Below are 288,358 nucleotides of genomic sequence, written 5' to 3'. Positions count from 1 at the left end.
TATGGCATCATCAGGGGAAATGGGTAGGGGGAAGAAGGATATATATTTTTTCATTATATTATATAAATTTTCATTATATTATATAATTGTGAAAGAGCTCAATGGGAGGATGTTAGACTGAAATACGAAGGTCTTTGTTTTTTTACTTTCAGATTTCAGAGAGACCCTTTATCGATCACCCCAGCTGGATCCCTAATTTCATTCAAATTCTCCAGATCTCAATGGCCCTAGGCATCACATTGGTCCAGGCTAAAGCTCTAAAAGTTTGATGTTAAATTAACATTGGGACATTGGGAAGGACCCATGCCAGACAGAAGGGGAAGCATCTTAAAAATATTCCTGGCACATGTGTCATTTTTGATCTTCCAGAAAAGCCAAACTACCTCAAAATTCATATGTAAAAATTTCTAGTATATAACTTACCATTCAATATTAAATCACAATATTAAATTTCTATGAGATTAATGCTTTTAAAGTAAAAAAAAAGAAAAACTAAATTTTTCATGATAAAACATGAATCAAAACTTGTTTGTTTCTCTAAGTAAATAACTGTCCAAAGTGAAATAACTAGCAATTCATTTCCTGTGTCTAGTTTCTCTCTTTTGAAATCCAGGTCTTGCTTGGCCCTCAACAAAGATGCTACAGCTGTTCTGGCCATTTGTTGTCCAACTGGGGGAAAATGGAAACCTCTACTGCTTGAATATTATCCACAAAGTTATTCCCATCACAAGAGTTAGATAGTAATCTGGAAGATATTACAGCAGTCAGTTTTAATTTTAAGAAAATGCAAATATTTTCTGCAAGTCTGCATTTTTAATATATTTTACTGATTATGCTATTACATAGCATAATTTTTATCTCCCTGTTATTACCCTCAACCTTGTACCCTCCCACCAGCATCCTCCTACCTTAGTTCATACCCATGGGTCATACATATAAGTTTTTGGCTTCTACATTTCCTATCTTATTCTTAACTTCTCCTGTCTATTTTTTATCTACCATTTATGGTTCTTATTCCCTGTATCTTTTCCCCTATTCTCTCCCCCCTCCTCCCCAGTGATAACCCTCCATATGACCTCTGTTTCTGTGAATCTATTAGTATTCTAGCTTTTTGCTTAGTTCATTTTCTTTCTTTTTTTTAGGTTCAGTTGATAGTCGTAAGTTTGTTGTCATTTCACTGTTCATATTTTTTAATCTTCTTTTACTTAGGTAAGTCCTTTTAACATTTCACAGAATAAGGGCTTGGTGATGATGAGTTCCTTTAACTTGACCTTATCTGGAAAGCAATTTATCTGCCCTCTCATTCTAAATGATAGCTTTTCTGGATAGAGCAATCTTGGATGTAGGTCTTTGTCTTTCATGACTTTGAATATTTCTTTCCAACCCCTTCTTGTCTGCAAGGTTTCTTTTGGGAAATCATCTGATATCTTATGGGAACTTCTTTGTAGGTAACTGCCCCCTGGTAGCCAACCTATCAGATGCCGATTTCAAAATGCTGGTAATCCAGATGCTCACAGAAACGGTTGAGTATGGTCACAAAATAGAGCAAAAAATGAAGGCTATAAAAAGTGAAATAAAGAGAACCAACAGTGAAGGATAGGAAACTGAGACTCATATCAAAGGTCTGGAGTGGAATGAAGAAATAAACATTCAACTAGAACAGAATGAAGAAACAAGAATTTAGAAAATGAGGAGAGACTTAGGAACTTTTGGAACAACTTTAAATGTTCCAACATCCAAATCAGAAAGATTCCAGAGGGGGAAGAGGAAGAGCAAGAAATTGAAAAGTTATTTGAAAGCAAAATGAAGGAGATCTTACCATTTGACAAAGGAAATAGACTTCCAGGAAGTCCAGGAAGCTCAGAGAGTCCAAAAATATTTGGACCAAGGAAGTGCATACCAAGGTACATCAGAATTACGTTACCCAAGATTAAAGATAAGGAATTTTAGTCTACATTTTTAAATGTTAACAGGATTGTATATACTTAATCCTAAAATTTAAGAAAATGTAGTTCATATATTTACATTTGCAGTAGATGCAAATTCATTTGTGAAAATTTCAAGGAAATACTTTTGGTATTAATTTTAAAAGAAATTATTTCAACTATATGACATTTGGTTTTCTATCAAAGACTCAACTGAATTTAGAAAACAGCAAAAACACTGAATTACATTTTCAGTCTTGAAAAATAAAACATTTTCAATTTTTACCTAGAGTTTAGATACCCAGTTTTAAGTATGCTTTCTATTCAAGACAGACTACATTTCTTTGTCTTCCAAAGGTCATTTATAAATCTCATTAATATATGCTGCTGTATATTGGTTTAATATGGTTTAAATCCACTTGTTTATGACTTCATTAAGTTGTTTTAATCCAGTTGTTTACAACAAAGGCAAAGGAAAATGTTGCTTTGGTGTGAGAATGAAGTGAAGTGTGCCCGGATGTCATCCTTCCACATCCATTGTCTTTGACAGAAAGTCAGCAACCCTGTGGCTGAGCGGCCCTGCTAGCGGCTTATCCAGAAGAACATGTGAAGTAACAATGATGAGGAGGACATTTAGACTACAAATTCTAAGAGTTTGTGGACTGAGAGTTTCTGTTTGGGAAAAAGCTCTTGAGGAACTTAAAAGATCTTGGAAGGCCTTCAGGACATTTAGCTCCTGCATTGTCAAGATGACTGTGGTTGGCACTGGCAAAAGGCTGCAGAGCCCCCTGTGAAAGAGATCACTCTGCCCACCAATATCAGCATCTTCATTCCCTAGCAACAGTGTTCTAGCAACAGGGTACTTTTTGCTGGCAGCTGGAAATCAGTTTTCAGATTTGGACTTTAATCTTCCGTTTCCCCTTCCCTGGAACAATAAAGCGATTGCTCTGTCACTTGTCTAGAGTGTTATTTCTTTATTTAGTTTATTAAGAGATTGTTGTACTGAAAGCTATTGGCTTGTGAAATTATTATAATTCCCACAGGATCCTCTGCTAAATAAATTGTCAGCAAATACAAACTCACTTTCTGAGCATAACTTTTGCTTCCTCCACCCTTCCCCCCAAAAACAACATGTTAACTCAGAATTCTGTGACAATTTTTTCTACTTTTAAATGCATACCTGTAATTTTTTTAAAAGTAAAGCACAGAAAAACATAAGGGTTTTTTTAAGTAGTCTTAGATTTTCAAAAAAATTAAAATATATGTTCTCTTCCACTTGCCCCTCAATTACTCTTCACTAGGAATTAATTCACACACACAAAAAATGGAAGGTTTTCAAATTACATAGTGACTAAAGTCTTTGAGATTTTTATAATACCTGTAATGAGCATAAGCATAAGCTAAAAGTTAAAAGCAACTTTTCTCTTCATAAATAACCTTTTCAGAAAATTCTTCACAAAAACATTTTATGAAAATGACTACTTCAAAATTTGCTATAAATCTATGTATATTTTCTTACACATATTACTTAAAAAGCTAGCATCTGTTCTTCAAATGTGTATTGATTATTAAAGGAGGTCACAGAGTATTTTTTCCTCATACTAACAAAATGTTATTTTGTACTTGGGTTTTTTTAGAATAAAATATGCTCTATTGGTAGAAATAAATGCATACATTTCCAAAAATACATACTATGATATATTGATTCTAGAATATCTGATTATTTAAAAGTCATCGTGGCGAACATGGCCCATGATTAACTTCAAACACAATTAGAAAAGCACTCCAGCAGCTCTGTGTAGTTTATCACAGCAGTTCTCACCATGGCGCCAGACTGGCCTTATAGTCATTACATTCTTTACCACTGCACAGGCCACAGTTTTACAGAAACCCATTTCACCCAAAATGTTCTCAATATAGCACCAACGATTACTAATTTTATTTAATCTTGACATTTGAATACCTATATCTTTCAATATTTTGAGTGAAAAAATGAGGAAGTCTGCAAAAAGTATAGGAAGCATCCCAAGGAAAATCAATTGTGTGAGTTGCAAGCTCAACTAGCAACTTTTTTCAAAAAGACAATTATTATTTGAAAAGATGTCTAATAAAACATTTATAATTATTCAGTTTTGGTTACTTTGCAGGTTTTCTCAAAATTTTATGAGATGAGGCTGTGACTTCAAAGAAATCAAATTACTCTATTTGTCACCAATTATGAAATTCAAGCTCTCAGGAGAAAATTGTAAATTCAGAAAAAAAAAAGTATCTGCTGCTGTGAACTTGACAGCTTCCTGACACTTACAAGTTTCCTAATGAAATCAGCAGAGAAATTAAAAAAGTGATTTTAGACACACATAATGAAATGTGTCAAATCTTGGGAAATCTACACAAGGCGGTAAACAAATAGCTCGCAAATGAACAATGCATGCTGTTACAAAATCCTGCATGAAAAATATCCTTTCAAAATTCATTGTATTTTAATGTAACAAAGTAAAAAAATTCTTTTATGTGCTTTTAGATTCTACATTACAACTAACTAACTTTTAAGAAACTGCCTTGCCAACATCTGTAATATCAAAGAAATAGCTATAGTTATCTGAAAAGACTCTTAAAATGCATTCCTTTTAAAATCCTATTCCTTCACACAAATACATCTGTGTGAGTCTTGATTTTTCCTCACAATGCCAATCCAAACAAACTACATAATTTAACTGCTTGAATGCAGAAACAAATATAGGAAATCAGTTGTCTTCCATGAAGTCATATGTATGAGATTTGTAAAATACAACCACTCCTGCCCTAATTAGGTAGATCACTTGGTTGGAATGTCATCCCATACACTAAAACTGCCAGTTCAATTCCAGATCACGACACATACGTAAGTTGCAGGTTTGATCCCTGGTTGAGGCTCCTATGGGGAGGCAACCAATTGAAGTTTTTCTCTCCCATTTTCTCTTTCTCTATCTCTCTCTGTGAAGAGCGGGACCAATAAAATGATGTTGGTCTGATCAAGAAAGCATAAAATTTATAAAACAAAGTGGAGTCACTCATGTCAACCAACTGGCTTCCAGTCAGCCACAGCACTTTGTTTCAAGAGGGAAATTACCTAAGTCAGAGCAGACACATCTGGCAAGGAAACACACTGAAGATATCTGCACTTGGGATCAGAATAGCCATGTCTGAAGAGTGGAACAACCAATAGGTATGCTCCTAGTGAAATTCCCCGCTTGCTAGCAGGGGTGCCAAGACAATTATCAAAAGAGCCAGAAAGGTCGAGTACACCACTCTCAAGGTATAACTGAGACAGGCTCCACACCACTGCTGAGACAACTTAGTTTCACACACCAGTACTGCTACATGCCACAATGATCTCCCTTCGTATCAGCTGCTGGAGGCTCTGCCTTGTTGGACTGAGAACTTCATCCACCCTGATGCCCACCTGGCTCTGGAGATCCTTCCTTGCAAGACGTTGAAGACTCCCTTGCACACCATGAGGTCTCCCGGTCCTGCAGACTGAGAATCTGGGATGCCCATTTGTTATTCTCCATTGATTGCAGTGTGTGTATGTTATATTTATCTTAGATAGTTCGAGTGCAAGGAGGATGTTAATGTAAGTTGATGTTCTACTTTGCATGAACTACATTCAATAAAAGCTGAGTGAACAGCATGGTTACTGTGTGTGGCTCCTGTCTATTCCTTGGTGCCAGGCTGCTCAGCAGGCAGCTGTCCGAGCAGTTGCCAGGCTGACCTGTAGGAAAGACTGTAACGCCAACATATGCTCATAACACTCTCTCTCCTTCTTCTCTCTCTAAAATCAATTTTAAGAATTATCCTTGAGTAACAATTCAATAAAAGTTCTCCTTCCATTAATTGCTTTACAGTTAGTTAAAAATAGCTAACATGTAATCTTATTGTTCTTTTCTCAAATGAATTGTGACATAAATATTATAACCATTGGTCAAAACAATTTCTAAAATGATAAACATTGATGGACATTGCCACATAAAAGAAGCTGTGTAAGCTTTATAGGCTATTCAGGAACCTTAAAGAATGTAAAGGAGCCCTAAAGACAAAGCCGTAAGAATTATTCATGGATACAATTGTATTTACACCATTTTGTATAACCAGGTTTTCTGTTCTCTTTCTGTGAAACATGAGCATAAAAAACATTCATTATATTTTAACAAAAAGATGCATGAAAATCAAACTTCTTAATGTGATAAAAACAGAAAAGTGACATAATATAGAAGTCAGAAAAAGACTGATTTTTTTTGGTTTTTGTTTTTAGTGACAATTTGAGAAAAATCTCACACTCTCCTACTTGGAACTTTTGAATTTGTTCTACACTCGTCAGAATAAAAATTTAAATTGCACCACAAAAGTCTTTCTTTAAAAAATCCCTATTTAGCTGTCTATTATTATTTCTTTCCCTTAACTTTTTAACTTGCTTTTATATTATTTTGATCAAATCATTTTAGAGGAACCGTAGATTTTCTTTGCTAATCCCACATTTTGATAGACTGACAATTATTTCCAAATTATTTATCTAATACTTTGCATATTTACAACCATATCTCTAAGTATTAAGCTCAAAAAAACAACTTTTGGGTTTCTTAAATTTAGGCATTGTGTATTGACCTGGCAATATGGAAATGAGTATTTGACTCTTTTTTGTCTTCATGCATACACTCTTGTCCTTCGCTTATGTTCTCAATATTTATACCATAATTGTAGCTAAGTATTTATTTATAACATTTTATGACTAAATGTCATTCAGCTATATTTATCATAATTACTTTTGTCTCTGCATAGTTTTGCTATCCCTGTATAATGTTTGTCCTATAATTTTTCACTTTGCTTGCTCCATACTTATCACTGACCCATCCTCACAGATGCCACACACGTCCTCTCGAGACAACTGAAAATTTCAGAAATTCTATTAGTTTTTCTTTCTGGAGACGGCTCTTTCAGAGTTCTACTTCAATGTGAATTGTGAATTGGTAGATCTCTAAGAATCAGACCTTCCTTCTCCATATTCCTGGAGATGACTTTTCTTATATTCTGTAATGAATGGCCTGCCTCAAATTTTTCACTCCATTATTTTGTGTGTGTGTGATTGAGTTTTCTCACTCTATGCCTGGCGGGGGTAGGGGGCAGAGTGGTTATTCTACCCTCACGTGTGTTCAGTGGTTTGATTGGGCATAAAATAAGATACTAAAAATGATTGTAATGATACTAAAGGCATTGTTGATATGACCTTTAAATTTCAATATTACTTTTGAAAATTCTGGGGAAATCCTCATTCTTGATCTTCTCAGTATGTTTCCTCTGGAAACTTGCAGGATTTTTTTCATGCTCGAAATGTCCTAAAATTTAAAAATAATCTACCATTCATAAAAATATGTAAATAATGGGAGGGTAGTGCCCCTATCTGGAAAACAGTCTACTGTGTGCCCCTGGGCATACCTGCGATGGCCTGTGCAGTGGAGGGGAGAATGGGAACTGAGCATATGACCTTGCTAGCCTTTGCATTGTAAGTTTTCCCAGGAAACCCCTTGTATCTAATTTTATTTATTTGTCCTTTGTGTAGATTTTTAACCTAGAAAGTCATTTCTGGAATGTTTTTTTCTTGAAAATTTTCATGAAATATTTCTTCTTTCCAATTTTTTTCTGTTTTATTTTTGCAACATAAATTTCCTGAAAGTTAAAATTTTAAGTAGGTCTAATTTTCTTCAATGTTATTTCTTAGTCTTTATTTTCTTTTCTTTTTGTTTTTCATTCGCCCATTTTATTTTATTTTCCTATACTACTATTTAGTGCAAAAGTTGAAAGTTTATTCTGGTAACAATTTCTTTTGAGAAATTTTTGTGTTCTCCAGATTATCAAATGTTATAATAACATCCCAAATTTGCTTTATTAGTACAAAATATTTTATATCAATTATATTTAATTTACTTTTTTTCTGTTCTGATTTTTTTTTACATTCACATTCTTTTTTATCTGTTTGTCTTCATGTCTAATTTTTGGGTTATACTCTCTCTTAAATTTCAGCTTATCTTCAGTTTTGCTTTATTTTATCCAGAAATTTTTGGTCCATCCATGTGGCATGTTGACTTTGAGTTTCCTTGTAAGAGAATCTGCCCAAGTTCATTTATTGGAACATGCTTAAAGTCATGACTTTGTGTTTTTTCTCTTCCTGCTTCAAGTTTTTAAAGCAGAATCTTCCAAAAGTCGTCTGGGTGGGAAAACACTTGGAATCAGCATCTCATTTGCATATGCTCACTCAATCCCTTTGTATCCCATATTCTACCCCATGGATCTCTTCCCCAACAGACAGTGGGCTGCAGTTCTTTCTAAAAGTCTGCAGTAGACAGTTGCCTCTGCAATGTGCTAGTTGTTTTAAATAATTAGAGTAACTCTAGTATACACCTCATGATATTAAATGTTTCCTACAACTGTTACTTTAAGATATAATATAAAAGATAACAATACTAATAAAACATAATGTCCAGTTTATAAATACAGAAAACAAAACTTGTTCATAATACCAGAGAATAAAGTAAAACTCACTATCATCTTGATTATTCGTGACAATAGAAAAATGATCATTGGTGGATAAAATTAGGGAAATGCATCTGTATTAAATATGTGAGAGGAAGGTATGTAAGTAATTGCATGCATATATTTGCTTCAAAAGGCTTATTTAAAAGTTCAATAAAACACCAAGGTTTTTATCTCTGTGAAACTTACGTTTTAGTGCAGAGGTTGGAAAATTGTGAGCCGTAGGCCAAACCCAGCAAGCTATCCCTTTTATAAATAAATGTTTGTTGTAGTACAGCTATCCTCATCATGTGCATATCATCTGTAGTTGCATTTGTCTAAAATGCCAGAGTTAAGTAGTTGCTACAAAGACCACATGTGGACCTCAAAGAATAAAACAGTAACTGAAGACTTACAGAAAAATTTCCAGATCCTCCATTTTAATGAAATATCATTGAATGTAGCCCTCCATATTTTTAGTGTAATGTCAAATATTTACCAAAATCAAAAGACTAAAGTGATATATAGTTTGGCATTAATAAAATTATATTAATTTTACTATATATTAATATAATATACATTAAGAGAAGTTAATTATATTATTTGTGATTTAAAGCAAAAATACATTTTAAAATTGACAGTGAGTGTGGACTCCAACAATGGTATCCAAGAACAAAATTATAAATTGGATTTATAAAATCCGGTGCCTTTCAGAAACAGTCCAGCTAAGAGCCCCAAATCAATAATTAAATGTATAATTAGTACAAATCAGTGTTTTCACACAGGCACTTGGCATATGTTCAGAAGATGTGAAGGCTCCTTGTTCAGTAACTGCTGTGAAAAGCACAATTTAGAATTGTGTGAGGGTCTGTGAGGCTGATCTTTGTAAGAGCGCTGATGGTGGAGAACAGAGCCAGCACTGTGTTAGAACAAAGCCGAGCCCATGTTAGAAATCTTCATCCTTTTCTTGAAAATGTACTAGTTTACTTAAGGGTGGTAAACTGACCTGCACCCGGCATTAAAGCATTTGAGATTGGTTTTATTGTTTGAATTTTCAAGTCAGAAATAAGTATTCGTGGATATAGAAGTTAGATATTACTTCCAGCTTCTCATTACATTTTTCCCTGAACACATATAAATATATATCTTGAATTAACAGTAGTCATGGTTAATATTCAGGGTATTCTGTGGATAGTTAAATTGATTGTTTATTAGGATAGTTAATAATAAAATAATATGCTTAATTTGTCAAAATATAAGCAATGTTTGTAATTAATGAAATTATTTTACACAAGTATCATTGATATATAAGAAAAACTATAATTATGTAACCTCAAAATTTAAATTTTTACTTTCTATGTTTTAATATTAAAACTAAATAAAACTCCATTCTTATTCATTGAACAAAAAAATACTAACATAACAACTACAAAACATAATGGGGGCATTTAATTTCTTATCCCGAGTTGCTTCTCCTCTCTGACATTGATTCCTCTTTTATACACAAACCAATTGATGATTTTTGAAAGTACATTTTCCATTAAAGAAATATGGATTAATAGCCTAACAGGCAGCAAGCCTTTAAAACATGTCAGGTGCACCAACAATAAATAAATTCTGCGCAATACTCCAAAAGAACCGTGATGTTCTCAAAACCAGTTTTTAAAATAATTTTGATGAAGTCATTTTTTCTTAGTGTAACAATCTTACATCTTCCCTAATCATCAAAAAAAAGAGAACATGTACTGTTTTGATTTATGTGTTTTGTGATTTTTAAGTCATTCCGTGTTTACGTCAATATCTTCAATGGCTGCTTTTTTGAAGTGCCAGGAAGGAGATATGGCTGTTCCTAAAGAAATAGGTAATGCAAGGTTATTCAATTAGAGGCACAGTGATAGAAGCAATCCTTTGATCTTTATGCCTTTCCCAAAATTAATTATCCAGTGATGTTTTATTTTTCACCTTATTGAAAGATAATCCAAAATTAACTTTCTTTCTTTGCTGTGCTACACGTGTTTCAGTAGTTTATTGATATCACAAGGGAATCTCCACGGACTCATGCAAACAACTGTGGATCCCTTGACTCTGCAAGATGGAGAATAACATCTTTTCACAGGCGCACCTCTGCTTTCCACGAACTGGGTGCCTTCACTCCTCACGCGGTGGTGTCACTTGGGGCCAGCAGCTGAGTCGTCGTTCGGAGAGGGAAAAAATGCTGCCAGCAGGTGAAAGCTATAGAAATCTTCTCTCCGTTCATATTTTATGCTTCACATTCTGACAAGAATTCTAACATTAAGCACATTCTTGTCACCCTCTCCTTTTTCCAGGCCAAGTTATGATGCAAGTCAGGTTCCAGTAAGTTTTAAAGTATATATATATATATATTTTAAAGATTTTATTTATTTATTTTTAGAGAGGGAAGGGAGGGAGAAAGAGAGAGAGAGAAGCATCAATATGTGGTTGCTGGGGGTCGTGGCCTGCAACCCAGGCATGTACCCTGACTGGGAATCCTACCTGTGACACTTTGGTTCGCAGCCTGCGCTCACTCCACTAAGCTACACCAGCCAGGGCATTCCAGTAAGATTTAAAACCTCAGGAAAACTCTAAAAGATTATATTAGCTAGTCAGAATGTGACTTCTGTGTACCATAGCGGACTAACACCTGTCTTCCCTAAGGAACAGGTCATCAGGGATTGACTTCACCGAAATATTATCTACAAATTGCTTATAGGATAAGAAGACCTGAATTGCTCAAAAGGAACCTATTGATAAGTCATGAGGCCCTATTTCATGCTTTGGGGCTCTGAAATAAGGTTTAGATGGGGAGACCTCTGAGAATGCAATTTTCCTGGGACTCTCCCTGAGGCAAGATTTGGCTGCAGCTTTAAATTTCTGGACACTTTTATGTGTGTAGCCTCAGCCCAACTAATTTTGGGGGCATGAATAAAATATTTCAAATTTCAACTTTTGTGGATTATCAAAATCAATCTTAGAACTTATTTGCCATTACTTAGGGGTAACATAAAGTTTAATTTTGTGCTATTTAATATGTTTAATAACTCAGAAGAAGAAGGGAGAGGCTCAGTCAAGAAAAAGATATTAAAAATGTATAACACAGAAGAAATTTATAAGTTTCCACTGAAGAGTCATTTCAGGCTTTAATGTGGCCTAAGTGCCTTTCTTGTATATTTCTTCTAATGAAGGAGAGTCCATTTCTCAAGAAATTAGAATTGTTCATAATATGCCTATTCTTTATTTCATTATAAAACTTTTTATCCATAAAAGTGAAAGTGTGAAATCTAACTGTAAGTTATATTAAAATGATCCATAACAAAATAAATATCCTGACCCAATAACATGAATTCAAATATCAAATGTTTCTAAAGCTCTTTCTTCTCCTTCTTGAGCCCATTGTTCTCTTCCTCACCTAATATGGTCACTATTCTTATTTTTTTATCCCACCCTCGATTTGTGTAATTTTATCCCAGAGTCCCTTATCCCTAAACAATAAATGATCAGTGTTGTTGTTGATCTTGTTAAGAAGCTGCTGAGAGAGATCCATTCATCACTTCCCGGATAGCCAGGTGCGCACGGATGTGTACTTGCCTCCGTTAACTGTTTCTGACCCAGGGCTGGAGGACAGGTGCCCCTTCCTGACCACAACACAGAAGAGCAGCTTTTCAGCTCTCTGTCTGTGTTTTCCCTTTTTGTGGAAACATAAAGGCCACATTTTTCAGTGATAAGTTCATAAGTTGGAGACAGCTAGGATTTTTTGTCACTACATAGAGAAGAGATGCTCTAATGCATTGCTCAACTCACATAGGGCTCCATACAAAACAGAACAATGCTTTGTTTTGTTAAGTGACTGTTATTTATTGGCATGGCATTTCCTCAGTTTTGCCAGATGTGTTTTTCTGTGATCTAAATCTTTTGTACTCAACATTAGTTTTTAGTATTCATCTACAGTGATGCTGTAGTTAAAATCCATTCCTTCTCCCTGCTGGACATTAGCCTGCTGTTATTTTGAACAATGTTGCTATGAACAGCCTTATAATGTTTACTGGTGCTCCTGTACAACTACCTGCAAATGGCACCTTGGGTTGTAGGGTGTGAAAATGTTCACTGTTACAACATGATACCTGAAAGGATTTTAGCAATTCAACCCCACACCACTGATGCATAAGTGTCCCCTTTGTTGCAAATCCTCGCCAGTGATGGGGTTGCTAGACATTTTAATGCATTGGATGTAAAATAGTATCTCATTATATTTTCAGTTTTCATTTTCTTCATTACAATGAAGTTGAGCATGTTTTCATATGTTCAATTAGACAAAAGTTTAATTCAACTAATATGACACTTCTACGGAACACTTATTTTTATAATTATTTGGGGTTATGTTTTTATTAATTTGTAAGATTCTTCATATATTCTGAAAGACAATCCTTTCCTTATTATATGTTCAGCAGGTATCTTCTATTTTGTGATGTGTGTTTTTATTGCATTTGTTGTATTGTTTGATCCAAAACAAATCTTAACTTTAGAATGGTTTCCTCTATTGACATTTTCATGGATATTTAGTGCTTTAGTATCCTATCCATTAAAAATATTTGCCTTAATTCCAGGTAAAAAGTATTGTTTTATACCTTATTCTACATTTTTGTGTTTTGTTTTCATACTGTTTTTGCTTTTTCTGGTATTAATTTTTTGCCATGATGTATAGTAACAATCAGTTATATGGATAATGAACTTTTGTACTTCCTCTCACTGTAGACTTCACCAATTTGCACTTCACCTAAATGTCATATCTGTCATAGATCAACATTTTCATCAACATAGGTCTCTTTCTCAGGCCTTTATTCAGTATATTTATTTTACCACTTTTGTTCCCCAAACTTCCTAATTGCTATAACTTTATAATATTCTGGAGTCTTAACATGGCAAGTTCACTCCTTTAGTTGTTATTATTCAAAGCAGGTCTTTGCTCATGCTGTTTATATAAGTTTTAGAATCAGGTTTACAAGTTCCAGGCAAAATGCCTTTGTTTGTTTCAGTTTGTTTAGGCATCACACGAAATGTATTACTCACTTCCTGGACATTTTGATTTTTTTCTAGGTACTCTTTCTTTTTGCTATTATAAAAGGTATTTAAAATGATATTTTCTAATACGTTTGTGCTGTATGTAAAAGTAATTTGTTTTCAATATCCATTTATATATAGTAATTTTGAAAAACACATTCATTATTTTTAGTAATGCAACTAACTTGTAAAATCTTTGGCAGAATTGCTATCTCTTAAATTTAAATAAACATAACTACATATTTGAATAAGAAATTTTAATTCTAAAAAGTGTCAATAACTATTTGAAAACGCTTCAAGTCATCCTTTACTCCAGGGGTGTCAAACTCATTTTCACCAGGGGCCACATCAGCCTCACGGTTGTCTTCAAAGGGCCAAGTGTAATTTTAAGACTGTATAAGTGTAACTACAACTTAACAGTTAAGTGAGAGCTTGGTGCTGCTGCCAGGTAGGAACAAGGTGCCGGACCAGATAAAACAAGGTGGAGAACCAGATTTGGCCTGCGGGCCTTGTGTTTGCCTCCTGTGCTGTATCAGACACCCAGATAAGTGCTCTTTCATCCAAAGAAAAGTAAGAGGGCAACATCAGCCTACGACAGATTTCAGAGATCCTCGTTTTTGTAAGATGGTAGAGTGATCCCTATATAAGATTGACATTTTACCAAAAGAGAAATGAGAAAACTTAAAAATGAAACTTGGTATCAGCATTGGAGCAAACAGGCAAATTGAAGAATGGTTGATTTAAAAAACAAGAGAACCTATGGGGAATCCTTCAGTGTTCCATAAAGCGATAGAGACTGTATTATTTTTAAAACTCGTATTTTGAGGTGCATTTAGGTTCACAGTAGAATTAAAAAGAATATACAGTGTTCACATGCATCCTTCATTTTTCTCTCCCGACACTTAGCCTTTTATCTTACTGTGGCACGTTTGTCAAAACTAAGAAATTAACTTTGATAGAAACTATTAACTAAACTACAAACTTTATTCACATGTCTTACAGCCTGTCCAGGCCTGGCAGGTCCACTCTAGATTAGGGCAGAGGAAAAAAATGCATGGAGCTGTGGGGATGCTTGACATGCCTTTATTCAAGGGTGGGTGAGCCATGCATGCTGCAAGCTGCTTGTCCCCCAAGGGAGAGTCCCTACCCTCTTATGTACTGAATGCAAACAAAGCTGGCAGAATATATTGTGTTATACTCAATATTCAGCCTACCCAATATTATGGGAACCCTTTATTGGACCCAGTCTCAAGGCTATGAGAACACTGCTTACTAGGCCCATTCTCAAGGTTGTGAGAAACTGCTTCCCTTAGTTGCTCAGACATCTGGGTGAGGAAGCCAGACTGCCTCTATTTACCCTACATCATATTTCACCAGTTTTTACAGTAACATCCTTTTCTTCTGTTCCAGCATGTAGTCCAGGATATCATGGTGCATTTAGCTGTCACATCTCCTTAGAAACCTTTTATTTGTAGCTTTTTTCTGTCTTTTCTTTCTTTTTTCCACCACATGCTCTTGAACCTTTTGGAGATACTGGTCAGGTATTTCCTAGAACATCTTTTATTCAAGTTTATCTGTCTTTTTTCTTATGATTACTCTGATGTTATGAATTTTAGAGACAATGCCATTTAGGTGAAGCACCCTTCTCTTTGCATTCTGTCAGAAGGCAGATGATATTCATGTGTGTATAATTGGTAATATGAAGCTCCATCACTTGGTTACAGTGGTGTTCACCAGGTTTATCTACTATAAAATTACATTAAAGAATTAGCCTACTTTGTTCATTAGAAGGGATTTACTAAATTCAATCAACACTCAAAGTGAGAACAATCAAGTCAACCTTCTGAAGTAAAAAGCAGCAAAGAATTTGTGATATGTTAAAATCACCACAGTAATTAAGAAATATTTTTGGTGAAATATTTTAGGGGATTTTTATTGGTACATTGTACCCTTCATCTCACAATACATTTGTATGATTGAAACCCTGGTAACCCAAATTTTCTAAAAGCAAGTGATGATTGTAATTGTTCAACTTACTTTTGTTACTTCAAGTTTGTGATGTTAATAAGTAGACAAAAATAACATTAGTAAATAAAATAACCATAAGTTGAGTGCTCTAATTAGAACAAAAATTACTCCAACAATGTATGAGTAAACATGAAATTGTGGGTATACAAAAAGTTTTTTGTTTGTTTTTTTAATTATATTTCAAAAGGTAATTACAATACAGAAATGGTGAACCTCAATGAGGTTAAAGGTTGTAGTCATTATTTTTACTTATATCATCTAAAAGTTGTCAAAATGTTGAATGGAAGAAATAATGCAAAAAATGACTGATACAGAAATAAGAGATTCAATACGTTTAGGTTAAGTAGAGAAAATGGATAATCAAAAATAAAATAAAACACAAGTCCTGGATGGTGTGGCTCAATGGATTGAGTGCTGACCTGCAAATCAAAAATAAAATACAGAAAGGATAAACATTAAACCCAGGTTATTAAATTTTAAATAAAAAGTATTTTCTTAATGAAGACACTATGTACTTTTATTTAGTAAATCAAGTTATCTCAATTGATTAAGGTGGCCACAAATAATTTATGCAGACATGTGAATCTATGTGTGTGGGGCGTGAGGGTGGGGAGTGGTTAAGAAGCCTTGAATGTCAATGAAACAGGGGTTTTCAAATATTCTCCCACATGTCTATTTATTGAGCATTTATGATGTAAAATATTCTATGTGTTAAGGACATAATAGTAAATAAAAGAGGTATGGTCTAGACCTGGATTTCATAGAGCTTCATTTCTTATCTGTTCAGTGTATTTGGTTACTCAAGTAACATCTAAGATAAATTCCAAATAAAAACAATGTAAATGTCATTGCATTGGGAACAAAGCACTAAATTTTTATATACTAATAATGTTTCAGCTAAAAGTAGTTTAGGTGAATAATCTTCAAGGATTCTGTATTTATTCTTGCTGTGATTTGCTACCAGAGCTATGTTAAAAAGACAGAATTTTTAATAATACCTGTGTCCTCATTTCCATAAAAGAGCAATGACCGTTTGGGAAACAGTAAAAGCTGATGTTCCATATTGTTCTCCCTAAGCTCAAGACTTCCCCTGGGGGCTAAACAGATTTGCTAAACCACATGTTGTTTACCTAATTTTTGTGCCAAAGCATTAATGAGACTCCTATGGGTAATGATGCTTTGCCAAAATATTGGTTCTTCAGTTCAATATCACCTTTATTCTTGGCAATACATTTATTTTTTTCTATCTACATTTAAAAAAGCAAGATATAATTCAGCATAAAAATAACACTCAGAAGATCCTGTTGAATTTCATTATTTTACACAGAATTTAAGTTACAAGTCTATTTCAAATACACATATTGTGAAAGAAAAATAAACAATAGTAAACTTTGACCTGTTCCATTCTGTGGCAGTGAGTAAAATAATCTGACACTTTTGTCTAGATTCTAACTTTTTAATGTGTAAAGCAAAAGAATAAAGACATAAACTGCCTATACATTTAGATTATAAAGAATATTTAAATTTGAATGATAAATACCACATTTAATAATAAGAAAAAATGAAATTTAATGAAGCTTAAGTCTCATTTTTAATAATGCATTTCCCTATATGCTATTTGCAATTCCAAAACCCTAAAAGCTTTAAAACCAAGGACTTTTTGTTGGTGGCATTGCTGTTATTGTTGTTGAAAGTTTTGTACAAGTTTATTTGGCAGTAAAACTACCCCTGTGTGGACCTCAGGCTCCTTCTAGTAATTATTCAGCCTTGTACATAGTACAGCTATTCACATGTTATCAGCAAAAAAAGGCATTTCATTTCAGACTGCAGACCTTGATATTAATGGTTTATGATGTATATGCTATGTATTAATATGTTAAAACCCAAAACCAATCTGTATTATGAAACATCTGTGACCTCAAGAGTTTATAGAAGGGATTCTTAAGAAATTCTTAAAATGGATTAGAGATGTCATTTATAAAAGACATTAAACAAACAAAAACAAAAAATCAAAAATAATGATGTCCGGAGATTTCTTTGATCTACATAAAATTAATTATATAAGGTTACCTTTCCATGAAGAGACACCAAGAAGAAAAGGGTCTCACTAAAGATATGATCTTGTTCACTGTGTTGGGCTGTCCTGTAAACTCTTTAATAATTGCTAAATCCTCTTCATCTGGAAGCTAGCCATGCTGGCAATGACTTGGAAAATACATCTCTATAGATTCCCAGGAATATTATAATAATATTATTATATCTATGTAAAAAAGCAATGCAAACATATCATCTGAATAATATCTCTTCCAAATACACCAAATGGTTTTGTTTTGACAGAGGAAGCCAGTCACTTAACAAGACCTTTATTCCTTAAAGGAGGTGGGGTGGAAACCCGGAAACTTCAGGGCCAAGTAGAATGGATCTCTCTAATTAAGAGGGTTGTGTGGAGTGCTCCACCACCCGGGCAGTTTTGGTGTCGCACTCAGGCTCCACAGGAAGGAAAGTGAGTGTCCATTATGGCCCGAGTGTGGACCGACAGCACTTACTTATGTCATCACAGACATAATTGTTTCATGACTGCATCTAATTCCTTTCATTCCCTTTATGATTTTTTTTAATCGCTAGTCCACTTACAATGTAGAAAGTGGAAAGCAACAGAAGATCAAAGACATCACCATGAATATGTCACCTATTTTGACAAATACGTCAAGCTATTGTGATATCCCAGAGTATGTATCTAAAGACTATTCAAAGTTGACTTACTCCACCACACTCATAGAGGCAACTTTATTTCTTTATGATGGAGTTTATTTTAAGACTATCCAGAACTGTTTCCTTTGTCCATAAATTCCTCAGAACATTTTAAGTTGCATTTCTATTTGTCATAGTTTATATGCATATACACAAAGCCAAATATTAATTCTGTGTTTCTTTGATTACTTACATTCTAAACAAAACTCATTAGCTTTTGTTCTCTGTATACCACAGATATGAAAAACTGATGTGTGATTCTATTCATGTCACCAAACATAATATTACCCTTCCCTTTAGTCCTAACACACACAAAAAAAACACAGATATAAATGATGAAAAAATATTAGAGAGTTATAAGAACATTGTATTTATTTTGGACAGAGAAACATATTGTAGCAGCCTAACATTGGTTTACATGACATGAGGCAAAATTAGATCCAGGACTATGTTATTTCTAAATAAATGATACACGTTATTGTTCTGTGTGTTCTTCTATCAACGTACAGTTTAAGGAGGATTGTTTGTTGAGAGTGCTAGGATATTATGAAGACAGTAAACTCATCCTTGTGATTGAGAGCCCTGCCAGAGACGTCCCACAGACCAAATTGCCCTATTCAAAATGCTACATTGTGCATTCTCTGGGCTTTCTCTGTGACATGATTCTTAACAATTAGTAAATCTGATAATAAACGTTAACATCATGAACTGTACTTGAGTAACTATTGTTGAAATATTTTATTTGGCAGGTAACCCGGAGACTTTTTAGTTTATGGACAAACTAGATTCATAGACTCAAAGTTGTATCGAATGTTTTAGTATTTCTAAAGAATAGACATTTTATAAATACCCTTAAAGATCAAGGTTGTAAAAGCAAAAGCTTACAAAATTCAAGCAAGTAACAAAAATGTGTGCTTGGATCAGGTGCACAACAACAATATATGATTGACCCTGCAGTTAATTGAAAGATGAATGCATTTCTAAGGACATTCATTCAAATGACATGTTTTTAATTATGCTGCTCAAAAACAATAAACAAACAAAAATAACTGTGTCAGTTATCTACTATTGTAGTCATGTTGTATAGAAACAATCTCAAACACCTCAGTGACATGTATGTTTAAAGACCTATTTAACTCCCACATCTGGGGGATTTTATGTTGGATTAGTGCATGTATCTTTGGTCTGCTGACATGGGTAGAGCTAACACAAGTGCCTATGGATTATGCGGCTTTCAAATGACCTCAAATAGCCTTGCTCCAGCAAGCAATTGCAGCCATATCTTTATGTCATTCCAAGAAAATCAAGAAAGAAGATGGAAACACACAGCATTTTTTCCAACTCTCTGCATGCATCATATATCCATCCCACCAGTCTAAGTGAGTCTGAACTCAGAAGTTAGCACTGGAGAAACAGAGTGTCTTTAGTGAGGTAAACTGCAAAGTCATGTGGCAGAAGACATGGACATGAGAGTGACGGGTAGGGAATGTTGGCCATGATTCTGATCAACCTCCTTTACTTTGCAAGCTATCCCTAACACAGAAGTGTTCATCCTTTACTAGATAAGGTGTTTAAGGATTAAAGTAGAGTCTCACTCTACTTTAGACTATAGTCATATACATTCAACAATCATTTCTACCTGCCATCAGTGCTCTGTAATCGAGGCCACTAGAAAGGCTATTAATAATCCGTAAGCTGTTGTTATCAAATTATAAAGACTGCAGACATACGACTTGTAATGGATCTGTTCCTTTTATTTATGAATCATACTCTATTTATAATGACTCATGTCCTTATTTTTTTTTTTATCTTTGGAATTGGTATATAGAGTTCTCATGATAGATTTTATCCTTAAAAATAAGTCTGTTTTCATATTAGGGCTTGGAGAAAATAGAAAAATTAGCCAAATTTATTTAATTTTCATAGATGAAAGATTATGAGTTCCTAGCACTGTTGCTGATAAAATTAAACCAACAAATAATCAAAAGCCATGAAGTTAGTTTGACATATAAGCTCATCTAACATTAACTTTTAGGTCACCCACAAAGGATTTCTATGTAAGATTGTCTCTCTACCTTACGCTCTGTGAACAAGAATTAAATTTTTATACTTCTCCTTAACACAGAACAGTCGTCAATAGTTTTTCAATCAGCATTTGCTGACTAAATTGGATGAAATATGACAATAAAAGTCAATCAGTAATTCTCTGGTGCTTCATATTTTTCTAAAGCATTAGCTGAAGGAAGAGGACAGCACGTTTAATCCTTTACTTTTAATATGCCTTGATTCCATTTGGCAACTTCTTCCCAGATTTCATCAAAAATGATGGTGAAGATAAAATAAGATTACAAGACAAAAGCTAAGATGATAAGTTCTTTTTTGGAAGTGAAAAAGAATTGTCGAGGACTAGGGTTCAGTGGTTCAAATGTATGTTCCTCCACAAAGGCTATGCTTGTAAGTGTGATGTGTTTAATTTTTTTTAATCATTATTGAGACTGCCATCTGAGAGTTCTACATCAATCTGAGGGTAGCTAATTCTACTCTCAAGCTAGTCTCGCCTTCTCTCAAAATATATTCAACCCAAGAGATATATTCTCTCTTTCAGAATGACTATTAAGAATAAATTACTTTCATAAATTTAATGTTCTGGTTACCATAATGTTGTCATCACTAATAAACATGTAGGAGAAATTTAAGATAATTAATATGATAAGATGTACAACACAAATAAGGTACTATTATTTATCATTTGAAATGTATTTAGTTCTTTTTTTAAAGATTGTATTTATTTTTAGACAGGGAAGGGAGAAAGAGAGAGAGAGAGAGAGAGAGAGAGAGAGAGAGAGAAACAGCAATGCGTGGTTGCTGAGGGCCATGGCCTGCAACCCAGGCATGTGCCCTGACTGGGAATCGAACCTGCAATGCCTGGTTTGCAGCCTGCACTCAATCCACTGAGCTACACCAGCCAGGGCTGAAATGTACTTAGTTCTTAAAAATTTTTAAGAAAACCATTACTAAAGCTCTGTATTAATAAGGCATAATAAGCTAATCAAATTTTATATTACTACTGTCACATGAGTTGTTAAATGCCTGTTGAGATAAATCTCTATTATTCTATTTTTAATAAAAGTAGTATCACCACGAGTATAAGGTGTTTATACATTAAGATCTGAAATATGACAAATCTGCAAATGGAGGAAAATTTAAGGATAATTTTTGCACTAATTGTATGTTTAAGAATAATATTCTTACTAATAATTCAGTACATAAAAGTATTTGGAAAGTTTACAATTTAAATATGGTTAAATATCGAGGAGTATATCATGTTAGATAGGCTTCAATATCCACCAAGCTCAAATCTTATCACCATCTCCATAAGGGAAAGAAATACTTTGCTTAAATAAGTAATGTTTACTTGGGAGAAAAGGAATAACAGTGGTTAAATGCTCTCCACTATTGAGAACCTTGTCCTGTTACTACTACTAGTACTGATCAACTATTACACACTTGACCTTTAACACTTGATGCATCATTGCCATGAGTATAAATATCTATACAACATGGGAATACAGGTGTCAGTATGTTGAATTATATATTTTTCTTGTTCATTTATATGTTTCCAGAGCAATAGTTGCAGGATGAAAAGTTTTACCTGTTTAGGAAAGCACGGTGGGATTTAAACAAATCACTAACCAGATAATAGACTAGCATTATATCACCCAATAGACTGCACAAGTGGAGTTCCTGACCTGATGGATTTTTTCACAGCATACCCACGGGAGAGTCATCAACTATTCTCCTTCCAAACTATGTGAATAAACTTAAGGCTTTTTCAAGGGCCTGCCTGCTTGCTTACCCTTTCTGTATTTACACTTAAGACAGTTTGCTTTTGTGATAGCCTCAAGTAACATTGAAATATTGAGGATGGTTAAGTTCTTCAAAAGAAAGGTATCTCTGTGGCATCCATTCTGATGCATTGTTTCACAGGGGATGTATTTTGAGAAAGGGCAGATGGTAGCATTTCCCAGAACATCTGTTACCCATCATTCTTTCACAGAGCAACCCAGATGCTGTTGACAACTTGTATGTAAATCATGCTGACAATTTGTTCACTGTCTTTCCTGCTGAGACTGAGGTTGTCCTGGTCATACCATTTATCAGATCGAGGAGACACTGCAATCCCACAAGAACAGCTCCAACGGTGTTTTGGCCAGGACGCTCTAACAGCCATTAAATCAATGGAACAATTTATCTACCTTGCAGTTATCTTCATATTACAGCAAGGATTTCCTACCTCACCTTTTGTAGTCTTATCTGAAGGCATGCGTTAGATATTAAACACCCTATAGATAGGAAAATGCCAAATTGCTTTCTGATACCTGTCCTTAACTTCTATTACTATTTGTTAGGGGTTATCATTTCTTTGACCTTGCATTTTTAAGATTACCTTCATCTCAGAAAAAATGACATAAGAGGGAAATTATGCATGCACAATTTCTATATAAATGTCAGATTTTTTAGTTTATAAATGCCTGCTATAAAAAATTCACAGTACCAAAGTTGATTTACAATCCTTTTCAGCCTGAAATCTATCTTATTCTAATATGTGCCTTGTACTGAAATGCATTTTTCACATAGTTGAAAAGAAAATAAAAAAATCATTTATTTAATTAACCTACCTGCCCAAAGGATAAACTAAAACCATTGGCATTTATTAAATGATTATAGCTTTTATAAACAAACTTAATTAAACCATAAGAGAGGGAGTAAAGAGAGAAAATGCATAATTAGAATTTTAAAAACCTAAGCTTTTGAAGGCATTGTACAAAACTTCTTGTTAAGATAATGAAGATAAAAATTAAAAATTTGGTCCAGTAATCTTAATAAAATTTTTCACATCAAAATATCCATTTAATTTGTAAAGTAAACAAATGTTTCATTGCAATGTTGATTATTCTGGATTTTATAACAATTGTCATCCTCTCAGTCATTTTTGTTATATAATTATAGGTTAACTGAAGCAACTGGTCAAGTATGCTACACCATAATATATTGTAAACATATTCTATATTTAACTTTCAAAATAAAATATATATTATATAATACATGTATATATACAGTTATATACATGTAGTTATAAAATAAAAATAACTCTTAGATGTTGTTATAAAAATGGGCCTGAACAGGAACAGTAATTCTTGCACTATAAAAGCTGGTAAAGACAGTTTCATGTGGGTTCTCTTTCAGTCAGCCAGCCTATTAAATTATTATTGCGTTAGACTAAAAGCAATGTTAATGTTAAATCTTTAATTTGTAGAATTTTGAATTATAGAATTTATTTTGTAGAAGACAGTGACATTTTCTCCCCAGTTTTTACAAATAGATCTTACAAGGGATGGGTATTTATCCTGTAGCTTCTGACAAGTGGGACATTACCTCAAGGCAATCCCCAACCCTAGGAGGACTTTGAATAAACAATTACTTTTGTTCCAGGGATGTGGCTTGAATGCTTTATTTTAAATGAGAAAGATGAAGAAGTAACATAATTGACTAAAATGTAGCCAGTTAAAATATAACATATGTCTCCTTCACCAGGAGATTTTTGATTAAGAAAATAATACTACATCCTTAAAGTATAGCAGCTAAAAATTATTTAGCCTAATGTCTATCAGACACTTAGATACTTCAAAGTATTTAGTTATATAAGAAAGTCCTGAAGTAGAAGCTCAACACTATTTAGAAAAATACCAGTCACCCTAATTTTTCTTTGTTTCTCAGTTATCTGAGTCACTGAAATGACTATTGAAAAATAAGATAAAGAGAAAGAGCTTGTGACTCAGGCAACCTGAGTTTGAATATTAATTTTGCATTTTTAACTGTGAGACATTGAGCTACTTACTTATTATTACTTTTACTAATTTGCAAATTGTGAATAATCATGTTCCACCTCATCAGATTCTTGTGAGGACTGAAATAACACGTAAATACTTAGCACCTTGTTCAGCAGATTTTACTCATTTGATGACTTTTAGCTTTCTTTTGCAGTAACGGCAATGGCAAATAATATACACATGCATCATTGTTTTAAATTAAAAACACACTGAATGGCCATCAACTGCTGATACATCTATAGAATGGATTAGTACTTAATAATAAAGGGAAAAACTAATGAAAGTAACCACATGGTTGGATCTCAAAACACTGCAGTGAGGGTCAGAAGCCGGACTCAAATTGTTACACACTCTGTGATTTCACAGGTGATGGTCACATTCTGGAAAAGGGAAAAGGCATGACATGAATGACTCCCATGTGACCTCAGTGGTTGTCAGAGGCTGGGGGACAGTATGGAGCTGTGTGCAAGGACATAATGGAATTCATTAGGCTGGATTAAATGTTTTGTCTTAATGGTGGTGGTTACAAGACAGGACTCACCAAACTATACACCTAAGAACAGTGATAATTTCCTGTAAAACACCAATGGCACAATAACCTGACTAAAACACTGAGTTTCCAACTCATTATGCAACCATTCTTAAAATTGAAATGCTTTTTATTTATTATTCTTTCTCCTTCATCCTGAAATAAACATTTCCAAGGTTTTTTTAATTGTAATATACTATTCAGTAAATTCACTCTCCTTTTTTGGCCTTTGTTTTATTTGGTTTAATAATACTAATCTCTTTCTTCTTTATAACATTCTCTCCTTCCTCTGCTATGATAGCTCACTATAGTGATTTTTTTATTATTGTTCAGTTGCAGTTGTCCCTCCTTTTTCCCTGTTGCTCTCCCCTCCCTATCACCACCCCCCCATTCCCACAGTCAATTCTCACTCCTCAGTATCTGTGCCCATGAGCCTTCTATTCATGTTCCTTGAATTACCCCTTCCCTTTCTTTCTCTCATTAACCCCCCTCCCCTCAGGTCACCTGCAGTTTGTTCTTTATTTCCATGTCTTTGGTTCTATTTTGCTCATTTGTTTCTTTTGTTAATTAGGTTCCACTTCTAGGTGAGATCACATAGTATTTGTTTTTCACTGCCTAGCTTATTTCACTTAGCATAATGCTCTCCAGCTCCATCCATGCTTTCGTGAGGGGTAGGAATTCCTTCTTTCTTTTTGCTGTGTAGTATTCCATTGTGTAAAGGTACCACAGCTTTTTAATCCACTCATTTACTGATGGGCACTTAGGCCGTTTGTAGCACTTAGCTATTGTAAATAACACTGCTGCAAACATGGGGGTGCATAGGTTCTTTTGAATTGGTGATTCAGGATTCTTAGGGTATACTCCCACCAGTGGGATCACTGGGTCAAAAGGCAACTCCATGTAAAGCAATGTTAGATGTTAATTGTACCTAAAATTGAGCCTCTTGGCCCCATAACTCAAGGATAGCTAACTATGTAAAATATCATAGTAATTTTAACCAATTTCTTGTGTAGGGCTTTTAAAAATAAGTTTTTGTCAATGAGTAGCAAGAGTAAAAAATAGATTTATCTATAATTTATGTTTAATATGTACTAAAATATATACATATGTATAACATCTGGAAAGAATATTCACCATACAATATTTGCACCTGCTAAAATATAAAGTATGTAATATAATTATATTTAAAAATCAGTATTTATTTTTATATTTTTAAGATTATTTTTGTATCTGTATAAATGTTCCCAAAACATTTCCCAAATATGATGGCACTATAACAAAGTATTTATTAAGTGATTTTTATGTATGTTTATCATACAAATCAATTAGTGAAATTAATTGGGCCATAGAATTAAGAAGAGCCATGTTCTGGGATTTTATTTTCTTATTAATAAGGGAACATCAAACCAAAAATCTCTGTACAATTTTGTATATGTATCTATTAATTAATTCACTCACATGTGAGCACACACACTTTTCAAACTATTGTATGAAACCAATTAAATCCAAGAATACACTAAGAGTGTTAACATTGTTCACCTGTATTCTGAGCAGCAAAGTTTGTCCAAGTCAATATGTATTGAATAGGTTCTACAGTATACTTGTAGATGATCATATTATGAAAAACAATTAGTTTAACCTGAAACTCTGGTCTGATATATATTTCTTTAAGACCTTATGGCTCTGTCTGTTGAAATGCAACATATGCCAGTGCCTTCTTGCCATTGGCAGAATCCATGAAAGCGCAAATTGGTTGACCACACATTTAGCTTTCCCAAAACCTTTCCATTATGTTTTTTTTCTTGTGCAATTAATAATTCTCCCATTCACTATAAACTGTGCAGGATGATAATTATAGGACCACACTATTTACTAACCACCCAAGTTCATCATGGTGCTGGAACAACTCTTTTATCAGTTTATATCTGAGGTTTTTTTACAGAAACTTGGTTTCTGACTTATGAATTACACCTCTAGAGTGTTTACTTCAATTTCCACAAACAGATTTTTGTAGTTCCTTCTTAGGTATCTTTAAGGTAAATTATAGTAAACTCCAATTGGTATCAACTTTCACACAGTGATTCTAAAAGAAAACCGTAGCTGCCTCCTCACATACTGGTAGGCAGGGAGGCTTACTATTTGTAGGGCCATAGAAATCACTTTATACCTGTGAAACTCCTTACTTTGCCTTCCATTTTAATTGAGAGTATTGCCGGGTAGGGTAGTCTTGGTTGCAGGTCTTTGCACCTATAAGTGGAACCTAATCAACAAAACAAATGAACAAGCAAAATATAACCAGAAACATGGACATAAAGAACAAACTGAGAGTAATCAAAGGGGAGGGGGGTAATGGGGGAAAATAAGGGAAGGTCCATCAAAGAACATGTATAAAGGACACATGGACAAAGCCAAAGGGCATAGATTTGAGGGTGAGAGGCAGGAATGGGTGGGACAGGGGGCAGTGGTGAGAGACAAATGGAGACAACTGTACTTGAACAATAATTTTATAACATCTTTAAAAAGAGAAAATAAAGGGAAGATGAATGTTGATGGAAGGAGACTTGACTTAGGGTGGTGAACACACAATTTAGTACAGAGATGATACATTGTGGAACTGTATACCTGAAATCTGTATAATTTTATTAACCAGTGTCACCTCAATGAATTTAACAAAAATGAGAAAAAAAGAAATTGCTTTGTAAAGGGAAGTCTGTTTTCATGAACTTGATTAAACTCAAACACCGGAGAAAGATAATAGATGTGAAAAGTATTTAAATCCAAGGTGCTACTCTACATCCTGTTTTGTCAGGAGCCTTTACTAGTCAAAATGTAATATTCCAGTATCCCAAGGGGACAAGTTATTATTCAGAGTTGGCTTACAAATGTATTCTGACATAAATAGAAAATCACCTTCTTAAAATTTGATCAGTGGTACATCTTCTGCCTTAGGTATATATTATTAGGGCAACTGATATTATTTCATTAAATACAGAAATTATTTTGTCTTATTGATTTAAAATAAGAAATATATTTGTTTTATTGTGCACAAAAGTTCAAGATTCCTTGAAAAGTATTCATATCCAAAAGGAAGTCAATATGCTATAAAAATAATAAATTCTTCTTAATTGGTAATTTATCTTTTCCTGGCAAACATTAAATGTATGGACCTTAAGTGTTATATGAAATTCAAGTACATCACTTTGTACTTCAAAGCCCACCTCCATTGACTCAATTTAGAGTGTTTTTTGAAATACCAGGAGATGGGGCTAGAGACAAGTTGCCTCTGAAATGCTAGGGTCAGAGAATAGACTAAAACCTGTTTTAACCCCAATCCAGGCAGTCATAGTTTATGATATTTATCAAATATTTGAATTAAACCTTTGTAGGGATTATCAGTTAGTTTTAAGATGGTGAGCTGAGTATATATCATCTCTTCTTCATACATCAAACCTTATACATTTATGAAATGATATTAATAAATAAAAAAATATAAGATACACATCTATCCTCAAAAGCAAGAAAAAGAAAGTTTAGGCGATTAGAAACTGAAAAAAAGTCTCAAATTAAATATAAGGAGCAACAGAATAAACATCAAAGTTACAATTTGAGCTATGTGCAAGAGTATGCCTTAAAGTACTACACAAAACAGTGCCTGGCTCCAGACCATGTGAGAGCTTTCATCTGCCTTAGGGGTAGCTTTCCACCAATGGAGACAGGCTAATCAGATTGAACTTTAAAAAAATAAAGACCCATATCTTTTCATTTTATTGGGTCCCATAGACCTAAAGGTATCATGAAAATTGATTCTTTCTTGGTAAATCATAGTAAAGAGTTTTAATTATTAAGTATCTGATTTGTTAATCTATCTTTTATTATGGGCAATGATTTATTTACTAATGAAAAAACTGAAATACATACGTATGTATTTTTCCTTTCTAACCTTTTATCTTTTTCTCCCCTTGTATCAGGACTAATTATATTTTTGTCTGAAGTAAATACAGTAAATCAGAACAACATCCTTGAATACCAGACAGGCAATATATGAGATTGTTCATAAATAATGCAAGTTTGTTTCTCAAAATTTTGGATAAATTTTCTAATGAAATAGAGAGCAAAGTGTTCTAATATTCATAGTTCCTTCAAAACTTGTTCATCATCACTAAGCCCTTATTATATGAAATATTAAAGGGACTTATTTAAGAAAAAGAAGAAGACCAAAATTATGAACAGTAAAATGACAACAAACTCACAACTATGAACAACTGAATCTAAAAAACAAAAACAAACTAAGCAAAGAACTAGAATAAGAACAGAATCACAGAAATGGAGATCACATAGAGGGTTATCAGCAGCGAGGGGCAGATGGGAGAATGGGGGACAAGGTACAGGGAATACGAAGCATACATGGTAGGTACAAAACAGAAAGGGGAAGGTTAAGAATAGTATGGGAAATGGCAAAGCCAAATAATTTATATGTATGACCCATGGACATGAACTAAGATGGAGGAATGCTGGAGAGAGGGAGTTGCAGGGTGGAGGGAGCTAAGGGGTAGAAAAAAGGGAACAACTATAATAGCATAATCAATAAAATATACTAACAAAAGACAAAAGAAAGAAAACTTGTCTGAAATCATTGCAGTTGCGTGACTTTGCATTGGAAATCATTCAAGATCTGTTTAGCCATTCACCCGGCAACTAACAAATAAGCAACAGAATTCTGAATGAATATGGCTTTTCCAGAGCTCCATCCATATATGACCCAAATTAACAGGATCGTTCCTCTATAGGGCTATGCTTTAACACAGTCTGATCAGACTCATGAGTCAAGTTCAGAGGTGTATTTTCTTACATTTCCAAGCTGAGTGACACTGTTACTGACTTAACACTTGATATATCCTAACCTGTAAGCATTCTTGATATGAACTATAGTAGAATGATTCAATTATAAGCATTATTCCTCTCTGCACATGTGTTTGTATAACTACATAGTGAAATCAGAAGCAGAACAAAATTATCTATACATCCCAAACAATACTCTACTACCCAAAAAGGGAATAATGCCTTCATCTGAATCTTTTACTTTGTATTTTATAAAAGCAAACATATTAAGCCCAATTTTGTTACTATTTATTGTTATTATTTGTTTTGCCTATATTCACATTTTAATTCAATCTTATATCAACCAAAAATGTAATAATGGCCTAACACTTAACATACAATTTTTAAAAAATAATGAACTATAATGAACTAATATTGGTCATTGGCTGAACAGAAGTAATTTGTAGGTAGACAGACCATTTCAGATATAACAAATGTTTCCATTCTTTTTGTCAGTTTAAGAATAAATATGAGAAATATTTTCTTGACAATGCATGTACCAATCAAATATTTTAAAGAAGATTGTGTTTTGTTTTTGCAATTTCATGTAAGAACATTATTTCAGGTATTTTAAATACTGTATCAACATGCAAACATCATCAAAAAAGGGAGACATATATTCTATATTCTGCATATGTGCATTTATTGTGAAAAAGGAACCAATAAAAAGCAATTTTTCTAGGAATAAACTCATCAAATATAATAGTTTAGCATTGATTTTAATTAAGTGAATGTTTGCTTAGCCAAATATTAATATTCATTAGTTTCTTAGGGACGCCACAGCAAAGCACCAGGCACTAAGTGGCTTAAAACAACACACATGTATATATTCGCAGTTTTGGAAGTTGGAAGCTTGAAATTAAGAGTTGTCAGAGCCATGTTGCCTCTGACAACTTCAAGGACTCCTTCATTGCCTCTTCTAGCTTCCTGTGGGTTTGTTTTGTTTTTTTTTAAGCAATCTCTGGTGTTCCTTGGCTTGAAGGTACATAATTCCTGTCTCTGCCTTCTCCCAGTGTTTATCTGTCATCACAAGGACACCTTCTTAAAAAAACATCAGCCATATTGGATTAAGGGACGACTCTTCTTCTAGTATGGCCTTGTCTTAACCGATTACATCAGCAACAACCATATTTCAAAACAAGATCACGATCTGAGACATACTTAGAGTGAGGACTTCAACATATCTTTTTTTTTTTGAGGGAATACAGTCCAAACTGTAACACTGGATATTATTTAAAAAGTCAACATAAATGAGCTCAATTTATCAAGGAAAGTTGGATACATTTGCCTGCACCCTTTTGCACTGGGGAATCGACCTAGCATCTCAGGGATATCAGTCGATTGTGAAAAGGGTAAAGAAATGAAAGGTCTGAAAATGTCTAAATTAAAATGTTTGCCATAGGCAATGATTTACAGTTATGATATCTCAATCAACACTCACCCAAGTTTGAAGGTACATGTAGCTTCTTTTTGAAGAAAACCCAGATGAGCTCTGTTAGTGCCAGAGCTCCGCTCTGGGTAGAGGAGACTCTACACCAGGAGACTCTACACCTGGAGACTGCCAGAAAGCACTGCCTTCTCATTCTAAACTTCAAAACACAGTGCTTGTTCCCATTCTTTCTGGTAAGCATGGGGCCAACAGTGGCTTCTCTTTATTCTCTAGGTTAGTATTTATACATCACAGTGGTGCTGGAGTGTTTAGTACTATTCTAGTGGAACGGGAGGCATCACAAAGTTCCTAAACCAGGCCAGACGATGGTCTGTTCTCAAAGTTTAAGACATGGCCAGTACATGTAACTTTATCTAATCCACTGCAGCACATAAGAAAATGTGAACTTGATGTAAATATTTATAGAATAAATATTGATTGAATAATTCCTGCCGGAGTGTTTTTTTGTGTTCCTGCTCAGGTTGTTGCTGGTGCTGCTTTTGCTCTCAATTCTAGCCCTTTAAAAAGATCTATAGTCAGTTCACAGGGGCGCCCTGGGTCTTTCTGGTCAAGGTTAGCAGGACATCCCAGCTCCTCTCCTCCTCCTTTTGTCCCTGAGAATAGTCACGACAACAAACTTATATTTAAATGAGACTATATGGTATTTTTTTGTCATTTTTTAAAATATGGTTGTGTAGGTTGATATGTTTACAAACTTGCTGGCTAATACAATTTGATTTCTGCAAATATTTTTTGTTTATTTATTTTTGATTCAGAAGACAAATAGTTTAAGTTGTTCATTAAAAATGTTTTAAAAGCCATAGGGAATATTTTTTGTTGACAAAAAACAACTCAACGTACTTTTACTGTGTTCTTTCAAGGTGATAATTAACAGAACTGATTGTTTCACTTAAGGCAATTATTCATTCTTAAATGACCTAAGAAGATGAGCAGTGACCTCCTCCACGATCTTGCCTGAGAGTCCTAATGCCATCAAAGTGCCAAGACTGACATTACTTTAGAAAAAAATCCCCTCTACATTTCTGCCACCTGTGTTTGCGTCTTGTTATCCACTTTACCGTTCTACCATCTGTCACCCCACTGAAGTGACCTATAATTAAGAACTTTGAAGAAAATCCACTCTAAATTATGATTGGACACAGTTTTTTTATGACTCTCAAAATATAAAGCTGTTCCCTTGCATAGAGGCATGGAGAAGACTGTAATGTGCATAGAATAACCTTGCTGTCCTAACGACCTTTAATATGCATCTGGCTTTCAAAAGGCACAGTTACATGACAGCCACACAGTTATTTTTTTAAAAAAGAAGAAAAATGATTTTTAAATGATATTTAATTATGTTTTCCTTCTGGGCATATAGTACACTTTTTAAAATTTTCCCCAAATAACTTTCATATACTGTACCGTGAATTTACTTTTCATTTTCTTTAAAAGCACATAATACAGACAACTGTAACTGAACAATAAAATAATTAAAAATAAATAAAAGCACATAATATATTCTCTTATTAGTTTATTTTAATATGATATAAAGTGTTTTGGTCATATAAAATGTGTTTTGAAATGAAAACAAGAATGGTGAATTTGAAAAAAATCTGCTAAAAAGATCAATCATACATTATGAATAGTAATGTAAGATTTCATGAATTTTATTTTAATATCTGTATTCCAAATGCCAGATGGTTCCATAATGATAAATTTCGTGAGAGGAGGCACATTTCTCACTTTATTTTTAATGATTTCAAAATTTATTCAACTCACAGATTTGTTAGAAACACTGCAGATATCTTCCTGATTTCCATATTTTCTAATTCTTAAGACAACACATTGCCATTTGGAGTAACTTTTAGGGCATATTAAACTATCATTTGGAAGTTTAATGTGAAATATCACTAAGTAAAAGGGACCTAGAAATAAAATGCTTAGGTGAATAAAGGAAAATTGAGAGTGAACTCGCAGACTTACAAAGTCTTCTCTTTAGGAACAACAGCTACCTATCTTTAACGGATTGTTATCTAAACACATCTGGCTTCTCACGTGGGTGCCGCCACTTGAAGACCCAGCACAGTCACCAGCCCTGTCCTTCAATCCCTCTACAATCTACGTCGCAAGACCTCTGATCTGTTTTTGAAAGAATGCTATCATTGAAAGAATGATCTTACTCAACAGTATATCGAAAGCTCTTTCCCAACTCCCATTTTTTATGTTGAAGTGTTAAACTTTTGGGAGCTACATCTTAAAGCAAGCTCTCTTTTACCTCACTGTACATCAGTGAGGTAACACAAGTTTGTTTCCCAGCCTAAACATTTCTAACTCTCTTCATGACTCCTGAAATAGCAAGAAAGCTTTAGTCCCCATCCTGGTGGCACTGTAAGATCTAATCTTAATTAGATGTAATATGTAATTTTTATTTAAATATGTTGAATAATTCCCATACTATATGAAATAAATCATTCTTTACCCACTATAAGTCATTTCCTTTGAATATCTGAGTGAATGATGAAGAATCTTATAATGAATAAGGCATACAGGTATGGAAAAATAGCCTGAGTTGAAGCATTTCATTCCTCAGTGCCATTAAAAAGCATATAGGGCATTAAAATCACATTGACAGCCAGCTATCATGGTTATGTATCAGCATCTGTGCATATAGTTAAGCTAAGTACTCAAGAGGGACTATAAATTAAGCATGTAGTATTATATCTCTACTTTCCAATTAAGTGTAACTCTTTATGTTATATGTGTGTGCATTACATGCATACACATGTACATACATACATTCACATAGTACATGAAATATGTAATCTATTGTCTGAGGAAGTTTCTGAGATATGTCCAAAATACTCACTATCATGTTTGAATTTACTGATCCTTCAAGGACAAAAAACAATGAAATTTGTTTATTCTGATGTCATGAAAACAACATGAAGACACTTGTATCCTCCTTTCCTTATTGTTTATCTTTCTTCACTTATTTTAGATAAATCAATGAGTGGAATTAAAACAATCATGTGAGACTTTTAAAGACCAGCTGCTGCGGTTGGCACGCAGTTGAAGCTGATGGCTAATCTCCGAGTACAGCGCCAGTTTTGTTAAAGCCTGAATCCTCTCTCGTCCTGACAGTCTATGTTTCTGAGCCAAAATCAGGGACACTGCTTGGATGCCTGAATCTTCTATGCGAGAGCAGTGTAGGATAATCGTATGGAGTGTAAGGGAGAAGAAAAATGTTGTTTATCCACACTTAATTCTGAATGATACTTTACAGTTATTATTTTTAAAGAAAAATGTGGAAAAGCATTTCCCATATATTATCAAAGATATGCTCTACCCCTGGCTGGCGTAGCTCAGTGGATTGAGCGCGGGCTGCTCAAAAGTGTCCCAGGTTCGATTCCCAGCCAGGGCACATGCCTGGGTTGCAGGCCATGACCCCCAGCAACCACACATTGATGTTTCTCTCTCTCTCTTTCTCCCTCCCTTCCCTCTCTAAAAATAAATGAATAAATAAATAAATAAATAAATAAAATCTTTAAAAAAAGATATGCTCTATATTTAGATGTTATATTTATTTTATTTTCAATATTTTATGCATGAACAAGAAATATTTGAAATTAAACATATTGACATCATTTCAAAACATTTTCCTGGTATGGATACAGTATTTGCTTGTTAACATGACTTGGCATTCTTATAATTTCCTAATTGACATTGTGTTATTTTTCATTAGCTTTAAAATGACAAAAGGGTTTCAAATGGCTCTTTAACATGGAGACTTATTTTATGATAGTGAAAAGATATTTGTCCAGTTATAAACTGATGCATTTTATTTGTCATAATTGTAATTTGACCGTGGTTTCCAATTTTTCTGAATTTTAGAAAACATCCATCTAACAGTGTTCAAATGAATACATTGAAATAAACAAATTGAGCAATTTAGTGAAGTAAACTGCTCAAAGTGTGGCTATTTAATTGCGATCATTTTGGTGAATTGTGTTACATCAGGCTCTTTCACAGTTGACCTCCCATTTTACTTGAAGATTAACATCAGTTGCTAAAACATTAAGAAATGTAGGTTTTATATTAATGATATATAATATATCATATATATTTATCTTATATATGCATAGGTCACACACATAATGTGTGTATATATAAATGACATATATAATTGTATATGGTGAGCATATATAAAAACTATTCTCATACTCTAGATCAAGTCCTCAAATTATTCTATTATAAAATCTGTACTGAATATTTATTTCTTAGATATAATAACATTATGAAATAATTTTTATAAGTAATTTCTTAGATATAATAACATTATGAAATAATTTTTATAAGAAGTAAGTCTGTATCAATGTTTCTCCTTATTAAAAATAATATTTAAAAAAAACAATAAAATGTGATTGGAATGTTCCTGTCTTATTAAACATTAGAGTAGAATATTTTTATTAAAAACCCCAAGCACATAACTATGATAATGATGACGATGATGGTAATGATGGTGATGATTTTTCAGTACAGTTAACCCAGAGAATGTAGATGTTTTGCAAATAGGAAGATGCAGAAATACATGTTTAGGAGATTTAACTGGATGCCTGTAAAACTCGTGAGAATGATGAGGAACACAGACAATGAGGACCTCCTCATGGAACAGCCGTCTTCTCTCCCTCAGGCCCTGCTCTCGTGCTTCATAACTTCTGCGTCCAAAGGGACTAATCTACCAAACTCCTGGACACTCAGTTCCCTGAATGAAGAGCCCTGATGTATACTGATGATAGGAGAGTTGATCATATTCTTATATCATATAGCACCATTAAAATGTGTGCTAACAGACATTGAAACGTTTGAGTCTAATCACTTTTGTAATCCAGAAGCATTCAACCAGTGCTACTCTTAGATATGCACTGTGATAGTGTTTTTCTTCAGCATATTTAGTTTTTGCAGCCTGTAAACTTCTTCATACATCTTCTTGAAGTGGCAGTCACCACTGCAAAAATTGTCTTCATGTCTTATTCATATTGCAATGGCCATTAAGAGTATGCAACATATATCTCAGTAATATGGCAATTACCATTAGCTTATTTTAATGCTAATAAAATATATAAACATGTCATTTTAATACATACCACTAAGTTCATATGCACTCATTGGTTGATGACTTTAATAGTGTAATGGAAAAGGAAATCAGTCTTAGAACAGAAAGGCCAGGCCTTTGGAGTCAGACAGGCCTGAACTTCATTCCTGGCTCAACAGTTCTCTGAGAACCTAAAAGAATTTTTCTTTCCCCTTAGATTTAGTTTTTAATCTCTTTATAAACATGGATGGTAATGCCAACCACACAGGTGTTGAGAACATTAAATGACGAATGTGAGAGTCCTAGCCCAGTTACCATCATATTATAGCCCTAAATAAAATAAGTTTCTTTTAAGTACCCCTTAACTCTACTTAACACAGTTAAGAGGAGAAAGTATCATAGAATGTCGCTGCTTCTGTGTGTGTGTGTGTGTGTGCTGTGGGTGGAGATGGTGAATTTCTGCAGGCTGAATAATGAAAAATATCAAAATGAGAACTGAAAATTAATTATTTATGCCCCATATATTCAAATAATTGAAAGCATGCCAATGATTGACTAAAAGTTTTAGCAGTTATTATAGGTCATCATTAATATCATGGTGGGTTAAATGAAGTTTCTAAAAATAAAATCTGCAAAACGATGCAAACATTGAGAGAAGTTACCATTTTTCATGTCTCTTATTGCTCACATGGTAACATATAATCAATAAGGTATGTATCCAGTTTTATGTAACATCAGCTTTTTATGATATCTATATATGTATATATATATATAATATTAATCTTTAGAATAACCTTTATTTAAACCCCACAGAATCTTGAAGGAAATCCACACTGTGGCTCTTATAAGAGGATGTTTGTGTCCTTTTGTCTGTGTTTGTGAGGCGCATGTGTGTGTGTGTGTACATATTTCCATTCCGAATATAAGCAGAAGAAGCCAAGAAGACCACTGTAATTGACACAGCAAGATAATAGTGTGGGATAGTGGTGATAGAAATAATAACAATAGCCAAACTACTGACTTCTGTTTTAACCAGGCCTCCAGGATAGGTGAGTGGTGAGAATTGCAATCCAGTACCCTGTGTTCACTAAGCTCATACCTCGCTGGGAACAGTAACTTCATCAATCTAGACCAAGTTTTTAATCGAAAGAGACATTTATGTGCCAACAAGCTTGCTGATACTCTTTAGTACTGCATGGCAGACAGAAATTCAAGTGAGCTACATAGTGGATGCATGACACAGCTACATGTAATCCTGTGTTGTGTTAGTTTGGGTCCGCTGACAAGAGGAGACTCCATGGAGGGATGTATGCACAAGAGATTTGTTGATGGGGGAGAGGGGCTGAGGAGCAACTGAAGGGGCAAGGGGTCCTGGGAGAGGATCAAGGTGGCTTTGATGTTCCCCTCAGCTGGACTAAATTAAACATTAGACAGTTTACTTCCTACCTCTAGGTCTCTGATGTTTCTCTCGCCCTGGCCCTTACAGATGTGGACTATGAATGACCTAACCACTGGGGTCCCTCCCTTCCCTTTTCTCAGAGCATTCACTTTAGAAAAGTCATTGTAATCTCCTTGCTCCTTTGAGCTGTAAATCTTTTCAATGGTTTTTTTTTTTTTTTTGCCAATTTTATAACCCAGGACTGTCTTTCTCAAGGACCTAGCAAGCACCCCTTGGAAACGTAAACAGAAGGAAAGTAGTGCCCCTATCTCTCAGGCTCTGAGAGAGGACAGGACCTAACTGTCACTGGCCCATTGCCCCAAGCTGTAAAACTGCCTCCTGTTGTGAATATAGGAGAAACTCTACTTTCCTTTGAATAACACCAATCAGCAAACACAGATGGACTGCGATTCCCCCAACAAGGTGGCCATAAGAGGTGTCCTGCTTCTCATTATAATAGGATGACCTTAGTACCTTTGCTGTTCATGGTTATACAGGCAGGGTGGCCATGACCAAAACACAGTTTTAGAGACAGAGGGTCAGCAGTCATTTAGGTTTCCACAGCAAGAGGGTTGAGCAGTGCATTTCCACGTTGCCTGTTGTCCAGACCGTGTTCTTGTCTATACAGGTTCAGGGAGCAGCTCCCTCACGGTTCCTGTGGCCATTTCTTCCAGAGAGGAAATGTAGAACAGTGAGGGCAGGGGAGTGGGGCATCTCCTTTAGTTGTCCTCAGTACTGTAACTGATACTTATCTGTACTTCCCTCTTCTATTCATTCAAATCCTTCCTCACCTGCAGCTATCAGCTTCTCAGGTCTTAACGTCCTAATTGATAGCGTCACCCAAGTTTCCACTCCTGAGTGACCTACACCCACCGCAACCATACGCTTCGCAGGCCAGGGCGGCTGCACTCACCATTCGCCATTGCAACAGAACAGAGAGCTACCAGGGAGCACCAAGTGGATCCACTGGATTTTGAACACTTTGCTCAGGAATCTCTTTTACTTTATTTATTTATTTTTTTTAGAGCTGGAGCAGATACACTAATCAAAGGTTAAGAAGCAGAGCCTTAACAGGACAGCTGACTGAGAACAATGTCTCTGCATTTTACTACTGAAAACTCTGTATGGCTGGCTGGAATAAAGAAGCAGAGAAGCGAGTTCACTGCCAGGACCGGACGCTGCCCCACCCAACACTGGGAGGTGCCTGCGGCTCCATCCTAACCTCCAAGTGAAACTAAAGACTTGTTCGTAGACCTCTTCCAAGCTCTAGGAGCTGGGTGCGGGGATGCAGATGAGGTAGTCCCTATGAAAGTGAAGTTGCTTGATCTTTTCCGAGGGCACAAGGCAGAACAGCCCCTAAGCCCACGCAGGCTTTCCCTAGTTCCGTCACCAGTGGGTCTTGGTGCCGTTACCTTGATGATAGGAAATATTGTTATTTTACCTCAGACACCAGTGCCAGGATGTGGCTTAATCACAGTGTGGTAATAGATGATGTTTGGAAATGATTCAACATGTAAAATAACAGTAAATGCCACCTTACTTGGATCTGATTTACAAAATTTACTGACATATATTTACACATAAAGCACTCACATAAAAATAATTGTCAAGAATGAAACTTATGAGAGAACTCTGCACATTTGAGACTAATTAGTATTTGGTTGGCAGTAATGGATATTAAACTAATCTAATTCTTATTACAACAAATAATGATCTTTTAGATACACAAAAATATGTGTATTTCTTTTCAGATCCTTTAATAGCAGAGTACTGGAATTTATTTTAAAAAGAGACAATTTAAAAATAATTTACTTTGTTTCTGTATAGTTTGAGTCAGAATCTATAATTATTTCACAGACCACTGAGAGTATTAGGTGGTAGAAGTGTCTATATATAAAGAAAAATTTGACAAATTTAAATTTGGTATGGTTACTTTGTCAAAAATATGGCCAGACAGCTAAGACGATATTAATCCATAATACCATTAAGGTAAAAACTATTTTTGACATTCACATTTACATTTCACACATAGAAATTAATTTGTTATTTGAAGAGAATTCTTATCATTATTTACTTTGTTCATGCTCTGCCTTATATTTTCAGAGCTAAAAACTAAATATATAAATTACAGTGAGTCAGCTGCAGTTGAAGAACAGGAAAGTTGATTAGTAGAGCTAAAACAATAATTTTGACCCTTAAGGAAATAAAGTCTGCTCAAACATCTTTTCTTTCAAAGTAAGTATTTGCTTTCATTTGTATAACAGATACTCCATATTTCATTATTCTTTTCCCAAGTCTTCGATTTTTGACCCTTGACTATAATTTCTTTATCCAATCTTGTGAGGGGAAGGCAGCAGGGTTAGGTTAATACAGTAACTCAAGACAAATGCCAAGTGCATGTCTACGAGACTTATATTCTCCATTGAAAGAATCGCAGAGGCATGGAGCATGGTGATATATAAGAGTGTGACACCGAAGTTCTACAGATGGATGTAGATATATTGAGTTAAGCACTTAAAGCAATTGCTTTCAGTCACCTCAATGATAAGCAGTCACAGATGAGATGTGTGCATTTGAGATGAAAGAGCTTGGTGTAAATTTAAATCAAATCCAAAGTCTGACATTTACCTCATTTTGGTTGGAGAGGAAAGGGATATATTTAAAGCTGAGAAATGTATTTAAATACTCAAGATGAGTTAGAATTCTGTAAAAGTTGGGAATTCTGTAATAGAATCTTCACTTAGATTCACTGCAGAAAAATGAGTTGATGACTACCTCATATATTTGTGTTTACATAAATAGAAGACTTCTTTGACCATGTACTGAAATAAGATTAATGTGTGGAGACAAATTAGAGGGCAATCCTTTGATTGTTTAATTATGGGGAAAAATCAAGAAAAAAAAAACATGATCATAAAAAATATACATCATATTCTAGGTTCACGCAATATGAATCACACTTCACACAGAGTAGACAGAACGCTGTGATGCATGAACTAGTCACTGAGGCCAAAGACTGACTGTAATGTACCACAGAACATAAGCTGTTCCCTGTCATAAATCACCGTGACTTTAGGCTTTGCAAATAAATGTATATATTCCTTGAATTTATATTTTTAATTCTAGTATGGCCCTTTCAGTATAAAATGTTCCCAGTATCTTTCAATAGGTTAATCAGGGAAAAAAAGCAGGTGAGTGAGACAGAAGAAATACAAATATTGATGCAATATTTTAACTGACTATTTAAAAATAATAAGCATTTTCCCCAACCAATGGGTTGTTTTTGTGCATGTTAATATGTGCGGTGATTAAGGAAGGAATTACAGGTGATACCCTACTGAGTGGTAACCACTTTTGTGGGGCCAGAGTCTTAATATTCACTTCCAGGATGAATGTGTTTGGGAATAGAAAAGATAGTAATGACCAATACTTAACTTAGATTGTTTTGAGCAAGGATGGAAACTCTTCCAGGGTGCTTGTTCAAAATGCAGAGACAAAGGAGAAATGTTTATTTTAAGTTGTTATCTAAAACAAGTTCTGCAAGATGGTCACAGTTTAGTCTTAGCTTAGGTTTCCCAGGAATGACTCTCACGTTCTTACAAAAGACAGAGGTCTTTTTATCTCTGACCATTGACAAGCACTGCCGGAGGAAAAAGTAGATACTTTTTAACTTGTTTCTCCAAAATAACTGCTTATTTAAAAAGCAACACTTTTCTTATTCAAGGAGGAAATTCTTGAACTATTTAAAATACGCTTATTCTTCTAATCATATTCAAAAGGCTGTGAGTCCATTGGGTCTGCATGTCATCAATATACTCTGTATGTGTTCTCTTTGTGCCTTTCCTCCACATACAGGCATCTGTCATTACAAACATAAAGAACTGGGAAGGTAACCTGCCACAGTTTCACAGATTCTGGCAGAGGACCTGAGATTCCTGGGCCACAAATAAAAGGAGTTTATTCTTCAATGAACAGTAGGCAGCATGATTTTTGTATTTGCATTGGCTTCCATTTGACACCCCTGACCTCTACTGGGGAGCAACCTGGAAGCAAACCCCATCTGTAAGTAACCGCCCTGCACCAACAGGGAGTTTGTGCTGTAAGGGAGGAGCTCCAAATCTACAAAAGCCCCCATTTTAAGAGGTGGTTACTTGCAAACCTGCCCAACCTTATCTTTTTGAGACTCATCATCTGTCCTTTTCCCCAAAGGGGGGCACCATTTCTATCCTCCAAGGCTCTTTGTTACACAAACGTCCTTGAAAATGGACCTGGGAACGAAAGTTATCACAAGTCATGTACAAATGCTCTGTGGGTGGTCTTAAAAAACTTAAAACAAAATATTTGAGAATTGAGTAAGAGAGAGAAAGCAGAGTCAAGGTACATCCCAAGTAAAAATATGGAATAAAATAAAATAAGAAAGCTAACCCCTCTTAGAATTACATGTGTCAATTAACACATGACAGTAATCAATATCTTCTCCGGGGCTGGGTTTTTCCTGTCACGTGCCTTTTTTATAGCAATCTTCCTTCTTTTCTATTACCAGAATATTGCAGGGGTGTTTCTTCTGTCCTACTGACCTTCCTTTTATTTGCTTAATAATATTTTTAACAGACACCATTTATAACAATTTAAACATTTTGTGACTCCTACATGCAAGGTGGAAATGGTATAGATGTTATAAACGAAGGAAATACTAAGCTCAATCATTTTTCAGAACTTTTTCTTAAAAAAATAAAACACAGTTACTGGTAGTTTAACAAACTTAAAAGAATACTCACTGAGTGAAACTGATATGTCTACAATAAATGACACAGAAAATAAATTCTCATTAAACCACAGATTTCAACACTTTGTAAAAGATTTTATCTTTTACAATAATCCTAAACTGGCTTTTTTGATTTTTCAATCAGACACATTACTTGTTTTTATTGGCTTAAACCTTCTATAGATTTGTAGCCTCAACTAAAATATATGGTCTATTTAACCTTCATCAGCCTTATTGTAACTTTTTCCCATGGTGCCCTGGAATAGATTTTCTGAAATTTACAGCCACTCTGCTCATGGTGTATTGGAATAGACACAGAGTACAATATCTCAAACAGTAATTCCCCATTACCTAATAACAGTACAGACCTAAAGGGTAACAAATCCATTGTCCCAATCAAGCAAAACCTCTCAGGCAGTTCATGACTAATTGAAAGTTCTTGCTTCAATGTTTCCCCACAACATAATCAACACATTTTTTTAACTGAATATAGAATAAAAAAAATAAATGTTTACTTTGTACTTTCTTAATAGGTTCTGATGGATAATTTATGGTACTCAATTTGTTTTAACATTGGGCACAAGTATTTTTTACCCTTACATGGCAATCCATCACATTCAGTGACTTCCACTTACTGTTCATTACTCTAAATGTGCTTGTTCGGTGTTTGTTTTTTTCCTGTTAGTAGTTCATCTATCCTCAAGTTGTTTTGCTTTTTGCTCTCTTGATTCTCATCTGGAGAGGTGAATACAGAAAGACTTTGTGTTGAAACTTCTAAAAATAAATACCGATACAATTGCAGATGGAGGGGTATCTATATTGCTAAAATAACTAATATTATCTACATGGTAAAAATTGGCACGATATTACATCTCTTCTAATTTCTGCTGTCTCAATTTGATTTTGAGAAACTTTATTAAAAACTCTGAATATTTTCTAAAGATTTCTCAAGTATATACATCTACACCAAACAAAACACTGTTTTAGGTTAAATATAAAACAGAAAAATAAAACAGTCCACATCATTAATTGGTGGTTTTATTTAGAAACAATGTCAACTATCTTGACCTACTTTCTTTTTCTCTTATTCCTCTTTATCCCTATTTCATTTTGGCTTGATTTCTTCTTCTTCCTCAATAATGAATTCTAAAATCTGCATCAATGACTTCCCATGCGTCAGACAATGAGCTACACAGTGAGCATGCTCTCTGGGCCATGGAGACCACAGCCTTCCTTTCTTCCAGGTAACACTCTAGTGGAGAAAACAGCCAAGAATAAAATAAAGAAATGCAATGCAGTGAAACATGTGCTAAGGGTTATATAATAGCATGCACCATTTTTTCAAATATCAGGAAAGAGAAGTCTTGGCTGAGTCCTGAAAACTGACGAACTAACTTCCTGCCTCATCCTTTCTTTCTTCATCATCATATAATCTTCTTGTCTCAATATTTATCATTGTTATCATAATGTGTACATCTGGGCCTCTATAATACAAGTAAGAGCTTAACCTTGTTTTTAATTTTACTTAAGTACTATATGTAGTCACTTATCATTTTATAATCACTAAATTCCTGAGGCTTTCAGCAAAGTAAAAATTGTGAAATTCTTAAATTGTGACTTGCTTTAAAATTAGTAATAAAAATAACCTAATTTTTACTATTGGAGCATATACAAAGTACTACAAACATAATTTCATGTATCCAACTTAGATATGACTACTATAAACAATGCATAGTGTTTCAACACTTACACAATGCAAGAGTTCTTTACCATAAACATCAGGTGAAACCGGCTTTCCTTTTGATGATAATTCATTGTCAAGTAGTGCCTGTCTGCACATAACCTTACTTATAAGACTAACATTTTTGTTATGCAAGTGCTAGGGCTTATTGCAAAGATATTGAAAATAGAGGGCATTTTTAAAAATCACACAAAAGTAACCTTCCCCAAAATAACTATAGACAATGTATGATATTTTACAGTTGTACTTAGTCTATAATGCATATATATAAGCACAATTATATGTGTGCATTTATATATGTACATATGTATACGTTTTTGAAGCTAATCCTGAATGGTTACATACTATACCATTCCATGTATTTTATTTTTTCCTTTTTATTAAATTTATTGCGCTGACACTGGTTAACAAGATTCTACAAGTTTCAAGTGCAGAATTCGACAATACATCATCTATATACATTGTATTGTGTGCTCACCACCCCCAGTCAAGTCCCCATCACCACCGTTTATCCCCCTTGCCCTCTTCAATATCAACCCTCTTCCCCTCCCCCTTGCCCATGTCCATGAGTTTATTCTTTTTTTCTCAAATCCTCCACCCTCAACACCCAGTGTCTCTCCGCCGACAGCTGTCAGCCTGTTCTCTATCTAATGAGCCCATCTCCACTTTGTTTTGTAGTTCTGTTGGGCCCATTAGATTCCACATGAGTGAAATTATATGTATATATACACATATATACACATGTACATATACATTTAATTTGCATGTCATTTTTCATGAAGTTTTCCCATAATACAAAGTAATAGTTGTATAATATTCCACTGAAGAAATTTTCTATCAGTTACGAAATAATTTTTTTGTCATCAAACATTATCATTATTTGAAATTGTTTTATGGATCAATTTTTTATTTTATTTTTTTACTAGAAATTTAGTTTTTTTCCATTACCATTTAGTGCCTTTATACCCCCCTCCCTACCTTGAATCACTATACTGTTGTCCATGTTCATGGGTCCTTTTCCCTTTTTGCTCAGTCCCTCCACCCCTAACCTGCCCTACCCCTGCACTTGGCTGTCAATATTATTTCATTCATATATGGAATCTAATGAACAAGCTGAACTAACAAGCAAAATACAGACAGACTCATAGGGAGCAGAATCTAACTGCTTTCTTTAAAAATATGAGTGTAATGAATATGTTTTACTTAACTCTTTTCTTCCTTTCATGATGGTATACTCTTTGAATTGATGAATGAAATTAAAAAAGAGAAAACAGACTAATGATGGAAAGTTCCCATTTTAAACACTCTACTTTTGTTCCCATTTTACTAAGTTTTGTTTGACATAGATTAGCATTTACACTAATACAAAGAATCTTGTTTCTGATCAGTTAGAGTTATAGTTGAATAAGCCAGTTAAGAGTGATGCCTCCGTTTCTTACACAATAACCTTAAGGAAAAGAGACTAATAGTATTATCTCTGGTCTAAGATCTCTGGACTGAAACATTACTCTAAAGGTTCCAAATCCTAGAGCCTGCCTATGACTACTTTACTGGTTGTCCCACGTCTTAAATTTGAAATGTTATAACAAAATGCCGAAAACTGGATGGCTTAAACAAAAGACATTTCTTCCTCACAGTTCTAGAGGCTGGAAATCCATGATCAAGGTATCTCTGTGGTTGGGCTGTGGTGAGGACCCTCTTCCTGGCCTACGGACAGCCACCTCCCTGCTGTCTTCTCACACGGCAGAGATTAAGAACCGGCTTTCTGGTCTCATTTTACAGAACACTAATCTCATCACAAGGACTTCACCCTTATGCTCTCATCTAAAACTAATTTCGTCCCAAAGGTCCCACCTCCAAATGCCATCACATTAAGGGTAAGGGCCTTAACATATGAATGGGGGATGGCACAATTCAGTCCATGACATCCTGCTTCTTCAGATCATTCAACTGAAAATTGCATCTTCCTCCCCAGATGCCTGTGAGGGGCAGCAGAGTGGCAGTCTGGTGCAGGAGGAACCACCGCCATGAGCCCCATGTGCGCCAGGGATGTTTGGACTGTTCATAGAATAAGTTGTTTCAGGCACGAGTGTGGAGAAATGGGCAGAAGGTTACTTGAAGGCATTACTTCTTTCATTATATCTTCATCTTCAATAAACAGGTCCGTGCTTTAAGAGCCTGACTGAAAAGATTAGGAAGAGCAGTTTCTCTGCATTCCTTGTTCAGCTTTATTCAAGAATCATCTGCAACTTCAAGCCCTGGCTGGTGTAGCTCAGTGGATTGAGCGTGGGCTGAGAACCAAAGTGTCGCAGGTTCGATTCCCAGTCAGGGTACATGCCTGGGTTGCAGGCCATGGACCCCAGCAACCACACATTGATGTTTCTCTCTCTCTCTCTCTCTCTCTCTCTCTCTCTCTCTCTCTCTCTCTCTCTCTCTCTCTCTCTCTCTCCATCTCCTTCCCTTCCCTCTCTAAAAACAAATAAATGAAATCTTAAAAAAAGTTTAAGAAAAAGAATCATCTGCAACTTCAAACTCAGCCTCACAGTTTGTTTTTGAAGTTGACAAGAAGACTCACTCAGCTCTTGTCTCTCTCCAGCACAAAAGGTTTGCACACTCTGAGTCTTGTTACTTTATCAGGACTCCTTTAAAATGTACTCCTTCAGCTTCAGCCTTCTCCAGAGCCATTTAGTCATATTTGGATTAAATCGGCCAATTTGAGGAATTTATGACTTGTTCTCATTCCAAAACAAGTCATTCCTCCGAGCATGCATTCACACTACTGTTCTAAAAATCAAGCATAAAATATACTTCTAAACGCAAGTTTAAAAAAAACACATTTCCCAGGAGCATTCATTAAATGTTCCTGTCTTATGATTTTTTCCATCCTTATTCTTCACTTTGTACTCTGAGATAATCTCCCATTTTTGTCAAAAATCATAAAAATAACAATGTTAATGATGTTAGCAATATAAATGTTTTATTTTACTATTTCCAAAGCAATTTCATAAGGATTAATATATTTGACATTCATGGCAGCTCTGTGAGGTTTGAAAAAAAATATATTCTCATCCTCATATTGCCTATTAGAAAGCAGAGGTACAGTAAGAACTCACAACTTACTTAAGACCAGAAATACCAAAAGAAAGTGTCAGGAACTAAACCTGAGATTTTTCATTATAATTCTAAAAAAAAAGTATTCTTAGTACTACCCATACAGCTTTCTTTTATTAGTTGTTCCATGGGCTTATCTTTGACCAATCAATTGGATTTAAAATGAAATTTACCAGTTTATTTGTCTGCAGAATCTCAAATTACTATGCACATTCATAATGAAAAATCTTATGTTTTTCACATGGAAAAATGTTTTAATTTGTATCACATGAAGAAATAAGCAAAATTGTCAGACTTTATATGCTGATGTTCTGTATGATAACAACCTGTATTTCAGAATTTCTTTTATAACTTCTCTTGAGTCCTTACATTTGCACAAATTCATTTCCATTTTTGGAATAATTAGGCATATATAAAATAGTTCATTAGTAGAAGAATTTTATGCTTCTATAATATAAATGACTCATAGCAATTAGTGGGAAGCTTAGTTTTGCCTGAAGTTATAAAGTTTCCTTTTTCTTTCTTTTTGACTCTTGAGTCAAAGTTATAAAGCTATGTAGAAATTTGTATAATTATCTTGTGGATTTCAAAAGTTCTGGATTGTCTAATCAATTTAAGTCATGAAATAACTTCTTTCTCTTCTGTCCAAAATCTGTAAATTCAGTATAGTATAAAGCCCTTCAGATATAATTCAATCAAGAAACCATATTTTATCTGACTTTGCCTGACCTAATTCTTATTAACAGCATTCTTAACCAATATGCTAAAAATTAATTAATATTTTTCATTAATCACTACATTGCTGGCATTTTAAAAAGGACGATCGATGTTTTACAAAAAATTACACTGTTTTCCCTAAAACTTCATTCATGCATTCATGTATCAAGTATTCTTTCTATGTGTCAGATATTTAGCTAAGAAACTAAATAAAAAGAAAAATGGGTCGTGTCCTTGTTTTGACTTTATGTATTACAGATTCCTAAGAAGCAGGAGAAATAGCCAAAGCCAAGTATAATAGCTGGTGCAATCGAGGGGTGTGTGTGTGTGTGTGTGTTACTGCGGTATCAGGGAGGAGGGTGCACGCTGTCTTCAGGTGGACTGGTTGTCAGGGGAGCTTTCCCAGAGAAAACTGCTTTTCCTCAGAATCATATCGTGTTTCAAACAGTTTGCCAGATGCACCAGGTAGGAAATAGGGAAAAGACACACACACACAAAAACCTTTAAAGTGCATGGATTTTTCAAGCAGAATGAGCAAAGTGTTTTTGAGGAAAAGGAAGGTGGATGGTATGAGCCAGGTGGCTTAGCTAGAGAAAAGATTTTTAAATGCTCAGTTGAAGGGGGCTTTGAAGTGGGGTTGGATTTAAATTCTGCTTCAACCATAATGACTGTTTCACCCTGGACAAATTTCTTGACATCTGTAAGACTTGGTTTTCATACTTCAATTATGGGGATAAATAAATATACGTTCCATGGGATTGTCATGTTTAAATAAAATGACACAATTTAAGAATGAAAATAGGACCTAATTTTAGTCAGATACCAGTTATCGTTGTTGTTGTTGTTGTTGTTGTTGTTATCATCACCATCGGGGTTTTACTCCACTGGAAGTTCATTCCAGAAGCCGTGGGGAGGACTCGACAGTGCGGGCCGTGGATCTCTTCACAGAACATTACCTCCACAGGTCTGAAGGACAGAGGCCGCAGGCAGCGACGCTGATGATAAAGATCAAAGCAGTATCTGAACTTATTTAGTGCCTCATACCTACAAACAATAAACTATATGTATAGAGTTTATATATGTGCAGTATATATCGATGGAGATAGATATACATTATGTCCAGTATATCTATCTATATATACTAGATATATATAAACTATGTATATAGTTTATTGTTTCTAGGTATTATACATGGTATGTAATCCATATCTATCTATCTATCACCTATCTATCTCTCTCTCTATATATAGAGAGAGATTTATTTTAAGAAACTGGCTCTCATCGCTGCAGGGACTAGAAAGTCTGAAATCCCTAAGGTAAGTTGGCAGGTGAGAAACGCAGGCAGACTTTTCAACGTCACAGTCTTCTGACGAAATCCCTTCTCCAAGAAACCTCAGTTTTTGCTCGTAAGGCCTTTACTTGGTTGACCTTCACATGATAAGAGATAGTCTGTTTCACTCAAAATGTACTGATAGTAAATGTTAACCACATCTAAAAGAAGAGCTTTGGGACATCATCAAGACTGGTATTTGAGCAAACAGCAGGGCACTGCAGCCTAGACAAGTTGACAGGTGGAGTGACCATCACACTGGGGCCGATGTGACCTAGATTTAGTAGGCATCGACCATAACGTGGGAAAGGTCTAAGAGGCAGTTGAAGGTGAGGTTGGCATTCTAGCACTGGGTGTCTGACTCCACACTCAGAATGTGTCATCCTCATCCTCTACCATCTCCTGGGAGAAGCAGACAGGGAGAAGCAGACAGGGAGAAGAGAGGGCCCATGTGAGAGCTGTATGTATTTGTGGGAAACGAGGAAGAAGAGAGTAAGTGAGATTGTTTCTTACAGTGTATTTTGAATGAATCAGTGGCAGGTAGAGAGATTCTGAAATGGAATAACTGTGGAGGGTGAAGAAATGGTTAGCTTTGGATCAAGTACATGAAATCCTGCAAGACATTAAGCAAAAATCCACATGTTGCCTATCACCCTGAGTGAAAATCTGATAGGAAAAAAACCATCTTTTCTTGTTTCCTTCCTTCTCAAATGTTATCCTTGCTGTGTGAAAAGTCTTTCCACATGTATCTTCTCACAGCACCCAACTTCACCTTCAACTTTTAGGTGGTCTAGTGTCTTTCCTTTGAAGCCTTCTGTGAGTTTGCAGACACACCGACTTGTCTTTCCCTGTGCTTCCGCGGGACACAGCTCTGTGACTGCTGTCACACACTCCATCGTGACTCCCTTCGGCCGAGGGTGCCTGCTGGCCCAGCTTTGTCTACAGAGCAGCTAACAAAGTGCCTAGTTCCCAGCACTGAGCAATATATTATTGCGACATGAATATAGGTCAGCCTCCCTCCTTTTATTTATATAAATATGCATGTTGTTGGTCAGGAATGTAAAATATTATGGCAGATTTACGGGTCCTTTTAAATAGCCAGTTTAAGTATGAAATGATGGGTGGACTACCCTGTAAAGTACAACTGACTTTGTAAAATTTTTTCCATAGACTCATATCTTTTCTCGCTGACTCCAAACTATATGTCTTTCTCATGCCTGTGTATTCATGGGATTATGTAGGCTAAATTAGAAATGTTATTAATACATGGCAGTGCTTTAAAAAAGGCTTTATTTTATCTCAGATTGAAATAGACAAATTAGCCTTTTGTGTTTATTTTTTTTTCTGGCATCTATCCCATGTGTGTCCTTGTTTTATTTCTTTAATTCAGGAAAATCAGGTGACTTTCTATTACTTCATATAGTCATATAATGTGATATAACTCAGAATTTTATCATTAATTCCGATTAATAACCAAAATTTAGTTGATGAGGGAAAGTTTTGAAGTCCATATTCTGCTCGAACTGTAAGGTTCATGGATTTTTTTTCTTTGAAGGAAGAGAAAGTTCACGTGAACACTGACACCTGTTTTCACTTTTGAGGCCCTAGAATTCCATCTGCCTCTGTGGCACTGGGCCGCCCCACGAGGAGGTCAGAGTCTTTCAGGGTCATGTCAGCAAATTGGGCTTGGCAGCCAGCACACTCAGTGAATGCACCTACGACCGAGCAGAAGATCTCTCCTCTCAGTCAGAGCCACTTTCTTACTCACGTTTGCCTCTGTACATGGTCTCAGGCCAAAAAAGAATGGATGTGTGGTGATTTGAGTAATGAAGAAGCATTGGACATATGTATAGGATTATCCTTTATAAATTCCTTAAATTTAAATGCTGTAGGCATATAGAATTCAAGAAAGAGAAATAGAATGCCCACTATCATTTAAAAATTATATTGTGAATAATAAAAATACACAGATATGCATTTATTGAACTAGTTACATTTTACCTAATTGATTCTAGGTAAAATGATTATTTCTTTATCTTCTATTCTTTTACTGCTTCATTATTCAGTATGAGTATTCTTGATTTTAAACCTCTAAGTAAACATAGAACTACTTACTCAATAGCAGTCTGTGAAATATAAAACATAAAATATAATCTATTCAGACCAACACCTCTCATTTTCTCTCTGTGATATCAAATTATGTGAATAAGTTATAATTTGTAATTAGGTTATTTTACCCACTTAATCCTAAACATGTTTCTTGTATTAATTTATCTTATTCTTAAAAGGCGTCTGCATATTTGGATTAGTGTGCTTGATTATGAATCTCTTGTTAGTTTTAAAAATTCAGGCAACTTGTATTCATTTCTCAGATCCAGCCCCTTCTCCCTATCTCGGCTATAGTCTTAGGCATTTTAAGATACTTTACATACTTTGCTGATATTGTCCTCACTTCTTTCTGTCTTCTATTTTTCATAACATAATTCAATAAGCATTTAGTGAGTGCCCACTAGGTGTCAGACAATCTCCTAGTAATTAAAAAAAAATCTTCCCTGATATTCTCACAAATATGGAAGGAAGGACAAGGACAAGAAAAAGCACAGTGCAAGAGAGAAGTAATTTTCTATTTTCTCTTTGAAAATCATTTTGAAGTACCCAACTTTCTGAGTACTTCTAAATTGAAGCTGATTTTACTATTGATTTCAATTTAGCACTATATCCTTAAAAATGATTTTGAGAAACAAATTAGCGCAGTAAGGTAATTGTTCTCTTAAAGACTCATTTGCCAATGTTGTATTGTTCCCATCAAAGAAACTATTTGAAAGTTTATAAATAATATTTTATTTGTTCATAAAACATTCTTGGAATGTCTAGTGCATGATAGGTTATATGCACAATTTTTTGAGAAGAAAACAAATAAAAATGTTTATCTTCAAGGGATTTACACTCAGCAAGAGAAATTAATATCAAAATAATTCAGAAATGCAAGTTGGAATGTGAATGCTACATACTCAATGAGCAAAGCCAGAATTTATGTGACAATATGAAATATAATATTCCATTATTATACCTTTGGGCAATTTTCATATCAAAAACTTAATGGCACAAATTAGACTTTGTTAATTTTAATTAAGGATATATAGTCTTAAAGCAGAATACAACTTCAAATTCCAGAAAATTTTGTCGAGTGCCTTAATATTATATTGCCAAGAAAGTTAATGTGTTTCTCTAATTCAATCAACATATTGAAAATTCTTAGACATACTCTTTACTGAAAAGGAGCTTCAAGAAGCTATAAGGTAAAGGCAACTACTTTATGAAGGACTGTATAAATTTTCATCATTAAAAGCAAACAGATATTTTAACTGATATATGGCACACAAAATAAAAATTTACAGTATTTGAATATAAAAATTTAATCTCCAAGTTCACTGGTTGGTTCATTTACATATGTAATATCCAAAGGCATCTCTCTGAAGATTCTTTTATTTAATCTATTTTTCCTATTACATTAAGTACCTTTATATCCCCTTCTTCCCCGCAATCACTACACTGTTGTCCATGGCCATGAAGATTTTTTAATTATATGAATTCTAACATCTTCTACTTTATAGCTTCATGTTCAATTTCTACTTCTTTAATTTGTTCCTTTAGTCTCAGTATAGAAGTGTTTTCCAGTATTTTGGTGACTTGCATAAAATGGACAGAGTGCACTGCAACTACTGAGAAGTATGCACCAAGGTCACTTCTGGATGTGAGGTGTTCCCTTCCTCCTGGTTCTGATGAGCTCCCCCAAACATTTCTCTGTTTCTTCCTTCTCAGGGGTGGCACTCACTGCTCCAGCTCAAGATTAAGCACCATTATGGCTAATTCTAAAAGAAATTCTAGTAACTCAAAGAGTCTGTTTCAAGTCTATGTCCCTGATTAGTCTCCTTGACAACACATGTTTGCAAGTTTAACACTGCATGCATCCTGCATGCATTGACTCAGTGAGGCACGTTCTAACATTCGACTTTCACAAAAATGTTCTGTTGTCTATGTTCTGGAAGTGGTTTCTTCACGCTTGAGATCTGAGTATGTCTACTTGATACATTTTAGAGATCTTCTCAGTATTTTTGTCAAGTGACAACACTTTTCATTGTCTTATAGACAATAAGGACAATGAAAAGTCCTTATTTGTGAAATACCTTTTGGTCTATTCTTGGAATGTTAAATGAGAGCTGGAGTATGTGTATTTCTGACTGTATTATTTTGTTGTGAGATTTTAATCATCTTTAACTTATTATCTATATTGTAACCTCGTAGGTATCTTTCGAGATTCTGAATATTTTACTCTCTTTCACACAACTTGTAGCTTTAATAAAGAGATTTTTCATTTGAAAATGTACTTGATTCCTTTATTCTTTAGGTCCCCCCCCCCAGGAAATGGCAACAATGTTTCCCCAATAAACCCATGTAAGACCTCAAGGTTGTCTTCGTTTTCTCATTTATTCCTCTTCCTTCCATTTAAACTACACATTCAGGGTTCCTTAACCTGTTTGCCAGCCTATTTTTTCTATATTTACGTTTTAGTTTCCCAAATGGGCTTTATTTTTGTTTTTTTAATTTACTTATGTATTTTTCTTTTATTCAACATTGATTTCCTCTATACACTCTTCCACCTCCACCCACCACCCCTTGCAATCACCATACTGTTGTCCGTGGTCATCAGTTCTCTCTCTCTCTCTTTTTTTGCTCTATCCCTCCACCCCCACAATACCTCCCAAGAGCTGTCAGCCTGCACTCTAGGAGTCTGCCTCTATTTTGCTTGTTAGTTCAGTTTGCTCATTAGATCCCACATATGAGTAAAATCATAGGGCATTTGTCTTTCTCTGAATGGCTTATTTCACTTAGCATAATGTTCTCCAGGTCCATCCATGCTGTCACAAAGGGTAAATTTTCTTCTTTTTTACAGCAAGTAGTATTCCATTGTATAAACGTAGCATGGATGTTCTATCCACTCACCTACTGGTGGGGCTCTTGGAATGCTTCAAAATCTTGGCTATTGTAAATTACACTGCAATAAGCACAGGAGTGCATATATTCTTTCAAATTAGTGTTTAGGGTTTCTTTGGCTAAATTCCATAGTGTAATTGCTGGGTCATATGGCAATTCCATTTTTTTATTTTGTAAGGTAACTCCATACTGCTTTATATAGTGGCTGCACAAGTCTGCATTCCCACCAATAGTACAAAGGGTTCCCTTTCTGGAGATCCTTTCCAACATTGGTTCTTGGTTGATTTATTGGTGATAGCCATTCTGATAGGTGTGAGGTGACACCCCATTGTGGTTTTAATATGCATTTCTCTGATTATTAGTGATGCTGAGCATTCTTTCATATCCCTGGGCCCTCTGCATGTCCTTTATGGAGAAGTGTCTATTCAGGTCCTTTGCCCATTTTTTTTCAAATTTTTATTAAATCCTTTTTACTATTATTGTTTTTGTATTAAAATTGCCCCTATTTTTCCCCATGCCTTCCTCCACCCATCCCACCCCCAATCCCACAGCTAATTCCCACACCATTGTCCATGTCCATGGGTCTTTCATACATGTTCTTTGACCAGTCCTTTCCCCTTCTTTCCACCATTATCCCTCTCCTCGGCCCCCACCCCAGTCACTTTCAGTCTATCCCATGTCTCCATGCCTGTGGTTCCACATTCTTCATTAGTTTTTATTGTTCATTAGATTCATCTTGTAGGTGAGATCATTTGGTGTTTGTCTTTCACCAACTGGTTTATTTCACTTAGCAAAATACTCTCCAGTTCTCTCCATGCTGTCAAAAAATCTGCTGCATAGTATTCCATTGTGTAAATGTTTTTTGATCCACTCATTTACTGACTGGCACTTAGGCTGTTTCCAGCTTTTGGCTATTGTAAATAGTGCCACTATGAACATAGAGGTGTATAAGCTGTTTTGAATTGGTGTTTCAGGATTCTTAGGGTATATTCCCAGCAGTAGAATTGCTGAGTCAAAAGGCAGTTCCATTTTCAGATTTTTAAGGAAATTCTACACTGTTTTCCACAGTGGTGCATCAGTCTGCATTCCCACCAACAGTGCACTATTTTAACGGGATTGTTTTCTTGGTGCTAAGTTTTAAAAGTTCTCTGTTGACTTTAGATAGTGACCTCTTATCAGATACATCAGTGAACATGTTCTATTCAGCGGGTTGTCTTTTCATTTTGTTGATGGTTTGCTTTGCTGTATAAACACTTTTTAGTTTGATGTAGGCCCATTTATTTATTTTTCCTTTCTTGTTCAAGGAGATGTATCAGAAAAAAATGTTGCTATAAGAAATATCTGAGATAGCACTGCCTATGTTTCCTATTAAGATTTTTACGGTTCTGAATCTAACATTTAAGTCTTAAATTTATTCCAACATGGTAGATAAAGTACACTTAAAAATCTATCAAACACTAGTAGAACTAATAAATGAATTCAATAAAGTAGCCGGATACAAAACTAACATCCACAAATCAGTTACTTTTTAAATACCAATAATGAACTATCAGAAAAGTGAAATTAAAAAAAAATCTCATTCGCAGTTGCTCCAAAAAAATAATATACATAGGAATAAATTTAACCAAAGAAGTAAAGGACCTGTACTTGAAAAATTATACAACACTGAACACAGAAATTGAAGAAAATGTAAATAAGTGGAAGCATATACCATGTTCATGGACAGAATTAACATCATTATAATGTCCATGCTATCTAAAGCTATCTACCTGTTCAACAGAATTACTGTCAAAGTGCCAATGGTTTATTTCACAGAACTAGAACAAATAGTCAAAAATGTTGTCTTGACTGATGTGACTTAGTGGGTTGGGAGTTGTCCAGCAAAATAAAAGATCACTGGTTCAATTCCCTTCAATTTCCAGTCAGGACATATGTCTAGGTTGTGGGCCAGGTCCCTGGTTGGGGATATGTGAGAGGCAACCAACCAATATTGCTCTCACTCATCAATGTTTCTCTCTCTTCCTCCCTTCCTACCCTTTTCTCTAAAAATTAATAAATAAAATCTTTTAAAAATCATATGGAACCACAAAAGACCCTAAATAGCAAAGCAACCTTGAGAGAAAAGAACAAAGTTGGATGAATCACACTACCTAATATCAAACTATACTACAAGGTCATAGTAAACAAAACAGCATGGTATTGGCATAAAAAGGGACATGGAGATCAATGGAACAGAACAGAGAGCCCAGAAATGAACTCACACCTATATAGTCAATTAACATCTGAAAAAAGAGGAAAAACACAATGGACTAAAGATACCTTATTCACAAATAGTGTTTGGAAAATTGGACAGATATGTGCAAAAATGATATTTGGTTTATATAATTTTGGTGATTTAATCTAACATGTACAGTAGTATACCATTGTAAAAAATATTACTAACATAATTTTCTCTACCTTGTTACATTTCCAGTGAAAATGATGCTCTATCAATCTGAACAGTATCATTGAGATGATGCTGAAACATGAAATGTCTCTTCTATCAGACATCTCATATGCTGATCCACTCCTTAATGTGTATGTGATCCAGATAAGATATATTCCCAAGCAGAAATAGTTGTAACACCTTAAAAAATAGGCTTTATTTTAAACAATTTTGAGTTCACAACAAAATTGAGCAAAAATTATGATCACTGTATATCTACACAGTATAGGTTCCGCCACTATCATCACCCCTGACCATTGATAGAAACATCATAATCACTCAAAGTGCACCATTCACCTTAGGTTTCACTCTTGCTCTTGTCTGTTCTATTGGTTTTGACAAGTGAATAATGACATGTATCCACCACTGTAGTGGTATACAGGGCAGTTTCACTGCCCTAAATCCCCAGTGCTCCACCTATGCACCCCCCTCTCTGTCATGCCAACCTCTAGCAACCAATGATCTTTTTACTGTCTCTATGGTTTTGCCTTTTCCAGAATGTCTTAGAGTTAGTATCATGTGGTATGTAGCCTTTCCCAATTGGCTTCTTTCACTTGGTGGTGTGCATTTGAGGATGTTCTGTGTCTTGTTATGACTTGATAGCTCTTTTTTTGTTCCAGAGTAATATTTTATAGTTTATTGTTGGGATGTAGCACAGTCTATTTATCCATTCACTTACTGGAAAACATCTTGATTCCTTCCAAGTTTTGGCAATTATCAACAAAGCTGCTATAAATACATGTGTAGGTTTTCTTATGGAAATATATTTTCGGCTCACTTGGATAAATACCAAAGGCACAATTGCATGATCATGTGATAAGAGTATATGTAGTTTTGTAAGGAAATACCAAACTGAACCCTGTGTGGTGTGGCTCAATTGGTTGCATGTTGTACTACAGAAAGGAAGGTCACCTATACTGTTACAGAACAAACAAGGGGGGCCTGGGATGATATACTATTATTGAAAGAAGCCCCCAGGTCCATTATGTCCACCGCCAGAGGAAAGATGTCTCTCAATGCCAGAGATTTGTGAAAAGGAAAGGAAATGTTTATTTAATGCTGTATAGACTTAAAGTAGGGACCTAATGTCTTCACCAAAATCCTAAAGTCCCTTAAAGTCCTTTACAGACACCCACAGACAGACACAGTCCTTCCTCCTTCCCCCTTTGCCCAGTCCAGAGTACCGTATCTCCTAAAGCTGCGGGGGTCCCTACTCTGGCAAAGGCAGGTGGTCCTCTCTCGGACTATGGGAGTCCCCACTCTGCCAGAGCCGTGTGGTTCTCCCTCTCAGGGCTGCGGGAGTCTCCACTCCATCAAGGCCGTGTGGTTCTCTCCCTCAGGGCCCGGGGAGTCTTCACTCTGCTCATGCTGTGTGGTTCTCTCTTGCAGGGCTGCCCATGGCTCTCCTCCTTCAGGGCTGCGCATAGCTCTCCCCCCCGCAATGACTGCCGTGTCTCCGTTTAAATCTGGGCACCAATCTTCCTCTGCAGCCCCATTTCCGGCTCCTCTCACAATTGGCTACAGCTGCCAGCATTCTGGGCAGGTGTGGCCCAGTGGTGTGGAGCCAATTATCTCCAGGCTCTTCTGGATCTTATTACAGATCCCTATTTGAGGCTCCCCTCTTGGCTGCACCCTGTTACAATATGATTCCCAGTCCTGGAACATGCCAAGGTTTGCGGCCTGGTCCCTGGTTGGGTCACATGCGAGAGGTAACCAACTGATGTATCTCTCTCACATTGATGTTTCTCTCTCTCTTCTTCTTCCTACCTTCTCCCCCTCTAAATAAATAAATAAATATCCTCAAAAAAGAAAATGTCAAACTGTCTTCCAAAACGATGGTTCTTTTTTGCATTCCCAGCAAGCTTTGCAACGTTTCATTGCTGGGAGGCCTCTTGTACACTATTAAGAAGGAGTACAATTATTTTCTTTAGGAAACCCCCACCATCTCCAGGTAAAACTAGGCATTTTGTTCTCCATCCTACCCTAAGTCTTATGTGACGTTAAGATTTCTTCCCCTCAACACTGCAGTGGTATCTGGCAGATTGGGAACAACAGAGTGACCTGACTTGTAGGGCTTCCGCCTGGGGATGGGGCCACAGAAACAGCAAAAATTGGGCGGGGATGGGATTTTGACTAGAAGAAGGGGTCGCCTGGTGTTAGTTTTAAGTTGTCTTCAAAACCACGACCTCTAAAGAAAATTTTTTAAGAAAATTGAGACCATCACTTACTGATGTCCAGAAATCAATAGATTCATAAATCATGCTTAAGGGTTAAGGATTAACAAAAATTACTCAGGAAAAGAAATCATTAGGGGAATAAACACCTTAAAATTAGTAGCAGGCGAGTACCCTTGAAATGTGGCTAAGAAGATAAATATGAAACAGAATCTCCTAGTTACAGAAATTATTAGAGGTCCAATGAAATTATGCATATTATTATATTTTGAAACAACATGCTGTACAACTTAAAATGTTGTTTATTATAAAAATAAGTGTCTTTAAACTGTATTTGGAAAATAAAGTAACTACATTTTAATTCAGCTCATTTTTTGGGAGGGTGAGATATAAGGAAAAGGTCCAAAACTGATTTTATTTAATATGAAAATATGAAAGTAGTTATTCATTTGAATTTGATTCATCTGTAATATTCTGGTATTTTGCCATTGCCATTATCAAAAAAAAAAATGTGTTCACACACCACAGTAGATAACTGGCCAGAAGAACTAAATTGTTCAATGGAAGTCCTCTGGAGCTCTGACCTGTGACAGTTTTTAACTTCCCACATTAACAAATGATCATCGTTTGATCATCGTCAGACTTTTTGAATGTACTCACTGTTTAGATGTGTGCCAAACTGACAGTCTTTAAATATTATTGTTTTTCTCATCATTAAACCAAGTGAAATTGACAGGAAGGAGGACCTCTGCCAAGAAAAGACATTTGTTATTTCTTGCTTAGGAAGGTAACTGAGATTGGCTGCCTCAACTCCCCAAATGCTCAGACTTAGAAAGGATTTCAGAATGAGTTTGGCCTTTGGTATATTGTATCATTTGAAAATTTTAAAGTGTTTATGTAACTTCATATGCAACATATATTTTTACTATATATATTTTCTATGGAAGTGATAAATGATTGGGTACTTGTAACTGATTAGAAAAATTATCATTCAATATAGGAGTGGTTAAGAGCATATATTTGGGTATTAAACTTACAGTATCAAATGTTATTTTATAATTATCTGTGCAACCTTGGGTATTTGCTCACTGAGGTGTTATTGGGATTAAATGAGTTCACATATATAAGATTTAGATAATGTGTTCAACATTCAAAATCAATTAGTGTGCTTTATTGCATCAAAGGAATAAATCATAAAATCAATATGATCATTTTCATGAATGCAGGAAACAAAACATTTGCCGAGTTCAAAACCTAGTCATGATAAACACCTCCAGTGACCTAAGTCTAGAAGGTGACATCTTTAATATGATAAATGATATGCATGGAAAACATAAGCAACACAATATTTAGTGGATGAAACAGGAACAGAGAAGCATACAGCAATGATGAAAATGGTCTATAAGTTAATCAGGGTGGGGTTTATAGTTCCTATATAAACCCCCCAAATGGGAGCAGACAAGAAGCCACGCATTAATGTTAGAGGACAGGCTGGGGAAATTCTATTATTTGTGCCTTTGTTCCTTTGCAAATTGACCAAGAATAATCTTAGCCTGCTTGTTGGCTCAACGAGGACAAGAAGAATAGCCAGTGCCATGTAATAAAGAACAGGAGAGCTGTGCAGTGCATATGGATCACTACGTACCAGCAATGTGTGAAGTGAACTATGTCTGTATGTTTCATCTCATTAACTCCAATCTACCCCCCAACATGCACCATTGGCAGGGTGCTTGTCAATCACAGCAGACAGTTGCAGGGTATGAGTTATGTAGGGCCTGGAACGGAGGTGATGAGAAATTATTTGGGGTTATAGGGACACTTCTGAGAGAGAAATCAAAAAGATCAAGCCCTTCCTCCCTCACTGTAAGGGCAGCCTTCAGACTGCTAGACATAACTTAGTTGTAGTGAATAGAAACAGCAGTGTATCATAGGATGTATCACTTGACTTGTGTAAAATGTTCATCCCATAAGAACACACGTGTTGGTCTGTGTAGCTCAATCCTAATACCCAGAGAGTCAGATTGCATCAACACCTGATATTTTATGGCACTCAATTCAGTAAATACAAGTATTGCTACTTTAATAAAATAATTTGTAAAAATGTTTCCCATGGTAAATTTCAATTTAAAAAGTTTCAAAGAAAGTACACAAGATAAGGCTTACATTTTCACTGCTTGTCTAACCCCAGTTAGGTATTAACAGCTAGACTAAAACAAAAATCCAAAAGCATTAAAAATGAGCACATGAGCCCAGGTTGGTGTGGCTCAGTGGATTGAGCACCAGCCTGCAAACCGAAGGATCACTGGTTCGATTCCTAGTCAGGGTATGTGCCTGGGTTGCCATCCTGGTCCCCAATAGGGACACAAGAGAGGCAACCACACATTGATATTTCTCTTCCTCTCTTTCTTCCTCCCTTCTCCTCTAACATAAATAAATGAAATCTTTAAAAAGATAAAATAACATATCATGTTAAGAAAATGAGCACATGAGTATAAGGAACACAATCACAGTAAAAGATGATGAGGAATGTAGACCACCAATAAAAAAAAAAGAAGTCATGTATGTGCACGTGTGAACATGCGTCTGTGTGTACAATGTTGAAATAAAATCAAAAGAGAATATTCACAACATGAAACAGGAACAAAAAGCAATTTTAGAAATAAGAAGCAATTAAATATTTTAGGCATATAACCACAGTTGTTGAAAGAGCGATCATCTAGTTCAAAGCCCTCTAATTCAAAGTGGAAGTTGTGACTAGAAACTGAGATAGGAATTAATTGTGTCATGTCTGAATGATCTTTTGATTAATATATGAAACACAAATTTGCATATGATATTTTGTTTTGTTTTTTGCTACTTCTGAGATATTCTAATGATAGCACTTCTGTTTATTTTTAAAGAAACAGTTTTGCTTTTCGAAATCATTGTAGTTTTATTTTAGCCAGTTTCAACAAGTACTTAGAAGTTAAAGAAATAAAAGGTGACTGTACAGTAGGGTTTGTCTCTCAGAAAACATCAAAAAACCTGTCACAGTCCATCTTTACGAGCACTCTGCTGTACTGAGCAGTGGGAAAGTTTTAGCTCTTTAGCTGTAAAGGATGATACACAAGAAAACTTTGGCTCTGAAGGAAACAGTGTTTGCTTGAATCTGATACTCTCCCCGTATTCTCCCCGCAAAAGCACAAGAGCCATGAGTAGTGAAGCACACACACATTCCCTTCCTTCAGCATCACCATGAAACAAAGAACACTACAAGAATGTCACTTCCTGTACGTAGCAATAGAGTTGGAGTTCTTGAAGAAAACAAACCAAACAGAATGAATATATCAAACTATGATGCAAAAAAATTTTGTAAATTATTTTTAAAAACCTCAAATAAATCTATTGAAGTTGCCCACCACGACCCGGGATGGGTCGAGTCCCGTTGCGGTGGTCCACAGCGGGGTGGCCTTGAGCTGGAAGCGGCGTACTGAATCTCTCCCTGGTGGGAAGTCTACCTGGGAGGGTTCCACCAGTTGTCACTGCTCAGTTGTGCAAGCTTTGAAAGAAATAACTAAAGTCCTCCTGAACCTCTGAGCATTGCCCAGTGGAGCTGGTTGCAGATGCACGGATGTGTTTTCCACCAGTTAACACCCTCAAGGGGTAAAGTCCCCTAGTGGGTAATGAGCTCTAAGTGTGTTTCCCTACCGCAAGCAAAGACCCAGCTGCCGACTGTTAGGAAAATTGGCTACGATTTTCACCTGGTCCTGATGGGTCGTTTAGTAGCCTGGGCACAAAAGTGGCGGCCTCTGCCAACTGTGGGCTACTGCGTGAAGGTTTCTGGCCATGCCCTTAGAAGGGGGGAGGGGCACTCCCCTGCCCTGACGGCTCTGTTCCCAGCAGCACCAGGACTCTGGCTCTCACCAGTCCGACTGGGGCGCCCTCAGGCAGGAAGCCACAGTCTTGGCTAAGGCAAGTGCAATCAGGACCCAGGTCCTTCTGTGGTTGTGCACTTTGCTGGGTGTGCCTATAGGCTCCCTATTTCTGAAACAGTTGCCTGTGGCAGTGGTCCCTTGCTTCTTTTTTCCTATTGTAGGTATGGGTGCCCTTGCTCAGCTTTGTACTTGATGGAATAAACCCGAATTCTTGGCCTTTTTTTTTTTTTTGCAGGAGCTATGAAATGGGAACTTGTCCAACTGTTTACTCCAGTGAACACAGTAAGTACTGGATAGCATTAAATCAAACATGGTACAGAAGGCCTTCGTTAGAGATAATGCTTAACCCTGGAGCCTTTCGGCTCACCATCGAACCTTTCATAGCCTATGTGGCCAGTGTTGAAACTGGCACCAATGAATGAAGATAACAACTGACTATCAAAACTTAAATTCATAGGTTCCCACTACTAAGGTTCCCTTTCCTGCTATTGAAGAGCAGATAGCTGGCATCCAAGAAGCTCAGGGCCCCTACTTTGCTGTCCTAAATCTAGCCAACATAATTCACTCAGTCCCAATAACCACCGAAGACTCACTACCCCAAGTTGTTTTAGTTTCAGGGGCACTCAGGACACATGCAGCCGGCTGCCCATGGGTTATCTAAAAGCTCTTAATCCAAATTCACTCACACTAACCCACTGCTGCCTTTGACATTGCATAGATGATATTCTACTCTGGGAGCTTGCTGAGGAGGCCCTTCAGGAATATTGTGTTACACCTAGTAACACGATATCTGCAGCAGAGAAGAGGGGCCATTGCCCTCAGTAGGATCCAAGGCCCAGCCATGGAAGTCCGTGAACATCAAGGAGTGGTCAGCTGAGACCTCAAGGGCAGAGGGCTCTCCTGGCTTAGCTCAATCGGCAGCACTGGTAGCAGCGCACCTGGCTCTACAGCAGGCCATGGATATGTTCTCCCCAGGGCACACGTTTTTGCTGTCTCCTGGGTGACAGCCAACAGCCTGGCAATACAGAATGAACAATGGCAAAAGGATAATTTCCCGATTTAAGGAAAGTCTGCCTGGGGAGCCTCCATTTTGAAAGAGATAGCAAACTCATCACACGTGCCGATTGCGAGTCACAAACAGCGGAAGCATATTATAATAATATTGCAGCCTCCTTATGCAGACCGCATGTCTCTTCCAAGGCTCCGCACGAGCCACCCCCTGGAGTACCAAACACAGCTATTCTTCCAGAGATGCCAGGCCTACTAGCAGAACGATCCCATGTCACATTAGATCATGTGAAAGTGACAACACTCGCTGACTGGGAATGCAAGCATGGACACGCCACAGCTCTAGCCAAAGCAGTGGTAAATAATTGCCCTCTTTGCTCTGAAACAAGAACCCTGAAAAACTTCTAGGTAGGAAAATGTGCCCCTGGTGTGACAGACCCTATTCACGAAGGCAAATAGATTTTGTCGGACAGCTGCTGCCCTCTGCTGGAGCTAGTAGGTACATGGCCACTATTGATAACTTTCATTGGTCCCCTAGTAGCTGCTCCACCAGAAACGCTACATCCGACCTTGTAACCTTCTTAACCAGGTACGCACTCATCCCTGTTGGCCCACCAGACGTTATAGATTTAAGTCAAAGTACCTATTTCACCTCCTAAACTGTTCATTCTTGGGTTTTGGAGCATGGGATCTAGTGGGATGTTCTCCTTGCTTACCAGCCCCAAGGAGCCAGACTCACCTGTCTACTGTTTAGATGTTATTGAACTTTTACAAATAAGTTATCCCCACAAATGGACAGATATTTTACCCCAAGCTCACATCCTGCTTACTTGCTGGGCTTTGGGTCCCCAGATCACCTGCATCACCTATCAGTCTCCTCCAAAGCCAGTCTAGCCAGGGCTCGAGGAAGCTCACCCTCCTTAGACATTAGAAAGGACACAGTTCACATCCTCTCACTGTTCACCATTTTGATTTTTTATCATCTCGCCATCTCCGATGCTAAGTGTTTTAATTTAAAAACTTGATTCTCCATAACAACATTGTTGACAGAGATTTTTCACTATCATTACTCCCAGGGATCTCAGGATTTATTATTTTATCTTCACCAAGAGCAGGTTTGGCTTTAAGAATACTAACCTTAGAATTGTGTCCATTGTGTCAAGAGAGTAGAAACCCAGGACATTTTATTTAATTTCAGTTTCATTTTCCTTGTGTGTAAATGTGAGGTAAATAAAACAGTGTAAAACAGTTTAACGGAGTATAAAACAGAGGTAATAAAAAGTACTCTCCTCACAGAGCCGTTGTGACAATTAACGTGCTGGTATCTGTGAGACACTTGAACAATGCCTGGCGTATAATGGCACATACATTTTAATTCCTGCCATCATCTTCATCATCATCATCTCTATCATATTGCATTAACCATTACTATTATCATAAATTAGACACAACCTTACAATTCCATGCATAAGTCTCCCAAGAACATTCATTAAAGGTAGGGCTAGTCATTGACATTTTCTGTCCTTAAATTTATGTTTTGAGTGATTGGGAGAATAACTTTCGTGTTTGTCTTTTTCTTACTTCCTCACAAAATGGAGAAATCTATACCAATGAATGCGTCAGATACAAAATTAATTGTGTTCAGTATTCTATTAGTAATGCACTGAGATTTTAGCTTCACAGAGAGGAAAACTGAGACAGAATATGGTTTTCTTTAAATAACTGAACTTATTCGCTTTAAGCAATAAATAAACCAGAAATTGAATTTCACCTTTTCTATTTCTGGCTCAAAATAAAGTTTATAAAAGAGTGCACTGAGTTTGCATTTCCTTCCCAGTCACCTAAATGCTGTCTGCTCAGGCTCTCACTTGTGGGAAGATGATGTAAGAAGGTTTCAATATATGGCTGGCATAGTCGTGTGGAGCTGCTGTCAAGAGTTCCTAGGCAGAAACCGTCATCTTAAAAGGTTACTGTGACATTTCTAGAATATGCTTTTTTCAAATATGAATGAAACATGTTGCCTTTTTGGTTGAGGATAGGAAAGGCATGGATTCTGACATTTTCCACAGTGCCAAAATTAGAAAACAAAGTATTAGAATGCCAAGATTAATCAATCACTCAAGTATTTGTGTAATACCAACTTAGGTGTCCAATGTGTTGCTTAAAACTAGAATTTTATCAGGTTTAAGTGTTTAACCAAATGCAACCTAAAACCAAAGAGCTTATTTAATCTAAATTACATAGATCTGCCAAGAGAATGTTCCATCTGTTGGAACTACTTAAGTACCTATGCCCTTTTGAATGAATATCTTCTATGCTCAGTTATTACAAATGCAAATTCATATTCTGCCTACCATAAAATGTAACTCTTTGAAGAGACAGTAATTTACAAGTTATGTAGCTAGATGTGTATATGTATCAAATCATCATTGTATGCCTTAAGCCTGTTTAATGTTATATGTCAATTATATCTCAATGAAGCTGGAAAAAAGATAAATATATTTTAAAACAAATAACTTTCTAAAGTTAACATCTTGCCCTTCTAAAAAGAAAAAGCAGAATAGTAGAATCCATCACTAAGTTTGGCTGTTTTTCTCAAAGATACATTGGCATTAGCAAAACCATTTAGGAGAGACTTATTTTAAGCTGTATTACTAGTGGGGATAATGAAAATAAATGCAAACTGTAACACAAGGGCATGGATTTTACACATTGATTAAAAATCAATTAAAACCCTCTTGAACTGTAAAAGCAGAGAAGAAAGGATCATGGCAAGAGCCAGAGAATATTTCACATTGTGTAGGAGGTTTGTTCAGATAAATTTGGGAATGAAGTTGTTGTGCTAGCCTTCCTGTGTAGTTGTAAATGTCATGTTCCAAATTCAGAAAGATTTCACAGCTGGGAAAAAGCTTCCACATGCTGATTACTTGTTTTCTATTATGCTCTTATTAATCATTAATCCTTCCCTATATACATACTTTAATATGCAATATCCATTGTGATACTTTATGCATATGCTAATTCCATTTATAGTGATAGTAAGTAAAAAGGTTGTATAAAGTATCTTTATTTGCCTTTTTCATTTGTTTTGCTCTTACTAATTAGAATTGTGAAAATTCTCTTTCCCTTTCTTCTTGTCTTTACTTGGTTTCCACTTTTAAAAATGAAATAATGAGCTCAGCATGGACATAAGTACTACATTTGTAGCCTTAAGGAAATAATGGAGTTATCAGGAAAATTGGATGCAAATTGTAATATGTATAATAAATGCTGGAGTGGACTTAATAATTTATGTGGTTTTGCTGGCTTTGGGGGGAATAGAGGGAGAAGAGTACTATATTTTTATGCTTCCATAATTTTCTTCCATCATCAAAATTTACCTTTGGCTCCAGTACCTTGGCTCGTTCACATCAATTCTCTCAGCTCCTTTTTTTTTGGTTTTGATGTGGGCTCTTGGTTCAATGATTTCTCTAGAGTCCACCCTTAGGTAAATTTGAAGGCTGTCCTCTTTGTATATTAATAATAATCTTAACAGATAATATTCCTTGAAGGTAATCAGTAAAATACAAATCTAACTCTTTACACACAGTAATTACAGCCCATAGAAAACAAACGCAAATTAATGCATGAAACAAATAAACTGAAAACTGAACTCCAGTGCTCCTTAGCGAGGAAACAGGGCAGCTTTCCTTGGGGTTCTCTGGTCTTCTGGTCTACGTCAGCATTCCCTTTCATCCAAATCTTTCTCAAAACCTTTCCTGATCAACGCCCCCCTTATCCGACCCTCCCAAAGCATTATTAAGGTCCCCAAAGTCATGGCCCACTTCTCAAGCACACGAGAATGGAACCTGAAGAGGTAATCATTCTCCCCTGCAGCATTTATTTTATTTTATTTTTTGTCACTTTCCACTGCCATAATCTCTGGCACACTGAAAATATTCCAAACACATTTTTGATTTAACTTCCTTTAAAATAGAGTTTTGGCTTTCTCAGATTTGTGTGTTCTTTAAGATTTATCTCTACTTTTCTAAAACAATTAGGCAAAGTGATTATTACTGAAATTTCATTTATACTGTACCAGTGTGGAAGAAAAGGATTTCCCAGCAACTGAACAAAAACAAAAAAAAAATCACTAAGACACATCCTATACCTTTGAGTAGTTTACCATCTAAAAGAAGCAGCATAAATATCATATGCATATAATATGCATATATACACATATATTTTAAATTAAGCATAATAATACTATATATTACTCTTCCCAACAAATGTCTGTTGATCACCTAAACATATAGACATAATTCCATTTACTGGGCATCACAATGCCCAATTCATCACAGTGAACAAAATGGTTAAATGAACAAAACTGACAAGAGTCCATGCTCTCATGAAATTCACAGTCTATTTGAGAGAGACAGAAAATAACACTTATAAGCAAATAAGTTGTATACCATGTTTAAAAGGTGGTAATGTTAGGGAGAAAATGCAGTACAAGAGCAATGGGCAATCTAGGGAAATAGTAAAACTCTAAGTAGGGTGGAAAGGGCACACCACAATTAAAACTAGCATTCGATAAAGAACTGAAGGAGGTAAAGACACATGCCAGAGGAAGGGGGATGGTCAGTGAAAACACATGAGAGCAGGAAGGAGCAGCAAAGAGCCAGAAACTGGAGCCAAGAGAATCAGTCGCTATCCTAAGTAAAAGTAGGATATAGCGTTTAAAACCAGGGAACGACCAAATGGGAAAGGCATTTGGGAAACATGTATTTGACCTCAATGCTGACATCTGGAATGTAAGTGGGGAGAGGTGACAGGAGAAAGACCAGTTTGGAAGTTCACTGCTGCTAATTATGGAGAAGAGGAGTGTTGGTGTCTTGGGCCAGGGGATGGAAATAGAAGTGGTGGGATTCTGTGTGTGTGTGTGTGTGTGTGTACATTTTTTTAATGCAACAATTCTAACTTTTTGGATGTGGGATTTGAAAGAAGTAGGATCTAGAATGACCACAAAGTCTTGGGCTTCAGCATAACGTTGGAAGAAAAAGGGAAACGCTAGGTTCTCTGATGTGCTCTGATCAAAATAAGTAAAAGACTAGGTGCTACTACCCCTATAGCATACACCCTGGCTGCTGTCTTGGTGATGAAAGCATGAGCCCTGAACCCTCTCTGTGGGTCAATAAACCTTCTCTGCATTCTTTGAAAGCAACCAACGGTCCAGCAGACAGGCCAGGGGATAGAAGAAGGGTCTATTTTATTTCAAGCTTGGGGACAGGCTGCACTCTTAGCAGATCTGGAAAGGCGAGTCAGGAAGGTTGTGGCCACTAGTAGCACCTCTTGCCCCGGCAGTCTTGCAGCGCCACCCACTGGTGACCACGCAAACGCAAGTACTCAGGAAAGGAAGCTGTCCCAAGTGATGTCAGTGCCATGCAACAGATGGCCAGCAGAGTTCGCTATAGCTGGTGAAAACATTATGTACAGATGCTTAATTGAATGTATTAATAATGAATCCAGACATGTAGATATACCTAATCATAAATCGTAGGTTTATTTTAGGTTATCCTAGACTTCCAACTACTCTTAATGTGTTATGTTTAAGTCTAAAAGAAAAATGTTGTAATCTCGCATTTGTGTGACTGTATCCACTTGACATGTATAGAGAAACCTCAGCATAAAAGCACACATTTATCATTACATAAACTTTCTTTGATACTTTATTGAAAGCAGAGCCAATAAAATTGATTACCTTAATTGCCATTTTAATGACTAAAGGTTTAGAAATAGTTTTCTTTCATTTATCTGAATGTTTAAAACTTAAAAAGGATGGCTTTTTGTTGTTGGTTAAAAAAGGAGTAATAGTCCTGACTGGTGTGGTTCAGTGGGTTGGGTGTCGTCTCACAAACTGAAAGGTAGCTGGTTCAATTCCCAGTCAGGGCACATGTCTGGGTTGCAGGCCAGGTCCCCAGTTGGGGGTGTGCTAGAGACACCCGAAAGATGTTTCTCTCACACATCAGTGTTTCCTTCCCTCTCTTTCTCCTTCCTTTCTTTTCTCTCTAAAACATAAATAAATAAAATCTTTTAAAAAGTAATAATAGTAAAAGTTAGATGTTTTGTTATGAATTCTGTGTTTTGATAGTGATTGTGCCTTTTTTCATTTTCACTAATAGAATTACGTACATATATCAAATTATGTATGATTTATCATTACATTGCTAGGGCTTAGAATACCCTTTGAGTTATATGATAGATGCTCACAATATCTGACGAAAAGGGGTAGATGAATAAATATCAAATCTGTAGTGGTCTGATGAAATCAATAACATGAAACTAAGAAATATTTTCCCCACTCCCTATATAAAAAATTGAACATAGAATAATATGTATATTGGGTATATCGTTGGGAGAGTATCACTCAAGAAAGATTATAAGAAAGTTTCAATAGGTCATCATAGGCATAATTTTTATTTCAAGAAATTAATCATATAACACCTTCATTAAAAAATATTAGATATCTATTATTGAAGACTGTTTCAGTACACTGAAAAATGTTTTCTATAGAATATAGTTTTTACACTATGAAGTAAGGCTGCTAATTAATCTTCTTCAAGAGAAACTTTGGAAACATGGTCTGGATGATACTAAAGATAACTACTAAAATTCTTTATTTTCATAAAAATGGATGACAAGTAAAATAAATAACAGTGTAAGTTAATGTCAGCTTGAAATTATGACAATTGAAAATATTCAAATAAGAATTTTAATTACTGACATCTAATATTAATAAAATAGCTAATGATGGAAATTTGGAAAACTTTCAATCAAATGGTTATTGTATTTTGATTTATAACTAGTGTGCAAAGTTCATAATGTATATTTTCTTTTATCTTTTTCATTTTTTGCTGCCTTTATTTGAATGAATAATCCTACTATGATATTGAAGGTTTTCTCTTCCTTCAGTTCAGTCTACATGATCAAACCTTTCTTTTCCCTTAAACTTTGATCTTTTGACAGCATTCTGGGAGCATAAGTGGGTTCTTGGAATACAAGGAGTAGACCAAGTTAGATTTTACTATGGTCTGATGTGTCATTTTAACTTATAATGTGACTGTAATTTTAACTAGACCACATTTTTTTTCCTTTCATAATTAGATTACTATGCAAACTCCTATGTCTGTGGTAAGAAGGCTGTGTACCTTATCAGCATGGAAGTTGGGGGAAAGAAAATCATTCAAGTAGATTGAAGTAATTAATTCTGCATTAAGGATATATCAATATAACTCTCCGACTCCCAAAACAATGGCATTCTCACTAATTAGAGCAAACATAAATCCTTGATATTGTTTACCATATATTCAGTGGGAAATACAAATCTTAGTGTAAGCCCAAGAAATGGCCCATTTGTAAATAAATCATGTTTGGAGCTTGCGAAAGGAGGGCTCACTGAGTGGCTGCTGGCCTCAGGATCTCTGAATAATTAAATGCCGGTTTGTTTTGTTGTTGTTTCGTTTTTGTCTTTATTGTTTGAATCATTCACTGACAGAAAAAAAAAGAGACTTTATTGAAAATAAATAAATATATACTGCATTTTTAAAAACAAGATCATTACAGTGCTCTCTCCTAATGGAATATTCAGCATTATCACTCTCATTACTAGGCATTTTCAATCACCATGGGTGGTAAGTATATTTCCCATTAAAGAATTCAGTCTGAGATCTGTCTGAACTCTACTGCCTATAAACCTCAATAGCAAAAGTGTCATACAAAAATAAGAACATGTTCTGCTCTTTCAGAAATTAATTTAGTAAACATGAACAAAATGAAGTAACTGCATTGCTAGTGTTTTGGGATATTTAGCATAAGGATGGCTATGTTCTAAATTTGCCTAAATGGAAATATTTTCAGTGGTCTGTATATGACTATCACTTTACTGTGATGAACTGTCACATATCACAGCAGAACAAAACTAAAGAGAAAAATAATCTTTACCTAAATCATATTAATTTGGTTAGAGTTCTCAGCAGTAATTTAGTGACATCACGTCCTTCTGTGCACTCCATGTAATTTTGTACCAAGACCTGTGGTCTGTGGTGAAACTTTTCTTCCTTTGGGGGAGAAGAAAAAGCTAGAGTCAAAGTAGTTGTAAAAACTGGTTTATTTTTTAAAAATAAATACAAAAATATAAATATAAAACATTAGCAGATAGAATTTGATGAAATGAAATTGCACGAACGTTTTTGTATACCAGGTTGCATATCACACCTACTAACACCACATGTACATTTTTTTTTTAAATTTAATGTACAGAACAGGATATACCTTAAAATTTTTCTTTACCTTTTTTAAAAGCTTCATTTGCAAGGGCAGGGCATGTATCTAACAGAAGCGCTTGTTTGTCAGGTTGCTTAAGGGAGAACTATCCTGTGCATGTTTCTGAAATTATCTTTTATTTCTAAAATGGACAACACGGAATTTCCATAGCTTTGGCTCTTGGAAGGATTAAATAAAATGCCGTATATATTCCATGAGACAGCCTACAGGAAAGAATTAATGCCATTAATGAACAAATTTAAAAGTAAGTGGGGAAAAGTTGTGCTGAGTGGCAGGAAGATTCTCCTGAATGTCAAATATTGTAAAGTGGAGATGGTCTTGGTAAAGTTACTTCCTCTTATTTAGACAGAGCAGATATCGTAGGTTAAGAGTCTTTGTCGCTTTCCCCGCCACCATACATTTCAGCTAGCTTATTGAACCGAGGGCCCCACTCCCGGAGGTAATCATAGTTTTGGTCTCCCTCAGTAGTGCCTGATTCTAGCGAACTCAGCGATTCCGCAATGGAATCGTTTCCTTCGTAGGCGTAAGTTGCAAGTGAGTCGTAGGGAGGTGCGGTGGGATCGAGATCGTGCTCTTTCAGCCTTTCATTAATGAAATCCCGGACGTCTGTGTTATCTGGAGCCGTAGGAGTCCTCCGGGGTATAAATAAAGTTTCCGGAATAATGTCTCGCCGCAGCTTCTTTTCCTCGATCGCTGCAGGATTCCTCAGGGTGCCGATATCAAAGGCCTGGGTGTCCTCCTCTCCGCCGCCCTCGTCGTTATAGCTCACAATGTTGTCTCTGATGTCCTCTTTAGACAAGATCAGAGGCTCTTTTTTTCGCTGTCTTTTCAGGGCTGCAAACAGTACTACTATAACTTGAAAAAAGAAAGATACATTAGAGATCCTTCTACAACACTGTATAAATAACGAGTGGAAGTTGTCCAGAGGAGTTTAAGTAACAGGTTTTCCAGGACAGGTTAGCAGTGAAGATTAATTTTGTACTTCGATGAGCTTGGCCAGGGACATGGGGGTGGTATGGAAGAATTTAGCTAGGATTGGGGGAGTTTAAGAGCAGCGTTTTTAACTTCTTGTAAAGCGATGTGGGATATTTCTCAATTCAGTGGCTTACATCATCTACTTTTCTAAGAACTGCTTAAAGATAGTTTTTAATTGTACAGACATTATTTATACTTTGCATTAAATAATGACAAAGATGTTATAAAAAACTGAATTCTGCTTCAATTAAACAGTTAAGGGCAAAAATATGTCCACATTTTTACATAGTTACACAAGATTTAAAAAGTAGCATTCTTCACAAGATATGGAGTATTGGTTTCTGCTAAATAGCTTTACTGAAGGGTTTGCACAGATATTTTTTCTCACATTGTTTAAAGAAGGCCTTAATTACTAGGAAGAAAAGGCCAGTCGCTTAGGCTCTGTTGGTTTAGAAATGTATGAGGCTTTCCACGGAAATATATATCATGCATGAGATAAAAAACAAATTGTTGGATCACATGATGGCAAAGCGAGAATTCCAATTAATACACTGAATTAATATGAAAACTACATATGAACCTGGACTGGATGCATTTAAGTGTAGCTGCACAAGTAGAAATGCATGTCACTCAAGGCATTTCCCCAATTCCATGACCAGGTATCAACAATAATAATAATTTTAGTTATAATAATGGTAATTGAATAAAAGATAGAAGAAAAATAATATTAAATTCCCTCTGGTTGCATTAGTTTCTCATCCTCATTTTGGTCAGGATGTTTTAAGATGTTGTTTTGAAAAAACAGAGATGAATTCAATTACTAAATATATATGTATATGAAGAAAATATCCTTTTATTTAGCCTCTTTTGAACAAACAGTTACAGACTATGGGATTTATTATTGTTATAAAACTGAATGTGTCCCATCCTAACTCCTAGGTTAGAGCCTAAGTCCTCAATGGGACGAGATTTGCATGTGGGGGTCTTGGGCTCCAAAATCCAAGTTCATTTCACTGCTTCTTAAAACATCAGATGCTGTGTTTTTTTTTATTAGGGTCACAGGACTACTCACATGGTTTTATGATAATGCAACTACAGAGTAATTCATCCTGAATCTTAATTCAAAGGCAGTCAGAAAACAATTTGCTCTAGATTCTAAAATCCAGTATTATTGTTTTAGGGACAAGTGTACCAAGTAAAAAGGGCTATTTGAACGTTATTTCAGTGAAGAGGTAAAATGGTGAGGCCTCCATCCAGCCATGAAAAAATGTGTAGATAAACTTTAGATTTACTGGAAAAAAATCTATGTATACCGTATCTTACCTTGGTTCATACATTCAGAAACTGTGTAACATTAGAAAATGTATTCTGAATATCTCTAAATTATTGCAGTTTCATTATTTTACTTTCTGTTTCATTTATTACCTTAAAAAAGGAAGGTAATGAGTCTGATCGGATAAAATATTTTAATATGAACATTCTATTGTTAACTTACGTCTATCTTAAGTATTGGGGTTTGTTTGTTGGGGTTTAACAGTAACATTTCTTATCTATAGGTACCCTACAGTGAGCAGCCTAAGAGCGAATCACGTTTTCTCTGAAGTTCCTTACCCAGCAGGATAACGATGCAGAGAAGGATGGCGATCAGGGCGCCGGTGCTGAGGCCGGCGGGGAGGAGCAGGGCCTCGGCGCTGCACGACTGCATGTTGCCCTCGCCGTCGCAGGCGCACACGCGGATGGTCAGCGTGCCGGTGCTGCTCTGGATCGGGTAATCGTTGTCGGAGATCACCACGGGCAGCAGGTAGCTACTTATTTCATGTCTGTTGAATCCATTTTTTCTGGTTAAAATTCTGGCAGTATTATCTAAAATAAATTTTTAAATAGGATAAATGACTCAGACCAGCAAATTTGTCTCATCCTGATCCCCAAGGTTCTGACATATAGAGAAGGCGATGTATGTGGAAAATATAACACTGACGTCGATTTTTGTTTAAAATGCACACGATACAGTTAAAATATAGATAAGACAAATTAGATAGCTTGAGGAATCTAATACTATCATTGCTTATACATTAATACATTAGATTTTCAACTAATTCACGGATGTTTTCAAAATGGTAAATTTTTGTATGTGAATCATTTGTCAAGACTACATAGATGATAGTATATTGTTTTCAGAAACAAATACTCAGAAGCATATATCATCCATACCCAGTAAAAAATTACAGTAAACGTTTTTTATTTACAAATGTGCGTAGGTGTGTGTCTGCACAGACCCACACACATCACAACACATTAATTCAATGTTCATGCAGAAGATATGAAGGGGGAATTTTTCAGTAAAGTTGTGGTTTTAGAATCAATAATCTAATCAAGAAACTTCATAAGTTCCAATATATGGACAGCAGTGAACGAGTTACTTAATATTTCTGAACTTCGATTTCCACCCATTAAAGTGAATATAATGCATAACTTTAAGTATGGGTGACAGTCAAAGACGACACCAGTGTGGAGTGTCTGACAGACATGCAGGAAAAGGCAGGGTTTAATAAAGTCCAGCATCCCACTACCAAGTACACTGTAGTGATATTTCTTTATCTGACAGCTCACCCAGTATCCATCAATGGGGGAATGGGGATTAATAAAAAAGATATCTTCTATGTAACCAATATGTACTAAAAATAAAATCAATATATACTTGGATAATCATTTTCTACTAGGTTTGACCAGTGCTTTTAGTCCAGTTTAGTCAATCCCATAAGGCTGTTTAAAATGCCCATATAGGGGAGGGAGTGGGTTAGTCAATAGTCAAATCAAATAGGACAGAAAACAAAACTTTTTTTTTTCCTGCAGGTACAGTGGTTTAACCTAAAACAATCATTTTCTGAATTGTTAGTGAGAAGTTAAATTCTACTATATCAGTTAAATAAGCTATGAAAGTACATTAGCAAAATAGACGTATAAAAGCAGGTTTTTAAAATGAAGTAAAATACTGATAATTTTACAATTTGGACTTATCTTTCAAGAAGTATTAGGATACCAATTCCTCTATTCTCAAACCTATACTAAAATAAAATTTATATACATGTAGGTGTTTTTAGAATTTCTTACCTCATACTTTAACTTTCTAAAAGTTGCTAAATCTTAACTTTGTATACAAAAGCCTTGATATGTTGAAGAACCAAAGTTTTACGCTCAACTAACCATTCTATTTAAATCATTTGTAAATATTCAGAAAATCATCATATAATAATGCTTTTGACATAAAGTTAATGGAAAGTAAGGAAATCATAGTAATGAAAATCCCCAAATGTGGTATCACAGAAGCAAGAAATTATTGTTTTTTAAATTAATGATATCATAGAATTAAACATTTTTAAGATCAACCTATAAATGAACACTAGGATATTTTATCAGGAAGAGAAACATTAAGGGAATTCCCATGTTACTGGAATTTCTTGCAAATCCACTCAAAAACAGAAAAGTAGTAATTTATGCAGGATTAAGTCAAATATCCCATCAGACTTTAGTGGTATTCTATGTAGTGACATGTTCAGATTTACATTCATGTGGCTTTGACCCTTGATTTCAGTAACAGAGGCTCATGAACTCTTCCTAATACAGGAAAATTGTACTACTTGTCAAAGTAGTACTTGTCAAAGGTTAAGATTAACCTTGAATTGTTTTCCCAATAACTGTGAAATGCTCTGTATTTAAATCACACTATTTAAAGTCCCTATCAGTTTCCAAAATTGACAAGTGCTTGTTGGGACCCAGGGCTCAGTTTTATGGGAACAAAAAACAAGAAATTAAAATTCAATTAGGAAAAGTTATAATACGTCCAGTCTGAGTTCTGTCTTTATGTTGTCAGCAAATTTAAATCTGGGTGTTGTGTTTTATGATATTCAGATATCACTGGGTCTTTTGTATTCTAAATGCCAATTGTATGTTAACTTTTCCAATCGCAGGTATTTTAGGTGTCCAGAGAGATAGAAATCTTAGACATTGCAAAAAAGTCAGAGTGAGCACACGTGTGCAATATTGCTACTGCATCAAGTATCACAGATACTAGTTGGCTCAATATAAAACTATTCATGACCTTAAACTGGATTCTGATGCTCTGAAAGCCACCCAGAGATGCTGTAGCAACCCGGCTCTGCCAGCATAAGTGCACTGTTATGATGGTTTTGTAAATGTTCCAGTGTAGTTAGGTTTATTTGAAGAACAACTGCATCTACAGATGATCTAAAATAAATATGCCTTTTAATAAAAACTAGCTGATGTGATTAGTGTAACATAAATTTATGAAGGAAAGAAAAGCTCTAATTATATACTTCTGTTTAGACTAGACTAATTACCACATGTATTCTCCAAAGGAAGAGCTGTTAAACTTTTTAAAAATACTAACCATTTGCATATCCTTTTCTTCTAAAATATATTTTGACCTTTTTTTGTAAATACAAAAAAATATATAATTTTGGTATTTTTGATTACAGAGACATAAAATCCATGCATTATGCAGGAGAATAGCATGTCTTGCCCTTGCAACTACATTTTCTTTAAAATGGTTTATTTTTTAATTGTATTTTTCCATTACCATTTATCCCCCCAGGTCCTCATCCACCTCCACCCCACTCCCTGCAATCTTTGGTGCTTAATCCCATCACAAACTAATCTGTGGTTTCTCCTTCTCACTCCTCTTCTTGTGTCCTGTGCTTTTTGCTGAGGCAATTGATTATTTCCAGCCTTTTTTTTTTTAAGATTTTATTTATTTATTTTTAGAGAGGGAAGGGAGGGAGGGGGAAAGAGGGAGAGAGAGAGAGAGAGAGAGAGAAAGAGAGAGAGAAAGAGAGAGAAAGAGAGACACATCAATGTGTGGTTGCTGGGGGTTATGGCCTGCAACCCAGGAATGCACCCTGGCTGGGAATCAAACCTGGGACACTTTGGTTCCCAGCCCGCGCTCAATCCACTGAGCTATGCCAGCCAGGGCTATTTCCAGCCTTTCTAATGTTTTCAAGATTCAATCTTTTAATGAGGACCCACATAGAGACTCCTTCACATATTTTATTATTTTAAAATTTAAGAAAGTAAACACTGTCAATCAAAAAACTGCCATAATATCTCATTAAATACCTGATAAAAACATTATCAGATGTTTTTTATCCTCTGATAAAATTCTTGTAATGTAGATCAATAAATTAACACATCATGTACATGGCGATTGTTACTTCGGGGGAAATGTCTTGTAGACCACCGTAAAGCATAATGAACATGTTTCACGATTTACCTTCGTTGTCCTGTACTGTGAAGTTTGGGTTGACAGCAGCTAAACTGAAGAAAAATTTCTGTCCGCCTAAAGGGTCATCTTTGTCTACTGCACTTATAGTCTGTATTAGCTGCAGAAAAGAGAAAAATGCATAGTTTTCAAGCTTCCATGGATATAACTCCTTTATAATATGTAATTTTTTGACATCCAACTTTGTCTAAAAATGTTAAAAGGCAAATGACTTTTTTCCTCATGCATTTATCTTTATTAGAATTATTCAACTCTTTTTATTGTCGCTTTGATTTTAACCAAGTCTCTATATTTTTCTTTCTCACTCTCCCTCTGTGTTACTGTCTCTGTTGTCTCTCTCTCTCTCAATTTTTCTTAAATATTATTCGTTCCTTCAAAATGTCAAATGGTAATATTTCCTTGAAAATGTTATTCATTAAGATATAGGATTTAAAGTGAGTAGGTTATTTCATATATATTTAAATATCGATCTGGGAGAATTTAATGTCAAGAAAATTTAGAAAGTTATTTTCATTATGGCTTTTCTCATTAAAAGTAAAGCAAAAACAATTCAAAAAATGTATAAATTCTACAGACAAGATTATACATAAGTCTTAAAGGAAGGAAAGACAAATACTTTACTATCTACTTTAACAGTAAGAGTTCACTTCATTTGCACTGTCAATAAAATTATACATTTTAAATTGAACATATCACACTATAAAGAATGGTTATTTTATCAGAGTCAACTCTTTGATTTATTTGGGGTAAGAGACAATATAAGAAGCTACCAACTAACAAAGGAGAAAATTTAACACCTTATACTACAATCAGATCATTGCCTTGAACACATTATATGATTAATTAATATTATACATATCTATGTAGCATAACTCTATTTTTGGCATACAGATCCACTTTGTCTATCACATAACATTGTGCATACATTTTTGCATATTTTAATTTTGCAAAAGAGCTTCCAAAGTAGCTAAATACATGTACTGATTCCTACAGAAATGGTCAAATTTATGCTTAACTAAAAAGTAAATACTTTTTACTCCATTCACTCATGGATGGATCTGGAGAGCATGACACTAAGTGAAATAAGCCAGGCAGCAGAAGGAAGACAAATACCACATGATCTCACCTATAAGTGGAACCTCATCAACAAAATAAACATGCAAACAAAACATAGCCAGAGACATTGGAATAAAGAACAAACTGATAGTAACCAGAGGAGAGGGGGAAGGGATAACGGAGGGAAAGTGGAAGGGTCATCAAGGAACATGTATAAAGGACACATGGACAAAGCCAAAGGGAGGTAGAATCCAGGGTGGGAGGTGGGGAATCGGAAGGGGCGGGTGGGAGTAGTGGGGGGAAAATGGAGATAAATATACTTGAACAACAATAAAAAATATTTTAATTTAAAAAGAAACAAAATTCCAGAATATGCAAAAAAGTATAATAAATGTTTTAAAACTTCAAAAAAAAAACAACCCAAAACAATGTATGGATCTTTAGTAGTAATATTTACTCCTGATGTTTTTGTTGATTGAAAGAGGGATTTCATATTTAAAGCATGATGTAAATTAGAAAAAATAGAGAAATTATTTTAACTGTACTGTGTTATTTTACTTAAAGCTCTTTAAAAAAATTAAAATGTGGTAAATTCGAGGCAATCCTTATTTAATTACAACCCTAATGATTTATTTTAAAGTGATATAATAGATATAATTGTAACAAAGATAAATATTCATTGTCTAGAAACACGCAGCAAAAACTGAAAATTTTGAATAATTTAAGAATATAATTTAAAGTATAACTTCTTTGTGAAATGTTAGTGGTAATTTAAATTTACATAGAAGAAAGAATTTATGGCTAATAGCTATTCATTCAGTAGAAAACTGAAAGATGGTACATATATGAAGGAATTACAGAGAAAAATGTTAAAATAATATGAACTAATAATCTTCAAATATATAGGTTAAAATACAAAAAAAAAGTTTCTTGACTGACCTGTTTGTTGAGCAGTCTAAAGAATTTTATTTTTTAAATAGTGACTTATAAGAATAAACAAAGGATAAAAAATTGAATAAGTGAAATAATATATTAAGAAATATAGTAGACTAATGAAAATTCTTTGAGATTAATATATTAACACTCACATATAGACACATAAATGATAAAAATGTAACAGTAAAGCAAATGACCTTTTAAAATAAAAATTATGCCTCATAATAAATATACACGTGCAACTATGATTACAAATTACAATGACAGTTCATTTTTATGGACCAAAATACATATTTAAGGGAACAAATGGCCACATATTTACATATACCTATAAGAAATTATAAAGATTTACATAAAAATTCTAGATTAAAATATATTATTTTAATAAAAGATGGTAGCATTGTAGATTTCAAAATCAGTGATTCACTTATACATTTTCATTAAATGTTATGAAGGAAATAAGTGAAGCTCATATTAATACAAATACAATAGAATTGCATGTCAGAAATCTTTATCAGATTACAACATACATTTATGACCCTAAGAATTCTCTATTGCAGGTGGAAGCTTTTACCTCCTTCTCATAATTTTTTTTTAATTTGAGACACAACTTGGCTTCTGGTGTCCAACTTCTCCACGTCCAGCATTTACTTTTCAATCTGTTATTCCTTTTTCATTTTCAGCCATGCATCAAAAAATCACAGTACTTTGTTTTGGTATATCACCATAAAGCATTGCAATAGAAATCAGAAGTTAATAAGAGGGAGATAGTACTATTTCCTCTGTCTCTCTGTAAAAGCACTAGCTACTTTATTTCCACTGGAGACAAATGCATTTTGATCCACTTCAAGAAGAAAAAGGAAAAAAAAAAAAACAAAAGAAAGAAAGACGTTGTCGCAATTAGGGAAAAATATAACTAGTGATGTCCAGGATCCATTTTAGGCATACAGATAACAGACACAGGTCAAGTCACTTCGACTTTAGCCCCCTAGCAGTTGTATAATTTGTTTACATTTTTGCTGGGCTATTCAAGAATAACCTTAACTCAACTTGAAGGGTGTTTTAGTAATCCTGCTACTGTATAATGGCATGTAGGGTGATGCATGGATTTTAAGATGCTTAAAGTTAGAAAACTGGTCACTACGTTTTAATATAAGAAGACTAATAGTTTCTATTGATGAAAACATTCTCTTCATCCTGGTAAAGAGACACTTTTAGTTGTTAGGGAAGAAATTAAACACTGTTTTAAAGAAAACATGTACAAGATATGTTGCGTGTGAAGAGGGCCTGGAGTGCAGGTACTGTGGATGGTAGTGTGTAAGTGCATGGAAGTGGCACTCTCTCCTGGGCGAGACCCAGGGAGATTTGTGAGAAGGAAATGTTATTTCCTTCCCACAGAGATTAAATATTGTTGAAATATATTTTATTGATTGAAAGAGTGGGGCATGTATGAGGGAAAATGGAAAAAAAGAATAAAAAAAGCTCAGGTCCTCGCTTCTTGTCTTATTCAAGCTCCCCTACCTTCTCTCAGAGAAGGAAAAAATGGAGAGTCTAGTGCCCTAGGTCAGAAACCAGAAGGTAAGATTAATGCTACATCAATTGTAAGTTGTATCTTTTCCCAGGGGGAAGTCTTCTACCCTTTGACAAGAAAGGAGTCGAGGGTGGCAATTAGCTTTACTTCTGTCCTTTCATTTTGTCCACATACCATCTGAATGGAATTATTTTCCCTGCTGTTGTTCTAAATCGCTACTCTTAAAGAGCACTTGATTTAGAGGAGCATTGGGTGGACTGAACTACTCTGTAAACAACTAAAGCACACACAGAAGCCCTACGGAAGCTCTTACTCCTTTGGGGGAGGAAAGACAGAGTTAGCAAATGAATTACAATAAAGGATCTGCTAGAAGGACTTTACCCAATAACCACTTTGAGTTTTCCTGCCAAGATGTCAGAACCTAGAATCCAGCACTGGGTATATATAAGTTTGTTCAAGCAATCATGTTGCAGCCTATGAGACCAAAACAACATTTAACAAACTGCTCTTACTAAAAACAACTGCCATGAGAGACTATCGCATATGCAGCCAATGAGACAAAATTGATTAATCATGTTTCTCCTGTCATGTTTGTCAAAATAGGCTAACTACGTTTTTATTAAATCATCTTTTATTTGATGATATTTTCCTTCAATATGCCAACTTTTGTTTAGAATTCCAAAAATATGAACTTACTGAGCCAGGTAAATTTTGACAAAGCATAAGGAAAAATAAACACAATCCCTTATTTTGTATATTTTGAACACAGTTGGAAATCAGTCTTTATAATGACCCCAATGCTCTGAAAAAGATATCTTTTGAAAATCAAATAAAATAACTGTAGAAGAAGCAGTGTATGCGGCAGTTGCCAAGTGGGTATTTTATCTTTTTTTTAGAAGCAGCTTCAACTTATATCATGCTGAGCCTGGCAAGCAGAGGACTATTTGGAATGGTATTTTCAGCGCACACACTGTTTTATTAAAAAGTAGTTTTTAAGCAGCTAAGTCACTTAAATATTCCAAATTAAACATTTCTGTAATATTTTCAAATAAAAAAGAATCCTACTGCAACAATTTTACCATTTCAAACAATAGACAGGCTATTGAATTCCTGTTACAATCTGCAGAAGAATCTGAAGTTATTCCACAATGTAATTTACATAAAAATGTAACAATGACATTGATGTTTATAAAGAGCATCACATGATGTCAAAACACCACACAGTTTTACGATGGCTTCTCTTTCTTTAGTAAATCAAATTTGATTTCCAATTATTATTTATAAGATGCAGCTTCCTTCTGTGAAGATAGCACTCAAACTAATTAAGAGCATTTCTTATATATGCTGGAGCTTTTCAAACAACAAAATGAGTCCACTGAGGAAAAGACTTAAAGAGTTATAAACAAAGCTGCTAGAGGAAAAATGGTTTAAAGGACGAAAACTAAGTCATTATGCATTTTATGTGTTGCTATAATGATAAAATGCAAGTGCAGACGTGAGGAGCCAACTCGGCGGCCCCACTTCGAGCCGCGTTTGTGTACAGTGAGATACGGACTGATTGCGCTGTTGATGCCACATACTGGTCTGTGCTCTTCCCAACTTCTACCTGCCATCTATCAGCTATCAGTCTCTACCTAATGGCACAGCTGATGGTTTTCCTTTTTTTGTTGTTTGTTTATTTGTTTTTGTTTTTGAAATTTAAAACCTCAAGTTTTTCTTACACCTTATTTTTTGTGGCAACATAAAATCTTATATATATTAGAGATTTACAAAACACATATGAAATTTTCTATACCACTATGTATAAGATCTTCAACCTTAGAAACATCAGCGTGTGCATGTTTGCTCTTCGTTATGTTACTGGGACTTTATATGAGTGTTCTTACCTTTATTTTCTCATTCCTCTCAAGATTAAGAAAAGAAAATATTTAACCATGCTGTCAAAATCTCCCTATGCATTTCAATCTTAGGAGTACTCACTCACCTGTCCTGGTCTGGCATTTTCACATACAAAAGTGTCATAAAACACAGCAAACTGTGGGGCATTGTCATTAACATCCAAAATTCTCACAAAAACAGCCACGCGAGTCATCTCTTTCGGATTGGCTAGAAAAGGGAAAGGAAAAATTTAGGGAGACACAGTTTGCCCCAGATTTACTTTATATAAGTGTCTGCGGATATTAAGTGCTCACACACAAATAAGCATCATGGCAATTCCACTCACATAATGAGCACACGCAATAAAGACAATTACTAAGAGCCTAATTAAGTAGTCATGAATTCAGTCATTGGGCTCAAGAGTACCATTATTATTTTGGAAAATATTTTTAAAAGCACAATCCAGTGTAATTGAGTTCATATTGTATTTGTGTCCTTACTGTTCAAATATATATGTATAAACATATATATATCACAAAAACAAATATTTAATAAAGCTTTTTATACATCATTATATTACTTAATCTTCTCTGACTTTATTGGAGGAAGAACTAGTTTTTAATAAATTAGTAACTTGCCCAACATCATTAGCTCCTAAGCAGTAGTTCTTATATTACAACCTACCCTCTGACTGTTTTTATCACTGAAATGCATTCAAACGGCTACTCTCAACTCTCCTTTTGGAAATTTTAATATATAGCTACTAATTTTACAAAATGGATAGCAATTTGCAATGAAATATATTTCACTAATATAATTGTTGCTAGTATTATTTCAACAGTCCAGACAAAATTCTCTGTAACAGATTAGCTCTCCAGTAACCTATAATATAATAAATACAATATTTTGGTACAAATGCTAAAAACAAGAGCATCAAACTTTTCACATAAAAAGATGCACTTGACAATTATTTCCATTGGAAAATGCAATTTTAAAATAAAAATGTCTATGTAGCTTAGCCTTGGGTAACAGCCTCATATCAATCATAATTACATTATCTCCACTAAGGATATTTCTAGGCCCTTGTACACATATCTGAGAGTATTTTGAAATTTTAAATTCAGATTATATTCATCATCCTTCGTGACACCAAAATCTCAGCTTTTGGATAGAATTCAACTTCTGTGTGAACTTTGGTGAACTTAGGCTGAAGATCAAGGTAAAAGGAGAAAGGAGATGATTAGCTAAAGCAAAACAAAATGCAAAGAGCACATGACCTGAGGGACAGACACAATCTTATTTAGCAGTCTCCATGAATACAAGTTAGGAGTAATAGCATTTACCCTTGTTAAAGTTATCTTTCTGCCCTGGCTGGTGTGGGTCCATGGATTGAGTACCAGCCTGCAAACCAAAGGGTCACAGGTTCCATTCCCAGTCAGGGCACATTTCTGGGTTGTGGGCCAGGTCCCCAGTTGGGGATGCATGAGAGGCAACAACACATTGATGTTTCTCTCCCTGTCTTTCTCCCTCCCTCCTCACCTCTCTAGAAAATAAATAAATACCACCTCTAAAAAAAATTATCTAATTTTATCCAAATACTTTTTGGATACGAGGGTAAAAACCCCTATTTGTATCATGTGCAAATAGGGAGTGTGTCACAATTCAGAAAGAATTTATTTCTTCTCCTTTCTCTCCGTGCAATTATGTTACTAAAATAAAGAGATCAGGACTTTTTAAAAATATTGTGTAAGAACCAATTACTCAGTAGGGACATTCATAAGGTGGAAGTAGTATGAAGGCAAGCAATTCTAAATCCATCTGGAAGTCTATTTACTTTTCCTCCCTCTTTTCAAGAGAAACTTTCAAATACCTGTCCTCTTCAGCCTTTCCTCAGTCTTCTTAACCCACATGTATTCAGTTCTCGGGTTCTGATTTCCCACTTGCTAATCTATTGCTGCATATTGTTTTTCTTAATGTGTCAGATGATTAAAGAGCTCAGACCCTGGAGTCAAACAGAGAGCTACTTTTACATCCAGGTGCACCCCTCATTCACTGTATGACTCTGCTTAATTTACTCCACCTCCCTAACGCTTCCGTTTATGCAACAGGAGTCAAAGCAAAATTTCTCACAGAATTATTTGAAAGATTACATGAATTAATGGATGAAAACTTCTGATCAAAGTATCAATTTGTTGTTAAGTACCCACTGTGTGTTGACTTTTCTAATTAAGGTTATCTTTATTATCACCTTCATATCCTCTTCATTTTCTTACATTACTTAAGAGCTTGTGTGTTCTTTCCTCACACGAAGCATCCCTACAATAACAACCTGCTCACTGGCTTTCCTACTGTTCATGTGGGTGTGAAGAGGGGCACATACGGGGAAAAGTGGAGAGAGAAGATGCTCTTCACCGTTCTCCAACCTCTGCTATTTCTAGACCAGTTGTTCACACCCAGAGGCACGGGTGTCAGCTGCAGCCGAACACTCAACTATCTCAAGTTACCTGGAGAAGAGCGGGGAGGTGTGATTCTTCTGTATTTCCTAGAATGGGCTCTTTTCACCTACTTACATTTAAGCAACATGTTTTCTTTCAATTTAATTCTTGACATAAAATAACTCTTTTGTGGGTAGCAATTCACGTTCTAAGTTTGTCACAGAATCAAGAGAGAGAGAAAAGTCTCGTATCTAAAAAACTGCAACGTCAGTCCCTTCTCTAACAATAGTACATAGAGATTCTCCTGCCTTCTTACAAATAACCCAAGGCTCTTCAAATGAAAAAGCTAAGCCCACAGGGATAAATGTACTTTTGTAAGGCATCGACCCTGGAGTCACCTATTCAAAAAAATAGTGCCCGCACTGATCTTTTTACTAGCAGGCACTGCAGCCAAATGTATAAATAAAACTATAAAGCATTTCAAGAAAGCATCGCACTGAATAGTAGCTGGCATGCATTTGCCACCTACCTGAGTCTCTCTCAGAGTCATCAAGGCAAAGTCTGTTGTAGCAAGAAAGTATCAGCAGTCAAGAATCTTAAAATGATGTCCAAAGGTGAGTCTGTGCCTATGTCTCTACAGGCTTTTCCATACCTCCCAGAAGGGGACATTCAACCATTATCTAGGAATCTCAGGCTTAGAAAGATGCTATCTTTTCTACTTGCTTAGCTCACAAATTTCCACTAATAAGGAACGAGGTATAGATATGGAATCAGTCTTTAAGCACCAACTTTGCTTGACTGTCTCAGAATGTTTTGCAATGATTATGGTTAAGGCTTCAGGCGTGGGGGAGGAACTCATGGGTCTCCACAACGATGTGTCCAACAATCCCTGACTGTGACCTTTAAGGTTAGATTTGTTTTTATTCTTCACATGGCATTTAAAACGCTTTTTTAAGAGAAGAAACGAAGTAGTTATTCAGGGTATACTGCACTAAATAATTACTGCAGTGGTACTTGCCACATGCTGTGACATACTGCAGTGGAATGTAGAATTAAACTGTTAGAGGCAGGGTCTGGAAACACGTTGTCAATCTGCCCTGCTTAGGGCTTGGCGTAGGCACGCTTACCATCAACCCAGTGTTTAAAATCTAGTGAAAACAATTTCTTGTGTGCCATTCCCCTCTCTTCCTCATTCCCTTGAACGCCCGGTGCAGCATAGTGGGTCCCTGACGGCTGTGGTTTGACAGGTAGACAGTCCCAGCGGTACTCCATAGCGGTACTCCATGGACTGATTCATTTAAGGGCAAGGAATAGGTTTAGTTTTAAAAAAGAAGAACATAATTGGCTTCCCTTTTTACAGAACCGTAATTACTTCAACTAGCTTTAGAAGTTAAATTTCTCAAAGTATCTGAAATGGAAAATGCAATTTCTAGCTCACTGGCTTGAATAAGGATCTTGGATCAACAGAGAGCACAGACCGCAAGAGTGGTTCTGGGATGACCAGGTTGGGTCCTGTCAGGCATTTCTCCTACCCATGGTGATATGGAGCGGGGTATAGAAATAAAGGCTTTCTTTAAAAGAAAAGACTCCAAAAGTCTTCTGCTAGTTTTAAAAGGCATGCCCATTTATATCTCACTATAGAAACATTGGACCATTTGGATGATCACATTCATCCATATTTCTAAGCCAGACTGAAGGAGGAAGCTGGGTCTTTTACTTTATCTTGAAGCTTTGAATTTATTGCTGATGGTCTGTTTAGCCTAGTTGCATACTTCTGAGACTCTTGGTGGCCTTCTAAATCCTGGAATGGATGCTTCAAATACCTTGACCTTGATACATGTTTGTGGATTCAGCTCAGTATTCAGATCTGGTAATCTATAGGCTGTTTTTCATAATGGTTCAGCCCCTAATTAATGTGTTTTTTAAAGAACTTAAAGAGTTGCTCTACTCCATGTCCATCATAGTACAGGCATCAGAAACCAAGAACAGGTTTGCATATATGGACAGTGTTGATGCACAATTAATTGTACAGGGCCTCACACTATTGTTTCATTGCTCTGCTATCACATGTTAAATTTCTTAATCATTTTTAATATGAAGCCTGCTACTTTCAATTTATATTGGGCTCCCCAAATATGTAGCCAGCTCTGTGTACAGGAAAGAACTTTTTCTGTCAGAGACATATGTGGTTTTGAATCTTGGTTTTGCCCACTATTCGGTGGATGAAATTCTATAAATTAGGTACAGAATTAAGTACTTGATCTAGAAACAAAATGACCAGTTTCAAATTCCCATTTCACTACTTCTGACATTGTGATTTTGGGTGAGTTACTAAAATACTTGGAACCTTATTTTCTTCCCTTTCCAATAAGGTCAATAAAAATATTACTAAGAGAAAATTAAATTTAAATTCTTAGTCTAATACCTATCACAGAGTGTTTGCTACAATCATTCCAATTACTATGGCCTCCTTATTTATGGAATGAAAGTAATGGTGTCTACCTCAATGTTTATTGTTAAAATTAAATGATATACACCTAGCATCCAGCACAGATTCTAATTCTTAGTGTCCAAGAAACAAATCTAGTACATATTATTTTCTTAACAGAGCCTATCTTTAGCTCCCAATTATAGATTTTAATTAGTTGATATAAAATGTAGATTTATCTAGACCTGTAGATATCACTCAGTATATGTAAAAACTATTGAAAAATTTTGGTATTGAAAAGCTTTTATAAAACTCAGATTAAAATATAAATCACATGTGCAATAAAAAGAAATTATTTTAATATAAAATAAAAATGAAAATATATCTTAAATATTATACACATAAAATTCATCTTACTGATTTCAGCAGCTATGACAGTCAGATTGTGCCACTGAGAGAGTTCACGGTCAAGTGGCTTTGATATATAAAGGGATCCATTTCCAGAATGTATATTAAAGATCCTGTCAAGGTCGGTATGGCGATCCAAGGAAAACCTGAACAGAGAGGGCCAAGAAAAGTACATGGCAGTGTTATTGATGGTGTGTATGATAAACATCGTAAAATGAAAAGATACAAGTCCACAGATATATGATAATTTCAGGAATGTACACTGTAGTGATCTAGAATGCAGACAGTATTATCAATTTATCTCTCCCTCTCTCTCTCTCTCTCTCTCACACACTCACACACACACACACACACACACACAGTTCTCCCCAAGGCTTGAGGTGGCACTTTGTTCTGCACTCAAATTCTAGTCTTCTAAATTTTGTTATTTTCATTATCTATTTCCATATTCAACTGATTATGATGTACTTTTTCAACAAAACAGTTGGTATTACATGTGGTTACATTATCAACTGACCACCTACTAACTGAAAATTCTTTTGAGGAACTGTAAGATCTAATGCAACAGATCATTCCCAGAAGCAACATCTTTTTCTTAGTCAGAAAGTCATAGACAACATTAATTTCCTTGGAGTAGAAGGTCAGCAATTCATGATGGTATTTGCCAGCTTCATGGTATGAGATCTATGTAGCTTCAGTTTCTTACAGAATGTGTCACTGTAAAATGTACATATTTTAACCACAGAAAATTTAAAAATAGAAAAGCCTGGTATAGAAGTTTTTACACATTTGTATCAAATAAAAATCCTAATATATGTATTTAAAAACATGCTCTGCAAATTGATTAAAGGCATTGTGTCGGATATCATTCTAGAGCTGCACACCAGGTTTATCAGCTAGATTGATGTACTTCAGATAAATGCTGTTATCTGTGGATTTGTCAGCCAAAGCTGAAAATAGCTATAACCATCATTGGTCGCTGACATTTCACAAACATAGTGGATTACAAATGTTTCATAGTTCTTGAGGTAGCAAGCATAATCCTCAAGTTATATTTAATTTTCAATATTAAAAAACAGAGAAAACAAAATGAAACAAAGTGGACAAGACCAGGAGTAATGCTGAGTTATAGTATATCTTTCCTTAAGCCACAGCTATCATTTATTTTAAGAAAAAAGTATATTAAATATTATTTTTAAATTAGGTTTTGTGAGTAATACAAAATAATTGAGAAAGTGCCATAAAAATCTCCTGTAGTGTTCCAAAATTGTATATTTACAGAAATCTATAGAAATTAATTTAAATCTGTTCTAAATAGAATATACCAGTAACTCATTGATCCTCTTAGTAATTCTAGTTCTTTCTATTAACATAATATGAAATCAGTTTTGTATTCAAACTACACATCTTACCATTCAGAAATGAAGCAAAACATTGTATCTCTACATTTGGAATGATTCACAACTTCAATGCCAAGTTAAACAAAATGCTTTTACTTCTGAAAGACTCAACACAAATTTTACTTCTTCCTTGGAGTGCTCCATAATTACCTGAAGTATAATTTATTTGCCCCTTCTATCATAAAGTACCTTTTACCATTCATCCCTGTCGTTTACCACACTGCAATAAGAATTCATTTCATCTCACATCTCTTACATGAAATGAAACATGGAAACTCCAAGCATCTTATGTGGAGTCTACTAGGCACTCAATGAATATTATTTCTCATACTGAATCATCTCCCTAAAAGACTAGGAACTCCTTAAGAAGCATTCTAATACCTGATGCGGTGATCCATTGATATTTGTTAAATGAAAGAGAAATAACTGAATTATTTGGCATTTTGGCAAATAATAGGCTTCCTTATTTCTACAGAAATAATAGGCTTCCATATTTCTACAGAAATATGACATGAAGTGTCAATATATAAATCAATATAATACATCACCATGTTCACCAAGTCAGTTTATGCATGTTTGGAGCTAATTAGTCCTTGTAGTTTACTTTAAAGGAATAATGACAAAATTGAGAGGATTGTGTGAAATTATCTTGAAGACACAAAGACTCTGGTTTTTGTTCAATCTTGATAAATCATATTTTTAAAATACCTATTAGCAAATTGTGGGTTAACGTTCATCCTCCTTTTCAAAATCATTTCCAAAACACATTTTAAGTACATCTTTTTGATTACTGCATCAAGATGAACAGATTTACAATATATGACAATTTAAAGCATGCCAGTACTATCATTCTATGATTACATTTCATTAATAAAGATACTTTATTTCTTTAAAAATATTTTTAAAATTCCATGGTCTATTAAGAGTAACATTATGAAATGTTTATTTGCATTTTCTAAATCACCGTGGCATAAATACAAGTATGCAACGATCTTCACGGTATAGACACTGTCATTAATAATCAGTGAAATTATTAATTTTATTGCATATACTATAGATAAATGGATTCTTTTCTGCTGGTCTTCTATCCTAATTAATATTTTATATATATTCATTCCTCACCCAAGGGCATGCTTACAGATTTTAGAGAGAGAGGAAAGGAGGGAGAGAGAGAGGGAGAGAAACATCAATGTGAGAAAGAAACACTGATTAGTTGCCTCTCATGTGCTCCTCAACTGGGACCAAACCCACAACCTAGGCATGTGCCCCAACCAAACTGAACCAGTGACCTTTTGGTTTATGGGACAATGTTCCAGCCAAGTAAGCTACACTGGCTAGGGCTAAATATTATATTACTGTTTCAAAAATCCAAAGCCATTTCTCTGATTCTGTTCCTGTTCTAGTTGTTTGCTTAGTTTTTGTTTTCATTACTTTTCTTTTCTCAGGTTCACTTGTTAATAGTTGTGAGTTTGTTGTCATTTTACTGTGGAGGGTTTTCAGTGGGGAGGGGGAGGGGAAGAATGGGGGAAAGGTATAGGGAATAAGGAGCATAATTGGTAGGCATAAAATAAATGAGGAGCGATAAAAAATGGTATAAGAAACAGAGAATTCAAAGAACTTATATGTACAACCCATGGACATGAACTAAGAGGGGAGAATGATGGAGGGTTAGGGGGTGCAGGGTGGAGGGGGGAGTAGGAAGAAAAATTGAGAAAACTGTAATAGTACAATCAATAAAATATACTTTAAAAGTCCACAGCCATATTTTGACAAAGTCATCATCAATTTACAAAAGGATGAACATGTATGCCATTGTGTGGAGAAATATGTTCATTTTGCTAGCTAACAATGCTATTAGATTTACAATAAATGTTTAAAAGATATTAGCTCATTTTTTTTAAAAAAGGTCATTTCAAAATCACAGCCTATTAAAGTCCATTTTGAGCTATGCCAGGAAAATGTTGGGTAAGTATTTAATGGACTAAATCAAATGTGCATATTGGTTATTTAAAAGCCTCAAAGGGGAAAAAATCCAAAGAATGCAGCAATTTCAGTGAAGATAAATGGATTGGAGAAGAGGCATTTATAGAAAAGTGATGTTAGCGTGACTACCAGGTACACGTTTCTCCTGCCAGTATGTAACCTGTGATGCCATCTGTGAACATTAGACAATATTTAGATAAAATTACATAAATCGCATAAGAATTTTAATGTGTACACACACACATAAACTATGTCTTGACTGAAGATATTGCAGAACCTACAGAATGTTTAAGTCTAGCTCGAGTCACATGGCACATAAAATTAGAGGTTCCCTAGATGGCGGGGAAGAGGGCACTTGGAAACTGCCTAACCACTTGAACTCCAATTTGACTGGTCCACCTGGAACAAGGGGCACGCAAAATCAGTCTGCTGAGAATTAAGAAAGCAAATGAGATACAAAATATATAATAGACAGTTGGAAGTGAGCAGTCATTTTGATGCTGAGTATTGTATATAGGTATCTGTATTTCTTTAAAATGTACGAGTAAGTGAAAACTTTGAGTCGTTTACTTTTTTGTGTGGGTTTATCACATCTCAAGCTTTCAAAGTGCCATTTACTCTTATCTTTCTGGAATGTTCTAATATGTTTTGATAAAAACCAAAACAATAAAAGCCACTTCTTTGATGGCAACATTAATGGGGGAGTTTCTAATTCTGTAATGTAACTGCCCTGAAACATTATGATTATATTTTAATTGTTAATATTCCTATCAGTCTTACATATTATTTAAGAATGTGAAAGCACAAATGAAGTAATTTAGTTGCATTTTAAATGTGCAGATGAAATAGTAAAATAGTGTCCTTTATCTATACCAGGAATCAGAACAACAAATCCCTTAAAGAGACAGGCAGATGATTCAGGGCACATTTCAGGCTTAAGGGAATGATTAGGGCTGAAGCAAATTACAAAGTGTGTGTGCCTTTTGTGGACAGCAGGACCAATAAAATGACATTGGTTCTATCGAGATGGCACAAAGTACTGTATTTTGTTGTGTATAATGTGCACTTTTGTGCCCAAATTTTTGAGGGAAAAATAAAGGTGTGCATTATACATAGGTAGTACCTAAAATACCTCGTATTTCTTCTTGTGTTTTGTAATTATTTGTTACAGAAAATTTATTGTACCATAATATGTTAAAAAATAAATTCTAAAATGGATTTATAATACAAAAAACAGGCATCTAAATACAAATAAATAAAAATAAATTTAAATTTTTTCCCTGAAAGTTTGGGCCACAAATGTGGGTGCACATTATACATGGCAAAACACGGTATATAAAGCCAAGTGGAATCACGTATATCAACTAAAATGGCTGTCAGTGAGCCATGACACTCTGGTTCAAGAGGAAAGTTACCTAAGTCAGAGAAAACACATCTGGCAAGGAGACACATCTGCCCATGTGGTCAGAGCAGTCACATCTGGGGAGGAGACGCTCTTAAGATATCTGCACATGTGATAAGCTAGCCCAGCAGTTAGTTTTCCGACTGACTTACAGAAAAGACTATGTCATGAACATATGCTCGTGACACCTCACCCTGCAACAGAGACAGATTTATGTACAACTTATCGAGGGGCCCCCTTATCTTTCAGTGCATTAACTATTTCAGTGGAACTTCACGACATCTATATTTACTTCAATTATTTTTTCTTTTCATCTTAACTATAGGCATAATTACCTAATGGGGCTAGAAGCAGAATCTGGGTCCCTTGCCATTACAGTTCCAATAATTGTGCCCACTTCAATATCTTCATGCACCTCAAACAGATAGGAGGACCTGCTAAAAACAGGAGGTTCATCCACATCTTCTATAGCGATTTTCACAATCGTTGTATCTTTAAAGGGTCCTAGGTAGTAAAAACGTGGATCCACGTGGGTATTTTCTGCTTCGACCTTCAGAGTGTAAAGTCTTCGACTCTCATAGTCAAGTGGCTGTATAAAAAAAAAAAATGATAAGAAAACATGGAATTCGAGTGAGAGCAATTGAATTATATGTTCCAAGTTATAGTATGATTTTTAAAGCCCCATTGAGTTCTAAGTTTTCCATTAACAACAAATAAATAAAAATAATAGAAGTAATAATATTTATATGTCAATAGGAATTAATTTATCTCTTTAATATATTCAATATATAATATCAGAACATAGGAAAGTGAGATTTTAAATCTTGGCAAATTAGACAGGATTAGAACCTAAGGTGGTGGCTCATTACAAAAGAATGGGTTCATGGACCCTGTGTGTGTGCCGAGGTGTTGGCCACTGCTAGTTTTTCTAAGAAAAAATTCACTTATCTTTTTAAGTTTATGTTGTAATATGTCCATTGAATTTAATGGATTCCTGGTACTTTATGAATTGAACTTTCACCTGTTATATGAGATTCCACTTGTACGACTATTATTTCTGATTATAAAGATGAACAAGAAAGCTGCTTTTCCCTTTGCTGGTCACTGTCCATTTAAAACTGGTTGTGTATCTTGGGCAGTGTGATGGAATCTCAGGATGGATTCTCCAGTGCTTAGTAGTTACTTTATGCATACAGAGTGCTCAGGATATTTCATGAGGACTTAAATTTTACAGAGCCTTATTTTTTTTTATAATGATGATACTGACTCTGTAATAAACATTTTAGTTACCTTTAAACCATATCAATAAGCATATGTTAGCAGAAAAGCTTAATTTATGTAGCAGGAGGGAAAACGTGAACAACTAAATTATCCTCTAATCCATGCTGCCTCTTTTTATTAGCAGCTCTAATTATTACTTCATACATCTGGATGGATGGTATGCTACTTTTTGAGCCTCCAACTGTGATGACAGATTGCCATTATTAGCTATTAACTGTGTTCTTTAAGAAAACAATTTTATTATGGAAGGCTTTTATTAATGTGGCTCAGAAGTATAATCTCACATAAAAGGTGAGGCAAAAGTAAGTTTACAGTTCTGAGTACATAAAATGCGGAGTCTATTCTTCTGTTGTCATTTGTTAACTATTGTATTACTTTCCATATGAACAATGGTAAACCTAGTTTTGCCCTATCCTGTACAGCCCAGGTTTCAAGCTTCAGTCAACAAAACATTGGTAAAAAGGTCCAAGATCTTAGGCTTTATGTGTCTCAGACTACACGTGATATAAACTACATTTGAACAGGACAGTGGATAATGTATGAATGGAAAGTACACTCTGAAATCTCTGCTGTCTAACAGTTGGATGATTATTTATACTGATGCTGTGCACCTTTTTCACGATTATGATGCCTTCCTGTGTGTCTTTCTCAGTTATGATGTCAAACATGTCAGTCCCATCGCCATCAATAATTCGGTACTCGACTTCGGCATTTTTCCCAGTGTCGGCATCTGTGGCTTTCACACTTCCAATGGCTGTGCCAACTGGGGAAGATTCAAGTACTCGAAGATGGACAGTATCTGCAAAGTATAAAGACGATGAGAGAAAAAGAGAGAGATGTTTATCAATAGAACATGAAAAGGTAAATGTGTTATTACAAATCTTAAACTCTGCATTAGATATCAAATAATTGTCGACTAATTAATAAGTTGAATACACATGATAAAGATAATATTAAACAAGTCTAGGGGCAGAGAAGGTTGAGCTTTGGGGTTTTTGTTCATGCATGTTTTGAATAGTGAGTACCAGCCTCTAATCATATTAGGAATTCTGGCTTTAACAATGAGCATGTTGTGTTTTTTGCATTTGCACAAATAACTAGAGATCGGCTTTGAGTGCAGATACCTGTGTACTATGTGTATTTATGCAGCCGTAAGAAATTATAGAATAAGCAGTAACTATTTATATTTAATTGTCTGTCCCTGGTTGTATTTATATACTTCTCAGCTTATTTCTGCTGCCAGGAAGAACATTACAAAATTCCAAGACATCAACCGTGTAATCAGCAAGAATCCTATTTCTATCTGTGACAGGAGAAACAAAGGATAATCTGTAGGAGAAATACAAAGATGCCCTTCACAGTGTCAATATAAAAACGCTAAATTGTGACAAAACGCCCCTTCATTCCGGAGCAAAACAAGAATTCGCCAAACCCCTGGTGCACAAAGATGCGTTTCCAGCATAAACAACCTCTACTGCTAATGAGATTTATGTGTTAGCACCTGATCATAAACTATATGTTACTGACAGATTAATAGACCTGAAGCACCCTTCTGATTATAGCAGCTTCTTGCTCATAAACCTTAAGTAATTCTCCTTAATATACATAATAAAGTCCAAAGCTCTTAAGTAATCATGTTCTTGCCTGAGTATATCTTTTCTAAAGTATTTTCTTTTGGTCACTTCTGTGAAAAATTTGCAGCAAACTGAACTTTTCTGTTTTCTTATCAAAACTTAATTTCCTACATATCTCTTTATATTTTTTGCATGCTATTTCCCCTCATGTAAAATTATTTCTCAACAACCGTCATATGCAATTAAACAAATCTGAAAAATGGCAATGTTATGGCCTCATTGTTTGGATGGGTGTGCCCCTCAAAATTATGTGTTGAAGCCCTGACTTACATTAGTACCTCAGAACGTGACTGCATTAAAAGATAGGACATTTAAAGATATAGTTAAAGTTATATGAGAACATTCAGGATGGGTCTTAACCTAGTACCATAGTGTCCTCCTTGGAAGAAATTTGGATGTAGCAGGAACAAAGAGAAGGTCATTTGAAGACATAGAGAGAGGACATCTACAAGCCAAAGAGAGACCTCAGAAGAAATCAATCCTGCTGATACCTTGATCTCGGACTTCTAGCTTCCAGAAGTGTAAGAAACTAAGATATCTTTGTTTAAGCTACCTGTCTGCAGTACCTTGTTATGACATGGCAGCCCTAACAAACTAATACAGGCGCCTTGTACCCACATCTGCTCAGTTATGAAAGAAAGTCATTTCCCAGGGGACATCATGATGATTCAGTTCCCATCACACTGCACTTAGTTCGTTAGTCTGTATTTTTTACTCCTTTGTCTGTATTTTTTTTATCTTTGGTAACATTGTTGAAAGAAATTCTCAACTCGTTCCTTAGCTATTGTCCTATTGGCTCTCTTTACTTTTACTGGTTCTCCTAGAAGCACCTGACTCCGGATAGTCTGGTGCTCTCTCACTTACTTCCTTCAGGGGACCAGAGGACTGCTTAACTGTGACTTCTTCAATTGCTTTGTCCAGTCGTCTTGATGAAAATAACCTTACCAAGAATAACAGCCTATCACTCTTCATATCACTTGCCACTGGTAGGCATTATACTACTTATGTATTTGTAAGTACCATGAAGATGTGCTACAGAACAGGTACTTTTTTGCCATCATTAAATCCCACCGTATTTCTTTGAGTAGCCACAGCATACTTATTTATGTACTGAATAAATGAGCAACTTCCTAACTATTTCACCAGCTTCGGCACTTGCCTAAATCCAATAAAATCTCAGATACTCTGTACACACCATAGCAATATTCACCTTTGGGAAACAATGATTTTTATCAATAATTACTCAGAGCTTTAAAATATTTTGATGGCCCCCATTGGGCTTAAAATACATCAGTAGTTACTTGGCAAATCCACTTAGCAATTACACAGGGCTACAGTAAAGATGAGACGGGAGTGGGCAGACTTTCCCCAGGGCCAGGAGTGCCCACCGCCAGACTGGAAGAGCTTCTCCCAAGGCATCTTTCTGCTTTGCCCTAACTCCTCACTCATGAACTATATGCCTCTACTGACTGGTACTTGTCTTGGCTAAAGACAAACAAAACACATATATAGGCTGGCCCACCACAAGTTGATTCCTCTTGTCATTCTTTATTTTATTTTTTTTTTCATAAAACTGGTCTCCTTTAGATTTTTCCAATGTTCTTTTCTTCAGCTTAATAAATTTTCCTCCCTATGAAAGCTTTTCCATACAACTCTGCCTGGCAACCCCCGACTCCTCCTTTTGATATATATCTACTTAACTACATTCTACCCCCAAACATCATCAAATCTAGGCTACTTACTATAAGAACTTTCTTTAAAAAATTAAATCATATAAAAACAGAACCTTAGTACATTGATGAATAGGAAGACTATTACAGTGTAATGCACTGAAGTAGTCTTTCTATAACACATGAAAGGTAACGCTGCTCTATTATAAGCACTTATTATAAGGCTAAATTCTTAATTTTTCCATTTGGTCTTATAGAATCTGGTTTCTATTAAAATCCTCAGTGCCATGATTATCTAGTCTAAAATCTAGATTATATGTGAAATGCAGCCACCCTAATGATTTCCCTTTCCAGTCAGTAATCGACAGGACTGAATATATTATAAATGCATGTAATGTTTAGCAAAATAAATAAAAGTAATAAAATGTGACTGGTATGTATAAAAAACCTGCATGCACAATCTAGAGAATAAAGTTTCTTTTCAAGCATTCATGAAGCATGGAACCAATTTTATAGAGTATTATTAGACAAGTTTGCATAAATCAGAATCTTCTATATTTCTTAGCATGCTTCAATTAAAGTAGAGGTTAATACAAAAAAAAAGATAACCCCCAAACACTCATATTCTTGCAAATTTAGAAGAAAATTAAAAATAACTTCTATGTAACTGATGGTTCAAATAAGATGCAAACTTGGAGATTTAAAAATTGAAAAAGCAATGAAGAGAAATTAAAGCAAATGATGCAGAAAAAATGATTCTACTTAGTAAAAGTAATTTATAACTTCAGGTGCAATGTCTTCTGGAGAAGAGACAAATGTTTGCCAACTCATTATACAAGATCAGTATAACCCTGACTTCAAAACCTGGTGTGAAGACCCTATGGTCGGTTGTGTAGTGTGGGATAAAACTCAAGCACGACCACAACTACTTGTATAACTTTTAGCAAGTTCACTTTTAATTTTCAATTCACAATCGCTAATATAAAGTTTAGTTGATGAGAAATGCTACTTTAACCATTTCACTATTAAGCAAATTCGACACTTGGTTTGAACTTCGCCAGCTTTCCCACTCAAGTCTTTCCAGAGATCCCACTTTGCATTTGGTTGTCAAGTCCCCTTCTTTTCATCTAATCTCTGAGAGATCTACAGTCTCTCCTTGTCTTCTATCATCTTGACTCTTTTTGGACAATACTGGTCTGTTAATTTGGAAAAAAAGGCTTTCAGATTGGGTGTGTCTCATATTTTCTTAGGGATAATTGACGTCATGCATTTTTGCCAAGGATTTCATAGAAGGGAAGTGTTTTCCATGTATCAGATCAGGTCATAAGTGATGTCAATATGTCTTATGACTGATGATGTTAACCTTGATCACTTGGTTAGGAAGGTGTTTCTGCCAGTTTTCTCCTTTGTTAAGTAAATATTTTTCTTTATAATTAATATATATGTTGGGAAACATACTTTAGGATTATGTAAATACTGTCTCACTTCAAAAATGTGTCCATCAACTTCAGAGTCACTCAGTGGTCTTGCCTATAAATAATTAATGCTGTGGTTTTCTAATGGCAGTTTCCTACATTATTTCTACATTTATTACTGGGAATTCTTCTACAAGGAAAGCTACCACTTATTCCTACTTATTTATTCATTTTTTTGTTTATATTCGTATTTATATCTGAAGTCAAGGACATTTGTTTTATGTGTTATGATCCTATAACATGGTTACTTATGCTTTGTGCAAATTCTTACAGGCTTAATTACTGGGTGATCTTTTAGGCGGCTCTGGTGCCTATTCAACATACCTTCATCATTTTGAGTAGCTCTGCGACCCCTGGCATTACAGCACATTATGGGTTCACTTTTCATTTTCTCTGCCCAAGACCTGAAATCAACAATGTCTCCAACTAACTCCTTGTTTTACTGGAGAAAGGATCATCTTTTGGAATTATGAATTTTTGAACAGTGAATATATTCAGAAATTTTAATAAAGAGAGTAACTCTTACTTCATAAAGAGAGTAACTCTTACTTCATAATATGCAAATATATCAAAAAGCTAAGGATGGTAACTATATGTATTAGAATTAAGAAATCTAAGTATGTCTTTGATCTAAAAATTTAAATAACACTTATTTTCTGTTAATACATTAATTGATCTTTGTTTTAGAAATAAAATATCTGTATCTTTCAAAAGGAATTGAGTGCTATGGTTTACAATACTAGTATTTAAAACTGTTCAGTAAGAGCACATTTGTACAGTAATAGAATAACAGTACTTAAATAGCAGCATTCTTATTAGAACTTGCAAATCACCTGCACAGTTTGTTTTGATTGTTTTCACTCAAAAAAGCCTATAATTCCATTTCATGAGCATGAAACAAAACCCTAATGCCCAAACACTGGTCAGTAATACAAGTGTTTTCCTAAGTCTTTTTGGAGATCTGTTGTTTCTAAGTCTGAGGAATGAAGAGAAAATTGAGATTAGAATTTTTTGAAAAAGAAAGTAGTTGCTCTATCAAAGATTAATGGGATCATAGAAAAGTACAAAGAAACCAATCTACATTGTTTCTACTGGCCAGCATTTTGAAAACCTGATCATTTATAAGAAAATTTAGTTGATTAATATATATTAAAACTGACTTCTGTTAATGCAAGCTACATAATTCAGTACAACTTTTTAGCTTATAAACAATATTTGTGGATCATACAGATAAAGATACAAAGTTTTAAAAATCAGTACAAACCCCAAATTAAAAAGAAATGAGAACAATAAAAAAAAGAAATGAGAAGTGAAAGAGAACGAGAGCCAGAGAGAGACAGAGCGAAAGAACAAAAGAAACATTTTATTGTTCAATTTTTCTGTCACTTAGACTTCAGTGTATTGTCTCTGGGAATTTATTCTCCCACTTTTTATTTTTAGCTTGGGCTTTTTTTTTTTTTGAGATTGCTTATATTTTTAGGCACATGCTTAGATTCTGAAAATCTGTCTGCTTATTATAGTTCTGCTCAAGGATCCAAACTTATTTATCACTTCATTTTATTTCTTGGTTGGTACAGAGACTACTTTTATTCCAAAGTTTCTTTCATTTTGCTTAGGGTAAGTTTTATCCATGTTAATTTTCAGTACCTTCCAAGATGAACCAGGGAAGTAATCAGGCTGCATTGGTCCATTTTTAATAAGCCTAAATTATATGTCAGGCATCTCCCACAGTAAGTTATTGGAAGGGGCACATATAGTGGTTGAGTTATGCACATGCATACCATGCACATACATATATTCATTTTTCCTGGAAACATTAATAGAAGTGTTTTCAAGGTATCCATGATATTCAGAGAAGCCACAATTGATCCATTCATCAAAATAGTATAGAATTAGTTCTCCTGTTTTAAAATTTAAAAATCTATATTATATAGATATATGTTGTATACACATATACAATACACACATTCATGATTACTTTATTTATACGGCAACTTTAGTAATTAATTTACTCAACAAAGATTTAGTCAGTGCCCAAGATAAATAATTCAATGACACATTCTCTGGAATTATGCTCATAAGCCAATTTCGGGGACAAGATTTTTGTTCCATTTCAAAGTTTTAAAAATGGTATATTTCTATATTTCCAATCTATAAAAGAGCTACCTATTCATACTTTTTATTTCCAAGACCAGTCTGTTGAACACAACCATCCTAGTTTGTCAAGCAAACTGAAATTAATTAAGAGCCCAGAAGGGTGTCTCCCGCGCAGGGCGCGCAGCAGGTGGGGCGCCAGGAAGCAGGCAGATTGTTACACACACTGACAAAGGCAAAGTGGTGCCTGTCACCCATCTTATTTTTTTTTTATCTTACAGTTGATGAAGCTTTAATTATGCGGTATGCTTTCCATTCTCCCATCAGTTCCAATTTACAGTTAGATTAAATTTATTCCCAGGTGTCAGGTTGAATCATCTGCTTCTCTTTTCGTGTTTAGGGCAGATAAATATTTCTTCCTGGTGACTGCGTTCTTAGTTTGGTTTCGATGTAGGTACACAGGCATAAATAGGAGGAGAGAAGTAACTGCCATTTCTGTAAAGCATGTGGAAAGTTGTATTTAGATGTAAAAATCTAAAAAAAGTAATATCACGACAGCTTCTTAGGGACTGGTCAAAATATATGTCTTTTTAAATAAGGGTACTTGGAGGTTGTTACAAAGTCATATATTGGATTTTCATTACTAAAGATCTCAAACAATTTTAATGTCTTGTTGACTTTTTAGGAATACATACTAAATATTCCAGGTCACTTGTTCTATCCAAAATTTTATCAATAGGACCCTTGCATTTGAATATTAAAAACACTGCAGCTTTGTGTACCAGAATTAGAAGAAGTTGACGGCTCAATGTAAGAGGATTTGGAGGGAAAACACGACAGGCATAGTAAGTGATGTGACAGGCGGAGGTAGTTCCTCAGGAACAGAAAGAGTGATGCTGGGCAAGGGCAAGGGCAGGTCTGAAGCTTTGCTACAAATTGCTGCTGTTTGGTTTTATCGATAAAAAGCAATGAAGCAATGAGGTTCAAAGGGAGATAATTTATCTTTTTTCCTTCGTTCCTGCCCTTCTTTTTATTCTATTTGCGTAAGAAATCTGCTTTTCCAGAGTTGAGAAAACATACACACACACATATGTGAATCAACACAATAATTTAACATTAGCTTAATTTTTTAAATTTGCTTTATACATAATCTTATTGTAACATCTCTATGCTACATAATAATCTCAAACAATACTTGCTTTAAGAAAAATGACACAATTATGCACGTTTATAAACCATTCCATTCCATTGTATAATGTTTAAAAGATGTTTTTTAATGAGCTTAACAGGAAGAAATTAAAAACAAGATAGAGCTCCTTGGAGGAAACTGCAGAGTAGTTAAGGAAATTATGCGATGCTAAATGGGCATTTAGGAGACAGGAGAGGAGAGCTCAAAGTCACACCGGAGACTGACAAAGGATGCAGGCTTTGCAACTGAAGACTCTCACCAGAGAAAAGACAGAAACCTCAATTAGTGAGCACGGGAGGCATGATCACCAACTTAGCTTTGGGCGTTTAATTTAAATTAGGGCAAAAGGAGCTGCTGCACCCTGTCTTAGTTTCCTGTCCCTGCCACTGAGGAAAGTCACAGGCCAAAGCTTTTAGAGGGGCTGCCACTGATCGCCAGGGACCAGGGAATCGGTCCTGGTATATTTCTGTGAAATTGTCTCCAAGTCGATTGGCATCAATAGATACACACAATTGCAATGTGTGACAGCATAAGTGTATAGACTTGGGGGAGGTTAACATAACCTTAAATTAGTCATTCATAAACTTTTTAGGTTGTATCAGGTACTCAATCTCTTTGCAATGTGTCTCCAAGTAGGCATAGTAAAGACTGTAAACGCAGTCTAATTAGTCTAAACATATTTGCACAGTTAGTTTTATATCTATATATCTATATCTACCCAGTTTTTTTCCCAAGTTTGTTCCAGAGGAAGCCATAAGAAGAACTTTAAATCCCTTTATACAAAATGCCAAGCAGTCTAGTCTAAGAAAGCTTTCCACTGGAATAGCTGGAGTGTCTCAAGTGGATCTATGTATAATTTCCATGCAAAAGTAGGTTTACAGTTGTATGAGAAATAGTTTCTTCTTGTATTGTTAATCATTGCATTACATTTCATATAAGCAACCATAAACCTACTTTGCCCCATCCTGTATATTTCATTACACTGGTGAAATCATATATTTCCCCAGGTATGACATTCTAAACACTTAGCCTGATATCATACATGTCTTTTTACTTACATGTCATGTGTGTACCTCATTTCATGATCTAGTACATAGTTATACTCCACTATCTTTCTACATGCATCTCAATTCAAAATATTCAATCAAACTAAAACCCCTGTCTCCTCATACAAGTTTCTCTGGTAGGAAACTAGAAAGTACCTTTTGTTCTATTCTCTTCCTCAAACCATTTGTCGACCTACTTACAAAGTCTTGTGTGTCACCCACTTAAATGTCTCTCAAGCCCCTCCTCTCCACAGCATTAGTTCAGACTCTCATCAACTCCTTGGATCCAAGCAGTTTGCTAGATCAGAGTAATTAGTTGCTGCCAGAATAATTAGTTAAAATGAACAAACATACCTGTGCTCTCTTAAAAAAAATGGTTTCTTGACCTGGCTGGCGTAGCTCAGTGGATTGAGCGCGGGCTGGGAACCAAAGTGTCCCAGGTTCGATTCCCAGCCAGGGTACATTCCTGGGTTGCAGGCCATAACCCCCAGCAACCACACATTGATGTTTCTCTCTCTCTCTCTCCCTCTCTCTCTCTCTCTCTCTCTCTCTCTCTCTCTCTCTCTCTCTCTCTCTTCCTCCCTTCCCTCCCTAAAAATAAATAAATAAAATCTTTAAAAAATAATAAAATAAAAAATTTAAAAAAAAAAAAAATAGTTTCTCAAAACTGAACTAACAAGCAAAACAGAGGCAGATTCATGCAAAGCAGATGACAGCTAGTGGAGGGGGAAATTAGGGGGGGTGGAGGGATTGAACAAAAAGGAAAAAGACTTATGGACATGGGCAACGGTGTGGTAATTGCTGGGTGGAGGGGGTATAAGGGAACTCAATGGTAATGGAAAAATGAAATAAAGACTAAATAAGAAAAAAAAAAAAACCCTCATAGGAATGAACTGTGTGAAGAGCTCTACCATCATCCCAGGAGAAAAAAAAATCTGAACTTCTTTGTATCTTTTCATAAATCAAGGATATCAAATATACTTGACCATCTTGCTTTTTAACTTTTATTTTGAAAAAAAAAATGTTTTCTTTCATGTTGGGAAGCTAAAGAAAATGCCTGTTAGTAGCTACAGTCACTTTGATGTTATAATAGTTCTCAGAGAACATTTTTAAGTGAAATACAGAAATCCATTAATGTTTCACATGAGATTCAAACTTGGGCATTTGGGATGAGGGGGGAAATCCAAGTAATGAAATATTTCTGTCAAGATAAAAATGGTTCCTTAGATAATATGTGGCATTTCAGTTTTATATCGAACCCATTTCCTGATGTCAGCAGCACCTGTGTGCCCATCCCCATCACTCAGAGCCCCTGCTCCATCCAACCTGAGCTCCGGCCACACCAAATCACTCACACTTTCCTGACTGCCCCCTTGGTGCTTCCTGGGCCCCTAACGAAAACATGTCCTTCAACGCCCCGTGTTGTCCTGCTGAGAAAACTCTCAAATAATTTCTATTTCTATCCTGATCTTCCTACATCTGAAAAGTTATCATTTCATGATGTGGGTTTTAAATGACGATTACAGCATACGTGTTATTGCATCATCCTCCAACTATATTTGTGTACACCGGTTTATATACATGTACCCACATATATATGTTATGTACTTATATTTTTCATAATATCAAAAACACACCCTACATTTACATACAAAAACAAGAAAAAGGGAGACAATGTATGTGAAACTAAAAACTACAACATAACAAATTAAATGTGTATGTGTGAGTGAGAGAGAAAGAGATAGATTTTGACTATAATAACCTTTCAAAATGCAAATCATTTATGGGTATATCCTGTATCTTCTTTCTCACCTTAACATTATTAGTTTGGTATTATTTCTTAGCATGTCTCCTGGCATGTAGTAGGGCTTCAGTCAATTTTTAATAAATCAAGGAATGCTTTAATAATATTATGTCTTTGTAATTCTTATAAATTATAGGAATTGAAAGCATGAAAAAAAATTCCAAATATTTGAGGGTATTTTGATGGTAACAGTAAAAATCACAGCTATATCTAACCAATATAAATTGTAGGACAGCTTTGAATATACGTATTTTTTTTTCCTGGATAAAAGGAAAAAAGTGACATTTTTAATATTCCCTTCTTTCTCATGCTAAAGTATCTTCCTTGGGAAATACCTGACTATTGCTTGAGGTGAAATGTGCTTGATAGTTTTGAAATATGCAGATCAGCCTGGGGCCTACATTACCTTGGAATCCCCAGAAGAGGAGAGGTTGACTCTATTTACAGAGTGAAAATCAGCACTTATTAAATCAAATCTCTCTTGTACCAGGCAGGGATTAAGGTAGTCTCACAGCTCACTGAATGTACGTGTCTTAAATCCCTCTGTATATCACGCAGACATTTCCTTGATATGCATTTCCTCATGCAAACTTGCTTATTTTTTGGCCTAAAATTGTTTGCGTAGCTGATGTGGGCAAAGGAGTCAGTTGTGTTTGGTCCTAAGGTATTGTGAAAACACCAACCAGCCAAGGTTGGATTTTCCTGTGTTTGCACCGAAATGCATAGACATTGTAAGAATCCAATGCCCAAGCTAAAACTGTTTCTATAATATATATACAAGTAGTGAATCATGAAACAAAACAAATGTGGGATGTACTGGGGAAGAGAGAGTCTTGATGCACGAATTTCTTTCTGGGTGTAATGGTTAGAAATACAGATTTTGGAGCCAAAGAACCTGGGTCTCCAACCTCTCATTTGTCTCCTGACTGTAGACTTAAGTTTATTTATTTCAGTTCTTCAATTTTAATGAACAACAACAAAAAAAACTACCTTATACAGATGTTGTGAAAGTTAAATGAGTTAATATTTGTATTATATTTTATTGTGTTTAATACATACTCTAACACTTTATTTTATTTATGTTTGGCAAATTAGAAAATCCATATTTATGTAATTTAATGCACTAAATAGAGTTAGTCAAGGTAATTCAGATAAAGAAAGGTAGATATAAAATATCTTTTAGGCTCAGAGTGACTCCAGAATTGCTTACTCTTGCTTGTGAATTGGTTGTAGTTATATATAATTTTTAGAGATAATTTGGTACAAACTATGAAGACATGATATCAAAATACTCAGGCAAATAGGATCTCACTAAATGTATTTGCACACCCAAAATGTACCATCACCTATTATTTAACTTAATAAAAACTTTCCTAAAAGTAATGCTGTATTATTTTCACAGCTAACAATCAAATGGTGAAGAACTGATTTTTGTTTCTATTATAATAATTGAAAAAATAGCCGTGGCTGGTGTAGCTCAGTGGATTGAGCACTGGCCTTCGAACCAAAGGGTCACCAGCTTGATTCCCAGTCTAGGGCACATGCCTGGGTTGTGGACCAGGTCCCCAGTAGGGGGTGCACAACAGGCAACCATACATTGATGTTTCTCTCCCTCTTTTTCTCTCTCTCTAAAAATCAATAAATAAAATCTTTTTTTAAAGAAGAAAATATATAGTAGACAACAATAAACTCACTCTTTTGAGTGCTCTTGGGGTAGATCTGGAAGCTTACAAGTAAATATATCAAATTCTCATAAATTTGATATTACCTGTATTCAACATATCCTGAAACATGTCGTGAGACAGTCAAAGATAAATAAATGGAAATTGATCATCACGCAAGCACACGATATTTTGTCTCCATTTATATATACCCCCTCCCCATAAAGTCTCCGTTGAGCTGACAGTATGTAAATGTACTTGTTACTGGTCCCTGACATTCCTCGTCCACCTAAGCTGTGTGCAAACATGCCTGTGACAATGATAATATACCAGAGACATGGGAGCATGAGAGTTCAGTTCCTCTGGAGCACATACCGACTGTTAGAAGGAATGAGAAAGTCAATATACCCATTTCTCTGTGATACAATGTGCTGGAAAGCAGCTAAATGTGAACCAATAGCTGTGGTCCCTTTGAACTGGGTTGTAGGTTGTAGAATTGTCCCATTTGTGGGTTGAAAGTTTTTGCTTGTGAGGCAGCTGCTCACTTTTCTTCCTTCTTCTGGAGTCATAGTAAAAAATTGCCCCATGTAAGAACCAGAGCCAAGTGCTAGGCACCAGCTGGTGGGCTGAGAGTTTGAGCATCTGTCATCTATGCTCAGCTGCTTTTGGAGACTCTGTTTGTCTAGACCTGGACTTTCTTTCTAACGTCTATTGTTTTTCTGTGTTTTTCGTTTTTTTTTTTTAAATAAATGGATTTGGAAGTCTTATCCCATAGCATTCTCTGCTCTATTAGGGCAAAGATATCTGTACTAACCTAGCTTCTGCAGATCAGATAAGCTTAATTACTGACTGTTATTTGGAAGAAAATCAGTGTCTTACCATTTTCCCAGAGATGTTTGAAAAAATAAAATAAAACAAAATAAAATAAAAGAAATAAAATAAAAAATAATAAAAGGCCATTTTGGCACAAATCTTGTTATCCAATTGGTTTTGTCATACCCTACAATGATCAGGTTCCAATAATTTAACATTTTATAGACTTTTTTCCAAGGAGCCTGTTTTGTTTATCTGATTTTAGGGAAAGAAGGAAGGAAACAAAAATGAGGTGAATGAGACTAAAATATTTCTGCAGGCGTACTGGGTGGCTAGATTTACAATAAGGAACTATAAAGTTTTTCCATCTTAGCACAATGAAATATATCAAAATTTAAGGACCATTGAATGTTTCACTGGTTGGAGAGCAGGAAAATTTGCTCTGGGTTCTTCATACACAGAAGCATTCCTTTTTTCACACATGGTAAGTACATTCATTTGTTTGGCCGCTGGGATAATAAATCTCTCCAGACTTAAGCTATTTTTATTTAATCTTTGGTTGGCTGTAAAAGAATAACAGCATAGTATTAGGACAAGGAAATAGGTAAGTTTAGAAATACCTGACACACTTCTTCAAAAGGAAAGGGAACGGGAGGCAGTCCACCTGTGGAGAACTTATTATATGTTACAATTACTGCTGGACATATTTTATACATGCAAACATGTTCCTTCATTTTGACACTGCAAGATAAGTATTGTGTATGTAGCAAATGAGATCTGGAGAAGTTAAATTGCCCAGTTTTTGAAGTTTTCAGGCTTCCTTAAAGAAGTCTTCCCTATTCATTCTTTTGAAAGTAACACCCTTGTCAATTCTCTAGTCATTTCCCTGCTTGATGTTCTTCACAGCACCTAATACTCTGCCAGACATCATATTTACATTCATGTGGTTATCATTTTTTTTGTCTTCACCTTCAACGGGTAGCTCAGGTCCCTTGCTGACTACTGCAGCCCAATTCCTGCTTAGAACCTGGGATGTAGGAGGCTCTCAAAAGTTATCTAAGGACTCACGCCTATCCCAGAATTTCTTCTAATACAATATATTCTTTTTCTATTGTATTTTCTTGTACATTTCAGCTTCTTAACATGCAGACATTATCTGTTCAATCCTCTTCCTGTCTTTCTTTAATTCCTCCACTTGTTATCCTCCAGCTTCTCCAAAAATGTTTTCTGCTAAAACTAACTGGGATAGACCACCCACGATTTCCCACAGTATGTCAATTCCAACAGCTGCTCTCCAGCACTCATTTTATTGCCAGTTTTGTCCTTTCCATCCCATTACTGCTTCTTATTAGAATTACCCAATTATAAAAATTTGTAAAAATAGGACACACAGAAAAACAAACATTAAAATCACCTGCTATTTCATTGCCAAAGATAATCCTCACAACCATTTGAAAGCATGTTTTTGCCTATGCAGAAGATGCCCATTCATAAATAGGTAATTTGCTAATTTCTAATTTCTTGACCTCTTTTTTCCTATTCTTTTAGCTTATAATAGTTTTAAGCATTAGTTTTAAGAAAGGATTTAGGTGAAGTGATAGGTTCTCCAAAAATAGCTCCCACTGTAGAGGATGCAGTCAGTACCCCACCCCCCATATTTGGATCAGGGCTGCTCCTCTACCCCGCACCCCCATTGCACTGTGCATACATCCATGATCACCCTTATCATTTCACACTGAAATATTCTGCCAGACAACAAGCCACCCATAATCAAGAATCAAGACTCATTAATCTTCATTTGCATAATTGGCAATAAAGTGCTTTCTCCTGGAAGGAAACAAATACATTTTCCCCTTCACTTATTGTTTTTAAAATTAAATTAAAGCACTTGAAATAACTCGAGATTCTGAAAGAATTTCAGCAGAGATATCTTTTCGAGAGTGAAAAATTTACACCTAGAGGAAAAAAGAACAGAAAATGCTTTTGGAACTCAGTTTTCAGGTGCACCCCAAACTTTGGATCCATTGACTTTGTTTTAGAAGATTACTGTGGTGCATGTGTTGTACTGATGCTCACCTCTAAAACCACAAGATCATTGTGAAAACTTAGATTGGGTACACAGTTCTGTGTTTTTTAGTACTGATGACATTTTACTATTGTCAGTGTTTCCTGTGAGTGAAGTGTCCTGTGGTCCAATCTCCCATCAGCCTCCTTGTTATTTGGTAGGATGCAGCCCCACTTTTCTTTAGGTCTTGACATATATCATTCTGTTTCTAACCTCAGGGATTCTCACATGCTGTTTCCTCTGCTGGTAGTATTCTTCCATCCCTCTGTATGGCTGGGTCTATTTTATCTTAGAAGAAATTATACCTCTTGAATGAGTCGTTTTCTTATTTTACCCCCAAACATCACCACTACACACATTCCTCCTTATCCGGGAATGATCCAATCCCCTGTGTGTATACAGTGCTTCTGTTTATGTACAGTTTGCCTCCCCTGCTTTAATGAAAGGTCATAGGGACAAGAAACAGTGTGGGTTTTTTCTTTGCAAAATTAATATATCTAGCATCTAAAGTAGTGTTTGGTGTAATAGAATCATCAATACATATTTTTAGATAAATAAGTTCATGATTTCACTGGAAGAATTCCTTATACATTGTATCAAGGGTTCTCATTCTCGGCACAATTGGCATCTTGGGCCCAGTAACTCTTCATCATGAGAATTCTAAGGATGTTTAGCAGCATCCCTGGCTCACACCCATTAGATGCCAGGAGTGTCCACCAACTCGGACAAGCAAAAAATGCCTCTAGTCGCTTGCTCGGGGGGCAAAACTTTCCCTGACTGAGAATAATTGTCATCGATTCACACGATAAAATAAACTGAACAGTGAAGGAGGACATCTGAGTTTTCATGCGCCCCTTTCCCTTCCAAATGACTGAGATTTTTATCTTCCACAGATGTAGCATATTGGGGAATGTTGAATTTGGGTCAACCCACATGCACGGAAGTTCAGTTCTAACTCCACTTTTATAATATTGCATAATGGTGATGATGATGATAGGGCAGCAATTGCACAAATTACCATCACTGAGCCTGCCAATACACTAGGGGAAATCACTAAGTGTTTCATAGGTATTAAATTATTTAGCTTTATATCACTCCATGGAATATACATTGCTATTCAATTTTATTCAATTGACCAAGGTGGCAAGGTGCTAAGTGAAGAAGTCAGCAGTGGGACTCAGGCAGGGTAACTCCACAGTCTGCTCCAAAGATGTCTTACTTGACCGCCTGTAGCCAGGCCACCAGCTCCCACAGACCTATTATTGGCTGGAAACGCGGTAAGTCTGAATTGAGACTTGACATAACTAGAAAATACTTGATGTAAGTGGGTATTTCAAAGAGTGATGGGAGAAAAGAATGTAAAATATCTGAATTAGTTTTACATTGATGATGTATTTAAAGGATAGCATTGGGTTAATAAAATATAATATTTAAATAAATGCCCTCTGCTTTAATTTTTTAATGCATGGCTGATAGAAATTTTAAAATTACAAACGTGGCACATGCTTTTGGTTTGTAGTATATTTCTGTGAAGCAGCACTGATTTGATTTTGCTCTCATTTCCTCTCCGAACCTCCTTTACTTCTTCCACGCATTGGGAATAATAAAAATAACAATGTGAGATTTCAACGATGTTCCATGTGATAGGCTTCATAAACTGTGGGACCCTCTCCAAAACTTGGCTAGTTAATGCAATGATGTTAAAAGTTAAAAACTAATGTTCCAGATGTTAGATGACAAATTATCAAGCAGCATTCTAATTGCTGTGATTGAGTGTTCCCAAGAGTAAAATATGGTTGCAAGTATCATAGAAGAAAAGGTAATTGAGAAAATAAAAATCCATAAATTAGTCTCCATCTATAATTAAAAAATAATGAGACAAGATATAGTACACTCTGAAATTTCTGTAAATGGGTTGGTTCATACATCTGGAGGGACCGACAACAACCCACATCTGTCATCACTTGCAATGGGGCCCTCCTTCACTCATGTGTAGACTGGAGGCCACAAAACTCTCCTGAATCAGCTGGTCTAATTGCATTAAGTAGGTCAGCAAATAGTGTGGTATAAGGCTCAATAAAAATATGATGTGGAAAATATAAATTATACTTTATCATTACCATTATCATTATTATTACTATTTCAGGGCTTGAATAATGTTCCTACCAGATACCAAGTGCAAAAAGAATAATCATTCAATGAATTAATAGAGATGTTATAACAGATAAAAATAATAAAATATATGTTTAAATATGTCATAAAATATATGATATATAAAATGTGAAATTTAAGATCACTGTAACCGGAAACATCTTTAGAACTGTTCTGAAACAACTCTAAAGGATAACAATTGGTTTCCTTTTCCCTGCCAGTAGTAAATGTAACCTGGAGCTGAAACCCTGTTAATTGACAGGCGCATGAGCAAACACCTTTCTCCCTGTATTTTGGGCCAGGCACCACACTACCAGACCTGACAGTCATGAATCTAAATCATCGAACAAAATAATCATCACAATGCATAAGCATATGATTAGTCTGCTCAACAAAATTCTACTTGGATTTTGCAATATTTCTACACACATGACTGTAAACAATTCAGTTCAAATAATGCACTTGGAATAATAACTTGGAAGTTAGAGAAACAATAGCACAAAAAGAGGTAAATGCTTTATAAAGAGTCCAAATAATACAGTGAATTCTTAGACCATAATTTTCTCTGCAAGGATCTTTTGTGTAAAAATGTAAATATGACAATAAATGTTAATACTTTGTCACAAGGGTCCACCTAAAATTAGAGGATTGATTCAGAAGTCAATGCACAGGAAATACTAAAAATTAAGTACACCGATCACACTAGAGCCTACGTATTTATGCCACGTTCCTAACAATGTGAAGTTTCAACTTGAGCATAGGATCTTTCAGAATACCAGGAAATTGGCTAAGTCTTGGGAACGTCCATTGAGACCTAATAAAATCCTCTCTAGCTGCACATCTATGAAAATTGTGAGAAAAGAAAATAAGTGCATGTGTTGTAAGATCAGAAGTTAATGGTTTTTAACCTATTTATGATCTATTTTGAGAATTGAAGGTTAATTCTATAACACAGAATATATCTATAAATAGATAAGTATATGAAATGTTTTATTTACGATTGCTACTCCAAACACAGACATATTAAATGCAGATCTAACACAGTAGTATTAAGTGCAAATCTGATTAGTTTATAAAGTTCTCTCTATGTAGCCCTTTCTAATATGTCAAATTATATTCTTTATTGAAAAAAAATTACCCTCAAGTTAGAATCCTCCTTATTAAATTATAAGTGGAAATAAACACATTCATTGTCAAATTATGACCTACTTTGTTTTCCAATAAAACATTATTTTCTTTTGCTAACTGGAATAAATAGCTTTAGATTACAATTGTAGATGAAAAGTATACATATAAAGTGGTTTTGTAATTTCCTTGTATCTGAATAAAATTTTTGAAATATTTAGTTTTTAATCTTTAAATAATAATGAATTCCTCAGCATACACACCTATTTTTTTTTATTTTTGTAGCACACTTTCAATGTGTTTTCAATTAAATAATGGACAGCTATTTTTGCGGGTTTTTTTCTGTTCTTTTTTTTTTTTACTCTAAAGCTCTTGCCCTGCAGAAAGACCTTGAAAGGCGGCTTACTCTGGGGGAAGCGCGGCGGGTTGTCATTGACGTCCGTCAGCGTGATGTTCACGGTGGTGGTCCCTGAGAGGCCGCCCATCTGGCCGCCCATGTCCTTGGCTTGGATCACCACTTGGTACTGCTCCCTGTTTTCTCTGTTCATATTTGGTAAAGCAGTCCGGATGATACCTTGAAGAAAATATAAAAACATTTGTTACCATCATTAAAATACTAATTATTTATTGTTTAAACTCACAAATTATACATCTAAACTAGTGACTTTTGAAAAATGTGTTTTCCTTATGAATTTTTATTTGCCTAGAAATTGTAAAAGTGATTCAATGCATATATTTTACAGTTTGTGTTGTTTTTCTATGTCCTAAAAGATACTGTATGTGCTTCATAGTGACCTAAAGCCATATGTGAAAACAAAACATTGAGTTAATTTTCATTAACTCAATCATTCAGCACTGAGCTTGTAAATCTCTTAAGTGTGGCATCATCACTCTGCTGGGGCTATTAATGTTAATGTTTTGTGCTTATTTTCCCACCGTTTTTCCTACTTATAGGGGTCGTAAAGACTATTGAATTAGCAAACCAATTCATGACTCCTGACCTGTTTCAGGCTCCACAGAGAAATATGGCTGCCCTTGGAGAATGCTGTAAATGACTCTGGCGCTGTTCCCGTAGGAAGGGTCATCGGCATCGGTGGCTGTGACTTGCACCACAGAAGTACCTGAAGTATCCAAATTCAGCTTAGTTCTGCACAGTACCAGAAGGAGGAGCAAAAGCACTGGTTTTCATGGAAGACTTGAATGATTTTTGGCGTTAATAATGACCTCTTAAAGAAAAATTTATTGATAATGTAGATAGATGGAAATCATATGTAAAGTTACTATAGGTAAACTCTGAATTCAACTACATGTTTACTTAGCCAACAAGTGTATTTTTATGCATGCAATAGATAATGCTTGAGTTACTAGATTATAAAAAATGCAATCACTTTACAAATGCTCAGATTTGATACTTATATTCATTTTCACATAATAGATTTGTTTCACATAAAGGACATATCTATCTAATCACAAAGGAGTGAGTATGCTCCTCTTTCCCTCTCTCCACTAATTAACTATGAAAATAATTAACATCTGCTCCAGAATATGATTTTATGAATAGATTAAAGTTTAAATTTAGAAACAATCCAAGAAGATCCCATGTTCCATGAACTATTAAAAGCTATTTAATAAAGTTCAAGATATTTAAAAGGGCTTTATAATAAGGCAACTGGCAAAAGTCCTTGGGATTTAATGAAGTAAATATTAAATAATACTCCCAGAACAATGCTTTTGAGAAATGAAGAGGTGAAAATTTTCTGTCACAACTGTTGCAAGAAAAATAAATTGTAGTTGTTTTATTGGTTAATACAATTTCTCCCACATTTGAGAAATGAATCTACTAAATCCAAATATATCTCTAAAACTGTTATTATTTTTTGATGTTTTTTATAATCCTGTTTCATAAAAAATGCAGTCTATGTAAAAATAATTGGATAATCTCATCAATTCCATCATGCATTTTGTCAAGATAATACAGACAAACTGTAGGCAAATGACTAAAAAAAAAAAAAATATATATATATATATATATATATATATGCAAATACTCTATATTATATCTATGTTCTAAATGTACTTACAATATATTTGGTGTCAGAATATTACACAGCTATTATTCAAATCCATGTTACAAAAAGATATTTTCATAGTTTTCTACTGAGGTAAATGGCATTTTCTTGGATTTTTGAGGAAAGTGTCTACTTCATTTGTATTGTAAGATTTAAAAATACATGGGAACTGGGAAAGGCACTCATTTTTTCTTACATCCCGAATGAGAAAATTCTGTGCATATTCTTAGTAGGGAATCAGAGGTGATTTCAATGAATTGATCATGATATTTTAAGAATTCCTTGATGTTTTAATACTTTTTGGATACCATGATAACTGTTGTAAATAAACTTACCTACAACGGACATTTCGGGAACACTAGCTGTATAAATTTCCTCTGGGAATGTTGGCTCATTGTCATTGATATCATGGATTTTTATCACAAACTCAGACTCTGGTTCCACTGGCCTCAAAGTTCTTCTGTTAATAGCTTGTGCACGTAGCGTATAAAAGGCCTTTTCTTCCCTATCAATTCTTCGTGTGGCATGAATGTCACCTGTTTTTTCATCAATAATAAAAAGAGTACCAGCTCCATCTCCAGATAAAATATATTTGAGTGATCCATCTCCTTTATCTTGGTCTGAATGAAGCTGGGGGAATAAAAAAGAGTCTATCCATGATAATGTCTGAAGGTGCATAATGCTGAAAGAATTCACAAAGGCCTCTCATGTCCCATCACTGAATAATGGGGCCAGTTATCTTAGTTTTTTGAAATGAGAGCTGCATAAGTATGATCACACTCATCTATATACTATAAACAATAGGTCTAGCCTTTCACATATTAGGATGATTTTTATTCTAAATGGTAATAAAAAGAAACCAAACACTGTTCCCCCTTTGCTTTGCTTGGCAAATAACTTTTCATAAGCAAAAAAGTCCTGTTAAAGACATAAGTCATCAGTCTTAATGTGCTGGTGTAAAAATTGCTTCTCTCATTTGTTTCTGAGTGGAAAGTCATTTTGCTCTCATATTATGCAGGAAATTCATCTCCTATAAACTTATTAGTTACTGTATTTCCATTAGGAGTAGTAGTGATACCTTAAGAATGGTAAGAGAGGCAAAGTTGTATGGGACATAGTTCGTATGTTAGAGACACAATGCATCATTTGGAGTTCATATAAAAATGACCTTCCAACATCTATTTTTGAAGCTCAGAGAAAGAATACAAGTAGATATCCACATAAAATTTTTCTATATATTTTAAATTATAAATTGAGTTAATAAACTATAAAATAAAATATGCTGTATCTAGCCTTCTACCTTGTCAAATCTATGTCCTTAACAACCTCAAACAAGAATTCTGTGCAAAAATAAGGCAATGCAGGACAAGTCTTTTTCCTAGCCCCTGGCTCATGCTCACAACACCCACCTTCATCATGTCAGAGAGCTTTGGTCACATTCATGTAGACATCTCAACCCAGTACACACCCTATTTTAATGTCACTGCTAGCCCAGGAGCCCATGTGTCATGGGCAAATTCCCTCTATGTTGTTCTTTTAACAGATACCAATTAGGCCAACCATCAGGATTAGTGGTGCACATAACAGTTGGCTCGTCTGGCTTTCAGGCACCAGACCTGGAAAAGAGACTCTCTTTGGATGCAGAAGCAAACTCAGGGATGTTTGATATAGGATAATCGGTTCCAAGAATCTCTAGCGCAGTCTTTCCATTGCCAACCACAGAAGTCTTACCCTGGAGGGATGGGCTCAGTCATGGAGGAACACATCACGGCTTTGTGAAACGCAATTACGGTAACTTTCTGTTTAATTGCACCATCCAACCACAAATATTTTCTTTGCTAGGATCATAGTTTATTTGTAATAATTATACATTAAAAAGGTTTTTATTTTGTTTTGTATTCAGATAAGAAATATAAAAACAATGTGTAGATTTTCCAAATTTCTGTACAGCATTTATAATAACTTAGACATAATCATGAATATGTTTTGTTGATATTCATATAAAATGTAGTAATAAATCAGAATAGGCACACTAATCTGTAGCTTAGAAAATTAAACATTGAAGAATGTATTTTTCAATTGTACAAAAAATTGTAGATGTTGTAGAGACATATTATCTAAATAGGTTTGATTTTTGTTCTTTAGATGATTTACAACAAACATTTTCATCTAACTACATGTAAAAAATATTACGTTGATTTTTTTCAATTTAAATAGAATTTTGTTTATTTGAAAGTTTTCTTTATGGGAGAAAGTTTTCTTTATGTCAATGAATGTAACTGTGAAAATATTTTATACAAATACCAAACATTTTTGAAAATTAAATACATACTTTAAAACATATATATGACTAATATATTGTATTACTGGCATTGCTGGCTCTTCAAAAGCAGTCTACTTTTTTGTTAATGGTTTGCAGTAATTAGTATTTAGCCATCAAATTTGAATGACTCCATTTTTATGATTTGTGAACAAATAGCTCATTATTACAGACATCATAGATAAAGAAAACCCCAAATGGACATATACTTCAAAGGAAAAGAAGTCAGGCAACAATTTTTAGCATTTTTTTTGCCATTCATAAATAACAAAGCAAGGTTGAGAAATTCTAGAAACAGCTGCTTTTAACTAAAAACCTCTCAGAAATAACTTATAACTGTGTTGTACAAGGAAAGGTTCTCAAAAAGTCAAAAGATTGATGCTTTTTAGTAACTGAAATTGCAGGTAGTTGCCAGGAAACTTTCCAATTATATGAATATGAAACATAGTGGCAATTTTCCAAAAGGCAGGTGTGTTGCATATTTCTTACTTTGTCTGGGAATCAAAATAGTTGAAGAATGATTATTGATATTATTGGGTTGGCCTAAAAGTTTGGTTTTTTCCTGAGATAGCTCTGATAGTATTGACTTGTCTTTAACCATCATTGTGCATTAAAAAAAAAATTAAAATTGGTGATTTTTTGTGTAGTCATTTAATATTGAAGATGAAAGAAAATAAGCAATATTTTGGGCATATTATGCTTTATTATTTCAAGAAAAGTATAATTGGACCCTGGCTGGTGTGGCTCAATGAATTGAGTGCCAGCCTGTGAACCAAAGGGTTGCCGGTTCGATTCCCAGTCAGGGCACATGCCTGCATTGCAGACCAGGTCCCCAGTAGGGGGCACATGAGAGGCAAACGCACAGATGTTTCCCTCTTCTCTCTCCCTTCCCCTCTCTCTAACAAATAAATAAGTAAAATCTTTAAAATAATAAATACATAAATTTAAAAAGTAAATATACAACTGAAACACAAAAATAAAAAAAGATTGGTGCAGTGCAGGAGAAGGTGCTCTGACTGATTGAACAAGTCAAAAGTGGTTTGTAAAGGTGTGTTGTGAAGTTTTGTGCTGGAGATTTCTAACTAGACTATGCTCCACTGTCAGTAGACCTGGTGAAGTTGATAGCTATGACGTGGAGACATTAATTGAGGAAAAACAACATTATAACATGTCAAAGACAGCTGAGATACTAAAAATTTCCAAATCAGTACAGTTATTGGTGAAAATGAAAGATATGTCTCTTATTTTGTGAAAATAAAACCACACAAACTTTTTGGCCAACCCAGTAGTAATCATTTGATCACATAAATTTGTGGTTTGCAGTACACAGTTCTGATGTTTAATGTCTATTCTTTCCACAATTTTAATTGAGAAATGTTTGCTTACTCTTATAAGTATCAGGTATGTCTAAAGAAAATCAACAATTCCATTCTAGTGCTACAAAAGATTCAAATACTACATAATGGCAATTCACAAGACAACTCATAAACTAGCCCACAGAAACTAGGGAGGTTTCTTAAGTATATAACACCTAAATTACTTGATAAAGAATAAGAAGAGGTTTAAATGCGGGGATTTTCTTGTATTTTCCAAATTGTACATCTCATGGGAAATACTGGATTAATATAGAACACAGACTCAAAGCAGGGAGAATGTAAGGCAAGATGGGAATCAACACCACCTCTGTTACTTTAATCAGTTAATCACACAAAGGAATGTTGCCAGTATTGTTGAGGTTTTAATTTTAATAATGCTCAGTTTTGGAATACAAATCACAGCAGGGTTTTTAATCTTCACTTATTCTATAGGGAGTGAAAATTAAAGCTCGTATCTTGTGAGTTTCTGTTGGATTAGAAAATTGAACATGGTATTAGGGAATCAAAAAGATGAGGATTGGAAGTTGAACTGTGGTTTTGAGAACCCAAAATAAAAAGGTTTCTACTGTCTCATGACTAAGAACAATAATTGGACCTATGAATTTGTAAGTTTTGGTCCAAAAGAGCCAGACTTACAATAACATTTTCTTGAACCATCAGAAAAATGCCTTCTTCTTCTTTTTTTTTTTTTCCTTACAGAGGGAAACAAGACCACAAACCCTAGAATGAAAGGCCAAAAACCATGTTTGGGCACTTTGCTATTAGCTTGTGTTTACTAAAAATCTTATATAAATGTAGATATTTGAGAAATGTACAAGTAAAAGAAAAAGCAACTGTAAAACAGAGAGATACATTTCTATATCTCATGAGATTAGGGGAGTTGCTCCTTCCTCTAAAGGAAACAGCTGGGGAATGAGAACTAATAATAGGTAACCTACATTGATATTGATGATTTCCTCAATTAAAGAAACAGTTAAAGAAAAAAAGCAATGGACTGAATCCTTTAATTAAAGTCTCTTGCCTAAGCCCACCCTCTTCTTTTTAAGTTTCTTCTTATTACTTTAATTTATTTCAAGGTCCTTTGTATACTTTTTTTCACCCTTACCCAGGTATTGTTTTTTCTCTCCTTTTCTTGTGTGTTAACAGAATTTTATTTTATTTTAACTCATATACTAATTATCAGATGAGTGTTAGTACTAACAATTGTATCTTTTTTTGCTAGTCTTCACTTTTACATTTGGATGTTATTTATCAATACATGGATCTGTTAAACATTTAATTGAATAAAATCACTGGTATCTGTTACTGAGAAGTGAGAGTATGGACTATGTGTCAAATCACTTACAGCATCTACTTTGAAATAACTTTTATATTGATTTGACCTTGTGCTTTTTTATTGTGTGAGACATTAAGTTTTCTTTAAATGGAGAAATATGTCAGATTATTGAGGCTTTAGTTCCTCAGTAACACCTGTTCTTTGGTGTGAAACATTTGTGTCACAAATCTTTAAGAAGAATTTTATGTTAATACTGACCTTTTCTTTCCTTGAGGAAAACCTATTAAAAATTCACAACCTGCTATGTTCCTTGTAAATTCACAAGCAGATAAAGGACATGGCAAGATACAAGACAATTAATGAAAACAGAACAGGCTCTGCACTGCACATTTAAAAGGCATTCCCTACTACTTCACTTTTTCTTTAGAGGTGGTTAATTATAACTCACTGCTTATACTGAGAAGTTTAATAATTAAGACTAAACAATCCATTGAATGTAAAGACATTCTTTAAGTGCAGATGATTTCATGAAAGTCTGGTGATTTGACATGCAGCAGGCTTCTGCTATTTTTACAACATTTCATGTCAAGCACTCATCTTAAGATTTGTCTAAAGGCACTAATTTTTATCATCTAAAAGTGGTCTTGTGGCTTATAGAATTTAAGGTCCTCTTAATTTTTTTTTTAATTTTTGGAATAAAGGAAGAAACAAATCCAACTAATTCTTTAACTCACAGAAGTTAGAGTATGAAGGCACTTCAGGATAAGTACTATGTCAATGGAAACTTGAGCTCTTAACATCAGTTCATTTTTATTTTTCAGTTCCTCACATTCAATGAGGACTTATTTTAATCTCTTATGTTACTTATTTTATTTATTCATTTAAAATGTTACTTATTTTAATTTCTCATGTTAATCTCATATGTTACATCATATTTTCACCCTGTCTGGAAGAAAAAAGAAAAGCAAGTTTATAAAGTGAAAAACCGTCTCTATCAATTCTGCCTACAGAAGTTGATTACTAGTTCAGAAGGACATATTTTTGTGTGTGATTATTGCTCTTTCAGAATATTGATGCCTATTGGATAATGGTAATTGTTGGTATTTGGTTATACTTCAGAAACTTGAAAAAGGGTCTAAAGGAAATTAGAATTATATTAGTAGAATTATATGATAATTATGTTTTTAATTGTTGAACTAGTTCTTTGAAAGATGAATCTTGATGAATAAATCACAAGGACTATAACATTCATTTTCTGATTTAACAATTTTGCATTTTTGAGTTGTTCATTAACTTAACAAATTAAGAAATTATTAAATAGATTTGCTAATGCACAGTTACAATTTTATGCCTGCTGTTCTTCCAAACAATAAGTTTTATATTTGTTTAAAAAATCCAGATTGCAGCAAATATGCCACACTATTCCAGTAGCATCATCATTAGCATTTTGCTGTTAGTGCTCTAGTAAGACAACATCAAGTGGAAAATAAGGCATTCAATCAAATGGCTTTAAATTTACATCCCATAAGAAATATTAGTGAAGGTGGCCCAGCATCGGGAAGCAGCTGAAGGCATGTTAGAGCATGCAAACACAATCTGGTCAGAAGTCAATAGTAGTTACTCATTTTGTGGAGACTGGGGAAATAAGGAAAAAGCAATAAAGCATCTTAAAATGGAGTAGATGCAGCTTACAGAGAAGTCTGAGCATTATTTTAATATTAATAACAAAGAAAATAATAGACTAAACTGTATGAATCCAAATAACATCATTTTTTCCTTCACAAATACAAATGGGGAAAATAAAGTTTAACAATGGAATGGATTAGGTAAAAACAATTATAATAATTTAAGAATATTGCCTATCTATGATTTAAATTGATAAATCCTTTTCTGAACACCTTCTTTCTAGGGCCAGAGGAAAGCATAGAGGATTAAACAATGGATGGACAATGAAGTCTACATAGCTTAAGGTCTGGCACAAAAATTAAGTGATTTAGCTCTGGCTGGCATGGCTCAGTGGGTTGAATGCTGGCTTGTGATTCAGTATGTTGCTGGTTCGATTCCCAGGCTACATGCCCGGGTTGCTAGCCAGGTCCCCAGTGGAAAGTGCCAAGAGGCAACCACACATTTTATGTTTCTCTCCATCTCTTTTTCCCTACCTACCCCTCTATAATAATAAATAAATAAAATCTTTAAAAATAAATGATTTATTTTCCACACTTTAAAGTATTCTCTAGAAATCTCTTCCAAGAAGATAAACCTTAGTGCGATGTGGATTTAATAATTAGGAATACCTCTTCCCATTTGGTCTTCCAAAAAGTTCAGACAGCTGAAAATTGACCACCCTGACTGGTGAGTTCAGTCTGGGATTCTCCTTGAGTATCGAGGAAATCCTTTGAAGACAGGGATTAGGCAAGACCTTGTAACAGGCCAGGTTTCTTTACAGAGTGCTATAAAAATTCAAGAAAACATCACCTGCTAGAAATGCTGCTGACTCACATCTTAAAGTGTCTCAAGAGGGCACATGTCTTTACTTGTACTGTCAAGATACCAAGATTACACTGAAGGAATTTATTTAAGTTTTTAATAGACATATTTTGTAAAATGCATTATATGTTTTAAGACCTGAAATGGTATGCATAAAACACAGCTGAAACGTTCTTTCTAATGATCAATTTATTCTTTCAAAAGAGAGTTTGGGGGGAAATAGTTTAGAGAAAGTTTATATTCTTCTAGAAGTATAACATTTTCTTTCTTACAGTTTTGAAAATCACTAAATTATATCAAGTATCCCCTTAGGGATTGAAAATGACATTGAACACGTTATATCTCCCCCCCCCCAAAATTGAAGTCTTCTTAAGTATCCTGGACTTACAAGAATATATGTAAATGCATATCTAAAAAGTTTTTGAACAAATGCAAAATATTTATTTATTTATTTATTTATAGGTTCCTTTTTAAGATTTTATTTGTTTGTTTGTTTACTTATTTTTAGAGAGGGAAAGGAGGGATAAAGAGAGAGAGAGAGAGACATCAATGTGTGATTGCTGGGGGCTGTGGCCTGCAACCCAGGCATGTGCCCTGACTGGGAATCGAACCTGCGATGCTTTGGTTCGCAGCCTGTGCTCAATCCACTGAGCTATGCCAGCCAGGGCTTAAATGCAAACTATTTAAAACTGAGAGATTTATTTTGAATAACAAGGTGAAAAAAATAGAGCTAAAAACATAATGAATGATCACCTCTTTTCTGTGGGCTACTGAGGCAGCTGAGAATCTTCCCTTTTTCCTTTTTGCCAAGAAAGGTACAGTGACAGAAAATGTGAAAGAATGACTAACCATCTTTCTTTGATTGGGATATTGATGGAAAGAGTTTATTTAAATAAATATTTCTTGAACTGGATTGAACTAAACTAAACTAAACTGAAGAGAGTGATGAGACCTCTCTGTGTGGTATTTTAGGACTCAAATTTTAGAGATTATTGCTACAGAGACAGTATTTGAAGCTGTTAGGTTTGTATCTTGAAAGCCACTGAGTGAAAAGTACACGATTGGATGCCCCAAGGAGAAGGACCACACAGCTGCCTGCTCTCTCTAACTGTTATGATCAAGGAAGAGAAAAATTAAAAGAAGTTCTGATCTTTACATTTACCGTATTTCTCAAAGAGCTAGCTAAAATGAGAATCTAACCAAGGGGTATGAACACTATCCTAGAAAAACATGTGTGCATGTGTGTGTTGTCTGTGGGTAAAAGACAATGTTTCATGTGATATCAGGAAGTTCAAACACCCTCTGCAATATAGCCATAGACACTAGATTTTAAAAAGTCCCTAGTTCAGGTTGACTTTCCGTGTTTTTCCATGCAGAAAAACAAATGGAGAAATCAGGAAAGTGTCCTCATCAAAAACAAGATTGCTCATTTGCTTGAGAGACATTCATGCCTTCAGTAAATTCTGAGACCTAGTCCCCAAACTTATCAGACAATATCTTGCCTCTACAACTTATGTCCTTCCTGTGGTCTTGATTTATCTACCTTGCAAATTCTTATTCATCTATAAATTTCCTACACAAAGTCCTTTTTCAAATACCTTTGCAAGGCTACATTGACCCCTATTCCTTTTGTGCCCCAATTCTAATTTGCGTGGTTTGTTTGATATATACATATACATACACACACACATATATATACCTATGTAGATTCTGAACTATTATTTTTATGTTTTTATGGAGTTACACATACATTTCTGATGATGTTAAGAATGAAATATTCCATTCTTTGGGACTCCTAACTTTTCACAGTACACATTTCTTTATAGATGAATAGACTTCAAAGTCAAATGCAACAGACATGAGAAATAAAGAGCTCATTTTGTGCTATTTCTTTGGAAAAGCTAAGAATTTTGGTTGAAGTAAAATGGAATTAGAAGTCTATAATAAAAAGTGGGCATTGGTCATGCTACATTGTAAGTATAAATGTACTTTTAAAAACATTTTTTATATTAAAGAGGATGGGGCTTCGAGTTAGATAGAAATTCCAGTTAACTACAAGATTGATTCAGTGGAATATATCCACATGAATATCATACAAATTTAATTTTTTCATCAGTAGCAAGAGGTAGAAATATAAATATAAATTTGTCTCTGAAACTATATGCTAAGTCATTGTAGACATCTGCAATTTATCTTAAGATTGTGATAAGATAGTTGGGAAATAATAACAGACAACACTGTCACTGACAACCTATAGAACAGCCAGATGTATTACCAAAAAAAAACAAAACAAAAATCACAGGCCCAAGGCCACACTGCTGTGCTCACCAGGAACTGAAAAAACTAAAACCTGGGAGGAGAGAATTGTACAAAGGTAAACTGTGGATTGGCAGTTGCTCTTTCCCTAGGGAAATTTGCCAGTTTGGGACTGGACTTGGAGGTAAGGATCAGTGATTGTCCAAAAAAGAGCATGAAAAAGAAACAAGAAAAAAAATTAGAGTTCACATTGAAGTGGAATGAAAATACTGAAGAAATGAAGGTCCTCAAATGCACTGCCAAGCTTCTCATAAGACATGTGTTGAATTCTTAGTCTATAGATGACCACATTCTTCGCCTTCTGAGCTTTTCTTTATTTAGTTTACATTAAACCACAAACTCTTCCACAACTACCTAAACTTCTTCCAAGCTGCTGAAGCTAAGTGGTTCCATTCTTTGTGAAGACAATCTCCCAGAGCCCTCTGACATGTTCCAAAGGGACTTTCTGAGATTCAAACTTTATTTATAACTCTTAGCTTCTGATCCTTCTTCAAAAGAATCCATGCCTCTCCAAACTCCAGCATGTATTTTTCTCTTTGACATTTTTTGTGATACCCAAATGCTAGATACACATATATTCTCTTATTGGGCAAAGTCACAACTGGGTATTATTTTGAGAATATGGAATATGCTACTCTATCACCTTCTTATTAATATTGTTATTAAGAAATCTATAGTCTTTCTGATGTCTGATCTTTGTGTGATACTCATGGATTTATTTTTCTCTGTGAGCTTGCAGAATATTTTCTTTATCCAGATTCCTTAAAATTTACGGTGTTGCTCCTTGGTGTTTATATATTTCTATCAAAATTGTGGGATACGCACCAGGCCCTTCATTCTGCTGTCTCATAATCTTTTGTTCTGGGACATTCTAATGCATTTTCCATTGAGATCTCATTTTTTTCTTGTTCTGAAACTCTTATTATTCAGACATTGTTCCTTATTGTTTTTCCTTTTAATGTCATTGTTCTTACCACAAATTGTCCACCTTTATCTTCTTGCCTTAATGTCTAGGTAATGATTCTAATGCTATTCTCCATGACATCTACTGAAATTTTTATATTTAGCAACCTATTGTTTAATACAAAAGATATTTTTTCTCTGTAAACTTATCTTTTTAAACAACTAGCAGAGAGTGCTTCCACAATTTGTTTCAACAATATTTTCACTCTATAGTTTCTTCCTCTAGCTTGTGATCATCTAATCAAGAGGAAGAGCTCAATACTTCCATGGAATCCCGGTCAAGAGGAGGAATTGAATTCCTTTTCCCTGGAATCTCTTGTAATGGACAGAATGTAGCTAAGGTGATGCTGTGGGGTTTTTTGAGTCTGGGTCAAAAAAAGCTAGGAGACTTCTGCCTTGGTGAGCTAAAGCATTTGGACTATAGCCTTTGGCCACTGTGTAAACTGCTCAGTGGATCTGAAGCTCTCAGGTTCTTAGCAATCTCAGCTAGGGGAAAGGGAGAGAGAGAGAGAGGAGAGGGAGAGAGAGAAAGACACCATGACAAACAATAACATTATTGTTTCGTGGTTAAGTCATTATATTTGTGGTGGTTTGCAACAATGGTTAACCAGAAGAGCTATCTATTTTATTTTTTGAGTGTAACACATATAAATTACTACTGAATTCTATACTAATTTACACTTATCTTGCATACCTATGGAAGGTGTTCTTACGAAGTTTTTTTTTCTGTTCATATTTTCTAATTCTTTGAAATTGCTTTGTTATTTGTGTTTTTCTCTATGACTTACACTAACAGACTTATTCAAATGTTTTGATTGGTAATTTACTGGATATATGATGTTTTGCTTCAAATAATATTTCCTCAGAAAATTTTAAAGATTGTTCTGTTTTCTCCTAACACCCAAGTTTGTTAAAGATTTCTAGTCAGACTCTGATTTTCATTTGATTATGTTAAAAATTATTTTCTGGGTATAATTATACTGGAGATCATATACTTGTGGCTTTAAAACCACATAAAAATAATCACATAAAATCTCATTAAAAATAATTGTAGAAATTTAGCTCCTTCATTTTTACGTTTTATGGAGTCCTTCCCATTTGATCACTTGATGTCTGTTCTCATCTGTGGAAAGAACATTGAGATGTTTCATATTTGATTACCTTAGCACTTTCTAGTCTGATATTATTATCTTTCTTTCTTCTTCCCTCTCCCTCCTCCTTTTCCTTTTTCTAGGTTTTCTGTTAGAAGCTTACTAGATATCTGGATTGATCCTTGACTCTTTTATCCACATCACTTCCTTTTCAAGTTTCTTTTGGCTACATATCATTTGAAATAAAATACATGTTTCAAATGATTCTTTTTATGAAAATGCCCTACATTTTGTATTCTCCTAGAAAATTCAATTTAATTATTCTAAAGTTCTTTACTCCGTGTGACTTATTTCTTCTGCTCCAGAGAGTAATGCTCTATTTATTAAATGAGGTGCTTCTTTTTTGGTGCCATGAGATTTTCTAAAGTGTTAGTGACATTTTGTTATTCCTTTACCTTTGCAGAAAAGGTTCATTAGAAGCTTGAGTGATTTTTCTCCTTCCCCACAAGCCTGGTCATTAAGTGATCATGACTGCATACTATCCAAACAGGATCATCAAGCAGGCTCTAAATAGTACATGATGGCAGCTGCTAGGTTGGCTTGCCACACTTCCGTAGATTTGGCCACTAAAGACACACTGAACCCAAACAGATGTAGGCAGTTTACTAGGCTAATCAGAACAGATGGCCTAAGCTTCATGTCTGTGTCTGTTTCCCTTGTTCCCCGAGTATCAAGGGGGTACTGCAGCATCACAGACTCACTGTGTATCTGTGGCTGCGTCACAGCTGAGAGACACTGAGTCCAGGAAACCCCCAAGGGAATTTCTATCATAACCTCTATTTCTCTGGAATGGAAGCAAATCTTCATGAGGATTCTACTATCCTGGAATGTCGCTGGGTAGTCAGCTAGTTTCTATTTTACTATTCTGGAATGTAATTTAATCTAAGCAAATTGGTTGTTAACATCTAGAAGTGAAAAAAATGTGAGAAATTAAAAATTGTCTTCCAACAAGAATAGAATATGTATATCAGAATTGAGAACTTCAGAATAAATTGTGTAAATGGGAAATGGGAAGGTAATAGGGTCCCATCTCTATTACAATGCACATGTGCTGGTATTACCAATACCCAATTTCAGAGCCATGATCTCTTCCAGAAAAATATTTGATTGAATATTTTCCTTATGCTATTAATAGATAGGGAGGTAGGAAGGAGAAGCCAATCAATACAGCTGATTGGTGAGGACATAAACTAAATAACCAATGAGTCCAAAGTAAAGTTGAAAATAATACTTTCATCTCAGCTTATTCCTATACAACTCTTACCATCTACTGTGCTCTGGGGTTGGTGTAGCTATCCCAGTGACCCATTCCATTTTAAGTGCCCATAGAATCTCCATCATTTTTGTTCATCTGAAGCCTCATCAGTTTTTTCCCTGTGCTACTAATCTAATCTAATCTAATATAAATCTACTAATCTAATATAATATAATATATTAGATATATAAGCTAATATATAATCTAATATGTGATCATGAGAATATATATAAAATCTTTTATATGTGTATTTTTTTTCTTCTTTTTCAGATGGGAAAGAAAATAAACAAAAATTCTTAGGCTATCAAATTGAAGAAAACAGATATTTCTTTAAAAAAATGATGCAATTATACTAAACCAATTTGAAATTAGAGCTCTAATTGCTCTCTAAATAATTGTGGCTTAATTTAAATTATAATAAAAATGTAAGTGTGAAGATTGAGTTAATTTCTATTTTTGGCTGTAGAATCTCTAAATTTCAAGGATATTTAAAATCTATAGAATGTAATTGCTTTGCATGATTAAATCAAAAGAACTCTTTTTAGTACAGCATAGGATATAGAGTCAATAATATTGTAATAACTATGCATGGTGCCAGGTGGGTACTTGAAATACTAGGGGTAACACTTTCTAAAGTAAATGATTATCTAATCAAGATTTTGTACACCTGAAACTAACACAAAGTAATAATGAATATAAACTGTAACTGAAATACACTTTTAAAAATTAAAAATAAATAAAACTAAACAAACAAGACACACAAAAAACGGACTTTTTTATAAGGTTTATTTAAAACCACTTTCTAAACTTCATCCTTGCTAAAAAATCTATCAAAGTTCCCTTTACTACTACTGATTAAACATGTTTTTTGTTTTTGTTTTACAGATTGTATTTATTTATTTTTAGAGAGGGGAAGGGAGGAAGAAAGAGAGGGACAGGAACTTCAATATGTGGTTGCCTCTCATGTGCCCCACACTGGGAACCTGGCCAGCAACCCAGGCATGTGCCCCTGATTGGGAATTGAACCGGTGACCCTTTGAATTACAGGCAGGCACTCAATCCACTTAGCCACACCAGCCAGGGCAAACAAAAGTTTTTAACTAACCATTAAATGGTAATTGCCTGGGTGATTCTTTAAGTTTAATGACTATACAATTGCAAAAATGTGATTTAAAATAAAATATTTAATATATTTATAATAGAGACCAATTCATGACAGTGTATATGACAGAAGATAAGGGGACCGAGCATAACATTTTCTTTATTTGTTATGTAACAAATCAAAACGTAACGTGTTATGTAACATTTTGCTTGTTACATTACTTGTTTTCTAGACTTATTCACAATAATATTCTATACATACTCAGATATTTGAAATGATTTTGAAATAGTTGATACATTTTATTCCCGTGGTTTTTTAGTTTTTTTTTAAATATCATAACTATAAATTATATTTAAAAGTATTCTCTTCAAGTTTGCCCAGGCCACCTCATTTCCTTTGCCTGAATTCTAGGAAAACTGTTGATGTGCACATGGGGCAGTAACATGATGAGGGGGAATCGATGGCTTTCAGTGTTGTCAGTACCATACTCTACAATTTGCAAACAGATTAACAACAGGGTTATTAAAATCCATTCCTTTTCTTGTGTGTTTACTTTTTATACCTCAACTTTGATGCTTCCTATCTACCACTGATACTACCTTAACAATTTCTTAAGTGGAAAGTTTTTTGCTTTTTCTGCATTACCTGTGATTTGACTTTATTGTTAACAATGAAAACTTCCTATTTTTCTCCTATTCTATTACCCTTAAAATTATACTTATTTTCCTTTTTGTCCTAAAATTTTTATCCATTCTGTTTTTAGTGAAATAGAATCACATGCACATTGAAATGAGTTCAATGTATTTCTATGTAATTTCATGCTTACTTTTATTAATGATCCTCTTCACATAAATATAAAGACGATACACCATTAAAATTCAATTTCAGCTAAGTTGTTTGATTGCATTCTTTAATCATAAGTCAAGAGAGAAGAAAATGAGATGAATTTCCATTCAGTTAGAAAAAAAACAGGTTGTCACTAACTATCTCTGACTATGAGAACAAATAATTACTCCAGTTTCTGCAGCCACTGATGATAATTCAACTAAACCCTCCTTGCTGAACTTAACAATTGCTTAAAATTTGGCATAGACACTAAACACAATAAGTTGAATAGAATGGATTGAAGATGCAACTAATGATGCAAATCAGTGTTCTCAGGCATGAATTGAATTTAATTGTTTCTAACTCCTTTGAGAAATCACTACAGAAATTTTATATATTTGCTTGAAATTTTAACCACACTCAAAACTCAAGATTTTAGAAACAAGACAAATGTATAAAGATAAAATATTTTGAGCCTATTATAATTTTATGTGATATGCAAAATAGGCATAGTAAAAAGGAAAAGATGTTTTTTAAACAGAGAATAATAAAGTATATTATAAACCTCAGATCATCTAGGTGTTGAGAATTTGTAAGATTTTCAGAAAGTAGATGCTGAGGATTACTTAAGTTTTGGGGAAAATTTTTATAACTGAGGATGTTTAATATAAAGCTATTTTATATTTTATCATTTCAGAATATTTGGCTATTCTATATGTAATTCAGAAATTAGATACAGAATTTATGTTATTAAATTTGTTTAGCTGTACATTATTAATAAGCTATGATTGGGATTCTGAATTTAACAGAACATTCAGAATTTTAGATATTCTTATAAACTATTATTTATATGTAGGAAACAAGGACATTATGACAACATAATTATGAGAAATTAGTAAAGTAATAATCTATTGGAATAGAAGTTTGAAAAACTATAATTATAGTATAAGAAATTAACTTAGAAAACTATATTTTTATCTTAAATGGCCACAGTTATATGGAAAATTCTATTCAATTCTAACGGGAGTATCTATATATTTTAAGAAGTATTAAAATTCATGGCCTTTCTCGGTATACTTTTGAAATTAAAACAAAGAAAAAGGCCTGAGTCAAGACATGAGATGTCAGCATAAAAACTGACAGAGAAAAAGGAACAAAGAATAAAAAAGTATCAAAGAATGCTGTAAGAGAAGATATCCAGGTTATTCCCTTTTATATCAGTTCGGTCCAGCAAACACTCGGCAAGCGCGCTGCATCAGAATCATGTGTTCAGTGTGGGAGAAGTCTTTGTTTTTGCCCTGCCGTGACCTGCCAGTATGAAATGTAATATTTCACGTTAGTTATTGAAATATATTATAATTATGTGGTTTAAAATCTAGTACCTATTCACATGAGCCTAGTCTTATTCAGCAATTTTATTTTAATGTTTCATTGATTTTTAAAAACTCTATTTTTTAACAGCACACATTTTTACCTCGGGGGGTGTGGTGGTGGTGGTGGTGGTGATGGTATTAGTCTGGAAGAGGGGCTTCTGCCGCATATAAATTATTTGTTTTAACCAACTTTTTTACGAGGGCAATTCTTCCCGTAAAACATACAAACACTGTTTGTCTGATTTGTTTTATTAGTTCACACAAATAAATATGCCATTAAAAAAACAGGTTTTAATAGAATCAATCCCCCTCCCATTTACTAGAAATAAACAGGTAAAGAAAATAAGTCGAGATCACTTCACTCATCAGACAGACCGTCCTACAAACCTTATCCAGCCCAGTTGTGTGTCACAGACAACATGAGCAATGAGTAGACATCAGCTGGAATTTGTTAGTTTGTGACATTTTTGGCTCTTAATTTTTGTGGACAAATGTATGTCTGAGCACATAAATAAATAAAATGTTTTCAATAAATTACTTTTTTCAAAACCAACCTAATGCACAGCTGTACTATGCATATATTGACCCTAGATCAATGTCAGAACAATTCTTCCTTTAGACATTTCACTACTGGATGGATTCACACTACCATATTTAACTGAAAATATATACTAGTTAGGAAAGACAAAACACTATTCTTAACAAAAGCAAATTTGTAGTTAAATATTATAAAAAGTGGTTGCATCTAACAATAAAACAGGTTAAAATAGTAATTGATGAGTTTTAAAGGAAAAAAACAGGTTTCAAGTAAATATTTGAGAACGTAGTTCAAAATTTCATAAAAAAGAAACATTACAGTCTACTTAAAATTGCTATTCAAAAAGTGGAGAATGAAATTTTTTACTTAGAGCTCTTTATCTGATTAAAATTGGAAAAAAAATCAGTTTATTTTAGGCTAGATTTCAGTTGGTACACTTCTAAGGCCAGAGACAAATTAAATGTATAGCATACTTCCCATATTTTAAAGTGTTACTTTTTTAATACTTTGCTATTTTCATGTCATTGCTCTTAAATGACTTATTAGTTTTCATTACTTTATCTCCAAATTTGTGAACATCTGATTATATGTGTTTCGCCTTTAACATTTTTAGATGATTTTAAGTGAGTAATCCAATATCACAGCTTCCGAAGCCCAACCAAAAGTAACATTTTACTTTCTCTCGATTACATTACAATAAGGTAATGATGCTTCATTTGGAAGTATTTCCAATGCTATGTGTGTATTTATATGAGTGAATGTGTGTTTGAATGTGTGTGTTTCAATGTTCTATGTATTTCCTTCTCCTTTCATGTTTCTGGTATATTAAACAGGTCAACGGGAAGATATGTCCATGAAGAAGTCCAACCACCAACATAATACATGGTCAACACATAATTATTACACATAATAATTATAAATGGAGAGCAGCAGCTTCCATTTCTGAATGTTTCCTTTGGATTCTTCTTTTCATTTACACAGTTAAAACTACATTGAACTAAATATGCTTTTGTTAGAAGCTATTGTATTTTTTTTTCATTTATGTGTGCCCCAAACTGTAATAATGCTGTGCATTTAGGCAAGGCCTGATGGGTTTTAAAGAGTTTGCATATTCAACACCTAACTTTGATTTCCAAAATTACAACTTGCATGAATATAGGTTGTTATTTCCTTTAAAAATAAGGAAACTAAAACTGAGAGATTAGATTATGCTTTCAAAGAATTTGGCTGCTAACGTGTGCAGAAGTTTAAAATTCAAGGTTCTTTACAAATGGTTGTCGGTATTTTAAGAGTAAAGGAATTTCAGGTTTAAATGGATTGCTGATAGATTTATAAATCCACTGAGGATACTATCCACAAAAATAAAATGAAATAAAGAAAAGTTATGCTTTCTCTCTGATATTTTGCATCTATTTACTAATAGGCTAGTATACTATAGTCAAATAATTAGTTTCCCGGTAATGTACTACATTTGAATCCTAGCTGTATAATAATTTAAGAGTTAAGTAACTAGATACAAAAACTACCTTCTCAAAGCTTCAGTTTCCTCTTGGTAAAGTAGGAATGGCAATCTTCGTACTGCAATATCATTGTGTAAATTACAGTATCTACGGTGCCTACAAAAATGGACGCGCACTGTGCCCTCGAAAATGGTAATTAATATTATGTTTATCACTTAGTGTTTAAAAGTGTTACACATTTTTTCACATAGTGCAAATATTATTTTATATATAGGCAAAAACATAACTAGAACAGAATACTTACGGATTTGAAAATAGAAATTTCAGGGGGTTGACACAAATTTCATGTTATGTATTAGTTACTTCAGAAATATGTGCTTGGTACAGATTTGCATTTGATCAAAATGGATCACAGACTTAAATACCAAATGCAAAACTAAAGACTTCTGAGAGATAGCAGAGAAGAAAACCTAGAGCAAACCTTGGTTATATAAATTACATACAAAAAATCAAAAGCATAATCCATAAAAGAAAGAATGGGTAAACTAGACTTCATTAGAATCAAAATATCCTGTTTTGTAAAAGAGAACAGAAAAAGAATGAGAAGATAGACCACAAAATAGAAAATATTTGTAAAGACACTGATTAAGGACTATTACCCAAAATGTACCAAGAGCTCTTAAAATATAAAGATGGAAAATAAGCACATGAAAAGACACTCTACCTTAAATGTCATGAGGAAAATACAAATTCAAATAACAGTGTGTTACCATTACACACCTATTCAAATGCCCCAGACCTGGAACACTAACAACACCCTTGCTGGCAAAGTTGTGCAGCAATAAGAATCCTTATTCATTACCAGTGGGGATATAAATTGGTATAGCCACTTGGAGGAGAGTTTGAAGGTTTCTTACAAAGTTAAACATACTTCTACCATATGATCCAGCAATGGTGCTCCTAGGTATTTACCCAGAGGAGCTGAAAGAACTAAAGTCCATACAATAAACTGCACATGGATGTTTATAGCAGCTTTGTTTATAACTGCCAAAGCTTGGAAGCAACTGAGATACCCTTTCATGAATGAATGGTTAAGTAAAATGGTGCATCCCAACAATAAAATATTATTTAGTACTAAGAAAAAAAAATGAAATAGGAAGCCATAAAAAATCATGAAGTAACCCTAAATGCATACTACTGAGTGAAGGAAGCCAATCTGAAAAGGGCTATATAGTATTAAATTCTAACTATGTAACACTCTGGAAAAGGCAAACTATTGGGAAATATAAAAAGGTCATGATTGGCAGGGATGGGGGGGAGGAAGAGATTAATAGTCAACTGTAGAGGGTTTTAGGGCAGTGAAAATACTCTGTAAGATAACATAATGACGGGCATATCATGATACTTTTGTTTTATAACCTTTGATGAACCAGTGTCAACCCTAATGTAACCTTGGACACTGGGTGATTATGATGTGTCATCATAGGTTCATTGATCTAACAGCTGCACCACTTTGCTGAGTAATGTGGATAACATGCATGTGTCAGAGTAGGTAGGGGTGATATGGAAAATATCTGTACCTTCCCCTCAATTTTACCATGAACCTAAAAATGCTATAAAAATGAAGTCTTAAATTAAATAAGCAAATAAATAATAAACCAATATTTCTATAAGAAATTTATGAAAATAAACTTTGGCGGTAAGAAGAAAAAGACATCTAGCCGTGTTACAGGAAGTTTACTTCCTGCTAAACTAAGGTTAATTGGTGATGAGCTTCAAAGAATCCCACTTCATTCTTCTTTTCCTTTAAATGACTCTGTGTAATTCATATTATACAGAAGTCATGGGCACCGACGATAGTAATGAATTAAATACTAAAATTCAGAACTTTAGGAAAGGCCAGTGTGTATATCTATTCCCACTGTGTACTGAAATAAACAAAAGTCTGTCTGTGTTCACCAACTGAATCAAAAATCTTTCTGAGTAGAAATAACCTTTAAAATACCTATGGTGTCAATTAGAAAAAGATGAAGAATAAAATTACGTTAGCCAAATATCTTTCATGTAAATTTAAAAATATACACTTACATAACTATATTCACAATTTTTAGAAGGAAACATGTTTTATGAAAATTATACCTCAAAAATAAAAAACTTTTCTTGCAGAGATTTAGAGAGAAAGGTTAAAGCCAAGAGTTACCTTCCCTTTTTTCCTAAGTGTACATTTTTTTGTTTCTTATCTTTTTATTAGCCATGTCAATATAGAAATACGAGCTGTAAAGAATATAATGGTGTCTCAAATTTCATCTACTCAACTATTCTGTTTTTAGTTGTGTTGAAACCAGAAACCCAAGGGATTAAATGATTTTTCCATAATCATGCTGATAATTGTGGCAGAGCATGAGGTTCAGCACATCTTAAAATATACTATTCCAAGGTTAGCATTAACTGTGTTTTGTCATTATAAACAAATTCATAACATCATTTTCTACTCATTCTACATAATTTCTGTGGTTAATATCTGTAGAAAGGCAGAACGACTGCTCTGTAAGATCAGAACAAGACAAGATTTTCCATTCACATCATTTCCATTTACAATAATACTGAAGATCCTAACTGTTGCTATCAGTAAATAAAAATACAATCACAGCTGTACTAATTTCAAGAAAATAAGCACCATTTAAATGTCACCAGGTAGTAACAAGGTACATTCGTGAATGCTTTGGAATTATTCTGGCTTCCAAATGCAGTTTTGACCTGACTAGAATCTGCAGTGTGAGATGAACAAAGCATCGGCATTCACCACCTTTGAAGTTCTACTGGTTTATTACTTATTTTACTAAAGTTTTGTTACCTAATAGCTTTTCCCTAATTTGATCTGAAGAAAAAAACAATAGTGTCCATGAACTCATCCCTTCTTTTATAAGTTTCATATTATTGAAAATGAAAATTTGCATCAGTAAATACCCAATTTAAAAGTTTTGAGGGAGAACTAATCCTCCCTCACTGTATTGTGACACCCTCCCTCCATAATCATCATCTCAATAACTTCATTTATGGATTGTATACATAGGATATACTATTAAATAACTGATATGCTTCTGCACATTTAATAGTAAGATTCATGATGAACCTTGAGGACTGCATAGGCAATGGGGAAATTTTTAGAAGTTGAAGATGAAAAAAACCCAGGGAGTAAAAATAATAGGAACTGCTTCTAGTAAACTAAGAGATCGATTAATGCTACAAGCCACAGAGGTCAGCCATAAGAAAATGCCTCAGAGAAAAGTATAACTGAGAAAAGTGGGACAGGAAAGTAAATTAAGCCAGAGGTCAAAAAAGCATTATTATTGTTTTGAGTCAAGGTCAGTATAAGAATAAAGAAACAATTAAGGACTTCCATGAGAACTGAAGACACTGGTTAGAGTAGATTAGCAGAAAGGCAAGAAGGGGAAGAGATTATTAATTGTTATTGAGTATTTACAATATGCCAGAAAACACTTATTCCATAAATTATTATATTCACTTTTAGCAATATCTTCATGGAAAAAATTCTAATATCCAGTGGTAAGTTGGCAAATTATTAACAACTAGCTCTCGGAGGCAAGAGTCCTGATTTGCAGTCCCTGCCAAATCCTGTGGTATAACTATCACACCGCACTCAATTTAAAACTGTCACCATGGCATCAACTGGCGTGCCAACATCCTGAAAAATTAACACTAGGCGTTTAAAGCTGGCATCAGCAGGCTACATCAGTGTAATAGTGCTACATGTAGTTTAAAAATAAAGACACTCAAAAAGTCTTAAATTCAGGAAAGGGTAGACTCAAATTTATACAATGTTTTTCTGGTTCAAAAATTGATATTTTCACTAAAGTAGTATCCAGAAAACATAACATTGTCTGCATGGCTATTGAGGATTTTATCTTAGAGCGCTGGCTTGACCAGAAATCAAAATTAATTTTGAGCTAAAAGGATCTAAGAAACCAAAGTGTCAGGGTTAGAGGAATAAAGTCCACCATCCCCTGGACATCCAGAAAACAGCTTTACAATGCTGAAATTTGCCTTACAACTCTCAGTTACAAAATAACTACACCTATAGAGAAGGTTTCCCTCTTCTTCTTGAACAGACTCAAAGGATTTTAGGAGATCAAGAGGAAAAAAACACCAGTCTTTGAAAAAAACAAGTGATACCCTGAGGCTACTCACAAGCCCTGACTTTTAAAAGAGCAAGAGGAAAAGACACTAAGAGGACACCTGGAACTGAGGATCTAAAAAAAAAAAATAAAGTTGTCTGGGTTGAATTTGACTAAACATTTAGTGTCACATGGCAAGAAAAAATCAACACCATCTTATTTAGGGGAAAGGGAACAGCTATGTGGGCTGATAGCAGAAGAAGAGAGCACCCGTTTGGGCATACAACACTAATGGCAGGGTCCAGCGAGTCACACAGGAAAGTCATTATCTGCAGGAAGCTATGCTAGTCTGAGACTATGAGAAATAAGAACCCTACATTTTGATTTGTCCTAGACCCTCTAATTTGAGCTGGCTGCAGAGGATTAAAATCAAACAATCTTGCCTCTATTCACACCATATTCATATCGTAGTCACACGTTTAGAGAATTCTTACCCTGCACTCATGCCTCCGCGTACATGTTGTGTGCACAGGACGAAACTGGACTGGGACAGAAACTGTATCAGTGATTGGACGTGTTAATTCTGGTGAATCCTGGCAATGGAATATCATTCGGCACTAAAAAGAAATGAGTTCTGAAGCCACGAAAAGGAGGAATATGAATAAAAGTTCCATAAAAGTGATAAAGACAAGATGCCAGAAAAAAATCTGATGAGAAGCAGAAACCTAGATCACTAAGTGGAACAACAGATCACAAAGCCGTTTTTTCTAGAACACATTTATAGTGAAAAACTTGCTTTTCAGCACCGTTGTCCTCTTGGGGTGACAGGTATACAATTCACAACCAAAGATAAAACTAGCTGTGCAAGCTGCAGAGAAAATTACCTCACTATAAGCAAAGCTAGAGAAATAAAAGAAAGAAGATGCCTCAGTAAACTAAAGGTAAAAAGAAAAATACAACTGACCACAAGAAGCTATCACTACAGTCTGGAGCTCAGGAATGGTTTAAGCCAGATTAAAAATATGTAAATTGGAGAACCCAAACATAAAACCTTGAAAGAAGTTAGAAAAAAACAGGCCGATTTCTCCAAAGCGACAAACAGTCTTTTAATAATCCACAAGAGAGAAATGTTACCTGATGTGGCTTCTACTCTTTTTTTTTTTAAACATCAATGTGCGGTTGCTGGGGGTCATGGCCTGCAACCCAGGCATGTGCCCTAACTGGGAATCGAACCTCCAATGTTTTAGTTCGCAGCCCACGCTCAATCCACTGAGCCACGCCAGCTAGGGCATGGCTTCTACTCTTAAATTCCATACCCACAAGAATTAAATTTTTAACATAATGCCAAAAATACCTTCAGATAAACAAAGCTGAAGATGACATCGCCATCATATGCTAATAAAGACTCTTATTTTATAACAAAAGCAAGTGATTTCTAATTAAATTTCTGAGATGCAAAAAGAAATAAAGAGTGAAGAGAATGCTCAGCTATCCCAGAGGCAGAAGCTCACCCATGGCTCCAACTCCATCCCTCTGTTCTGCTGGACTCATGGTAAACAAACACATACAAACAAAATTCAGCACTAGATTCAAAACCTGGCTTGTAAATAGTAATAAAATGGGTGTCCCCTGGCTGGCGTAGCTCAGTGGAATGAGCGTGGGCTGAGAACCAAAGTGTCGCAGATTCGATTCCCAGTCAGGGCACATGCCTGGGTTGCAGGCCACGGCCCCCAGCAACCGCACATTGATGTTTCTCTCTCTTTCTTTCTCCCTCCCTTCCCTCTCTAAAAATAAATAAATAAAATCTTTAAAAAAAATGGTGTCAAGAAAAGTTGAAAACTCAGAAGTCTTGGAGATTTTTGGGGGGGATATTTGGAAAAGACGCCACTGAACAGAGAAATCCAGTGATGCAATTTAAACTAAACAATGGTCAAAATACAAAATGTTCCTCTAGAAAAATTCCTATCATGTCACACATGCTGATCGCTCAATTTTTTACAAATAAAATAAAGTTAATTCTGGGCTGAGATTTAACATCTTAATTTACCATTTTAAAGTTAATAGTTTTATGTAATCTATAAATACATAAAGTATAGTTTTAAATGTGAAGTTAGTAAAACAACTGTACTGTAGAGGGAATCTGAAATATATATAAAATGGCCTTGGCCAGTCAGGGATCCAAGAAGAGATCCCTTCAAAGGTTTGTATTTTATGTTCCAACAAAATTAGTGTTTCTGTTCCTAAATTTTGTTCATCAACCTGGAAACTTACATGATTTTCTTTTTAACCTTAAGTTACAATTGCCCGGAGCAATAGAATTCAGTTATCCAATTAGCAACATAATTAGAATACAATAAAATATTAATATTAAATAATATTACTTAATGAAATGGTTGTTCAAATTTAACTGTTATTTAACTGTGAGTAGTTTCAAATTGACTTCAGAAGACTTATTGAAGTGTTCCCTCCTCTTCTCTTCATGCCTTCATAAGAAGCAACAAAGAATATGAACACATACCAAGTGAGACATTAATGAGCAAACACAATTACATACATTTCATGTTTTCATTTTCTTTACTGAAAAGAACATTATTCTTCAGTACAATGGGGACAAAATTTAATTCAATACATAATTATATATTGTCTCTAAGAAAGAAAATAAGAGGGCTTTGGTAGAAATTCATAATACCATAATAATAATTTCCCATGCTTCATGGACATTAAACACATACCTGTTACTGATAAATTATACTAAGATATTTTTTGCAGAGAAAATATATGTGTGATTTAATGCATTTTATTCTATAGAGACTTATTTTGAGTTTTGGCTAAAAGTCATCTACTTGATTTTCACATAATCTTCATTTATAAAACAATTATAGTCCCTAAAAGTTCTATGTTTGAAAAACAAGTTAAAGTGTAGATTAAAATTTTATTTGAATTTAACTATTTTAAAATAACAGGTAAACTTTTCTAAATGTATTTGGTAAATAAAAAACTTTAAAATTTTTTATTTATTTATTTATTTATTTTTAGAGAGAGGGGAAGGGAAGGAGAAAGAGTGGGAGAGAAACATCAATGTGTGGTTGCATCTTGCACGCCCCTTATTGAGGACCTCAACCTCAACCTCAACCCAGGCATGTGCTCTGATTGGGAATCAAATTGATGACCCTTTGGTTCACAGCCTGTGCTCAATCCACCAACCTACACCAGCCAGGGCTGGTAAAGAAAAAAGCTTGAGTCATGTTTTATTATTATTTGTCTATTATTACCAAGTCCTTCTATCTCCTTCCAGTTATTAGTCTTTCTGTCTGCTCCCAATTATTACTAGTCTTTGTGAATTCATTGGCCTATAACTAGAGAAACAATAGCTATTTAAAAACAAATGTATAACTACTTCTTATAAAAACATACTCCAATAAAATTCAAAGTACATACCGTAAGGCGGCGAATTTTAAAAGGAATTATGTGACAAACTGAAGAAACAGGAACGAGAGATGAAGAGACTTGTGGGTGGAGGGGATTAGTAAAATGGTGACCATAAGAGAGAAATCTACAAAACAAGGCTGTGATGGGAAAGAAAACATGAAGACACTTGCAACATGCCTGGGCGAGTAATTCAAGGGAGGAAGACAACAGCAGGAGGCTCAACAGACATGCCACAGATCTCTCAAGTGCAGTATGGCCAGTGCTGTGTGGTTACAGGTTTGGGTGCTGTGCATGGCTTAGTTTGGTTATTATCACTGAAGTGAACTTGTCGCATATGTACATGAATAACCTTGATATTGAATAACATAGTACATAAATAACTTCATCAGAGAGTTTAGTAAATATCTGCTATCACTACTACACATAAGAACTTAGAAGTAAAAGAATGATTGTGTTATCATTTCTCTATAAGCATCCCATACTTAATTTCCTTTATATTGGTTTCTTAATTGTCAATATTTGACATTTTTGCTTAAAATGCTAACAGGGAATCTATTGTCCATAATTTTAAGTGGGAAAAATATAAAATTTTTGCACATTATATCCAAACTCATAACCAATTCCTTAAAAGGTAACTAAAACACAGTAAAATCTCTATATATGATTAACATTTTATATGTTAGTATTAAAATGCTTAAACCAGTGTTAACTGATTGTTTAAAGTTTAATGAGAATTTGCATAGGTTCTTGAAGTGATTATAATAATGGCTGTTCTCTTTGACAGCCTTTGCTATCTTCAAACCGTCAGTAAGTGATTTTGAAGTTTTACCAAGTGTATCTAGAATGCAACTCAAGATCTCCCTGAATATTACAGTAAGCATTAAGGATGTAAGCATATTTTCCCTATATACCTGCTGGCTAAAATATCACTGTACGGAGGAGATAAATATCTTTGTGCTTTTTGAGAGTCAAACACCAAGTGGTGTTCTTCCTAGAAAACATCAGGACTTTGCAAAGCATGCTTCTATTTTAAAATGCTGGTATTACCCCTTGTTTGTGGATTAGTATAAAGTCCCTGCAAATGCTCATGCAAGTTCACATTATTTTGTTGTCTTTACCTGTCAGTGAATAATGTCCACATTCATCCAAATGTTCAAACGTCTTCTCATCAGGAAGGTCTTTATAATCATCCTAATTATTTTTTTCCAGGACTTTTTCTAACTAAAATCACCTACTCTGTTTTTACTCTATGCTCATTCTTTTTATAACTGTAAGTAATTGGCTTCAAATAGAAAATTATGGTATACCAACACCCCTGCTACCCCAATTCCACCACTAAAACAAGGTCTGCATGTGAGTGGCTAAATTGATTTGTTCTTTTGTTTTGTTTTTTGGTCATGTTGGGATTTTAAAATAAGTTGCCTAAGAATCTTTGTTTCAACAACATTACAGTTTTAAAAATATCCAAGTGTTTCCATCTCTCTGAACATTCATATAACATGAGGTTTCTCCAATGCCCACCTGAGATCTAGTTAATCCTATGAAGACTGCATTGGGGAGGTCAGGACAGCTTCTTCTCTCCACCCTCATTGCAAGGTACTCCTCCTGACCCCACTGTAGCCAGGTTAGGCTTGGATTCATATTAAGAGCAGAAGTGATACACTCTAATATATTTGGCACAGTTGGTATTTCTGGGATTTGTGAATGTTTCAAGTTGGTTTATTCTCTCATGGATCATGTTTTCACATTTTCTGGGAGACTGTGTTTCTAGAAATTTCCAAAGATCCCTACTATATGAAGGATTATGCATGAAAACCCCCTTCCAGCACCTCTGCCAATTTTTAATTGAATTGTTTTTTTTTTTCTTTTGGTATTGTGTTGTATGAGTTCATTATAGATTTTGCGTGTTAACCTGTTATCAGATGTATTATTGGCAAATGTCTTCTCTCATTCAGCAGGTTGTCTTTTTTGTTTTCTGGATGGTTTCCTTTGCTGTGCAAAAGCATTTTACCTTGATATAGTCTTATTTGTTTATTTTTTTGGTTTCCCTTTTGTAAAGAGATATATCAGAAAAAAATATTGCTAAGAGAAATATCCAAAATTTTACTGCCTATGTTTTCTTCTAAGATTTTTATAATTTTGAGTTTTACAGTTAAGCGTTAAGTCCATTTTGAGTTTTTCTGGTAGTGTTAGAAGGTGGCCTAGTTTTACTTTTTTCATGTATCTGTACAGTTTTCCCAATACTATTTATAGAATAAGCTGTATTACCCTACTATGTGTTCTTCCATCCTTTGTCATATATTAATTACCATGTAGATGTGGTTTAATTTCTGCTCTCTATTCCTTTCACCTATGTGTCTGTTTTTATGCCAGACACTTCTCCAAAGGACAAACAAATGGCCAATAGACATATGAAAAGATTTGCAATGTCACTAATCATCAGAAAAATGTATATTAAAGCCACAATGAAAACCTAAACAACAAAACAAGCAAACAAGCAAAATATAACCAAAGACACTGAAATAGAGAACAGGCTGACAGTGACCAGAGGGGAGAGAGGAGGGAATTTCAGGGGAGAAAGGGAAGGGTTTGCATGAACAAGTATAAAGGACACATGGACAAAAACTAGGGGGGGTGGAAATGGGAGGGAGGTGGGGAGGGTTGGGTGGATGGGCTGAGATGGGAGAAAAAGACAGAAAACTGTACTTGAACAACAATTAAAATAAAATTAAGTATTTTTAAAGCAAAATAAAATAAAATAAAATAAAATCTATTTTCAACATGCTTTTCTCCCCTTGAAAATAATTATATAGAATGCAGACAAATTTTGTGTAGTAAATGAAATTGGTAATTCACTTAGAGCTTTATATTTGTTGCAGACAAAAGTAAACTCAAGACCATCTAGCTTAATGTCATATTTATGTATTTGAATATTTGGAAGCATAAATATTTTAAATGATCTATCCAGCACAACTGGAATCAGGCAATGGGAACCTGTGATTACAAGCTACATGTAAAAAGACATTAATTTAAAATAGCTTATAATGTTAATGTTTCTCAAATCTTAAATTGGGAATTCTGAATATGTTTATATAAGGTCTGCAACATGAAAACAATAGTGCAAAGTGGAATACTTGAAATCCAACTTTTAAACCCATTCATTGCTTTGAAAGGGAGGGAGGTATTTTATTACCCAGTAAGAAATTTCTTAAAGAGCAATGTGTGATTCTCTTGCCAAAAAAATAATAACTCAGAACATTGCCTTAGAATGTCCTTCATGGAATTTAGATACATTGCTTGTTGGTCACTGAACACTGAACAAAGAAGTGCTTTGAGTTCATTACTGGTTTCCTAGTAACAGTCGTGGCAGAGTGACAATTCAGCTCCTGAGCAAAGTCCTTTCTCTTGCGTGTCTCTCTCTCTCTCTTTACTTATTTTCCTAAATACCTTCTAAATACTCACATACTCTATACATGTAATGATGTACATTAAGAGTATATATCAATAATACACTAAGAATATACATTCACATTAAGAACATATAATAAATATATAGTCTCTGTTAATATGTATAAATGAATATGTATATAAATATATATATTAAAACATTGACATAATAATGCACTTTGATTTCATAGATGAGAAAGTGAAGGACAAGAGAAGATAGTTGATTTAACTACTGACATAAAATTAGTGGTAGAAACAAACTTACATCTCAGGTCTTCTGATTGGCTGTTACACCCTTTTCCTAACTTTCTTTCTGCTTCAACCCAGTGAGAAGTAAGGGTTTTGTCCTTTGCTTTAACACTTTAAGAAGGAAAGGGTTTTGATCTGAGAAGTTATATATCATTCATACTTTATAGGATTTGGTTGGCTAATTTTTTGGTATTTTTAAATTTTGCCCCCTCATGCATATGCCATTCAGTCTTGCCCTCAGTCCACCGGTGTAATTCTCTCCACTGGCCCTATTCAGAGTCCAACGGGTGTTTCTCAGCACAATGGGTGTCTGGCACTGTCTTCCTATAGAGCAACTGGGACATGCATTACTCCTGTGTCTCACCTAACCTTGAGACATTAAATCACTTACATCTACTATAGCACATGCCTACACTAAAAGAGGTAAAAATTGGAAGGAAAATTCCTAAAAAGAGGATGGATATAATAAATTCATTAGAAGTAATGTTGAAAAGAGTATCTGGGGGCTTTTAAATTTTTTATACTTCATGCAGAAATATGTCAGCATAAACTTATATTCATTATCATGTATATTTATTAAAATATTATATATTCCATGTTGTTTTTTGGCTTATACAAATGTATGTTTATATCTAAAAGTTTTTAATTGTGTGCTATTAAAGCAATATAAATACTTAATAAGTAATTAATAAAGTATATACTACACTATAGATGAGAAATTCTAAAGTAACTATTTCAAAGGTCATGACAAGTGATAGAAATAAAAATGGACTTGAAATATAAGCTAGATATATACACTGGGTACATTAAAGCTACAACATCTAATATATTTCTGTTAATCTAATGGTTTAGCATACACTGTATAGAAAAAAAACTGGTGAATACATTTCATAAATTCTTTATGCCTGCCATCATTAAGGAGTTTTCTGATTTGCTTTTCTAAAGCAGAGTAAGAAAGTACACAAATTGAGTTGTATATCAAGATTCATAAATATGAAATATTTACCAGCTTTAGTTGCCCATAGTGATTTAAAATTCTAGACTAGTTTTCCCTACCAAGAACCAAGTGGTATCAGATGACTCTGGGAATTTGATTCAATACAAATCAGGTCAATTCAATCAACTAAATAATGAGCTCTACTCTGACATCTAGAGACAAACAGCAATAAAGTTCTTGATTTCAAGGTGGTCATATTCTTGGAGAGACAACAAATGAAAGTACATAAGAAGTAGCTTGAATATCATGAGATGGTATATAATGTAATGATAATTCAATTTACGAGCATTTACTAAATCCTCATTTAGGACTGGATGTAGAAAAACACATGCAAATAAGCAAATAATTGCTATGTCCAGGAAGAAGCAAAGGAAACTATCTCGTTTCTATGGTTCGGGTTTCTATTATTATGTTTTCATGCAGTTGGTTTCATATACTAAAACTTGCCTATTTCAGCAACCCTAAAATTTACTTTAACCCTGTGATCTTAGTCATTCAATCCGATGAAGCCAGTGATGCCTACTCCTGTGTAATTTCTGATAATATTTCTGTCTATTTTTTTCTCTTAATAGTCAATATGAAATTTAACCTTTAATGACATTTTCCCCATATTACTAGACTCTTAAAACACACGAAAGTAATTGAAACACAAAAAAATATACCAAAGTATTTTAAAATCAATAAACTTCTACCCTCCAAAAATAGTTTTTCTTACAACAAACACTTTTAGCACAGTTTTAATTATTTGAATGAAGCTATTAAAGTTTAGGTTAATGCAAAAGTCACCAAGATATAATGTATCTATCATCATTTTATAGTGTTAATGTGATTATATCTGTTTTCCTCTTGTTGATGTGTTTAATTTCTCTCTTTTCTTTGACATATTTTCATAGACTGTCCATAAAAATAATAAACCTAACTATTAAAGTGACTTCTTTCTTAAGACATTATATAACATCAAGTAGATTCTGATAGTGCCAACAAAGAAAGTTAGAAATTAATATAACTAGTTTATAGAAACATTTATTGTTAAAGCACTTATATGTAACAGTTCTCATATTACTCCCAACCACAAATAATTTTCCTTGCTAAGCTTTATAATTAAATAGAATGATAATTTGCCTTTGTACACATCATATTATAATAAACTATTTTTGCTTGTTTGTCCTCCTATTTATTTTTCCTTTATATAAATATATCCATTGAGGGACTTCAGCAAAATAAATAACACTCATATCAGGGAATATTTTCTTATAATTAAGAAATCTGGGGGCCTTAGGTCATATATTTACATTTGCTTTCTCATTCTGTAGCACATTAAACAACTTTTAAACATCTTTTCTTCTTTACCAAAGTCAACAGCAATGCAAACATATATATATAGTTTATAATACATATAATATATATGATATACATTCATTGACATAGTTTTCTCACTATCATTGATTTCTAGCTATAAAATCTAAATTTGCAATTTTAATACTTCTTTAATCCATGAACTAGTGGACAGAATTCTAGTAAATGAATTCCTATATTTATCATGCTATATCCATTAATTCTACAGTTTTCCAAATCCTAATGTGTATTCCATAAACAAAAATTGCTTTGGAAATATTGAGAGAATCATGCCCTGCTGGTTCGGCACAGTAGATTGAGTGCTGGCCTCCAAACCAAAGAGTAGCCAGTTCGATTCCCAGTCAGGGCACATGCCTGGGGTGCAGGCCAGGTCCACAATGGGGAGTGCCCAAGAGGCAACCACACATTGATGCTCCTCTCCCATTCTTCTCCTTCCTTTCCCCTCTCTAAAAATAAGTAAATAAAATATTGTAAAAATATTGAGAGAATCAAACTAATAAGTGATGGTTTTGATGCCCTTCAAATTATCCTTACTAAAACACACAAGGAAAGAATGTAAATATTTGCCATTTCAATACAGACTTACCTTGCCTACATATTGATAATCGGATCCCGTATATTCCTCCAGTAAGAAAAACTGATTCCACATCCAACCACGTTTTTGACGATGCAGAATTTTGCCATCACTTCTAGGCATGCGTGGACCTAATATTCTCTGCTGAGGCACAGGAGTCCTTCTGAACATTATCTCTGGAGAACAGAAATGTGGCAGGCACACCCAGAGTAGAAATGGTAGTAAAAATTGATATATTGTCATAGTTCACTTCTTGAAAATTCCCAACGTGGATGAAGAGAAAGTAGTCCTATTTTATTGGGTTGAATTTTACTGTGTTTCAACTGGTTTCCAACATTTCATCAGTGTTTTTGACATGTTCCCAAAAGCTTCAAACAAACAAACAAATAAAAAAAATGTCAGTTGACAACATTATGAATGTTACCTTTCACTTTAAACTTAATGTGACAAAGATTAACGAGTAATAGCAACTAAAATATTTATCTTCCCTCTTTTATGTAAAATAAGAATTTTGAGATTCATCACTTGTCTAGTAACATCTCTTCAATTTAAGAAAAGATACAGTAAATAATTTCTTTCAAACAACATTTTAAAGAAGGGACACATTAAGCTTTCATTTCTTTTTATGTTTTGGCACTTTAACTTTTCAGGAATTATGATCTCTACACAGACTGAAATGTAGTTAATTTCGCATATCAATTTTTCCAGAGTAATTTAACAAATTAAAACATTAAAACTAAATGGTGATGTAAATTAACTATGGGAAACAGGCCTCTGTCGTGCAATGCAATGTTACATGGATTTTTTGTTTGTTTGTTTAAACAGTGGCAGCATTTCTTCGAATTTAATCTGCTAGAACAAGTGAAAAATGAAACTAAAGCTGGAGTGCCTTTGGCTAAAGACCTCTCCCCTCTTCCTCATATTTCAGTCTGGGAAACTACTAGCATTGCCTATAATAGATAACTAAATCACTATACAGCAAACCAACTTCGAATATGAATAATACTATTGTCTAGAATGATTTAACCACATCGAGAAGTCTGGGAAATGTGTCCCCTCCTATCTGCACCCACTGCTGCTGTGCTGGCCTGGAACTCCGTGAGGCTCCTGACTGCTCTCCACCTCCCTTCCCAGGCTTATTTTCTCAACAAAGTATCCCTGGCACTGTCATTAAATTGTCAGTCAGACCATGTCACTTCTGTGCACAAAGTACTCCAATGACTATTCATCTCACTTTGATTAAAACCCAAGGTCTGACAAAGACCTAAAATTCTGTATTTGGTTTCATTAGAGCCGGTCACTTCTCTGATCTCATGTTTTATTTGAATCCTCCATATTACTCCCCCAAATTTGGCCTTTCCAGCCAAAGTGTTCTTTCCACTTCACCCTGCAACACATGTCATATGCTTCGCTCCTCAGCCAGGACCTTTCTACTCGCTCCCTTTTCTCTGTAGATATCAACTTCAGCAGACCCCTGGTTTCCTTCAGGGATTTCTTGAAACCATAACGAATATGTTATGTATACCTATATACTACATGTGCTTTATTTATTTATTGTTTATATATTCTGTCTACCTGTATAATTCCATAAAGGAAGGGAGTTTTGCTCTATACTTGGCTACAGTTTTCACAGTATCTAGAACAGAATATTATACCTAGTAGGTACTCAATAAACACTTTGAATGAATGAATGAATGAATGGTTAAGTTGATTCAAATATCTGAATGCCACACTTCCTTTTGTAGTTATATCCCAACATTTATGTACAAAAATACATATTTTAAGATTATAATTACTTAACTGTATTGCTCATTTATATTATTGTTCAAATGTTATTTTTTTATTTTAAATTTTTCAAATTGGGTTCAATTTGGTTTTGTTTTCTGTTAGGCATAAATTTTATTTCAGGATATGATAAAATATGTTACACTGAGTGGCTGGGGACCAAAAAAACTGAGTTCTACTCCTCTAAAATGACAGTGCATTTTCAGTATTCCAGCATTGACATTCATGCTTTAATCCACAGTGATTTGTAAACAACCTGTTAACTTTTTTGTTTTATTGTTAAGAAGATTTACCGATTACTGTAAACATGCTTTAGAAATAAGATTAATGGTGAAGCAGCACTTCTCTTGAATGTGTTCAGTGGTAGTGGAGGTCTCCATGGCATGTGAAGCAAACCCGTGACAGAGGAAATCTGTATGCAACTGCACCGTGAGATGCCGCACTTAGATTGTGGAAATAATCTGATGCATAAAACAGTTTTACACCACGAAACACTGACTTTATAGAAACTCACACTGACTGGATTCTAAGAAATAGGAACATTTACCAAAATGATGTTTTTGTCTTTTATCAAGCCTTTTCAGGACACATTAGGTGTTATTTTCTATACACTTATACTGTTCCTAAGAGTTAGTGGAGAGTTTGTGTAATTTAGGGTATCTTCTCTCTGCTATAAAATCTTTAAAAATTATTGAAACAACAGTTCTAATTTCATATGTTTTTCTCCTTTTAAAATATTGGCCAGCAACTACATATCTGTGATAATTTTCAATACAATTATAGCATTACCTATTATTTTAGAAGTTTAAGCACCAATATTTTGGGAATTAATTGGTAAAAATTTTATTTGTAAAAGTTGTTAGTAAATGATTGGCAGGTACTCCATATATGCATGGAATCTTTTCTTTATTGTTGTTTTTTTTTCCTATTATTTAATGATCAATTTTCTGAAGGGTCTATACCAAAATACATTAATTAATATTGATTCAGGGTCATTAAAATAAATTTAAAGTATATTTTACATAAATGTTATTTGATAAAATCATTTCAAACAATGACTAGTTTAAATAAAGGTTAAAAAAATAAAAAGTTTTTAATTTTGATAAATTTGGCTTATGATTATTTTATTTAATAGATTGCGCCTAAGTTAGGTTCAAAGATATTTTTTTCTTATGTTTTCTTTAACAGTTTTTATAGATGCCCTGGCTGGCGTAGCTCAGTGGATTGAGCACGGGCTGGGAACCAAAGTGTCCCAGGTTCGATTCCCAGCCACGGTACATCCCTGGGTTGCAGGCCATAACCCCCAGCAACCACACATTGATGTCTCTCTCTCTCTCTCTCTCTCTCTCTCTCTCTCCCTCCCTCCATTCCCTAAAAATAAATAAATACAATCTTTTAAAAAAAAGAGTTTTTATAGTCTTATTTCTTATATTTAGGCTTATGGTTCATTTTGAACCAATTTTGATATGTTACCAGATATAAACAGAAAGTTCCTGTCTTGCTGATGAATATCCAATAGCTCCAGCATCATTTGTTGAAAAGCCCATCCTTTCTCCACTGAATTGCCTTTGCACCTTTGCCAAAAACCAGTTGTCTACATAGGTATGGGTCTATTTTTGGACTCTCTAGTCTCTTACATCCATCTATTCCTCTATACTTATACCAGTAACACACTGTCTGTATTACTGTAATTTGGAAATCTTGAAAATGAATAATGTTAGTCCTCCAACTTTGGACTTCTTTAATTTTTTTTGCTTTTTTAAAGTCTTCGTATTTCCCATTTATTTTTATAATTACCTTGCAATGCATATATAAAAGCCTGTAGGGATTTTTATTGAGACTGCATGCATTATTGAGTTCTCAGTAATGTTTTATAGATTTCAGTATACAGGCCGCACTGGGTATTTTTAGACCCACAAGCGACGGGAGGACTCAGGACAAACTGCTGCTCCCAAGATGGAGCGGCAGGCAGGTGAGTGGGGGGGCGACACGGTTTACCACAGAGACGCGTGAGCAGAAGCCACTCCGGAACCAGTAAGGGGGTAGAACCTGAACTGAAATAACAAGTTGCGGGGACTAAGCACACACAATTCTACAAATTAATAACTCCAACAGGGCCCAGTCACGGGCAGGAGGTGCTCCATACCCAGATTCACTTGCAGGAGTTTGACCTGGTTTCCACAGTAAATATCTGAGAAAACCCCCTTGTGCTTCTTCCGACAAGGAGAGGGAGGAACAAAACATTTTGAAATTCCTCAGATCACTCTGTTCTTAATGAGGACTGCCCTTAGGAGAAACCAGTACCACAGCCTTATCTCTGGGAATATCATCAGAGCCTAACTGACCTGGAGAAAGGGGAGTATCTATTTCAGCCAGCTCCCAAAGCCATCCCATCCCAAGAAAAGAGGGAGAAGAACCGTGCAACATGTGTGAGTTCCCCATGCAGAGACACAGGCTCCCTAAAAGACAGCTGTGCTAACATAGGCGTAAAATGCTTCCTCTGCCCTCACATCTAACCCTCCCATTACTAAGAACTATTACAGCAGTCCCATTTACCAGTACATCATGTCTGGCTATCAGGGAAAAAAATTTACAAGGTAAACCAAGAGGCAAAATGCACAAATTGGGAAGGAAGAGGAAGCATCAGACCAGACATAGTAGGGATGCTGGAAATATCAGACTGGGAATTTAAAGCAACTATGAGAAACACTCTAAGGATTCTAATGAAGAGACAGCATGTAAGAACAGATGGACAATGTAAGCAGAGAGAAAAAAATCCTAAGAAAGACTTAAAAACAAATGCTAGAGTTAAAAAACCATATAATAGACACGAAGAATGCCTACAATAGACTCATTAGTAGGCTGGACATGACTGAAGACTCTCTGAGTGAGATAATGTGTCAGTAGAATCCTCAAAAACCTTTACATTCATCCTCACACATTAGTCCAGACCCATAGAATGCACAACACCAAGACTGAACTCTAAGGTAAACTATGGACTTTGAGTGGTTATAATATAGCAATGTATGTTCATTGGTTTAAAAAAAAGCACCATTCTGATGTGTAATGTTGATACAGAGAGAGACTATGCACATGCCGGGGCAGTGATACATGGAAAATCTTGCACCTTCTCCATTTTCTTGAAAATCTAAAATTGCTATAAGAAAATGAACAACTAATCAACACACACACACACAGACACATAAAGAAAGAAAGAAAAATAAGATAATAGTGGAACAAACCAACAATCAATTTGCCCTACGTTAATTCTTTCTTGGTGTGGTCTGTAGCTAGAAGTCTGTATTAGCCTTTTCAAAACAATGTGCCTTTATTATGAATAGCACAAGTAATAATTCTTCTAGTTACCTGACTCAAAATACAAAACATCTTTGATACTTCCATTTAACCAAGTAGACCTATTACATCATTAGTCAATCCATTCCCTTGCATTTATTTTTTTTCTTCTTCTTGATTGTCTTCTTCTTATTATATGTCCCACAACACTACTTTAAATCATCGCTATTTCATGCAAAAGAGTGTGCAGTATCTACCAACAGGTTTTCTTAACCTCAATCTTTCTTATTTAAAATATATCCTACAGGGTGTTAGTGAAATTAATTTTCAAAACCCACTTCATCAAAACCAAATCAATTAAAAATTTTAAACATGTCTATTACTGGGAAGTTAAATCTGAACTTTTAGCTCATTGCATCTGAAACAAGATTATTTTGAAAAAATTCTATATACTTCCTGTTTTTAATTTCAAGCCAGTTATGTAACTTCTTATATGGATAAACTTGCTTCACATTCATATATTATTCCAAATCATGTCTAGGTGATTATAGTTCATGGGATTTCCCTCACTAGACAACAGCACATTATTATGTATATACAGGTGTCAGTAAACCTTTTTTTGAATTAGATAATTATTATGTTTAGAAAAGAATTGTTCTAAAATTTTTTCTGACTACTTGCAGTATGAAATAAAAGCTAAATGTTAGAGTATGAAAATATTACGTAAGGGAGATTACTTGTTTGAAATGGTAAAACAGAATAATAATTAGAAAGAATCAAGTGGATTGAGACTATAGTTAAAATATCTCCTGGAATAAAAATGCAGAAAATTAATACAATCCTATAATGTCACTTCCAGTAAATACATTTCTTTTTCAAGAAAGCCTCTCAAAACCACCTTTTCTTATTTTAGTCTGAAAAATAATTCAATACGAATATTACACAAAGTCAAACAATTATCAAACCCTCCCTTAGCGCACTACATTCCCTTAATGCCTTTAAGACCAGTGCTTTTCAAACGTCAATATATATTCACATCTTCTGGGACTCCGGCTAAACATTTGTGTCCTCATTGAGTAAGCCTGGGGTGGGGTCCAAAATGGTGCATTTCCACAAGCCTCCCTGTAATGCCAAAGAGTCTGGATGACACACTTTGAATTGCAGTGTGTAGACGCCTCCAAACCTAAGACATCATTGGAGGGTGTTCACAGCATTTTCCTGTTTTGTGCCTCACAGTTCAGGTATGTGGCTTATCGCACCGATGGGAAAATAAAGTATTAGGTGATTGATGTGGTAGATGAGAATGTTATTTGTCAATAGTCCTTTTTTTTCCAGAATTCTCTCAACCAGAAGAATCTTTCTGATTCAAGTCGGCCCACACTACCTCAGTTATTCTCCTGCTCAAACTACAGACTGCATTTTCCTTTCTGTGTACATTTTAAATCATTTGTCTCACTGAATTTTATTTTATTTTTATAGTCTCAGAGATTTCATTATCTGAAATACTTATTTCATATTCTAACATACTTATCATAACGATTGTTTTTCTTCCCTATAATGTACTAATGTTACTACATAAAAAGTCAAGGACAGTAGATCACAGATATAATATAATAGGCATTTTGACACATTTCACTTACTAATAAAGTCTCCACACATCACAGGTGATCAATTAAGCTACAATACACCCTTGGCTAATAAAAGGAATTAGTCATTCTTCAGTCAGTTGATTATGTTGATTAAGATCTTAATGTGCCAGCTTTTTTTCTTTAATTTTACCATTTATAATCATAACAGAAAATGCTAATGATTCCTGAGCCCAAACCCAAGCTTCTATGGATGAACAATTTTAATCCTTTTAGAGTTTCACAGCACCAATACAGCCTAATGAATTTCAACCGTGAGAAATAAAGGTACATTTTTCAGGTGTGTTTATACAATTAAAATGAGCCTGTGCATACTAAATACTTCCTTTTATGCACTGATGCCATTTTATGCATCTAGTATAAAGCACCATGTGACAAAATTGAATCAAAGCATTCCACTAAGGACTCAAATAATGTGAGTCCATATGCTTGATTATATTTTCCAAGAGTTCATTACATATTACCTACTGTGCCCTAATCTCATAGCAAATATATAATTCTACATTTAATATGTATCACTCTGTTTTAAGTGCGCATTTGCATATGAACCTCTGTTTAGACTGTGAGTTTAAAGCTGGGTCTTGTGTCATGCATCCAAAGTTGCTAATATTGGGATTTGCTCCTAGTGTTCAACGAATACTTTTTTGAATTGGATTAAATATTGTTATTCTTTCTCAAATATTTCAACTAGAGGAAATTTGGTTCATTTCCCTAAGAAAGCACAACAATGTGTCAAGGGCTATTTACCCTATTATATGCTTAAATCCTATTCATGTGTAACATGACAGAGCTCACACAAAGCATTAGTCAAATTGGGATCAATACATCATTGTTGAATAAAATACACAAAACTAAGGTTTGCTAGTTTCAGATGTTATCACATATTGCTAATGTCATTTCCAATGGAGAGAATTCTAAAAAGCTCTGATCCTTGCTATTCTTTCCAGATTAAAATCCCCCTTCAAGCAAAACCATTTGAAATTAATTTTATTCTCCACAAATGTGACCTGCACACAAAGCAGTAATATATTTCTGCAGTTATACTCTGGGCTAACATCTTAACACGATAATTTACAAAACCAAATATAGCCCATATACATTTGCGGCGGTGGGTGGATAAAGCATATGGCAGTGGTAAAGAAAAGCATTAGTGAGTGAGACACATAGCTTGGTGTGGCCATTTTCTCTAAGATTCTGCTAATAAGCTAAAGAATGGCACCCCAGTGTTCTTGCTACTCTCTCGGCAGCCTTTTTAAATGTCAGCAGTGAGTGTCACAGTCCCAGATGTAACCTGATCCACAATCAAGTTAGCAGTGCTAATACAGCTGTGACATTACACCTGCTGCTCCTGGAAGTCTCCTGCTACTGTAGCCAGGATTTATTTCATTATGTGGAAATTGGTAGCAGGGATACTCTCAGCAAGAATGGTCTCCTAACTTAAAGATGTTAGAATGAAAGCCATCTGGTACCCTATTTCCTAGGATCCAGGGCTCGAACTGCTTCTGCAAACCACTGAAGGAAGAAATGGGAAGAGCGAGCTTGGAAGTTCTGTTAGGTTCTCCTACTCAGAATGGGGTGTCATTTCTCACTTAATGTATTATTAGTAGAATGTCAAGAAAAAATATCCATAGCCAAAAGAACTTGTTAGAGAGCATTTCCATTCAAATTATTTGCATGGAGAACTTCTGTGCATATACTATTAAGTAGTGTGTAAATAATCACTATACATTCTTGAGTGCTCTACTGTGTGAGTGTGGAGAATATGCACTAAATTGGGATTAACTGGATTGCAAAATTTGCTATTGCTGTTGTACCTGAAAAGGTAAAAATATGCATGGCACCCCACTGTGAAAAATGGAAAAGGCATAGATGTGGATATATTACTGGTCATTAAAAATCTATTTAGAAGTATAAATATAGTTATTACACAAGGATAAGCACAGTAATCATAAACCATATGTGTGGTATGCATTGACGGGATGGTCAGGCTTAAGTAAGGGAAGCAGAAAGTTTTATCAGCACTAATTTTTAATTCTAATTATGCTCCAATATTCACACAATACTAAAAAGCCCATTTGTAGATAGCCCATCTTATCTCTATGTGAGGCCCATTACCTAAAAAAGGATTAATTCCTAAAGTATGTCTGCAGCTGAAAATAAAATTGGAATAGTATTGTGTTAGTTAAATTCCAAGTCCTTGAGGGCAGAAAGGGACGAGATTATAACTTATTTTCTATTTTGCATAATGCTTGGTTCAATGTTAAATGATTTTTTCATCAGTTTTCACCTAAAATAAAAAGACGATGAGGGTTTTCTTTCATTATTATCTAATATTTTTTTTTAATTTTTAAAGGTATCAATATCTAGGTACAGACTCCCGACTCTACAACATAGCATTACTTTTATAAATACTACGAGAAGTACGCTGTATTATAATATGAACCATTTGTACATTGCTGACTGAGTGTGTGCGATTTTTTCAGTGCAGTGCCTTCAGACTTTTCATTCTACGGATGGGGTCACAGAGGCTCAGCCCCGTTCTCTCAGCAACGTGAACAAAGCACTGTCCGTGTGCCGTACATTTAACTAAGAAAGCTTTCAAATGTGAACAAAATGAGTAATTCTCAACCTCACAGCATTAACAGTGTAAACAGTAAACAGATTACCTAATGCAAACACGGTGGTCTGAGATGTTTTTTTCTGGGTAAATCATGTCGTAGGTAACTTTCAGGTAAGAGGAGGCGGACTACTATTTTGTCTGTGTGTACGTGTTGTATGCAAATAAGTGAAGAAGTAAAGGAGTGAAACTGAGGTCTGACAATACGATAGGATGGGATTGTGGTCCATGAATTGGAATGGCGGATCATGAGTATGTAATGTGTCATCAATAGGGAAAAGAATGCGCAAAGCTCAGGGGAGATACAAAGAGCATATGCATTTGCAAATGGAAAATAATTGTGCTTTGATTGTATGGCACAGTCTAAGAAGACTAAGTTCAAACCTAAATTTAGAGCCGGTCTTATTACCATGTGGAGACCAAACCATCCAATCGTTCAGCCAAAATTTTCTGTCTAAGCCAGAGCTGTGCCAGGATTTTCACCGGCCCTAGGCAGTTTGCCTTGCTGGTCTTTTTCCTTGATAAAACAATAGAAAATGTATTTTGCAACTGCATTCACACAAATACAAATATGTTAACGTTATATACTAAAGCATTGTCTTTGACCTCGAAGCTCATTTCTTGCCTCTAATCTTTAAAGATGTTAAAACATTTTCATGGGCCCTTGTCTTAAAGTATAGAGGGTCCTAAACTCAGGGCCTATGCTGTGTAACAGAAAAATTGGTCCTGACCTTAACAGCAAACATATGATCATGTATTTTTAAAATGAATTTCTGAAATAAATTTTTTATCCTATAACTTAAGAGTGAAGAAAAGAGTTTCAAAAGTAATGTTAGTAGCTGTGCTCAGTCTCAAACAGTGTTATAACCAGAAATACAACCCAGGTCACCAGATTCTCCGTGCACTGTTCTGAAATGCCCTGCATAATTTCATACTGAATCAAAGTTATTATTGTTCCAACTTATACTTTAATGCTCTCACCTAGAAGATCCTAGCTAGCTTCCAGTTTGCTGAGCACAGGTAAGATGGACCTATTGGAAGTGGGAGATTTCTGATAAACAAGAAGTGTTTGAATTCAGACTATGGAAATATGTGGACACCTACGGTAATGTTCTGAGCAAAAAAAAGAAATTATTAAAAAGATTAATGAAAGTGTGTTTAGACATGTAAATGCCATAGACAGCTTCCGACTTGAAACATATCATTGACATGTTGAATTTTAAGTATAAATTTGCTATGCAAGTCCCCTTGAGAACAAAGATTCCATAGCTAGTTTTACTTTTTTTTTTTTTTTTAAGAATTGTGTCTTTAGAGGGAAAGTTGGATGTGGTTAAGGTTGTAAATTAGTTAATATAGATGGATTTTTAAAATGTTCTTCACAGGTGTGTTGACAATAAGTGGTTTCTTCTCCCTACCCTCACACTAACTCCATGCCCTGTCCCCTCCCTAACACTGCCAATCTCCTGCTACGCTTGCTGGACCCCACTGAAATGCAACTTCACTTTCATGTGGCAGTTTTTATGACCACCTAGTTAAAAAAATTTTGGTTTTCATGTATGTGTATGTGACAACGTTTGTAGTTCAAACAATAATAGGAAAACCATGACCTGTAATTACCTTGAAACTTAATAAGGCATTCAGGTTTATAAACCTGATTTACTAAATCACTTAGTGCTCAAATACAGTGTAGTACAACACCACACACAGACACACAACAAAAATCTACATTTCTGGAGGTAGTGGGATTTGTAGGTGTTCAGACATTAAAAGAGAGTATGCATTGGTGTCTAAACAATTATGTTCTTGGCCTGTATTCAGTCATGAACACCATCAGAAGTGGAAAATGTATCATTTTATAACAATGTAGTGGTTTAGGATCAGTGCAAGGTACAAATCTGGATTGAGACACAATCAATAAAATGCCATTCACTCTGTTAACTGCAAACTACTATTTCAATCAGAGTCTTGCTCGATATTTGGTAGCTCCCTTGGATTACTGGTACACCATCTGTCCATGGAAACATGACTCCAAATTCCTGCATGGGGGTACTCACCACATGATGTTATATCCTGACCTCTTAACCATTCTTTCAGACATGCATTCTGCATCTTGGGGAAAGGCATCTTTTTATTATTCTGCATGCGTGTGTGTATCAAAAAAAGTATTATATAACTTGAGTTTCCATTTGAGAGCATTTTAACTTTTTTCTTGCCTCCTACTACCACCTAGAAAGATGGAATCTTTGATACATGTGGGGGTGGGGTGCATCAAAAAAAAGTGAATAATATATTTAGACTGAGTTTTTTCACTTTATTTCTTCTGTAGGTCAGCCACAGAATAAGAATAAACAGTCACAATGAATGAGTATGTCTCAAGTGCTGATTTTCTGGAATGAAAGCCTCCTGTATGCCGTCAAGATTTATCTTGATTTCTTTTATAAACACATATATTCACTCTTTTAAGCACAGTCCATTGATCACTTCCAGAACTTATCTTGTATTGCAGCCAGTTTCAGTTGATAATGAAACGCTAAAACCTGTTTTGTTTTGAACAAACGCAGTAAGACTACTGGGGAAGGAATGAGACATCTGTGGTATAGGAACAGAGAACACAACATCATAAGGAAGGATGGGACTTTGCCCTCTTCAGCTTTAATTGTACAAACTACTCAGTTCAGCTTGTACTTTTTGTCTATGAATTCTAATGCAAATCAAGCAGGAAATATATATATCTATATATCTAGACAAACAAATGCAGTGTTTTCATACTTTTAACATTGAATTAATTTATCTTAAAGCTTTGAAGAACAAGAATACACAGCAGTGGGAAAAGAATGATAAAACTATATGATAAGACACAAAACTAAATGTCATTTAAGATCAAAATGCTTACAGTGGTCCTCCCAGTCCGCCCCCCCACAAACATTGGGTATGTCTAGTGCTCAGTGCAAGTGTGCATATTAAGTTTGTAATTGTAAAGCATGAGTAAAAATCGCAAGTGAAAAAAATTGTTCAATTGAAAAAAATCAACTAACAAAAAAATGGCAGTATAATTACACTTTTCATGGTACTACACCTGGCAAAGTCCATGCAGAAGGTCTATAAATATAAAAATAAGAATTTAATTTGGATTAGGTAGATTTATCATCAGAAAAAAATAGATAATAAAAATGGGACAAACTATAATAGGCCTATAATAAATCATATTATATTTTTAGAGTTAATTACTAGGAAAGATAAATTCTTACAAATACTAGGAAGCTCTGTATCCTAGTTTGCAGGCTACAAGAATTGGTAACAAAGTACAAACTGACTACATGCTTTTTAAAAGAAATTAATTCTTAGCAGGAAGAGAGATAGGTTGAAAGTAAAAGAATGCCTAGTACAGAGTGGGAGGAAAAGTAGGTTTAAGGTTGTACATATGGAAAATACTACAATAATTAAGAAATAATAATATAGGAATAAACTGCTTTGTGTACACAACTGTAAAACTTCTTTTGTCTCACCCTATATAATGAACAATAGACAAATCACATACAAAATGTATCCATCATAGATGTGTATAAGATTTTTAAAATGCCTTAAGCAAAATTAATGAAACTGAAAGGAGGAATTTTGAAAAATTACACAATTGTAGTATGAATCTTCAACATTCTTCCCCAAAATACCAGAATGCATATTCATTTCAAATACACATATGAGAATATATTCTGGGTTATGATGCAAGTCATAGTATATTTAATATTAAAATCATACATTTCTGACTATATCAGATTTAAATTAATAATAAGAGAGAGATCTGAAAATCCATAAATATTTGAAAATTTTTAAAACTTTTATGTAGTCCATGAGTCAAAAAAAGTCACAAAAAATAAATTCTGAATTGAATAAGAATAGAAAAAAAAGCTGTATTTTAAAATTAGTGAGATGTAACTAAAGAAGGGTCTAGAGAATAATTTATATCATAAATACACATTTCAGTAAAGAGAAACATATCAAATCAACTGTCTAAGCTTTTCTTTTAATACACTATTAAAAGAAGAAGAGAAGAAGAAGTTAACCCCAAATCAAGGACCTAAAATAAACAGTATGTATTTATAGATATAGTTATATCATGTCTTTTATAAGAGAGATAATTAATGGAATAAGAAACAAGTCAAAACTTGGAGAGAGTAATTATAAATACATATATGATTAAGAAAATATTCACATTACATTAAGAAACGTAGAACTCAATAATTAAAAATAAACAATGTGATTAAACATGGAAAAAATACTTTACCAGACATTTTAACAATATACAGATGTCAAATAAGCACATTAAAAGATGCTCAACATCATCCACAATTATGAAATGAAAACTTGAAAATTAAAAGTGCAATATATCCCCTGGTTCAGTGGATTGAGCGCCAGCCTGAGAAGGTTCGAAGGTTCGATTTCAAGTCTAGGGCGCATGCCTGGGTTGTGGGCCAGGTCTCCATTTGGAGGCATGTGAAACGCAACCACACATTGATGCTTCTCTCCCTTCCTTTCTCCCTCCTTTCCCTTCTCTCTAAAAATAAATAAATAATATATTTTTAAAAACCCTGCAATATATACTACTACACCATTAAAACAGCTAAAATAAAATTTTAAAAAGACATTACCAGATGGGAGGGGGGATTGGAGTGACAGGTGAAAAAGATGAAGGGATTAAAAAGTACAAATTGGCAGTTGCAGAATAGTCATGGGGGTGTACAGTACAGCACAGCATAAGGAATATAGTCATTAATTAATAGCTATGTTTGGTGTCAGGTATGAGATTTTTCAGGAAAATCAATAAATTATGTAATATCTAATCAATGGGGCATACAGCTGAAACTAATATAATGCATGTCTACTGCAACTGAAAAAAAATTAATTGATTTAAATTTTTAAAAATGACCCTGACACTTAGTCATCCCAAGTGACTTGCCTAAGATGGCCCAGTTAGTAAGGGAGGCAGGCAGGACTGAAATCCCACCTGTCTTGACTCCAAAGTCCATAACACATCTCTCAACCTGCGCCTCCTTTAACATGTCATTGCATTCTCACTGCAAGCCTGCCTGGCACTTACTACGTCCCCAATTCACAGAGCAGGAAAGCGAGCCTTACTTTTTTATACTAAGTACAAGAAACCATGCACAAAAAATCATGTATCGTGTATGTATCCATTTATATGAGATTCTTAAAAAAAGTAAAAGTCTAGAGCTACAAAACACAACAGATTAGAGGTTGTCAAGGCTCAATCACTACAAAGTGACATGAGCAAAGTTTTGGGGGACATGGATTTTTTTAATTTTATATGCTATTGTTGTTATAAGTCAATACATGTGTCAAAATTCATGGAATTTTACACTAGGAAAAATGCATTTATTCTATGCAGATCATACCTTCAAACCAATGGCCAACAGGTACATAAAAAGATTCTCAATGTCACTAATCATCATGAAAATGTAAATCAAAATCACAATGAGATCTCACCTCACACCTGTCAGGACTGAATTACATAGAAGGATAAATGTCATTGGAAAAGGAATATTTACCATCCTTGTACTTTCCTTTATCAAATATTAAATACTTGAACTATTAAAAGCATTTTAAAAAATGTGTTCTGGGGAACCCCAAAATTGTAAACAAAGTAAGTGAAGGAGCACAACTTAAAAAGAATCCCTCAGGCATTTTTCTCCACTCATATACTGTAGGGCCCTAAGTCTGACTATAAATCTTGGCTATTATAAATCAAATTGCAATAAATAGGCGTGTTACCAAACAGAAAAAAAAAGTGTGCTTTTATAAATTATTGAGTAAATAAAAAATAAAAATTGTGTTTCTGGAAATTATTAAGGAAACAAAAACTACCACATACTATTTATAAATCTAAATATGCAGAATGCAGAAAAGGTTTATCATTTGGGAAATCTTTTCAAACCAATGTATCCTTTATTCTGCTCTGAGACATCGGTGTTCTAAAGCAAAGCATGTCTTATGTTATATGCCCAGTGTCATCTCCTGTTATTCTGTAATTCTAGCTACTTCTAAGTTGTCAAAACAACAGACCAAACCTAACACCTAATGGTGTGCCAAATATCTTTTTGAAAAAAATCTACATAATCTCATAAGGAGTTAATACCCTCAGGGTGGCCTGGACACTTGCAGTTTAGAAAACAGGGCATCCGTGCAATGGTGCATAAAATATGAGGGCTCAGAAAGCCCGGGCCTGCTTAGGGGAGTGTGTGATTTAATGGTGCTCATTGATGTCAGCGCGCTGGCTCATCACGCTTGTGCTGAGGTGGAAGCTTGCAGCACACAGACTCCTGCTAATTAGATGACTGAAGTAAGATTACATTATCCCTTGGAGACAGACACAGAGGTGGGAAAGCTATTCTCAGAAGGATTTAGACATACAAGCATTTGATGGAACAGCACAAAATAGGGAAGAGTATACTTCAGGGAAAGCCAAGTAGGGAAACAAACTCAACAGAATTGTAATGTTTACAAGAAGATGCTTATGAAAGACACCAACAGGCTTCTCTTGTCACCACTTTATTCACACAAAGATTTCAAACAAAAATGACAAAAAGGTAATAATGTTTTATGACATACTTGTGTACGCTAAGCTTTCTAATTGTCCTTTTTAAAAATCACAGAGAAATCAAAGAGCTATGAGTCAGAATTCCAAATATTGTCTTTTACACTTTAGTGTCTGGTGATGTCCACTAGTTATACCTTTAAAAAAAAAAGATTTTATTTATTTATTTATTTATTTATTTATTCAGAGAGAAGGGAAGGGAGGGAAAAAGAGAGGGAGAGAAACATCGATGTGAGAGAGAAACATGGTTTGGTTGCCTCTTGCATCCACCCTGACCAGGAACCAAACCTGCAACCCAGGCATGTACCCTGATGGGGAATCAAACCAGCAACCTTTCACTTTATAGGACGATGCCCAACCAACTGAGCCATGCATTCCCTATACCTTTTAATATATGTACAAAAAGTTGAATTAATAATTTCTCCAAAAAGGAGTTGAATTATGTACCATTCACAGAACAATGAAGAATTTTTCATGAGATCATACAAATGAAAGTTTTGTTCATATTTAAGCAGAAGCAAATATTCTGTGATTTTCATGGTACTTTCATTCAACTTTAAATGTTTTATCTTCCAGCCTGACCTAAATATTAAAGATTATATGGTGATAAAAAGTATTAACTCAGAATTGTCCTAAAGGAATTTTATGTTTTAAAGCAAGCCCTCTGCTTTTATTATCACTTGATAAAAATCAACCTGGACATTTTAGCTGCCTGACAAGGTTTTGAATCCTCAATTTGCCCCTGAAATAACCTCGACAAGAACTGTTGGTATTAAGAGAAAGGTCATTTAACAGTGTATGCGAGACAATATTTTGTATTTTTTAAAAAATAGCATAGATATACTCTTACAAAATTTAACAGACTGCAAACAGAATTACCATATTTTCAACCAGTGGCAATGAGGAAGTTCAGGCAGCAGTAAAGGATTCTGGTAGAAACTGAGCCATCTCTGTTGACTTTTCTTACTCTCTGTGTCAACACAATGTGTGTGAGTCTCAGTTGCTTGATTTACAATCGGGTGCTCCGGAGCAACATTTTGATCAATGACAAACCCCTATGTATGACAGTGTCCCAGAACATTAGAGTGAAGCTGAAGTATTCCTATTTCTTGGTGATGTCATAGCCTTTATAATGTCATAGGGCAACAGATTAGGTTTGTGGTGTTGCTGGTGCAAATAAACCACTATACTGCTAGTCATATTAAAGTCTATACTTGGTAATGTTAATAAGCAATTACATTACTGGCATATGCATGTACTATACTATGCTCTTTACTGTTATTTTAGAATGTACTTTTTCTCACTATTAAACACTGTTTACTGTACAATGGTATGCCTTGTTACACTGGCAGCAAGTTCGTGCGTCTCTTGTATACCACATCTCTCTCTTTTTAAAGATTTTATTTATTTAGTTTTAGAAAGGGGAACGAGGGGAAAAAGAGAAGGAGAGAAACATCAATGTGGTTGCCTTTTGCTCTCCCTCTTCTGGGGACCTGGCCCACACTCAGGCATGTGTCTTAGTCTGGGAGTCAAAATGGGGACCCTTTGGTTCCCAGGCTGGCACTCAATCTACTGAGCCACACCAGTCAGGGCAATACACCGCATCTCTTGAATGCATCATTTTCTCTTATGTTTGATTTAATCTCATGTTGTCCTGTGCTAACACACTGTAGAGGCTTGAAGGTTAGGAGCAATAAATAGATTATCCCACATAGACTAGGTGTGTAGCAGCTATACCATTTAGGTTTGTGAAAGTGCACTCTCTGGTGTCCACACAATGAGGGAATCACCTAAGGATACATTTTGTCAGAATGCATCCCAGTGATTAAGGGGAGCATGACCGTACTTAAGTGTTGAATATTACAGCAAAGAATTTCATAATAGAACATAACGATGCAAATTGTATTGTGCCAATATTTCAGTGATAATGAACCATTATAATTGGTATTATCCGATCACTTAACCCACTCAATGAACAACTCTTTAATACTTAGTATAAAGCAGATACAGTAATGTAGAATATAAGATTTAAAGGTACAACAATACTCTTTTACATAAGCTTAACATTCAACAGGGAGAAATACTAACATTATAAACTGAATAAGTAGCATTCTTAAAGATATTACGATTTGTATATCTAAAAAGTTCCCATTGGCCCATGTTGCTCATTGTTACGCCCCAGTTGATTTAATATTATTGTTTGGGCTGGAGGTCTGGAGTGCTAGGCTGCAAAGGTGTAAATACAATAAAGTTATGATTATATAGAACTGAGTTTCAAATTTTCTTTAGTGTATTTGTACATTAAATGCCTAAATAAGTCAGTAGTTGTTGAATCTGTAAAGCTTTGCTAAGCACCTCCGTATGGAGAGAACTAAGGACAAAATGTGGAATTCCCAACCCCCTGGAACAGGGGAAACCACTGTGACTTCTGGAGAAGGGCTCTCAGGAAGAGACAGAATGACAAGTGGTCAAAGAGCCCTTATCTCCAGGCTTCTGGCACTTTCTTTCTCCTCTGTGTCTCTAGTCTACATACACGAGGCTTGGCTGAGGGGTGGGGAGGAACAGTCAGAAGCGCAGACTGAGTGGTAGACAGACATGGTTGATGAATGAGCCTGGGCGAGTGAGTCAGAGGACAGCCTCCCAGGGCCCCATAAAATTGAGCATGCCTGAGGAAGCCGCCCGTAACCCAGAACAAACATTACAAGGAAGGGAGGGGAAAAAAAAAAAAAAAAAAAAAAAACAGAAAAAGGCACCACAGACTTCAGCAGCAGATTAGCACAGGGCACTGCTACAAAGTGCAACCAACCACACAGAAACCCCATGTCTTTAACACGACCCTTTCTATTTCCTCTCTTTCCACTGCCTTTATCATTAAGCCCCTGGGATATCACATTCTGCTCAGCATCAAACTGTCTGAAGAACAAAGCCTCAGGTCTGTGGAACACAGAAACAGAGCTTTGGTCATACTAAAGATAGCATCTTGGCTTTAGTTGTGTTTCAGCCCCAGGCCCATGAAATCTCAAAGACACTACAGACCACACAGTCATGAAACCAATCACAACAAAGCCTTGGCTGACATCTGGGCTCGATACAACGGTTAACTATATTTTGCCATGTATAATGTACAACCACGTTTTGGGCCCAAACTTTCAGGAAAAAATTACTTCATTTTAATTTTTATTTATTTATTTAGATTTAGTTATTTCTTTTTTGTATTATAAAGGAATTTTAGTATTTATTTTTTACATACTATGGTAAAGAAATTTTATGTAATGAATAATTACAAAACACAAGAACAGATACAAGGTATTTCAGGTACAACCCATATATAACACACATCCTTATTATTCCTTCCAAAATTTGGGCAAAAAAAGTGCACCTTACACAAGGCAAAAACATGGTAACTACTTCCTACCGAGACCCCAACCAATCAATAGAGCCCTCCACCCTACCTCCTTTACTCACGGTGTTTAATAAGTTTCCCCAATGTAACCCATCCACTGGAAGCCATCGGAAAGCCATATCTTTGACACTGGCTCACCTGTTACTCTGGGCTTGGTGCCATTTCCCCAAATAATAAACTATCTTGGCTGCAAACTCCTATTTCCATTAGATTAGGCTTTAATGTCTGCAAGCAAAAGGACCTTTTTAGTCCAGTAACAAAAAAGCATTAAGCCACCTACACTCCATCAGAGGCCAGCAACATCCTGAGGGTAACCACCAAAACAATCATCTCTCAAAAGCATATGGTGTAGGATTTTAAGTATTAGCGACTTTGCAAAAGAGACCAGCAAGAATCCAAGAGACCAGGGGCCACTACCACTAAGCCATGTGAGCTTCCCTGCAAAGTTTTGGTCTCTGTCACTCCCTGCTAGATCTGTCCCTGCAAACACAATCCCCAAACTGGCTTGAGTCATCCTCACTACTGAAGACTGTCTACTAATTTCTCAGGTCAGCCTGCTTTGCCTCCATGGTTAGGAACCCATCAGAATTACTGATCATACTGCTCCCTGTCTCTCAGATATCTGTACACTCTCTCTACCAGTCCCAGAATTCAAGCAATAATATCTAGGAAACATCATAATGCAAGTCAGGAGTGCAGAGAAGAGGAGCATGGAGGGGAAGGCAGTAAAAGTTACCAGCATATTTTATGGAGGTCCTGGACCCAGAACTATTCCAGATTAATACACACATGCTCAACAGTTTTTGCTAGTTGACCCTGGATTGTGGAGTCTAATTGTATCTTAAGACAGTTCTGGGAAATTAACTTTCTTATGTAATCAATTATTATATGCCAAACACTGATCAAGGTACTTTCACAAGTGTTAAATTAATTCTTAAAATAACATAAATTGCATTACTTATATATAATAAATTGGGAAACTAAAGGCAGAGAAACCTCCTGATGCGTGTGTTAAGCTAGAGAATATAGCTTCATATTAAATAGCTTCTTAAATGTAAATTGGATTCTTTAATCTTAATTTCAATAAACAGTAGTTTTATAACCCATTTACAATTTGTATTGACTTGGGTCATCTGTATTTTTACTTCGATTATGCTAGTTGTATTTGATTAAATTTAGAGACAGATATTTAAATATTAATGCTTTTCATATTATAAATATGAATGTATGGCTTCTATTTAAAAAATACCTATGAATAAAACATTACATTTTCTCTGAATGGCAATGTTAAGTAGTTCTACCAAATAGAACTATGATCCTTGAACAAAAATATTACATATTGTTTAATTTATTTATGATGAAATCTTCATACTAACATTAGTAAATATTTCCTGGTGATATTCTCATCCTTAGTCTTTTATTTTCCTAGTACTCAAGGTTTTAAGTGCTTCGTGTTCATGTGCTCTTAGAGGGCAGGGGAAAAGAATGGGAAATGATAAGGAGGTAAAGAAATGCAAACCACCAACTGAGAGTTCTGAAGAAAAAAAGGGATGATGCCCTTTAATTGATGTCCTAAGAGTACAATAATTTTTCTTTTGTTGTCACTAAAGGATGAGCAACCAATGTATAGTAAAAGAAAATAGAAACAAAAAAAACCTCTTCAAAGCCAACAGTAGCTGAGTACCTATTATATAGGCCGGATACATTTCTATATAGTTTAAATGCTGTTTCTCATCTTAGATTATTTACGGCTCTGCGAAAGGATTATTTATTACTTCGTTTTCTTATCCCTAAGATCTAGCATGGATCCTCGTATATGTAGTGATTCAATAAATTATGGGAAAGTAACACTTTTTCCCTCACGGGACACCCACAACTAGAGCACATTAGACATTAATCCCATTTAACTGATAAATCATTCAAGGCTGAGGAGTTAAGTAATATGTCTAATGCAATATAGCTAGTAAGTGACTAACAGGATTTCAAGTCTTTCTCTGCCCTCTTTATTTATATTCTCTTCTAACAATAGACTCTTTGTAACTTTTAAAACAGAAAAAAAAACACATAGTTATAGGGCAGAAAATAAAACAGGATCACTAGAAATCTTTTTCAAAAATTCCTATCTCCTGTTTTTCAGAGTAGATTGTTATTAATGGTTGTGATCGGTATACATACAAGTGATCTCTAATAATCACTTTTTCCCTGGTGTTTATACCCATGTGTGACCCACTCCTCTTGAATTTGGTCTGGCCCATGGATTTGTTTCTAACCAACAGAATACAGAAAAGGTTCGGGGAAATTAATTAACTTCAAAGATTGTGAATTACATCTTATTAGCAGACTCCCTCTGTTGCCTATTCTGCCTGCAGGCTTACCTCGGCATGCTGCCATGTTGAAGAGGATCATTTGGAACAGGACTGACCATAGCCCATGGCCCAGATCCATCAAGAAATCGAGGTTCTTGGTCCAACAGCCCACAAGAAACTGAATTCTGCCAACAATCATCTGCCAAGTCCCTCTTATGACACCTCAGCTGTGACCTGTGAAAGATTCTAAAGCAGTGGACCCAGCTCAGGCATGTCTGGATTCATAACCCACAGCCACTCTCTGATCATAAACAAAGGTTGATTTAAGAAGCTAAACTTTGCAATAATCTGTTACACATTAATATATAATGAATGTAATATGCAAACATTAATTTTATAATAAATTAGTCTAGGACAAAACTATCCATTTCTTAGCCTCATACAAACACATGTACAAAAAGAACAGAGTGTCTAAAAGGCCCCCTGAAGAGATTAGTTTCTTAGTGACAATAAATGCCATAATTAATGTGGTTTCAATGCAATAAATTTTTTTCAAAAAGGAGATATTTAAAAAGCTTTAAAAAAACTTTCGGGTGTGCCCTGGCTGATGTAGCTCAGTCGGTTGGAGCATTGTCCCATAAACCAAGAGGTTATGGGTTCGATTTTCAGTCAGGCACACACCTGGGTTGAGGGTGTGGTGCACAGTCAGGGCACATGCAAGTTTCTCTCACATTGATGTTTCTTTCCCCCCTTTCTCTCCCTCCCCTCCCCTCTCTCTGAAAAATAATAATCATGTTCTTGGATAAGGGCAAAAAAATTTTTTGGTGTAAACCCCTTTTCTTAGAACCTTATCTCATCAATTCAGAAATGCAATTTCCCACATGTTACCATCTCTGAATGTAGAAAACATCTTTCAATCAATGGCATAGCTGAATGAATTAAAGTTCATTCTCTTGCTGATGACAACATAGTGTTCATACAACTGATGAAGCACAATAATTTATAATTGTGTTAATGATATACATTTTTATTTTTTTCTGTGATATTTGAATAAAAACAAGGTTTCTGAACACAGTGGTCCTGAGGAATTCTGAAGTCAACTAAGAAAATATAGAACCCACAAAACTATACACATATTTCTTACAGCAATTTAAAAATTTTTTTTTTCACTTGCCCAAGTTTATTGATGTGGTCCCATTTCATCAATATAGTGAAATTGATACAACACATATTAAACTTTGGGAATGTAGAGCAGAGTTTTTTTAATCCATCAAGAAATGTATGTGGTAATAATAGCCTCTGATGAAATATTATTATTAAGCTTTTTAGACTTTTTTAAAGGATGGTTGTATTCCTTTATCAGGAGTGTGCAGTAGCCTATTTGCAAAGTATGAGGACCCACCCCTCCAAGAGATCTAACTCATGTCTTATGTTTCAGAGACAAACTGCAAGTAACTGATTATCGATAGCACCATAATCACCTAGGGTTATCCTAAAGCACTTCCATAGAGAAAAATAATGTTAAACAGTGCGATGTAATAGGTTTACTAAAAGGGTTTTTTTAATTTATTTTTAGAATGGGGGAGAAAGAAAGGGAGACAGACAATGTGCACATCAGTGGGTTTCCTCTTACACACCCCCAGCTGGGGACCTGGCCCACAATCCAGGTATGTTCCCTGACTGCGACGGGAACTGGGGGCCGCTTGGTCTGCAGGCCAGTGCTCACTCAACTGACTCACACCAATCAGGGTGCAATGTAATGCATTTTATTCTATCACTACTGGAGGTATCTGGTTCTTAAAACTGAATGATAATTAAAGTGCAAATCAGTAGTAGAGAAGATGTGGAGAGTGGAGAGTAGTATCAGTATTGAACTGTTATTATTTCAAGTTTAGTTTGACGATAGAGGGAGTTAGTAAATTACCTCACAATACAAACTCAAGGAAAAATCAATACATTTGTACTTTCTGCTGTTAGTGTATCTATAAGAAAGTATAAATAACTGGGTGGTTAGATAAGACTCATTTTCACAGCAGTATGATTCACTTTTACAGCCTTCCTGGCAAAGATATTAAATCATCTTTCTTTTCTATGTGCTCTCTTTCTTTCCCGTAGAGTAGCTTCCCAAATTTCTTCATTGTTTTCATTGTATTATTTGCTCCATTGTTTGGCTTGCAAGCATCCCATTTATTGAAAAGGGGGGGGGGGGAGAAAATGACAGATTTCATTTACAATAAAAATGAAAGAATGTCCTTGGAAGTGTTTGGGCGACTGGTGAAGGCATTCTCTGTATGACTGGAATAGTGTTGCTATGTGGAACACCCTGGGTATTGTCTCAGGTTGTAAATAAACTATTTTGGGGGCAATTTATTGATGGTTGAAGAATTAGTCTCTTGTGAAGATACAGGACATAGCACAGTTGTATGTTTTCACTGTGTGTTGAGTAGAAAGACTTTAGCAGAAAGACTTTTGGGATTGGGTTTCTCTTCTTCCTCCATCTCTACTGAAAACACCTTGACTTCATTATTCAGTCAATAGAGGTGTGTTGATTAAAACATTTGTTTAATAGAAAAATGGCAAGTAACAACTTTGAATCTAAGAAATTATCTATTTGGAGAGATATCTAAATAGCAGAAATAAAATTGTTTTGTGGGTAAAAATATGGAGTCTAAAAGAGTATGACTAGAATCAGATCAGACAGCTAAGAAGCAGAAGGGAGGGAGAAAGAGAGGGAGAGAAACATCAACGTGTGGTTGCCTCTTGTGCACCTCCTGCTGGAGACCTGGCCAGCAACCCAGGCATGTGCCCTAACTAGAAATTGAACCGGTGACTCTTAGGTTTGCAAGCCAGCACTCAATCCACTGAGCCATGCCATTCAGGGCAGAAACTTAATCTTACAATACTTTAGAAAAGAGTGGTTTCTGGTTCTATTGTGTAGTCAATGTTACTTTATAGCTATAATACAAACATGGTGGATCTGAAAGTATTGAAAAATAATTACTTGCTATCAATAAGACAAAATCTGTGAGATCTAAACATAGACCACATTGCTGCAAAGAAAATGAAAAACATAATAGGAAAATGCTAACAAGTACACATGAAAGGTATGTTTGAATAACTGAACTTTGCTAACACAATATGCAATATAGCCCTTTCTAAAACAACAGAGAAATAGAAAATTACCTCTTATTGTCATGAAATTAAATCTAGAACTTGAACTCTTTAAATGGTAGCCACATTCCCCCTGGTCATACAGTACAGAATTTAGACGATATTAATTTGAAACAAAAAAGTAAGAATCATGAAGCTGTACTTGCTGGTATGACTATAGTTAAGGATACACATTTCAAAGTTTTAAATTCTAAATAATGGAAGGTTGATATGTATTTGACAAAGCAGCCAACGTGACATGTCAGAAGCCTATACAATGGATCATGATCAATCTCTTCATGTTTTCTTTGCCATTGCCTTTCATAACCTTCTCCCCGTTGGTGCCACCATCTGATAAAGCATTTAGTTTTGTTTCCCAGATAAGGTAAATAGAGAACCAGGCACGACTATTAGGTGAGTGGTGTCTGCAATAATTCTCTCTGCCAACTAGACTAAAATGTGATATTTGGGTCTACACTCTGAGCACATGTTTAATCTAAGGAACCCCATGTTTACCTTGGCTTTCATTCTTTGTTTTACCACGTGCTTGTTCTAAGAAAATCCACAAGAATAAGGATTATTTTTTTTAACATAGTATCACTGTGCTTTCCTGTTGTCCAGAACAGTGGCTGAGGAAGATGTGCAGGTACTGGCTTCAACCATCATGCCATTTTCAACCGTGGAAGTCAAGCACCTGGAGGCATTCTCGGGTTCTGATGAGTGTGGCCACCTCCCCAAACTATGCTTTCTTTCATTTTAAGTTAACTATTGACATAAATTGTGTACACACACACACACCATATATATATATATATATATATATATATATATATATATGTAAACTGCACATATTTAATGCATACATTTTGGTAAGTGGGGACATATGCATATACTCATGATATGATCACCACAAAAAAAAGTTGGTAACATATGCATCATGCCCAAAACATTTCTTGCTTTTGTGTGTGAGTCAGTGGTGGTACTGGGGGAAGAAGGGTAAGAACATACTTCCTGTGTGGAGAGTTTTAATCACATTTTACACGTTTCACATTTCACATTCTCCAGTCTGAACTCAAATATCATCTCCTCAGAAATGTCTGACTGTCCCACTTAAAGCTAGCCCTCAAAGACATTCTCACTCACTTCACCCCATTTCCTTCACACAGATTTTATCACGCAATTATCTTATCATTATTTTTATCTACTATTTAACTGTTCATCTATCCCTGAAATGCATTCTACGCCAATAGAAGAAACTAAAATGTATCATTCTTTGTTGCGCCACAATAAAGGAGCAATGTTTAGCCCATTGTGGATCAATGTTGTCAGCAATGAATCAAATGAGACAAAGAGTAACTCCACTCCTTTCTAAGACTGGGGAGCTGCTCTAAAACCTTTTGTATTTATTACGGGTGGTGCTTCTTCTGGTAAATATAATGCTCAAAACAATGTAAAAGACTTCCCACTTCTCTTACTTTTACTTTATTTCCAGGAACAGTTTGGATTCCCACTTTCAAGCCTGCCCATTAGAATGACACTCTTGATACTGATGCAATTTAATTCACGTAGATAACTCAGCGAGGGGATTGGGTTGAGCACGCCATACCGTTTGTACATCCTGCCTTGCAGCATGAAGTAGTCCCCACTGTGATCAGCCACAGCAGCAGTTCAGTCCCCAAATATCTTGGAAGTTAGAGGAAGTTCAATTTTGACTACAGCATTTTTCATTTACGCTTTCACATTGCCAAGATGCTAGTGTGTCTTCCATTTTAATTACTCCAAACTACATCAGTGAAAATCATACTATTTTTGTGCATCATTACCTATGATTTTTATCTGTCATGCTCTTTCAAAAAAAGGGGATGTGTTACATCATACTGAATGAATTTAGTTCTTTTTAAAAAGTGAAAAAGAAGAGGATATCTATGTGCAATAATTTTTAATAGGTATCCAGGGTTTAGTAAAAACTAGACTTCGGTCATTGCATTTTTATACTGCAAAGACCAAGTAACATTTAAATGTTCAGTAGGTAAGTCATTAAAAGGTGATTTTTAATTCTGTTTCCCAAGGCTAATAAGAATCAGGAAACTGTTTTTTAAGCAATAAATTTGGATTATGGTTAGTATACCGTTTTCAAGATTTTTTTGTTTGTTTGTTTGAATTTCTAAAGAAGAACTCTGGATATGGGTCCTATACTTGGAGAGTTTCTTAAAGTCAAAAGACAACAAAAATAAAGTATAAAACAAATAAGTATTTAAAAAATGGTAACACCGATAAATGTATGAAGTGGAAACTATCACTAGGTTGCAATTATTTAGGAAAATGTGGACATGATTAATTTTCCATTTTTTAAAGTATTTCACAAGCAATTGTTCCTCTTCTATGAGAACTTAAATGTGAAACAAAATGATATTTACTCTTCAGAATGTTTTGTTAGGCATTCAGATGTTTTCATTGACTCCAGATATGCAGGAGTATCAAATTCATATTTCTATTAGAACCTGGGACTAAGGCCAATGTCTTGTGTTTCTCGATCTGTATGTCACCTAAGTATGCACGATGGATTACTACTGATAGCCCTGGCCCTCTAAGTGCATGCAGCAAATATCTTGTACATTCCTGTAGCAAATATTTTGTAAACATATCTTATTTTTTCCAAGAACATCAAAGCAAAATGGTGATTCTAAAAATAACACAAATCTCTCCTTATTATGATTTGATTAAATCTAAGGCCTCATCCTTTTAAAACATATATCCATTTAGTCAAAAATCTTTGCACCGTTATTACTAAAAAGAAATGGCAAATCTGGCCTCTGGCAAATGCATCAAGTCATATTCACGGTACATTTTTAACAGAGTTGTTTTTTTTTGCACTACTGACATTGTAGACTGGCTAATTCTTTGTTGGGGGGTGCAGGCTGTCCAACGTAGAATGGGCAGCATCCCTGGCCTCTCTCCAGCCAACACTTGTACCAACCCCGTACTCAACCAGTACAGACAAAAATTGTCTCCACCTGTTACCAAAGGTTACCTGGAGGAGTAGGAGGAAATTTGCTTTCAATCAAGACCCACACAATTCTAACATAACCTCAAATTATTTATATTTAATTCTTAAAAAATGAGCATGGAAAGCAAACTCGAAACAAACACGTGTCAGTTTAAAGAAAAATGAAGGCTGAAATTAGGATCTGGCTCAAGTCCTGAAAAAAAAAGTAGGTTTTAAGCATATGTTTGCTAATTAACTCATATGCAAACTTACAATGGCAGCCAACTTTTCATGAATACCATTTTATTTCTCATTTCTAAGCTTAAAGTTCAAAATGACCTCAGAGTTAATCTAATCCAAATCAGTAATTGTACAAATGCAAAAAACAGGTCATCATAGGGTAAATTATTTCCCCAAGGGTTAATACTGGCATTAGCTGATCCAAAAGCCAAACACTCCAGACTCAGTCTCACACCAAATTCCCGAAAACAGTTTGTATACCCTCCAAAACATCCCATTTAATCTCTAAAATATGCTGCACTTTCAAGCATACATTTAGTCTCTATCCTGTAACACACTGAACTGAAACTTGGAAACATCGAAAATCTCTTTTATAATATAGTGTGTAATTGATGAAGCTTAATAAGTTCTATTCTGCAAGAATTGCCCCAGAGAGTTGCTGGAAAAAGTGGCACTCAAGGCATGCTGGAGAAGGCAGAGGCAAGAATATTTGTGTTCAGAGGAGCTCAAAAAGTCACTTTTTGTAAGAAATGTTGCTGTCAACAGTCATTCCGAGCACTGGGAAGTCTCTCCCATTGGCCAAAGTGGCAGCAGGGCGAGGTTCTAACACTGAATGCAGCAAAAGCTGGAAAGATGAATGGAGAGGGCCTGAACTTGCCCAAAGTTGGCAAGATAATTGTATGGAAAAAAATCCTTCTTTCCTTATCCCTATAAGAACTGTGGGCTTGAGCAGGGAGATGAGATGGTCTTTGAGGCGGGAATCCACCATCCTCCCAGGTTGTGTGGCACCTGAATAAACCTCTTTCCTTCCGCGCCAGCACCTGCCTCATGAGGTTGGCTTTCCCACTGGAACGCACTAGCTCGATATACCTTTTTGAAAGGGTGTCTTCGTTTTTGGTTTGAAGGCAATAATGGCAATAAAATATCATTTGTGGTATTTTTGATGACTTAGTGATCTTGGCTTATTTGATTTTTTCAATACTCATAGTATTTCCCTAAATTAAAAAAAAAATGCTACTAATCTAAAACATGGAAAAATACCAATATTCAGCCAAATTTGCTTATGAAATTGCTTGATTATTGGAGAACTGGATCCTCATAGTCTAGTATGTCAACATAAATTACAAATCACTACAAAGGTAAATATAAAAGTGAGATTATTATTTATTAACATTTTCAGATTGTAAAATAAAAACTGAACAAAAAAAAACTAGTTAACCATAAATTAATGGAAGAGATTTCAAACAAACAAGTAAATAACCATTTGCAAGTCTTCACTCGCTCTTTCTGTTAGCACTGCAGGCCCATTCCCTTTACCATGAACCTGTAAGGAGAAAAGTCTCCGTGTGGAGTTAATGGCACCCACACGGTCACCCCACTGTCATTCATCTGGGCCCCACCACTTGTTTAGGCCAACTTACGGGGAGGCTCAGAGCCGAAAGGACTACTAAGACTTTTGTTTTGTTTACATGAAAACATAAAACCAATAACTGACAAACATAGATTTTACCTATATTTCCAAGTATACATTAATTTCACAGCAGTAAGAAAAAGATGATTTTGGCAGTTTTACAATGACACTTGGGGGAAAAAACATAGCAACTTAGTATTCTAATGAAATATAAAACAAAATTAATCAAAAGGTGATTTTAAAAAGCTCATGCCACAATGATAGATGATGAGGTTTTAAGTCTTTGAAGTCTTTTAAAGGACAACGTGCATATTTGGGAAAAAAGATGTAACATATATGGTTAATAATAAATATCTCAAAGAGACAAAGGGCTTTGACAAATTGATAAGAAAAAATGAGAACCACATTAAAAATAAGTGAAAAAAATGATTACCATATTTTTCAGACCATAAGACATACCTAGATTTTAGAGGAAGAAAATGGGGAAAAAATTTTGAATCAAAAAAAGGTGGTAAAATATTTCATAACATAAATAACATAATATTTCACCAATAGAAATGTAAACAGAACTCAATAGCAGCATTAACAACCATTATTCCTCCCAAATGAGGGGGGTGAGTCTTATAGTCCAAAAAATAGTAGGTAAGCCCAAAAGAAAAAATAAGGATCCCCATACTACATATATGTCATTATTTTTTCTGACAAGTTTGTTTTAAATATATTTCCAATGCACTGAATGACCTGCTTTATAATTCCTGAAACCCAAGGAATAATTTCAAAGCACAGATCTCTTAGCTTCCTTTGCAGTTAGGAAAACCACATGTGAATTTGGCCTCACAAACTTGAGGCATCAAAAGCTGAAATGACATCAATTGGTAGAACTGGTTGTCAGAAACCACTGGAAACCTCAGGGCAACAGAAGAAATGTTTTCTTCATTATTAGTCTTGGTAGAGTAAATGGATCCCCCCCAAAAATCCAGCTGAAATTAAAAATGAAATTGCATCATCTCACAGTTCGCAGTAGCAAAACAGCTAATTAAATTATGACTGACGGTAACCTAGAGTAAAATGCCCACTTCACACGAAGCTTTGAGGGATCAGCTGGCTGTTCTGAGAGAACAATATAAATGGCACGAGGAATGTGTGAACTGTGAAGGTAAATTGGTTGTATCAAACCATACTGACAGCTTGCAGAAAGCGAATAACAAGATCATCGCCCTAAATTTTGGCTCAAGGCCCAGAGAGGAAACCACGGGAATTTTATGGCTGATGAAATAATCTTGTGTCACCTACAACTGTAGACCTACCTAAGGCAGAGCACTACACTCCAAAGTTTGATCCTTCCAATTATAAAACTTAAAAGTTGGCTGTATACGTAGTCTCATTACTACCACAGCGTGAAGGCTAGTGAACTGACTGAGAACAAGGGAGATCTCAATATGTGTCTTACTTGGGAGCAGGGAAATGTGACAGAACGTAGATGGCTCAGTGTCCCCGGGCTCCCAAACATCTCTGAGTCTTTGCTGTTTGCAGGAGCAGCCCTTCCTTCCTTCTCAGTCCAAGAAGGGCCTTTTTGCTTTTGTTTAAAATCCAATTACAAACTCATCTGCGAGTTACCTTGTAAGGGAAAACTATTCTTATTATGCCCATCCTCCACCACTTCTAATTATCTCCTGATCTAAATTAGAGGCAGAACTCAACATGCCCCAGGGAGACAATTACAAACTCAAATTCTAGAAGAGATGATTAAGCATGAAAACAATGTAAGAATTTATGGATTTGTGTTAGCAAAATCTAGAAAATATGCATAGAAATTAATTTTGAAAATACTAAATGAAGAATTGCATAACATAATTTTATAATGCAACATATATTAACATAATCGTCCTCATAAAGTTTAGAATGACTGCACTAACCTCTGTACACGATAATGGAGTTTGCTTTGTTGCTTGCTTAGCTAATTAAAATATGAACTTAATAAAGACTCTAAGATGCCTAAACCTCTTTGAAATGTTCTGTATAAAAAAGTTTTACTTAATTAGGGAAATTAGAATGACTTTATCATGTGTAATTCACTCACCCTATTCCTTACATCTCTTGAGAGAGGGTAAAAAAATGCTTTCTAACCTGGGCATTGAGAAATACATAGATGATAGCATATCAACACATTTCAAAAGTATTGTAGAGATCGTTTTATGTAAGCTAGGAATTTAGCTGATACGAGATTTTGCATTTAAAATAGGCTCCCTTATTTCCACGGTCATGATGAGATCCTTGGGTGTTAAGACCAAATGATGTTAATGAAACATCAGATGCAGGATGTGATTTCTGTAATTAATAGTGGTGGTGCAAGAGAGCACTTTTCAGTCCCTAACTGACCATAGAGTCTGTAGGACTTAAACAGATATACAGTGCCCTAAGGTCTACACTCCCTCTGTACGTGATAAACCTTTTGGTTGGCCAGGCAGGAAAACGGTGCTCCAACTACAATAAGATCTGGCTATTCAGCCAAAGTATTTGAGTTACATTAGACCTGAGTTACCTCAAAGACTCCGAGTCCAGTTAGTAGTCAAATATTTGGGTACATGTGAGCAGTAAACATGATAACAACACAAATATCTTCTCTCTGACATTTCCAAACAAGACTGTGGATATTTTTCTGGGCTAACCATGAACCAGGAGGACAGAAATAACTAGATATTTTAAGAACTTTGATAAATTCCAAGCTAATGAAAATACCTAATAGAACCTCCCAAAATTTTCTGCTTCACTGACTAGTGAAGACAAATGAGTGTTGAAATGAATGCCTGATCCAATTTCACCTCGAGATCAACTCAGTGTAGCTTCAAACATATCCAATACCAATATATTTAGTTTCTAGGCATATTACTGGACAAACAAGCTAAGAAACTGGAAGAAAACACCCAATAGCTAGCTATAGGACACCGTTCTGTGTGGCATGGGCCCAGCTCCCACTCAGAAAGGCCAGTAGAAAGTGAGGTCCGGTGCATAGGACCCACACCCATGGATAGGTTCTCTCGTGGGGATCGGGCCTGCATTATACTTAGGCCGCTTTGAGACATTCTTTTTGCTAAAACTCCCTCATCCTGAATTGAGGCAGCGAATGTTTACTGCATATCTTTAAAGTGACTTCCTAAAATCTATGCTAAGCCTTCCAAGGATGAGTGTAACCAGTTCAACCACTTTTCCCTTTTCATTTGCAAATATCCTTCTTCCATGATGTGATTACCAGCATCTTCTCCTGTTTTCTGTAAAAGGTAACCACCTAAAGCAAACAAGTGCATAGTAAATGAAGACTGTCCTCAATGTACTGTGCCCAGAAAAGCTATAAAAGCTTGTCAAAGCGAAGGTTGGTGCCCTCTCCTTTTGAGAGAATACCCTAGACGGTTCCAGGCATTCTCCCTTTGAGACAGTGGCCGAGCCGTTCACAGGACTCGGTAGTCCGTGTGAATTTGTCTCGCCTCATCCATAACACCACAGGACCCACAAGTCAGGGTCGGCATCAGCTAGCCATCATTTATTTCTTTTTCTTTTTTTTGTAAATACTATTTACTAAATACTAAATACAAATTTAGATTTTTATACTCTAATCCTGCCTTGTCAGTTTATGTTGCTAAAGAGGACTTAATAACAGCACTCACATTTGCAAAGTCCTGGTTGGTTCAAGGATAGGATTCTGAGAGAATCTCTTCAGTTGTTCTCAATGATATCTCTGTTTCATGTTCTATCTCTTTCACACCTGCTAGTAATAACAAGGCGTGTGACCCAGACTACTACTGGCTACCTTTACAATCACACAAGACCTCATCACTGGAGGAATTAAAAATTGAATTATAGGGAAGAGCCAGAAGAGACTTGGGTTCTTGAACAGCACAGAATCCCTGCATCAGGCAACTGCAAGGTTGAACCATTTCTGGCCTTCTACTCAACTAAATCAATAGGTTTTCTTAAAAATTTGATGAGATTCACTAATAGCAGGTTCACTAAAATCCGCAAACAAAATCATCCTAACTTCTGCTATAAGCTGTGTATGCACAACTTGAAATAAAATAGCACTTGTTAGTTTGGCTCCATATAAGATAACACATAAGACAAGGTGTGTTTTACTTATGAAAAAATTTCTTAGCATAAGTGTTTAATTCTTTTGTTGATGATGAAGTATTTTTTATTAAGCAAGGAGCATGCTTACATAACATCTTAACATAATAGGTTAAGTGTGAAAAACACCATTACTCACCTCGCAATTGTGAGATCTTTCTAAATAAATTTCCTGTTACTTCAATGAGATTTATGTTTTCCAGAAATTTGTCATTTGAACCCATAAGGGTGTGTTTTCTTTCATACAAGTCATAACTTGCCTGTTGGAACCCCTAAGACATTTCGTGAGGGTTTTAAAATTCATTGATAGATTTATTTAATTATTTAACTATTGTGTCATAGTTTTTATCTGTTATTTGAAATTTTTAAAAATAATTTCTAAGTAGGCATAAATAAGGATTTGGACCTTTCACTATTTGACTCTTAAGTCTAAACCACAAATTTAATCCAGTGAACAGTTTAAAACCTAGAATTTCATTAATACAATTCATATTTCCTTTTTATTGAATGTATTTGGGCGACACTGGCTAACAAAATTACACAGGTGTCAGGTGCACAATTCTACCACACATCATATGCACACTGTACTGTGTGCTCACCACTCCGAGTCCAGTCTCGGCCCATCACCATTTATCCCCACATCCTCCTCTACCTCTCCCCACTGCCCCTCCCCCAGCATACTGCGGTGCATGCCGGTGAGATTTTTCTCTTGTTTTTCTTTTGTGCTCCCCCAGCCAACACCAAGGCAACCGTCAGCCCGAATGTTATTAACAAGCAAAATTAACCCATTTCATATTTCTAGCATATGAAGTCAGGTATTTTAAGTTAAATAACTTAGGCCTACGTTTTCTTCCTAAAACTAAGGTGCTCTTACCATTTATATTCTTTCAAAGGAAGATTCACATCTTTCTAAAATGTGTAAAGGGTGCTTAGAGTTTCTCTTACTGTGTTCCTACCTTTTCAATTTAATGCTGATAAGTTAACACATATCCATGTTTAAGGATTAGAACATTCATATCATTATTGTATATAATCTTACCAATTCAAAAATAAATGCATATTGAGTTATTTTTGTTTGACTCTTTTAGTATATTATTGAACAATCTTACAGAACAGACTAAAACAATAAAGAATAACAATTATAAAAATAAAATTTGACAGGGGACAATGAAGTTTGCAAATAATTCAAAATCAAGTTTGAAATAATCGAATGATTATTTTTTCAGACACATATTGAGGATAATTAAGAAGATAGGAAATTAATTACTGACAATAAGCAAGGCCTCTATACATGTCATTTAGGCGTCTTAACATGTCATTTAACTTCAGTATAAAATAACCTCTATAAAGGAAACCATTTAAAGAAAAGGAAATGTTTCTGTAGATATTTCATTTTGTGATTATGAATAAACATTTGATTAAACTGTTGTAATGCTCAAGCATTACTTAAATAACTATACATTGTAACATTTTTTTCTCCTTCATGATTCTATAAAATGGCAAGTACTAGTTAATGAACCGCTTATTTAATAAGTTAGATGGTTATCAATTAAATGGAACTTGTATGTCCTTGAAATCACTATCAGAATAAAACAAGGCCAGAGTTTAAATTTATTTTTAATTTATTGATTTACGAGGCGGGGGAGAGAGAAAGACATCAATTTGTTGTTCTGCCTATCCATGTACCCACTGGCTGCTGCTTGTATATTCCCTGACCCCACAACCTCGGACCATCTGAACAATGTTCCAACCAGCTGAGCTACCTAATCAGGGTGAGATCATAGTTTAAAAGATATAGTTAATACAAACTTAAAACTTAAATTAAAATATTAATTTCAATAAAGAAAAGTGTTTAATGCCTGTTCACTTGTCATTTGTGCATAAACATATATATTATTGTATAATCAAGTATTTCAATAGTGATATTTAAATCATTAAGTAAATATGTTAATTTTTTAAACCCAATCTTATCCAAAATTGTGCTCAAGTAATAGTTCATTTGCTCTGAGATGTACTCTTGAACAAACAGATGATGAATCACCTTCATGATCTATATAGAATGGGAGGAAATACCAAACACCTATTAAACGAACATTGAGGTTGGATAATGAGCAACTGGGGATGTAATCAACCTTTTAGTGTGATAGGACATAGCTAAACAGCAGCCATTCTCAGACAGCAGCCATTCTCAGACAGCAGCCATTCACAGATAAGCAGTTATCTCAAGGTCATACACTAACCCCCACTTTCGGCTTCTGTATGCACACTTTCAGCAGCTGCACTCCTTCCCCCTCCTCTTTCTGCCTTGTTAACAAGAATATAAGCCAGCCCCAGCCTGAGCTCAGGGCCCAGAATGTGGAATCTCTCCTCTGGGTCCTCATGCGTGAATAAAACTCCCCTTCACAAACCCGGAAGCCGTTTGAGTTGTCTTTTCTGTAACATTTGCAGTTGTAGAAAATACAGGTGAAATCACAAAACATTTTAACAATGGTTTATAAAATGCATTGTGGGGGGTAGACAGATTGATTGCCAAGATCCCATCTTCTCACTTCTGGGCTGCTATAACAAAAATACTATAGACTGGATAGCTTAAACAACAAATATTTATTTTTCACACTTGTGGATGCTGGTAAGTGCAAGATTAAGGCTCCAGCAGAATCAGTGGTTGGTGAGAGCCCACTTTCTAGTTCACAGAGGCCCATTTTCTCACTGTGTCTTCACATGGGTAAGAGGCCAGGGAGCTCTCTGGGGTCCATCTGATTAAGACACATATCCCATTTACAAGAGCTCTACCCTCCTGACCCAATCCCTTTCCAATGTCCCACCTACAAATAACTTCACATTGGGGATTAGGTTCTAATATGGATTTTGGAGAGATACAAACATCCAGTCTATAGTAGATCCTTTACTATTATAACAGTGCAGGGCTCTGTGACAGAGAAATCCTGGACAAGGTGGTTGATTGGGTCTAGAAGTACACTGATGAAGATGGAGTAATGCAATGCCCTAAATATTCTCAGAAATGTCTAAATCCTCCTGTGTTCTGAGTCATCTCTTTGTTACTCAATTATGTAAAATTTTAGACATTATCTTATATAAGCACACACTTTTCAACATTTCTATCTAGATTATAAATTCATTGTAATTTTTTATCTACCTTTTTATCCACCTCCACATCCCACCCTACATCTAAGATGGAATGTAAACTCAATAAATAATTTGGGATTGACTGACTCCTCTCACGGAACATTAGAAACAACCACCTTAAAAAAAGAAAAAAAACAAACAGACATTTTAGCATAGTGTAACTTGGGATGGTTTTCACATATCCTGACAGCAATTTTGATGTAGTACTAAAAAGAAAAGCGTTTGGTTCATCTAAAATGAACACGCCTTATTTATGAATCAATTAAGATAAGAAAAAACCTTGCATAAGACACATAAAATGTTATTGTGAGTTTTGTTGTCTCAAGTATCTGACCTTTGGATAAAGGAAGTTTTTCTAAAATGGAACAAGCACATTAAACACTGAACTTGACTTAACCTCATACAAATCCAACTATTATTTTAGGTGCATGGTAAGGACAGGACATATACTTGTCAAAGTTGTACTTTTCTGACCTTTATATATTGTTTAGAATTACTCCAGGCAATCAATTCTGAGTGTGCCAGTTATAAATTACCACACTCGTGGAAAAGTAGGTTGTTTCCTTCCTTCCATTGCCAGTTTTCTAAGTAGGGCCTGTACTCGTCAGTATTCATATTGGACATAAAGAATGTTGACAGAAAAGGCCCAGGCAAAATATACAAATCCTATAAAGCAGCAATCAATTTAGCTAACTGACTAGGCTCTGGACAGTTTGTTTCAACTTTTGAAGGTTTATGGAAAACTCTTTTTAGTTTCATCTTATCATCAAGGTCTAGCTGCCAGCAAGTATATGAGACATTTGGAACTTTCAGCAGTTGACTTTATGTTCTGAGGCTGAGACTGGGATATATCTGCCAGCATGCAGCAAATATCAGGGCTCCGATGCAGTTTAATTCAGGAAGGCATCTCCTTCATCACCTGTCTACTGAAGGGCAGTCAGAGCTGCCAGTTCAGGGGGGTTGCTCCTTAGAGTATCTGAGCGCTGTTGCCCCTCACCCCTGGCCTACAGCACTGAGGGGCGTCCGAGTAGCACTGGGGAGAAGGGAAACCAAAGAAGTGACCTACTCTCCTTGAAATCTTGGGGACAGGTCAACATCTAGAAATCTAACAGAATCCCCACATTCATTCACTGATTTATGTAACCATTACATGTGAGTTGAGAGGACAGGAAGGTAAGCGAGTCAGTGTTCTTGCTAGCACAGCTTATGCTGGAAGCTTTAAACAATAAACACAATAAAAAAGCAACACAGTAGAAACAAAACAAGCAAATTCACTGTCGTCTAGAACTTGATTTCCATAGGAGGCTACTAATAATAAACAAATGGAATACATAAAATATATAGCATGTTGGGTGTGTGAGGTGTTTAGGGAACACCAAAACTGGAAAATGGCAAAGGAAGTGTCAAAGAGTTTCTATTTTAAAGAGGGTTTTGTCAAGAAAAGTCTTCCTGTAGGGGTCATGTTTGATTAAAGACCTGAAGGAAGGAGAGTGAGCTCGCCCTTGCAGTTATGTGTATGTAATACATATGTAAATGTACATATGTCTGTGTATATGAAAATCTTCCCATTCAGAGGGGATATTAAAGTGCAAAGACCTCACCCAGAGCAGGGACACGACAGAATGTTTTATGGTCAGCTAGAAACCAGTCAGTGTGGCTGAAACAGTGAGTCCTGGGACAGAGACGAGTTTAGAGAGGGAATGGGGAGCAGGCAACAGAGAGGTTTTGCCTGCTCTTGCAAAGTCTCTGGCTTTTACACCATGTGAGATGCTTGCACAGAATAGTGCCATAGTATCACCTGGTTAACTAGAGGTTGAAGTAGGGCAGGCAGGGAAACAAGGGGACCCATATGAAGCTTCAGTCAGGACGAAGACTCTAGAAAATATCATCACAAACCCAATCTCATGAAGCACAGCTGACCTTTGACAGAATATATTCACTTGATGTGGTGAATGATTGGTAACTGAAATTTCTTAGCTTCTGAATACTGTGGGTAAGACTGCACATGGCTGATCAAGAATACACCCAAGAATTTGCAAGGAGGAAGATAGGAGCATGAAGGAAGAAGGGGCATTCTAATAGGCAGCCATATCAAATTCTGCAGGTCTGTTGGTACTAAAGAATATGTTGTACTAGGCTGCAGAATTTGAAATGCATAAGGATGTGAGAATATGTAGAATCAGAGACGTGCTTTAGCCCAAAGCACTCTAGGTTCTGATCAGAGAATAGGTCACCATTCTAAAACCTTGTTAATTTTTGACATTGATAATCATGATGCACTTTAAATCTGCTAATGCAAACTTCTGGACACAAACTCTGGCTTGCTCTTCTTCAGGTCTCCAGCATGTAAAATTTCTAGGACAAAAGAGGCATTCACTGGTGGTTGTAGTATGGCAGCCCTCAGTATTTATGAGACACCAAACGTTGCCTCATATATGTTAATCACAAAGACATAAGATATAGTTTGTCAGGGGGGAAACCTTCTAATGTCAGATTTATATTGTACACACATATTTTTAAATATTTACTTAGAATCATTCCATTTTATAAAACTTAAATAAATGATAGGAGTCCTCCAGCTCAATTCTTCATTTTCAATAGGATTCCGAGACCAAATAAAGTTATGTGGCTTGCAAATATGACCTTAGTTCTGGCATTTTCTAGTACACATAAAACTGCAAGGTGGCTTCAAAGAGCGCTGTGCTTATCATGCTAAGTGTGGGGAAGGAAGCTGGAAAAAATAGTATGTGTCTGCCTGAACTGTGTATTACTTTACCTGTCCTTTCTGTCACACAGAAGGAAGATACAGAACTCAGAAACAGAGCTACTAGATCAGGCAGGCTCACGGTGCTCATTTTCTGGCAATTCTAAGGCAGCGGGTTCTTGAAGATGCAGGAAGCCAGTCAGGCACACTCCCACGGGGGGTGCTGGTTTTATTTAACAGTCCTGAACAGCTGGAGAGCACACCGCTAACGACCACTTGAGCATGAAAGTGTCTGATGATTGCACATAAAATATGACATCCAATGAGGAAAAAGGTAATAACAGTATACAACAACACATGTGCGTGTAAGCTCCGTAACAAATTTGAAAAGGGAACTGCCATTGTCATGTGCATTCTTATAGAGTATTTCTTTCAAATAAAAAGTAATTTAAACAGTAAGGAAAATTATCTCTATTCAATCACTTCAAAGCTCCATGAATGAAAAATGATATGAAGTTCGAGACAGAGAATAGGAAAACTTCAGACAAAGATTTTCAGAGAGGGTGGGAGTTTCCCAATAGCATCTGGGCATCATCTGAACAAAATACTTATGAAATGAAACAGTCCCCTGGTCCGAGGGTCTCTTACCTTGCAGAAAAGGAAAGCTATCAGAAACAAAGCAAGCAGAAAGCAATGCTGAAATCCAAACGCAATTGCAGGCTGAGCTGTACTTTAAAATAGCCACATATGTGTTTTTAGGGATTTGTCTCACGGCATATGTCTTTTTTTTTTCACATAACTGTCAACTAGATCAGTGATGAAAATGAAAAATGTATCACTCAAAACTAGTTTTTTTTTTCATTTTCTGAACTGCACCTTATCTAATGAGAAATGAAAGTCCTCTCCCTCTTTTTTTTTTCCCCTAAGAAATACATTTCTGTAGCGTCTCTTCACTATCAAAGTGTAACAGCAGGCTGAAAGAAAATACTCACACAGCAACCAATTTTTTGAGAACTCACTAGATGTTCCAAGGTCTAGTAAGGGACAAAACCCCAGCCACCAACAAGCAGCCTCTTGTTGTGAGAAAGATACAACTTTTAAACCATTAACATACCTTCCTCTACATTGTTTTATTTATAGCATCATTACATCAATATCAGCCATATTAAATATTTTTCTTATTTAGATTTTTATTTTCGGATCCCTACACTGGAATATGAATTCCACAAGGTCATTAGATTTTGGTCTCTTTTATAGGTGGATTTTTCCCCAATACCTCAATCAATATCTAAATGCATCAGTAAAAATATTACCAAATACTGCAGAAAACTGTTGCATCAGATTGTGGTAAACAACATAAATAAAGAAACAGAAAAACTGAGTTCTCTCTGAGACATTAAGAAAGCTATAATGAGGTGACACAGATTGGGTATGGTGGTCAAGAAGGCTGCAGAAAGATTTTATGTCAGTCTGTAAAACTATGGCTATTTCCATATTAATGACCTAAGACTTTTTCTAAATCATTTCATTATATATCTTCTCTCATTAACCGCATCAAAAAATATTCTTCTTTTTAAGAATGTAGTTTTGTAATTTCATTTCTGAGATCTTGATCTAGAAAGGAACTTAAAAGTCAGCTCTTGTAAATGTCCAATCTTTGATGAAAGCAAAATAAATTCAAGAGGTATTAGGCTTGAGTTAAAGATCCCTTGGTTGGTGAATGGGCCAGACTGGACTCATATTCTGAAATGTTCAGTGTTTCTATTGTAAATGCCTATGCACCAGGAGCCTCAGTGTTCTCACACAATGCAGACTGCATTACCTCAAAGAAATATAATAAAGCTAGAAACGGCTCACAGAAAGACAACAAAACTATCATTAACGAAATAGAAGAGCTTTGTATGGGAAGACCTTAAAGATTAGAATCTTCAATCCGGAAACTCTGACATCTATTAAATCATGAAGAAGGTGGATAGTGTGAAAGCCAAGCTTTCCACAAACTTCAATTACACAAGGTCTAAGGGCACCCTTTGAAGTTTAAAAGAGATAAATTTAGGATAAATAATGGGAAGTGCCATAGTACTTGATTTATTAGGTAGAGAGCTCATGGAAGTAACATGAGCAGAAAATATAATAGGTTCATAAATGGTTTAGATAAAAAACATACAATAAATCAATTCTAGACTATTAAAAGGAAGTGGCCCAATATACCATTAATGTGGCTTTTATCTTTGTCAAAGTACAGGGCTCTCCTTGCTCTTTAGTTAAATTCAAAGTGATCAAGGCTGAACACTTCACACTGAAAGGAAAGAACCAGGTGTCTCAGAAACATGTGCTCTATGGCAGGAGCTGACACAGTGCAGTGCGCTAACGCAGCAAGTACTCAGTGCCTGCCGAGGGAATGAATTTCCTGCAGCCAAGCCAAATTCTCCAAATGGCCATTATGAAAATGTGATTCAATTTAGGGAGCTCTCTCTGAGGGTTCAGTAAATGTTTACATTTAACTGCAGTACCTTTCAGATATATACCAGTATGTATCTGATCTATTTGTAAGATATACATTATACACATATATATATGTGTGTGTGTGTGTATATCACACATTCACAAACACGGAAAACATACCAAAGGCTAATGTTGTTTCTCTACCAGATATTCATTCTAGATTTTGATACATGAAAATATTAGTCTCTTGGTGTTATGGACCTATAAAGTCCATCACATTGTAAAACGTTACTCTTAACTGACAATTATCATCATTATCTATTAAACTTACTCAGCAATTATGTCAGAGTGGTCATGGGCTTTTAGGTAGAATTGTGCCCTCATATCATGATACTAGTGCTACATAGATCTAAATGACTCATAGAATAATGTTACTGGCAAATGTATAAACTACGCATAAAAGCTTGTACACAGTTTTGTGAAATTATCAACAGTTGTGCTTAAAATACAACACAAAAGTACTAATTGCAAACATAACACAAAACTGATAGCATTCAAGTTAATACTAATTTTATATACAGATTTTTTCATTTCACAGAAACTAAGTGGTTGATGAATGCAAGCATGGTACCCAGAGTTAAAATGGAAATGTTTTAGAGATTATAAACACTTTTCCCTATGTGTCAAAACTTTCAAATAATTCTCATACTTCAGTTAAAGGCCATTGAAGCTCACTTAGCAAACAACCATAAGAGGTATAATTATTTCAACTCTGTTCTTCCTCTACAATCTAGTGGAAGTGTGAAAGCTACAATGATCACAATGAAAAAGTGGGTCCTAAAATGACATGATTAATTTTTACAACAAAGATATTAATCTTAAATATATGAATGAATTAAATATATTCATGTTATCATATGAAAGCTCACATTTTTCAAAATTCATATAACCTGAATCAGGTTTCTGAAAGCCAGGTTTATGTCATAACATCAAAAAAAATTTCTAACAGTGAATTTTTAAAATTATATAAAATCCTATTATGGTTTGAGCCACATGGGTAAGAAACATTGTTGAATGTTTTCCTGGCACTAACTGTTTAGTTTACAGAAACTCAATGAGTAGTGTGTTTGTGTGTGCGCGTACTTGAGTGAGTCAACATACCTTATACAGAGGAATCTAAGTGTCTGGAATCTTCCATTTTGCCTATGTGCAATAGACTACATAATAACTATTGAGCCATTTGTATTAAGCTTTTTTGAAAAATCCATATTCGTAGCACTTTCTAACAAAAGTATGTATATATGATGAAAACGGTTCTCTGTCTGCAGGAACAGGAACTCCCTAGCCCTGTAACCAGAGCAACTACTGTGACCGCTGTCCTAGGCAAACTTTAAAAATATTCCATGTACTTCCAAAAATATCACTATATGGCTTATTTGCCTAACTTGGCACATTAAAATATAATGTTAATAAAATCCAAAAAATGACTTAATGTTCACTGAGGATTTTATGGCAATTTTGCAAGTTAGCTGTTTTAGTAACTTTTCCAACCTACAATGCAAATTTTCTCATCATTCATGAATTTTGACAACTCGGTTGTACATACTATTAAAACAGTGCCTAAAATATGGCAGTGTTTTACTTTTATATGATAAACCCTACTTATTTTAGGCCAATTTTCACTCGTTGAAAAAGAAATAATAAAAATAAGTCAATAATAAACATAAATTGTATTAAAAGTAGGAGAAGAAAAGTCAAACGTAAGTTTTCTTCTATCAAGAATTCAGGAATATATACATAACATCATTTTACCTTGGCAACAGACAATTCATCAATTCAACAGTTACTGAGTACTTGCTATGGGGTAGAGGTTACGAATGGAGAGCCAGTACCCTATTACCAGAGCTTGCATTCTGGCTCTCTCACTTTCTGGCTGTATGATTTGTGATCACTATCTAATCTCTCTTTGCCCCGTTCTCTCACTTGTAAAATACAGTATTATTACACATTTCCTTCCATATAATGAAGGAAAGAAATACTAGATGTACATCACTCTCTATAGTGTCTAGCACTTGGGAAGCTCTCAATAAAAGATATTTATCTTCATTATGGGTATTGACTAATAATTTGCTTTAAAGCTTTTTAATAGAAAAACATATATAAATAACCCCTATTAGCAAAAGCACAATGATAGCTTCAACTATAATGTTTAGAGTATGTACTATATACTATATAATACTACATGTATATTATTGTATTACATGTATATTACATGTGTTACCTCAGTTAGTTATAAAAATAAATAAACGCATTAAGTTGATACTGAGTTTTCATTTTACACTGAGAAAGACTTTGACCACTATTACAGCACGGTAATAATAACACAAGGATGGGAGTTTTATGACATAAGCTTTACTTTGTATTTTGCCAAAAACTGGGTGTGAGACTAAGGGCAGGCTGTTTTCACTAGAAAAAATAATTCGAGAGTTTGAAATAAATAACCCCTGGTTATGCAAATGAGCCTGAACTGAAGTAAAATTTAAACAAAACTTTCTGACACATCAAAGGTACCACTCATTAGTGTGACCATCAGCAGCTTTAAGAGCTTTGAAACACTAGAACCCACCCACAAACAGGGACTAGATCAAAGTGCACTTTCATCACTGGACGAAGATGCTAAATGCCAGTCAACCCATAATGAACTTTCACGGGGTGGAGGAAAACCACAGACATCAAATGAAAACTCAGAGCACATCTGAGGAAACTGCACATCAGAGTAGAGCAGAGCACATATGAGGAAACTGCTAGGGATAGAAAATGGGCACAATTAGCCCTGCCTGCTGTGGCTCATTGGGTTGAGCGCCACGGCACCTGTGAATCAAAGGGCCGCTGGTTTGATTCCTAGCATAAGGCACATGCCTGGGTGTGGGCCAGGTCCCCAGAAGGGGGAGAACGAAAGGCAACCACGCATTGATGTTTCTCTCCCTGTCTTTCTCCTTCCCTTCCCCTCTCTAAAAATAAATAAATAAAATCGTAAGGAAAAGGAAATGGGCAGAATTATGTATGTATTAGCATAATTCCACTGACACTCTCAGGGTTGAGTTACCTTGGGGAAACAACAGAATAGTTTTTGGTTGACTGAAGCATTTGGATTTCTATTAACACCACCCTTTGAGGCATATAAAATGCCAAGAATAATAATTATTCTTTTAACTTTATTTGCCCCGAGTGTTTAAGGCAAGGAATATATTTTTTAAGATTTTATTTATTTATTTTTAGAGGGGGAAGGGAGGGAGATAGAGAGAGAGAGATAGAAACATCAATGTGCGGTTGCTGGGGGTTATGGCCTGCAACCCAGGCATGTACCCTGGCTGGGAATCGAACCTGGGACACTTAGGTTCCCAGCCCGCGCTCAGTCCACTGAGCTACACCAGCCAGGGCTTGCAAGGAATATATTTTTAAATAAGCTTTCAAAATAGTACCTCTTTAAAAAAGGTTTTTATCATGTCTGAACCCCTTAAACTAGTATTTTAACTTTTTTCATAAATGTAGTTTTCTCAGCATATTTTCTTACTGAGCAACCAAAATTCAGTGTTCGTTCCTGGCTTTGCTCAGAGATACAAATTCTGGAATCACTGCCCTTACATACATTCTATACATCCTCCAGGCCAAGGTCAAGCAACAATTTCATCTGCCCCATTACTTCAGCTTTTGGCCTTACACTGATGACTGCTAGTATTTACTGGTTTAGAATCATTTTGGCACTTAATTTTATACTGCCAAGTACTCTGTGTGATATTTTGTTTCTTGGTATCATAATGTCTCTTATTTTTTCGGTTGTATTCCTCTCAGTGTGGAACACCGAGCTCTGTGGACAATTTGTGCTTAAAACAATTAATGGCTAAAAAGTAAGAGATGATTTAAAAAAAACAAGTAAGAATTTTTGTATATCAAAATGAATTATTTCCTCTTAAATGGTCTTATTTTTCAAGGATACTTGTTATTTTTTAATGTATTTCTTTCCTTTTCAAAATTGCCTTAGAATCAGTTTATGGGTTCAGACATAAAAACAGCACCATACATTCTAGTTACAATTATTTATCTGATTTTTACATTCAAGTCACCTGGCAAGAATTTTAAAATTACATAGCCACACCATAACTCTGAAACTTCTGACACCGAAGGTCTGAGGAGGGCCAGTTATGCATATTAAGTGAGTAAGGCAATAAATCAGGTAGAAAAAAACATTACAGACTTACACACCAGAAACCTATAGTTTTATTAACTAATGTCACCCCAATACATTCAATTTTTAAAAGTTATTCAAATGTAAAGTTTTTAAATTAAAATTTAGAAAGGGTTTGCAGGAACAACTATAAAGGACACATGGACAATAACGGGGGGATGGGAGGGAGGTGGGGAGGGACGGGTGGGGGTTGGGAAGGAGTGGGGGGGAAGGCAGAAAACTGTACTTGAACAATTAAAATAAATAAATAAAATTAAAAAGTTAAAAAAATAAAAAAATAAACTACAGTTACAAAAACAATGTTTTTTGACCAACTACAAAAAAATGGACACAAAGCTAATTTTACTTATTAATTCAACATAATGTAACATTTTTGCTGAAGAAGGTATGGAATCTGGTTCTGATTTTCAATAAAACACTTCTATTGATTAAAATAACCTGCTTTAGATATCTAAAAATGTAACAACACTTTTGACTAAGGAGATAGAAAATATTTTCCATTGGCGAGAAAAACCACCTCTTAATGAGTTATTTGATCTTTCAGTGGAGTGTATTTATCTACGCAGCATACTTATCTATGAAATGTAGGCCATAACATATGTCCTGCTTATCTGATGCATGCATTTCTTTATTATACATTTGTTATACATGGGAGTTACTGAGTTATGTTGTGGTTGTAGACAAAAATCTAAATGATTCTGGTTTTAAGAAAAGCAATTATATACATAAAAGGCACATATAAAAAATAATACAAGGGTGATTATAACCCACAGTAAAAAAAGAGCTATAAATAAAAAGTTAAGAGTTTCCCAAAGGTCAGGAGACCTTCTTGCAGAACTTAAAAAAGTTCTTAAGGAAAAAGTAACACATGAAGCCTACCAGGTGGCGATGAGTTTCAGCTGTGGGCCTGCAGGTAGGGTGACCAGTATAAACAAAGCTAGAGATATTTAAAATAATAATAATAATAATAATAATAATAGAAGAAGAATAAATTCTGCTACAACTGTGAGCAGTGCAACTGTGGAGCAAATTGAGAGGAGGGGGCAGAAGAATCTGCAATGATTTAGAAAAGGGAAGGTTTAGATCACATACAATTTAGAGTTTTGGATTTTATCCAGTAAACAGTAATAATGCTGGTGATATTTACTAGGACTTTATGAATTTTATGTGTGTGTGTGTGTGTGTGTGTGTGTGTGTTTTACAATTGCAGCTTCATTTAATCTTTTCAACAGGCTTAAGTAGGAGCCACGTTACCCCGTCTCCCAGACAGGAAGCTCCTTGGGGGCAAAGTTAATAGTCTAGGTGCCCCTGCCCATCCCCGGAGTGACAGCCGTTTACCACTGTGCAGGAGCATCTCTCAGAATGGAATTGTGCAGGGAATTTCTCGAGCTAGTGAGTGAAACCAAGGGTCACAGCTTGAAGGTCTTAGTTTCCACCTCATCCCTGAAAAAAGCCTGTCTCAGACGTGCACATTGGCACATGCCCTCGTCGCTAACCCCAGAGTAGCCCACCCTATTCTCTAGTACTGAGTTAGAATCAAGGAATGCACCAATTTTATAGATTTCATAGAGTTAGGATTTAAAGGATTTATCAAATCATATTTGAGAGGGGAAACTCTGAAGATTCATAAGCAATGCATTTTTAGTTGTAGGTCCTTTAAGAAATAGTAAGAAGTTTAAAAATTGTTCCAGGATACTGGTTAATGATGGAAATGACCTCTATTACTTGAGGCTAAATTATCTTGGGTAAACAGGTATGCTAGGTTTTAGATTAAAATCAAGAAGTAACTAGAAATTTCTAGCTAAAAGTGTCTTGAGCTGTTTTTGGCTTTGTTTTTTCCTCACCAGGGGTTGTGGTTTCATAAGTTTCTTTCTATGATTATCCACTCACTATTCATTCTGCAAAATAACTTTCCCCTAAGCAATAGCACTAACTGAATATGACATCATCAACAGATTTCATCTATATTTTACAAATTTCTAAATACACCATTTCAATTCATCTCCCTTTTAGAGTTGAAATAAATATTTTACAAATTTATGTGAAATAATAAACAGTGTGCAGCACTGCATAGGAAAAAACAACAACCCTGGCAGTCTTTTGAGAATAAAAACAAATCAATAGTAACATCTCTTAGAATAGAAGCACTTTTGTTGACAGAGGGAACACAGTCTAATGGGAAGCAAAGTATTCTTTGTTTTCAGTCAGACTGGGGCTGTGCATGAGAAATGACCTGCTCTGACCACTGTCTTTTATATTAAAGGACAGCCTGCTGTGTTCAAAAGAGAAAGAGAAAATAATTTGCTTTATAAAGATGGATAACTTATGGCTTTAACATGTAACAAGCACAGGGATGATCATCAGAAGATAATTTTTGTAATTTTATAAATCTGTCCTTAGACCCCAGTGAGCTCTATGGTTTTCATTAAAGTTAATCACCCCAAATCACCCCATTTGTGGACTGGGCACCCCAGTCCCCAAAGAGCGACAGTGCAGGATATGGTCACACCATGGCCATAAGTGGCACTAAGGGATCCCATGTCCAGTCTTGGAATGGAAATACGACTCAGGTTTTCATGACACTGATGATGGTGATGAGGATGAGGATGATGAGGATGATAATGATGGTGAACAGTAATACTTTCGGATGGTAACATAAATGTGTCCAGATAGATAGAATAGACAGATAGATAGATAAGAGGTAGTTATAGGTGTAAGCATAGACACAGCAATGAATTAGATAAAATAGTTTTTGCTCATCTTTTACTATGGACAATTTTACAAAGTAAAAGCATTCTTATCAAATGTGTTTATTAACAAAGAAACATAAGACCATATGAGCAGTCAATGGCTATTTTAGATTTTAAAAATGAAGAAGTGCTTTTTTCTGGTTGCTAAGAAATAACTGTATTGTTTTGTTTTGAAGTTTACTTCCTTGTAACATTTACAGAAGCAGGAACCATGGGCCCTACTGTCGTTCAAGTTTGTCAGTAGAACACACACACACGACAAGTAAGATGTTGGGTAAACATGTGCATCACACCATGCAAATTATAGTTTTTTGAGTATTTGTGGCAAAATAAAAGCAAAAATAAGATAGAAACAAATTTTGTTTCTCTGAACTTCCACTGGAAAACACATTCATAATCGAGGTGGCTAGCATTAGTTCTTTGTTTTTCTTGTAGGCTGCATATTTACATTTAAGTTTCCAAAGTGCAAAAATAACAGTAACAAATATCCTGATTTCCTTGTTTTGCAAACCAGAGGCTCTGAAGGAATTTTGCATGGAGAAATTTAAACATTTAAGGCTCATGAGAGTGGACTTGCAGCTGCACTGTAAAATTGTATTTTAGCTTAACAATTATAATTTGCCTCAAAGGTGCTTGAATATTTTGCTTGTATTTTTGTAAAACAATATTTTCACAATTAATATAAACATGTAAAAACTGAATATCAACATAATCACTTCAATGTCATTTTATAGCCTTTAACAGAAGTTTACATTTTCTCGATGCTTCCTGATGCCAGAGAACATTCCTAATATGCTATGATGTGGCCACAAGGTGGCTCCAAACACTTAACTGTTATTTTACCTCTCGGCGCGTGAAAAAATTTTACCAGAAATATTAACAGCAATGTCTCGTATAAATGGGTCAATACTGCAAAAAATATAAGCTTATTGCAACCTTCTGATTAAGCTTTGAGTATAATTTATATCATTTTAAAATGCAAACATTCACAACAATATCAAATGTTTGACAACCTTGAGAAAATCTGATGGATTTTACTTAGTTTGCGTAATTCATTATTTAACATTTCTTTGTTAGTTTTAAAATTAATTTCTCTTTTAACTTTGCACAATTTTATTCTCACTTGATTTCCAGCTACACAAATGGAAAATATCTGCAAAGTAATGAACTTTTTTCTCACAAAATTGAGGAATTTTAAGACTAAAAGGGAAAGCAAGTATTTTAGCCCTTGGAAGAACTAATTCTAAAATTGCCTACTTTTAGAAAGCCAAGTAAACTGAAGTATACAATATTAATAGAATATTTTAAATTAGTATCCTCATCAATCAGCCATAGATCGTTAAATCATTTAACCAAATATTATAGTGAAGCCATCAAAACAAATTGAATATTTTTATTTTTTTAAGATTTTATTTATTTATTTTTAGAGAAGGAAGGGAGAGAGATAGAGAGAGAGAGAAACATCAATGTGCAGTTGCTGGGGGTTATGGTTGCAACCCAGACATGTGCCCTGACTGGGAATCGAACATGCGATGCTTTGGTTCACAGCCTGCGCTCAATCCACTGAGCTACACCAGCCAGGGCTAAACTGAATATTTTTAAATGATTAAAACATTTAATAAAGATGGTATGAAGATTGTGACTTTGACTAGATAAATAATAAACACATAGATAAAATGTCATATATAATGACGGAAAAATCAGAATTATTGTTACTATGTTACTAAATTACACCTGTTGTCTAGGTTTTGTCTGTATTATGACTCACCTCACCTTTACAGGTGGTCGGAAAAGAAAAAGTGCCAAGTATATTCTTTAACATGAGAACTTCTAAAACAAATATATTAATTAGTCCTGAATTATAAATAAGACTGAAAAAAATGAATGCCGTGACATAATTCTGAATTTTAAAAGTAAAGTTAAAAAAAAGGTATTTAAAGACTTATGGAAATGTCTATTTTATTACCTCAATGTTTTGATTTGTATGTTTATGTAATCCACAGAATTCATTCCTGATGCTTTTTTTTAATTATGATATAAAACAAAAAAAGAAGTAAAAAAAAACCAGAAACAGTGACTTTAAATTAATCTTCATATCACCTTGAATGTGAAGAAGAAGAAGAATGGACTACCTAAATAAAACCTGTTAACATTTTCACATCGCACAGCAGATGATATGTCTTCATCATCCGGTTCCTGGGACCTCGTCTAGGAAAGCAAGATCCCACCGACCTTTCAGCTCGTAACACGGACTGCAGAATTATCCCGGAGATTTATTGGTACCCAAAGTTTAATGAGATTATTTCTGTAATGCATTGCCTCTGTTCATCATTCTTGTTCTAATTCTCATTACTCTGACCTCAAGAAGGAGAACCTGTGAACGGAAGCATTACCGCAGTGTATTCAGAATGGCTCCTGTTTCACCTGAGTGAGTTCGTGCGGCTTCTGGAGCTCACAACCGTTAGCCTCCGTCTTTCTAACGCTTTCCCCCTCCCTGTCTCTTTTTTGGGCCCTCACATCAGTTTCGAAATTCTTATCTGTTAATTCCCTAGCTCATGCATGGGTCTGAGAATACAATTTAAGTTTTCAAGTGACATTCTGTCTTTGCGCAATGGACATTTCCACCATCATTAGGGAATAAATTTGTATACAACAGTTATATTTAGCCCTTTCCAGTTACAATAGGTTGTATGAGCCCATTCTAATGATAACAAATAAATAAATTGCATCCTTAGAAATTACCTGGTTCAAATTCCAATTTTTACTAACCAAATATACATATATATATATATATATGAATGAAAAATGTGTTATCAGCAGAATCAGTGACAAAATCAGATTTCAAACAAGAAGGATTTCTCATTTCAACTCAAGCACAAAATTGTTTTACATAATACAAGTTAAATTTTCCAAAAATTTTAAAGGATAGTAGCAAAGTCATATCACACACACTGTGGTTAAAAAGTTCACTGGACAATGGTTGGGGGAGGACTGAATGTGGGAGGTGGAGGGTGGGTGGGGCAGGGAGAGTAATGGTGGAAAAATGGGCACAACTATAATTGAACAATACAAATAAAGAAACAGAAAATACTCAATATTAATGAAAAAGCACAGGCCACGTGAATTTATAATGTAATAATAATAATAATAAAATGATCGGTAACAATAATAACATGTAGCACTAGAACACTGACTTTGCAACAGGTATTATTAGCCCTTTACAGTGCAGGGTTTCTTCTTATCATGACAATTACACTATTGTGTGAGTAGTTATTAACCCATTTTACAGATGAAAAACTGCCAGGAATATTAAATCTTAAACATACTTAATACTAAATATATGATGAGTGACATAGGATTTAAATCCAAACAGCTTAGTACCATGGTCCATACTTTTGTCCATCAACAAAATTCTAAGAGAGGCAATCTTGCCATTATAAGAAAGGCAATCTCACTTTGTAGTATCTGTATTAATGTGACCTTCAACAGTTGTCTGCATAACAACAAAATATTGCATGGAAGAAACTTTTTCAGAGTGACCAAGTTTAAAACTCAAAGGCCTCTATGGACTAAATATTTTAATATTTAATTGTGGGGATGTGGAAGCTTCTATTCACAATAATTTTCAGCAATAGAATTTTGGGGTCTTCCTAGTCCACAGGTGTATACTTTTTATTTAGGCATCTTTTCTGGAATGGAAATACTAGTCACATATTTGAGTCCTTGCTGCAAGATGACAACTGGCCATTGCAAATATGGAGTGCAATGAGAATCACCTTCTACGATGGCTGCTCAGACCTGAAGCAGAATTCACTCTCAGGAATCCAGTTAATGGATCTGAGGGTACACAAAAATGTATCTGGAACTAATCTGCTAACTTATTATGATATTTTTGAAAGAGGTTATGTGTTTTGAATAAATAATGCATTTTTTAAAAAATTGGTGAAATTAGTGCATATTACTCATTCTAAAAGTACCTACTACTCATCCTTCTTGCATTTATCAAAGGAGAAGTATAGTAAGTCATGGGTTTATTCATTTAATGCCTCACTGTGACAGAGGTTTGGTCTTGTTTTCCTTTCTCTCCACGTGTGCATCTCAGGATGTTTGCATAATGTCTGACTTACGGTAGGCCTTAAAGAACACATGATGAATGAAGGAATGAAAGAATGAATGATAAAGCAAGATATTGAGAGGCTTTTTCAGTAGTTTATATAATAGAAAATAAAAAATGAAGACTGTGTTATTTGGAGAAATTAGGTGACTGCTGACTGATATTCTGCTATCTAATTTAATACTATCCCATGAAAATGAAAACATTTAAAACTACTAATATTTTATTATAAATCATATCATATAATATTTGTGATTATCTCACATTAAAATCATCTCTCTTCAAATACAAAATCTATATTGGATACATCCTTTTTTTTTAAGATTTTATTTATTTATCTTTAGAGAGGGAAGGGAGAAGGAAAAAGAGAGAGAGAAAACATCAATGTGTGGTTGCTGGGGGTCATGGCCTGCAACCCAGGCATGTACCCTGACTGGGAATTCAACCAGCGAGACTTTGTTTCACAGCCCATGCTCAAACCACTGAGCTACGCCAGCCAGGGCTGGATACATCCTTTAGATGTACAAGATACATCCTTACATGTCTGTGTATGGCACTAGGAATAGTCCATACAATCTTCCCCCCCGAAAATAAATTAATGAAATTAATTACAGGCTAAGAAAAATTGAGCAAGTTCCTATTTAGATTTCAGGAGATTATTTAAATGTATAATGAAAAAATTTGCAAAAGAAATACATGACACATGCAAAAGAATAAAGAACTACATAACATAACCAAAAATCAAAATATTGTTAAAGATTATAAATTTTGCCTTGTCATTGTAGATAACTTGTTAGCACTATAAGTAATTTTCCATAAAGCTCTTTTGAGGACAGTCAGTTATATGCAACATCTTAATTTTCTTTTAGCAAAAACAAGGTTCACCATGGCTAGTGTGGCTCAGTGGATTAAGGAACGGCCTGAAAACAGAGAGGATGCTGGTTCGATTCCCCATCAGGGCACATGCCTGGGATGTTGGCCAGGTCCCTGGTTAGAGGTGTGTAAGAGGCAGCCATTTGGTGTTTCTCTCCCTCTCTTTCTTCCTCCCTTCCTCTCTCTCTAAAAATAAATAAGTATCAAGAAAAAGAAAAACAAGGCTCCTCTCATCCACACTATTTTCATCTTGGACCTACATAGAAATGGGTTTGACCCAGCCCCTACCAATAAAGTGAGCTGAATCAATGTCTTCACTCTGAAGTCAAGATTATGGTTGCCACTTCTTAACTTCACATCTCCATGGGGCTGGATGCTCAGCAGAGGTTGTACACCTAACACTGACATGTCTTTGTGCCAAAAAGAAAGCATGTTTTCCCTCATTTTGTTCAAATTTCATATGGTGTGATGGAGGACCCAACTCCAAGAAGAAAGCTGAGTAAAGAAATGATTTTTCTTAACATAGATTTTAGGGATATGTAATTTCTTGAGTTTTTTTTTTTTTTTTACTGTTGAAAATAAATACTTGTATCTATTCCCAAGATAGTGAAGTTTTACAAATTGATTTTTTAAAATTATGTAGAACAACCTAGTTATTAAATGTTGAAAAAACTGGGGCATATGTTTTAAAAAGGCCTCAGTAGCGAAAAGATTCTTAGAAAAACGTAGGGTTCTCTCTCTTTCTCTTTTTTTAATTGTATGGATCCAAAAAGCTTTATGTCAGTAGGGGAAAAAACAAACATTTATTTAGTACAGAAATTCTATAGAAAACCACCATTCTTTATTCCAGCAAGAAAAAGAAAGGAGAAAAAAGAGAAGAGAAAGAGAGACAAGGCTTTCCAAGCACATACTCTGTACTTAGCACTCAATGTGGGACAGACCCCCAAAAGAGTAACCGAATCCTTGGTGAAGGGAGTGGGGAAAGACATACTTTCCACAGGTTACTTCACGGTAAAGGCTTGGATTCAAGTTCACGAAGCTAGATGCAGACAAAATAAGTGTTCATGCTGGTGGTTTTCACTCTCCAGAGACTGCATATATAAAAGTCACTCTGGTGACAAAATGCAGTTCAGGACTACAGAGCAGGGGTAACCCCCAACTTACAATTCTTTAGGAAAAACTCAAAACAAAGAGAAAGAAGAAAATTTTATACTTGGCTAGTGGTTAGTTATTATGTACTCAGTTTCTGCTTATTTGATTTAAAAAGCTGACATAGGTTGTTTGATTCCAATGGTAGCTTTCCTCTATGTTATTGAAAAAACAAATAAATACCACCCTGTTGTTAAAGACAAAATTCATACGCCTTATTTTATTATCAATGGATTTAAACCAATGAACTACTGGCAGTAAAATTTTATTTTTTTCAGTTTATTTAAAGCAAACATTTTAAGTAAAATAATTCATTAATATACTCCTTGGCTGGTGTGGTTCAATGGACTGAGCACAGGCCTGCAAACCAAAGGGTCACTTCCTGGATTCCCGGTCAGGTCACATGCCTGGGCTGTAGGCCAGGTCCCCAGTGGGGGGCAAAGGGCAACATGCATTGGTGTTTCTCTTCCTTACTTTCTCCCTCTCTCCCCCTCTCTAAAAATAAATAAATGAAATTTCTGAATACACACACACAAACACACACACACTTTTGTACATGGAAGACTTACATGGTAAACACAGAACTACTCAAGTCCTTCAGTTCAAATATGTTCACATCTACCCAAACATGAGGCTATTAATTTAAAGCTGATACTTAGAGGTGAAACAACCCAGAAACTTCATGGTACTTCACCTAAGTCAAAAGTCTGATTTAAGAATTACAGAAACATTCACAACTTTTTAAAACCCCAGAAGTTATCATGGTTTTCAAATTGAGTTGGTTTAACTCGATTTTATTGGGAGTAGAGTTACATGAAAAAGGAGGACCTTCACATTTTAAAAATTCATGATATTATACAAAAAAAAAATGTACTTAACCTAGGCAAATATGTCGTTTGCCTTTGATCTATTTAGGTAACTGTTAAATTTCAACTTCAAGTTTTGTATGTGTAAGTACTATGTGAACATTGCAGAGAATGACCAGAATACCCCCAAGTTAAAACATTAACTTTATTCAGTTTATTGATTATTTTAGTTTCCCACACATTCTGCTTAACTTGATTACAGTTACAGTTTGTTTCCCAATTTTTCAACTTGCAATGAAGGATAGGAATAGTATTTTTTTTTTTACTCTACAAGATCTAGAAAAGACATTTGCTCATTATATGCCAATTTAAAGTTTAGATTGCAAACTGGTAATATTCATATCTTGTAACAAAGAAAAATCAATGTGCCCAATCAGAGGCTGCTTTTGGAAACATACAATTTATGTTTATTTTTAAAATCAGGGCTCTGTCAAACTCTTCCAATATTTTCTGTTACAGTAAATCAACAAAGATTCCTAATCAATAACTGATGTACTGAGTATAATAACTCATGTCTATGCATTCTACATCCTGATACATTGGAGAAGTCATTTCATTACAAATGCTGAATTTCCCATTATTGCTTGCTAGTGCAATAAACTGCATTGGTGCCAATTTCAAGTCCTTAAAAGCCTAGGTGTTATAATATCTATAAGAATTGCTTTCATTTTAAAAAGACATGCTCTAGCCAACTGAATGATCATATACTTTATGCTATAATGCAAAAAATAATGTAATGAATCCAATGTATAATGTAGCAGGGGATAGAATGCTGGCCATAAAAATCACAAGATTTACAGAAGTATTATTTCATACAGAATAATATAAAAAGTGCATGGAAAACTCATTCAAGGACTTTTGTAACTGTCATAGAGGGTGAAGAAAGGGAGGGAAGGAGAGAGGAGGAAAAAGGCAGGGAGGGAAGCAGAGAGAGAGCAAGATCAGTAGGACTCTGAAGTTTTTAGACATGTTATTTAATGATGAATTTCCTATTGTGAAGCAATGTTGTAATATATTTTATAGACTACAGCTTCTTTTTTTTTAAGATTTTATTTATTTATTCCTAGACAGGGAAGGGAGGGAGACAGAGAGAGAGAGAGAAACATCAATGTGCGGTTGCTGGGGGCCATGGCCTGCAACCTAGGCATGTGCCCTGACTGGGAATCGAACCTGCGATACCTGGTTTCCAGCCCGCGCTCAATCCACTGAGCTACGCCAGCCAGGGCAGAGACTATAGCTTCTTTAAAAAATACATTTATTTATTTTTAGAAAATGGGGAAGGGAGGGAGAAAGAGAGGGAGAGTAACATCAATGTGTGGTTGCCTCTCAAACACCCCCTACTGGGGACCTGGCATGCAACCCAGGCATGTGCCGGGACTGGGAATCCAACCAGTGACCCTTTGGTCCCCAGGGTGGCACTCAATCCACTGGGGCACACCAGCCAGGGTAGCTTAATTCTGTTCTGAAACTCGAAATGTGATTTAACTTTATATTTCTGCCTCATGCAGAGTATTTATAATGAAGGCCATTTTCTAAAAAAAGAGGGGGAGGGAGGAGATTTACAATGGAACTCGCATGATTTAGTAAAGTGCTTTATGATGTTACTGGCAAACTCTCTAAGGACATGTGTCTGGCTAGCACAGAGGATTGTTTATATGAAGGCATTTCAACCTCCCACAGGCGGTCATTATTTTCAAGGAATGCTACATTTATTTTCTAAAATGAAGTATAATGTAATTTTATTTCATTCATTCTTACTCAATTTTCAGCTTTCCTTTTCTTCAATCCACCACCAAAACGGTACTGTTTCTCTAGAGAGCATCATGCACGTTTCAGGAGAGAAATAAAAATATAAAGGCATTGGTGAAAACAAAGCACATTTATTCTTTAAAAAAAATCAGGTTACTTTTTTGTAAGACGTTCCATTGAAATTACAGAGTTAAGCAAAAGTTATATCAAAAGATTTTTTTAATTATCTGAGTATTTTAATGAGATCAATGCTAATATTACATTAAGGATAATGCATTCCCAGAAACTTACAACTCTAAATGTGATAGATGTGACTTTTTACATTGTTTGCCTCCTGAGTAAGTTGGATTGAGTATGAAATACTCAAAGAAAGTATGGCAAAGGCAAAAATGGCCTCATATGCTTTAGATCTCCTTACAAAAGACAACAAAAATGGATTTTCAAAGGACTCAAGGTCTCATACAAAATGTCAAGAAAGGTGAGGATGCTGTGTGTAGGGCAAGAAAGAAGAAAAGGTCAGAGGTGACTCTGAGTTGATACTGTTATCTCAGAAAACAGGCACTCCGTGTTGACTGGAATTTCCTCGTCCTTATGCATGAAAAAGAAATCTGTAATTTAGAGGGTTGAAGTTATTGGGAGTAAAAGTAGGATATATTATATTACCATTCTCTGGACCTAATATAAATGCTTTGGGAAAAAGAAGACAGATTTTAAAATGTTTCAATTCAAGACTTTTTTATCTGCATATTTCAGGTTATTATAATTATGGATAAAAAATGAAGTTGAACTCATTGGTCTGAATAAAGTGTCAAGAAAAGGAAAGTAGGTTTTCCTATGTTAACTTTCATTTCTCAAATATGTGTTCACAATGCTGTTCCTTGGATTCTGATTACTTCTGTCAAAATACCCATAATAGGGACCATACACATGGTGCAACACTTCATCAGTGTCACCATGGCTCCATATGTGCCTAACAAGAAGGAGACCACCTTTCTTGCTACTTGGTTTTTACCTCCAGTCTATTTCAGACAAGACTGTTACATATAACATGGTTAGTAGAGTGACTTTTTTGAAACCTGATCTAGAGAGTATTTCAGTTTAATCAAAAGTAGAGTTTTCAAACATAGACCTGAAATTTGGAGGTCAAATACACAAAATTACTTATGATTGGTATAAATTATTTTTCATTTCCCTGCTTATACTTTGTTCCGATGTTTTACAACCACTTCTAATGTGGCAACAGCATTATAATGTCATTTGCATAGTAAAAATAAGACTCTATTACGGCTAATGCTTTGGAAACCCAAGGGCTAGACCAGAAATAGGTGGGTATACGTCGTGACTCGCACTAAAAAGGCTCACTGTTCAACACTATTACTGATGATAACACAACAAAAATACGGTTCACTTTGCTGCTGAATCAGCATCATCAGAGCTACGACTGTCCCTGTGCTGCAGCCTAGCGGAGTGATGCGGTATAAAAATGACAGATTCCAGGATGCGGTGTTATCACTTGCTGCAAAGTAGGTTAAGAAACGGAGGACGTAAGTCATATGTTCAGAAATCCCACAGACAATATATACTGTGTCCCAGTTACATGTTTATATGGAAAACTAAGTGAAGATGAAGAAATTCCCCGAGAGTCTAAACAGGGTTCACATAATCTGAAATGAACCTTTTCAGTTTCAGATATTATCTTTTCCAACAACAACAAAAAATCATATTCCTTTCAGATGGCATTAACTTTCTTAATAATGTGGCAGAGATATATATCCCTGTAGATGGAAAATCAATTTTCTATCCCTTCTCCCTTTTTAAAAAATAAAATATGACTATAGGTAAAGACTTCACAATATAGAGTTAAATTGAATACCTATACATTACTGTCCTTATCAATAAACAGCTAATTTTTATAAACATCTAGGAATATCACTTGAAGCATTGATCAGGTACCAGGAAATTTAACTAGAGACCTCACACATATACATATGCATGTGAATATCATACAGATTACATGCTTGCCTCCCTATTTTTCTGCTTTTTTTTTCTTTTCCAAAACATTTAAGAATGTGGAATTCTATTCTTTCATTGGAGTCAGGGAAGGCATATGCATTCACCAGGGAAGTCAATTTGTTAGCAGAAAGTAATGGAAACCAAAGAAGTATCTGACTTAATGAAAGCAGACATTGACTCATACTTTAAAAACACGGCCAGAAAAAAAAAAGTAAAAGCAAATGAAAGAAGCATTTCTTTATGTTTTTAACATCAGAATGGGTTTGTATTTCATGTGTTCCTAAGCCACAGGCACACTCTGCTATATTTGTGCACTCTCCAACCCCTTCACCCTCCCCATCCCCATAAACCACTATTTCCTTCTACATTACACACTGAATACATGATGTGTTTCATTACTACACTGCAGGGAAGGGGAGCAGGGCAGATTATCTACACAACTTATCCTTCACCTATTTCTCTATGACACAACCGTCTCCTTTTTTCTTCACCACTCCAACTAAAAATGAACCGGGAGCTCTTGTCAATGACATAATGCTTTCAAGAAAGTTCTACTAATTAAAAATCCTCACCATACCAGACCTAAAAAATGAACACACTCTTGCCAAGTGTTATTCACCACAGAGACGCTCTTGTAGCCACGCTTTAAGGAAGACTAGAGAGAAGGGTATGGTGTGGAGGGAGAAAGTCTACTAACATATGCACTGAAGTATAACAGTTGTCGGCGTCAGAGGGACAGGTTATTTTTAATATAGGTCCTTTAAGAAAAGAGGAAGGGAACAAAAAATAATGCATCTCCTAAGAGCTAAGAGTAATGGATGTGTAGTTTTTGGATAACAGAAGCTTTTACTGGAATGAAGAACCACAATTATAGGAAATAGCTCTGGTTTTTTGGAAGCAAAAGATGAGATGTCAGTGTTTAATGAGGTTTTTCTTTGATTGCACCTGTAGACACCCCCCCACCCCTTGCCCGTGCCTTTTTAATGATAAGGACATGGTAGGTTTTTATTGCAGGAGCATAAAAACACTTTCAGACTACTGCTTTTGCCCATGCTTACAGTTCCATCCAGTGCTATCAATAGTTACTTGTTGGGAACATGCATTTAGACTTGCAATGTGCTGCATTAATTTAACACCACATAAAATATGGATTTTATTGCAGCAGAGACAATAAATGCTGCAACTGCTGACTACATGCATTTAATCTCCCCTCCTTCATCTCTCCCCCCTCATACTTCTGACTCAGACATAAAAATGAGAATATGGGAATGGTGCCTATTCCATTTCTGATAAATGTCAATCTACTTTATTTATGTGCCTGCTTAGTGACCATTGACTGTTCCCAGGAATCTGTCTTCTGCCTGTCATTTCTCTTTATTTTAAACGTACAATGAACTGTGATTATGAATAAGTGAAGAGTGAATCCATTCACATGGAATGCAAAGTAATGTTAGGTGATGCTCGAGTTCACACCACAACGTTGTCTCTCCAACTGATTTCCAAAATAAAGAACAAGTATGAACATGCCAAATTTCGCTCCATGACAGATTCTTAGCAATTGTTCAGAGTGAATAAATTCACAAACTCTAATATCATGATGCACTGTTGAGCATGGTATATAATTTATCCAGTTTTAAATTACCTCTACAGAAATCAAAGCAGTTTTTTTTCCTAGAATCCAATATATATAGTTTTATGCTTATTAATTTAGTAATGCACTCAAGATGATCATTTGGAAATAATTGCTAAATACAACTTAAAAACAAACATTTCCCCCCCAGGGAAAGGAAATAAAAGACCTTAAGGGAGTTTAAAAAAAAAAAAAAAAAAAAAAAAAAAAAACACAGAGAGAGATGAAGTCTTCCTACCTTTTTTATCAGCTTCTGGATAACGGAAGTTGGTTCCAGCCAAAATAACCCTGGAGAAATTGTCACTAGGTCCCCTTTTTGTTTGTTTACGGCTGTTATTTCCTATCACTGATTCTACTTCAATCTAACTCGAGCTTTCTCTCAGCATCACTTTTAACTCTGGACGGCAGGGAACAGAAGAAAACGGGGCTGGGGGGTGCGGCGAGCTCTCTCTGATTGGCTTTCATTCAGTGCTCCTGATTAAGGGAGGAAAAAGAAATGGTAAGGGGTGGGGGGAAGCCCTTCCTCGCACGGAGAGAAAGGTTCTGCTGATAGAGCTGCAGCACTCGCCATGGGAAGGCTGGAGACTGGGGAAGTGCTGGCTTTTGCTAGCACACAGCGATTTGCAAGTGAATGCGAGGGGAGGGCGCATCCGAGAGGAGGGCTTTGGATGAAAGGCGTCCCCTCCCCCGCAGGGCAGAAAGACTCTCTGTTTCAAGGCTAAGGTAATCAACCCAATCTAATCCGGCTGTGTCCGTAATACGATCCTCGGAACCGGACTGCTTCTTGCGATTCTTTTTAAACAGACTTCCTCTTCTGACATATATATTCCTACACCGTCCCTACGCCGGACTGCCGAAATACAAGTATCAGCGGGCGTCAGGTGAAACTGCAAGCAGACCTGACACGTTACCAAAGTGATGTTTGTTTCGGTTTAACATTTTTATTTTTGCTTTCATAGGATTTCCCTTCACTGATTCTCTAAATACCTTATTTTTGTTGCGTACTGTCATACGAGAGGCTGCCTCGCTCGTCGTTTTGGACAGTCCTGTAGCCAGTCTTGTCTGCTTAATTTTATCTGCTTTGCGTTTTTTAAATTTTACAGATAAAAATCTTATTCATAATTGGATTATGTAGTTAATGCTATCAAAGTATTTAGATTTTAGACTTGCTACAATAGTCTTCTCTGTTTCCTTCTCACTTTTTGTCCTCAGAAATTTGACTATCATGCCCAAATACGTGCGTGGTTCTATTTACTTATCAACCACCTAACTGTCCATGTCTCTCTCTCTCTCTCTAACTCTACATCAAGTTGGAATCGACCAAAACCTTACCAAAGGATGTCAGTATAGCTCCATGAAATAACTAACATCTTTGTATTTTTCTGGCTACATGCAGATAACATTTTAAAGTACATAAATCATACAAACATGCTATAAAATAATAATATACTAGAAAATAATTTTAAACCTGGGTGATGAATTATGAAGATAATCTTGATCAAGTATAACTTTAAAAAATAAGATGGCACTGCTCAGAAATGTTAAATGACTTGCTTAAAGCAAGGACACCAGTGACGGAGTTAAAACTAAAATGACAGTTGATATTTCTATCAATACATAATAGATATTTATAATCACAATTTAGTGCTGCTTCTGTGATGTGTACTATCTCCTGGGTGCATATTTGATTATGTTTAACATCAGTAGAGCCCTTACACAGTCAGCATAATGGGGAGGGAAAAAGAATCTCCATTCTTATGGAATTGAACTCAATTAGATGACCCAAGAGAGATCACCTTTACATCTGCTTTCTAGAAAGAGGAGTAAAATGAAGATGGAAAGAATGATCCCTTCCATTGAAGTCTGCTAAGATTTCATTGGCTGAAAATGAGACAGCTACAAATTGTTGCAAAGGAGGCTTGGGAATTTATGATTCACTCTGGAGAGCTATTTGCCCAGCCAAAATCCTTGGTACTGTTAGAAGAGGATGTGACAGAAATGGATACAAAGAGCCACAGTGCTGTCCTACCTATATCACAAAATAGTAGATTGTATGGTTTTTCAGAGGAAAAAAAATGAAATTTTGTTCTTTTCTAAAAGTTTGTCATTATTTTAGGGAATGGTATACATGCAAATATTTTTAATTGTTGAAGTGTGGAGCAATGGTATTTCCAGGTTTTTCACTTTTTGTTTTATGTTCGCAGGATATATTTATTAAGTTATAAACAAAAACTCAGGTATTTACATATTCCAAAGTTCAGGAGATGTAGCTACAGATATGAGGAGGCAGAAAGAGAGAGAGAAGGTGGAATGAATGTACTAAAACATCCACTCTCCCTAATGCCCTCCTTGTAAAAGAAACTCATATGCTATTTTATTAATTACAAGCTTTACTAATAAAAATCAAAATAAAGAACAAATAAAACATTGGCTAGAAAGTAAAACCTTATGATGAGTTTTGTCCAATTAAAAATGTCTTTTTTCATTTCCTTTTTTATTTCACTCTATAAACAGATAAACGTGGGAGTCTGCAAATTTCTCTATTTCTTTGGGGTTTTCTCTGGAAGTTTTTCATAAAGTAGCCCTGCGAATTAAATACAGCTTCCCTGTAGCCAATGGTGTCAGAAAATAGTAGCCCACGGAAAGTCAGCCAACCAGACTGTTAGCTCTAGATGAGTGAGTCAGCGCCTCACCAGTGTCCCCTATGTGCAGAGGCTGGGTGTACGCTATCCGCAAGTAAAGCTAACGAAAACTTTAGAAAATGCATTTCTATTCTTTTGAAACTGAATATGAAATGGTACAGAAAATGCCTTACTATGATCATAAAAACACTCAAGAAACTAAAGAGCATTCTCTATAATCATAAAAACGCTCAAGGAACTAAAGAGCATTCTATCATTCTAGTAATGGGGCCCTCTGAAGGCTGATGTCCTCCTTCATTGCAGATGTAAAAGACTCAATTTGGTTAAAATTAATGAATAAAACAACCTCCGATTCCATGTGGAATTATATGCCTAAAAATGCCATGCTGTTGGTCAACAGTAAGCATCAGTGCTTATGGTGTCACTTGATAAATACCTGCATACTTGTTTACTTTTTATTTTTTAAGATTTTATTTATTTATTTCTAGAGGCGAGTGGAAGGGAGGGAGAAAGACTGGGAGAGAAACATCAATGTGTGCTTGTCCCTCATGTGCCCCCAGCTGGAAACCTGGCCCTTAACCAGGCATGTGTCCTGACTAGGAATCGAACCGGCGACCCTCTGGTGCTCAATCCACTGAGTCACACCAACCATGGCTGCATACTTCTTTTGAAACAATAGCTTTCAAACTTTCCTGAATTTTTTTTTTAAATGATAACAGAGATAATATCAATTTCTACTATAATAAGAAGTTAAACATAGTTTTCTCTCTATGGTTATAAGGGGAAAGTAGAGGAAGTATACACTGCTTCACTCTCCTCAAATACATCGACAGAAAACTAATTTGACATAGTTTGTTTAATGCAACATTTTTTTCCCCCTAACCTTTTCCCAGTCTGCCTTACTGGATGGTAGAGACCGGAAAATTAAAAATTGCACTCTCTTGGCAGTAAATGTTCAGGGTGGGAGTAAGAAGCGATTCATATTCCAACTTTTAAGGTGTCCTCATCATCCTTGAATTAGAAATTGAATTAAACATGGGGAAAGGTAAGGTAGAAGGCGCTGATTTGGCCACAGAGCTGAAGAAGCCTGGATTTGCAGTCACCCTCACCAGGGACAGTGTTGATAGCCGTTTGGACCACGGCAATGCACGTGTTATTCTAGAGGCCGATGTGCTCTTGATATTCATATTGTCGCTCTCCTTCTATTCATGTTGTAAGCAGCCATCTATCATTCAATATTATTATCATTGCCTAAAGTAGCTAGAGTGCCTTCTGTGATCTGCCACTAAATGTTACTGAAACCTCTGTGACAACAACCACTGTTATCGTTACTTTTTAACTATATCTCAATATTTCTTAGATCATGTAATTTGGTAGTGGGGCCAGGGAGGACCAAGCCAGGGAAAGATTAAAGTATCAAATAGCCTGTTATGCTTTAAAAAATGTAATTATTTTGAAAAACAATCAAGGGTTAGTGAGAAAAAAATAGTCAGAGCAGGTTTTCTTAACTTTCTTAGATCAGACCTGAATCAAACCACTTGGTTTTTTCCCTACAATTTTTAATGTAAAAAAATTTTGATTACCTATGCAAAGATTTACAAGTAAATTGAATTCTGTCTTCTTAGTGAGGCAGAAAAAAAAATAGATTGAATAATTCTCATGTTGATTGAAAAGTAAATTCTTACTCAATCGGACTGCTTCCATCCATACCTGAATAAGGTTAGTGGCCTATTTTAAATATTGAAACATCGCTGAAGTGAAAATAATCAGAAATGAATTTTCCATTGTCTGGTGGTGATGTAATTTTAGGCCTGAAAAACTGAAAGAAAAATCTTTCAAATAAAAAAATAGTAGAAAAACAATAAATCATAAGTCTAATGTGCTTGCAACTGCATTAAATGAACAAAAATATAATCTTTTATTTTTATATTTTAAGTTTTATTGTGAATGCAGAGGTTAGGCCTGAGTGATAAAAGCAGCATTTTAATAAATATCATCACCAAAGGTCATTTTGAGAATTCTTAAAATCTTTTTAAGAAAAGGCAATATTTTAAATGGATTAAATATCTTTAAAAAACTAGATAAATCACAGCTAGTATTTTATTTCTTCTTCCTTAAAATACCATTTCATTTCTCCTCCTACTTTATCATTTCAGTCCTCCTCCTCCTTTATCATTTGTCGATAACTGTTAATTTTACGGTACTATGCGTAAGTTATCAAATTAGCTTCTTAGCTTTGCGGATATTGGCAGAAAACATGAGACTCTAAGCCAGAGACAAAGGCCCTAAAACAGCATGACCATCATTTGTGTAAATTTTCTTTGACAGCCCCCACCCCATCTCATTCGGGCGATGCCTGAGGTGGGCTCAGGTGAATGCTGCACCTGCAGTGGGTTTGTATCAGAGCTGAGGGACACCAATCTTAGGGGATCCTGCTTGTCAGGAAATGAACTGTGAACAAAACTGCCTGAACTCCACTCCAAAGGGAGACATTATCTTTATTTTATTGTACAGTATGCAAATCCTCCTACTCTGGTGGGGACCATAATTCACCATCCAAGGATGCTCCTATGAATGCCCTTGAGAAGATAGTTTAAAGAAAAGGGTGGTTAGTAAAGAAATGTGAGAGACATATGGATAACTGTCCCACAAGATTATTATTTATTGGTCCAATGAAAAAAGTGTCAGCTGGAAAACTCACCTATACCCAACACACAGTCACCCTTAGGAAAAGTCTGCAAATGACTGACTGTTCTATCTACAGAACCAATTATATGGCCTGTGATAAAGACTCTTCATTGATCAAACTTTATTCAAACTCCCCTGAACTCTTTTCCAATGTGCCCTGACTTTTGCATTTCTGTATTTGTCCCAGCATTGTCCAATTCGTCAAGAATCCTGATAAGTTATTCCCAACCCTCAATAATTGATCACCCTGAATTTTTGACCAGGTTTCTCTGCTCCATGGGTGATGTCTGATCACCTTATCTTGCCTTCAGCCAGAATCCTGTTGGGTAAGGTTAGCTAGAATCCCCTCTTCCTCCTGCTGTTTCTTCTTAGTAATTTTTCTTTTTTAAAAATTGACTTTATTGGGGTGACTCAGTTAATAAAATAATGTAGGTTTCAGCTGTACAATTCTGTGTATTATACACCATCTGTGTATTTAATGTGTTCACCACCCCAAGTTAAATCTCTTTTCATCACCACTTACTTATCCTCTGTTTACTGTCTTCTACCTTCCCAAACCCCCTCTCCCTCTGATAACCACCAGACTATTGTCTGTGTCCATGATTTTTTTCCCCTTAATTCCTTTACCTTTCTCACCTCACCCATACCCCCTGATCTCTGCCCTGCTCTTTGGCTATTAATTCTCACTTGTCCAATCTCTCTTCCCCACTGAAAAGCCCCATTGCTGTGGGTCCTACACCCAGCACAATGGACCCTTTGAATAAAGTTTTCTTTACCAAGTCTTTTAGCAGGTATTGTTTAGTATTTTTTCTTTATTGTCTGGAAGAAATAGTTCTCAAAATGCAGTCTATGGACCAACAATATTAGCATCTCCTGGGACCTTGTTATAAATGCAGATTCTCAGGTCCTGTCTCAGGCCAACTGTATCAGGAACTATGGAAGTGGTTAGCATTCTGTGTTTTCAAATGTCTCAAAGTGATTTCAAGAGCTACGATTTGAGAATCACTGGCCTACAGTCGATTTAAAGCAATCTGGAAAAGGAAGAAACCCTGACTTAAAACTCATGATTTACAAATGAGAGATTTGTTTATGCAATCACTTATTATTTTTAGCTCATATAGATTATATGCAGAATCACTGCAAAACATTACGCTATTTATACGATCGTGGGAGAGAACTATAACTACAGTCCTGGCTAAATAAGGATTTAACCATCTAATGAGAAAGACAGTAATGAAGACAAGTGATACACAAAAGTAAATGAAGGGGAAGAAAAAAGGGAATTTTGCCAAGTGTGTGATGAATGTAGAAGTAGTTTCTCCCAAGGTTTCAAAATAGAGAATTACAACTCCGATGAATGTCAGCTTTGGTTTTTCATTTCAGCAGTCAAAGTGCTGGGGGGAGGAGGGCAATGAAAATTCCTGGCCATGATGCTCCATCCTAGCAGCGTGTTGATTACACAAAGTCCCATCTGAGTTGCCAAGAGAACAGACCAGAAGGAGGAAGAGTTCTGAACTCCTCACAATCTCCACTGATGATGGTACTTTACTTTGCCTACAAATATCTGTCTTTACCTCAGTTCCTCTTATGATTACACACCCCCACCTTTTGCAACCCTTTATACGACATTATGGAAAAGAATCAGGAAGTAGAAATGAAACAATGAGAGGAAACAGGAAAAGGAGAAGTTTTATAAAGTCAGATTCCAGAACTAAAGGAAACAAAAAATGTTTTTTTCAGTATTGACGGGGCTTGCTTTGTGGGTGTGAATCCTGAGGAGTCGCACAGACGCCATGCTTAGAAAGGGCGCATTCTTGGTTTAATGCACTTTCGAATTTTTAAATGAGTTCTGAAAGGGGAGCTCCATATTTCATTGTGCATTGGGACGTATGATTTCGTAAGCTGATCTGCTTAATAACTGGCTAATAATGCTGATCAAGTATGATGTCATCTGTGGACTAGAAAGGTCCCGTCATGGGTGAATGTGTGGACAATAATCAATGTTAACATTTAGCAGACAAAGACATCAATAACCTGATTTGTCATTAGTAAACAAGGACAATAAAGTGTACTTGACTTATGTTAAGCTCGGCTTGACTCTGAAACATTTGATCTCTAGTGTGAAGACACTGGCATAAGGCCTCAATGAAATCAGTAGCTATAATTTTATTCATTCAGGTATTCAGTTATTTATTCTCCAGCTACTTATTGAGTTGCTAATGTGCCATACATTTTGCTTAGCACTGGGGATGTGATGGTAATCAATAGCTCATTCAGTTCTTAACCGCACAGAGTTCACTCTCTAGTAGGAGAAAAGAGTAATTATTGAATGTCACAAATGGTTATATTATCATTCACCATGAGAAGTGGTCTGAAAGAAGGACCTCAATTCTACTGCAGTTTATAAGGGCCTTGACCTGACTGGAAAAGGGAAAGTAAGGAGAACGTTTAGAAAGGGGGTTAGTGAAATTTCCTGGATGAGGCGATGCTTGAGGTGAAATTAGGAACATGATGAAATACTCTTTTACTCAGTGACTTTCACAAGAAAGTCACACATTTTGTGTGCTGCCACAGAATGATTAAGTGTGATGGTAACATTTAAATCATGTATCCCTAGCAGCTAATTGGTAAGGTAGTTCCAGTAGTTCCATCATTGCAGGTACCTGTAACCAAAACTATAATTGATTCCTAGTGTATCAGACATGGTAGAGACATATGCATATGGGCATTTTGTTGCACTAAGAATATCTTGCTCACACAATGGTCATTAGAATAAAGCAAAGCATACTTTGACTACTACAATGTATCAAAGGTTACATCTGTCTAGTCCCTGTGAAAGTATTTCAATCTTTGCCAGCTTTTCAAAAACTGTTCAGCACTAGCAAATAAATGAAACAAAAATAAAGCAAAACAGCAATTATTGAACCATTTGCTAATTATTTGGTATCAGACCATATTTTTTTTAAAAATCATGGAGAAAAATAACTTGCAATAATTATGGTATTAATATAGTTCAGTATGCTATTGTTTAATTTTTATGTAATTTTTTTTTCTTTATCACAGTCACTATTTCAAAATATTTTGCTTAAAATCACCAAGATTTATTAAGTACTTAGAGTTCTTTAACTCAATATAAATCAGCCCTAAGTTAAACCAAAAGTCAAAATAAGTGCACTCAGATTTAGAAGAGTTTTATTTTTAGATAAAGATTTATATTGCATAAAGTTTATCATTTAATTGATACAATAACTATTCAACCACATCCATGATCTCAAGCTAAATATAGTTGCTTAACATTTTTTGCATTCCTTATCCTAATTCAACTAATGCAAATGGATTAAAAGTATTTGCAAAAAGTGCACAATCAAAAGCAAATTTTAGGTAATTTTTAAAAAATAATTAGCAGTTCAATTACTGCCTAGTTTAAAATAATAGTTTTAAATTTAAGACACAACACAAATCAAATCAAGAAAATGATCATTTGTGAAATTCCTGACTTGATTTCTATAAATACTGCTCGAGGAGTGGAAATTTTTTAAGTGTGTTCATTATCAACTTCACTTTTGTCATTTGTCATCATTCTAGTATAGTAAAATAGTCTTTCTCTAACAAAAAAAAATGAACAATGTTTAAGACAAAGAAGAAACAACATCATTTAACAAAATTAGTATGCTAACCATAAAATTCCAAACAGTGGGAAAGATTTAAGACACAATAGTGAAGACTCCAAGTTTGGCCTCATCCCTGGGGGCTTCTGGTCTGGGCCTGGGGCAGGTGGTTGTCACCATAACAATGGACAGTTTCCCCTGCATAAGACAAGATGAAGGATAAAGTGGGTTATGCTTACATATGGGTTTATGATGCACTATCCCAGCATTTTTCATGAAGTCATACATTCATTTTTGTTTTTTTGTCTCTCTGATCAGTATAATAAAAATTGATTTTCATATTTCTTCTCAGTGAATAAAATTATGCATGCATGAATAGAAGCCATTGGAAAATTTATGAAATTGGTAACAACATACAGACCAGAAGATAAAAAATATATATTAGCAGTATTGATAAAACTATGTAAGCCATATGCAATGTGTGATAGTATTTAAATTTAGTACAGTAGACAGTTACAGATGAATGGCTGTGGATATCATAAAGGGAAGTGCATTGAAGATATTACTTACTAAGCTTTGGAAGTCGTTATTGTAATATTATTAACTTTTATTCTTCGTGTTCTTCTTAGCTTTCAGTCTATAGTGTAGTCAGAGTATGCCCATTACCAAGCCAATAGAAATAAAATTACATTTTTACTTATAGACAGCTATTCAAAAACATAATGTCTATACACAATCCCACAAAAGTAAAATATAATCAAAACTTAAATGAATCAGAACAGATTTCTAACCAATGGCAAATGGAATCAATTCAGATGATACAGTTTTAAATGAATGTTCAACTTTCCAGGTGGAAGAGACACTGATGTACTCTTGGTGTGAAATATTTCACTCTTGGTGTGAAATATTTGGATTCTGCTTTTTTTTTTTTTTTGCGGGGGGAGTGACTCCTACCAACTGCACATATACAATTAAGAATCTTTGGAGGCTGCTCTAGTTTAATAGCTACTATGCTATTGTGTGTTTTGTTTTTCTTAGAGGATAAAAGGTTCGCCTAGTTACAAGCTTGTAATACAGAATTTGCTTAATTTTCTTTACTTAACCTATCATTCCTTGGCTGGGCCTTATAGATGTTGTGGTTTACAGACAGATTGCTATAATTAGAACATGGCATATATTATATCACGAGACCTGGAAATTCTATTGTTATATTCAAATGAATATTTTTTAGTAAAAGTCCTTAATTTCAGTATTAAATTTACTATTCCTAGTTATAAATGTCTATTTTAGTTGTTAGCTATTCAATACACCTGATATTTTTCCATTGAACAAATATTTCTTTAATGCTTACTATTTTCTGGGGACTATGCTAGGCTTCAGGGATATAGCAGTAAAGAACGAATAAAAAGCCTTTGTTCTCAAGAAATTTGCATGCCGCTAAAAAAGGAAAATATAAGAGCAAATAAACAAGTATATGATACCACAGATGGTGATAGGTGTTATTGGGGGAAAAGGCAGGGTAATAAGGTGTGGTGGGCAGAAGAAAAGCAACCAAAGATTTCCACACCAAATCGTTAAAGCCTGTGGATATCTTAACCTTACATAGCAAGAGGGACATTGCAGGGATTATGCAGATGTGATTGAGATGAAGAGTTTATCCTGCACAATTCTGGCAGACTCAATATAATTATGTGAGTCTTTAAAAGCAGAGAAAATTTCAGTTCAAAAACAGATGTAAAAACAGGGGAACCAGTGAGACGGCAGCATGAGAAGGATTCAACTCACTGTCATTGACTTTGAGAATGGATGAGATGATGGATGTGGTCAGTCTCCAAAAGCAGTAGAAAAAAAAAAAAAAAAAAAACAACACAAGGCAACAGATTCACCAAAGAACCAATTATCTTTGATTCTTTGGTTCTTTGGTGCTCTTGCTGATACCTTGATTTTTATTTTAGCAAGACCCAAGAGGTGTCAGAATGCTCAGATGCAGAACTATAAGATAGTGAATTTGTGTTGGCTTAAGCCACAAAATTTGAGGTAATTTTTTAGAGCAGTGAAAGCAAACTAACACAACAGATTGAGAGACTGGTCAGTATGTACCATTTTGCATAACACTTAAAAGAAGGCTGGTTGGAGTTGTGATGCTTGGGCAGGGTTGAATGAGGTGACAAAGCTAGCCATCTGCTACAAGCAGGAAGGACTTTCCAGGCAGAGGAAACAGCAAGTGCAAATGCCCTGAGGAAGTGGCATGCTCAGTTGCGGAAAAGCAAGGAAGCCATCAGGGCTGAAAAATCAAGGACACGGAATGCTGTAATGTGTTGAGTGCTGGCATCAGTGAGCCAGACCTTCTGAAGCTGGTTACATCATGGCATTTTATTCTTACTGAGATATGGGGCTCTTACAGGTTAGGGGCACAGGAAAATAATATCTGGCTTACATTTTAAATGGGTCCATTCATTTTGATCACCTTATGAAGAACAGTCCGTAGGAAGGGAAAGAGTAGGAGTGGTCAAGCTGGCAGACAAATCAAGAAACGTTCAAATATAAGATAATGACATCATGGAGGGGTTGGTGAGGAACAGATATATTTTGAATATATTCTAAATATAAATATAGTAGTATTTGCTGACAGATTAGATATTAGAGTTTGAAAAAAAGGAAAGGGGGGTAACTCCAAATTCAAAGCAGAGTTGCTATACTCAGATGGAAAGAAAATTGCTTTGGAGCCAACCAAAATATTAGCAAATGTCCTTTTTCAAAAAATTTAAAACAATTTCTTACTTCTTCACACCTCAAGAGTTGAATTTATCTTTCTTTTACACTACCTTCAACATCACACATGACTATTATTGTTTTCATTAACTTAAAATTTTCAGAGTAGTATTTTAGAATAGACCATCAGTATTTCCACACTTGATGTGCCATTTCTGTGATGTTAGCTGGAAGTTCAACTCTTCAGCATTTCCTGTCTCCCCATTTTCTTAAACACCTATAAACTATAAATTTTTCACTTGAGTAGGTTCTGGTCAATGCTTTTTAAGATAAAAACTAATTTAAAAATCTAAGTAAGAATGATATTTAGAAGGCACATGCAAATTCTTTGAGATGAGATTTCATTATTGTAAAAGTTCTGCTCTTGGACTTTTGTTAGCACTGGACATGGCTTCCCAGGTGAGGCAATGTGGGAATGAGCACTTCTGGACTATTAGGTGATAGGTTTCAAGCACTAAACATAATGACTATGGTTCACATTAACTATGAAATTTCAGAATTATATAAATGAAAAACAGTGTACTAGGAATAAGGAGACCTAAGTTTACATACTTATTAAAATAAAAAGTGACTTAATCAGAGTAAAAGATAATTTGGATTTAACTAAAATGATTTCTAAATTGCTATCCCACTTTCTTCCTTGGCTACCTGAAGACCGGCTGCCATCATGAAAGCCACAGTAACTCTCAGGACCAGGCAGTCCGTGAACAAAAGATGACTTCAGCAGAAACAAGTGGTCATTGATGCCCTTCACCCTAGGAAGGCAACAGTACCCAGGACAGAAATCAGGAACAACTGGCCAAAATGTAATAAGCCACACCAGACATCATCCTTGTGTGTGGATTTAGAATCCATTTTGGCGGTGGCCAGACAACTGGCTTTAACATGATTTATGCTTCCATGGATTACGAAAAGAAAAATGAACCCAGACATAGTCTGGCAAGACATAGCCGGTATAAGAAGTAGAAGATCTCAAGAGAATAAAGAAAGGATCACAGTAACAGAATAAATAAATTTAGGAGGACTGCAACAGCCAATGTTGGTGCTGGCAAAAGGAAAGAGTGAAAAGTCTTCAGTGATTTTATTAGTTGTGATTTTTTTTTCATAAAAGGATTAATAAAATAAGAACTTTTATGTGAAAGAATTGTCATCTGGAATAATCAGTTCTCTCTAAACCCATATGAAGTATTTAAACATATAGATATGTCTATAAATGGTATATAAAATATTTAGCTTAATGTAAATTAAATGTGTATATATCTTCCTATAGCAAAGTAGTATTTTTAAACAATTGCTAATCAACCATAAACTCCCATTAAATCATCTATTGAGGAAATAATTTTAATAGTGTTTTTTTTTATAAAAAAAGCCCAGAATAATGTCACTTAGCTCATGATGGTGTTAGTGTAGATTGCTAGGTATTAATACAGTAAGGGAGCAAAGGAAATCAAACATTATTAAGCATAATCAACTGGAGAGCACTAGCCTGCTTAATTAAGAAGCTATCCCCATGAGAAGTTCACACACTCAAGGGGATAGCTTCATTGCCCCACCAAGGGGATTAACAGCTCTCTTTTCCCCATGTATGGAGCAGCCCACTCTCCATTACCAGATTATGGAGGGGACAGGGAACATGGGAAGGTAAGCATATGTGCAGTAGATGCCAAAATGCAAAGGAGAAGGTGTTTGTATGAGATATATGACATGAGAGCCAAGACGATGATCACAGAGGCCTGTCTAACCTGGGAAAAGAATTAGATTGGATAGGGGACATGAAACAATGGAGGACCAGGAAATGGCTTAGTTAGGGGAAGGATCCAGAACCAGCCAATGAAAACTTTGGAGGCTGATTGGTTTGAAAAAATGCCTGGTCCTTTCCAGGGCCAAGGTAATATAATCCCAGTTTAACAAAAAATCTTACTTCTCTCTCTCTCTCCCTCTCCCTCTCTCCCTTTCTCTCTCTTTCTCCCCTTTTTCTCTCTTTCTCCCCTTCTTTCTCTCTCTCTCTCTCTCCCTCCTTCCCTCTCTCCCTTAGAAACATGTGCTCGCCACAATTATTTGCGCGTTCTCCTTGTAGCAGCCATGTGGCCTCCAGCAGCTATTCAGCCAGTAGCCAAACAAACTTCAAGCAGGCTCCAGGACAAGCCTGGGTGCTGGATACAGCAGTGCCAATCAGCCAGAGCACAGTCGGGAACAGACTAAACTAGCCGGATTGGGGCAGAGAAATGGACTGAACCTATAGCATAAAATGTCTGGATATTGCCCTTATTTCTGGGCCTGATGAAGACGAGATTGAACTTTTTCCTCAGCAGGACAAATGGAAATGAAACATTGGAAACCTGGGGACAGCCTTCTATTTCCATCCAAATAAATCTTATCACACTACATCCTTCCATGCATGAGTCTCTCAGAACGCTTTCCTTGCGATCCCATGAAATAGCCTACTTCTACCAGCAAGAATACCAGACCTAGTGGAATACCTAATCTAATTGTCATTTCAATACCTCACAGAAGCAGAATCTGTATGGGAACTTTCTGATCAAGTACAAGTAAGAAAATGGGTCTTCTCCATGCCCCAGAGAAAAAAGAGGCACTATGCATGGTAAAAACCCTACTTGTGTGCTTCCCCTCTGAAAAAGGTGTCTGGGCCCAAGAACAATCCTTTCTATTCCTTTGTTAATAGCTCCTTTGCCTCACCCTTCTTCCTATAAAAGCTTTAACCTTCTAGTTGCTAGATGGAGTGCTGCCCAATTCGTGAATTGCTTAATGAAGTCAATTAGATATTAATATTTAATAATTTTTAATAATGACAATATAATTTTATTATATGTTTTGTGAATTATCATCAAACATCTAGAGAAATACTAAGAATTTAGAAATCATTAAAAAAAATAACATTCTTTCCTGCCTGAACATGAGAGCTTTCTGTGGCTACTTTGTGTTCCTGCAAGATTCATTGTGTTAATACTGACCTCTGATACTGCCATGCAGCCACATGCGGCTCGGTGACATCTCACAGACACACAGTGTGAAGACCACAGTGTAGATGGGAAACAACCCAAAACCAAACAAAGATGTTCTAAGTAGCAAATAGTTAATAATAAATACTAGTACCAGCTAAGCTATGACCTAGTTACTAAATTAATAATATAATAAAATATGCTAATTTATGTCTAAACGTAAAATGTCATTTATGCTAAAAATAATACCTCATTATGTTTCACAATAAATGGATATTGTACTAAATTCAGAATTTTGAAAATAATAGTACTAAATTACTATTCTGGTAATTTATTAAAGTCATCTAAAATTTATTGATGCAGAATAGCTTCTCTTAACCTCATTATTTTAAAAAATTAATGTGAAATGTGATCAATTCTGTGCAATGGAGACCACAGTTTTATTCATATTAAGATCATCATTAATCATCAGTTTTTCCCCTGCACATAAAATTCAGTGATGCCAAAATAAAAATGTTTAGTTTTGATTTCCAAATATTTAATTAATGATGTCCAGTATAGGCCTTATTTTTTCTCACCAAATTAAATTGCAAACTTACTAATTTAAATTTATATGTACATTTGTTACAAAACCTTTAGTTATAAATTAAATCACCGCTTTTCATATCTTGGTATTTGTCACTTTAATTCAACAAATTTTTTCTGATGTCTTAAAGCAAACATTTGAGAAAAGTCTAATTGTGATATTTAATAGTGTTTTATGATGCCTGCATGATTACATTTTCTTCTTTTGGTTGGTGAATATATAGGTATCTCCTTTGTAACATATTGAGAGTTAACTCACTAAATCGTGAAGCTTTAGGTCTGGTGGAAAGCTTGTAAGAAAGCCTCTAAAATCAATGTTTAAGAGTTGAGTAAACTGAGTCAGAACAATATTAACCCCTGTTTGATATTAAAATGCTGATGTTTAGAAAATCTGGGACCTGCAAACAGCAAGATACTTAAGCACTAATTTATTCTTGTGCATGGTGTCACAGTATTAGAAGACCTTGAATCACATGTCCTTTGGGGTCTAAGGCACTTACTAACTTGTGGTTGTGAAGTTAAAGTACAGTATTAAATCTTTAAGAACACCTTATGTACGAATAATTCTCATTTATGTAGAGTCCTTTAGTGATACTCTTCATTATCCCATTTGTAGACTTTTCAGTTTTACCTTTTTTCCTTTAGTGAAAAATTATTATTTATTTGCATACTTCCATTTACACTGTTTAAACTCATTCCCAAAATTTGGGTAAATAAATAGTCTCATTTGTAAGGTCACTATCCAAGGGCAGGGTACCAACCTATGACTGAACGATGGAACTAATGAGATAGTGGAAAACAAACCAATCACCTCCTTTGTTTATCATTTACTGTTTCCTCACCAACTGGAAAACCAGTTTTTATGTACTATGCAGAATTATTGCTGTTTTGTAGGCTATAGCTTATTTGACAAGGTTAAGGCCCATGAGTCAATATAGACTGAAAAGAAGATTTTATCATGATAATTCCTCCCTGAAATAGAGTTTCAAAATATCATTTTTTGGTTCAGGTTATGCTTTAATTCTCCAAAGAAATGTTTACCTCCTTGTCCACAAAAGAAGTGCAGTACAGTACAGGAAAACAGGTCCATGAAGAAACAAAAATAATTATTAAGTCTAGCTTACGGTAATTAAGAAAAAAATATGAACACACAAACAACAATAGCAAATGAAGAGATTATGAGGCTACAGCCTATATTTTTCATGTGGAAACTGAAAAGCAGCAGGAGATTTTTTGATTCTAGTCCCTTTGTTTTAACAGCCTTCCTAAAAAACCTCACCCAAATCTAAGTTCTGAAAATTCCTAATGTGTGATGCTGAAGGAGGTCGAACTCTAATGAAGGCCTGTGGGAAATGAAGAGCTCAAGCTTTAGAGGTTTGGGTGTGTTTGTTTGTTTGTTTGTTGTCCCTGTGCGTCAGGTCTTAAAACCCACACAGAGTCAAGAATTCAAAAGATTTAACATGAAACTATTATGCAGCATCATACTCTGAGAGCAGAACCATTTTCAAAGCATAGAGGTACTTGTAGATGCTTATGCACTCAATATTATCATAATAAAAGTACTACTCATTATACTGAAGGGTTAATGTTAATAAAACTTAAATAATTTGTTTCCAATAAAATTTTAATAAAGGCTATTTGGAAAATGCTCCATATGCATGCCTTCAGGACAAATTTCTTCTAAGATAATTTCTTCCAAATATTGTTTCCATTATATAACATCACATGAAAAACTTGTAGCATACATTTATTACCATCTGACAGCTTATATTTTTTCTCTCATTTACATTTTCATTACCGGTCAATTATAAATGTAAACCTGCCAAAGAATACTCACTCACTCATTCAGTCAATGACTCTTCCAGGAGGAAAATGAGAACAGATACAATAGCACAGTGTGCATAAAATGTTATATACTACACAGCCATGCTTTGATGCTTTAATATATCAGCTTTCATCTTTGTAGCTGTACCAACAAAACAACACAACTACTTGAAAATTTTAAAAAATGCAGTCAAATTGTTTTCAACATGTTAAATAATATTCTTGACAGCTTTTGGAAAAACCCCACTGGTTTTTAGTTATGAGTTAACCAAATTTTGATTTAATGCATTAAGTAGGTCTATCCAGATGAATAACCATGGTTTCATTTAGGAAAGCCTATTACAAATGAAGCATTTATATGTTTCTTTGGTGCTTAATCAATAATGTCTACACTGTGATATATTTGTTTGGGAGGTAAGATATTAATTGTAGTGTATTTGTAGAGCTAACTATATTATGCAGTGCCTTATGTATGATTTTTTCATGTTTCTTTTTTCTCTAATCTTGGAGTGAAGGGTAGTAATATAATGGTAGTGATTAGAATTTATCTTGTCAATGAGTAAACAGGTAAAATATTTCATCAGATTACTTTACATTAGACACGTGCATTTAGTATTATCGTTCTGGCACTCAGTGGCCGTGTGACACCATGCAACTGACTTAAACTCTCTCTACCTCTGTTTCCTCATCTATAAAATGGAAAAAATGTTCTATCTCTTTTTGTATTACTTATGCCATTGCTATACATTAAGAATACAATAGTTGCTATGGAAAACAGTATGGAAGTTCCTTAAAAAAATTAAAAGTAGAACCACTGTGTCATTTGACAGTTCCATTTTGAGGTATAAATCTGAAAATTAAAATTGGGATATTAAAGAGATATCAACATTCCCTTCTTTATTATATTACTATTCTAAGTAGCTAAAATTTGGAAACAACCTAAATGTCCATTGCAGATGAGTGGTATATAAAAATGTATGTACAATACATAGAGCAGAACATTATTTTTGCCTTAAAGAACAGGAGAGTCTGCATTATGTGACAACATAGGTAAACCTGAAGGACACTATGATAAGTGACATAAACCAGACAAAGAAAGACAAGCACTTCTTTGAGGTGCCTAGAATAGTCACATGCATAGTCTCGTGTATGGAATGGTGGTTGCCTGGAACTATGGGAAGGAGAAACGAGACGTTTCAAATTAACAGGTACAAAGTTTCGGCAATACACGATGGATAAGCTCTATAGATGTGCTGTACAACATTGCATATACTGTCAGCAATAATCTGTTACATACTTAAAATTTGTTAAGAGGGTGGATCTCATGCTAAGTATTTACTCATTTGTTTAAGTTTCTGTTTTGTCCACAGGTTGTAATTCCCCACTATGAGAGGTTTTGTCTGACATCAGCTGATACTGAGTTTTGACGCTATTCCTGAATTAAAACATTTTATTGACATCACATTTAAAGCACTAACAAGTATTTAGATTATGATGATAATAGTAATAATAACTCCTTAATTGTAGTGTGTCCCTATATTTGGAAATTCAGTTTTTCACATGTTCTAATTTTTTTTAGTTTTGATTTAATCTTCACTACATTTTAGTCCCCCATACCTGCACCCTGCAATCACCACACTGTCATCCATGTCCATGAGTCAGTCCTCTTTCAGGCTTTGCTCAGTCCCTCCACCCCTTAACCTCCCCCCACACTAGCTGCCATCTGCTCTCCATTTATGAGTCTGTCTCTGTTTTGCTTGTCAGTTCAGTTTGTTCATTAGATTCCACATATTAGTGAAATCATACAGTAAATTTATTAAATTTTGTATGCAAACTATATACACATACTTTCATGTGTATTAATATATACAAAAACACACTCATCTTTAGTAGAACTATAATTTCAGACAATTGCACTTGGAGGAAGTGTTGAAATCATTACATGCCATTTAATTTGCACTATTCAAAATAAGTACAGCTGGTCTTTGCTTAATCTTGCATCCTAAACTATTCAAACTGTTTATTCCTTTAAGACCTAATTCAATTTCTATCTGCCAAAAAGGGAATTTTTCAAAGACTGTTAACACTCGCTGATATTTAAAACATGACTTAGCACTACTTTTCATACTGACTTGGTTTTCTCACTCCTTTAGTTATATACATTACTCATGCCACCTCAACTTGAGAGAAAAATTCTTCAAGATAAGTACAAAGTTAAAGGCTCATTTTTAAATGTTTCATAGTGGAATTGAAAGAGCTTATGATCTATACTCAGATAGATGTAAGTTGCAGTTCTGACCTCACAGTTGGCTGAGTGACTTTCACACATTTTCCAAACTTCCTGGCCTCAGTCTTCCCTCTGAAAAATGTACCTGACAGTTTTGTATATGAGATGTCAGTCTTCATTATTATCTTTCTAGAACCATGTATTAATGTTTGAAACATACTTTGTTTTCTATAATCTTTGCTGATTGAGTAATCATTTTATTATCTTATTTCTGTGTTGGGAGTACCAAAGCTCATCAGATCTGTGTGTTTGTATTTACTGCAATACCTTCAACAAGTAAATTTAACACATTTTGAATAATATTCCTAAATGTATATCTCTGATATCAACAATAAGGATTCCATAGTTAATTTAAGATATGCACGAATCACCAAATGGGATACAGTACCATGGCTGAAACATTTCAATATGAAATGAAAATGATGGTGAGAAACAGAATTTCAAAAACTTTAAATTTGATTTGAAATGATCCCAGGCTTTATTGATTTTTTACTTTGTCTCAGCTCTCTGGATGAAATGCATATCTTTTAGCAAAACAATTTAGCATTGGAAAATTTAGAAATTTTCCTGGGGGTCAGGAGGAAGGAATAAAATCAGGTAATATATATGTGTGTGTCTCTGTGTGTGTATACACACACACACAGCTAAATAAATAAATATATATACACTTTATTTAGCTTACCATAATGAGTATATATATATATATATATGATATGTTTTATTCTTAGACACTGACTTATCCAGCATCTGAAAATTGTGAATTACTTTGTCCAATCCCCATATTACATTTGGCCTATGATATAGATGACAAGTTTAACACATCAGTTGATTTAGTCATGTTGTCATAATATCCTCCTATATTTTACCATAGCTCTCTGCTCACTGCAACCAAATATGGACAAAAATTGATGACCAAATCTTGAAAATTATGAAGCAATAAAATGAATTTTATATATTCACACTTGTGTTTATTGTAATGGGATATTAAATTATATATTTTTAAATTAGCGTGTTTTTAATTCTGAGAAACTAATCAAACACATAAATTTGCAAAGATTTAGAATATAACTAAGTGAAAATTTCAAGGAGATATTTAGATTTTGGTTGATTAATTTTTCATTTCTGAAAACCACGTAAAGAATAATTGGTGAGTTAGAACATGTTTTAATTTGAAGTTGCTAAATATAGAAACATTGGCTTTATTTTCTTTTTAAGGAAAAGAGGTACATTTTGTTATTGAATATCAATTAAAATTTAAATTTAAGAAAGAAAGTGGAAAAAAGTGACTAAAAGGAAACCACTAGTAGGGAAAAGAAATTCAAATAGTAATCTTAATAAATGCAACTCTTAAAAAAAAGGAAGGTATACTATGAAATTTTTATAATACTTTAATCTAAGTAAAATCCTCAGTCCATGAGTATAAGGAGAATAAAACAAGCAGAAGGGTGCAATCTTATTGATTTAGGGTGTTAGAAAATACAATTCTGTGCTGCCAGTTTGGTTGGAATTTGAGAAAGGAAATTCTATAAAAAAGGATATCACCCAAAGTGGGGCAATTCCACAATTTGTACATAAGTCCCTATAGATTCTTGAATAAATCCTCACTTAGACATACAAAAGCCCATCAGAAACTAATTATTGGAAAGCTAAAATGGGTAAGCTGTAGCAGAGACAAAATATGGAGTGTGAGCCCCCAAATATTATAAGGTATAAGACAAGCATTATAGATTTGTCATTTAAGAATTACAGTTGTTACACCAGAACATTAAAACTAGACTGCCAAATTTAATGCATTTCCTTCAAAAAACAAACAAAAACAAACAAAAAAAACCATGACACTAATGACACTAAACTTCCAAAAATTTGAAGTGACACAGTATTTTTATTTTATACTGAAACAAAAATAAACACTTTTTAAAGAAAACAACAGAATCCAGAGTTACTATGTAACATCATACACACTATCTAGTTTATCATGAAAAGTAACTAGACAGGAAATAAATGTGATTAAATATCAAGAGAAAAAGCAGCCATAAGTAGAATTTGAGATGGCATGGGTGTTAACATGGACAGTTGAGACCTTAAAACATGTGCTAGGAGAATCCTAACATGGCCCACCAAGATTTTCTGACTCAGTTCCTGGACCTGTATTATGTTGAGATGTCACAGCAATGGTCATGTACCATAACATAGCAAAAGAAATACAATGGGTAAAAATGAAGATTCCTACCTGTGCTGAGTAATTTTATGTGTCAACTTGGAGGGTGTATTTAAATAAGATTTAAATCTGTGAACTCTGAGTGAAGCAGATTGTCTCCATAATGCAGGTGGGCCACTACCACAATCAGCTGAAGGCCTGAATAAAATGATAAGGCAGGCTGCCTTGAGAATTCACCTGTACCAGTGGTTCTCCTGAGTCCCCCAGGGTACCAGCTTTCTGAAAGAAACAGCATCATTCTGTAACCAGCCCACACTATACCACTGAACTAGAATTATGGGTGCCACTTCCTCTACATATATAGATTTCCTAGTGATTGAACTTATTCTAAGCAAAGTCACCCTTTGAAAGGCAAGGACCTACATCCAAGATTGCTTTATCCAGCAAAGCTTTCATTTATAATAAAAGGGCAGATAAAGTGCTTCTCAGATATGGTCAGTTAAAGGAGTTTGTCATCACCAAGCCCTTATTTTATGAAATGTTAAAGGAACTTATCTAAGAAAAAGAAGATAAAAAACATGTACAGTAAAATGACAACAAACTTACAATTATTAACAACCACACCTAAAACAAAAACAAACTAAGCAAACAAGTAGAACAGGAACAGAACCATAGAAATGGAGATCACATGGAGGATTAGCAACAGGGGAGTGGGAAGAGGAGATAGGGGGAAAGGTACAGAGAATAAGTAACATAGATGGTAGGTAGAAAATAGACGGGGGGGGGCGGCAAGAATAGTATGGGAAATGTAGAAGCTAAAGAACTTATAAGTATAACACATGGACATGAACTAAGGGGGGGATGTGGGTGGGAGAGGGTGTGCAGGGTGGAGGGGAAAGAAGGGGGAGGAAATAGGACAACTGTAATAGCATAATCAATAAAATACATTTTTTTAAAAAAAGTAAAACATCTACTTACTCGATTTGGAGCACAGGAAGAATTTGACACATAAGTGCTGGCTTTAAAGATGGAGAGGTCACATGCCAAGAACAGAATGGCTTTTAAGATATGAGAAGGGTCTTTAAGCTGAAGGAGCCCTAGGCTAGGAGCTAGAAAGACAATGAGTACCACAATCCTACATCCACAAATAAATTTATTCTTTCAAAGGCAAGAATAAATTTGGAGTGGATTCTTTCCAGATCCTTAAGATAAGAACTCAGCACAGCTGATGCCTGCATTTCAGCCTTGAGAGACCCTATGTATTTAGTAGACATTCATGGTACACATACAGATTGATGACATGAAAAACTGCAAGGAAACACATTGGTATTATTTTAAGCAGGTAATTTTGTGGTAATTTGTTGTGGAGGGATAGGAAAGTCATACAGAGAAGGTATTGTGAATATTACAGTCCATGAACTTGAATGAAAAAATGTGGTCATAGCAAACACACAGACCACCTCTGAAAGAGACAATACCAAAAAGAGACACAATGCCAAATAATCAAATTAAAATTATATAAATAAAATATATAATATCTGGATTTAAATAAAAAACACCCATACCATATGAATTCATCAGGAGCTTGGAATGGCAAAAATGGCAATCTAAACTTGAACATCCAATGTAAAATAGAAAGAGAAAATCAAGCTGAAAAATAAGAAGGGCGAGAACCTTCATAAGTTGTGAGAACTATAAAGTGGATCAACATATATCTAATTAGAGTAACTGAATAAGAAGAGGAAAAAAATGAGAAGCAACAGCAAACCTGTTTGTAAAAATAATTAAAAGTCTTGTGAACTTGGTGAAAATCCTATATAAGAAATCTAAGAAGCTCAGTAAAACTAACATAGGATGGAGAAAGGTCCTTATGAGCAAACCACTGAACACCAAAGCTGGGATGATTCTTGAAATTGTTTTTTTTTTTTTAATCACATTATGTTGAGGAACCAATTATAGAAAAAACAATAGGTTTTTAAAAATCAGAAAGAAACCAGTACACAACAGAACAAAACAAAAAGGTAACTGTCATTTCATAATTCAATATCCAATGAAGACATCTGTTAAAATGAGTACAAAGTAAATACAATGTAAGAAAAAAAAAACACAAAATTTGAGGGAATTCCTAAACTATAAACAATGCTAAAGAATATTCTTCACATTAAAGGGGAAATTTCCAAAGATAGAAACTTGGATCTATTGGATAAAATTAAGGACACCCCAAAAGTAAACATATGGGGAAATATAAAAGACACTCTTTTTCTTTCTTTTAAATTATTTTTTTAAAATATGGCTGTTTAATACAAACTTTAGAACATTTCAAAGTTTCAGTAATAAGACACTGTAGTATTGACTTCAGTTTGAAAACTTGATCAATGAAGCTGAAGACAGAAACTAGAAATAGCCCACACTTATATAGACAATTGATTTTCCCCCAGAGGTGCAAGAAGTTCAGAATGGAAGAATGCCTTTCCAACAAATGGTACTGCATCAATTAGATAAATGTTGAAAAAAGATGATCCTGAGTCCTTGCCTAATCCCACACACCACAACTAATTTGACAAAGATGGCAAACCTAAATGTAAATGTTACAAATATGAAATCCCTGCAACAAACAATGTAGAAAAGAATCCTTTTTACCTTATCATACACAAAGATTTCTTAGAATTAAAAACAAAACAACAAAACAAACAAAAAACAACAAAAATTGTAATTTCTTTTTAAATTAGAAGATTTAGACGTTGGGTTTCAGTCTCAATATGTAAAAAGCTTAGAGCCCATGATATCTGTATTTACATCAAAAGTAAATTCTCAACCTGAAACCCACTCTCCTTGGGCCCATCAGAGAACCCAGGTGGCAGAGTAAGCCATTCACTGTGATATCTGGAAAGACAGGCAAATTCAGACAGTTACAGCTGAGACCTGCTTACCTGGAATACAGTCTCAGGAGCCATGAACTTCAAAGACATTGAAAGGTAATTTTGATGAGTTTTTGGAGTTTGAAAGTGGAGTAGCTAGGTAGAGAGTGAGAAACTCCTGGAGCTACAGCCTTGGCGGTCTCTTCATGTTAGTGAACTTCACCTTCAGAAAACTCACCAGGTCTCAAAGATTCCCTCTTGGCTCTGGCAGTGGGAAAGATTGATTGCTGTGAAATATGCCTATAGCATCTTCATTATAGAGCCTTACTTTCCAGAGCAAAAATATTTTGCCCGAGTTTCATCCCTGTGAGAGAAGAGCTTTCCCCCAATTCCACCTGCTACAGACATTGTGTCTCAGATAACGGGGTGTCCTGCTTTAGAATGCTTCCCTTCCCCCACACCTGACCATCCTACCAACAGTGCTCCAGTACAATGATTTTCAACCTTTCTTATCTCATGGCACAAAATAGCTAATTACTAAAATTCTGTGGCATGCCAAAAAATATACATTTTGCTGATCTGAGAAAATAATAGATATAATTTTGATTCATTCACACTGGACGGCTATTGTCATACTGGCTGTTGTTATGTTTTAATTTGACAATCTAAATTGCTCCAGCCTAAATAGTCTGGCATTGCTTGTTTTAAAAAGTCTTGTGGCACGCCAGTTGAAAATTGCTGTTCTACCATAATAACAGTGCCTGGAAGCTGAAAGAGGGCCAAGAAGTAGATTTCTTCTGAGGAAGAGCATGGAGGAAAGTGCTGTATTAAGATGGCAACAACAACAGCAGCAACAACAACAACAGAAATACTAGAATTTGAAGCTTTTGGCAAACATTAAAACATTTGACTCCTAGACAGAGTATCCCACAATTTCTAGTACTAAATCACCCTCCTCAGGTGGCTCAGTTGGTTGGAACATCACCCTGTACATAAAAGGTTACAGGCTGGATCCCAGGTCAAGGCAAAAACCTAGTTTGTGGTTTTGATTCCTGGTCAGGGCCCATATAGAAGGCAACCAAATGATATCTCTCTCACAACATTGTTTATCTCTCTCTTTCCACTTTCATCTCTCTAAAATCAATAAGCACACCCTCAAGTAAGGATTTAAAAGAATCTCAATATTAAAGACCTATTTACCTCAGATTTTAGAACCTATTAAACATGCCTGGTGTTCAACATATATAGGACAAAACTAATAGAAGAAAAAATAGCTATAACATGACAGCTACTAGTCCAACTATAACAATGAGCATTTTAAATGTGAATTGCCTACTGTCAAAGTACATAAAAATAAAAAGTAAATCATTTGTCATCTGTATGTAATTCATTTTAAATATAAAATCATAAACAAGTTAAAGTAATGGGACAAAGAAAAATATGCTATGTTAACTTTAATAAATAAAAAGATGGATTGGTTATATTAATTTCAGACAAAGCAGACTTCAGAAGAAAATTATCAAGAAAACATGAGCCCTGGCCAGTTGGATCACTTGGTTGGACATCATCCTGGAAACCTTGGGGTCACTGGTTCGATTCCCATTAAAGGCACATACCTGGGTTGCAGGTTCAGTCCCTAGTCAGGGCATGTGCAAGAGGCAACTGATCAATGCTTCTCTCTCACAATGGTGCTTCTCTCCCTCTCTTTTTTCTTCCCTTCACCTCTTCCTAGAATCAATAAAAAGAAAAAAAAAGAAAAAGAAAAAGCATGAAACATAATACAATGATAAAAGGATCATTCTCCACAATGGCATTATAATCCTAAACATCTATGCAACTAACAATGAAACATCAAAATGCACAAAGCTAAAACTGATAGAACTAAGGGAGAAATAAAGAAACCTACCAAAATAATCAGTGACTTCCACTGCCTTCCGGCAGTAGTTGATAAAGTAGAGAGAGTATCAATAAAGATATATTTTACCTAAATAGCACCATCAATCAACTGAGTTTTTTAAAGATTTTATTTATTTTTAGACAGAAGGGAGGGGACAGAGAAAGAGAGGGAGAGTAACATCAATGTGTGGTTGCCTCTCACATGGCTCCTACTGGGGACCTGGCCTGCAACCCAAGCATATGCTCTGACTGGGAATCAAGCCAATGACACTTTGGTTCATGAGCAGGCACTCAGTCCATTGAGCCACACCGGCCAGAGCCAATCAACTGAATTTAATGGACATTTGTATAATATTCCATCTAACATCAGCAGAATACACATTCTTTTAATAAGCTGTAGTATATACATGCAATGGACTATTAAATAACAATAAAAAATAGCTATCAAGCCACAAAAAGACTTGGATAAATCTTAAATGCTTTTTGATAAGTGAAAGAGTTCAGTCTGCAAAGAATATTTTGAGTCTATAGGATTCCAAATATTTGACATTTTGAAAAATGCAAAATTATAGAAATAGAAGGAGAAAGTAGAGGTTTCCAGGAGTTTAAAGTGGAAGGTTGAGTAAATGAAGCACAGAGAATTTTTTAAAGTAATGAAACTCTTCTGTAAGATACTATAATGGTGGGTACACGACATGCTGCATTTATGAAAACCCACAGCACTTCACAGCACAGAGTATAAAACGTTCATGTATACAAATTAAAAAGTATTATTTAGAAGAGCTGGGCTCCTGGGAATGTGACATTTAGAATGTGACCAATAATTTATTTGTATTACAAACATGAAACGACCTCACTGAAGGGATTCAGGAGAAAAAGTACTGACTTAACTAATTCTGGAAAGAGTGTGTAAGAATAGAGGCAAAGACAACTGTGTATAACGCTGTACTCTAGCTGATAAAGTTGTTTCACCTGGGGTGATAGTTATTTCTGATACCCCCATACAGAGTACTGTAATTGAACAAGAAAGTATATTGCTGAGTCAAGGTTATAGGAGCCAAGCGTAATACTGATGAAGTGAGAATTTAGAGTTAAGCAAGGGCAGGAGGATAGAGTGATCCGTGTAGCAGGTACTAGAGGCAGAGACATCACTATGAACTCATTCTTAGCTTAATGTCGCTAAAGAAGGTTGCATATAGCAATAAATACAGTTATGTGTATCTATACAGGTTATGTCTATACACATATAAGTGTCATTATGCCGGCTGAGATGAATTAAAAACAATGACACCTCGGTAGTATCAAGTATGTAAAAACCCATATTTAGGTTCCCTAAAAGAAATCTTATTCTAGGACAGAGGCAGAAAATACATAAGATAAGCCTGAAGTATCTTATAGTACCAGAAAGTAAGGGAGCACTCAAAAATATACGTATATACACATATGAAAAAATGTTCAACATCATATGTCATTCAGCAATTCCATATTAAAAGAACAATGGAATATCACTACATGACTATTAGAATGACTAAATTTGAAAACACTCACAACACAAAATGCTGCCAAGGTAATAGAACAACAGAAATTCCCAGTCATTGCTGATCAGAATGCAAAATGCTACAGACTCAGGGTGGCATATAACTTTTAACCCCTTAGGTTTAGGCTGATTTAGTGAGTCTCTTCCAAAATGTTCTGTAAGGAACAAGCAGGGGAAGGTATGTGAGTAACTTTACTGAGAAACCTTACAAATATTACCTCAGCCAAAACAACAAAATCAACACCAACAATATGTCAGGTTGACAGTACGTGTGTTAGGGTGTCATGAAAATGGCACATGATCTTCATGGTCTTTCTCTCAAATATACATAAGGTCAGTCTAACAATGAGAAAAATATTAGACAATTCCACATGAGAGACACTCTACAATGTCCTTGACTGGGACTTCTCAAGAAAATCACTCAAAAAACTGTCACAACCAAGAAGAGACTGAGGGACATAGAGATTACATGTGATATGCTATCTTGGATGGGATCTTGAGACAGAAAAAAAGGACCTTAGAAAAAATAAACAGGAAAAATGAAAAAAGTGTAAAGTTTAGTTACTAATTGTGCATTGATATTGCTTCATTATTTGTGACTAATATTTCATAATAATATAAGGTGTTCTTAATAGTAGGGTAAAATAGATGCAGTCTATAGGACATATTATATTATCTTTTCAATATTTCTGTATGTCTAGAATTGTTCTAAAATTTAAAATTCTTATTTAAAATATTTTTATGTCTTTTCAAAATTCAAGTAAATGAATATGCAAGCCAAGGATATAGATTCTGGATATTTATATTCTTGATACATCAAGACTTCTTGTAAATAAATAATAACATTAAAAATTTAAAATTGACCAAGAAGCCTAAGAATAAATAAGGAGAAAAGAAGATGTTATGAAGGTTTCAATAAGCAATCGAAAAAGCACTCAACATCCATAGTCATCAGAGAAATGCATGCAAAACTAACACCTAAAAAAAGAGTAAAACTAAAAATACTGTAAACATTAAATTTATACAAGAGATGGTACTACTGAATGTCACAAACATTGACAATGAGAATGCTGCAATGACTTTGAAAATGTGTTTGGCAGTGTCTTATAAAGTTGAAGGTGCACCTATCCTGTAATGCAGCCAACAGACTTCAAAGTATTCCACCAGGTGAAGTAAACACCTGGGTCCTCCAAAAAGCCTTATTCATGAGTGCTCGCAGGAACTTTATTTATAATGCACGAACTCTGATTGTCAAAGTTCCATCAACTGAGTAATGAATTAAATAGTTGGGGTATATTCATGACCCATTATTAACATAATTTATTAATCTTCTGCAATGAAAGAAATGAAACTTTAGAACACAATGTATGTGAATAAATCTCAAAATTTTCTGGTGAATAAAAAAGTTAGAAAAAATATTACATACTCTATGATTCAATGTATATGAAGTTCGGAGAAAAGCAGAACTAATGCTGTGGAGATAGAAATAATATTGGGGTTTCCTTATGAGTGGACGGAGCTTGATTAGAAGTAGGCATATGAAAACTTTCTGTTTTATCTTAATTGATTCATCCTCATGTAGGTGTTTGCATTTATAGAAACTCATCAAATGAAGCTATTTGCAGATTATTACATGCAAAATGTATCTTATAACTCATCATATTGGACGTAGAGCTGTTAAACTATATGTTGTTTATAGACATCTATGGTAAATATTGAGAAACAATTTATTTTTGCCATGTTTTATTTTTTCTTTTTGAGTAAGTTGATGACAGATTTCTTTTTCTGAAGTCTGTAAGACATAGCATGCTCACTTATTTTTACCAGGTTGGCATTTAAGATACCTATATATTCACATTTTACGTGCTGCCTCATTACCTTCTAATTATGTAACAGTGGTACCTAAATTTGCTGTTTTTTTTTCCTTTAAAAATTCTACCATTGATACTGAGAACCTGAAGTCATAAGAAATTTATGGGTGGAAATTTTTCCACTTATAAGACTAGTGGTGGTTATATTCCAGGGGAAAAGATGTCAAAGTATATACAACAGGAAAAAAAAAGGTTTAAAAAGTACTGCAGAACTGAGGGCACTGAAAGGGCAGAAGGTCTAGAATGACAACCACAATTTGTAGGATGCAGTGCAATTTACACATTAGTAAGAGCTTACCTGGGTGATACAGTTATGTCCCTTAGGCAAAGCGCTCCTTATGGAGGGCAGATGGCATGCTATTTCTCTGGTGTCAGAATCAAGGAAGGTCTGTTTTATCCATTTATTTTAAATAAATATTTCTCCTTCTCCTGAAACATTACTGCAGAAAGCAGAAGGGATGATGATGCAGCATAAAAATTTGAAGCAGCAATAAGAAGCCAGGGCAGCAGGTGCACTTGGCTAAGGAATGAAAAATACACAGTGTGGCACAGACAGCAGGAGATTAGAAGAAATGCACAGGCGGGGTAAAGGGAGAAAAAGGTGGTAAAAAATAGGTTTGAAAAGAGAGTGCAGCAATAGGATCCGGATTAGGTGCTGAGAAGAGAAGTGGTATTTATAGGAGTGTACCTCTCCGAAACAAAAGCAAAGCAAAAGATGAAAGAGTTGGAGTTAGACTCTCATTATTATTATGCATTAACAGGCAGAACCATAACTACCAGTGTACTAATGCAAAGGTGGGCAAACTATGACCCACAGGCCAAACCTGGCCTATTGAGTTGTTTAGTATGGGATGTTTTTTGGATTTTTTAAAAGATTGTAAAAAAGCAAGTAGAGAGACCAAAAACCAAATAAACAAGCAAAATCCAAAGAAGAATTTGCAACAGAAACTGTATGTGGCTGCAAAGCCTAAAATATTTACTCTCCATACCCTTACTGAAAAAAATCATTCTCCCACTGGACTACTCAGTTATTCAGCATTTAATTAATCCAATCATTCCTTTGACTCAACAAGTATTTTTAGCACATGCCATGTGCTAGACAGACAGCGTGTCACATGCTGGAGCAACTGAGGAAGGTGACAGCATAGAATGCCATCCTCCTGCAGGTAAAGACATCAAAATTAACAAGTATTTTTTTGTAAATAAGTAATGACAATACTGACAAGTTCTGAAAATAAGCATATGCATTTTCTAACAGAAAGTATATGTGAAGAGACTCTGCTTAAAGTAGAAAATCATCAATTGCTTCCATGAGAAAGTAATCATTATACTGAGGGCGGTGAGATAAGTATGAGCTAGTCAGAATAAAAAGGAGAGAAGGAAGGAGAATATTCCAGATAAAGCAGCATGTGTAGAAGCATTCAGAGGTGAATATTTTTTGATGAATTTAAAGGGAAAAAAATGAAGTAAATCCGTTTGGAACACAGAGGGAGAAAGAGTAAGATGAGATGTGACCAGAGAAGAAAACAAGGATGAGATTTCCCTCAGTGTCCTGTTGGCTATGAGTGGTTGACAATGTTTTTGTGTGTATTCCTAGTTCTTGGGCCTTCAGACCTGAGATCAACAGGAGTCCTGAACTTAACAGTCCAGTTTTTGGCTCAGGCTTGTATATACAAACTATGTTGAAATCGTATTTATTGCTCCTCAGACATTTACCAGAGTGATGTGTCAGTAAACATGCTTTCTCTTTCTCTGGAAACTCCAGCAGCACTTGCCATGTGAGTCTGCAGATGCCACTGGCATCTTGAATGCATCTCAGAGGTCTGTCTGCCTGAGAATAAAGTCAGTGAAAGGAAAAACATTACTGAGAGAGAAAAAAAAATGAGTCAGATCACTAGGGACATAATATGAGCATCTATTCAGTCGTGTCTGAAGAATATTTCATTGGGTTTTTGTTAGCTTTGTGAAACAATAATTTAGTTGCTTAAGTCTTTTGAGTTGGATTTTTGTTACTGACAGCTGTAAGAGTCCTTAAGCATTCTGGATTTTATAAACCCACAGTGGTGGTAATTTTACCCCATGTTTTCTAAAGTGCTCTTAATTTTCTCATTTTGAGGCAAATGGGAGAAATGAAAGAAAGTGGAAATCTGTGCTTCAGAATGCTGTTTGTCATGGCAGAAGAAGAAAATACTTAGATGCATTTGTTCACCCAACACATATTTATTAAGTACCTATTATGTGCCTGACAATTAAGAATGTAGAAGCAAGCAGAGTTTTTTTTAAATCTGCTGCCATCTTGGAGCCCCTGTTTTAGTGAGCTTACATTAAAATATTGAGAATACCTTAATTTAATATGTAAAATAAATCAAGGATAACACAGTATGTTTCAATATATATACATATATCACATATAAAACAGTGTAATTTGCTAATTTCACCAATATAATTCAATTCAATTTCAATAATTGGGACTTAGAAGAAAATGAACCAACACACGTGGATTCTGGCTTCTGATATAATCACTTTTTCAAGACAAAATAATGTTTGTTCTGCTCCGATTTTTACAAAATTGAGCTCCTATAATTCATATAACATTGCAAGACCTAAATGAATCACTCTTATTCTCTTTAGGCAAAAAGAAATGGGGATGTGCAGGGTTGAGGCCATAGTTTCAGAGGGGCCAATATCCACTGTCCCGTAAATGACCTTGGTCATTAAGAACAAGTCCTTCCTAGGTTGGGTAATGCAGGAGCAGATGATGGGTATCACTTCTTTCCTTAGTCACAGCATTGTTCACAGTGGAGAGTCAGAGGTCTGTAGAACCCACAGTTTCAGCTGGTGTACCTGGCTGAGTGCACTTGGGGGTATAGTGAAGGTTCTAGAAAGAAAGAAATTTAATTTGAAGAGAGTTGACCTGATTATAGTTTATGATTTAATCATATGTACAAAGCAAGGGAGACAAGGTCATTCTAAACTTTCTAACCCATGTTATAGGGTAGACAAATGTTAAAGCAGAATCTCTGTGTGTGGTCACATCAAGAAGTAATTGTAAATTCTGTGTAATATGGTTTATTAGATATTAACTGAGCTAAGAACACTGAAATTGCACACAATTAAAATTTCCTTTGAATGTGCTTGATCCTGCTTTTTCTGTACCCCTACCACCCTCAGTAGCTGATAAGTTATTTGTTCACTAAATAATACCTAATGCTGAGCATCACATTAATGCCTTGTAAATAATAGATACATTTATGACTTGAACGAATGAAGGAAGGAAGGTACAAGGCTACCAACTGATACAGATTTGAAGGAATCAGTAAGTTTGTTTATAATAAACATTCTACTTTTTTGGAGTCTTAGTTCTAGATATATTTTGTGCATACTTGCAATTGGCAGACAATTAAAATCAATAGTCTTCTGTCAGAGTAGAATATGCATCCATGAATATAGTATAGTCTGGCCTGGACTCAAAGGAGGTGATAAGAGTATCACAACAACTCACATCCAGAAGCACCTGCCACAATGAATACTTAAATTAATATCACTGTCATTAAAATATATCAGTGTATTGAACAGCAAAGGGTGAAGCCTTAGAAGTTTACCCTGAAGTACACGTCTATTATGTATATGTAGAAAAGAAGAGTAAGAAAACCCAGTGATTTCTGCTGACACATCAATGATCTCTGATACATTGCTACAGATTCATTTATTGGAAAAGATCATTTACAGCTTAAAATAAGTGATGTTTGGGCAGGAAAATATGGAAACACACAGAACAACAACAAAACCAAAAGGAAGCAAACATAATCCAAATTCAAGAAGAGTGAGAAAACACAAGGTACAGCAAAAAGCCTACTCCTGAATCTTAAGGAGCTCAAATGTATTCACTAAACATTTGTCACTCAACTGGTACTCAAAAGTGCTGAAGTTAATAATGCATTTGCCCTGATAAAGCATACTTTGGTTGTGTCAGCTGGGATAATCCTTGATTGCCAGTGGCTCTCACACGCTTCTATGCAGAGCAGTAACAATAGTGCCAGTCGAGTAGAGACCTGCCCTAGATCTTCCTCTGCTGATGCAGTAAATACTCCTTAGCAACAAGGAGGAGCAATGTTCTGGAGGAGCACATTAACTGGGAGTGGCGGCTTTGTCATGGAGGCCAGTGTGGTTTGCTCAGGGGGAGCCAGGCAACTATTAGGAGCTATTGCCAATGGCTTACTGAGCATTCCATTTACTTCACACGAGCTAGGGTAGGGTTTTGCTCAGGGATGGAGTATAAATGTAAAGTACAGATCTAGGAAATGATAATGGTCCTGCTTTAGGATATACTCGGGTATGTATTCCACTAGTTTAAAATAATTATTATTTGTTGCACGGCTTTACAAAGCAGAATAAGTAATATACTCAGCAGATACTGAATATTATATACAAAATATAAAGCAAAACTTTGTGTAAAAAACAAAGAACTCATGTTCTTGACATATGTATGACCCCCTACTGACACAACACTGATTGCTGAGTGCATTTTCTTTGGATTTATACTCTGTCCCCACTCTGGGAATCATCCTAGAAACATTTTTAACTCAGTTTCCTCAGCTCTGATTCTGCCTCCTCTCCTCCTTATTCTCCATCTCCTTCCATTTGTAGATTTGATCCGATAATAGGAAAGCCCGTAAAATCAGTGTCTTGTACCTGTTAACTAAAAAGGATGCAAGCTTATCAATACAAAACAGCGCCATGATTATGTAAATGCTTACATAAATGAAAAACATCCCTCTGTGACATAGAGTAAATTAAAAGTGTACACCTTAAGCATAAGGTGACTTTTGAGCACTCAGATAATATAGCAGGGACCATTCCATTTTTTTTTTTAACATTTTGTTTCACTGCTTATGAGGACAAACCTATTAAAGACTAGGACCAGGACGTATTTTGCCTTATAACCTAGACTCAATGATATGCTTGTGTATAGATTCTTTGTTGTATTAGCTTGGCTGAACTTTATGTTTCCCCCTGAGATCCCGTTGGTTTACAGCATATGTGTGTGCGATCACTAGTGTGTGACCTTCTACTATTTACCACTTAAATATCTGTTCCCTTGACTTTTGCCAGCTGTACTGTAATGTTCCCAGGTATATTTTTGGTCCTGTCAGCACTTTAAATATCAGAAAGAACATAGTGGTGGATTTCTTGAAAAATTCCCCTTTCCTTACTCAGTGAGTGAACCATCCCACACTTGAACATAATTGGCTAGAAGTCTAAGGTATGATCTTACAATTCTTTACATTAATTTTTTTTCAATTTAATTTTAGTATTGAGGCCATATATATATCTTCAAAGGGGATAGATCCAAAGAAGAGAAAGAGATAAGATACCTATTAAATGTTTGAGACAAATTGCTTTAAAATAGTCACTGGGTAATTTCTATATTCTGCGTACAAATCAAAATGATCTAAACTAACTGTATTATGAGGTAAATGGTAACGCTAATGGGGTCTTTTGGCCCTCGTCAAGATAGACAGGAAAGTCATAAGCCCTTAAACTTAAGTACTGCCTTCTGTGAAGTTAATTTCCTTTGGAGGTTATGTTAACTTCTTGAGGCCACATGGGCAATATTTACTTTGAATTTATTACTGCTCTCTTTATAAATATCTCTCCAGTGATCCTAAGTAGTGATCAAATATTTGCAACATGAAATGTGCTTAAATTGTTAAATCATAAAAATGAGTAATTTAGCAATGTGAAGCATGTGGCTGGAAAATTATTATGAACACTTCTTGCTGATTGAACTTTTCTTTTCCTTTCCCCTTTTTTTCCAACTACATTTTCCTCTTCCTTGAACAGGATAAATTTCAACTGGGAGGACCACTAATAGTTTCACTTTCACTATTTAATGATGACTGTAGTCAAATGCAATGGCCTTTGACAAATGGAATTCTAATGTTTACTGTATTCAGAACCTCTGTTCTGAATGTGGGAAGATGGAAACCAAGCAGACAGCGAGCTATTGGTATTTTATGATATTTGATGTACTTATGTAACTAAACAACGGCAACAAAAAAACCCTGGAGGTTTGGCTGCCTGTTGCCTCAAAAACCAAAATTGTGAAGCAGATGCAGGTGGGAAAGGAAAGAGATTTCATTCAGGTGCTGTGCGCTCTCAGAAAATGGGCACTCCTGTCTCAAAGCCCATCTCCTCAGCAAGACCAAGACAAGAGCCAGTGTCCAGGGTTCCTGACCCAATTTACAGCATAGTCCTTTGGAGCCCACAAGTGACTGCTAAGCAGTCCTCATTTTTTTTTAATTAATTAATTTATTTTTAAGATTTTATTAAATTTTTTAGAGAGAGGAGAAAGGAGGGAGAGAAAGGGAGAGAAACATTGATTGGTTGCTCTTCACATGCCTCCAACCAGGGACCTGGCCCGCAGTGTGGGCATGTGCCCTAACCGGGAATCAAACCAGCAACCTTTCGGTTCACAGGCTGGTGCCAACCCACTGAGCCACACCAGCCAGGGCAGCAGTTCTAGTCTTGATCCAGGTACCTTACCTTGTTCCTGGCTGCTGTTCATTTCAGGCTCCCTCCTGGAGCCTGTGTGTGAAGCCTGCATGGACATGGGCCATGCCTCTGCCGGAGCTGCATGGTTGCATGCTCCCAGGTGAGAAAGCGTGTGAATGCATGGGCTAGAGCACCACGAGGTGGTCCAGAGAGTGGGAGATTTCCTCTCAGAGATCAGGGGCCACATGGCTACTGAGGCTACATGGCCCATTGGGAGAACAAGCCTGTGCACCATGTGAGTTCAGGTCATGAGACAGAAGCTTTTTGTTCCCCTGGGAACAAAGTTTGGGTGTGGGATGGGTCAGGTGCTTTCTTAAAAAAAACAATCAAGTTTCCAAACTACATTGTGCTTTAGGAGGATCCATCTCCCAACCAATCCTTTCTTTCCTCAGGTTAGCCTGACAGGCCTCTTTGGTTCAGCACCACCCCCTGCACCATTTTGGCTTCTACTAGGCATGTGCCTGCTGCTGCGCCTGGTTGCAACCCCAGCCTAGTACCAGGAAAAGGGAGAAAAGCCTTTGTTCTATCCAATTATCTTGATAGCTTTTCATTCTGGGCCCTACCTGTTGATATTTTTAGCTTTCTGAATGCTTAGTGTTAGGAGGCTCCTCCTCCCACCATATTGGCCAATGGGTGAGCCTCTCCATGGGTCTGGACAAGCTGTCTACTAGTGACACTTCTATGCTACAGATGAGAATTTAAAAGTTGGAACATTTGTCTGGGTCTCACTATTTTGCTATTTCTAAACTTTTCCCATTGACTCAGTCTAGGACTCACAGCATATGAGTGTATTAGAGTGAGCTAGAGTGTGCCTGAAATTTGAGGCCTCATTTTTTTTTATTCTAAAATGTTGCAATCTCTTCTACTAAAATATTGCTACTCCCATTGTCTCCATCTTTTAAATTCTTGTTACATTTATCTTAGAGTCCTCAATTTTCTGTACTCACAATCATCTATCTATTTATGTATCTATATCTTTAATTTCTTTCTGTTTGTGTTTTATAATCCAATTTTTGTTGGGACTATACTTCACCATTTTTTTTATGTGTGTGCTGCTTTACAATCTCCATTCCTCCTGGAAAACAGTTGTGAAATGTGCTACCTGCTACTGAAGGCATTGTTTCTACTTGTCATAAGAAAATAGTCCTGGGTTCCAAGCACTAAATTTATACAAAAGTAGTAACTTTACATATAAGTATTCACTTTATATAAAATTCAGTCACTCATTTTTAAGAAAACAAAATATTATAACTGGCAAACTTGAACCTAATATTAATATAATAACTTTAAATACTTATAAATATTTGACATCACCCTTATGATAAATGTTTAGGTCTTTGAAACTAAACAACAGTTTGCCATTGCTGAATTGTTCCATAACAATTGTTGTCATCCTTTTGTTTATTTGTTTGTTTGTTTCTGAAAGTTTTTTTTATCACCCTTTAGTCCCCTTATACCTCCTACTCCTCTGCAATTGTTGCCCACGTCAATGTGTTCTCTTTCCTTTTTGCTCCATCCCTCCACCCCCTAATTTCACTCCCCAACATTATTCATCCATTTCCTTTGGAAGATTGAACTTATACTTAATAAAAACAAAATCTGTGTGGGTACTTAATTTAGTGGAGTAAATTACATCAACTAGTTTTTTTTTCATGGCATTGTATTTGTTCATATGTTTTTGTGGTAGTGACTCATTTTAGATATAAATTAATTTCCCCTTTTGCATCTCTTTCTCCCTGTGCTTTACTTCCTCTGTCCAGAAGTTTTGGCAGTGACTTTGACCAACTGCTGTTCCCACCAATGCAAAAGCAGCTTGGGAGCCCTGTCATCGGTGAAAATGGACATTGTAGAGTCAATCTCCAAGCAGTCACGGTGCTTTGTCTCAATCCTCACCTCTTTTAAGACCCTCAGCTAATTCACAGCCTAGGGAGTAATAAGCAGCAGTTTTTCTATTCATTTCTTAAGAAGTGTTTCTCACGCATGATACCTGTGTGAGGAGCTGTGTTTTGCTACTGTGCTTTAAATAGTGCAATTTTGTGTTTTTATTACAGAGTAAACTTTCCTTTTACTCTCTATTGTCTGCTTGTTTTAGGTCAGGAGACTTGAAACTTCAGTCTCATGTTCTGATTTATGGTTAAATTCTGATGATAAATTATGGAAATATTTTTGTTATGGTTGAACTCATTAAGTCTCCCCCCTTAAAACTTAGACTATTGATTAAAATTAACAGAGTGTGAGTATAGGTTTTGGAGTTTTCTTCAACATGTGATCTTAGAGCCACGGATGTGTAAATACAGCTATTTTTGAAATCAATAAGTAAGCTTCATGTATAAGAACATTAAACATCACTGACTGGTATGGCTCAGTTGTTTTGCAATAGCCTGCAAAGCAAAAGGTCATCTGTTTGATCCCCGGTCAAGGCACATGCCTGGGTTGTGGGCACTGTCCCCAGACAGGGCGTGAATGAGAGGCAGCCAATCAATGTTTCTCTCTCTCATCAATGTTCCTCTCCTTCTCTTTCCCCTTCCTGCCCTCTCTCTTTAAAAATAAATAGATACAATCTTTAAAAAAGATCATTAAACATAGAATTAAAAATTATTTCTAAAATAACAAACTTATAACCTTGATAAGAAAAAAAAAGAAAAAAGAAAGCTCTGGAGTATGTTCATTTAAAATTTAATTTTTCTAGCTGAGTCATCATTGGTTAGCTGAAATAAATTTTTATGTAACAGTTTTAATAGGCTTCAGTTTTTCTTAAACCTTGATATAATTAAAATTAAAGAATTTTATTTTGTGAGTAAAAGAATATGTATTTTTTACTTCTAAAAGGAAACTTACCTCACCTCTAGATTAACCTACTTTATTTATAGATAATGGCATGATGTTTGTTTTTAAGTTAGTACTAGATATATATATGTATGTGTGTGTGCATTATTATATGTTTTAAATTTATTATTATATACATATGTATATATATATACTTTGTATATATACACAACATATATGTATATATGTACTTTATATATACACATACAAAGAGATAGATATGGATATCATATACATATTTTGAAATAACACAAATAAGAAAGTTGAATATCTCCACTGTTAATGTATTTGAAGATGCATTCATTATTATTAAAAGAAGATGGCTGTTTCATAAGTGTTAAGTGAATAATATACTCTTCTCATTAAATATTATCATGTATTAAAGTAGTGACATTACAGAGATAATTGCTTTATTTATATCCTCAGTGAGGAGCTAGTACTAATTGCAGTAAAGGTCTTATCTGTTGATTATGTTTTTTAAAACATTATAGATGATCCAAGAAAAGCTTTAAAATAGTATATCTGATACATTGCTCTCACATATGTTTCTTCCTAGCTAAAGTGTTTTGATAAGTAACAATTACTGAGATTTTGAGGTCATTAAAATAATTGCCATCGATGATACGAGGAGAATTCAGATATAATGTGCTTTTGCCAAAACTTGTGTACTCCTCTTATTCCAAGAGTAACTAAATTTGATGTTTTCTTTATATTTTGGTCATTCCTGCTTAGGCTAATTAAGTTACTAATCTTCCTAGTTGGATAGATGGTAGATAGGACTTTGAAACTTTTGTATATCAGATCAAATTCAATAGGGCAGCAGTCCCCAACCTTTTTGGCACCAGAGACCAATTTTGTGGAAGATCATTTTTCCATGGACCAGGCTGGGAGTGATGGTTTGGGGATGATTCAAGCACATTACATTCAAGCCCACCTCTTGCTGTGTAGCCTGATTCCTAACAGGCCCAGACCCATACCAGTCCTTGGCCCAGAGGTTGGGGACCCTGGATATAGGATCTTTCACAGTACTGTTCACAATGTACAAATTACTATGCTTTGTTCCCTGAGTATACGCATTTTATAATGAATAATAAATACATCTTAAAATTTAGAGTTACATAAAAGTCAAATAACCAGTAATCTAGTAATTTTATACATTATACACATACACAAGAGGAAAAAAATAAAAACCTGGAATTATTGTTTGGAGGGCAGGCCCCTTGTAGTACACACTTTCCCCATCTTGCGGGGGAGGTGTTCTAAGAACTCATCTGTATCAGTTTACCAGCTGGCGTTGTTGTGAGAGGCTGCATTTGGCTTCAGTGAAATTTTTTTTAAAAACTTGATTCATGTGCCCATTACATGATGCTTGATTTACAAGCACATCTGCCCACACTGAGCTGAGTGATCGAAGACAGCATGACCCCCATGCCCCACCCTTCCTATTCACCCAATCTTGTCCCAAGCAAATAATTTTTATTTCCTTGGATGAAAAGGAAATCCTCAAAGGGAAACATTTTGATGCTGTGGAAGAAATGAAACAAAAAAATGGCAAAAGTACTAAAAGGCATCAAAATCATCGAGTTCAAAAACTGTTTTGAGCAGCTATAAAAATGTCTCAGTAGGTGTGACTAAAGTTTAAACATGTAAGATAAATGCATATTTTTATAAATAAATTTAATTTGGGGGTTCCCCTCATATGAGTATATATATTCATTCTGTGGAATGAATATATTAAATTCTAATTATCTAATAGATATTTTAATTTTCCCAATAAAAATACTTCAATGCCCTCTTCTTCAAATCAACTAAAAATAATACCAAAGCCATTGCATCAAAAGGCACGAGTAGATATTAACAAGGCAGTGAAAAGTTACTGTGTTTTAATATACATATACCTATATATTTCTAAAGCCTTATAAAATAAGTGTAATAGCTAAAATGTTTCAGAACAGAAGAATAAATTCTGGGATTTGTTCTCTGTAATATAAAAATACAGAAGCCATGGGATCAAAAGTGTTGCCTTGTTAAAAATAGTTGTGAGGAGTCAAGGGAATGAAATACATAGGCTGATGTATTTTAGAAACATTAAATAAATGAGGAAAAGATGACTATTTAAAATGGCTCTTCTTAAATTGACTCTGTGATATAAATTTTACATTAAGCTTTCCCAAGTGTCTTAGTCAGCTCAAGTGGCTATAACAAACACAATAGACTGAATGGCTTAAACAATAAATATTATTTTTAACAATTCTGGAGGCTAGTAAGTCCATGATCAAAGTTCCTGCCAATTTAATTTCTAGTAAAACCTCCTTCCCAGTTTGCAATTGGACACCTTATTGCTGTATCCTCACATGCTGGGGAGAGAGATAATTTTTCTTTGGTCTTTTCGTATAAGAACTCTAATTATATCATAATGGCTCCCCCCTCATGAATAAATTACTTCCCTAAGGTCCCACTTCCAAATGGGGATTACAGATTCAACATAAGAATATTTGGGAGACAAACATTCAGTACAAAGCACCCAGTATCAAATTAATAAAGTGCATAAATTATCACTAGTATATAAAATTAAGTGCAGCCAATGAAATTACAAATTATAATGTTCCAACCTCTATTAAAAATAAGTATATTTTTTCTCTATTGAGCATCAGCAAACTTCCATTTACCTGCAATAAAAAGGATAATTATTGGATTTAATTATAAAAAGGATATATAACAAAAACAAAATCCACAAAGTCAATACATGGAACAAGAATATAATTGCAAGAAAATATAACAAGCCAAAGAGTTAAAATCATGGGTAGACAAACATTTTCAATTAGTATCATGTAGGTAAAAATATATAGTGTTAGGCAATCCTAAGAAAGAATCAAAGCTACTCAACACAACAGTAACCAAAGAAAAATAAAAAGAAATACATTTTTTTCATGACGAGGTCATTCCAAAGAACTTATTTTATATTTAAAAAATAAAATGTAATCTTATGTGGGTGAAAGGTAAACATGGCAGTATTAACATAATGAAGTAGCAAATATTTATTGAGAATACATTATATGCAAGGCCGGGAAAAGAAGCCAAAGTTCAAATAGTTTAAATAAATGTCCAAAGTTGACAGGGCCACTAAACAATGTAACCTGTTGTGAAATCCCAGACTCTTGGAGTTTCATGTCCTTTACACTTTCCATCTCTCCATCTAAAGCAAACTTAGATACATAAACCTCTACTAAGAAGTAATAATAAATGGAGACAGTATTTTTTATTTAAAAACTTGGCAGCTATGGCTATAAAATGGTAGAAGTGATGTAAATATTTAACTGTAAGGATTTATGAAATCTATATACTAGCTAGAATATAGTAATTGAAAATTGGGTATTAAGAAATGTTTAATGCCATATCGGTGTATTCATTTTCTCTATATATGTATGCACAGAGAGACAATAATAGAGGGAATTTCACAAAAAGTATTAGCAGTGGTTAATATATTATTTCATAAGCTAATTTAACTTTTTCTTTGTAATTTTTCTATTTGCTAAAGTTTCTCATTTCCTGATATTTATGTTGGTAATGTGGTCTAAGTAACCTAATACCAGTATGCCCAAAATGAAAGTTAAATAATTAAATAAGTAAAAACTTTAAAAATGCTTTACTTCTCAAATAACAAATATCTCAAGGCGATGGATAATCCATCGAGCCTCTAAATTAGAGCAGATTTGGATGTTTCTGACAGTGTTTAGATTTTGTTTTCATCCTCTGAGATACTGAGATTCACCAGGGAAACCTTGCATTCCAAATGTGTTAGAAAATACATAATGTGTCAACACATCGTGACATGGGAGTGATACTAGTAAAACCTGTTTAGGTCTATGAATAACACAAAACCAGTTCATTCTAATATCAGGCAAATATCAGCATATTCCAGGTTTTTTCTTTCTTTTCTTTTTCATTGTGTGTTTTTATGCATCTGTAGAATTATTCTATAAATGAGGGGAAATGGTGTATAAGTTAACAAATGATGGTTTGTATGAAAATTCTTCCTTTATCTGGATCTGGTTAATTGCAAATTACATCTCAAACTACTTTCTCCATACATTGTTTTACCCCATTTATATCACCTCCTTTTTGTCTCTCTCATGCATCATCCTTAATGCTACCATACAAATTACAAATGGAAGAATACTTTGCAAAATTAACGATTTGTTTCATGAAAGTTGCTGACTGATAGAGAAAAGAATAAGCAAGAGCAATAGATAAGTGATTTTGACCATACCGAAATGCATCCGAAGTAGGACGTGTCATAGACGTGAATAGTCAGTGAGCTTCCTTTTTGGTTCACGGGTGAAATAATTGACGTGCTCCTTGCAACTTCATGCCTATTACCTAAGAGGATGAATTGAACAGATAATCTGTTTATGTTTATTGGTTCTATTATGTTAATTATTATTAGTCACTTTTATTGCTATTTCTTAAACTTGTATTTGTTCAGAAGCATCACGTGTCTTTTTTAAAGTTACTGATTGAACTCTGAAAGTTCTCATCTTTGCTGATACATTGAATTACTTCCATTTTGTCAATAAACATTTTGGAGAACATGACGGTGAAACCTGATGATTGCAGTTTCTGCAGAAATGAGTGTGACTAACGTGCTGTATGACAAGGTGACCCGGTGATAATGATGGCAGTGATAACAAGAGGGCTGGAAATCCCTGCACAGTTGTCACCTCAACTCAGTGAGGCAAAGGACAGCTCTGCAAGATGTGCTTTATTTCCCCCCTTGGGAAGCTTGTTTTTCATTGAGTTTGCTCTTTCATTATTATTATAAATTGGAATTAACTGATTTCCTCAATCTCCTCTTTAATGTGCCAAGATATGTCAAATGTGTCCAATTGCCTTGAACAATTTGAACACATTCTATTTTAATCTTATTGATTATATTGATCTCATTCTACTCCTCAAACAACACTGCCAAAAATATGCCATCCATTTCTGCAAATGAAACCTCTAGGTGAAGGTTAATTACAAGGCTTGTAAATGAAACAACTGAAAAGAGACAATGATCAATTGAAAATAGACCCTAATAGAGTATGACCATTTTTTCTTACAACATAAGGGTTGGAATTATAAGTCACAGATGCCAGTTCCCAGTTCCCCATGCCAGCTGGGGGTACATTTGATCCCATTCTTTCTCATTGGGTTTGAAAACTACTTAATTATCCTTGTATTGTAATGACTGTGTTTGCAGCAGGGCATTGAGATCTAAATCTTCTCTGTGATGCTGGGATGGGTTCAGTTTACTTCTCTAAATAAAGGATTCTTTTCTTTTCATGCAGATCCATATTACACTTTGATACAGTAGGAAAAAAACACATTTGCATCCTGCTAATCCAAAAATGCAGTGAAAGTAAATCTGCAGTGTGTGTGTGTGTAGGAGATTGGGGAGAGAGAAGCAAACTGGCACTTTTTCAGGGACAGTCTAGCTATTTGCTATTCCACAGTTGCTTCAGGAGTCTGCGGTGGCAGCTGGTAGTGCTTCTATGATGGCCAGGCTTCCAGGAAACTGTAGAGAACTAAGACTTAACCTAAAACAATAAACTCAATCCTATTAACAAATTACTACCCCTCCCCCCTTTATAATCACCCCTTTCCAAAAAACATCTGTCTTCTTGGTCTTCCCATTTGCATGCATAAAGTCACTTCTAAAGGTCACAGTTTCCTGAACATTTTTTCTATTCTCTATTTAAAAATGTGCTTTTCCCACCATCATCTGACAACTTGTGGCAGCAGAAGTTGTGGGTATTATTTAGTTTTATTGTCTCTGGATAAAAAGCCTACTCTGCTCACATACTAAGCAATGAAGAACATACATAACAGATAAGGAGTAAACATTATTGGGGCAATGCTGTAAAATAGGATAATGCCTTTAGAGAAATTTACCTTTGACAATGATATCCACCTTCCTCCAAACCCTATTTTATGCTGGGATAGATTATTTTAGTTTCAGGGTATTTACTAGCTTTTCTTTTCTTTATGTTTTGTCTTCTACCTCATATTAAGGCAGAATAAGAATTCTACCTCAACTCATATTGCACATACATACATTTCCCGTTACCTAGATGCATTTCAAGACTCAGTGGCCACCACCACTGCGTCCTGGTCCTCTTATCTTTCCTGGTTAAGTACATATTCTCAACTGAACTGTATTTCCATTGATAGTATTTCTTTGAGGATTATCTGAAGAAAGAGACCTACAGGTACATTCTTTTAATGTTTGTTGTCATTCGAATATGCCTTTTGCTTGACATGTCTAGTACTTTGGTGGGGGGTATGCCAGTTGAAACATAGTTTGCACCCCTCAGCAGTCTATATTTCGTATTTGTCTTCCACTTCCTATTATTGAATATAAGAAGTCCAGTTTAGAAAATTCTTTCTTATTTGTAATCAGTTGTTAGTGCCTAGAAGACTATTTTTAAAAAAAATTTGTGAAGATATGGTCTTACAAAGATATTGCCTCTTTAACTCTCTGTTCATTCCCAATAACACATTTTGATTATAGTGGACACATGAGAAATATTCAGGAACTATGAATGAATATAGATTGCTGCTAATGCTACATACTCTGCTGGATAAAATACAGGCATCCTTACACCCTTGCTCATTAAGTTTAGAATATGATAAAGTGGGCAGTTAAACATTCAATTATAATAAAGAATATAAGAAATACTAAATTTCAATTGTTTAAGAATTCAAGAAAGTTCTCCTTGTGGAAGTAGATAAAATATTTTTAATGGATCCTAAAAAAGTTGGTTGGGCTTTTCAAACAAACTTTTTTCCTTTGTTTAGTGGAATTTTCATGACCACCAAATAAATGTCTGAAGATCTTTGATTTTCACCTACTTTGAACCCATGTTTCCTTCATCATTTGTGCACCTTGTTATTTGGTGATTGCTAAAACATACAGAGCACAATTTCACTGCAACTGAGCCTGCATTCATGCCAATCTCCAATCTAGAACAGCTTCGAGGATTTAATCTGGCTCCTATGAAAAGCTAGAAAGCTGTCAGTTTTAGGAGTGAAAAGGAGTCAGAGATAACTCCTAGAGAGAAGAAAGAGTGCATATGAAAGGCCAGGAGCAAGAAAGAGATGAGATCATGAGGTACTTGGGGCCATATTACACGTATGAACTTGAATGCAACCAGGAGGCACTGAATGGAAATGGCGTGATGATGTGAACTGACCTAGAAGATTACTCGAGGAGGCTCAACAGACAGGAGTGATGCTGGGCTAATCCTGTAGTTCCAAGACAAACAGTCATGGAAAATGTATAGTCCTCATTTTTATGAAATGCTTTGTATTAAATCCAAACAATAGGGATAGGGAAAACTGTCTAAAAAGACTCTAATGGCTCTAATGGAGCCACTAATGTTTTGGGAACAAAGATAAATTCTCTCTTGTATTTTTCTCTTTGATTCCTGTGTTGGCTGGCATAACACTTACTAGTTTTTGTTTAAGGTTCAGTTGCTTTTTCACTTTCGTGAGCATCTCTGTAAAAGCAGTCGTGTGGTGTGGGAGGCTGCCTGAGATTTGCGGGGCATCTGCTCATGTCCTCACTGAGCTTTCTCTAAAAATAATATAAACCAGGAGAACACTGATCTGAGCAAAACTCTCTTTTTATTAATACTACTTAGCACAGTTGGCTAGATTGAACGGCATAATCAAAATGCCTTTTGTTTGAAGATTTTTTTGACACTTGAGAAGCTAATATTTTCAAGTATACCTAAAAGTTATCATTTATAGTCACTTAAATGTTTATATTTAAATATTTTACATGTAAATTAATATTAGGATATAAAATTTAAAATATACAGTTGTTGAAGAGAACGCTTTTCGGGTTCCCTTTTCAGCATCGAGAAGATCACAGTCATAAACTGTGATAAGCCATCTGATTGTGTTCAAGGCAATATACATTTAGATGGGTGGGAAAGTCTATTTAACGTGTATGTAATTTCCGAGGATGTGCTGATATGTTTTTGTATACCTACAGGGATACATCCTCCTGGGTTAGGGTGAAGGCTCCTTCAATAAATAACTTTTCAACACTACGTGAGTTTTGTGCTCTCTTCTAAGTGAAGGATGGCTGTTACTTTAAGATTGATTGGTTGGCCAACTGGCATATCTCCTAGTATTAGTATCATCTAGCATTTTTTCAGTTTTACCAGTATCCAATTTCGCTATATTTTTCTTAATTTAAAAATAATATATGCACTTTTTAAATCAAAAGTGGTAACTATTTTAGGATGACTTAAAAATAGTTCAAAGTTCTTTGTCCACAAACAACAACATTCTCCAGAGGGAAACACATTAAACAGTGTATTATAAGCTCTTATAGATGTTATATAGAGTACTCGAGAATTATTAATTTTAGTCATTGTTAGTATTTGAAATGTTCTTTTATCAAGTACATAATTAGATAGATTTTATATTGGATGAAAGAAGTTCATCTCCTCACAATATAAGGTTGTATCTTTCTTTAATTGTCATATTGTGATAGTTTCAACTTTAGGCCTCACCTCTCCTATTCCCCCTTTGATGATGAAACTTGTATTGATTACATCTGTGATTAATCATTTTCCAAGCTTGTTTGAACAGAGTTTAGGCATTCTCCCTCCCAAAGAATACTATCTTCAAAATCTGTGTGTGTGAGGGGGAGGGGTTGGTGGCAGGTGGACATTCAACTTTTATTTAATTGTTTTTGTCTCCATAATTTTATATTTTTAGTCCAATCATTTTCATGTCATAGCCACCCACATTTGTCCATACAAGGCATTTTTTTCTAAAATTCATGTGAATTTTTCTCCTTTAATATTTATTTGGTTTTAATATCACAGTAATGTTGTCCTCCTAAAATTAATTTAGAAGTATTCCCTTCTATTCCAGTTTCTCAAAATATTTACATAAGACTTTTAGTATTTCTTCTCTAAATGTTTGAAAGAATTCACCAGGCATAGCCATCCATCTGTAGAAAACTACATTGTTTTCCAATAGAAGTAGGAAAGTGTTTTATTATGAATTTAATTTTTTTAAAATGCAGAACTATTCTGATTTACCCTTCTAGAGTCAATTTTGATAATTTGTGTAGTAAAGAATTTTACTCATTTCTTCTGTTTCTAATTTATTGCCATTAGAATTTCATAGTAGATTTCATAATATTAAGATTTCATAGTATTCCACCATTATTTTTTCAATATAGTGAAGGACAAAATGTTTACAAATGTAATACTAAATATACTATAATAATTAATAATAATAATACAAGAATAAACTCAGTATTTCCTGTACTCACACCTGCAAACCAACTTTTGCTTACCCCTGTATATGGAAAGGATTTGTAAAGATATCTCCTCTGATATTTTTAATTTCTGTTTTTCTCTTTTTTCCTTTGATTAGTGTACTCAGAGATTTATTAATTTTCCTAATAATTGAGGAAATGAGATTATAATTTCATTAATTTCCTTGTTTCTTATTTCATTTTTCCTTCTTGTCTTTATTCCCTTTTTCCTAGTTATTTGGGCTTAATTTGATTTTTTAAAGGTTTTATTTATTTTATTTTTAGAAAGAGTGAGAGAGTGATAGAAGGAGAAAGAGAGAAATATCAATGTTTGGTTGCCTCTCACATGCCCCCAACTGGGGACCTGGCCTGCAACCCAGGCATGTGCCCTGACTGGGAATTGAACTAGTGACCATCTGGTTCACAGGCTGGCACTCAATCCACTGAGCCACAGAAGCCAGGGCTAATTTGATGTTTTGTTTTTCATTTCTTCTTGAGTATATTAGCAGTTAAGAAATTCTCTGAGCTCCCACTTATCTGAAATATAATCCATTTTAAAGTTAAATTTTGTCCAATGTAGAGTTCTAGATAGACTGCACCCTCATTTTTCCACTTTAAAGATTTTTAAAAATTTTCTTACGACTAGTTTCTAATATATCGTTAAAATTGTTGCCTTATATTTAACATGGCTTATTCAATAGGTTGATTTTTTTTTCTTTTTTGTTTTTAAAATTGATGTTCAGTCCTGGCTGGTGTAGCTCAGTGGAATGAGCAGGGGCTGTGAACCAAAGGGTCACCAGTTTGATTCCTAGTCAGGGCATGTGCCTGGGTTTTGGGCCAGGTCCCCAGTGGGGGCCACATGAGAGGCAACCACACAACGATGTTTCTCTCCTTCTCTTTCTCCCTCCCTTTCCCTCTCTTTAAAAACAAATAAGTAAAATCTTAAAAAAATAAAGTTGAATTTCAGTATGTTAATTATTATATTCCTAGTACTTTATTTGTATTTATCCTTAACATTTTGATATGTAGATTTATGTTTTTCCATCCAAAAAGTGTCAGTAGTTTTCCAAACATATTTCTGCAGTTTTATTTCTAGAATACCAATTGTAATTATATTTTAACTATTGATATTGTCCAAAATGAAACACTGTTTATTGTTTTCAAAATTTTATTTTTCCAATATGCCAATTTTATAATTTCTATAAACCTTTATATGTTTAGTTAACTTTTCTTCTGTAATCTCTAATTTGATGTTATGCTAATCCAGTAAATTTCTCATATTCTTTATTATAATCTTCAATTCTGAAATCTTCAGTTGGTTTATTCAGATTCACTTAATTCTCCTGCTGAGATTGCTATTCTCTTCAATCATTATGTCAATCATCTTGTTTGGATGATTGAACATATTTACAATAGCTTTTTAAAGTCCTTGTCTGCTAATTCCAGCATCTGGGTCATCACGTGTTCTATTTTACTTGTTTATAATTATCTTTTTTGCTGGTTCTTCATAAGAAAAATTATTTTTCAACTTTATGGCAGACATTTTTGATGACATGTTGAAAGTTATCTGGATCATGTGGTATCCCTTTAAAGAATGTTAAGTTTTGTTTGGAAAAAAGTTAAGTAACTGGTGAATTATTTTATTCTGCCAGGCTTGATTTTATTGTTTGAAAGTACTATTTGTGTTTTGACCTTATTCATAGAATCTGGCCTTTACATAGCAGATCATCTTTATTCCTAAGGCACGGATTTACTCTGGTGCAAATTAATTTGTCCTTGGCCAGGATTCCCAAATCTCCCAGCACTGTATGACCTCTGGTGTTTTGTATGCAGCCAGCAGCCCCCACAGCAATGCCACTCTGCTAGCTTCAAAAGGTTTTACTCCATAAAATCACAGATCACACTTAGACAAAGACTCACAAAACCTCCAAGTAGACATTTCGTATTCACTTTTGTGCAGCTTTGTCTTCTCTTTCATCTGCAGTGTTCCGCCCTGACAATTTCTGAGCTCTGCCTTTTCATGTCAGCAAGAACACCATGCTTTGCTTTGCTTCTTCTTCACTGAGCCCTATTCTGGGAAATGTGTCCATGTAGAAATATGATCGGCAGAGGAACTTCAACTTGACTTTTCTCTTCTCGCAAGGATCACATTTCTTGTTCAATATCTAAAACTTTCCTCACTTATTTGGAGCTAGGATGTACACCAGTTACTTCATCACTGCTGGGAGAGGCATTTGAGCTTTCATTACATACTTTGGGTAATATTAAAATTTGTGTATTTGATGTCATTCTAATAAAGGATACTATACACATAACTGGAATTACTCCTTCAGATTAAATGTGTTTTTTTTTAATTTTCACTTTTCTTCAAATTGACAATACTATAAGATATCCAAAGACATTTCTTGGCCTTTGGTTTTACTATTGTATTTCTTCTAATTTAAATGATAAATAATTGGCATGCTATATTTTTAGAGTAAAAATTAAACATATTGTAATGTTATATATTGCCTTTGAATGTCTTATATCTGTCTACTTCTCTCCATCTGCACTAAAACCACCATATTTCACACCACCTTTAAGTGTGACTTTTTCTTTTTACAATTACATTTTCACTAAAGTTGAAATTTCATTCAGGCTTGTTTTTCTCTAATGTATTCTTTACATTAAGTTGCAGTGACTCTTTAAAATGTGTGTATAATTATGCCATTTCCCCATTAGAAAATATTCAACAATTATCCATTTTTCCAAGAGAACATTCTAAGGCCCAGTATAGCTTAAGAAAGCATTATAGAACAATGTTTCTTGAATTCTATTTTGTAAAATAGTCTCTCCATCTTCACCTCTCATCATTGCTCTACTCCTCATCAACTCACTGTATGTGGACCAGGCATACTCAGATATTCACAGTGCTTCTTCCAGCTCCTTTTTTTCACATTAAACTGTTATTTTTCCATATTATTTTAACTTGGATGTGTTTTACTGCTTTCAACACATGTTTACTCATATATCTTTACATTGTAGTCTAAAATACTTTAGAACAAGGACAGATCAATACTTGGTATTGTTAGTCAAGTTTTGAACAATTAATATCTATTGGATCATCAATGTTTTTGAAGCTTGTCGAATTCATTCAAAAGTTAATGGAGTAAGTAAAAGGTATGTGTTTTAAAATATTTATATTTTAACTCATTAATAAATGGTACACAAAATCTTTAAAATACAGGTGCTAGAACATGAGGTTATTACCATTTAAACACTGAATGAAATAGTTTAAAAAGATAATTAAGAAGAAAACTAATGCTAACATCCTGGTGAATTGCATTGAAAGATAAAAGTTTGCTTCAACAGTTAAATGTCTTATATTTCTTTTTTTAAGTTGGGCATTCTTTTAAAAAAAATATGTATTTATTTTCGACAGAGGGGAAGGGAGGTAGAAAGAGAAAGAGAGAAGCATCCATGTGTGGTTGTGTATCGTGTGCTCCCTTCTGGGGGTGTGGGCTGCAACCCAGGCATGTGCTCTGATTGGGAATCAAACCTGCAACCCTTTGGTTTACAGGCTGGAGTTCAATCCACTGAGCCACACCAGCCAGGGCTAAATGCCTTATATTTCTGAGTGAACATTTTCTTTTTACCTATAGAGAATATGAGTATAGAAGAGGCAGAGAATCTATAAACATTGCTGCTAACTTACACAGAACTAAGAGAAAGATTGGCGGATTACTGACCCTTCCTTGTAGATAATTACCACATTTTTATAAAAGAAAATAGTTACAGTAAGACTTATTTATATATAGATAACTATAGATATTCTAGTATTTTGCTGAATACATAAGATAATAAATCAGAGCACAAATGTGCTTAAAACAAATTTTCAACATGAATTTCTTGACAAATTGAATGTGAAACACATAATTTGGAGTGGCAATTCATAAGTGTTGTTTTCACAAGGTGCTCAGAAAGAGTATTATTGTTCATTAGGTCCAGGGTTAGATTATGATGAAAACAATAGATGAACTTCAATCAACACTGTCTTTGTTTTCTAGTCTGATATTGTCACAAATGTTTTAAGCAATAAAGACAGAATGATCACATGGATAGATAAGAAATAGTAAGTCCTTAAAATAAACAACCATATGCTCCATTTTTTTCCCTCAGGAAGGAAGTATAGTTTCCAGATGAAATAAAGAAAATCTTTAAGGAAGGAGGCCAAGACAGAAAGAAATAAAGATGTGTGAGTATTTGAAAGCAAACTTTTAAAAAGTTTGATAAAATTATAATGGCGGCATAATAAAAAAAGATCAATATACACTATTACACATTTTAAATTTGTCATCCTTTTGTCATACTACACAGAGAACAGTACTTTCTTAGCTCAGGCTACCATAATAAAATAGCATAGACTGGGTGGCTTCAACAAAATAATTTTATATTTTCAGAGTTCTGAAGGCTGAAAGTCAAAGATCAAGGTGTCAACATAATTGGGTTCTGGTGAGACCCTTTTTCTTGGCTTGTAGGTAGTAGACTTTTTACTGTGTGCTCATATGGCAAAAGAAAAAAAAAATGAAGCAAGCTTTCTGGTGCCCCTTCTTATAAGGACACTAACAATCAATGGAGTATTTGTCCCTTTGGAGTAAAAAACAGAATCTGAAATCAGGGTCCTAGGCAAATAAGAAGAATAGGTAGTAAGTGGTGAAAACAGAATTCTTAAACGTGAGCTTGTAAAGTATTGTCAGTTATTGCTACCAGCAAAGTCTTAGGTATAACCATGCATAGTGTGGAGGACAGAGAATGTCATCTCATTGAAGGAGAGAATATCAAGTCCAGGATATTAGAAAGATCATTTGTGGGGATAGTAAAATCACCACAGATCAGGACACACAAAAACATTGGGAAGAATGTCAACAAACTAAGAACCAACATCTTCAAGAAATAAGGGCAAATGTAGATGACTCCAACAAGATCAGCTAGTGAGTGAAATTAATCCAATAACATTAGTTTCAAATATGGTTTTCATATTATGCTTAATCAATGCTATATTTTATGCCATGAGTTATCAAACAGCAACTGTCCAGAGATGTGTAATGAGTAACATAAAACACCCAGAGACAGTTTATTTTACTTCTTTCCCAGTCCTCAGGGAAAAGAACTAGTTACAATGGATAGAAGTTATAAGGCAAATGTCAGCTCTAAAAATTCAACATTTTAAACAATGGTGTAGTTTAGAAATAATGAGCTGCAGTCACTGAATGTTCAAGCAAGTCTGTATGACCATCTGTCAAGGATTCTGTGGAGATGATTACTTATTTTCAGGGGAAGTCTTTTTAGCATTCTAGCATTTACCCTTGTATGGAAATAGTAGGATAATATCACATATTGATCAGATAACTTTGCCCCCCTCCCTCGCTCCCTCCCCACCTCCATCCTGCTTTTTAATAATTGCCAGGCTCTGTGTTAGATCCTGTGGATAAAGATTTAAATTTAGGTACTGTAATTCTAGTTCAGTAATTTAGGTACTATAATTTTATGGACAGGAAATAAAAAGGTGGGTACACGCATCTTCACATCAACTTGTATATGTGGTCTGTGAAAATATAGTAAAAAATAGCTTCACGGAGGAGAGAATGCTAGAACTTTCTCTATAGAGTGACAATTCTGATGGTCTGAGAAAAGGGAAAGCACGTTTAAGGAACTAGAAACAGCATTTGCATGGATGTAAATGCACAGAACAGTGGACTAGAAAAAGGCAATGCTAACCTTGGTGGGGCAGTTTGAGGCTAGAGGAGTGGAGCTGCCAGGGACAAGTGGAAAGAGATGAGGCAAGAGCTTGGCCATGAAGATCCTGGAATTTATATTCTGAAACCCAAGCTTGTATTCTGTTCATTTGTTGGTTACTTGCTTATTTCCCTTAAAATGCAAATGTGTTTGTTTATGTCACCTCTTTATTGTCACATTAGGGTCCACCAAGGTTTTGTGTAAGTAACCCTCCTATATTCCATACACACTCTCTCTCTCTCTCTCTCTCTCTCTCTCACATCCTCTAGTAAAGGCAAAATGCTTGAGCACACCCCCCCCCCCCCCAATCAGGTTCGTTTAAAACTGTGTGTTTTTTTTTCCTTCACAGCCTCGTTAAAGCTTCCCCTCTATTTGAGAGAATCATCTCTCCCAGTGCCCACAATGAACTTCTACCTCAATTCTCCTCATTTTCAAATGGGAGCTCTCTATGCAACTTATTGTACAACTTATTATATCGCAAAGCCTTTGGCTGACTCTGATACCTTGGTAGGTCCTCTGTTTATGGACTTCCATTTTTTTTTGTGGTATATACACATTTCTTCCCATGGCATTGGTATAGCTAGCCTTAAGTCTTCCATCTTTGACTACAAGCTCCTTCAGATCCAGGAGCTCCGCACTTTCTTTACTGCTGGGACTCAGGAGAGTGAGTGGATGTATGAAAGGATGGGAGTTTGCGTGGAAATACACTGCAATATAGTGGGAGTATGGGCTCTTTTCTCTGTGTGCCTGATATTCGGCGGATCAAACAGTGAAGTGACTTGATTAAATTTGTTCAAAAAATTCTTTTTCATGAGCCTGGTGAAGGCACTTGGAAAGAGGTAAGGTTAGAGAACAGCTATCAATATGTGAGTTAAGAGAATGTTTTACTGTTTTAAGAAAGAGAACCACATGGAGGAATAGAGATAACAAAGTAAAATAATTCAATTACAGAGTCATTTAGATGGTATATAATAACTAATGAGATACGCAGGATACAAGAAGGGTTGCGATGGTGGTGATGATGAAAACGACATGATTCTGGCTGATTAAATAGATGATGATGTCTCATCAAAACAAGTATTGATATTAAAATAGCAGATCTGGGGTTGAGGCAATATGTCCATTTTTTATTAGGCTTAAACTAGTTATGTAGAGAGAAAACTGGCTTCAAAATATATCTAGTAATCTCTACATGGGTTTGGACAGGAAATGTAAATTATAGAATCAGTATATAGGAGATAATTTTTAAATAAAGTGAATAAATTTTCAATGGGCAAAAATTCAAAATGAGAAGGGTAGGACATTAGTTTGGAAAGACTCAATCTGAAAGGATCCCCCTTAACCCACAAAAAGTGCTAAGATAGCAAAGTTATAGGACAAAGAGGAGAGGCATTTTACATGGAAGTTAATGGAAAATAAAATTTCCTGGAGCAAGTGATCAAAAATATTAGATGTGGCAGGGAGGTCAAATAAAACAGAGCCTGGGGAGTGTTCATTAGATTTCATCACACACAGGTGATTGCTGCCTATTGTCAGAGACGCTTCAGTCAGGTAGCAGGGCCAGCAACCAGACCACAAAGGCAGAGGAGTAATTGCAAGGAAAAGAAGTTAATAAGGGGATTGTCTCCTCCACCAAGAAATGCACCTATGTTAAGAAAGAGAAGGAAAACATCACAAGGCATTCGGGCTGGTGGAAGGGTATTTCTTAAAATTCTATTAGTCTCAATGGCAGTGATATTTCAGAGTAAGAACATGTTTTGTGGAATGAAACCTTATCCCTCAAATTTGATTAACTATTCAAAGTACTCACTCTAAAAATATCCATGCTTAAATAAATAAATATAAAAATATCCATGCTTGACCTTTAAACACTTTGTAGTATCCATCTTTTTGTTTCAGTGTGAGACTACTGGAATTTGTACTGTAACATTTAATCTGAAGATCAAGGTGATAAAATTGGTTGGAGAAGTACTTAAAAGTATTTTATAACACTAAAACAATGTTTAAATCTAAAGTATCCCTATTATTCATTCATCAACAACTAGTTTGGAATGCTGAATAAGTAACCCATGTCTATGGGAGCTTACTTTTAAGTGTCTAGATACCATTAAGAAATAGGAATTTTGTCCTGGTAACTTAGTAGACAATTTATCATTGGCAGTCACTTCTGGTAAGCCTGCAGTCTAATTTTTAAACACTGCTTTCCTCACCTTCAACAAGTTACAATGTCACTGTAGGTATTGTCATAAATATTTTATGCTGGAGATTTATCAAGAGGAGAAAAAAAAAAAGCAACATGCACAGAGTTATTCCCTGAGGTATATTTTCTAATAGCTAAATTGTTCTATAATAAAAAAAAATTATGTAAATTATACTACATTAACTTGCTAGCATATTATGTTGTCTTTAAAATAATTATGAAAAATCGTAACACAAACATGTTTATACAATGTTTTATTAAAAAGTAGTCTATAGAATGGTTTGGTCATTGCTATTTCCACCATAAATTATGCATATCCCTATTGACAGTACTCGGAGGGAAGCATGCAAACATAAAAATAGTTGAAGAGTGGAGATGGTGGCTGGGTAGGTGGAAGCTGAGCCCACTTGCTCGTGGCCCCAGCACGGTTTTTAGCTGATCTTCTGACAAGTGACCTGAACAACCAATGGAATCTTAGCTGATATGAATTTTTGAAGCCAAGAGTACAGAGGAACTTTTGCACTGTCTGAAAAGAGATGTAAGTTGAAGGGGAACTACCCTGCACGAAGTGCCGGCAACAAGGGAAATAACAGAACTGAGATAACAGCCTGGAAGCCCTTTTTCCTGCCAGAGTGGGGGCCCCCAAATCAGCACAGGGAAACGTCTACCCTAATCAGGAGAGACTTGAGAGAATGTATCTAGAGCCTGGGAGACTCAAGCTGCACACACCGAGTGAACAACATGTCCGGAGCTGCAGCGCCAACCAGGAGAGTCAAAGAGAGAAATTCTAGCTTCTGGAACTGTTGGAGGCAGCGGCAGGCCATAGCCAGACCCGCCCAAGAAAGTCCTTTTTGTCTTTTGGGGGGAGTGGAGTGCATGGAGAACAGGACAGTGGCTCAGAGCTGCAGTGTGAGTGCCACATACAGACTTCTTTAGAGAGGAGAATGGGGGCATGGGTAAGCAGGGAACTCAGGCACATGTGTGCATCTGCCCTGCCAGCACAGAAATCAAATTCAAAGTGCAGTTCATGTCCACTGAACCCAGCTGGCTAGGAAGAGTGGAGAGCTGCACAGTGAATGGACTGCGAGGCTCCACCCAGTGCAGTTGGTGAATGAATGCCAGGGGGCTGCTCGCAGAATGGAGGGTTCGGGTCTGAGCCTCCTGCAAGAACAGTGAGCTAGGAAATAAATGGGCTAGAGCTGAGCACCTGAGACTCTTTGCAGCCAGACAGGGCCACTCAAGCCATGGAGTACAAAACTCTGGAAAAAGAAAGGCATACCCACCCCCCATCTGCAGGATTGCAAATTCCACAAAACAGTAAGGTCAGGCTCAAGAACACTCTGTCGGGTGCATATCTGCACAGGAAAGAAAGAGAATCTCCAGAGATACCCTTTGTGAACTTTTATTAGATGCTATGCTGGCTCCTCCAGGGGCACTATTCCACTGAAAACAGCAAAGCAGAGAAACTGAAAGTTGGAACAGTATAGAGGTATTCAGGGCCCTGATCAGCCTCTGATCCCACACAGAGCTGCCATCAGAGTCAAGCAGGAAATAGCCAACCCTTTTACAGATTGGCCTCTCACATGAAGTGGTTAATTTATCAGAAACTGTACATTATTGGAAATAATATGGGGCAAAGACATGTGGCACAGGATCGGGTGTACCCACGTATTATCTTCCCTGAAGGCTGAACAGCACCTCCCAAGGGGTGATCCAGGGATCCCACCCTTCCGATTGCACCAGAGGCCCCCCTCGGGCAGGGGGAAGTGGTATAGTAGTGCCGTTGGACAATCATCTCAGGCCTTGTGCTGATAAAAAGCCAGCGGTGCAGAACAGCGGGGACAAGCTGGGCCTGAAGGAGACAGCCACAGACTGTGCATCACTTGTAGCCTCAAACAGGCTGTGTAAAGCCAGACTAAGGCACCAGCTGACATCAGGGAGGGATCCTGAAGGAGAAGGCGGTAGACCCACAAACAGTGGACTCTGCTGAGATGAATTCCACCCTGGTCTTTTTCATTATTTGTGCATTTTTGTCTCCTGTATAGCTTTAAACCATTGTTTCTTTGTCTTTAATTTTTTCCTATTATTTCACTGTTTTTTATTTTATTTTAGGATGACATGTTTATTTTTATTATATTTATTTTAGTTTTAATTCCAGTCCCATATTTTACTCTTCCCTGCTTACTCCATTTTGCTTTCATCCTTTTATTTCTTATTTTTGTTTTAAATTTATTTTTTCCCTTTCTGTGCCTTGTTTCTATTCCCCACTATTACTATTTCCCTTCCCTCCATCGTCTCAGAACAACCTTTCTTTCGATTAGTCACCTTCATTCTTTTCCCTTTTCATATAATACACTTATTTTCCTTCCACCTTTATTAATATTTGCTCAACTGTCATTGATATCAGGGTTGTTGTTGTTGTATTTCTTCAATTTTACCCCTAGTTGTTTACCATTTCTTTTATTTTAAATCTCATGTTTTACTGTTCCTCTGTCCTATTCCACTACCTTCCTCCAGCCCTTTTCTTACTCCAGTTTGCCCTGTTCCTCCCTATTTTACTTAAACAGTCTTTAGTGACCTTTCTTGGAAGATCTATGTGCAATGTAGGCACTGGTATGACTTTCATGCACTTCTACATTTCTTGATGGATCATGTTGAGAAATGCATCTCAGTAGGACTGATGAGTGTTTTTCGATTTACTAAAAGGCATCTACCCACACTCCAGAAACAGAGACTGGACTAAAGTTTGAATGGATGGATGACTTAATGTTAATTAATTAGTTAATTAACTTACTAAAAGAGTCAAAATAAGGGCAGTATCAATGACAGAGTCCGGTCATAGCAAATGGAAGCCCAGTGGTTTCCCACCATCGCTTTTCTTCTTGACATGTCTCATTAAGGTCTAATACAAGTTACTTAAGGATTAAGGAAATTTGATGATTCCCTACTAGAACATAAATTCATATGGAGTCATGAAATCATATATTTTTGAATTTAGAAGAAACTATGGTGTCATTTAGCTCAATTGTCTCATCTTATAAATGAAGAAGCTATAGTTGTAGAGACCAAATAGCTTCCCAGGAGTGTAGATTTAAAAATATGAAGCATGATACTTTTGACCTTCAGCTCAATTATTTCCCTGGCCCCTCTTGCTTATATGCTATTCAGTTTTAATAATGTTCTCTACTGTCAACTCTGCAATAAGAACATGCTTTTTACACGGTAGGCACTTATGGCTATTTTAAAAGAAGGCCCAATTTACAAATGTATGTGCATTATGTTGCAGAGTCTACAGCTTTCAACAGTATATTTTTAAAAGTCTTTCTTATTCCATATTTGGTTCATATGGTAGTGTAAAATTGATGGTATGATTTTCTAAGTGGGTATAAAACTTTAAACACATATAGTGGTTCTAAGAAAATGTAGTACCTTTTTTCCCCTTCAAAATTGTTCTTCATAGTGATAAATGATTAGGAAGGGGGAAAAAAAAATCTCAATTTTTTTAAACTGAGTACTTGCACAAGAGGTCACAGCTAAGGTTACTTTGGGAGTTCTCATTCTGAATTTCCTGAATTTTTCGGGTTTAAATCATAACTTTAATGTTCCATTAATGCATGGTGTTTCTTTACACTGAATTGTTTTATGTCTTTTATTCTGCACTAATGGACATTGTGTTGATTTCTATGAATATCAAAGAGAGCACAATATTCTGGTAAAACTCTTTTAAGTTCATGCGTTTTTTTACATGTTTTTATTTGAGTTTTACTAAAACAATTTAAAAGCTTTTCTATCAATAGTTTTTGTCATAGAAAGAAACCAAGCAATATTGTCTTCTGTTTCTAAGATGTACCTTCTAAAAACTTTGAAATATTTATAATTTGTTTTATAGTTTAGTAGATTTAAAATATTGTTAAATCATTAGGCCAACACCTTTGTCATTGAAACTTTTAAGAAACCAGGCAGTCCATCATAAAAAATTTCAAAACAAAAAATGAATCACAAAAACTTCAATTGAACATGAATGTCAATCACAGTTATATTCACATTACAGTTCTTTAATTCTAAATTAATTTGAGAATTTTGATGGGAGTAATTATGTTTTAATGTATTTCATATAATCAATCAGAGTCCTGAATTAGTTGCTTAGTAAACATGTATTGAGTTAGAATTCTTGAGTTCCCATACTTATTGTTTATCTCTATTCTATTTATTTGAAACTATGGTTCTTCAATATAAATCCAAGTGGCATACACAACTTAAAATTAGCTTAGTGATAGTTCTAGTACTGAGAATTATTCAGTAACAAATTAAAAGGGAAGAAAGATGGGTCTTGGTATTACTGATAAACCTATTATATGCAAATGGACTCCAGGCTTAGTCAAAACAAAGACTGTTTTGTTTGCCACTCTAGACAGTAGCTATACCATAATGGTATAGAACTTGAATGGTGTGTTTGCTATTCTAACATCAATCTGACCTATTTATAGTATGACAAATCTAAATATCTCCCATATATATTTTACACATTTTTCTTAGAATGCAAATATTGGACATATTAAGTATATGAGTCTTTGAGGCATTAAAATGAACAACAGATGGAATAAACAAAATAATTGATGATGTTGTATAAAAAACAAAGGAGAAAATCCAGATGGGTAAGCTACTAATATAGGTCAAGTACTTCCCGTGGGTGAAATATGGATGACTCTTAATATGCCACTTAACTCTTATATTCAAAAGATGATTCTTTTTTTCAGATGTGAAACTTAATATTCAGATAGGTAAAATCTGCCATATCTTGGCATAGGGGAAAGCAGGGAAAGTGGGAATCCAGCACATGGTAGCATAAAAAACTAAAATGCTTCTATTAAAGGTTAATGTATACTCTGACCCACAATTTTATTCCCAAGTATATACTCAACTGAAATGTACAGTACTATTCATCAAAGTTCAACTCAAAAATGCCCAGAGCCTCACTTAAAATATTCAAACCTGAACATAAATGCAATATATGTAAACTTATATATTTATATATTTTTGATATTTACACATCTATACATATGTTTTTACATATATATGTGTAAAGTACATAAGTAAAATACATGTATACATGTTAAATTGGGTAGGCTCATACAATAGAATATTATACAATAATGCTAATGAGCTAACTACAGTTACATGCGGCAAAAGATAAAGGTCTTACAAGCACAATGTCTCACTAAACAAGGCATATACAATTTTATGCCATATGATTCTATTTACATAAATATCTAAAAGAGAGAAAACTAATGTATGGTTTTGAAGGTACAATGCTGATAACTTTAGGAGAGTTCATGACAGCACATAAGGTTTTGGGTGCTGATAATTTTCTCTTTCTTGATTTGAGTTTTGGTTACATAAACATGACCAATTGTAAAATTTCACTGAAATGTATAATTATGCATTATTATGCAAAGTTACACTAAAATTTCAGTTAACCAAAAAACAGATAAAATGAAAGTAAAATGTGTTTTGGAATCAGAGATTTAACTCTAAATGGATCTCCACTTTTAGTTTAAATTGCCTTTAAGTTTCAGGTGGAGAAATGATGCTAGACCATCTACTTTATGAATTGTTTTAAAAATAAAATCAATGAATAAACTATTCATGGTATAAAATAAATAATTAGATAATAAGTATTTTTGTACACAAGTTTTTATTTTTGTACATAAAAATTGAAATGCATGGTAGGCACAGAGTTGGAAATCAAATCTACTGGATACATCTGATTCTCAATTCCACAGTTTTTTCTTAGGTCATATTGCCTGTCTCCTACCATGATTTTTCACTTAAGGAAGTATGACATGTTACAGCAATTTAAAAAAATCAACTATTATGAATTGCTTTTAGCTTAAACATGTTTTATCAGCAACATCTAGGATGAAGAAGAGACATATTTCAAGCATTAATTCATTTGAACACTCAGTGGCCTCAAACGACCAGTCATGCCAATATCAAATGTTCTCACAATTACTTTGATGTTTCAGTTGGTACTTTCATGAGAGTTTAGGGTCCGACAACTTGAAATTTAACTAGTACTACCAAATGCACAGAAAGAGAATGACTGAGAGAAAGAAGGGCCTACACAGGTCCCTTCATGACCTGCCATTCCTTCACTGCACGCTGGTAATGCTGAGTTTTCTCTCATAACAGCTTGTATATTTCTCTGCCTTATGACAAAGCAGAAAGATACTGACTTTTTAAAAGATGCTCTTTCCCTTTTTTATAAAATGTCAAGTTTCTTGTTTGACTCACCAGGTCTCTTGCAGGTGGCTTTTGATTCACTCTAGTTTCTCCTTTACCAACCAATTTATTGAAATTGAATATTTGCCTGCTTTAATTTTTTTCAAGGGTAAATAAACTTCTTTGGCATATCATGGATAAAGGTTAAAACATACACACATTTGACTAGGTCAGTAAGGGATGATAAAGCAGGAGATAAATGTAGAACCTGGCATGAGAGCTGCCTACTAGTTTCCAGCAAATTCTGAAGGAATGGAAGAACAGGTAGATGCTAACCAGGCAAGATGGTATCTAGGGATGAAAAGTTATAAAAAAAAATTATTATGATGCCTGATACCCAGGCTGCTACAATAAGGTGTTAGAATCATAATCAGTGTGTGCACTTACAACCCTGAGAATGCATAAATGGCTATACATTCATGAGGGTGAACATTTAACATTTAAGAAATGTATCCATGAGAAACAGAGACACAGCCACTTACAGTAATTTCACAAAAAATATCTTATATAGTGAAGCCTTAGGATTGTGGTTAAGATCAGAAATAATGAATAAGAATAAAGCGATGCCCAAGTTGCTTTTCAGGAAATTGATTTCAGGAAAAGACCTGCCTAGAAGAGGTTTTGTGGCACAGGAATAGTGTCTGGTAAGTGGCACAGGAGCACTGGAGAAATAAAGATGCTAACTTTTTAGCAGAGTGCTGAAAATAAGACTATTCTAGGCAACAACAAATGAGGTTTGCCTCTTGCAATGGTAAAGTTAGCATGTTTGTTAACCTTTTTTTCCCCTGAACACATAAGAATGACTGTTTTTCATGCAAGTCAGATCTAGAATTCTGGACAAAAGAATAAAGTATAGGAGGTTCAGTTGACACTTGCCTCAAATGTTTACTAAAACATAACTATTAATTTTTGGAGCAGATTTTTTCCAGAAAAGGCAAATCTATAGAGCAGGGATGTCAAACTCATTTTCACCGGGGGCCACATCAGCCTTGCAGTTGCCTTCAAAGGGCAAAATGTAATTTGGGACTGTATAAATGTAACTACTCCTTAACTGTTAAAGAGCTGAAATTATATTTGGCCCTTTGAGGGCAACTGCAAGGCTGATGTGGCTCCTGGTGAGAATGAGTTTGACACCCCTGCTATAGAGCAAGGGAATAAATTAGTGCTTTCCTGGGGTTGGGTGTAGAAATAGGTAATGACTACAAATGGGCACAAAGGATTTTTTTGGAATGATGAGATTTTCTACATCCGTACTGTGGTGATGGTAAAACAATTCTAAAATGTTTACTATTATTTACACAATGGAATACTACACAGCAGAAAAGAAAGAAGGAGCTCCTACACTTCATGACAGTATGGATGGAACTGGAGAGCATTATGCTGAGTGAAATAAGCCAGGTAGTGAAAGACAAATACCATATGATCTCACCTAGAAATGGAACCTAATCCACAAAACAAACAAGCAAGCAAAATATAACCTGAGACATTGAAATAAAGAACAACTGGCAGAAACTAGAAGGGAAAGGGGAGAGGGATAATGGAAGGAAATATAGAGGAAGGACCATCAAGAAACATGTATAAAGAACAAATGAACAAAGCCAAAGGAAGTAGGTGCGAGGGTGGGAGGCAGGGATAGTTAGGGCAGGGGCACGTGCTCAGGGGAAAATCGAGACAACTGTATTTGAACAACAGTAAAAATTATTATTAAAGAAAAAATATAAGAAATCATTTAATTGTACAATTACATAGATTTTTATACAATAGTATGTAGATGGACCTCAATAAATCTGCTTTAACAAAGTCTTTAGTATTTAGACTTGTTGGTTAACAGGCTTCACTCTTCACTATCTTTTCTTTATAATACTCTTTTTTTCATTAGCTATTCCTTCATTGTGTGTGATGCGTAAAAGTTAATAGAGATTCTCGAGAAAAAAATTGCAAACTGGACCTCAGATCCTTAACATCAGTAAAAATTCTTATTTTTTTTCTCTTGCTGTGGAAAGCCGAGTAGAAAAATAGGTTAAATCATTGTGTGTTTGTTTTAACCAAAATACAAAAGGGTTCTGGGCTCTTATCAAAACATAAGTCTGTGTTCTATAATAAAAGTGAGACTATGCAAGGCCTGCAAATCTTCTTTTATAATCCTTCTTTATGTTAAAATAAAATGGGCCTATTTTTAAATATTTCCATAAAAGAATAGGAAGGGTGTACCTTTTGTGTGTGAGAGAATCGAGATAGAATGTTATCATTGACTAACCTTGAAGGAAAACAGAAAAGGTCGTAACAACCTTCCTGCCTGCTGGCTCCCACACTGAAGGTCTCGGAAACTTACTCCTTGGAAATAAGTATCATAATACAGGGTGGGTCAAAAGTAGGTATACATTTGTGAGTTCACAAAAACAGATTTTTTTCTTGTATCACTATTTATTAATTATTGTATTATTTTCCATATGAACAACTGAAAACCTACTTTTGCTCTACCTTGTATATATATAGATGGTTTCTGTAACCTGTAAACATTACCCTGGTCAGTTACTGTCTTAAGAAGATTGAAATATGCATTTATATGACATTTCCTTTATCCATTCATCCACCAGTGGACAACTGGGTAACTTCCACATTTTGTCTATTATAGTAGTGCTACTGTGGACATGGAAGTGGAGATATATCTTAAAGATTCTGATTTTAATTATTTTGAATACATACCTAGAAATAGAATCGCTAGATTATATGGTAGTTTATTTTTAAAGTTTTTAAAAAATGTTTATGCTGTTAACAATTGTTCTCATCTTTTTCTCCCTTTCCCACCCCCACTTAGCCCCACCCTCTCTGTTCCCTCAATCAATCCCCATGTTGTTGTCCATGTCCATTGGTTATGAGTAAATATTCTTTGGTGTATCCTTTCACCATCTTTCATCCCATCCCCCACTTCCTTCAGGCAGCTGTCTGTCTGTTCCACGTATCTATGCTTCTATATCTATTGTGTTCTTTAGTTTATTGTGTTCATTAGATATTACATATAAGTGAGATCACATGGTATTTGTCTTTCAGTGACTGGCTTAATTCACTTCATATTCTCCAGGTCCACCCATTCTGTCACAAAAGGTAAGAGCTTCTTCTTTTTAACTGCATGGTATTCCACTGTGTAAATGTACCACAGCTTTTTTGATCCATTCATCTACTGATGGGCATTTAGGCTGTTTCCTGCACTTGGCTACTGTAAAAAGTACTGTTATGAACATAGGGGTGTATAAGTTCATTTGAATTGGTGTTTCATGATTCTTAGGGTGTAGTCCCGGCAATGGAATCTCTGGATCAAAAGGCAAATCCATCTTTAATCTTTTGAGGAAACCCCATACTGTTTTCCACAGTGGCTGCACCAGTCTGCATTCCCACCAACACTGGACTAGGGCTCCCTTTTCTCCACATCTTTGCCAGCATTTGTTGTTTGTTGATTTGTTCATGATAGCAGTTCTGGTAGGTATGGGGTGATAACTTATTGTGGTTTTAATTTGCATCTCTAATGGCTAATGATTTTGAGCATTATTTTTTTTTTCATATGTCTCTGGGCCTCTGTATGTCCTCCTTGGAGAAGTGTCTGTTTAGGTCATTTGCCCAATTTTTAATTGGATTGTTTGTTTTCCTGCTGTTGAGTCACATGGGTTCTTCATATATTTTTGAGATTAAACCCTTGTATACCCCATGGACATGAACTAACAGGGGTAATATTGGTGGGAGAGGGTTGCAGGGCAGAGGGGAAAAAGGGCAGAAAAAAAATGGAACATCTGTAATAGTATAATCAATAAAATACTTTAAAAAAACCTTGTCTGATGTATTATTGGCAAATATGTCTTCCATAGTCAGTTCCCTTTTCATTCTGATGATCGTTTATTTAGCCATGCAGAAATTTTTTTGGTTTGATGTAGTCACATTTTATTTTCTCCTTTCTTTCTAATGCCCTAGGACTTATATCCAGAAAAATATTGCTACATGAGATATCTCAAATTTTACCACCTATATTTTCTTCTAGGATTTTTATCATTTCATGACTTACATTCAAGTCTTTTACCCATTTTGAGTTTATTCTTGTGTATGCCATATACAGCAGTCTGGTTTCTTTTTTTCCTGTACCAGTCCAGTTTTCCTAACACCATTTATCAAAGAGACTACCTTTGTTACATTACGTATTCTTGCCACTTTCGTCAAATATCAATTGATCCTAAGTGTGGGTTTATTCCTGGGCTCTCTGTTCTGTTACATTGATCTCTATGTCTGTTCTTATGTCAGTACCAGACTATTTTTATTACACTGGCTTTATAGTTTGATGTTAAGAGTTGTGATACCTCCAGCTTTGTTCTTCTTTTGCAAGATTGCTCAGGCTATTCAGGTCTTTCTGGTTCCATATAAATTTCTGGAACATTTGTTCTAGTTATGTGAAATATGCCATTAGGATTTTAATAAGAATTGTGTTAAATGTATAGATTGTTTTAGGTAGAATGGACATTTTAATGATGTTAATTCTTCCAACCCATGAACATGGTAGGTTTTCATTTACTTGTGTCTTCTTCAATTTCTTTCTTCAGTGTTCTATAGTTTTCTAAGTAGAGGGCTTTTACTTCTTTGGTTAAATTTATTCCCAAGTACCTTATATTTTTGTTGTTGCAATAGTAGATGGGTTTTTTTTCTTAGTTTCCCTTTTGATAGCTCATTATTGATGCATAAAAATGTCATTGCTACCTTGGCATTGATTTTGTGTTCTTCCACTTGGACAAATTCACTTATTATTTCAAGTAATTTTTTGTGGGAACCTTTAGTGTTTTCTAGGTATAATATGTCATCTGTGAATAATGACAGTTTTACTTCTTTATAATTTGGATACCTTTTATTTCTTCTTGTTGTCTGATCAATGTGGCTAGGACTTCCAGGACTATGTTGAATAACAGTTGTGAAAGTGGACCTCCCTGTCTTGTTTCTGATCTTAAGGGGAACTATTTTAGTTTTTGCCTATTGAGAACAATGTGAGCTATATGTTTTTCAGATATGGCATTTATTATGTTGAGGTATTCTCCCTCTATTCCAACTTTGCTGAGAGTTTTTATCATAAATGGGTATTGGATTTTATCAGACGCTTTTCCTGCATCTACTTATATGAACATGTGATTTTTGTTTTTCATTTTGTTTATGTAATGTACCACATTACTGATTTACCAATATCTTACCAACCTTGTATCCCCAGGATAAATTCCACATGGTCATGCTGTATAATTCTTTTTTACTTTTAATGTTTTGGAGAATCTTTATATAATTTTCTATGGTGGGTGCACCATTTTTTTAATTCCACAACAGCACACAGGAATTCCAGTGTCTCTACCTCCTCACCAACATTTCTTCTTTCTTTCTTTTTTTGTTGGAGTAGTCATGGTAATGGCACCTAGTATATTTGGTTTGAATTTTCTGTTGATTAGTAAAGTACATCTTTCAATACACTTCTTGGCCTTTGCATATCATTTTGAAAGAAATGTCTGTTCAAGTCCTTGATCTTTTATATTAGAGAAGTTATTTAAATTTTTTGATAGTTACTTGTAGTTCTTTTTTCTGGATATTAACTCTTTATTAGACATGTGATTAGCAAGTACTTTTCTCATTCCACCTGTTACTTTTGAACTGTTGATTGTGTGCTATGATGCACTCAAATTTTTTTAACTTTAGGGTAACCATATTTACCTGTTTTTGCTTTGTTACCTGTGCATTTGGTGTAATATTTATGAAGTCATTTCCAAGATCAACCTCAGGAAGATTTTATCCTGTTTCTTCTAGGAGTTGTATATTTTTGTGTCTGACATTTAGTTCTTTATTCCATTTTAAGTTAATTTTTATATACAATGTAAGACAATAGCCCAAATTTATTATTTTGCATATGGATATTCAGTTTTTCTAACACCAATTATTGAAGAGACTGTTTTTCTGCATTGAATTATTTTGGTTCCCTTGTTGAAAACTGTTTGACCTGATATGCAAGCATTTATTTTTAGAGTCTTTATGAAATTCACTGCTTTCTATGGCCTTTAGCTCCCACGATAAATTTACCATTGAGTTGGCCATGTGCCTGAAATGGAGAGTCATATCCTGGAAGAAGAGAAAATACTCTCATGCTAGTACAGCAATGACCTGAGTGAGCGGTGAATTTCTCTTTACTACATGGGCTATGCCTTGGTCTAATGTTTGGCAATCTTCATGGTACTGCCAGGTATATTTTTCTTAATTATTTTTCATTAGCCTTAACATATTCCTTTAACTGTCTGATATTATTAATGTTCTATATTTATATGAGTTGACATCTAATTTTGTAGCCCTCTAGGTGTTAAATCAAGAAAAGATAGAGCTTAACCAGGGGGGCATTTAAAAATTTCCAGTAGCCCTGGCTGGTGTAGCTCAGTTTTTTGGGCATGGACTGCGAAACAGGGGGTCACCAAATCGATTCCACTCAGGGCACATGCCTGGGTTGCAGGCCAGATCACAAGGGTGGGGCCACGTGACAGGCAATGATACATTGATGTTTCTCTCCCTCTCTTTCTCCCTCCCTTCCCCTGTCTCTAAAAATAAATAAGATCTTTTTAAAAAATTCCCAGTAAGCATGGTAGTTGTTTAAAACATATTTCATTAGAATACTCTCTTTTATTATTCTTTCTTAAATATATAATCTTTATATTTTTTCCATTACCATTTAGTCTCCTTATACTCCCCCACCCCCAGCAATCACCACACTGTTGCCCATGTTCATGAGTCCTTTTTGCTTTTGGCACAATCACTCCACTCCAAACTCCCGCGTCCCCCCGACCCACCATTACACCATTAGCTGTCATCTGTTCTCCATCTATGAGTCTGTCTCTCTTTTGCTTGCTAGTTAAGTTTGTTCATTAGATCTCATACATGAGTGAAATCAATGGTACTAGATTTTCTCTGACTAGTTTATTTCATCTAGAATAATGTTTTCCAGTTCCGTCCATACTATTGCAAAGTGTACAATTTTCTGCTTCTTTTTTTTTTTATGGCTGAATAGGATTTCATTGTGTAAATGACCCATAGTTGTTTACCACTCATCTATTCATGGATATTTGGGCTGCTTCCATATCTTGGCTATTGTAAAAAACACTGCAGTGAACATAGAGGTGCTAATTTTCAAAAGGCCCAACGTAGCAACAGGGATCCTGAAAAAGAAGGATACAGTTGAAGGAATCACATTACCCAATTTCTTACTATACTGCAAGGCCATGGTAATCATAACTGCCTGGTATTGGCATGAAAACAGACACATATATTAATGGAAGAGAATAGAAGGCTCAGAAATAAATTCACACCTTTATAGTCAATTAATACCCGACAGTGGAAGCAATCACATACAATGGGTTAAAGATAGTTTATTCAACAAATGGTGTTGGGAAAGTTGGGCTAATATGTGCAAAAAAAAAAATGAAACTAGACCACCATATTACACCACACACAAGAATAAATTCAAAATAGATGCAAGACTTAAATTTTAGGCCCAAAACTATGGAATACTTTTAATGACTGATAAAAGTTTTCTGCAAACTGTAAGTATTAGACTCTATTTAGTTATTTATTCTATTTAGTTGTTCTTCTTAAGAATATTGAAATTTATGATTCAGTTCAGTCTAGATCTAGATTGGTATACAAATTCCATTTTTAGGAAAATATCATTGTTTGTATCTCCTAATGGCAAGCATCTCTTTAGCTTCATTGTTTTTCTGATCCTTGTAACATTCATTCTGGTATAACTCACTTACTCTTAAATTTTTTTCCCTACAATTTGCTTTTCAATTCTTTTAATTTACTCTCTATTCTATCACTTCTAAAATGAACACATCTGGATCCTTTGCTTTTCTTATTAAAATAGCTCTTTAGTTCTTGGGGTCTGCATATTGAACTACAACTACACCTTATTGTATGGTGACTTTGTTTAGAGTCAAATACTCCCTTGATGTTATCAAAATCCTGACTACCCAGAAAGGATTTATTATGGCAATAAGTTTGGTCTTGTCTTCTGTATCTGCATACATGAATCCAGTCTTTTTATTCTTATAGTACATAACAACATTAATGTTACTTTTCGATGAGGCAATTTCAGATTGTGTTTTATAAAACATCTGCCCTTTAAGGCCCATAAAGACAGAAATGTTACATCTCAAACACAAGTAACCATTATTTTCCAAATATCCTTATATTCTTCACACGCTTTACCTAAAACTGCATGTAAACAGATAAAGAACTAACTAAAAAATAAATATATTTGTTAGATTTTTGCAGTATTTTTATGAAAAAATGTTTCTCAATAAAGTTTTTTACAAATATTTTGTTTCATATGCTAAAATTTTTCACAATTATGTGATAGATCTATAAAGTTTAATGCCATGTAGTAGGTGATATGCAAAAAAAGTTAACTATAATTCAATGGGATTCTAACTTAATCAAAGCACAAGATAAATTCATAAAAATATAAGTGAAGTGTATGCAAAGTATGAGTAGTAAAACAATAAAATCCAATCATCTGTATTATTTTTGCTTTGAAATAAAACATGGCCATTTATAACACTGACTGTAATTAACAATCTATGATAAAAATGCTATTCCTGTATCCATTAATCAACAATATTGCATTGCAATTTACAATTACTCTAAGTATTATTAGTCTCTGTAGATTACTGTAACTCATTAACTTAAAGTGAAGTCTCTTGAAGCATCAAGGTTAAACAATAATGTTAAAAAATATGTCCTTATTCTCATGATTTACTGATTTTTAAAATTTAGGTTTATCTGAATTGCATTTAAGCCTAAAATTAATATTTATAATTCAATGACAGGGCATAGTATGAAGAAATGCAATGAGATTATATGGTTAGTGAGTTTAAATTCATAAAATAAGTATTATTTAAGTATAAAATAAGTATTTTATGAATTTAAGGATAGACTTGGAATCTGCATTTTAGTAAACATCTCAGGGAAATCTTATGTAGATGGTCAAAATCTTCATTTTTCAAAATTCTGACCAAGCAACTCATGAAAAGAAAATTAAGACAAAAGGTATAAATTTTAAACCACTTGATTATCATTCAGCATTTCTAAATAACTGCTGAACAGCTTTAATCTGGGTGTTTTTGTAGTACTTGTTATAATATGTCTGGAATGGAGTCATCACTGCCCCAAACATTCCTTCTGTCTCTCTTTCATATTTTTTTATTAACGCCTTTATACTCACTGTACTCTTTTCTTTACATTAATCCTATAGGCAATGTTCCTTTTCAACTGTCCTTAAGCTCATTGCCATTTCCCTGAAGTTTACATTAAACTCCAACAGACCTTTCAACCTTCTGTTCTAATTCACATGTCACAGTGGAGTCAGATTATTTTCCTAAAGCCACCCTAATCATGTTACATTTGCATAAGGCCTTTGAAAGAGCCTTTATTTCATACCAAATAAAGTCTACAAGGATTTTTATGTGAAACCCAGAATTACCTGTCCCCAAACTGACTTTTCCAATCTTAACTAATCATATTTCTTGGCACTCAATCTGTTTTATTTTACCCCAAACTACAAACCAATTAAACTGTTCACTCTATACTACTTGAATTACTACTCTGCTCATTCATTTCATGTTTATAAAAGCTCCCTATCAAAACATTTTCTGATTTACCCAGCTGGAAGCAAGTCTTCCTCTAAAATCATAATAACTTCTCTTCTAGTCCCAATTGACCTTATATTTAATAATTATGATAAATAATGACATATATAGGTATAATTTTCTTTTCTAGAGTATATATTCTAAGTGCGAAGTCTATTTCAACTTCATACTCCCTCAGAACCTATTTAAAGGTCTCTAGAAAATAGCAATTAAATTTTTTCAAAAAATAATATCTGCTTTGCATTTCAGATTTTTCTTCTTTTGAACCAATGTCTACAAGCTAGTATATATTATTTTATATTAAGGTAATGTATAGAAATGCATTCATTGCATTTAATGTTTAATAAACACTTATATGGAATTAACTTTTGCCAATCTTTGAATTATTAAATCTATTATACATATATCTCCTGGGAAATTCTCAATGTTATCTTATGTATGAGATGACTAAATATATCAAAATATATTTTATTTAAAACAATGGTGATTATGTTAATGCAATATAGTAAAGACAGTCATAGAAAAACAGCTTTATATGTAAATTGAAAATATTATTTTATAATATTTATTGTAAAATAAGACATGGAAATTTAAATTTAAATCCACTTCGAAAGTGAACATTTACTTTACAATAAAATTTGGTGTATTGTAGGTAATTTTTAGAGATGTTTTCAGTTTATGAACTAGCAGAATTTACCTAAACTGTTTATGTACACACATCAGTTTTTTGTACCTGGTCATGAAGAATTGTATGATAGTCTATATGCCGCTAATTAATTTTAAATTAACATTCCACATAGCTTTTGCCCTTACAAATTTTCTTTTGTAAGAATAAATATGTTATGGAAATGATAGGAATACATATGTTAAGGCAAGTTGTGCAATTTATTGAACAGTTATAGAATTTAATTTTCAAATAGATTTTTATTTTTAACTTGTTTTATTTATGGAGGATCATCAGTGTGAATTATTATCTTATTAATTTTAAGAATAGTCTTTCATTTATTTAATGCTTTAAAGTATATACAGAATTAGCAAAAATATAAATTATAAAAGAAAAATTATAAAATTATAAATTTCAAATAAATATCTCAAAATCAAGTATTAGCAATCACTGGTAGGAGGTAGGCAACAAGAAACTGTGCAAAATATTAAAAGAATTCCTATTCTGTAATTACAAGATAGGGCAAAATTAGGTTTACAATTGGGGGTACACAAAATTTATTCTTGTATCATTATTAATTATTGTATTATTTTTCACATGAATAATGGTAAACCTACTTTTGTCCCACCCTGTATTTTGCTGTAAAATTAGTTTTAAAAATATTTTATTCAATTAATGTGAGTTTGACTCTCTTATGCTTTAATAGTTTTAATAAATTATTTTAAAAATTTTGTAAATATGGTGTAGTTAATTAATTGCATGTGCTAGTTTGGAGGGCTTTCTTTAATGGAGCTCATTGCAGTACAGATGAGGTATAAAGACATGGGCCTGAAAGTTGTTCTGAAGGTGAGGAACTACAAACTGAGAACAGCTGGGGAACCTGTGTTCATTCTCAGGGCACTGCATCCTTAAGAGGTAAAGCAGTCTATCTGTTCCTCCTTTGTGGCTTTATTTGCCTCAGGCAGATAAAACTTGATACCTTGTACATACCTTTGATGAAGATGCCCCATTAAAGTTCTCACAGTTATCTCACTTAACATAGAAAGGAGAAAAAACAGGAAATATCAAGGAAAGAAGTTTAAGAAGGAGGAACACAGGTAGAGGATGTGGTTATAGGGATTAATGAAAAAAAGTCCAGCCCTCCATTTCCTCACTGGGCACATTGCTACCTCTTAGCTGCCTGCAATAATTAAAACTAACACACACATATGCACCATGCACTGTTTCAAATTGTTTATTAATGTTAATACCATTTAATCCTCACAGGAAATCCCTAGGGTGGAAACTATTATTATTTTCACATTGCAAATGAGGAAATTGCTGTGCAAGGAAGTTGAGTAGCTGCCCAACCCCACAGTTTGTTGAAAATAGTGGAAATGAAGGATCGGCACAGGTGGCAAGGAGCCAATTCAGGAGGAGAGGAACCAACTCAGTCTGATACCTGAATCTAGCATCTATCATTTTTATACTCCTGTTTTTGTTGTGGGTTGAATTGTGTCCACTAAAAAGCCATGTTGAAATCCCAACTCCAAATACCTCAGAATACCACCTTGTTTAGAAATAAGGTCATTACAAGTAGAAGTAGTAAAGTTAAGATGGTGTTATACCGAGTACAGCGGGCCTTTCATCTAATGTCACTGGTGTCCTTTATTAGAAGGGGACAGAGAAACAAGGGAGAATGCCGTGTAAAGACAAGATCCACAGAGAGAAGATACCCATGTGACAACATTGCATGCCTAAACTGAAGTGATTACTCTGTAATCCAAGAAAACCAACAAAGTCTGACAACCACTAGAGGTTCAGACGGCAGCATGGAGTGGCCTCTCCCATCAAATTTTGCAGAAGAACCAACTCTCTTCACATCTTGGTTTTATACTTCTAGTCTCTAGAACTATGAGAGAACAAATTTCTGTTTTTTAAGCCACCCAGTTTGTGGCATTTACTACAGCAGCCCTAAGAGAGCTAGCACACTCTACAGACAATTTCTTTCCCAGTATTTTCTTTTATTTGACTTTCAGCCCTTATTTTGAATTATATCACAAGACCTGCATTAATTCAATGAAAATAACGGACTCTGTACTCTATACAAAGGCAACTCAGGAAATCGTAAGAAATGATGTAAGCTTGAAAAAGATGGAGTATTGGTAGGAAATAGTAACAGTTCATAAGGGTGTGGGTAGAGAAGACATATAGTACTGGCATCCATAGTAGATTGACATTGAATGATGGAATAGAAAACTTGGACTTTGTTTTGGTTTGGAGTGCCCTTGAAAGTCTGTGACCAGATGCAGAATGGAACAAGAGTGCTTCAGGAAGACCAATCTAACTACAAAGACTTAGATCCTGTGGAGTAGAAATAACTGGAGGCAGGATGATCATTAGGAGACCCTAATTCTCAGAGGAAGTAGTGCAGGTAAGATAAGAAGACAATTAGTATTTAAGAAGAGCCTTGCAAAGATACTCTGGGAAAAGAAAATTTTGAGGATGTATTTGTAATGATTGCATATGCAGAAATAGAGAAGACAAAGATAATTTCATGTTTTAAACCTGAGTGAATGAAAATCAAGTTGTGGTATTACAGAGACAGTATATGACAGATATATTTTGTTTTATTTTTGTGTTTAATGTTGACCTTATTAAGTGTGTATTACTAGTCATGCAACTTAGGTGCAAATAACCTAGAAATGCATAACCTAATTTTGAAAAGAAATAGAAGTAATAGCAACTAATACCCTTTGACTAACTGTGCCTTTTGCACAAAGCAATAAGAACTTTCAGGTGGTGCCTTATCGATCCTTAAATACTTTGGTGGATTGCAGCCACTATTATATGCATTCAATAGATGAGGAAAAATGAAGATTAAGAAGGAAAAAAAATGTCCCAATCACATGCTATTAGTAAATGACGGGCCAAGATTGGAACCCAGGTTGTCATACTCCATACTTTGGAGTCATCTTCACTTAAGTGATCGTAGTTAAATAAAGTACTTAGATGAGATTCATGGCAGTTAACTTAAATACTCCCGAGGGTCAGAATCATAGTGTTCACAAGATGTAAAGTAATACCCTTCAAAGAGAACACTTTCCAGCCAAATCTTCCCTGTCTAGTCTTAGGTGTTTGTCCTTTTGAGCTAAAGATTATTTTAGTTGAAATGACCCTCAAATGACTCTAGCATCCATTTTACAACCACTCAATTATACAGGGGTGGACAACGGTAGCTTTACAGTTGTGAGTACATGAAACACTGAGTTAATAAAACTGTAATAATCATAACCTGCATGTCTTTTTCTGTATGAATAACTGTATACCTCCTTTGCCAACCCCTGTACATATCTTGAATTATCATTTCTACTAAGTCATAGTATAAAAGTATATTTATATGATATTAAGAATTTTAAATAGAAAAGATATAAAAGTCTTATACTACAAGGTTAGTCCATAAAGCTCAAATCTCTCTGGAGCTCTGTCCTAAATGTAATAAATGAACAAATAGGGCACAGGCCATTAAAAAATATGTTATTCTTTTCCAGGATGGCTTATAGAAAAGTTTCAGTAAAAAGTAAATAAAATAATAACAGAAATGTGCCAGAAGGGACATAGTGTTCCATGCATGTTATATTTCCCTAGAGATTTTGACTGAATGGATTACCTTTTTCACTTCCCTTAACCAGCTTTGAGGTGAGTGTGGTAGACTGTTAAGTTTCTATATTTAGCCTAAAGCTGAGTGAATTTTGCCGAAGTATGAAGCAACTTTAAATATGTTTGTATAAAAATTTGCTGAATTTTAAAGCACTTTGACATCATGGTGAATAAAAATTGCTCGAAAGACAAATCAGTACAGATGAATAAACTGCCATGTATGCTCTTGAAAATACTAGATTATGCTATTTTTGGCCCACATGGGAAGCAGTATTTTTTATTAGTCATAGTTAAATAATTTGTATAGAAAAAGAAATATTGGGCATTGTAATGGATAGAATTTAAAATAAGTTTTATCACCGTTAACTGATCAACAGAGAAATACCCCTGTAACTGTTAACTAAGTGCTTTTGAGCATGCAGCTCTGCAGAAAGCTATGGCAGTCTCCAGTATATGGAGAGTAAATTGACCCATTTTCTCTACGAGGCTTAGTTTATCAAGGATATTTTTAGCTAAGCTAGTTTCTGTAAAAAAAAAATATATCATCGTATTCTATTTTAGAATATTATTTGGTAAAGATTATAGCAAAAAACATAGATTATATGTAGGAGGAAATACCACTGCTGTGATTCAAAGATGGTTATTTAACTTTTTTTTTAGCAATCCACCAACCTAAAGATATTAACCAGGCAATAATGGTAAGACACGTCCATTACATAAAGGAAATTCTATGTTGAGCAGTAAGTATTTAATGAACAATGGAAATAATAACCTACTGCACTTGTGATTGGATTTGTTAATAACTAGCAATATACTGGAGGACATTATAGTGCAATCTTACTTAAATGTTCATATCAGTAATGTATTGGGCTTTATTGAAATATCACTGATACACAGGAATTGCATATATTTAAGATGTACAATTTGATGTTTTGGTTTGTATATAGATTTGAAGTAAGCACTAAAACCAAGTGAATGAACATATCTATCACCTCATATAGTTACCGTATTTTTCTTTTTTGTGTGGTAAGAAAACTTACAAGCTCTCTCCTCTTAGTCAATTTCAGGTACTCAATACAGTATTGTTAACTGCAGTCCCAATGCTGTACATTGGATCTGCAGAAGTATGGGAGTACAGGTATATCTTCAGTATACTGTATTCTTTTCCCTTAGATGTATACCCACAAGTGGGATTGCTAGATCATATGATAGATCTATTTTTAATTTTTTGAGGAAACTCAATACTATTTTTCATAATGATGGCATCACTTTACATTCCCACAATAGCAGACAATGGTGCCCTTTTCTCCACATCCTCCCCAGCACATTTTAGGCTCTCAGTTATGTTCCAGTGGCCTATTCTTTTTGTCAGTGGCATGTAGTTTTTATTCCTGTACCTTCATAATGAATTTTGAAATCATGAAGTATTATTCCTCCAGATTTGTTCTTATTTCTCAAGACTGTTTGCTTCTTTGGGGTATTTTGTGGTTATATATACATTTTAGAACTTATTTTTTTCTGTTTCTGTTAATGTGTTCATTCTATCTGCACATATTACTCTAGTATAGGAGGTGACCCACACCAATCAGGTTGACCAGAGATTCTGGGTGCATCTCAAACATTTGTGTTCATTCAAAACAGTGTCTTTGCTGTTAGTGGCCATCCCAGGAGACTAGAGTATGCTAAATTCCATCTGCCCCTGAGAGAGGTGACATAGTAAGCCATGCCTCAATAGCACCTAGAAACTTTCAGTTGTTCAATATATGGTCCAATTCATTGTCTCCTCAGAGAGAAGCTGGGAGGTGGACTTAATCACCTGCTCACTCTGCACTGATGTGGGGAGGGCAACTGTGGCAAATGCCTACACCTTGTTCA

General features: G+C 35.0%; 1 protein-coding gene and 1 pseudogene across 2 annotated transcripts; one reads left to right on the top strand and one right to left on the bottom strand.

Moving 5' to 3' along the window:
- Positions 1-71,951: 71,951 nt before the first annotated feature.
- LOC114510289 (cadherin-10) lies at positions 71,952-210,427 on the bottom strand. 2 transcript variants are annotated; one of them, XM_028528949.2, is made up of 12 exons: positions 210,072-210,427; positions 148,593-148,948; positions 116,286-116,580; positions 114,883-115,002; positions 114,288-114,455; positions 95,766-95,953; positions 94,209-94,462; positions 89,098-89,234; positions 83,924-84,045; positions 78,408-78,516; positions 74,732-74,983; positions 71,952-72,994 (listed from the first exon to the last, which is right to left on the bottom strand). In XM_028528949.2, the coding sequence occupies exons 2-12, from the start codon at positions 148,821-148,823 to the stop codon at positions 72,510-72,512; spliced, it is 2,361 nt and encodes a 786-aa protein (XP_028384750.1). In that variant the 5' UTR covers positions 148,824-148,948; positions 210,072-210,427; the 3' UTR covers positions 71,952-72,509. The 2 variants fall into 2 exon arrangements, with proteins under 2 accessions (XP_028384750.1, XP_028384745.1); XM_028528944.2 differs by having other exon boundaries at positions 71,952-73,000; positions 210,072-210,426.
- An 11,783-nt stretch (positions 210,428-222,210) lies between these two features.
- Positions 222,211-222,608, top strand: LOC114507819 (annotated as a pseudogene).
- Positions 222,609-288,358: the final 65,750 nt, after the last annotated feature.

The sequence above is a fragment of the Phyllostomus discolor genome, chromosome 3 (genome assembly GCF_004126475.2).
Source record: "Phyllostomus discolor isolate MPI-MPIP mPhyDis1 chromosome 3, mPhyDis1.pri.v3, whole genome shotgun sequence".
NCBI lineage: Eukaryota > Metazoa > Chordata > Mammalia > Chiroptera > Phyllostomidae > Phyllostomus > Phyllostomus discolor.
The sequence above is the reverse complement of the archived record's forward strand: the minus strand, read 5'-3'. Positions and strand labels throughout refer to the sequence as shown.

What these genes read in the sequence shown, in the direction of transcription:
- LOC114510289 (XM_028528944.2), bottom strand. Translation starts at nt 148,823, where the DNA reads ATGACAATATATCAATTTTTACTACCATTTCTACTCTGGGTGTGCCTG. An exon ending in GCATCATAATCGTGAAAAAG is followed by an intron (nt 94,463 to 95,765) that starts GTGCACAGCATC and finishes TTTTTTATACAG; the next exon opens with CCACTTGACTATGAGAGTCG. An exon ending in TCTGCTTCTAGCCCCATTAG is followed by an intron (nt 89,235 to 94,208) that starts GTAATTATGCCT and finishes CTCTCTGTTCAG; the next exon opens with GTTTTCCTTGGATCGCCATA.